This window comes from Colius striatus, chromosome 3, assembly GCF_028858725.1.
Source record: "Colius striatus isolate bColStr4 chromosome 3, bColStr4.1.hap1, whole genome shotgun sequence".
In the NCBI taxonomy this organism is placed as follows: domain Eukaryota; kingdom Metazoa; phylum Chordata; class Aves; order Coliiformes; family Coliidae; genus Colius; species Colius striatus.
Genome location: NC_084761.1, coordinates 68322 through 325072, shown reverse-complemented (window position 1 = coordinate 325072; position 256751 = coordinate 68322). Strand labels below are relative to the sequence as shown.

Genomic DNA, 256751 nt, shown 5'->3' with positions numbered 1-256751 from the left:
AGCCCCGAGTGCGGGCAGATCAGAGCTGACCCAGTCACTCAGGCACTTCACAAGTACCTTGTGCTCTGTCTAGACAGACTTCCCCAGCCCGAAACAGGATTATAGGACTGGAGCTCTTGCTCGGCTCTGGATTTCCATACTGGTTCCCAACCCGAGCAGCAGGTCGTGTAAGTGCCGGCGACGTGACGTGCCAGCGGGGCAGCAGAGCTGCTCCTCGTACGCAAACTGGTTGCGTGGGGCTGTTTCCATGGCCGGCGTGTCGGTGCGGCCCAAAGAGCAGCCACAGCAGGAGCAGAGGCCGCAGAAGGGCACTGGGGCAACCCCAGGGATGTGCTCTCCAGGGCCATAAGCCACGATGGATTAATCAACATTTTATCCGTTTAAAGGAGAGCAAGTCTGTGTTTTGTTTACTGCAGAACTCAAATTCATTACTTCTACATTTACATGCGTTTCATTTACTTGCAAAGTCTGTTTATTTACATGGTGCCTGTCCTTGCTCAGGTCTGGCTGTGTTCACGCTGGAGGTCTCCTGCAGGCCTCCGCTCCTACCGCCGTGTTACTCATCAGCTACGCAGGTGCTGTCCGCTTACGCCTGCCTTGATTTCCTTCAGAAGCAGCAAGTTCCCGTCTGTTTTAGGATGGCTGAGGGCGAGACAGGGTCCAGTCCCCGTGTTTTAGGATGGCTCAGTGTGGGACAGGGTCCGGTGTCTCACAGGGGCTCCCGACATCACAGCAACAGCTCTTGCCCAGTGGTGTTTTAGTGGAACATAAGGCATTTGTCCCAGTTTAGGCTGAGGGAAAACATTTTGCTGTTGGAGGTGGGGAGGTAGAAATTGTGTCAGATTATCTGTCAGGCACAACCCATTACAGCAGCGCCCTTTGCTATCTGCTCCTCAAGTCTGGTCAATGCATTTTGGACTGCAGCTTGGGTAGTTTTTTGTGCTTGTCTGGCCTGTTACATCTCTTGGGGGCTTGGAAATGAAGGATTTGCTGAAGCAGCTGATGCCAGGAGCTACCCCCACCCCATAGCATGTTGCTCCCCTTATAACCCCCTTATCTGCTGCTGCTGTAACTGCAGCCCTGGCATGAAGTTAGGATGGAGATCCACTGCTGGAGACAGAACCCGAGGGGTCCCAGAGCTGCTGCCCAGCTCCAGGAAGACACTCGTGCAATAGGCAACATGCTGGTGTAACACCCGTTGGGAGCCCCCAGCGCCACCCCCACCACCGTGACGGGACCTGGTGTGCCAGTGCGCCTGCCAGGGCAACGCCACGTTCATTCTTCCTTCCGCTCACTCCGTGCAGCTCCGTGCAGCGAAACCTCAGCGTTGGGAATGGGGAGCAGGCGGCAGGACTCGCGGAGGCCGTGGCTCCTCTCCCGTGAGCTGGGAGAGCTCCCTTATAGCAAGTGCCAGACTTGCCACAGAGGTGAAAGCAGAGGGGAGTTGTGAGTCCTGGGAACAGAGCAGGAGGGGAAGATGCTTTGGAGGGAGGGAATCCTCTGCCCTGGGCAGAGGGGGAGGAGAACCCTACTGCTGCTGTGTCCTGCAGCTTCTCTGCAGTGCAATGGCCCCTTAGGATGTGCCCCCTGCCATGGGATTGAGATTGCCATCGGGTTAATGGCAGGAAGGAGAGGAAGATCCTGGTAGTTATCCACTGCCTGTGGAAACGGGACTATGACGAAATACCCAAAGGCTTGATAGTACTGCAGCGCCGAGGGTACCACAGCCCTGCGCTATCGGCATCGCCAGGGTCACACGGCCTCACCCACAGGTAATGCCAAACACAAACCAGGCTAAACGGGGGAGGAGGCTTTTGTAAGAAGAAGGGAAACTCTATGAAAGACACCGTATAGCAGCGAGCAATGGGCCCTACTGCTGCAAATTGCAGCCAGGATTCCCAGTGTGGACCCCAGTACAGGGCTCCCTGCTGCCCCAGCTGACAGGGAAGCCCTCGCACGGGTTCCTGAGGGATCACCGCTGGGCTCAGCTGGCACAGTGGAGCAGGTACTCCATGCATAACTCCTTTATTCAGAGCCTAGCTCCAAGAGCAATTGCATAATGAAACCTGCACTGCTGCAGCCCATTGCCAGACTTCCTCTCTCCAGAACTGCTTAAAGACACAGTTCCCGAGACCCTGCCTTCCCTAGCCAAAACATGGAAGTACTTCTGCAGCCTGTGACCCCAAAACCTTACAGCCAGACATTTGAGTAACTCCTGAGGAGCTCTGCTCTGTGACTTGTACTCACCGCAGCACCATCAGAGAGGTTCTCGCTGGGGAAAGCAGAGTCTGTTGTCCCTGGTAGCCCGATGTGCCGGTCTCTGGCTGCCTTACTCACCATCCCCGAGAGCCCCAGCAAGGACAAGCCCAGTGCCCGTTGCCTCCTCTCCTCCCAGCAGCCGCAGGAGGTGCTTGCTGCCTGTTGTCCCTCCGAGCATGTCTGTCTGGTCACACACACCCTGCACTCATGGGATTGTGGAGCAACTTTATGTGAAATAACTGTTGTTTCTGGCTTCTGATCTCCATTGTATGTGTGAATTCTTCTTGTGTTCAGGAAGTGGTGGTAAGCCCTGGGACCGCAATCATCGTGGTGGTTTGTGTTCAGCCCTGTGTCCGTGTGCTTCTGCAAACCCTCATCTCCTTGGGCTGCCGAGTCTCCCTGACATCCCCAGCAGCCTCCTGGCTTCATTTTCTGCAGAACAAGGCACCTGCAGGTGGCTGGCCACGTTCTGTACCTGCCGTCCTGTCCTTGAATGCTGTCAAGCACTGGTCAGATCTCATTCTGCTTTCCTATTCAGAACGTAATCCTCATTTTAAAGCTACCTGCATTCGACTCCAGTGGGGACTGGAGGCAGACATGGACATTACTGTGAACTGCTCAAAATGCTGCCCATCCTCTCTGATGTAGGGGAATCCGCCGTGTAACAAGTAAGAACATCTCACAGCAGTGAGGGTAACAATTCAGGAAAAACACATCACCTTCTGCCACTGACACCAGCCAACCCACACTCAGAGTCCTTTTTTCCCCTGTGCCCCAGCCTTTTGCCGGAGCTGGCCTGTAATTTTGCTATGTTGGACAAACTACTATGAAAAACAAACCTGTATAAATCTGACCTGGGCTGTTGCTCTGGAAATCACCGTTTGTCTGACACAACTGTGCGTTTGCTTGAGTCAAACTGCCATGAAAAACGTCTCTCTGTGTGCTCTGCTCCGCTACAGTTGCATCCGTCTGACCTCAGCTCTCCCCCACTCTCACAGTTAGTTTGGAAATCATATTTCTATCCCTAAAACAGTAATCTGGGCAATCTGGGCAAGTTTTCTGTCTGCCAGCTCCTTTGTAGCAGCTGCAATTAGCGGTTTGTGGGTGGTTTCAGCCAACATGGGCCAAAATGAAGACATGAAACTGCTTTTCCCTTGCAGATGACAGCGACAGATCCCTTTCCTCAGCACCTGTAAACGCAGGCTGCCTGCAGGTACACGCTGGCCACTCCAGATGGGGAGATTTCAGCATTTCCCCCCTCCCCGCTCTCTGCTGTGTCCCTCTGTCCAAGACTTGGCTTTCCCCATCACACAGTCAGGAGAAGGGTGCATTTGCAAGCTCTTCAAGTGCTGCAGGCACAGCCTGGCATCAGCTTAACCCCAAAGGAAGGGCAGTCCAAGTTAACATGCCAAGTTGTTAGCTCCAGCAGCAAACACCGCTCGTGCTCCCCTCTGCCAAGTGCTCCAAGAACCCACCTCTTGCCTGCACCCATATCTTAGAGACAGACCTTGTCCTTCCCTCCAGAGATGGTGCTGCTCCTTTCTTCCTTCTGTTCACTCCATGCAGCTCAGGGCAGTCATGTCTCAGCACCTTTGACACTCTGCCCCAAGGTGGGGGATTGAGTGACTCCCCATCCCTTGAAAGACATCCTCAGAGTCCTCCTCGCCCACCCCTGCCCTCTGAGCTTCCCACCAGGCCATCACAAAGAAGAGACCAAGAGATCAAACCTGAAGCAAGCACTTATTGACCTGCTCGGATAAACTGCATGTTTCTTCTGTGGCAGTAAATTCATCACCATAAGCCCCACTGTTCAGTTGTTTTTCCCTCTGCATACAGCTTTCCTTCTCACACTGGTAGCAGCACTCACAACAACGCAGTGGCTTCCACTACAGGGTCTAAGATGACGTTGGGAACTGCCCTCCTTGTGCTTTGGCTGATAGTCCTTGTTTCTTGCTGCAGCAGAATCTGATGTTCCCACAAAAGCTCTGTCTGAGCCTGAGGTCTCGCCACCATCCCATCAGCCATGTGCCTGCAAAGCTCTGCTGACCCTTTGCAAAGCCAGGCCACTGCATTTTCCCCGCTGCTGCCGCTGTTCTGGCTGGTGGAGGCAGCCACAGTGGTGCAGCTCTGCTGTGGCTCCTGCTCCACGGAGCCTGGCCTGGCCTTCTGCCTCAGTCCTGTTTGGAGGAACTCTCGGTGTCAATCACAGCTTTAGTGCAAAGCCTTTGGTTATCTCTAGGAGCATTGCTCCTGGAACATTCTCCCTACCTTGTCAAGGGCTGATCCTGGCTTGGCTACTTTTTGCTTTGGGTTCAGCTCCTTGTGCCTGGTAGAAAACTGAATTTCCTGCCAGAGTAGTTGGCTGAAGCTGGGAGCCAGCTCGGGCAGAGGCCAGCACAGCGGCACCGAGCTCAGCTGCTGCCCCACAGCTCAGCTCTTTGGACGGAAAAGGTTGGCTCCTCCAGCACCTCCCTGCCCTGCTGCTGTCTCCAGCATCAGTCACCACTCAGTCTGCAGGCTCTGCTCAGCCTTTCCCCTGAGCACCCAGCTCTGCGTTTCCAGTGATGGGAATGGCTGGTGGCTGCAGCTCTGCGGCTGGACACGAGCGAGCGCCTTTGGCTTATGGCACGTGAGACCTCTGCAGCACTCGAGGCCCAGCAGCTTTGCAGGTGGCCATTGCTCCACCCCACTGGCCTGAGGGTCCCTCCACTATCAATGTCCTTGGGCAGCCCAGCCTGCATCTCCCACAGCTCCCCTTGAGGAGGAACAGGGCTGCTCGTCCTCCTGCAGCCTCTGCACGGGGCTGCGCTCTGCTCCCGCGGTGGGAAGGGCCTCCAGCAGCGACCAGGAAGCCTTTCTAGGCTGAGGCTCTGGAAAACTGTCCTGCTGAACCAGTTCCAATTTGTATAACCATTCTTCCATATTCATCAGGGCAGGGAGCCCACTGAGCTGGGCTGACAAGGCGAATACATTAACTGCCTGTTTGTTCCTCCAGCCTCGATCTTCCTCCACCACGTGGCCTCTTCCCTCACCCCGGACAACAAAGAGCAACTTCCACCAGAGCTCAGTGCTGTCTGGTTCAGAGCAGCCCAGCCCCACAGTTGGTTGAAGAGCCATGCTGTGGGGGTCTGGTCCCCACTAGCACCTTGGCCAAGCAGCCATCGGGAAAGATGTAGCTCCAGCCTCAGCCTTGGAGCAGGTGGATGGATGTGGGGGTGTCTTGAGGGCTCATCCTGCTCAGGAGCTGAGCTTCAGGAGACCTGGGCCCAAAGCAGGCAGGCTGGGGTGCAGGGCTGGACATCAGGAGAACGTTACCATGGCAGATGCCAAGCAAAGGAGACTTCTCCCTCTGCTCTGGCACTAGGGACTGCATTTTGGGGGAGAAATGAGACTGAATGCTGGTCATCCCCTCAGCCTTTCTGGGGAATCGGTAGGGCTGGATGCTGATGGGCTTTCCCCCTTCCTAGCAAACACCACGTTTGTGGGAAATGGCACTTTTCTGCAGGTGTTCAGGTATTCCGTCAGGATGCAGAAAAGCCCTGAGGGTTCAGCTTTTGGAACTTGGAAAGTGCCAAAACCTTCTGATCTGTTAATTGATAAAGAAAACATTTAATTTCCATCGTGCATGAGCAAAGCTTTAAGAACACCTTTTTAGCTCCAAAACTGGGAAAAATAAAAGGAGTGAGAAAGGACAAATCAACCAAAACGTGTTGTTGCACCAGCCTTCCCCTCACGCGGGTTTTCACACCGGTCTGGTTCAAACCAAGCTCCTTATTTTCCCTCGGTGTGGCGACAGCCAGTTCAGAGGCCCCGCTACTTCTCTATCCCTGTGGCCACCTCAGAGAGCTCCGTGGGTAAGGTCTGTCTCTCCTGCATCCCGCTCAGTGCATCTCTTGCACCTGAGTCCCCCCGGCACCTCCTGGGTGCCCAGCGCAGAGCGTGGCAGAGCCAAACTCAAACCCTTCCCATCAGTTCACTCCAGAGCTTCTCCCAAACACAGCACGAAGGCTTCAGCTCTGACACCTTTTGGATGAGAAGCTGCCTGTCGCTGTGGGTTCGCACAGTGCCTCAGGACCAGAAGGAACTGCAGCTCAGGTGTGGGAGCAGCGGTGGGGAGCGGCACAGGGGAAGCGGGTGAGGGGAGCTCCGGCCGGCTGCTCTGCTGCTGCTCTCCCGTGTTCAAGGTCATCAAACAAACCATCACCCTCTCGCTGCAGCGTCCCACTCCATGACATTAATGGCAGGAGGATTTAAAGCAGGAGGGATCTCCCAGCACGGTGTGTAATTTGCCTGGGGAAATCAGTTTAAAAAAGGATCAGGAAGTTAAATGCTATGGCTGGGCTGGAAATGGAGGCGAGTCGTTTTACAGCCAAAATAATGTTTTCCTACGATAAATGATGTAGAAGGTGAGAGTAATGAAATGTCACGCTCCAGAGTACAGAACCAGCCCCACAAAGGTCAGGAAGCACTGCCGGCACACATGCACATCACCGTGCCTCAGCCCACATGCGTGGGGGTGGGTGATCCCCTTCTCACAGGGCTGCCGGGGTGCAGAGCCCTGCACACGCGCTTCCACCAGCCACGGGCACTCCTCCTGCTTTCTTAAGCCAACAGCAGTGAGGCGCTAAGAACACAAACTCCCTTTCTTCCTGCTTTTCTTCCTACCCCACACGAGCCATTGAAGCTCACCCCAGCACTGTGCTGAGCAGCAGAGCCAAGCCAGATCAGCTCCCGATCGCCCAGCCCGGAGAGCCTGTCATCCTCATCCCGGAGCAGTGCCTGACAAACCTACTTCTCCTCACAGCCCCCCACCTCCACCATATCCTCTCTATGGTCACCTCTATTCAGTCAGCCTGCAAAGTGACCGGTGTGGCCCCTTTGCCAGGTCAGCTACGCTCCCTGTGGTCCAAGTCCACGTCTCCCTGCTTATCTGCAGGCTCCTCAGCTGCCTTCCAGGCTCTTTGACACATGAAGGAACTTGGTGCTCATTTAGGGCAATTTACCAGGCTGGTTTGAATTTGAGAGCTCTGAAATACACTTGTGAAGGACAGACCTAACCTTTTCACATCAGCTTCCAGTGATGCTCACAGCATCCTGAAACGCTCAGGTGGAATCTGCTCGTGAGCTTGGCAGAAGCACCCTGTGGGAGAGGGCAAACAGGGGGGACCCCAGCCAGGAAAGCCATTTACATCACTGATGTGCTAAGACAGGACAGAGCTGTTACCGCAGACACGTGTTACAAAGCAGCCAAAGGCTTGGTGAAATGCAGGATTCTGCAGGGGTGGAGAGTTTATACCAGCAAGAGTTTATAGATTAGAACATCACAAAATACAGCAGAGGCAGCCCAAGCCCCGTGAGCCCGGCCCAACACCAGCTGCACGCTATGCTCTCGAGCACTTTTGCACCCCAGGTCCTGCCTCCTCCTGCACTGCCATGGAAGGGGCCAGGGCAGCCTGGTGCAAACCCACCACTGGGCTGCTTAAAATCTTCCAGGAGGCATCCAGTGAAGCGAGGGACCCGGATTTCACTCGCTCACAACACCTCATTTACCCTCTTCTAGACCCAGCAGCAGGTGCAGACTCCTCCACGGTGGAGCCCCCATACCAACTTCTGGGCTTCCTGGAGGGATCTCCCAGGGCTGCTCCCTTGGTGGCTTCATGTCCTGCTGAAGCCAGGAAACGTCCCAGCACAGACCAGCAGCAGGAGGGCAGCCTGGGACTTGGGACACGGAGCTCAAATCCCCCCTGCCAGTCAGCTCGGGATTTTTGGAGAGCTGCTGGAAAGACATTCTCATCCTCATCCTCCTGTGGTCTGTAAGTGGTGGTTGTCACCACATGGCTCTAGTCTCCTCCCAGCCTTTGATCAGAGATGCTTAGAACTACCTCTACCTCCTTCAGAGCAAAGGCAGCCCCATCCCCTGCCTTCTCACCTCTCCTTGAGCAGGCAGTGGCCCTCTGCACTCCCACTCCAGTGTGAGTTCCCACCACGATGCTGGGATACTTTTATAGCATTGGCTGGCTGTGGCCAAACCATCACAAAACTTCCCCCCAAAACACCTGGCTTTGAATAATCCTGGAATCTGAACCCACCTGAAGCCACGAGATCACAGGCCATTGTGTTTTGCATGAACAAGGAACCCTGTAACTCGGGCTGGGTGAAAACCCCACAGCCCCTGGGAGCTGCTGTGGGCTGGGAGGGGTTTAAACGCTGGCAGCACGAGTTTGGGTCTCCAGCCCCAAGGAAGGCGGATGACTCGGGCACCCCAGAGCCCTCTCCTGCCCTGGCTGGCACAGGACACTGAGCTCCTGGACTGGGTGAGGCAACAAACCTGTGTGGCTTCACCCACCCATCTCCCTGCTCCAGGCTGCGCTGCTCCTCCCAGAAGCTGGATTAAAAAGGTGTGGTTGAGAAGGAGCTAATTTTGCTCCAGAGGCTGCAAGCCCCGGTGAGCGCTCCACTCCCCTCGCACGCTGTCGCAGTGTGCAGTCACCGTGAGAGCTGCAGCTTATTTCAAGGTTGAATTTGTCCAGCTCCTCGTCCCTGGGACATTTACATCTCTGGAAATAATCTGAGGCAGTCTGTTACAGGGGAGCTGTCGCTCTCCTTGGTCAAATCTCCCGGCAGCAGCTCAGTTTTTAACAGTTCAGCATCACTAGACACCCCCTCCTTGCATTCTCTGGTTTATTTAACGTGGGGGAAAACACACCTTTTACCCCCAAGCTTCTCTTTGCAAGGACCAGACACGTTCTCCAGACGACGGGGGCTGAGAAACCTGTGCAGGTGCATGGCCACAACTGACAGCTTTAAACACTCCTTTGAGGCAGAGTGTGCCCAGAACGTGTGGCAGCCCTGCAAGGCTGCTGTGTGAGGGCTGCTCACACCCTGCACACCAACCCTCCAGTGCTGCTGTGAGAGGGCTGCTCACACCCTGCACATGAGCCCTCCAGTGCTGCTGTGAGAGGGCTGCTCACACCCTGCACACGAGCCCTCCAGTGCTGGTGTGTGAGGGCTGCTCACACCCTGCACACCAACCCTCCAGTGCTGGTGTGTGAGGGCTGCTCACACCCTGCACACCAACCCTCCAGTGCTGCTGTGTGAGGGCTGCTGTGAGAGGGCTGCTCACACCCCGCACGCAGCACCACGAGCCTTCCAGCGCCTAAAATTATCCCCCGTTAGCTTCTGAAAACGTGTCTCCTCCCTCCATTCAGAATGACAACTTTTGGCAACAACAAGAAAACAGGAATGACAGATGGTAACAAAATCTGGTACACAAACATGACAGTAGGCAAGATAATGAACATTGCACCCACTCGCTCACTTATGCTAATGACGGCTTTGGAGCTGTTACGCCCGGCAGCGGCAGAGCCCGGGCACGGCACAGCTCCCAGGGCCACCAACCCCACACCAGCATCAAACCCTGCTTGTGGTGAACAGGCTGAAAGCACCACTGAGCTACAGTCGCTCTGCTGGCCGCTGCAGAAGCCCCTCGCTCCTGGAGGCTTCACCTCCCCTGCCCCGAGACACCCGGCTGGGCAACACCCGCGGCACAGCGCCGGCGCAGGGCCCTGGTCCCGCTACCCACAGCTTCAGCAGGACACAGGTGTGCAGGCAGAGGTGGGAATGAGCACCCTGGCAGGAAAGGCACGTTGTGACATTTAAGGGTAGTTTTTATGGCCACGAGGGCTGTCTTTTACAAGCCTTCCCCCAGGCTGAGCTCCCCAAGTGAACCCAGTCCCCGGGGAAAACGTTTCTTCCTTCATCTCATGCTGGCATTCCCAGTGGAAGGTGCCCTGTCACCCACAAAGCTCCTTTCATATCCCATAAAAATGGAAATTGGCCTATTTCTCCCCCCCTCCCCAACAACCTCCTGTAATGAGCAGGATCCTCGCTCCATCGTTCCGAAGACGTGCTTTTCGCCTCTGTTTTACACAGAACCCTGGTGAGACTGGCGTCATTCCCCCCCTTCCTTCCCCAGCCTTCCCAGCACTTGCTCCTACAGCTGCTGGGAGACACTCCCAGGGTGGGCAGGACCTAAAGGCCCCTGAGAGGGCAATACCAGCACCATTTTGCTCTCCTAGGGGAACAAAAGCAGCTTTCCCACAAGTAAATCACCAGCGCTCTCAGGTAAGGAGGGACTCCTGACCAACCCCCCACTGTCCAAGGTGTGGGATTGTACCAAACCACAGATTGATGGTAGGTTTCCAGTAAGCACGTCTGCAAGCCCTCTGCTCAGCCCAGGATGTCAGTGCCAGTGTCAGTGATGAGCCTTCCATCATCCCCATGGAAATTCCTCCCGATTTGGCTCACCTGGGGGAAAAAAACTTTGCTTTTCCTGCCATCTGTCTTCCTGTCGTGTCCTGCCCTGGCTGAGGCACCCCAGCCCGTTCACCTGCTCCCGCGGGTGAAAGCCACTCAGTTCCTCTGGTCATCCTTGTCTCCCATCTCCACTTCTTCCAGCCCTTCTGTGTAAAGAAACACATTGATTTGGAGCCCAGAGGGTCTCAGTGGTGTGGAGGGCTTAAGGCAAAAGCCCCCCATGGATGGGGAGGAGATGCAACAGGGTTTTCTCTTTTTCTCTCTGCTTCAGTCTCAGTCATTGCTAAAACTGATGCCCCAACCAGCTCCCAGCCCTGGCAGTGCTGCTCTCACAAAGATGCTGCTCAGCGGGGTCCCCTCGCGGCGGGGCAGCCCCGGGGCTCTGGCAGGGGGTGACAGCAGCTCAGCCCACCCTCCAAACGCCTGCTCCCTTGCAGCAGCCCTGCCCTCAGAAGAGGCCTGTTTCAGGCTCTAACGCTCCTCCACAGCTGGGTTGCTGCCCCTCAGCCCACGAGCCATCCCCATCGATGGCAAGACATTGCCCATCTGACTTGCCCGGATCTGACCTCATCTCAGGTCACTGCCCTTTCAGAAGCACCTGCCCAGGCACACTCCAGACAGCATCTCTGAGCCTTCTCTCCTCCACCCCACACAGGAGCAGCCTCCAGCGCAGGCCAGGATGCCGACAGACCATCTGATGGCTGCAGACAGTGCTGGGGATGGCTGTGGGACAGCCCCAGCAGCAGGACAGCCCCAGCTGGAGATGGGACCTGGGCAGGGAGCAGCATCAGAAGCTCTGGGCAGCAGCAGCACATGGGACAAGGCTCCTGGTGCCTGGTGCAGGGCTGTGGCAGCCGTGAGCCCAACACCTCCTCCAGCCTGTCCCCGCTGCTGCAGGCCCCGTGGGCACGGACAGGCTGACAGTCAGGGCTGTGGCAGCCACTGTGGGGCCCGTCAAGCTATAGGGAGAGATGCCACCTGTTAAAAGAGAAGCAAATACTCTTTTCTGGTTGTGTTTTGGATTTAGGGTTTTCTTCGAGGCTTTGCACACACACAAAGGCTTCCCCTCCCCTGCCACCCCCTGCCTCCCCTGCTCCGCAGCCCCATTTCAGGGTTAGGAACCCAGATGTGACATTGCTCTGCCTCACTCCAGCACGTGGTGAAGCAGCTGGCAGGTCATCTGGAGGGAAGGGATCTGGCCCAGGGCAGTGTGAGGAGGTGGAAGCTTCTCCCTGGGGTTTGTGGTGGAGAAGGGAAGATGCCTGTGTCCTGCACACGCTGCTGTGGAGCCACAGACACCCACTCGGGACGAGGCTGCTCCAGGCTGTGGCTGGGGGAGGCTGAGCCCTGCGGGTGTCCCTCGGACAGCCCGGCCTGTCCAGGGCCGGTCCCGCAGCCCGGGGTGCCTGGGTGCCTCCTGGCCATGGGGCACTCAGCTCTGGAGTAGGGTGCAGGGGACAGGGAGGTGGGGGCAGTGGTCTCGGTTGCTTTGCTGCAGCCCCAGGACCCCGGCAGCCTCCAGCTCTGCCAGGCATCCCCACGTCTGCAGCTCGGGCTCTGCCCGCTCGCTGGACACGCTCAAAGTTCACCCTGCTATAAATACCCAGGGCAGGGCTGCCAAAACCAAACGAGCCTTCCATTGCAATTAACCCTTAGGGCACGCAGCTCCCCTCCGTGCGGGCTGAGGAGCAGGAATCCTCCGATTCACGTCTCTAAAGCCAGAAGAGTGCAGCAAACCCCTTCTGTGGCTGGTTCCCGCTGGGAAGGGCCCAGGCGTCTGAGCCGGGCTGCAGGAGGGCTGGAGGGTGCTGTGAGGGGTTTGTTGTGGGCAGGCATGAGCACAGCCCCTGCATGACCCCCAGCTAGGGCAGAGCCTCACAGCAGGGATAGGGCGGCATGGGGCCAGCGTTGCTCATGGTCCCCACAGAGCAGCCCCTGCCTGGGCACCCCACGGAGCCCAGCCTCACCCCACACAGCCCCACAGCCCTGGGTCCCACACAGCCCCACATCCTGCCCTGAATGGCTCCACAGATCATCACCCCATACAGCCACACAGCCTCACCCCACACAGCCCCACATCCTGCCCTGAATGGCCCCACAGATCACCCCAAAGCCACGCATGGCACAGCCCCACATGCAGGTCTCGCTCCTCGCCACCGCTCAGCACAGCGGCTGACACACATCCAGCACCCCAACGGGCCACAGAAATGCACTAAATCAGGAAAATCTCTGTGTCCTGCTCGGGGACAACCCCAAATCATAGAGTCCCTGTCGCAGCCGGGTGCTGTGGGCAGGGCAGCGTGGGGTGTGAAGGGGCACAGAGGCACGAGGTGCCCTGGGGAGCCAAACACGGGGCAGACCCCGCTGCCCACAGCCAGATAAAGCCCTTTCCCGGCACTAAACATCTTTTCAACCATTTCCCTGCCATACATGTCACTGTGGGGGGCTGGTGGTGGAAGAGAAGAGCCTCTTCCTCCTTCACCCCTGGTCAGACCACAGTGCACAGGCTAATGGCAGCCCCACAGGCCAGGGCTGAGGCTGGATGGAGCTCGGTGCACGCACGGCCCCAGGACATGATGGGCTCAGGACTGAGAGATGTCCTTGTCCCCAAAAGTCCCGCAGTGCCCAGGCTAATCCCCAGCTGCAGCGGGGCCCTGAGCGTGGCACAGCGCCCAAGGCCATGGCCCCGCTGCTCCCTGAGCCGCCGGGCTGCAGCCAACCCTCTGCCCCAGCGATCCTCCTGATGGACCTCAGGCCTGTGCGGGTCACAGCGTCCGACTGGCCGTGGCACTGAACCTCCCTTCAGCCTTGGAACTGTCGCCTTTTGGGTACCCTCATCCCCTCCTCTCCCCATCTCCCGGGTTGCCCAGCACGTCCCGGCTGCTGCTGGGTGCCATGGCCTTGCCTGGCCTTTGCCCCACTGGGACATGGGGTTATGGGGTCACAGCTCTCAATACTGACAGGGCTCTGGCCCCAGCTCGCTGCTGCACCCCAGGCTGTGCCCCATCCCCCACAGCCGCGGCAGCTGCCCAGACCCCCGCTGCCCCACAGCCCCAGCAGCTGCCCCATAGCCCAGCCCCATAGCCCAGCCCCACAGCCCAGCCCCACAGCCCCGGCAGCTGCCCCACAGCCCAGCCCCACAGCCCCAGCAGCTGCCCCACAGTCCAGCCCCACAGCCCTGGCAGCTGCACAGACCCCTGCTGCCCAGCCCCACAGCCCCAGCAGCTGCCCCACAGCCCCGGCAGCTGCCCCACAGCCCCGGCAGCTGCCCCATAGCCCAGCCCCACAGCCCAGCCCCACAGCCCAGCCCCACAGCCCCGGCAGCTGCCCCACAGCCCCGGCAGCTGCCCCACAGCCCAGCCCCACAGCCCCAGCAGCTGCCCCACAGTCCAGCCCCACAGCCCTGGCAGCTGCACAGACCCCTGCTGCCCAGCCCCACAGCCCCAGCAGCTGCCCCACAGCCCCGGCAGCTGCCCCACAGCCCAGCCCCACAGCCCAGCCCCACAGCCCAGCCCCACAGCCCCGGCAGCTGCCCCACAGCCCAGCCCCACAGCCCCAGCAGCTGCCCCACAGTCCAGCCCCACAGCCCTGGCAGCTGCACAGACCCCTGCTGCCCAGCCCCACAGCCCCAGCAGCTGCCCCATAGCCCCGGCAGCTGCCCCACAGCCCCGGCAGCTGCCCCACAGCCCAGCCCCACAGCCCCAGCAGCTGCCCCACAGTCCAGCCCCACAGCCCTGGCAGCTGCACAGACCCCTGCTGCCCAGCCCCACAGCCCCAGCAGCTGCCCCATAGCCCAGCCCCGCCGGGCCCTGTGCACAGGGAGCAGAGGCACTGAGCAGCATGGAGCGGGTGGCACTAGGGGGAGATAAAGGCCGGGACACGGCGGCGCTGGGACACGGTGCCCCGGGACACGGCGGGCGCGCACCCTCGCCAGCCCCCGGCCCCCGGCCCAGCGCGGCCGGAGCTGCCCGCAGGGGCGAAGGGGAGAGCCGAGGCTTCTGCAGCGCAGCTGCTGCTCTTGGTGGGGTTTGTCCAGGTATCCTCAGCCCCTGGAGAGCACCTTTAGCGACGAGGGTCCTCAGGCGGTACAAAAGCAAAGAAGCCGCCTCCTGCCACCTACAGATAGCGCAGGGGAAGCCAAAGACTGCAGCCGGGAGGACGGCACCAGCACGCCCCAGAGCGGGGGGCAGCAGCGAGAGGAGCCCGAGGCCCCGCTCGGGAAGCGGAGAGCAGGCTGCAGGAGCTCCGCGGGGATCCCGGCCGGAGCCGCCCGGGGGCCCGTCCCGCCGCCGTGCTCGGCCTCAGCTCAGCGCTGCCCGTCCCCTCGGGGCTCGCCTCCCCAAACCGGGCTAGGAGCCACTGCAGGGGCAGCTGCGGCTCTGCCCTGCATCGCACCAGCTCCTCCCCTCTGGACGCTCCCTCCCCCCGGGCTCGCCGTGGCCGCTCTCGCCAGACGGGAGGATCTCACGGGGCAGGGTTGGGGGTCTCCCGGGAGATGAAGCGGGGAAGCAGCGGGACGCGCCCCGGCAGAGCCGCGTGTGCACAGCCGCACCTCGGGGCACCCCCGGGCACCGGGCACCGGGCAGCGTGCTGGCTTGTGCACGGGCCACGGCGGCTCTGCGGGGCAGGAGGCACCTGCGGAGGGCACCTCTCACTCGTGTTTCTATGGATTAAAACGGAAAGGCAAACCTTGTCCCCTTTTCCAGGAGCAGGGATTCAGAGCCTTCCTGAACAAAGGTATAATCACAAATGCTATTGATAAGGGCTCATACATCACCCACGAGGCCACCGAAGCACCGTGCCCTTTGAAGTCTGTGCTCACCAGGCACATCCCGAGCTCCCCGGAGCATCTGCAGAGCACCTGTCCCAAACCCACCACCCTGCCCCAAATCCACCACCCTGCCCCAAACCCACCACCCTGCCCCAAACCCACCACCCTGCCCCAAACCCCACCACGCTGTCCCAAATCCACCACCCTGCCCCAAACCCACCACCCTGCCCCAAAACCCACCACCCTGCCCCAAACCCCACCACGCTGTCCCAAACCCACCACCCTGCCCCAAAACCACCACCCTGCCCCAAAACCCACCACCCTGCCCCAAACCCACCACCCTGCCCCCAAACCCACCACCCTGCCCCAAACCCCACCACGCTGTCCCAAACCCACCACCCTGCCCCAAACCCACCACCCTGCCCCCAAACCCACCACCCTGCCCCAAACCCACCACCCTGTCCCAAACCCACCACCCTGTCCCAAACTCACCAACCTGCCTCCAAACCCACCAACCTGCCCCCAAACCCACCACCCTGCCCCAAACCCACCACCCTGCCCCCAAACCCACCACCCTGCCCCCAAACCCACCACCCTGCCCCAAACCCACCACCCTGTCCCAAACCCACCACCCTGCCCCCAAACCCACCACCCTGCCCCAAACCCACCACCCTGTCCCAAACCCACCACCCTGTCCCAAACTCACCAACCTGCCTCCAAACCCACCAACCTGCCCCCAAACCCACCACCCTGCCCCAAACCCACCACCCTGCCCCCAAACCCACCACCCTGCCCCAAACCCACCACCCTGTCCCAAACCCACCACCCTGCCCCAAACTCACCAACCTGCCTCCAAACCCACCAACCTGCCCCCAAACCCACCACCCTGCCCCAAACCCACCACCCTGCCCCTAAAACCACGTTTTTCCCTTCCCACAATCCTGCCTTGCGGAGGACTGGCACTTGCAGCCTCCCAGCCCCCTGCACCAGGGGCTGCTGTTTGTCCCAGGGTCTGTTTGGGGCTGCCCCTGGGCTCCCTGTGCCCACTGTCACTCCACTCCTGCAACTCTGCTCTGCTTTGCTGTATTTACAGTTATCTGGAACTCCAGCTCTTTCTCACCATCCTCACTCAAACCTGGCCGTCGCCTGCGCCTGAGAGCGAGGGGCGCCGGGGTGGCTGGTAACGTGATAGGGACATTGGCCTGGGACCAGGCTGGGTGCACAGAGCGAGGAAGGCAGAGGAGTGCCCAGCCCAGGGCGTTATCTGAGCCCCTGCAGGAACAAGGTGTCTTTGCCATGATGTGAGCTGGCGAGAGGAGGGACAGAGACCCTCTGTCAGCACGTGGCTGTGTGTGCTCCAGGACAGAGCCATCCCCACGGCTGCTGAACACTGCGGCCTCGCTCTCTCCCAGGCCTGGAAAGATCCACCTCCTGCTTCGGCTGCGTGACAAATACACGCTCAAAAAGCAGAGATGCTGTGCAAAGCGACGTCACAGCTCTTCCCGGGCCCAGAGGAGAGGGAGCTGCACGTCACCCCTGTGGGCTGAGCTGCTGGAGGCAGCTCTGGCACGATGCTGCCCTATAAAACAGCCAAAAGTTTGTGCTCAGTCCCCCTTTACAGCCCGTAGAGCTTCTGGGGGCTCTGGCACAAGTCTGGGACTTGCACAGTCTCTTGCCCAGCAGATGCCTGGATTGGGAAAACAACCCAGAGGTAAAGGCTCATCTTTTCAGAGATTTTTGAATAAAATGAGGTGGGTTGAAGCATTCCCTGCAGTTCTGCTCATGGCAGCCAGTGCTGCAGCTGCAGTGCAGCTTCCCCAGCGCAGAAGGCATAGTCTGCCACTGCAGGATGCAAGTTCATGGTCCCGGGCTGCAAACAGGCAGGGCTTGGGGGTTACCTGGATTGTTCCCCATGCAGCAAGGGACCTGGCCAGCGGGGAAGGCTCCAGCGCTCCAGGTGCTCAGAGCCAGACTGGAGCACCGACCGGTGAAACAGACAGCCAGACCCTGAGGCTCAGCTTGGAGAGGATCCCATCAGCTCCTGAGCGCTGCTGTGTCTCTGCCTCCAGCTCTGCTGCATGCCCTGGCAGACACCTGGGGACCCAGCCCCTGGCTCAGGCAGAGCCGGGCTCTCCCCAAAGGCTCCCGAGCGCAGCCGCCTCGTGCCAGGCCCAGCGTGGTGGCTCGTCTGCACAAAGCATATGCAGGACAGATGGATATGAGGTTTATACGATAATTAAGCATGTTAATGAAGTTCATTTGCATCTAGCTCTGAAATTCCCATAAACTCTGCAAAGCTGTGAAATGAGAACCGCTGCCCAACGTCACAAAGCAACAAAAGATGCAGCTACCAACAGCCAAACACTGATCAAGAATCAAGAACCAAAGGCGTGCGGGGACCAGGCGAGAGGAGGTGTGGGAACCCCGGCAGACAGGCAACAGCCTCCACACCCACCTCACTGCCCCCACTGTCCTCCTCCCCGAGGACACCGAGGCTGCCTGGGGACAAATGCAGCCTGGCTGCCTGGGCACCGCTGTGGAACACGTCCTGGAAAGATCTCTGGGCTTTCCTTGTACCCCAGGCCCCACATAACCTCAACAAAGACAGGCAGCATCATTCAGTACATGCAGCACCGGTGGCCAGTGAGTCCTCGGCCAAGAACCAAAGCACAAAGCGAGGAAGCTTTAACATGGGGAGAAGACAGGGCTGAACTGAAAAGGAGAACAGGAAAATCGTCTGCATTTGAAATGCCTCGATAACATTTATTAAAGCACATCCCCCGGCAGCTGGCAGTCGCCGTGTCTGCAGCAGGAGCCCGTCAGGGCAGCACCAGGACAGTCTGTGCCTGCAGCAGAAGGCGAGTGCCCAGGAATGCTGGAGCGTGGCTCACACACACCTCCCGGCAATAAGCAGCCCAGGGAGGGCTCGAAGAACACAGTGCAGAGCCCAGGGCCCCACACCTGCCTCACACAGGTGTTCTCGTACTTACCTTCTCTTTGGGGAAAAACATCCCATTTAAAACGTGAGAGAAAGGACGGAGCATCCTCAGAGGAACCGGACTCCACCGCTCCAAGGCTCCAGAGGGACAGAGCTCTGGGTCAGCTGCGTCCCACAGGGAGCACGGCAGGAGGGAGACGGAGTCGCCCCGACTCAGAGGCCTGGCTGGACCCATCCACAAGCCAAGTCCTCAGCATGTGGCAGGGGCAGAAGCGTTTGCTGGGGCAGGACACAATCCAGCAGGTCTCTGGGCAGCAAGGGGAGGAGCAGAGTGCTGGGGCAGGCACCCAGAAACCTTCACCTCCTCCAGGGCAGAACCCACCTGCCCTGGGGCTCATGGCTTCAATAGGGGTTGTTTCCCCTCGGTGAAACCCAATGAACACAGAGTGGGATGCCTGAAAGAGCCCCCAGGGAGGTGTGTGAGAGACAGCCAGGCCCTGGGGCTTTGCTGCCGAGGTGCCTGCAGCAGACCAGCACCCGCAGCTCCTTTAGCCAGAGGGTCAGGTTTGGAAAGCAGGACGGCTCCTCGTCCCTCACAGCCACCTGCAGTCAGCCACTGCTCCTGCCAGGCCTCTCACCCCCCAGCAACAGCACCTCGCTCCCCCGTCCACGTGGATGAGGATCCGAACATGGCCCTGCTGCTCCAGAATAACCACGGATGCTCACTGCCAGAGACAGCTGTTTAAAACCCCTCCCCAGTTTTGGCCCAAGGGAGCTGCCCGCATGGAAACGCTCCCTTGCCCAGGCCCCAGCAGCCTGGCACCGAGGGCACCGTGGCCAGAGCCACCTTCTCCGGCAGCACTGGCCACACGAGGGGCACCAGGCACAGGAGGGGCACCGGCTGCCCAGCGGCACAGCACATCTGTGTCACAAACTCCCTCCGCAGCGAAAATGCCGCTGCACGTGCCCCTGATCAAAAATTCAGCTGGTGGCTTTCTGCTCTACCACAGAACACTGGGCAAAGCCAGACTCCAAACGAAGGGCTGAGAGAACGGCTGCTCCAAACTACCCTCCCTCGGAACAAGGGGCCCACAGCAGCGGCCCGCGCCTGAGCTGGTGCTGGAGCGAAAACAAGCAAGCAAACCCATTTGGAGTTGACAGAGTGTATTGTGAGTTCCCTTCTCAGTTTTCTACATCTAGGACAGCGTGAGACGAGCGGCCGGACACGGAGCGGAGCGCGCGTGGTTACAGAGCCCGCGCACACAGACAGCGTCAACACTTCACACACACAACTGCCGCGCTGGGCTCTGCCCGTGAAGCACGGGCAGCACGTACAGCACAGCAGGCTCCAGCGGCCCGGCCCAGGCTGTCGGCACAGCGCCACGGGCGCTCTGCAGGGCCAGGGCAGGGGGGCTTCACGCCAGGGGCAAGGGAGCGGAGGCGGCTGGAGAAACCATTTCCATCCAACCCAGCGGCCTTGGGAGGTTTTCATTGGTGAGGTTTTTTTCTTTTTAACTGGAAACTGGTCTCAGTTAGTGTTTCAGTTCCTAATTCAAGGGTGTTTTTGGTCGTGTCCCCAGTTAACGCTTTCTGTGCCATCTCCACGTGTGCTTGTGCCAGGCCAGGCCGTGCCAAAGGCTCGGGGGTGCTGGCGAGTAGCTTTCGGAGGAGCCAAGGGACTGAGGGAGGGCTCCTGGGCCCACACCCTGCTCTCTAACCCCAGGCCCCCCTCCAGCTGAGAAGCTGGAGCTTCTCAGGCTGAAGATCATTTCTCACGGGCTGGTTGCAGCCGGGTGCCACAGCTCGTGAGGCAGCGATGGCTTATCCAGGGTGGTGGTGGGTGCACGACGGTACGTGCCAGGGTCAGGCAGCCCCAGCCGGCCAGGCAGCTGTGCCCCCAACTCTAGGGAAGGGTTTTAACACCCAGCTGGAACTTGCTCCCGTGAAAACGTGGAGCAAAACCTAAGGGCTGAGAGGGAAGACAGATTTACAAAGGCATCCGACAGTCACTGCGCTGGCCGGGGACTGGCTCGGCTGAGCTGCTCAGCCCCAGAGCAAACCCCCCCAACCTCGAGCATCTCACAGCACGGTGGCTCCTCAGCTGGGTCTGGCTCCAGGGGCATGTCCAGCTCCTTCCCAACGTGCTCACCTTCCCCAGCACCATCACTTCTGCCTGCTCCACCGCAGGGCTGCAGGACCGAAAGGCCCCGGGGTGGGAAAGGAGGCATCCAGACCCTCTGTCAGCAAAGACCATGCTTTACGCTTAATTAAAAACCCAGTTTCAGAGAAAGAAGGAGCTTTTCTGAGCAATGTGATGGAGAAAGCTATCACAGCAGCCCCGGGGGAGTGAGGTGCCTTCCCTGAGAGCACGAGGAGGGAGCTGGCTCAGCTGATCCTGGGAAATTGCATGAGGGTGGCCAAGGTCCTCACCACCTCTGGGTACTGCTGCCACCTTCCTCGCTGACAGGAGGCACCTGACACGCAGCAGAAACAATCCCCACGCATTCAGAGCAACCCCCAAACCCTGTTTTGCCTCTCAGCAGACGACTGGAGTTGTTAAGGCTCTTGGCTTTGAAGAGTTTATTACTTTGGAAGTTTAAAGCTGTACTCGCACTGGGGTGTAACAAGTCGGTCTCAGCATTTCTCTCTCTCTCAACACAGTCTGTGAGAACTAGACAAAACTGAAGTGGGGAGAGGGCTGCTCTGGCAGCTGTGGGCTCCCGAACCCCCACACATGAAGAGCAAGGTGTGTCAGTGGTGGTGGCAGCCCTGGGGAGCAGAACACTGCAAGCCCCCTCCCATGGGCAACAGCCAGGGCGACACAGAGGGAGTCCTACCTGACCCTCTTCAGAGCCTGACACTGCTTTTAAACCAACTCTTGTAAGACAGAATCAGCTCCTTCTGTCTGATTTTCAGAGTTCAGAGGGTGGCACTAAAGCAGATTGTAAAAAGCTAAGCCTATTTTAAGGCTCTCTGATCCCACCACAGACAAGGTGCTGCTGGGAAGCCACAGCTCTGCTTCACACCCGAGAAACCTTCCCCTCCTACAGCAGCCAAGCAAAGACATCACGCCTGGAAACTAGAGAGCAGCCTTCCCAGGAGCCTGAGGCCCGGGCTCACATGCACCCCCTCCCTTCCTCAGCCATGGCAGAGCCACAGTGCTGTCACACAGAGCCTGCACCGAGCCCACACCAGTGCCAGGCCGTGTCCCTCACTGCTCCTGCCACACTGCTGCAGACCCTGGCCTTCCACCTTGCCACTTTCCTTTATGGTTTTGGTATGTTTCAGCAGACAATGGTCCACAATTTCACAGCTCTTGGCTGAAAAGCCTTCAGGCCATCAGAGCACTGGAGCCTGGTGGGCTGGAGTGCCTGCCAGAATCAGCGTGGAACAGTTAACCATTCCCATCTTTTCCTGCAGGACCCTGCAGAATCCCCCAGCTACTGGGAGTGGAGGATACTCTCAGAACAACAAACAGGAGCTCAGGTTCTCCCCCTTCAACATTGCTCCCCTAGAGTCAACACAAGGGCTGCTACAGCCTCTATAGAGAACCGAAAGGTAAAAAACCTCTGGAGTAAATGACTTTCCTGCCCAAACTGATGGTCCACACACAGTCACACCAAGACACATTGGCACTGGGGGATCTCTGCACCTCGGCCCTTTCTCTCGTTACCTAAAAATCTTCCTGTATTTAGAGCCAAACCACCCCTGCAACATCTTCAGCATCTGGGAAAGTCACATCGATGAACCACTGCTGCATTTCCAGCCGTTCTGCAAGGTTTAACCACACCAGGGCTGGAAGGAATGCTGCCTCAGCAAAGCCCAGCACTGACAGCAAACAGGACTCTGCTCCTTACCCTGGTCTGCATTTTCCACACTTGCTAATACTCAGGGAAATCAGCTCTTTTCCCACTTCTGACACGATGAAAATGTGTTTTTTTCACCTAACTCTTAACAACTGAGATGTCTCCTGCCAAGCAGCTGAACATCACCACGAGCAGCAAGCTGGAGCTGTCACCCGACAGACAAACCAAGACACCAAAGCAAACCTGCTCTTCCCCTCCAGGTGAGGAAACAGAGAGGCCACCAGCAGCAAAGGCAGCCTCTGGAGCTGCTGCTGGGCAGCGTGACGGTGCAGCTTAGTACAGTTGAGGAGCAGGGAGCTGAGAACCACTCGTGTCCTGTCAGGACACAGCAAATGAACTGCAGCAGGGAAGAAGGGAGAAACCAGACAAGAGTCTTTAAATTTGGCCAAACCAGCCAATGCCCAGCTCCAGCGTTAAACAGCTGACCCGGTTACATCCAACCACAGCCACTCTTGGCCTCCTGCAATGTTGCAAAACAAAGACATGAAGTTAGCAACTGCTCCTTTGCAATGCTTTTGTTGTTGGGTTCAGAGTTGAAGTTTTAGGAACAGGTCAGAGTTAGCAGTTAGTGCTAGATACCCCAAAAGCCTGGCTCTCTGATCATGAGTAAGCTTGTCTTTAGCTAAAAAGAAGACGATGCTGCAGAAAACACTCAGCACGTTCCTCTGTGCTCTAGAGCAGCTTCCACCAGTGAACCGTGGCAGAGGGCAACGTGGGGCTAGCAAATATTGAGCAGCCTTCCCAAGCTGCCTCCCTCTGGAGAGTTTTTAAGTTATCAGCACTAAACCGTCCCAGAACTGGGAAGTGCAGCAACACACTTGACTATTCTTGCAGGATCTGCTTCCAGGTACCCAGCCAACTCCTCAGCTTCTACACCCTGTTCCAACTGTGCTGGCAGTAGCAGCACAAGCACAGAAGAGATTTGAATGGAATGAACTTTGATCCTGGCCTCCCACGAGTACACACGTGTCACAGCTGTGGAGGGCTGCAGCACCGCCAGCACCGGGACGTCCCTGCCAAAGGGGAAGGTGCAAAGGTTCAGCTCCCGCTGTTTTATAACAGAAAACACGTATCTCCTTGCTCCTTGTGCCTGGGAGAGTATCACTGCCCACACTGCAGGGTGAGAGCCTCTCTTCCTGATTTGGTTCCTGTGCTGAAGGTTTGATGCCCACAGCCGAGTGCTCACCACACGCTGTCCTCCTCCTGACCCTCCCCAGACCCACAGCTAAGGCAGAGTAACACCACCAGCCATTCCCAGAGCAGACAGCAGCCCTTGATTTCAGGGTCTGCCAACACTTCTGTCCTCTGTCACTGGATCTGCTCTGTGCCAACAGGGAAGCCCTGGCATGGTTTTGGTGCCAGGAGCCCGCCGGTGCTCTCACAGCTCCACACCACAGCAGCACGGGAGCCACGTTCACTTCACAGGCTGGAGGATGAGGCTTTTGCATTCTGCAGTGCATTGCCTGGACAGGGAGAAGGAAGGTGCCTCTGAGTGGGCACGGGACCATTGCTGGTGCAGGTTTCATTGTTGTGCAGCCTCAGAAGCCAGCGTGGCTTGACTGAGCTGTGCCCTTGCAAACAGCTGATCAGCCAGAGAGAAACACTGGGGAGAGTCGCCCATGACAGTGGGAGAAAGAAGCGAAAGGGAGGAAGGTTTGAATGACTTTGAGGCACTAATATAACACTGGGAGGCATGTAAACAATTCTGGCCCACCTTAACCCCTCCACAGTAAGAAAAGGAATACTGACACACTGGACTGAAAGGAGAACCCTGCAAATGGTTTCAAGAATACATTCTCCAGAGACAAGAGGTATCTGCAGAGTGACACAACCTCGAAGTTGAAGTGTGACCCACCACGGGGTGGGGGCGGAAGGGGGCTGGTTTCAACCCGCAGAGAAGGAAGGCTGCTGTAAAAACGTGCCCTGATAAAACCCCTCAGACCGGTGCTCGTCAGGAACAGACCCCAGCAGGCTCCAGCACCTGTGGCGGAAGGGCACGGGGATGGCTGTCCCCTGGGTTTCTCTGTGTGCTGGCAGACTGAGCAGGGAAGGCTCATTTTAAATAGCTTTCCTATCAAATGCAATCTAGATGTGCATAAACAGCAGCTTCTGTGAGAACAACGTGCAGGGTCTTGTTTAAGTATCCAGAGACTGCACGATTTACTCTCGACACAGGCTCCGGGGACTCTGTGTGACCACGGAGCGGAGCCGGGTCTCCAATGGCTGAGGAGCAACTTCACCACGTCTCTGCTTATCACTCAAACTCCGAAAGAAGTCACACAGGGAATAAAGAGAAGTATCAACATACTCTGGTTAGATGGCAAGGAAGAACGAAGCCCAGAGCAGCAGGCATTCAGCACAGCACTCCACCAGCTCTCCCCTGGCTGACGGGCTCATTTTGGGCACGAAAACGCTTTCATTCAGTGTCACAAACAGTCAGTTGAACTGGAATAGCTCCATAATTAACATTACCCAAAGCAGGGTATCAAATGTAAGTGAAGGAGGTGATGGAAACATGCAGAGGGCAAACTAGTATAGTCCAAGGCTCCCATCCTGCAGGTCCCTCTGGGCACGCAGGCTCCCTGCTCCCGCGAGTCGCTGGTCCCAGGCACCTGCCACAGAGTCATCTGCAGGACTGGGAAATGGTTGTGCTTCTCAGCTCACTAGAAAGGACTCTTTTCCCTACTCCTGCCCTCGGTGACATGCAGGGAGCGTGCTCTTGTATTCCCTGCTGCAAAAGCACAGTGTGGTGTGTGTGGGGAAATCCTGAAAACTATTGTGCAGCACCATAGACTGAGCAGAGAGGGAGCTGGGACACTCAGCTGCTTTGGGTGGCTTTGCAAGTTTCACCAGCTTTGAAACAAATATTGCCTAGGTAACATCCTCACAGTGGCTGGTAGTTCAAAGAGGCTGAAACACCATCTTAGTGCTCTGATTAAACCGATTAACAATTGATCTCTCCTGATCCCTTCTGCACACACACACAAAAAAGCCCCAGACAGAAACAAAACCAGGACCAAAGGGAAATAAATAAATAAATAAAGGCGTTCCCAAAACATTTATTTGGCTTTTCTCTCTCTCTCTCTCTCTCTTTCTCTCTCTCAAATCAGACCAGCGTAGGGATACCAACCTCACCCACCTTGGCAAATTCAGCTAGTGAACGGCTCCAGGCTCGTAAGAGCTGACCTGCAACACTCTCGTGGTCACTCGGCTGCTGTGGGAGACCTGTCCTGAGAGCTGGTGATGCCTGAACCCTTATTCCACTCCCACACATCAGTAACTCACTGGCTATACAGAAAAGAAGTGTATCCAAAGCACACAATGGCACATTAAAGGTTGAAGAAAGCATCGGTAAAGGAGAATAAAACTACAGCAGTTGTTCAGCCTACTCTAACTAAATGTTGAGCCACTGCAGAACTCCTCCTCCAGCCCAACACAAAGTCAAATTGTGTCACCCCCTCGCCAAGACATTCTTTTGTGGTACGTTACTGGCACTTTATGTCAGTCTCAAATGGTAGATACATGCACATTTGTCTGTGTGTTTACATACAAAAGGTCTGGTAACAGTAAAACATTGTTCAGAGAGATATAAAAAACCCAAGGAGTTGCATTAGGCAAAAAAAGTGTTTTGTGAGAAACGACAATAAAAATGATAGAACCACAGCTTTTCTTCTCTTTAAAATTAGATAAATACCCGAAGCTATGATTTCACTTGGGGCCTCTGTACCTTGACAGGGAGTCCAATGGAGTATATCTGAAGGCACTTAATATCCTCTACTCAGCTGTAAGATGGTTGCACAGGGAGTTGGGGAGCTTAGGACGTGATTTGGGGCATGGAGGAGAGAGATGGATGAAAACGAGCCCTGAAGAGCTGTGATCCACACAGCACCAGGCGCTGAAATGAAAACAAACGTACAACCCAGGTGTTGAGAAGGTCTCTCTTGAAAAAGAAAACTGCCAACTGCAAATGTCTTTGTGTTTCTATTGACAGAGCACTTCATGCAACTCTGACAGTGCATCATACACTCTTAGAGATATTTAGCTTTGTCAGTTCATTGACCTCCTCAGGTCCCGCTTCCTCACAGTCAGTCTTCTCCGTGGCTTTGCCAAACCTGCACCTCTCCTCTGCTCTCACCGCCTCTTTCTGGAGCTTCTTGGCGGAGGGAAGGACGTCCTTGGTTTCTGAGTTATCTGTGCCGTGGGCTACCTTATCAGCACTGTGTACAGAAGGCACCAGGTTGGCAATCTCGTCCGTTGGAGATCGCCCAATGCTGCCATCCACTTGAACCCGAATGTCTGGGGATATGGACAACTGGTGATGTGGCACGACCCCGTTGTCCATGCATTTTGGGTACAGGTAGGTCTTCATCTGACCCTTGCCCTTCACATTGACTGTCCCCCTATAGTCAAAGTCATACCCCATCTTGCTGAGGATGCGGTAGCTCTCCTCACTCACCTGTATGCGGCACTCGACGCCGGTGGTGTCCATCCTGCTGGCAATGTTCACAGTGTCACCCCAAATGTCATACAGCAGCTTGGTAGTGCCGATGACCCCAGCAGTCAGGGGCCCGTGGTTAAAGCCAATCCTCAGCTTGAAATTAAACCACAGCATGTTGTTGTTGAAGTCATCCACCACCCGCATCATTTCTTTGGCAAATTCGAACAGGGTCTGCAGGTGTCCGTGGGGATGGTTGCTGTCCTGGCACTGCGAGGGGTTCAGGCCCGAAGCCGCCATGTAGGTTGCCCCGATGGTTTTGATTTTCTCGATGCTGCTGTAGTGTGGTTTGCTCAGCAGCTCGTCGAAGTCCCCAATCAATTCGTTCAGCACTCTGTAGCACTCTTTGCCTCCCTCGTAGTTCTCTTCGTAGAACTCGCTGAAGTTCACGATACTTGCGAAGATCACCCCGCCGCTGTCGTGGTTTTTGGAGTAGCTCTGGGAGACCTTCAGCTGCTCAGCCACGTGGTAGGGAATGATATTCCTCAGCAGCCAGTCAGCTTGATCCCTCATGCTCTGAATTTTGGTGCGGTGAAGATCGGCCTCCACGTCACCGTGGTAGTGGAGACGGTAACTGACCTCAAACTCTCGATTCAGAAACCAGACCAGGAGGAGCAGGAGGAAGGAAACCAAGATGACTTCCTGACCGATCAGGTCTGCTGGCCTCTGCATGGCGTTTGGCACCGAACCGTTGCACGGACTCCTTCTGGAGCTGGAAGCAAGGCAAGAGCAGAAAAGCTGCATTTAAAACCACAGTTAGGGCAATGCCATTTATGCTCTGTTGTTAGAAATCCTTTGCTAGAAAAAGAAGTGTAGGAAGTGTACACTAGATAGTAAATTACAGACCAGACCTTGATAACTTTATCAGCTGCTAAGCACGGCAAAAGAGTTCGTTTTGTTCTTAAACTCACCAAGCACTTCCTCAAAGGGACGGCATCAGGCTCAGCAATGCTGGAATTGCCCAGCCTTTACAGCAGCTCTATTTTAAGGACTTCACCAAGGAAACGGGTATCTCTATATCTAAATGTATGACTACAAGCACTGCATGTAAATACTTACCTGAAAAGGCTCAGTAATGCCTGGGGGTGTGTTCAGGTACGTGTGAGCACACGGCTGGCTGTGTGAGGGCTCTGCGTGTGTGAGTTTTGTAGGATTGATCTTTTTGGTATTATTTGGTAGTTTTATATTCAGAAACATCTGCTTTATACTCCTAGTGCCTTCCCCTTGTCCCTTCCTCCAGGTCCAGTGACATTTGCCCTGTGCCTTTAAGGTTAACACACGAAGGTTTTGGAAGAAGATTAACTCTGAACAACACATTTCACGGGGAGCGGCACGGAAGCGGGGATCAGGGAGCTCTGGGTTGGCATCTTCTGAATGTTATAACCACTGAGGCTTTTTATGATGGAGACAGACAGTTCCCTAGAGTTCTAAGATCTTTTAAAAAAGTAATAGTAATAATAAAAACCCTCTCCATGTCCCATGGATGGAGCTCCCACAGCGTTTCACATCCTCCCGACAGCGCGTCGGCTCCACGTTACCAAGCCCCGGTGCAGAGCGCTCCCGGTGCCAAACCACCCGTAGCAAGGAGACATCTGCAGTCTGCAATCTCAACTTTCTAGGGAGATGCAGACACACAAATCTAATCTGGGAAGACATCACCTATGCAATCCTAGAAACCAAGTCTGAATCCAGACAGGCTGGCACGCAGCTGTTTCTGGAGTCACTTAACTGTAGGGTTTTCTACGACATGATGCCAAAGCCTAAAGATTTGACATGAGCAGACACATGCTGAAGCTTTTGAAGTTGAGACGGTCTGATGAGGGAAAGCATCACACTGGCCTTTCTCCTCCAGGCTCCATACCCCAGTGTCTCTTTGTTTCTCTTCTGAAGGTATCTTAGCGAAAGAGACTAAAACTCAAAGCGCAACTGCAGCAACACCCCAAGCAGAGCAGGCTGAGTTTGTTTCTGTAGCACCTGAAAATATTCCCAAGTTCAATCTGTTCCTTTGTGTCTCCAGGGGACATGCTGCCGCTTCGGAAATCAAAGCAGATACTTGGGCTATTGAGCTTTGTTATGGACCCAGTTTCCTTTTCTGACCGTTCATTCTCAAACCTTTGATTGACGTAAAAGCATGACAAAGCAAAAAAAAAACCCCACAGCACAGGTTGGAAACACCTGAGGGTGCTCAGTTTCTGGAAACACTTGCATGCGCCATGGTCTTTGTTTGTTTCTATTAGCTTTCATCACAGTCAGCCTACAGGAGAAAGCATTTCTCCTAAGTGGAATATTTACAATAGAGAGCTTCCAAGTTGAATTTCAGATTAAAGATAAGACCAGATACTGTATTGGAAATTATTCCTTTTGTTTTCAACCGTAAATACACTTCTCTCAGAAGAAGTGAACACATATTCGTTTCATTGGTTTGATATTAAAACCACAAGGGCAGACTGAAAGCTTACTCCCAATCACAGACGAGGCCCCCAAAAGCAGGTTGCAGTAGTTACTGTATGTTTCAGTAGTAAGATCCCTTCCTTTCCCCCTTACAACTCCTTTTTCCAACAGAACCTCCCTTATGAAGGTATTCCTTTTCTCCCTCAAAGAGACCAACACAAAGTCCAAGTTATTAATGACCAGAATGGCAAAGATTCCTGAAATACAATCCTTGCTACCTAATACGCAGGTGGCAAAATATCCTCCTGTTCTGACAGGCTTATAAAACAAAATGAGCAGAGGATAAGGAAGAGAAAAGATCTTAGGAAATAAATTAGGCCAGAGAAGATGAGGAATGAGCCTCGGTGAAGGAGCAGGATTCAGGTTCTCTTCAGAACTGTGCGGTACTTTCCACATCTGGTGGGAAGAGATCTGCTACAAGATCTGAACAATGGCACGTTGCACCTTTCAGACTGGAGTCTGATCCAGATAATCTGTTCTAACAACAAACATCCCCGCCACGAGGATTTGAGTCATTAAAGTCTTCTTATTTACAGTTTACTGTACAGAATACTCCTCAAAGTACTTTAATTCCTCTTAAATGAATTAGGTGAGAACCACAACTTTTATGTTAGCAAAAGTGGCCTGTGTTGAACACAAGATCTGTCTTTTGGGAAGAAACTGCTGCCTGCCATTCACCACTCCTAAGCACACAAGTTCTCCATCATCTCCTGAAGCGCTGGCCTGCCCTTGTTTCCCACGTCGGTGTACAACCTTAGAGATCCGCATGTGAAACGAGTGACTCACTTGTAAGCTGACCTGATTTCACTAATCAGGTAGTGGGTTGGGATCTCAGAAAAGAAGGGGCAAGCACCTTTTCCAGAGCAGATGTTTTTATCACGATGTGACTTCCTCAAGCATCAGTAAATGCTTTGTAATGCTAGTTGTAAATGCTACCACCCTAGAAAATTACTTTAGCACAGCCTTCGATGCAGTTTCCCACAGCACCTTCCTGGAAAAAATGTCTGCTCACGACTTGGATGGACCCACTCTGTGTTGGGTGGAAAACTCTTGGTGGCTGGGCCCAGAAGGTGGTGGGGAATGGGGTTAAATCCAGTTGGTGCCCAGTCACCAGCGGAGATCCTCAGGGCTCAGTGCTGGGGCCTGGTCTGTTTAACATCTGTATCAATGGTCTGGGTGAGGGGATCGAGGGCACCTTCACTCAGTTTGGGGATGAGACCAAGCTGGGTGGGTGTGGAGATGTGTCTGAGGGCAGGAAGGAGCTGCAGAGGGCTCTGGGCAGGCTGGAGCCATGGGCTGAGGGCAATGGGATGAGGTTGAACAAGGGCAAGGGCTGGAGCCTGCCCTTGGGCCACCCCAAGCCCAGGCAGCTCCAGGCTGGGGCAGAGGGGCTGAAAACTGCCCGGGGAAAGGGCCTGGGGGGGTTGGTGCCAGCGGCTGAACAGTAGCCAGCAGCGTGCCCAGGGGGGCAAGAAGCAAAGGGCAGCCTGGCTGGGATCAGCACTGGGGTGGCAGCAGGAGCAGGGCAGGGATTGTCCCCTGTGCTGGGCACCTGGGGTGTTGAGCCTGCAGAAGAGGAGGCTGAGGGCAGCCAGCAGCACTCTCTGACACTCCCTGCCAGGAGGCTGCAGGGAGCTGGGGGTCGGGCTCTGCTCCCCAGGCAGCAATGACAGGACAAGAGGCAATGGGCTGCAGCTGCCCCAGGGGAGGCTGAGGCTGGAGCTGAGGCACAACTGTTTCCCTGAGAGGGGTGTCAGCCCCTGTGCCAGGCTGCCCAGGGAGCTGGGGAGTGTCCAGCCCTGGAGGGATCCCAAAGGCGTGGGGCTGAGGTGCTGAGGGCTGTGGGTCAGTGCTGGGCTGGGCAGGGTGAGGGCAGAGCTGGGACTGCAGCAGCTTCAGGGGCTTTACCAACCCGAATGATTCTGAGATTGCACAAAAAGCCACAACGTCAGCCTGAAGGAGAAAGCGATTACATCTCACTCATTTGGAAATTCTGGATGTTGCAGGTACAAGGTTACAGACCATAAATCATCTTACACAGTCAGTTAGCAAAGATGTCCTGAAGCCACCCTTCAGAATGAAAAGAAGGGGCACCACCCCATCCCCTCAGTAACAGAGAAGACCACGCTGCTCCAAATCCTTCAGGTCTGCATTTGACAAGGTCCTGCAGCAGAAAACATATTTTTAAAAATCCAAGTGAAATCTTCAGCCAACAGTGTTCCCTTAACTCAAACTGGTGAAGTGCTTCCTGGCACAGACACCAAACTACTAACTTGGCATCTTCACCCAGGCTGAGCGTTGAATATGGAACAAGTGAGAGCTCTGGAGATAGAATCTCCTTTGGCTTGATCACAAAATCATAAAGATAATGGCTTTTCACTTATAAAGAATTCTGGAAAGCCGTTTTGCTTCTGAGCCAGTAACCTATGTTTGGATTTGGATATCTTGCTACATTTAAAGAGGAATCAAGCCTGCTAAATCTCAAAAAGAGAATGAAATGGTTGAAGAGTGAGGAAAAGGGAAATCAATCCAGTGCTTTGAAGAGCACAGAGCAGATGCACAAAAAACCCTCCCTACCATCAAGTGATTTCAGTCTTTCACTTCAAGTGGCCTTTTCACCTGGGGAAAACAAGGCAAATCCCATATTTTGATTTATTGAGCATAGCGTGGACGGTCCAGAGACAAACTTTGTGCTCAGACTGTTATCAGTACTAGCATCTTTCTTCCCGTGCAACATTAGTAATTATCTCAATCCTTGATCGAGGAAAGGGCACAATCTCGTTAAAGGCAAAAACGTGAGTTTGTCCCTCTCAGAACACAGGAAAAGCTTTTGTGTCGATGAGGGGAGCAAGGGATCTTATTTAACTGTTTTAGTGAGAAAGCAATAGCAAATAAGTATTTTAGGATAAGGGAGTTTTAAGTTTTGTAGTTAAAAAACTAGGAAAAGGGGAAATGCTGTTTGCTCAGAACTCTGGAAGTGTGGCAATAATGTCCACTGCAAGAGCCCTGAGGTGAGAACCCGGTTGCTGTTCCAAATTAACGGTAGGAACAGAACAGCATTGACTCTTAGTTCTCTCTTTTAACCTCGAGACATAGAACTGGGTTAATTTACAAGTTTGGGCAGCTGCAGATCAGTGGAAGCCGGGCTGTTAGCAAAGCTCAGGCTGCACTGACAACCACTCCTGCATTAAAGCAGAGGGAGACGGACGGACCCGACCGGCTGCTGCCCACCGGCAGGAAGGGCACATGCAGCGCACAGCCTGGCACGAGGCACGTCTGCCCCAGCTCAAGGGGTGCCAGACGGATCTAGCACATCTCATAACAGTAAGTTAAAAAGGAAGTGTAGAGATGTTTAATGAGTGGGCACTATGGTCACTGCTCCATTTGACAGGTAAGTCCCAAGGCAGGGTTTGGCAGCAGGCAGAGCGCGCTCCGAGCCTGCTTGCAGGAACATCCTCTGAGTGGTTGGCTCTCACCCACTCTGACCTTTGCTTGTCAGCAGTGCTAAGTTATATTTACAGAAGAAAAACATTTGCATGCAAACAATGCTTGACAGCTATTTTTTTGACAGATTTCTAACAAATGATGATGTAGAAACAATCACTGAAGGGAAGATGGGTTGTCTATTATTTAAGGCAGAATGAATTATTTATTAGTGATCAGCAGCTGGTTGGGAGCTGGCGAAGCTGCTGTCAGCGCTGAGCAGGACACTTGTAATTCTGAGCAGCACAAAACGTTCAGTGATTTCACAAAATAATAATAAACCACTAAGGATCCAAGCTCAGGCTGATCCTAAGACATCAGATCATCATGCTTTTGGTTTTCACACACTGTCTTCCCAGCAAATTCCCTTCAGTGTTACAGTTAACAACATAAATAAAGCCACCTCAGTTCTTCTGGTTGTAACTTTCCATTCTGGATTTAGTGAACTGGAATTCTATGAAAATGAAGTTATCTTTCATGACTCAAAGCAGGGCCATGAATGAAACAAAAACGAAGCAACCCCAGCACTGCACCGAGTGCCAACCTGTCGGTAAATAAATATTTAACATGAAAGCACCGTTACCATCTCTTTGTACTTCAGAACCACGTGTCCTCTGACCTACCACAGCACTCACAGAGATGACAGTTATAAAACTAAGTCATTGTGCTTTTATACTTATATCCAACAAAAGCAACATCACAGATCCCCAGAGTGTTGGAGGTGGGCAGGGCCCTGCAGAGCTGCCCCAGCCCCAGCCCCTGCTCCAGCAGCTTCCCCTGGCTCAGGGGCACAGGAACGTGTCCAGCTGGGGTTGGAAACCTCCTGAGCAGGAGCCTCCACACCCTCCCTGGGCAGCCTGGGCCAGGGCTCCCTCACCTCAGCACCAAAGGACTTTCTCCTTGGGTTTAAGTGGAACTTTTTCTGTGCCAGCCTGTGCCCGTTACCCCTTGTCCTGGCACTGGCCACCACACAACAGACTGGCCCCAGCCTCTTATACCCACCCTTTAGGGACTGAGCAGCATTTCTGAGTTTCCCCCTTCAGGCTTCTCTTGTCCAGGCTGAACAGCCCCAGGTGACACAGCCTTTTCTCCTCACACACGTTCCAGCCCTGAACATGTATTTGTTTAGACGAACTACTGAGTCACATATTCACAGGGTCATTAGTTCACTCAAGTATATCATCCCAGTATTGCTCCCAAATTAGTGATCAGCAAACACATACCTTTCTAATACCAAAGAGCAATTAAAACATGTTAAAAATGGTATTGCAAAACTGCAATAACACCACGAGCAGCTCAAGGCTGAAATAATCAGAGCGAATCTTTAACATGTTTATTTATTTGGGGCTATTAATAACCCAGGGAATGATTTTTCTTTGTTTGTTTAAAAGTCTGGGGGCTAAAATGTCCTTTGCTCTCCATGACAGGACTTGCCCGGGCAGCGGACAGCACCCAGGCTGTCACTGCCAGCAGGTCTCCATCTGGGGAAGGGAGTTGGCTTCACAGCCAGCTGCTTGAGCTGCAGCTCCCCTGCCACAGGGAACTCTCACCTGGCCAGCTGCAGACAGCATCCTGCTCACAACACTTCTGCACGGTACGAATCAACCACAGACATCAAATAAATAGCTCATGATATGCAGATAATGCTTTAAGAACTGCTACTACTAGAAAAACAGATGCTATTTTGTATAGCTCCTCCGTAGCTCTACTTCCTAGAAATCAAATTCAAAAAGAAAATGGCACCACATAACCCAGTGACTGCAGCACCAGCTCTCTGATGATTTTTGGTCGTTTCCAAGTCCTCTGTAAAGGAAATTATGCCCATGAGGAGCCTCAACACAACTTGACAAACCAACTTGTTGAATTCCCCAGTGTGTTACTGTGGATGCAAAGTTTTGCTCCATAAAATTAGCTGAAAATGTTTCTATGCCTAAACATAAAGACAGTGATTTTGTACAGAGCTTACCTAAAGTTCTGTGCCAAATCGAGATGAGAAGCTTCCACGGAGCTGAAATTAAAAAGCACTGATATCAGAGGGACAGTGAAGGCAACGAACAAAGCATTCTACTGGAGTTTCAGGCAGCATTTGCAACCTTTCTATTACATAGCCCCCAGCCCCAGTAATTGCATCGTATGCTCAATCAGCTTCAGACAAACTTTGTCTGAACGTGACTTATCTGCACGTTTTGCTTGGAAGAAGCAACCAGCCAGAGATGCAAACACCTCTAAAGGGCAAGTGCTGATAAGGCAGGCGGGATGCTGCCTGGAATGAGTAATCCTTACACAATCCAATCTTACCTTGGGAACACGGAAAAGCAATTTCAGAGCTCTAGGAGCCAGTTATGCCTTCATCTTATCTAAGCATACAATGCAAAGATTGTCTTTAAAGAACAAAAAAGCACGCCCTGCCCCCCAACCTCCCCTCTCACCAAAACAAACCCAAACAAACACAGAGGCTATGTTTGAAAATGCCATTACAGGAAACAAGCAGTTCCAGCAGTTTTTGTCTTGACTGCAGTAAGGAAACTGCAATGTCAGGGAAGTATTACAGCTCCCAGGATTAGTTACTTTTGGGGAAAAAAAAGTAAAGAAGCCTGCAGAATGGATTTGCCTGTGATGCACACAAAGCTGCAATTACCACTGTGACAGAAAACATACTGCCCAGGCTAATGAGAAGAGAGGGATGAGAAAGTTGTTATTAACAAACCAAAGTTATGGGTCTCACTAATTCAACCTGGTTTCCTTTTGTTCCTGATCACTTCTGTAACTCACTGTTTCAGACCTGCAGCTGCACAGCCCTGCTGGTTACTTTCAGTATTTAGTTTTAAAGGATGAAATAACAACATATTCCTTTCCCAGTCCTCTAACATTGATGAAATGCAGGGAAAATCCCAAGTTCTGTGTCTCTCTGCACAAAGGCTATGTGCAAGAGCTTACGTGCAAGCTGATTTAGTAATCACAGACAGAGCTTGTCCTAAAATCTTCTCTTTGAATAAGGAATTAGAAGTTACAATAATGGCACTAGGCCTTCCTAATGAACTCCAGCTTTGGGGTAGTTATGGAAGAATAACCAGGGAGTAAAGAAATGGCATCAAGGGCTTGCTCTTCACTACTTCTGAAAAAACAAACCTGAGGCGAACTTCTCAGTGGTGCTGGGACAGTAAAAGCATCAGTGTTACAAAGGAGAAAGCCAAGAGGTGCAAAGTCAGGTCTCTTACTGGGAGAGGGTCCCTTAGGGTGCTGGAGGAGAGACAAAGTCAGGTAACCTGGACAACTAAAACCAAGGTTGCTTGTTTTTTTTTTCCAAAGACTTTCTTCCTACAGCCCCTACAGCCACTTCCAAATTGCAGAGGTGGGCGGGAGTTATGGGGTGACATTCTCCCTGCCTTTTTGGGTGTGAATTGGGTGAAGATTAAAAAAGACCACTTGAAGAGGGGATTAAAAGCTACACACTCACACAAAACATGTTATCTGCAAACTCTTTCTGGTTTGTTTGGGGTTTTTTTCCTGTTTTTTTTCACCACAGGATCCAGTATCCCTCTGAAGAAGGGATAGCAAGCAGCCTAAGAACCTAAAAAAAAAGCCTAAGAACCCCTTGCAAAGTCCACACTATGGGCTGTGGTGTTTCTAAGCCACTGAGAAGCACCAGATGATTATAAAACTTGGACAATAGGAGTGAAGGGCTGGAAGGACTCCCCTGACTCTCTTGGCAAGAAAGCAGGAGAACACTGCAAACAAGTTCTCTTATGGGGAAAAATGCTTACTAGAGGGAACACTGAAAATCCTTCAGGTTTCTGCACAGAAACCGCATGAACTCGATGCTCTGGTTACTGTCCTGCAGCGTCCTCTGAAGTGGCAGGAAAGTGAGAAAGGAATCGGGGCATTAGAATCCCATCAAATCCAAGCATCTGCCTTCCACAGTAAAAAACTCCTTGGGGAAGGAGGTGGAAGAATGTTACATGGTTCCAAAGGGCAAAAATAAACCCAGAGGGGTGTGGGGGAACAACAGGCTCTCCAGCACCAACAAATGCCTCAGAAACGGTCTTAAAAAACTACATTTTCAAACAAATGGTGAAAGGCAATTCTATGGATCTGGTAAGAATAAGTGTGACCTAGAAACATATCAGTTGAGGACACAGTATCATTTCTAATCAGGTTAAGGGAAAGAGTCTCTTCAGAGATCCTCCTGAAACCTTTGAAAGAAGAAATAAAATGCAGAACTCTTCCCAAATAAAATTATTAAGGTTGAGATGATGGAAAAAGTCAGGTCAGACAGTAAAATCCCACACGAGGCCCTCGCCTCACTGGTGGAGAAACCCAGATTCGTTCACCTGAACCACAGCCTGAGTGTGCTACGGTGTGATGCTCACCTGTCTGGACACAAGGAGACGTAGAGCAGAATGAGAAGCACTGCTCCTACTACGGTTGCCAACACAGATCTCATCCAGGAGCTAAGCTGGCAGAAGTTACAGTACTGCACAATGGTGATCAGAATTGCACAGCACATAAACATGGTGTACTGCAACAGAGAGAGAGAGCGTGCGTTAGCTTCCTCCTGCTGCCCAGAGCCCCTCTGCACATCAACGCCAGCGCCCACGAAAGCACGCGTGACACAACAGGGAAGGGTCCAAGTTCATCTGTATCACATGCACAGCAAGTAACCCCTCACAGAGTCTGTCTCAGGGGACAGCACTTGAAGATAGAGGTCTTCCCTTCAAAGAGCAAGAAATCTTTCAGCACAGGTAGTTTGTCACAAGCTTCTCTCAATGGAGTTTTGTGTTACTGTATTACACAACCATTATTTCAGCAGTTTCCAACACCCTCAGCTCACCTTTGCAAAAAGGCTCAGGGACTCTTCTTAGTGAAAAAAAAAAGGTAAAGCTTCCTTTTCTCCTAAAGGTAACTTGCCATCAGTCACTGAAGTCAGACCCTGCCTGTTTTAAACTGGACGGCAAAACTCCACTGCATCAAGAATGTGGTTACACGTTCCCTCTCAGAAACTTCACCCAACTGCCTACTTGTTAAAAAGCACATCTCAGAGGACACTACCTTACAGGCCAGCAACAAGAAAAATATCACCACTTGTGTGAATTGGAAAGGGCAGTTTTGGACTTTTCTGCTCCAAACAGTCTCTCTCAAAAACCACTTCCCCTTCTACCCCTTGACTGGATGAAAGAAAGGAGGTGCAGGTCAGTTATATTGCCCAGAATGTCTTACAGGGACCCAAATGCTCGAGATCATGCAGAAACTTTGCTTTTATCAAGAATATTCATGACCATCCAAGACAAACCAGAGACTCCACAGCTGCACCATGGAACTCTGTTCTGGCTACATACTGCACGGCACAGTATCGAAGGAGCACTCTCTCTCATTTTTAACCTCCTTTACAGCTAAAGTGCAGAGACTGCAGATCAGCAGTACTGTAGCATAACAAACCAGCATATGATGCACAAGAAGACACAATGCATGGAGAAAAAAAACCCATCCTTACACAATGAACCACTTTTAAACCACAACGCAGGGGCTTCTTTAATGACTCAAAATAAAATGGATAAAGGGAATTTCACAAGTATCCACAAAAAACCTGCAGTTTGAACTTACTTTTTTTCCCCCATTTCAGGTCTCCTAAAGTGGCAGAGCACTGGTTCTCACTCCAAGTGATGCCCCAGCATGAAGCCAGCCTATAGAGGGTCAGTGAGCACTGTGTTTTACTATGTATGCATGGCTTTGGAAAGTTTTTTTTCATTGTTGTATTTGTTTATCTTTATTTTATATCCAGGGAAGGTATAAAATGCTATGAATAAAAAAAAAACTTTGCAAAACCATGTCATAGTAAAATAGGACACTTACCTGACCCTCTATAGATTAACTCCATTTCCTAGAGCTCCATGATTGCTGAAACACTGAGCACAAGACGAGTTGGGACATCTCTTGGAGAGTGAGCCAACAACCCCACGACTCTGGAGGACCTGCAAGAGGAAAGAAAGCAAAGTTCACTCTCAGTCTGGTGATGAACACCACTATCCTACTGCTGCTGCTGTCTGAAGCGTTTACACTAACAACCTGATCTCAACAGGTATGGGCAACACACTAAGACAACCATTCCTTAAACATTTGGAGAGATGATCAAGGATGGCGATGAATGGGATGACATAAAAATCAATGGAGAGATTTGAAGGTCTGCAGCTCCCTTCAGTTTGAGGACAACACTCCTACAATTAGTTTGCTAGTAGTCATGAGGGAGGAAGACCATTATTAAGCTGAAAAAACAATGATTCACAGCTTAACACCTGTGAATCAGAATTGCCTGAAGATCCTGGAAAGGGAGGATCCTGCACTGTGCTACCTAAGAGAAACCTGCAGAGAAACAAACTTTCATCTCCAGGTCCAGTGCATTTCATTCACAAGCAGTTTTTAAGCACTGATTTCATGCTACATTGAGCCTTTAAATGACACTATTCTTCCCCTTCCTCAACATTTAACCCCTTGTTTCTCCCTTTTGAATGTTATTACCAAAGAAGACACCAAATGCCCTGTGGACCTTTCTGTGGCTGGCCTAAGTACACCAATTTTTCTGTTCCTTTAGGAAAGGCAGGTCTTGTATCCCTTTAACCACCTCAAGCCCCTGCAGGGTGGTCACTTCCCTCCTTTGAGTTTCTGCATCTAACTCTGCAAAGAAAACCCATCCACTGCTCACCCTGTTCCCACTGTTTGAGACTCCCTAGTGTGCATGCACAGTTTTTAAGCACACGCAGCATCTCTGACTACAAACTCTACACATCAAGCCCAGAACGAAGGCAAGGAAAAGCCTGCGATACATGACTTGCATTATCCAGAATCAACACCTGCAGAAGTGTTTGCTCCAAGGAAAAACAAACCAGGCATTTCATCACACACAAAAGCCTCTGTATCCAACAGATGTAAAGCACGAGGGAGGCGAGGGAAGTCGGCAGGCAAGTAACAAGCTTTGTTAGATCCAAAGCGTCAGATTATGAAACAGAGTTCGACAACTTACATGTATATTTGTTTCAAAATCAGAGGTGAAGTGTGAAAAAACTGCAAGAGCTGGGAGAGAAACCAGGATTGCACCGAAAAAATGTCGAGGCAGCCAGCCAGATATCACCTCCAGGAGACGCTTGGTGCAAGTCATCACCTCCTCCAGAAAGAACGCCATCCTGGAACAAACGAGATCACAGATCGAGGCGTTCAGTTCAGCACATCAACTTCATCCATCTCACCTACCTGTGATCACACCACTTCAAATCCTTCCCTCAGACCATAGGAGCAGCTGCAGCCCTTCACATGCCACAGCACCTGTTGGTAATTTCAGGAGATGATCTGCCTTTGCTGGGATGGGCTGTTTGCTCTGGCAAGGGGTGTGAGCAAAGGGAGGGAGAGCAAGTGGGATGGCGGGCTTGGAGAAAGCAAACTGAAACCCAAATTTCACATGCTTGGAAGTGTAGGAGGGACTTCTCTCCATTCACAAACATTGAGCCTTAAAGCAGGTGGGGGGAAGCTTTTACAAGTTAAAAAACATTACTTAAAATGACACCAGAAATGTCTGAACAGCAGGGCTGTGCCCCCTGCCAATAGACCAGGCACCAGAGGCTCTGCAAATCCACCTCAACCGAAGCTCCCATCTGCAGCTGGGCTCTGCTCCCTGCCACGAGGGGAGGGGAGGGGAGGGGAGGGGAGGGGAGGGGAGGGGAGGGGAGGGGAGGGGAGGGGAGGGGAGGGGAGGGGAGGGAAGGGAAGGGAAGGGAAGGGAAGGGAAGGGAAGGGAAGGGAAGGGAAGGGAAGGGAAGGGAAGGGAAGGGAAGGGAAGGGAAGGGAAGGGAAGGGAAGCATGGGCTGAGCACTTGGCAGGCGGCAGGGCGCGGGAAGCGGCGGTGCTGAGCCCCTCAGGGCCAGCTGGCAGCCACGGCACCGCTCGCCTCCCGGCAGCTCTCACACCAACCCAGTTGGCTCCACACGTGGCAGGAATGGCTCTTGCCTCAAGCTGCTGATAAAACAACGGCCCAGACCTGTGAAATGCTGAAGGAGCCAAATGGAGGAGCTCTGCAGAGCAGCTTAACAGAGATGCTTCTAAAATGAGAGCATTTCTAATTGTTGAACAGGGAAAGGTAAAAGGACGTTTAGTGCTCGAGGACATTGCATAGAAAACTACCATTTACCTACAGAAACAACTGCTCAGGATGGCTTCCTTCTTCAAGCTCGACAACATTAGTTACTAGAAAAACTGCAACTGCTGCTCAAGTTTCTAATGATTTCCACGAAGACATAAAAAGGTGCCATAGGACAGTTACGTCCAAAGCCATCACATGGCCGTGTGTGTAATTACCAGCATCAGTCCAGGCAGGTAACGCTGCTCTCCCAACAGCACCTACAGCAGAGCCCAAACACTAAACTGTTCCTGCTTGGGGTGTTTTTACTGACAGAAATGCTCACAGCTAAAATCCCAAGAAGTAGCAATACAACATGTGATAAATGTGAAATGCACAATCCCCAGAGCTACAGCAATCACTCCGTATGACCTGCGTGCCTTTCAGAGGAGGAACAAAGCGGCCTGCTGTTGTTTAAAACACGAAGGGTTACGGTGGATAAAAGCCTAACACAAACCAGGATCCATTCAAAGTTCCTGAGGTGAATTTGACCCTCATTCCGCAGTTTTCAAGCTGTATTGCTTGCGAAGGACATTGTAACTCTGCCCCAGGCTTCTGAGGACCTGGACACCCCAAGCATTTTTTGGAAGCATCAAGGGCTCTTCTCTAATATGTTAAAATCTGCAAATTAAACGCAGCGAAAAAGACAAGCGTGGGCCAACAGGACGGCAGAGAGCGCCAGGCGCGGGCCAGCAGGGCGGCAGGTGTGTAATGCAGCAGGAGCCCAGCAGAGGGTGCTGGCAGCTCTCAGCTGCGCTCACGCCGCAGCCATCGCCACGTTCCAGCACAGAAAAGCCTTCCCAACAAAGAACAGCAACGAAAAAAACACCTATAGAAGCAAAATAAATGTTTTTTAAAGGACGACAGAGTGAGAACTGGTTTTCCGAAGCGCTGTATGGTGTCCTCAGCTGCCTCCAAGATCTATCCCTGTCCCCAGCGGCAGCCAAGCCAGCCGGGTATCGAGTATGTGTGGAAATGCCACCCAAGTTCATGCCGCTCAACAGAAAGGTCAGTTCTCCCAAAGCCGACACATTAGGACTGACATTAGCGAGGCTGACCTGTGAGAAAGGTGAGGGGAGGGGGCTGGGAGGCAGGGCCAGCACGCAGCTCAGCCGCAGCTCTGCCGGACCCTCCTGGCGCAGGACCCGGCGCTGAGGCAGAGCGTGGCACGGAGACGGTGCCGCTCACGTCTCTCACCCCAGCCCACACAACAGGGCCTCCATGTCGCACAGAGCTTTGGTTTTTTTGCCAAGCCTTCATGCCAGGACAAATTCTGTTGTGAAATAGAGCAACAAACCCACCAGCAAACCCCATCAGCTAACCCTGCCATGAGGACACCTCTTTATTTAAGCAGCCGTGTGTTTCAAAGAAGCTAGTGCAAATTTTCCAGGACAACACCACATTTCTGCTGATAATGTTTACCTTCTTGCACTGATTTTCTTTTTCCCTTCGCCCTGTCCAGTATTTATCTGCGCTCTGGAGCTGAAATGACTGAAACCTCATCCTTCCCAACACAGCGAACGGCCGCGAACGCTGCACGACCTTCCCATCACGGGAAGAAGTGCATTAAACCCAGACAGCAACGAGAGCTGCAGACAGATTTAATGGCTACAGGGCAGTATCAGTAAATAATGCAGTGTCAGTGGGTAGCTCAGCAAGGCTTAAATGCTAAAGCATCCAAGATGTGTACACAAGCCAGAGTTCAAATTAGTAACTTCGCCATCAATGATTAATGGGTAATGGGGAACGTTACCATCATTTCTGTATTTACTGGCAGTTGAAAATCAATTCCCACAGTTCAAATCAAAAGCTTTGGGCATAGCAGCCATTTGGTGGGATATTAAATACCAAAGTCACAGACGTTAGAGATAAAGGCAAGCAGAATCCAGTGTTTTCCCCAGCATCAGTACTCTGTTATCAGTCATGTTGTTAAGGTTCATTAAGCCCTAGTTGCAGAAAACAATTTCTGTTCCTGGTCATTAAGAATTTAAGAAGATACAAGTGGTTGGCCCCAGGGCCTCGGCTGTGGACACACGGCGGGTGACACTCCAGCGAGCTGAGGAGGTGAGCTGCCACGCAAAGGGCAGCTTGCTTAGTCAGACATCAGCAGTCCTGCATTCCCCTGTTTCCATTGTTTTTGCTTTCTCCACCCAGGGGATCTTTTTTTTTTCCCCCTCTCTTGGAAAGGTCCTTCTGTATCCCCGACTCAGCTCACCGAGTGCTCCCACCTCTCGCTCTTGAGCAGGACTAACTATCCACTGACTGGCCCCATCTCTTCCCCCACAAGTCTTCACTGAAGGACGCTATCAAAAGCAACTTTGGATTTGTTTATTTAAACCAAACATATTTACAATGAGTTTTACTAGAGAACAGGAAAACTAGATGTCAGGACTATCTAGTTAACAAAACTCCGTATTTGCAGCTAAAACAGCAGGCAGATGTCTTTTACCTGCATTCCTGCAGAAGCACTCCTGCGAATCACAAGTGAAACCTCACTCACTGCACTTCCCAAGGTATGCTTGTAAACCATCAGAACTTTAGGGCCTCTTACACTTCAGCCGAGCTCACAAAACTCAGTCACGTTCCAGGTGAGCAGAGGGGCATTCTTTGCCGCTTCTCCATTTACAGAACAGGAGATGACACCTTCCACAGGCGTAGGAATGAAGTGCCAGTTTTCACAGGCAGCTTTGTGCAATTAGAGTGGCACTTGTGGTCACAGTGGGATCCTCATCTGAAGATACTCCAATAATTTATTACCAGACACTTCAGAGGAATCAAAACACCCTTGGTAAGCTTTGCTCCATGACAGCTCCTGCTATTCTAAGGCCAGTGGAGTGCTGACTCCTGTACAGGCAACAGTGCTCCCCTGTCCCGTTCCTGCTGCTGGAGCAGAGGTCTCAGCCACAAGTACTTCCTACGCTGAGTCCTGCATGCAATTAACAGGCTGATTTAAAGGTAGGGTGTTTCACATCACAATAATGAAAATACAATGAGAAATTTAGGCAAGAAATTTATGGCCCTAAAATAATCCCTTTTCCTGAAACTCTGGGATTGTGCCCAGCATTGTAGTCCAGTCTCCTCCCTCAAGATACCGCCGTGGTACTCTGTGATTGTCATCTGGGGTGACATTTCTGCACAGGAAGTTCTGCGCTGCTGCTGTGCAGAACGAGAGGCTGGGGTGAGTAGTCCTCACTGCCTAGAGGATCTGAAGAGCAAAAAAGATTATTTTCTTCTTTCTACTCAAGGGAAGTGTACAGAAGCGTGTGCCTCAGGCTGCAGGGGCTAAAGTGGCCCAAAACAGTATTTTAAGTATTTACTATAAAGGAAATAACACATCATAAATTCAGAACAACAAACCCTCCTCCAAGCCAAAACGTACTTTTCCCTACAAAACTTTGTCCCCAGTAAGCTACTGCCGTTACATTTAAAACTGAACACCTACCAGAAAGCTTCTGAGACTTCAACCTACAAAGACTGCTGATTTTTGGAGTGCAGTATGAGCCTCTTTTCAAGAAGGTGCCTTGGGTAAGATCTATTCAGACGTGCTACGAGCCTGCTTTGAGATTTTTCTTTGAGATTTTCTGGTGTTACCTCAGATGTGATGATCAAAGTTAAGCCAAATACACATTATATCTCACCAGTAGAGGAAAGATCACAAATGTGAGCCCCTGATAGCAAGTTCCTGAGAACCAATTGGTTTTACTTGTGGGGTAACTGCAGAGTGATTTGCAGACACTTCCCTCCCACCAAAAGGAAGGAGAAACATATCTCTCACTTGCATGATGAGGGCTCTAGAAACCAGGGACGCCTGGAGACTTGATTCCTACGCCCCTACTCCCCCTCTGCCAGCTTGACAGTGAAGGCAGGGAAGGGCAACAATCGCTTATCCCATCCAGCCACTCCTGTTCCCCAACTAACCAGGAGAATTTGTGCAGGAGCTACAGTGCTCCCTGCATGCCCAAACCTCTCAGGAGTTCCCCTGAGGATACAGTCCCACAGGTCGTCAGTACCAGGTGACTGAACATCTCTTCTTCCTGCAGCAGCTGGGACTGTGAGTTTTGATGGCTGGTTATGAGTGTTCTCTGCAGTGAGAGATGTTTCTCAATCTGTTTTTCAAAGCAGAATTAAGCAGAAAAGAACTAATAATAGTAAATATATATGCTTCTAAGACTTAAGAGTCATCCTGAAACACTTGGTTTGTAAATCTCATTGACTTTAAATGAGGCATCCAAGCCAGCTTAGAAAGGGAAATTCAGGATTTAAGCCAACATAATCTCATGTCAGTGGCAAAATCAAATGATGTGAAGAAAACATTATAAAGCCACTTAACTTCACCTTGGTAATGGCCCAGGCTCAGTACCAGAGAGCGTGGCTCACCCGTGTAGTGCTGTCACATACACCTGCTGAGAAGTGCTATCCTTAAAAGCATTTCCACTCTTCACTAATGACCTCATTCTACTCCTAAATGCCAGCCTCCATGCAAAAATGCTTGCAGACATTGATATGCACATGGAGTTCCAAACTTGCACCAGTGACTACAGCACTCAGTGCCTTTTACCTTGACCCCAAGAAGTCAGAGTGCAAACTGCTATCTCTTGTTTCTTTTGAAACAAAAGCAGAATTGCTTCTAATTTGGAATTACAAACACATTTAAAGTTACATATACCCGGCAGATTTGCAGAGCTACAAACTAGGACACGTTTCCACACATCACCCTTATAACAGGCTCTTGTGTCAAGGAAGTGCAGTGAAATTGGGGGATGAGCAGGGCACAATAAATCTGCTCTCGCAAGTACAGACAAACAAACAACTTATTATTAGGCCTATCATCTGGGTTAATAACAGGTTACACATGATATCTATGTAAATCAGACCACACACCCACGTCCAGGGTCCTGCACATCCAGACACGCATCCTCCGGGGACTGGGTACGAGTCAGGAATGAAGAGTCACTGCTAGATGTCAGGTATCTGCATCTACAGCCAGGCCTCACCTCCTAAGCCACAGGAGAGGCAGAGGCACTGCAAGGACACGTAAGAATTCAGGGACTAGGGATCCTTGGGTGCTTGGCTGTGAGGAGGCAGTTTGGGGACTGACAACACCGAGCACAGTCCCGCAAAGCCACCGCTTCTGCCAGCAGCAGCTGACTGCCACACAGCCCAGAGCCTGGGGGAAATGCTGAACTCCAATTACGTGCCAAGCAGAGAAAACACACACTATTTGAATATTAGACCCACCAGACTTGAAACAGAGGTCATGCAGAAAACTGATGCTGGACAGATGGAATGTGACTTCTGCAATTACTTGTTTGTTTGAGAAAAGGATTCTCTCTGCGTTTCTGATCGTTCAGTTCTGACACCAGAATGGCATGACTCTGCCTCGGAAGTTGAAGGTGGGGTTTTTTCTGAAGGACGGACAAAAGTTTTCTGGTTGAATTCCCTCACTCTGCGGTGCTGCGAGGGGAGAAGATATCCAGTTGTGTGGGGCATCCCACGCCACAGTAAGCAGGGGAAGGCATGGCGTGCAGATCCTGTGTCCTCATGTGGCTTCCATCAGAGCCACCCTTCTCTCCTCCAGTTTCTGCAGCTAGACCTCTCTTTGCACAAGGTGTGCCACAAGCCTTCTCAGCCTCACTAACACTGTTCTCCAAATACTAACACACCATCCAAGTGAGCTCCTGGGATGCTGTCAAACAAAATGTTCCCCAGCCAGCCAGCATTTCAGTTCTTACTGCTATTCCAAGCCTGCCTCACGCTGTATTTACCTGATGGAGATGACGAGGGACAGCACCTCCAGCAGGATGGCGATGACGAACACCACGACTGCTGCGGGCGGCGGAGGGGATGCCACCATCCCATGCTTCAGGAAACACGTCACAGACAGTATGAGGAAGACTGTGGTGGAGAGGAACACATCCAGGAGCGAGCTGAAGGTAGCGCTGGCAAACGTCTTCACAGGAGCATTCCTTATAACCTGTGTGGAATACAGGGACAATCAGTAAATGCTGTACCACAAACAATGGTCACAGACACAAATAAAGGAATATAGAACTTTTTGTCACCTCATTAATCCAAGGTAAGCACCCTTCCTAAGTGAGAAACAGAAGAGGCAGTTAATGGCTATCACAGTTCCCTGAAAACCAGGCTGCTGAAAGAAGACACTGGCAGCACAGCCCCTGGGGCTGGGAGGGGTTGTACAGAATACTAGGATAAAGAAATAAACCACACCAAAATTGCCTACTCTGTGCAAAGACACATAAAAATCATAGTTACTAGCAGATAAAACTACAAAAAGTTTTCTTCACGGATTTTCATTTAAAATAATGACAGATTTTAAAATAAACTGTTTAGCTCCAATGGCCCTTTAATAAAATGCTCCAAACACCACTCTACAGAAACAGCTACCTGCCTGTGGCAGAGTTCACATCTCCCTTTCAGGCCAGATTCAAAGCAGCAACCAGGATTGCTATGTAATCTGAATTACAGATTTGTTATGTAGCCCAGGACACCAAGTTCTGTTCTTCTGTAACCCCTTACCACACATCCCACTCCATCTTGTTCTGGTACCAGGGCTTGGTGTGGGTGTGTGGGTGTGTGTGGGTGTGTGTGTGTGTCTGTCTTTCTGTGTGTGTGTGTGTGTCTGTGTGTGTCTGTCTGTGTGTGCGCGTGCCCAAGGGACCACATAAAGCAGTTCCCCATATCTCCATGAGGTATACCATGGTTCCATTTGGAAGTGTCTTTTGCTCTTCGGCATGCTGCCTGCCCTCAGCAACACCGGGAAATGAACCTGTTCCTCATTTGTACCTCTCTGCAAACCTCTGCTCGCTCAGCACCAGTTCGGTGCCAAAATCACCTTTTCATCTGAACCACACCAGAATCCTGTCAGTCGACACAGAAAGTCACATATATTGAACAAAAGAAAGAACCACTATATGCTAAAGTGACAGTGTTAAGGATGGCCTAATAGTGCTGGCAGTGCCTTAGCTTCCAAACAAGAACAGGCTGAGTGAGCTCTTGGGAAGTGGAGCTGCTTACAGAGAACAATCACCAGCCGAACATGCAGCTGGCACTTCCAGGTGAAGTCAGTGGTGTTGGAGCTTACTCTCAGCAACAGTTTACTACAACACAATTAAAGAATCAGCAAATCATTCCAGTCTCCCAAGAGATTTTTGTCCTTGTTTGGGACCAGTACCATGCTAATAGCAAGGCTCTAACAGGTTTTGCCTCAGTGCTGCAGAGTTACTATTACAGAGGGAACATTCCCATTTTCAGGGAGGTTTACATCATAATTTTCATATTAATCACTTGCCACTAACAAAATGCACAAGCCACATTACAACTCCTTCCATGAATCTACACACCCACACTAATAGGTAAATCTCTGTATTTTTGACCATCACCATTTGGCTTCTCTTTCCAATCTTACCATTGGAAAAAGCTTGGTTTGCTGTTCTCTGTACAGTTTGTGCAAATTTTACAGGCTGTATCCCACAAGAAGCTTCTCCCTGCTGCTGCTACAGGAGCTTTGTTCAGAGATACAGCACTGCAGGATGAGTATGGAGTTCCTGAACAAATGGAACAAACAGAACTGCAACACAATTATGTTTCCCTTTGTTAAAAAAAACCAACCCAACAGTGAGTTTGATCTCGTTGGCAAACACTGGAAGCAAACAGGGGCTATTGCTAAGGACAATGTGACAACGCTGCCCAGAACAGAAAGCAAAAAGCAGCAGAAGCAGAAATCCTACCTGCCCTCAGATGCAGGACATACCAGGAAAAAATCAACCCCTACATTTATCATGATGCAATTTTGCCAGACGGATGACCCAAACCAACAGCTCAGCACTACTGGAAGGGAAGGGCCCATTCTCTTTCCTGCTGCCAGACACTAATTGTGCACTGGCTCTGGCACCTGCCACCCCTCTCTGTGAGCTGCTGGTCCAATACTGCAGAAAACAGACCCAGACAGAAAAAGCCCCAAACAGAAAAACAAGACATGAATATTTTATGCTATGTTAGTAAAATGAACTGGCTCACAGCTGAGAAGCCTGATAAGCATCAGAGCCATCAAAGGAGCAGCTGAGGAGTAGGAACAAGGAGGAGAGAGCACTTGCCTTCTTTCAGCAGCAACTTTCCAGCTACACACAGAAACACAGCCTCGGTTAGTACCAACACCTAACATTGCTATTGGTAAACTTAAAATATCTTGCTTAAAACGATCAGGCAGGACTATCCACTGACATGGAAGGCCTGCAATACTATTAGCCCCCAAGGAGATTAAGGACCTTTTACACTCGGTGCAGAGTCCCAAAGCACGCACCAGGTTCTTAACAATCCACCCACTGTTCCTTACCATTGTGCAGTGGTTTGACCTGCCTGTTTGAGGGCAGCACAGAACTCAGGACATTTAAGTTCAGAGTGGGTTTGGGTTCCAAAGGGATAACTGTGAGGCTGTGACATGAACAAGTTATCATTCTCAAAGTTAGGATGAGAAGTCAAGGAGCATTTGGTCCTTTCCTTCCATCCTAGCATGGTTCTCTGGCCTGCCTAAAGCCTTAACCTGAAAAAGGAGAAAGGGCAGGTGAGAAGTAGCCAGTGTATCTGTGGACTGTGAAAATATATTCCCAGCCTAAATACTGGACTAGACTCGGGGAATGGCAGAGACAGGTAAACAAGGAGACTGTTGTCAGACACAGCAACACCAAGTAGTAAATCACAGGGGACATTCCATGACCCTGTCATCAACTGCAATGAAGTGCACTAAAAACAATGACAGGCAGTTACTTAGATAGATTACAGAAAGAAACCAACACCAGGAGAAACACACCTCTTCCTGATAGCTCGTCCTGTAGGCCATCTCCAAGTCCTGGTCCAAGAAGTTCAGGCTCAGCTTGTTAATAGGTGGTTTAAAGAAGTAGTCTTTCATGAGGCTAAAGAGAAAAGAGGGTACCAACATCAGTTTATTGAGCCCCCTGTCATGTAGTTTCTGTTTTGAGGAACACTGGTGCCTTGCTTCCAAGTTCCTGCAGCTGTTCCTGGTCCCCAAGGCCACTCCCATCCACATCATTCCTCTGTCAAAGGAAATACCTTACAAAAAAATCGACAGAGCAAACTGCTGTACTCCCAGGAGAGACTAGCAAGTCCTTCCAGAAACTTAACAGCTGCAACTGCAGATGAGTAGAGATAATTCTAACATAAGCCAGCAAACAGTAAAGGTTAACTGCTGCTACAGAGGCACAACCTTAGGAGACACGTGGCTGTGGGATATTTGTGTTTTAGGTGGAATTCTATCACTCAGAGCAAGCCAAGGATGACAAAGGTGACAAATGCCTAGGAAAAAAACCCTGCCACATGGAAAAACCGTTGTCCATTTTAGAAAACAGCATTTCCTTGCTGCTTCCAAGACATTGAAGTAACTCAGTAACTGAACTGGGAACGTTCTCTTAATGACCCGGGCAGCTGAGAAATGGAACCTGAAGAGATGGATAGCTAACATTTACATCTGAAACAGGAGACCTGAAATCACCAGGATCATCACTACAGGCACTGACAATGAAACTAGCTCACTGGGACTGAGGAATCAGGAGGCAGGATCTATCAGAGGGGTTTGTGCACTCCTTCACCTTCTCTTTCACTGTCAGGTGCAGAAAAACCCCAAAGGATAAAAGATGCCTCCATCACTCAAGAGTTGTTTTTTCCTCCATCCTCTGGGGCAAAAAATAGAATTTTTTTGAGTTTTGCGTTAGTTGTAAGAGGTTTATGAAAGAAGTTCTCTAATGACATCTGTGACACTTGACCTGCAAATCTTTTCTTTCTCGAGCAGGTGTCGAAGAGCTGAAAGGACTCAGTTTACAGAGTACCACGTGCCTTGTGCCCAGTGAGTGAGGTCAGGCCTGCTTATGCCATTTACTGCAGAGATAGCCCGTCCCTATCTGCACACACCCCATCTGAGACTTCAAAACACACACTTTTGCTATGAACCTCCTTTAATTTTCAAGCAACCACTTCCACTTGCTATTCACAGTGAACTGTTATTAAAACTGCTGTAGTATTTAAAACAGGGCAAGTTTCTTTTCAAGTGCTATTCCTGCCTTGAGCATTGTAACACCAGAGCAACAATTAGAGTGGGCTATTTTCAAGTGGATAACTCCAAGCGAGAACCAGAGATTCAGAGATGGTAGTAGTACCTGCACACTATACACTGTTTGCCAAACACATATATAATCAAGTTGTAAGAAGATGCAAACAGGTAACTTCTACAGAAAGGATTCTTGTAAGATGCAACAATAGAACATGCTACACTAACACTGGCTTTATACCATCAGGTTTAAAAACAACTTAAACTGAAGTTATCAGCTCCAAGGTGAAACCTCAGCATGAAAAGAAACTGATGGCCACTCACAAAACTCTCAGCCACACACCTGAACTCTGGAAAGAGGCTGGGAGATGAAACATCCCAGCAGTGTCTGGCATTTCCTATAGGCCAGCCCCTGGCAGCTTCCTCGCTATGCAGGCTCCCCACTCCTGCCTGAGTTACGTTTCACTCTCCCCAGCTGCACAGGAAGCCTGTGACGTTACTTGGTGCACCTGATCACCATATGTGGGGCAGGTACTTTCTGGTAATAGCAATTTCTATCACAGATCAGAAGAGCAGCATCCTGCACCAAGGTGGGAATCCCTGCCCAGTGCTCCAGGAAGCTCACACTTTGCTATGTTTGCAGGAATAGAAAACCAAACCTCCAGGATTATTGCTCCAAGTGGGGTTTCATGTAAGATAAGCAAGGTTTGGACTTCATCCCTCCCTGAGAAAACTCAAATGTTCCATTCAAACATCCTCACAGATCCTAGATTTGTGAGACCAACAATAGATCATGTTTTACAATAGGGGATCAAGAATGTTTTAAACACATAACTTCACATTAAGAAGCGTTAGGAAGGATTAATGTAAAACAGTAGGCTTAAACCATTTTGCATAGATCCAATTAATCAGAAGATTATTTTTGGAAAGTTATGTTTACATGAACTGAACTCAGCAGAGAAGTTTCCCTGGCAACAAGAAATGGCCCACTTAATATGGTAATGATGATATTTAATTGAAGCCCCCCCAAAAAAAAAAAGAGTCAGGCTTTGACTGATGTCAAATCATGGTCCTGCTTCTTCCTTTTCCAGATCAGAAAGAATTATCCATCTTGTAATTGGAGGAGGAAAGCATCAGGAACACGTGAGCTTGAGCTAGGTATCTTCAGCTGACCAACAGCATAAATTAAGCTACTTCTACAACACAAAATTTGCAGGGTGCTAGTTACACTGCAAACAAAAATCCAATTTGTTCGCCATGATTTCTGCCAACATTTGGCCTTTCCCAACCCATCTGTGTTCTAATGTGAAAACACCACCTATCCTCAGTCACTACAGACAAATCACACACAGAGTGGGGGGAAGGAAAAGAGGGCCTAAATTTTAACTGAAGTTTGCCTCAGGAGAAAGATAATCTAAAAAAACCCAGAGAAGAGAGTGCAGAGGGACTGGTGTCCCTCCCTCTCACCTCTCCCTGCTTTAGCCATGTTTTTGGTTAAGATGACAAGTGTCCCTGTTCCGAGCACCCTGGAGTCTCTACAAGCATACAATTTCAAGGATATTTAGATAAAATACCCCTAATCTAAGTAGAAGCAGTGAAGCAATAATAAGAATAGCCATAAATAATAACAAACTCAAGTTATCTGCTTAGTTGCTCCAGCCAAGTCATTGCCCTAATAAGGGAGATACGGTTGAGAGTGTACAAAAACCACACACTACTCAATTTTGGAGAACCTGTTTTCCTCTGCCCAAAACAAGTTTCTTTGCTTGAAACAGAGAGAGAGAGGCCAACTTTACAGAATGCTGTAGGTAGGTAGTAGGTCCCTGAGGATTCACTCATTAATTCTGCTTCCAAGCCCAGTGTGCTCTCTAGGTGTGAACACAAAGTTCAGGCGATGTTCTTTTGCTACACAAAAGGTGAGTTTTCTGTTTCAGATCTTATGTTACACTGTTAATTGCAGAGGAAGGTGCATACTATGTGCATCAAGAGGACTTCTGATAGCTCAACCTCATAACAAGTCATTTAAAAAGCATCTTTCTGTTTGAAGACTTGACTGAAGAATGACTGTTCACCACAGAAATGATGAAAACACTGGTGTTACATATTCCTGAGTAAAATGTTTCCTCCTGTAGTTCAAGTAGAATGTAGACTAAGAAAACATAAGGCATGTTCTAGATACAGTAATTACAAACGTTAGACAAAAAGCACACAAGTAAAGATTAAAGAGATGGTACTGCCCTCTGGCCTTTACACGATCTCACACTGTACAGCTCGATTTTCCTTACCTGTCTTCTTTAATCACATCCACAAAGTGAGCATCTGTCTTCTCTCTGATGTTTTTGAACCTCAAAGGAAGGAGAGCTGATTGATCCAGACTCACGCCGCCCCACCTTCCTTTCTCTTGCAACATTTCATAAAGTGAGGTTTGACTATTACTGAGCTTTTCTTCCTGTGGAGGGCTCAAAAGTCCATTTTGAGTCTTTGGACTGTGTCCTCCTGGAGCCTGAGTGACAGAGAGCAAAATACACGAGGGACATCAGTGGCTGAGAAAGCAGACAGAAGAGATTTCATGGAGCAAAAGTTGAAGAAGTTGTTCCCTCGACACATTGAACTTTCCCTTGATGGTGTCAAAGACCCAACTCTGCCTGCCCTGAAGCAGTTCACAGCTTCTGCAGCTGCATCGCTATTTAGGTGTCATCTTTTTGCTTTTTATGTACCCAGTTACCAAGGAGAAGAAAACAAAGTACATTTTCACACACAGTGAAGACCAATCACAATCCCAAATTTCATTCACTTATCTTACGGCCAAGAATCTTCTCCAAAGCTTTATAAATGCCTGCTTAAACTGTGTTACCTTTCCACAGGCAGTGAGCCAGCCCTTGCCAATCCTTCCACTCACCACTACTACCCTGCTGTTTTCCCAGACAGAGCTTCCTCCTCTCTCCTGCCCTGGGGAACAGCCTTTCGCACACCTCATCGTCCTACACGAAAACTGATCCTGCAAATTAAACTGTGTTCTCTTCACTGACTAAGACATAAAACTTCTTTCTGGTATTCCTTTGCCTTTGTATTAATTAATACTGCAGTTTGACATTCTGACACCAGCTTGCAGCACAGCTCAGGCACGCAGCATTATCCATGATGCTTTCATTCATTTCAGAATGCAAATTAATTAATTTTAACAAAAAATTATCCTATTCTCATGGAACCTGAAGCTCCTTCTGAAGCAATTCTCCCCAGCAAAAATTAGACAACTATGTATGGTTAGAATGAAAATGAACTGCAGTTAAGTCAGGACCATTTAAAATGCAAGCATAGATCAAACTTGGCACATTTGAATGTTCATCTCCTTCCATGTCTTATCATTTATCATGTATCATTTCTCTTCATCCTGAAACCCACTCACGACAGAAGCTTCTTCATTTCTGCCTGTACAGCAGTCAGCACAGCAGTGACAAGCTCCTCCAGAAGACTATTCTTGGATGCCACCACAGTGACCGTAAATAAACACCATAAATACCATCACCACCCCAACCATGCACTGAAATATGTTACTTACATTGTAGAAGAATCAACTTAGTTAAAGCAAAGAAATATGCGACTCCCCATGCAAAATTAATTCTACCTCCTCATGAATCTAATCCTGCAAAGCAAATGAGGCACATGAATGCAGGCAGGTATAATGAAAAGTGCAGACAAAACCAGTGAAGATACAGGACTAACGGAGCAGCAGGAAAATGTCACCTTGTGCAGGGAAGAGATGGAAAGCCCTTGGGCGAAGCTCCCTATCACTGCCAAGACCTCAAGAGCTGAAGTCCTAAGAAGGTGTGTTGGAACGGCTCCCTGGAGTGACAGGAAGAGCAGGGGGGAGGTGGGCTATGCTTCCCTTCCAGCATTCCCTTCCAGCTGGGAGGGATGCAGGATGCACAGCCTGTGGGCTGCCCTGATGGAGGCGTGAGCCCCTACAGCCTCGTGCTGGGAGCCAGGAGATGACAGGATTCACAGTCTAGTCCCTTCTACCACTCACAACAGTTGTTTTGGCAGCTTGCAGGTGTTCCCAGCACAGTGACAGCAGCTGACAAAGTAGAATAGGAAATTTAGTAGTTACCTTGGTGTGCTGCCAATGTTTTGCTAAAGCACAGAATCAATAGAGGAGGAAGGTGATTTCAGGCACACAGACCTCAGCAAAAGCAGTCCCAGACCCCTTGGAGCAGACTGGGGCTTGTGTATGACAGAAGAGCTCTCTCCTGGCAAGCCAGAGGCACAGGAACTTCTCACATAAAAGGTCACCCATTTCTTTTCTAAGGGAGAACATTCAGCAACTCCAGAGCATATCCTCATGCATCCGCAGCAGGTTCCTCAGCCTGCCCACAGGGAACAGGGTATGGAGCACAAGGCACCGTGCAGTGCCCGGGAACCTCTGTTTCTCAGAGGAGGAATACCAACACAGGCAAATGAGACAACTGCCCGACACGCAGCTACAAGTGAAGGGTCTTCATTGTTTGGGTTTCTCTTTTTAACTTATGCTAAAGATGCTATTTGCTCAGAGCACTTCCCAGAAAAAGCTAAGGCCTAAACAAGTAAGAAATGAGGTCCTAGTTACCATGTTGTTTTGGGGTTTTTTTCCTGGTGAAGAATCTTTCTCTTTTTCCTCATCCCTGCAGCAGATGCAGTTGCTTGAAAAGCAGGAACTGAGAACACAATTTCTGCTATGAGTAGCTCAAATGAAAGACAGAGTCTGGTGTGCACAGTTTGCTGTCTGTTCTTCAAGATCATCTGAAAAATGCAGCAAAAATTTCTGCTCTTTTACAGAAGGTCAGCATGGACTTCTCTTGGCCTTCTTTAGCTCCTTGGCAAAGGCTCAAATCCCTAAGAAAATTCTTCCTTCAGTCATCTCAAGGTTTTCCTGTGCTGTCTCCACTCTGTTAATCTCACCAGCAGGGGATTACAGTCTGAAACTGCTTGTATGTAAGGAGAAAAATCTCTATTTATTGTATGCCGTTAGCTCCAATGTTACTGTGGTTTCTGATGACAACAGGCTGCAAAGGTTGTTTTTTGAACGCTCAGAGATTTGATGCACCATGTGATCAGTTTCATCAAGAGGCTGTTGGGACCCACGAAGGTCTAAGGACGTGGTTAAGATCATTAACATTCCCTAAAGATGGGGCCACGAGTGCTGTGGGGCTGGGCACAGCAACACGGCATGGAAAGGGAACAGACTCCCAAGATGGAACTTAGGGCTCTTCTTCCCAAGAAAGCTGAGACTGCAAAGAAAATTTGGAAATCCAATGCCACAGCAACTTTGCTCATGTGGCTGCTGTTTAAGCTTTCAGTTAGAAAGGCATCCCTGAGTTACTGGACAGGCACTTAACTGTTCTCACTTCTGACTTAGCAATGACTCAACTCAATCAGAGAAGGACATGTGACTTGCTCTCCACTAACCTGTTTCTTCCAGGGAAATTATAGACATTTTACCCAACCCTGTACAGACTCCTTCTGAGTAAGGTTAGATGACTTGCTGATTAACACCCACGAAGCTAATACAGCTGTAGCAGGAGGAAAATTAAAGGAGAGTTCTGATGAACACAACATATGACACTAGGCAGTTGGTACCCAAGGAAAAGCTCTGCTTGCAGTCAGCTCCTGGAGATCCCTGGCATGTGGGCTGAGGCAGCCTGGGGAAGAAGCATCTCATGTGTTCCTTCTTGGCAGCCTGGGCAGATCTCCCACAGTGTTTTCTGTCTTAAAGATCTCATGCTGTTTTGAGACCAGAACCTGCTGGCTACTCTGCTCTATCTCCCTTGGGGCTGAAGGGATGCTTACTTTATTTTTCTCTTTGGCTGCTTCCTAGGAATTGTGGCACAGAACGAAGTCTACTCTGTTACACACTATTTCAGCTCAGTAAGGCAGTCCTTGCTTCTGAGCTTACAATTTAAGGATCAGAGACAACAGGTCAAATATGGCTGAGGAGGACAAGCACAGATTAATTGGTAGAATAACTGCTGGGAAGCTTTTCAATTAGCTTTGTATGCAAGAAGAGTTGTAAAGACAGATGTGAAGAACAGGACAGATATCTCTGAGCATGTTTATGAAGTGGTTCTCCCCAACAAGGCAAAGCACTCAACTTACTCAAAAATGTAACAATCAGGTGATGAGCACTGACATCCTGTCTGCATTTAGGCAGGAGCTTAATGCTCAGCAAGGATTGAGAGGGGACAGAGCAGAGAGGCTGCAAAAGCCATGAACAACAGGACAAATGGGTAATGTCTGGTATTGCAGAGGAAGTAGGTGGCTTCAAGTGAAAACATCTATGCACCAGGCAAGGAAAGCAATCTTGGCAGCAGTGTGCTGGATATGTAAGACACTCTTATTCGTCAGCCAGAAAAAGAATGCAAACTGACTGAAAGGCTGTGAATTTGGGCTGTGTGTGTGAACAGGAATCACGGTGTCTTAGAGCTACAGTGCAGGAGACACAGGCAAGACACGGGTGTAACCTGTGGCTAGGGGACACACAGCCAACCTGCCTAAGGCACAGAGAGCACAGTAATGCTGTTCTGTGCCTCTTTCTTTGGGTAGCCTCAGCACAATTTAGGTCCTCTCGGTATCAAACTGGGCCTATAAAATCACTAATAATTTTGGAAAGGGGGGTGGAGTGTCTCAACTAAATTTTAGAACACAACTACTCTAAATCAAAACCAGTTCTGCTGCTGGAGAGCTTGAATAAAGGAACAGCAAAGCAAAAATGAGACAGCTAACTGAAGCAGAGAAAGAAGGAAAAAGAAGGGAAGTGATACTTAAATTACCTTTGTACTGTTTTTATGCTCATCCTGACAACCATTTTGGATAGCTCCTTCGTCTATGCTGACATCGCAGTGGGGAGCAAGGGTGGTACTACATGAAGGGCAAGGCTGCAATGAGACAAAAAGATTTTAGTGAGGAACGTTCTGGTGTTGTCCTCACAGTATTATGCAATTTGTAATTCAGTCCACTTGTATACTTGTGGCACAGTTCAAAGATAAACAAAGCTACAGAATGGGAAGCAGGGAGCAAAATTTGACTGGAACAGAATGCACCATTTCACAAATAAATCACAGACCTTCTGTTTACTGAAGCTAAATCTAATCCAGGAAAGCTTTGTTAGTGTAAGATCACAGACCTACTGCAATCACTGCATACCAGCAAAGGGCCTCCCTGGGAAGAATGAATGCTCTTCAGTGAGAGAAGCGCAATTTCCTTGTTTAAAAACTGCCCACAAAAGGATCTGAATGGCTTCATGAGCAAAGACTCAGCACAGAATGCAGCAGAACTCAACAAAAGAACAAAACGCCACGATGCATTATGAACAGTACAAGGAAATGGAACGCAACAAATCTGAAGTTAATAAAAGGAAATATCTTTTCATATCGTGCTCCAGGACAGTAGAGGGGAGCTGAGGCTGTTTTACATTGCTGAAGCCAAACACCCAGCTAATGTCACAGGAAACAAGCAGAGGAAAAACATCAGGACTTGAAATAGCTGCAGGTTATGCATTTTGGAAGCAACCTAAAACATCACACTTCAGCTTTTAAAACAAACTCATCCCTTAAAGAGTGACCTTAAGGCAAATTTCTACACACTTTTCTCCAGCCCTGGCAATGTCCAGGGAGGATCCTGCAGCAGAGGGACTCTGTGTCTGATCTCTGTTGGCAACTAATGGGTACAGAGACACCAGCCATGGGGAATGACCCACTAAACTTGGCACACACGGTGGAAGGTGATCCACTAAACATCTTGACAAATTTTCCAACAAGCAACTCAAACCTTTTGTCCAAAATCAACATCCCACGTCCATTTTACCTGTTTATGTTGGACCTGGGAGGGGCTTGTTTAAGCCTCTGTAGCCTACCACTCTCCCGGTCTAAAAACAAAACAACTTCTGCCCTCAGGTTCACTCCCAACTTCAGAGACCAGTGTCTTGGTCTTTGCGCCCAACGTGTCACACCTGAAGCTCAATAAAGCAGCATGTTTAACTTTCAGGTTGTTACAGGGCACCATTGCTCTCAGCCTGCTCTTCCTGTGACTACTGTTCTACCTCACCCATTCAACATTGTCTCTCAAAGGCCTTTGGGACGATGCTGAGCCTTCTCAGCAGCCAGCAGACCCTCATATCTGCTGCTCCTCAGGGCCACGGTCCAGCTTGGGGAACTGAAAATACTAAGAGTTTCCTAATCTGTCATCAGATAAGCAGATTACTTATAGTTCTGAGCCTGAACAGTCTGAACAAATACCAGCACACTTGTAGAAACGATGAAGTTGGGTCTCAAATGGCTTTGTTTAAAAATAACCTAGGAAGAAATATGAATGCCTTGGCTGCTTTGTGGAAGGTGGTACCAAATGGCTTGGAAAGTGAGTATGACATTGTACTCAGAATCACAGGATGGTAGGGGTTGGAAGGGACCTCTAGAGATGATCCAGTCCAATCCCGCTGACAAAGGAGGTCCCACCTAGATCAGGTCACACAGGAACGTGTCCAGGCAGTTTTGGAAACCTCCTGAGAAGGAGCCTCCACACCCGCCCTGGGCATCTTGGGCCAGACTCGTAAGCCTTTTGTACTCCTAGGGAGTTAGTAGATTTATCCATGACAAAAGTCAGTTCATGGTAAAAAAACCAAACACTTCTAACAAAAAACCAGAGAAAATACTCCCTGTTTGATCTTGCTGATTTATTAATCACCAAGCTGCCTCAAACGCTGAGCTCCTGGGGTTAAACCAGAAGACAAAAAGTCCCAGAAAAGAAAGCTTACCTTTGGAGAGGAGGCAGAAGCCCATCTGACCTACTCATGTGTTCCAGTCAACATCACTAACCTCATCCCCTGGTGCAGACGTTCACACAAGCTCAGTGCATATGTGACCTCATCACAATGCACAAGTCATTAATGCACCTTGAGCAAACACTGAGGCAAGCAAAAGCACCTTCTGTTTTCATACCAGGAGATGATCAGAACATTTTTACACCAGCTTACAATTCCCTGTCAAGTCAGGGACTTTATAAAATATGACAGGGAAAATAATCTGATACTAACACCACTTGAGTATGTCACAGTGTTTTCATTCAAAAAATCAGCTGCTGTTATAGATTCACTTGTAGCTTTTAGCCTCTGTCCTCACCATTTTAATTGAGCTCATGCACTTAATTGATATCCATGCTGCAACAAGGTCTGCAATTACATGAACTAGAGACACACTGGAGGAGAGGAGGAAATATAATTCCCTTGGTGGATCAATTACTGTTGCATTCTCCTTCCTGACTTTCCTTCACAGACCTCATCCGTTCAAGCCCAAAATGTGAAAGTCATCCTTTGCATCTAATATGGCCACGGATTCCTTTTAAAGCAAAAACATCTCAACTTGCCTGCAATTTTGATCCTCCTACTTAAGTCTCTTTTAGCAGAGCTGGAATCATCTCCTCCTACACTGACACTGTTTACAGCTTTGTATTTAAAACAGTTGGCATGTAAGTCATGATTCTTTTGCAAATTATCATCTTCAGGCCCTACCAGCAAGCTGCAGGCCTTTAAAAAACCCAAACCACAAAACCTGTAAAAAAGAAACCCACTCCTTTTCAAAAGCTGGGCATGATCTGCAATTCAACTGCAGTTGTTCCATGGGGGGAATTGTTAATATAATTTTTTGTTTTAACACTGTAAAGACCTCCTCCAGCACGGCTGGTAAACTGAGCATTCCTCAAAAGCTTGATCCAGCCCTCTTGGTCCACCATCAGTACCCCTTAGAGAGAGGGCTGGTACACATCTACACTCAAAAGTGTGCTGTGCAGTTCGGAATAGCTGCACTCAGCCACACTGAGAGAAACAAGAACGCTTTGCATTGCTGTGCTGCAACCACAGCTGCAGAACACATTGTTGCTGCTCAGCACCCACCCGACTGCTTCCTCCCCGTGCTGTGTGCGCTGGGACGCTGTGGTACGCATTATACAGATGCTTATCAGACCGTAGGAAAAGCTGAGTTTGGGGTCATTCAAAATGCACTCTAGCATCAGTGTATTTTGGGCAAGATGCACTCTATTTTCAGAGTTGTGAGGCTGCTGAGGAAATTGCTGGCCAGACCTGCAGTGACCATAGAGAGGAATAAAACCAGGTGCCTGGTTTATAGACAGACTATCCAAGAAGGTTGAAACTGAGCTGGCACTTGCCCTAGATGCTCTTGTGAAGCAGCTTCTTTCAGCTTCTCCTTCACTTATTTGGATAGCCACATTTGTACTTCTGCACTGTGCAGATCATTGTGCAGCATTTAAACTGCAATTAACAATGACTCAAGAGCAGAAAATCAGGGACTAGGCAGAAAACAAACCATTCTGGGCCAGCAACATGCCTGCACATCACATACTAGCTGGTGAAGAAAGTGGTGCATCTCCTGTAAATCACCCCATGTTTTACAGAATACATACCATAGCTGACCCTTAACAATAGCTTTCGCTTTAGACTTGGATCGTTTTAACAAATACCCCAGCCATTGGATAACAAATTTCATCAAATGCTAGTTGTCCAGTCCTGTGCAGGCCAGTCCTGTGGTGCTCTGTAGTTTCAGGGTCCTTGGTAACAGCTTCCTGTGCTGTCTGACATTGTTCTGAGACAAGGCATCCACGTACAGGCAAGCTCAGTAATGCTGTTCCACTTGGTACATTCTTCCTCCCCCTCTTGAAACACAGAGCTTCTACTCCTTTCAGCACAGCCATGCACTGGGCACCAGAGACAGGCTTATTTGCACAGATACCCACCAACTGCTCTGAGATATATTTTCCTGCCTTACTTGCTAGTACTTTCATTAAAATACAAGAGAGAGCTGGAAGGCTGGTGCCTGAGGGACGCCAAATAACTTTTTTCTTACATGAGAGATGGAATAGAAAAGTATGAATGGCAACTTGGGTGCAGTCCGTGCTCACACTATGCATATTTTGGGGAGAGGTAAAGATGGCTGCCTTCTGCTGTTAAACAGTCCTGGCTTGCCCTCTAAGGAGTTCACTTAACTTTGGACCAGTTTTCCAGCTGATCTCACTTATGATCCAGTGTTTCTACTCCAAAACTTAAAAACAGACAGAGAGGCTAGGTAAAGGTGCCCCGCTCGTGCTCTTCTAATCCAGACAGCAAACAAACAAGTGGTAAAATGGGAACAGCATGAAAGTCGCCTCTCCCATCGACTCAGCCAGCTCAACATCAAACCAGCACTGAAGAGATCCTCTCAGCACTGAACACATTGAAGTCTAAGGACAGTGCTCTGCAGGTGACCACTCGTGACTCTGACATTAGTGACCAGCTCGGGCAGCCCAGGAGGGGACTGAGACCCAACTCATAGCATAAATGAAAATAGAGAATAGACGTCTGCTGTTAGGGAAATCTGTTCTGAGCTGGAAGATGGGGAGTAACAGCAAAGTTTTGAAGCAATACACATTGTTCCACAGATTGACTTGTTAAGAGATCTTCTGAGAAGTATGAACATAACAAAATGTCATCATTTCTCTAAGCTGAATCCAGACAAATCGTTGCCCTCAGTTCTAGTTACAGGTTTCTAGACCAAGTAGGTAAAACACAATCTCACAGCCTACCAAAACGCTTTTTCCCATCACATAAACCACTCTGTTATCTTTTTTACAGGGATGTCTGTTATATACTGATATGAAAAGGTTCACAGGTACGTGACCTCACGACAAAGGAACAGCAGAAACAGGCTGCAGCAAAAGCAGAAAACCATACAAGCTACAGTAGCTGCAGAAAGCGTGTTCTTTGCTCCTCCACAAAATCAATATCACTGAAAAAGCAGCAATGACCTCAGCCCTGGAATACAAAAAATGTAACTTATTTGAAACTACCTTTAAAAAGCACGCACCTGACTTTAGGGATTGCTTGGCAAGTGGCAAGGCATTGCACTTGGTACTTTTTTTGGTCCCTCAAACTACATTTTGTCACTATATGTGTATATACACACATACACAAACACACAAACATATAATGCAGTGCACAAATAAATCTGTAAGGTTTCCCCATCCACAGATCTCTCTCCCTGGCTCGCACAGTCTGACATCGATGCTGCCTGGCTTTGAAACGCAAACTCACCTTGGGCTTCTCTGTGTGTTTGAGACTCTTTGTCAAGTCACCGGTGTTCTCAGCTGAGGAGGTTCCCTGTGTCCTGGCTCCATCCCCAGCCTCCAAGCCAGGAAGTAATGTTTGTGCACAGCTGCAGTGGGGCTCCTTCACCTTCTGACCAGAGATCAGGTAGGTCTTCAAACCTACAGAAGAAAAGAAGTCAACAGTCAGAAACAACACTCCTTGGGATTTCTCAGATCTGCAGCACAGTATCTACCACAGCACTGTCAAGGATACAGAATACAGCACACAGTAAGATTTAGTGGCTGGGAACAATCTCCAGGAATACAAAGATGCTCTGTGTAAAGTGGTGGCAATGAAGATTGCCCAACATCTGCTGTCCCAGGCACCAGAGACTACCTCTAATATGCAGCAAGAGCCAGGATTGGTGTGCAATGTCTTTATTCCACTTTCACTCACATGTACTTCTGCTAAGACCGTATGTATTCTCTTGCAAGTTGGAACTTGAGCTCTCACATTAACTCTTTACTTCTGGAAAGGGTTTGCTGTGTGTTTTTTAGTGATAGCTGTGTTAACATTCTAAAGATCAGCATGCATTCCTCCCCTTGCACTCTGCTTGTCAGAGAGATGTCGTGAAGATGGCTTAATGCTGGGAGCACACTCAGAAAGGAAATGGCGCTTAAGTGCTAGAAATTCTGACAGGTTTTCATAGTGCAGACTTCACATTTTTAAAGAACAAAATCAATCTCTGTCTCTTGCATATACGCCCACACATGCTCTCTGCAACTGTTGTATGAATTGAAACGTAATTGGAAAGCAGATCCAATATTAAAGGCCAGGCTGGTAAATACCATGTTGTGTCAAGCTGAGCTGTATCAAAAACCTGTTCAAAAACTAAAAGATCTGAATTTTGTGTAGAATCTAGCTTATTTTACTTCCTTTAAACTTTGTGTTATGATGTTCTGTGTTATTTCTAGGCAACAAGAAAAAAGAAGGAGCTACTAATCACACTGCTTTCTGAATTCAAATGAGTTAACTTTATTGCTTCTGTATGGGATATTTCCCACTCAGCAAGGGAGTGCACTGACGTGCCCCAAAACGCATCGAGGTTGCTCACAGACCTGGAAAGCACTTTTTTTTTCCCTTGTGGTAGCAAAGACTGTTATCCAGAGTGAGCTGCCCCAGGCTCAGAGGATGCCTGCTGGTTTTCTGTTTGGGTGATCACTACCCCCCCTCCCTTTTTCTGATCCTTGTCTCCCAGTTGCAGCCAGACTCGTGACTGTCACAGCCATCGACTGCACTCCATTGCTTCCGACCAGAGGATGAAAGCTGAAATGAATACTTTGAGTTGCAGCTCTTGAAAGAGCGCCAGGTTTCTATTCCTTGAGATAAGGTCATTCTCTTATACCTTATTTACAGACAGAAAATCATACTCTATAAATCCTTCTTTTGGTCTATAATATGTAACACAGCACTTTGTCTGTGGTACTCTTCCAGCAAAAATAAGCTCAACACATCAATAGCAATTTTGCAGTTTCTCTGTTTATTCCACTAGTAACTTAAGTTCCCGAGCACTTCTACAACCAACACAGAAACCCACAACCACATCGACCGTTTCAACCTTGGGCTCCAAAGCTGCTGGGAAAGTCACAGTGCTCTCCTGTAGTGCTGCACACTCCCAGCACTCGCTGGTCTATCTCAGATGCTATGCCGTAGCCAATCTTTCATTTTATATCATTTATAGGAGCTCTTGGATTTTATTTGGCAGCATGGCTCAATAAAACCCCGAGCTGCTGCTGGCTTCCAGATGTAGGGCTGTCTCTCTAAAACTTACATGGATGAGGGCTCTCGTTTAATGAATTCATCACAACCAGCTCATAATTATATGTTTACTGCGGTAAAAGCTGGAGCATTAACCTTACTACTCCTATTTCTAAAAGCTACCTTAAAGCACCAAGATCCTTTTACCACTCCTATTATTCCTCTATTTTTTTCCCTAAACAAACAGTTTTTTTGTTTCTTGTATTTCTGAAAAGGCACCTTTTATGCCTTATCATGCTCAGCAGGATAATCTTTTTGTCAATCTCTTGCACACAGCAAAATTATCTCCAGTTTGAGCTCCATACCAAGAAAAAAGGAGAAAGGCTCTGGTACACCAGTAATTGAAAACATATTCAGGAAAGGAGAATCCACCCTCACCCCAACCTGAAACCATAGTGGGCTGTGGCTCCTTGGCCCTGCTCCCACCCCCCCATCTTCCCACCCATGGCAACCCACCAGCCCACAGCCACATCGCCATGCTTTGCATCAACAACCGCTTGTACCTGCTCTGCACTGCAGGCTTTAGGGTTTAAAGTTGGCTAAAATGGCTGGTGGTTGGCCAAAGCACTATAAATATCTCCTCATTACGTCCTCGTGCTCCCCAGCCCCTGCCCAAGCAGCGTTACTCAGAATGGGCAATGTGAAGTCTGGCAAAGAGAAGCCAATATCCTGCAGAACCACAGCACACCTTCAGAGAGAAGCCAGCAGGGCTGCTCCTGGTGCTGAATGCAAGGCTGGGGTCTCAGGAGAGCAAATAAGGGAAAAAGGTCATTTTTGGAAAGTTTCTGAAAACTAAGTGTAAAAAGCTTCCACCTTTACAGAACCTTCCTAACATTGCCTACCTAAAACTTTGTTATCAAATCCTTCCTACGGTAGGAATATTCTGTTTGCTTCAGTGTTCCTTGCGACTCTGTGACACCTCACAAAGCAACTCCCACACTCAGTCTGAAACATTTCCGTATGAAAAAAGGGGTCATTAATTCAGCAGAGCTGCACCGATGTAACCAAAATGTATTATACAAAAACAGTATTCTTCCTCCTCCTACATCTCCAGCGAATTGGTACAATCAGCCCTCTGTCATACTCCCTGCAAACGGTGTATGGAGTGAAAAACATTCACGCCACCACGCAGCACGTTTAAATCAATTAGGTAACGCATCGGTATTAAGTGACTAAGCCAAGGAGGGAGGAGCTGCTATTTTATGTGGAAACCAGCAAACACGGTGCAATTTTCGGTGCGTGTTGCTGTGCAACGATGTAACTCAAGACACGGCAATGAAGAAAGTGCTACGAGATGCTTACAGTGCTATTTATAAAGGCAAAGCTCACCCTTTCTTCCCCTCCTGCCCGTCTCTAATCTTATTGCTCACTTCCCTTCTCCAAACTTATTCAAAATAAATGCTGAAAAACAACACAACCTCAAACTGCCTGACAGCAAACCCTGTACTCTGGCAGGCTTTATCCTGCACTGCGTTGCTGCTTCTTCCAGGGACAGCTCGTGGAAGCAAGGATGAGCAACTGGCTACGACAACCCACCCCCAGTATACCCATTGAATGTATGTAGTATTTTCTGCCCTGGGGGAAAAAATGAGCTACATCATTTATCTTTGAGAAACACAAGCCATTTCCTCCACTTGTTTTCAAGTTCTGAATATCTGTAAGTATTGTAAAGAGTAACAGCTCCTTCACAACGAGCCAATACACTCACTGCTTGAACTCAACCATCTTGAACACTGACACGGCAGTTTGTAACGTGCATTTTTGACAGAAGAGTTAACAGGGGAGACCTCCATAGAATGACAGTGGGTTTGTTAGTCCTAGTACTGCTGAGTTTTAGAAGCATTGGGAAATGTCTGTACTCGGCTCCTTTCTTCAGTTAGCTCTTCTTTTTATCAGTGTCATTTCTCTGAATTTACAAGAACAGAAAACCACCCCAAAGACTAAAAAACACTCCCAGGAATAACCACCCAAACCAATCCCATGCCTGCACCCCCACACGAATTATTTCCTGTACACACAAAAACAAACAAGTATAAACAAATTTGTCAACAAACATCCTAGTCTCCTCTGAGAACAGCCCATGGCTGCAGGGTGAGTGTTGAGCCCCATCCTGGGGGCACGGGCACAGCTGGTGCTCCCCCCTGCACCCCCCAGCCCTGTGTGAAGCCTAGCCCTGCAGCCTCTGCTGCAGTTGTGCTCACAGGGAAAAACCCTCCCAGGTCAGCAATGGGAAGTCGCTTACTGGGAAGGAATGGGGAATGGGAGAGAAAAGATGTTATGGTGCTTCAATTCCTTAACCTTAATGTTAATTATTTCTTTACTTTCAGCTCATTTATCCTCATGACCTGAGGACAGAAGGTGCTCTTATGCCAATCTAATCCGATTTTTACTTAAGTAGAAAGCATCCCTCCATGCATCTTTTAAAGATGGGCTGTGTTCCCCTATAAGAGATGTGAGACCAATACAAGTACTGATATTCCTCGGTAAGATAAGATTCAGGTTTCAATTTGAAATGCTTCACCTGTATGGATTGAAACTTTTTAGCCCTTTATTGACAACAGATAAGAGAATGACTATGTCAAACTGAATGTGTCATCCTTCACATGTCTCCATCTAACCACCTTCAAATGCTTTTAAAGTGCTTTTCAGTACTGATTCTGAGAGATACCAGAAATGATGTCAATATTTCAGTCATGGTCTTACTGATCCATTTAATAAAAATATCATCCCACTCTTATTATATATCCCTACTCCTTTCCCCATGACTCACTTCACCTTTTGAGTTGCAGCGGTGGGAAACAGCATTTAACTAACAAGTGACCTTCCGTTTGAGAATGACTGCTTCCCAGCAGACAGCCCTCTGCTCTGTAAGACTAGCAATATTCCCCATACTGACATAAGAAAATCCAAACTCTATTATGTCCTCTTTTACTAAATAACTGTAAAGAACAGATAAATAACAGATAAACTGTCCTCTTTTACCAAAGAACTTTATATTAGTGCTTCTCCTTATTTATCTGTCCATCATTTCCCCTTGAGTCTAATTACTTTAATCATTTAACCAAATCTCTTTCCAAGTACTTAAGCATAAATTTACACAACTAGTTGAGCTCCGTTCTCACAATACTCTACTTTTGCGTATCTTACCTCACAAAATCAGGATTTGAACGAAAACTGTTTTGTCATGAGAACCACAGTGACTGTCACTCCCACCTGAGGGCAAGAATTACTTGCCAGATAGAAAGTATTTTAAGCACCTGCCACAACCAGCCATGCTGAACAAGGTTAGCCATGATCTTTGAATAATTTAGTATCTCATTTTATATAACTCTGACACAGGTAAGTAGCAGTAGCATAGCAAGGTCACAACAAAAAGCTCTGCAGTTTAAGACTGGCTTTCGCTCCTTCCTCTCTGCACTGATGGGTGGGAACTCAGTTTCAGGTCATGCTTCTCTGCAATCAACCAGCTCTTGCTTTCTCTTCTTAGAAATACAATCAGAAATCTTCTCCACGTCTTTTAAAGATGCTATCAAAAACCTAGGAGCAAAAACGGCCACTGACACTCCAAGGAAAGGAAACAGAGACCTACAGTTAGGCTTCCTCATACAACACAACATGATGCTCTGTGATTTCATTAGACTGTAACTTGCTCTGCAAAATAAATTAACCACAATTTCTGGAATATAATTTGACAGGCAAATAACAGTACCAAAACAGTGAGAACACAAAACTATGTATTTGTTTTAACTGCAGTTTCTTTTAGGAATTGCTCAAGCTTTTCCATGTTGGCTTTTTTTTCCCCTTGCAAAGCTTCAAAAACATTTCAGGCACTAACCTAGTCTGATGTTTGTGCAAGAAATAATACAGTGTATACCATCACTCCAGGAGCTTTAGTATCTTCTGGATGCAAGATGCTGCTGAAACTAAAGATGATTTTCAGTAGCGAATACTCTCCCTCATTCTTAAGATCCAGCAGTTGTCAGATCTGTATTTATGGGGTTCTCACTTTACTAGACCCACTCTTGCACTAAGAGTTGGAGCAGCCCTCCTCCTCCCTATCAGCCCACGGCTCTCTTCTACTGAACCAGGTGGAGACTCATAGTTGACACCACCACAAGAAACCTCAGAACCAGCAGGAGTGATGCAAGGCCATCGTCCCCCCAGGGTGCTGTGCAGCAGTGTTGACCTGCACCAGCAACACCTGCAACCACCCAAAGGATGGACTGCCCGCAAGATACAACTAGGACACAAAACACTGCTCAAAATACACAAACACTAGAAACTGAAGGACAGAGATCTTCACTTTGTATTTCACTAAAGAGCAAATCTGAAAAGGGATGGATGGGAACTTTGAAAGCCTTTTCCTAGACAGACTCTGTAGCTAACACAATACAGGTCAACTGAAGCATCTTCAGAGGTACCCAGTGATAAAGCTGAACTTAGTGCCAAGATATGTGCATCTTTAAACGCACCTAGGGGTTGTTACTTATAATATGGAAGTGTTTCCCATTCTGCAACCTTTATTTGTAAAAAGACTGTTACACTTAAGAAATAACTTCAGAAAGTTTTCCCACTTGAAGCTCGTTATAATTTCATTATTGATGTATTTGTGTATGCAGAAACAGAGAGAGAGGCAAAAGCTCAGAGGAACGACCTTACCTGGGCAACAGTGGCTGGTACATCCAAACTCAGCAATTAAAGAGGTTGTGACATCCCCGTGAAATGTCTTTCAGTCTGTTGAACTGTCGTGGTTGTGAGAGTGGAAATGCTAGCTATGCTCTAGTAATTACATCACAATGAAGTCAGTCTGCAATGAAGTCAGTCTGACTTTGAAACTCAGCTTCACGCTTTTAGTTTGCAGGAATATCGAGCGACTGCACTGTAATTAGCTTGCCTGGAGAGAAAATTGCAGCCAAGCATGACAGCAATCAGGAAAAATCATAATAATTTTGTAAAGTGATCAATTTCTTCTTGAACCTCTGAAGCTGCCCAGAACCTGTGGGACTGTGCAGCACCCAAGGCCGTGCTAAGAAGCCACTCATGAAACAAGCACTTGCAGCACCTTCCTTCCTGAAGGGGCACAGGCAGACGATCATGTATCTGCTTGCCCATGTTGAAGAGTGAAGCGTTTCCATGGCAGAACCCTACCAGCTCCCTCCACGGCATCATGCCCAGGACACAGAGTTATTAGCCTGATCTTTAACTGCAAGAGAGGCAGCTTTTCCAGCAAGCTTACAAGATGCTCCAAGAGTGGAAACAATTGCCTCAGCTAGCGGTGCCCGACAGGCCGTGCCAAACAGCCTTTATCTGATTTCCTGAAGGAACTACCAGCAGCCACAGTTAAACACCACTAGACACAGTATCAAAAAGAGAGCTGTTCTCCCTCACTCCTCAGGAAAGATCAGAGAAAGGAAGGAGCACTTCACATGACATTTGGTCTTTATGTTTAATCATTACTCCATCTGCAAGGCTGTAATAGCTCTCACCCCACAGATACCCAGTGGGGCATTGCTTACTTCTGACTACAAACTCACAGTTCTCTCATTTTGACTTTTTCAAGACCTTTACCTTCTTCACAGATCTCTCCTGATAAACTAAAGAGAAGAGCTGAAAGGGTCTCCTTAACCATACTGCAAACGAATGTTTACTTTATTCTTTTGGACAACTTCCCCAGTACCACTGATAATCACTTCTCTTTCAGGCACAGCATCTCTCTTGCCACTCCTCCTCCAGGTACCAGGGGTAGCCCAACTGATGAAACACACAACCTGACCTCTCCAACCCATCAGCAGAGGTTTGTATTGCCAGGTCTAGCAGTCACAGACTTGCTCTTTGCAGAAGAGCACAGGCAGAAGCGTCCTGCATTGCACAGTCCCTTCCTCTTATCCTTAGACCTGAAGGCAAACCGATCCCTGCAGAGCCAGTAGATTTCTTCACACACGATTAAGAGAGATTTTTTATGTTAATTTTTACTACTCCTATCCAAAATGCTTGCAAATTTCTACTGCTTCTATGTGATGTGGTTTAAGTGCAACGTTACATGCCACAGCGGTTTACTGAATGCTTCAATATTATTAAATACAATCTAAAGCCTCCCACATTATGATATCCATCCTTGTTGGAAAATCGCGGTGAAGCGCCAGGAAAGTCAGACACAACACGTCCCACTGGTCTGGTAAATGGCTGCGGAGAAGGACAGGGAAAAAAATTCTTGAGGGTTGGTTTGTTTTTTTCTAAGTCCTAAAAATACTCTTAAGACTTGTCCTGCTGTAGTCAATTCCAGCTTTTTATCTCCAGATATTTCTGTAATATAGCTAGAAATCAAAAGCATATCCCTGTCTCTCATATCAACAGGCGTTTTCCATCACTCACACTGGAGGGCTGTGCAAGACGATGCTGGATGACTTTTCTGTAAAGTCATTTTCTCCAACCTGGGAAGCCACATTTCTGATAAAGTCCCACCCTTTAACCCATGGAAACCACTTCCAGCTCAGTGCAAACAGAAGCCTGTAACCCAAACGGCCCGGATTCTAACAAAGCAGCCTACCTGAAAAAGCTCTGTGAATGTATGGAGCAGCATTTCCTGTGGCTAAAATTAGGAAGGGAATTTATGAGCCAACTTGTTATCTTAGGTCTCTGGAAGGCAGAAACAATGATAATAAGAAACAGAACTTTGTAGAATGGAAACACAAGAGACGCTCCAAAAAACAAAATCCCAAACCTATCTCCATAATCTTCAAAGAAGAACTGCAAAGAGCCCATGAAATCAGAGGCACCTTCCACACTATGGAAAACCACTGTTCTGTTCGGCAAAGTGCTTACTTCTACCAGCTAACAGACAACAGTGGGCTTGGAAAACACTGATCAACAACTTTTGTGTAATTTTGGTATTTAAGCAGGGAACCCTGTACCCAAACCCACCATCTACACTTGCAGCTAAACTGCAGAAATGGTCTATCCCACTTCAGGCTCATCATCTTCTTCTCATCTAGGCAGTATAAAAAACAACCAAATAAAAAAACCATGGGGGAGAAAAAGGCCCAGACAAATCCATGCAGCTCAGACACAAGGATCTAGATATCACTGCTTCCTCAGAAATACATTTACGTACATATCTTTAAACTCTTCTGGCAAAATGAAAGCCAGGCTGAGGAGCAAGACTGATCCCCATCCTGGGGTTTACAACCGCCCTTATTTACTTTGTGCTTCACCAGCTTTGTTGGTGCCTGTATGCCACCAACCACGGCTTGAAAGTAAACAGCAGATGAGCCCATTCTCTGGAATGACTCTCTGAGTTTTGAACACATTTTTTTTACTCATTTTTTTTACTCACAGTTTGACACCTGAACAGGAACGAAGGTTTGAGTCAAAAGGTAAGCCTGGGATTTTTCCATCTTGCCAAAGGAAAGTGTGCTCCACAAAAGAAGCTTGAAGTCCAGCAAATTTAATAACTTGCTATAGATAACAGATTATCTCTATCCTAAGAGTTCCTCCTGCAATCTAAGATATATATGATGCTCCTACATTTAAAGCACAAAAAGGAGAGCTAATTCCAGCTCTAGGATATTTGGGACTGACCAGTAAAGATACTGTCTGGCCTCTACTCATGCTAGCCAATCCTTCTGTGAACTTTCCTGCAGTCTTGGTCATGAAAACAAATTCCACAATGCACTTACATGTACGAAAGAGCATCTGCTCTTATCTTATTGACATTATTTTTTATATATATTGACTACCCTTTTGCCCCAGTGTTAACTGTAGCACCTGGGAAGGAATAAGTGTGAGGAGGGAAAGTGAAGATTCAGCTGTCAGTCACGCACAGAGGCGCACAGAATTTTCACGGGGTTCAAACTTCTGCAGAAATGGTAATATCTTTACCACAGATCATCTTTTCTGAAGATATACCTAAAGAATAATGAATTAGAAGTGGAATCTAACTATGAATATTGCCCATTTAGAAATCTGACACTTGCTTCACTGGCTGGGCTGTGAATGAGGGTTTGACAATGAGAAACTGCAGAGGCAGAGGAGCAAAGGGATGCTGTGCAGCACGGATGGAAATTGCTCCATCTCAGTCCCACTAAAGTCACCCTTTGGCACTGCTCTGCTTGCTACCACAGCTTCTGTACCCTGGGTACGTGGTGTGGAGACACACAGGCCGCTTTGCGCTGATACAAAGCAGATGTAGATACATTTCAGATTTACAATAGGCCTGTTTTGGCATGCTAGAGACTCTGTTCTTTGAAAAATAAGGTCACAACACTCTAAAGACTTTTGAAGACCTTAGAGAGACATTTTCTTGTTTAAGGCACAAATGTAGGTTTGGGTTTCCCCCCGCCACCCCTTCAGAGTTGACAAGACACAAACAGACGGCAAAGGTAATGACCCATCTCAACTTCTGCCCAGCCATCCACTTACCAACTGCAGGGCCTTGTATGGAGACCCAGTTGCTCCTCTGTAACATGCCTGCACTATGTGCATCCCTGTACTTACATTAAACTACTGCTAGTGGCCAGGCCATGGTAATGACATGGAAGTCAGCAAGATGATGGAGGAGGCCTTTGGAAGCAGCTTCCTGAACAGACTCTTTAATCCAAGCTTTGGTCCAGCACGTCAACCTTTATCTGGTGCATTTACACACGTGGGAAGTTCTGACACCCCAGACTGCTCAAAGAGCGCAGCAATCCTTCGGGAATATGTAGCATATATAATAAAAGGACATTTTGGAAGTAAGTAAAAAAAGTGCCTCCAACTTAAAACTACATTTTACTGTGATCAGAAAACTGCACAGGGGCTATTTCCAAGGCAAAGGACTTCAAACCATCTAAACAGCAGCACTATAAACCAGAGATGTATGGCTAGATGAAGACTTTTTTTAAAGACAAAATTCCACTCCTCTAAATGGATCAATTACACAAGGCCACAAGTATTTCATCCTATATATCAAGTTTTCCTCTGCCCACACACTGTCTGGCACACCTCAGGAACTGTGGAGGGCCATACCAGCCTCTGCAAAACACTGGCAGAATTTAGTAAGCCGAAGACACACAAGCTCCAAGTGAAAGTTTTGTCAGCTCCAGGCTCTCGGGAATGGGAATTTATTCACTTCAAACAACAAACCAGGCACGGACGGACTGAAAGCAGTTGATTAGAAATCCCACTCATGAAAATTCTGCTCAGGACCAGAAGATGCCACCTGCCTTTTGGCTGATATTTTAGAGTGATGAGCAGCAAGCGTGCAGGATGCATGAAAGGATTCCAATGAAAACCAATAGTCTGATGCAACTGGAGCCTGCTGTGGCCCTTGGTAACAGAGTGAGCTATTGTGGCTCTCGGAACTAACATTTTTTTAATGGAATCCAGACAAGAGCACGCATCAATTTAAACAAGACTTTAGAAGTCTATTTTGTTACACTGGTGCAATCTCTTTGTGTTGACAGGACTACAATCAGGCAAATTCTTTCCCTCTTGCATAATGCAGGTAGTCTGGTAGTCTGACATGCTAAATCAGCATTTTATTTAAACCAGGGCAATCCCACAGGCTAATTCTGCCCTCGCACAGAGCCGTGTGACTGCGCTGCTCTCTACATGCTTGCAGGGAAGTAAATCTAAATCAATGAAGGGTGCAAAGAAACCTACGATGAGCTGGTGGGCTTCGCATGTAGGACTTTTTGTGGTTGGTCACAGTTAGAATTCACAGGCTGACACTTAAAAGGTAAAGTAAAAACCAGACATTATGCTGTCATCAACACTTGTAATGGTTTTTGGTTTTTTCCCCCAAGTAACTGCTTGAATAATATTGAAAATCCACAGCAAGCACCCATGTTTTGACTCAAGTCAAAATGAAAACACAGCACCTCAGGCATCTTTGTGACCACATGTAAGAAAATTCTAACTTGTATGTTTCCAAACGTTCATCACATACTGGCAAGAAGGACTCTTCATTTAACCTTTCCTCAGTACTGGCTATCCACACATGTAAATCGTCACCTCTTCCTCTGACAAAAAGCAGCAACAAAATGACAGCAATTATTTGAGAAGGCATGGCAGGGCTTTGGGAAACACACACCATTGGCTCTGCCATTCCACTCTACTACAAACTCTGGCCAGCTTTTCTCCTCACCCACAGTGAGTTCTCCTCACTGTATTTGCACTTGGGGCAACTTTACAAAGATGACAATGAGAATGCTGTGTGAAATTTTACCAAAGCACTTACACTGATATTACCTCAAATAACACCTCATTAACTTGATTTGCCTCAGTCATACTCAGAGAGCATAAAAGATGTGTCCTCACAGGACCAAACTGAAAGAAATAAATTTGCACACCATGGATATTCCAGCATCAAAAAACCAAGACATTCCCTTCCGTAAATTGCATCTCTGTGACAGTTTTTAAAGCCATCACTTTTTCACCTGCCATCAGAGCCTACCAGTGCAGTTTGAAGAATTAATATCTACATCAAGTGTTTTCTAAATACATCTTATTATTGTTAAATCAGTTAATGATTATTTCCTTCCCTCCCCATCCAAGCTCTGCTGCTCTTCAGTCAGAACGAAAAATCTATCTAGTGAGCAAGCACAGCTTCCAAGTAGCCTGCAAAAATGTTGCTCATCATGTGGCAGATGGAGTGGAGTAGAGCCAGTGTATTTCAACAACATGACAATTCAGCAATCCCCCTACCAGCACTGCTGGCTGAGGAAATCGTGCTAGCATCAAGGTATTTATTCAAATGGGCTACAAGAGAGCAGATAAATAGAAATGATGTTGCACTCCCGCATTCAGCTGTTTCACAACTCCCCCAGCATCGTGCCTTGTGCAATACAAACAGGCAGTTGTAATGCAAGGTAAGTTGTTATTCAGAACTTATGCACCACTTGTTTACATGTGGTTGAGAGTTTTAAATGGTTACTAATTCAGTACTGAAAAATAAAACTAACGCAAATAAAACTCTCAGGAGGCACTTCAGAATAACAATATATAGCTGTGGTATAAACACTGGTAAGGTAGTGAAGAAGAAACTCAGAAGTGCAGCTACCAAGTACATACGCAATACCATACAGCTGTACTTTCAGTTTAATTGGCAAACTTCAGCCACAGAGCACTGGCAGTGTTTCTAGCACAAAAGATTAATTTGAGTGCCACTGCTGAGCACAGCTACTGAGTGTTGTGTCTCCCCCAAGCAGAGTATCATCTTTTCAGCAAGCAATCCCTTCTTAAAACAATCTGAAAGTCACAAAGTTAAAAAGGAGGTATTTCCAGAACTGTGTTTCTTCACACAATCAAAACGTTTCTGAAATTCCTCCCATTTTCGCCCTGTATAACATTCTGACAACCTCTGGTCCTGGCAGGACACGTTAACTGTCCCCCATTCCTCTTCACATGGCAGCTATAGTGTTGGATGCCAGGTCAGATCTACCACGTGGAACCCTTTGATGAAGGGTATGGCATTAAACCCATCGTGAAGACTGACCACGTGCTGCCACACACAGAGCAGACCCTCAAGGACACGATGGCATCTGCTGCCCCATGCAAAGGGTGCTGAGCTCTAGGCTAGTTCCACCAATGAGAAGATCCAGTGAAGAAGTTGGCTGTAAAAACCTTATCCAACAGCTGATTCATTTTCCAGTTGTTTTCAGCATACAAGCCTTACCCCGTTTATTAGGAGTCTGCAAATGAAAACCAAGGAAAACAAGCCTCAGAGATGGCTTTGAGTCTCTAAACGTGACAAAGCACCTATATATTCACCTGGAGGCTACAAATCAGAACAGGAGAAAGCCACCAGCAATGTTACAAGGCATTTTCTAGGACATCTTTTACTGTCCTCTCGCATTATATCGTTGTCCATTCAAGTAAGCTGCATCTCTTACCACTAGAAGGCAAGAAGGATGATGATCCATCTACCTAACTGCAAAGACAGAGAACAACCTTTTTGCCACATGGGCAGCTGCAGAGGGTCTTCAGCCCATCACCCATTGCTCCCAGCCAGACACTTGAATTGTGAGACATTAGAGCAAACACAGGTATCTCATGGCAAGACTTAAATCATGCTACCTCTGGTCCTGTGCATCCACTTCAAATGCTGTATCACTATGCAGTTTAGCCACTTGTACTTCACCAAATAATGTAACACAATAAATTAACCATAACTTACATGAAACGTGCCCATAAAATACAGAACATAGGTAATTAATTCTTTCCAGGATCCAAATGGTAAGAGCATCTGAGGAAATGAATACCGAGACTGGTCACTTGTTACTAAATGGATTTGCTGGACCATCATCATGTTGTATCACTAAATCTACCTAGTGGGAATGGTGTTGAATAACACAGAGTGAAACAAATATTCTCCAAATGCAAAGCCATTGACATATTCCTTTGGCTTGTTACTATGTTTGAAATGAGTTCATTCCCATACTATGAACAGTAAGCCCAGTGCTGATACTCAAATCTAGTTTTAAGAGTGGAGACACCAGATGACAGACAAGAAGTCATCTTTCAATTGACATTAAATGGACATGGGTAAATTCAGCATTCCTGTTTTTCCAAGGCTTAAATATTCCATAAATCATCCATTATTATTCCCCTCATTTGGATCAAACCTGGCAATCTGCTTCGTGCCAAAGCAAGTCCCCAACAATCAGCTCCTCTGTCAGCTCATGTCCCATTTTTTATTTCTTCATCCTTTGCAAAAACATTCTCAGACTTTGTGCTAATAACTAGCTGACTACATATCAAACTTTCCTCAGGCTAGAAGTTATTATTGGGGAGTACAGGAATGTGTCTGGAATGCAAAAAACAACCGGGGTGAAAAATCAGTGGGCTCTGAGCTTCTATAAATAGACAGTTCACTGCAGAAATTCATCCCCTCTCAAAAAAACCACAAAACCAGAAGATTCCTCTTGTTAATCTACTGGGGAACCAATTCAGCCAGTCTCCCGCCTCTTAGGAAGAGGCAATTCATTACCTACACAAAATACAATATAAATCACATTCCTGTTACGCTTGCATGCTAGACAACTAACTACCCTGAGTAATCTGTTGATAAACTGAGGTAAGAGACAGTAGCTTCAGGACATGCCAAATACTTCCCATTTTGGAAAGAAATGGAAGCTTGCTTTATGGTTACTTGATACACAGTGACAGGTTTATTGACAGAAAGTCTGTTATGAAAAATTCCTTTAGTCCATGCAAATGTCTGCATCACTCTCCACCTTTTAGTGCCTAGACATCTTCAAGCAGAGTACTACCCCAAGAGACAGCACACACGTCTGCTCCCTTTTTCCAGCCTCTCTGCAAAGGGTGTTAATGCACAGGGCAAGAAAGAAGCCAGGCAAGGTACCTGCACACACAGGCCCCAGCAGCCATGGAAAACAGGGAATCAGTCCCCCAAGATTAATTCTGGGGGGTTTGGGCTGGTGGTATGCTATACCTCTGTAACTTAAACCCCTTCTCATTTAGACATAAGAGTTATTCTGAATCACTTTGAAGTAACATGCAAAGGACACTGGGGAAAGATCACATTTCAAGTCTCCAGAAGAAGATTCCTATGAAAACTACATATTTAATTGCAGCCACACTTGTAGGAAAGAAGAAAAGAAAACAACCTAAAAACTGAAAATCAAGTGAAAGTACAGTAACAGAAGAGACACTCCCTTCCCCCACCAAACCCCGAAAGAGCCCTTGGCTATACTTAGCAAAACTGAAAGAAATCCAACAAAGGCTAAACATTTCCCTGACCCCTGTATTTGCTTCTGTGTTGCTGTTGCTGTCAGAACTCTGTTAAAATTGGCAGGAGTATCTCCACGGTCCAGTTTCTCTGGACTTCTACTGGATCACTTGCTTAAGGAAGTCTTTCATGATTCAGTTGAAGATCCAAGCATTCAAAAACAAAATTCCTCAATGAAGAGTGAGGTATTTTGTGGGATTACTCTTTCCCTGAGGTTAGGGATCAAGGTTTCTGAGAAACATGATGAATCATAGTGGTTTTAGCTTACTCATCTTAAAAAAGTGTGGTGTTTTTAATCTGATAACAAGTGAGTCTCCTTCAAAAATACCTAAGCAGCGCTATGAGCTTGTCTGGATGAGACATGTCTTTGTTACCCTCATATTTGTATAATACTGTTTTATAACCAGCTGCTGTCACTTTTTAGTATCACCCTGAGACAACCATCTTGCTGGTTTAGAAGCAACAGCTTCTAGAGTAGAGCAAAGCAGCTGCAAAACTGGGAGATGTATAGATACCGTTTGTTTCAAAACAGAGAAATGCACTGTTAAAATGGCCCTTCACTTTGCACCACCTTCCATCAAGGAAACTGAAATTAAACAATCTACACTATGAAATTAATGGAATGGTTTTAAACAGAGTGAAGGACATACAGATGAGTTCACCAAAACTTCAGTCACACAACTCCCTGCTTTGGCTTTCATGTAATTTCTGTGTACAGTGAGATCTCTACTCCTCATGGGCATTTTCTCCTCCCTCTACATGGACTTTTCGCTCTTCCTGTTGCTCTTAGACACTCTCCTTCCCTAACCAGCAATACAAAAATTACAGATCAATTTTATGTCAAAATAAAGAGTAGTCTCCCAAAAGATTAAATCTAAAAAGGTGTTAACAACCCTGTTTCATAAAAGTCTACTTACTAAAACCAGTTAAAACTGAACAAACACCTTTTGACAACAATTTTTAATATAAAGGAAGACACACCAATGCTGTGGATATCATGTAGGAGTGATTTCCCTCCCTTAGAAAGCGTCATCCTAGGGTATCTTGGAAACTGCAGGAAAACCAGAATTACATGATGATGCACACGAGCTTGCAAATACACATTGTTAACTCAGCAGCCCTCCCCTGGGGCTTACAGAAGAAGTCGTTCAATGCAGAGGGAAAAAAAGTCATCTGAAATGGTCAAAAGCTGCACCGAAATGGGCAAGCCAAAATTAATTGCATTAGGTAGCTAATAAATTTCAAAGGGTATTTTGCTGATCTCCCAGCACTCAGCTGCAGCTCTTGGGTTAACCAAAATAGGTCCAACAGGTTACACGCACGGCTTGCGGTTTTGGTTCCACTTGAGAAGCTTCCCCAGGCTGGAAACCTCCATTCATATCTCAGGAAAATGAAACTTCAAAATGAGCAGCCTTATCCTCCTGCAGGGCACAAAATCCAACCTAAACCAAACCTTTTACGCTAAACCTGTAATGCGATGTCTCTTTTTCCAATTAGCTGTGTAGTCCAAGACAGGATGTTTTAATTGCTCATTGATCGAGGCCACTGGAATTTCATGCAAGAGTTCACTTGGGAAACTGGAACGGGAGTGTATAAACTTCAACTGGGAAAGGAAATACTTTTCTAATGGTTACTGGAGGGCTCCACTGAGTCATAGCCATCCACTGAAGGTATTACACAACTGCTGGGTGTCTTGTTTGCAGAACACCAAGGATATATGGAATATGGTAATCATAGAGTATTTCTTAAAAAGAATTTCTCATATGAAGCATATACAATTTATTTTAATTTTTAATTTATGAAGCTGCCACACTCTTAAGGAGCGAGCTCTGGTTTTAAAGGGAGATGTGCTTTTCGTCTTCTATGTCAGAAGCTTGAAAGCTGTTTACTTTAGAGGAAAAGGATTATTTTAAGTCTGCTCTCCCATTAGCACCAAAGTACAAGCAAAGCATTTGTCTTTTCAGCTGGAGCTGCACGGTACACACATCCAGGGTAGCTGCGCTTTCTCTCTGGGGCAAACCAACAAGCTCAGAAGCCTGGAGGCCGTGCTCGGTGAAGCCTGAATCTTCTGGTGTGAAGTCTGTGTTGCTTTTAGATTGCCACTTTATCTACTGGAGGTACAGCAAGTTCACAAAAAGTTTTGCCAACTTAAACAGGGAACTGTTGTAAGGACTATCACAACAGTTATGCTTTGTTCAAGATAACAAGGTGATTTCAGGAGTTCAACTGAGGGGCTCATAACAACATCAGAAACCGAATGTCATGGAAAAAAACCGTATTTCGGAAAGACAAAGAACAGCTACTGCTCTCAAAAGCAAATAAATAGAAACACTGGGTACTGAAGTAAGGTGAAGCTCATTTTTGCACAATGCACTAAAAATGACAGGCAAAGACGAGAGAGCATGCGATACAGAACCCGCCCTGAGAAACCAACCTTGTAAAACACTGCAGTCTATACACTCTTCTTTCGGGAAAAGAGACTTAGAGGACAATGTCTTCTTCTAGTCCAAAACAAAGAATCCACTGACCTCCCCAAAGGCTCTTCACAGCCTTTATTATCTGTGACAGAAGACATAATGAGAGCAGCACTCCAGTGCATCCAGCACAACTCCTCAGGCTCCTGCAGCTCTCGCAGCACTGCTGCTGCAGCTCAGACCCTTTTGATAGCCAGGACCTCCTCAGGCCCTCCACGGATGCATGTAGCTGAGGGACACAGACCCGTGCTGTGCTTGCAGCAGTGCCTCCGAGAGGAATCCCCTTGAGGCACTCTTCTGAAAGTCAAAACAAAAGATGCTCCGGTTCCTCCCACTGTGTTTGTAACCACATGGACCTGCACATCTCTGTATCTGTGTGGTTTTATCCCCTCTGTTTCTCTCATTCTATTGAGAAGGAGTTTATCTTGCAGTTACAGTTGGGAATATTTTTCTTGAAAAAAAAGGGGATAAAACCAAGGACTTGTGTTAAACCCAGTGGAACTTCCAACCTTCTGCTACACTCTAGAGACAAAACAAGGCAGGTCCCATAGGAGAGGAGACAGAGGTCAGGCTCTAAGCACAGCCGTCCAAGGGGAACTTCTGGCCAGCTTCTTTCCTGGAGATGGGCCTGTGCTAGCTCAGAACCACCAACGGGTTAGAAAACACATCAGCACACACTGCACAGCCAAGAGCTTCTGAGGATCACAGAATGGTAGGGGTTGGAAGGGACCTCTAGAGATCATCTAATCCAATCCCCTGCTAAAGGAGGTCCCACCTAGATCAGCTCACACAGGAACACGTCTAGATAGGTTTTGAAAGCCTCTAGAGAAGGAGATTCCGCACCCTTCCTGGGCAGCCTGTTACATCAGATCCCTTATCAAGCTGCATGTTGCCTTCTCTGCAAACTCCTCTGCGTCCTGATGGACTACAAAGAAATTTCCTTGATGGTCAGAAATAAAATGTCAGACTGGCTCCTGCCTATGGGTACGAAAGTTCCCAACTTCAGTGAGGAGGCTCAGCCCACCCTTCCCCAGCTTTCTGAAATGTCTCCTACACAAGGAATCGCTGCTCAGTAACCATCGCCACCGTTCAGAACGGCAGCATTATAAACACACTTGCATCCCAAAAGAAATTCTGGGTGAGGAAATAAACATAACATGGGTTTTGGTTTTTTTAAAATCGTTTTCTGTTGAGATTTTAACGTGTTTCCTTCCATAATTGTATTGCTATTTTTTCAGAAACACCACAGTTTAACATCATATGTGTCAGAAATTCCCACTCTGTTCTCTGAGAACTTTCCACCACAGCCTCACATGGCCTTGGAAGATACCGACCACATACACTGAAATTGCACTTATTCACAGAATACTTCATGAAACATCTTCAGCAAGATGCCTATACGGGGCAAGACCTTCTATATCCCTCTTAGAGATGCCATGATAAACCAAATCAAGTCCTGCTGTTGAAAGAAGAAAAACTCCAGCGATGAATGGGTTCATCTGACTCAAAGCATGAAGGTTACATCTGAAAAGCACTAATTTTACCTGCCAAACTAGTTATTTTTATTGTGCCCTCTCATTTGAATTTAAAGCAGGACACCACTACTGATATTTTTAGGTGCTAATGTTGTTGAAATGCAACAGGAATCAACAGCTTTTTCAGAAGGAGAGCATGTGAAAAAGAGATGAGCAGTTTCAAGTCTCCTTCACCTCTGCCAGCAGTGGCTTCAACCACATCCCGGATACTCAAAACCCAAATTATCTCCAGCACCTTCCTTCTGCCAAATACACTAATTTTTCCCTCATCATCTAACAAGTCCCTAGCTCTCACATTTTCAACAGCTCTTCCAATATGAGTTCACACGATGAATAAAAAATATGCGGCATATTGAATTAAAAAAACCTGGGAACGGTTCTAACAGCTCTGAATCTGCTGTACAGATTTCATTACTCTTGCGCAGCGAGGCAGGGCGTACTTGCAGCAGCCGCCTACTTTCCAGTTCAAAAGAACATGAAGCTCTTATCAAGCGTTACAAGACACATTTCCAGGTTGAAGGAGAGTCCAGACCGCAACTTAATGACATATGACTGCAATTCTCACTCTTCATACGTACCCCCATAAACCTCCCAGTAAGGCCATATATCACAGCAATACGTTTTTGGTAAGCAATTTAGCTCTTGTGTTTAAATTGTTTTCATTTAGAAACCTGCAAGATTCTTGTGCTTCAGGAAAAAAAAGAAAAAGGAAGTTAAAAAAAGAAGGAATGAGAAAACTGCAAACAGTGAAGTCATATAGAGCTTTCATGGCAAAATCATTCTGAATCCAAATTTAATTGGAATATAGCAGCCTAGGAAATTATGTTTCTAAACCACAAACAAGTGAGGGAATGTTTAGTAATCCCAAGCAAAAATCCCCTGGCCTCTCTAGCAGCACAGTTCAAGCTCAAAGCTTTACATCTATTTATAGACCTCGGGCACATATCACTACAATAGTTGATTGTGCTTTGCAGCTGTTTTGTATATCTAGAAGGGCAGGAAAGAACAGACTGCACTTTGATCTTTCCCTTTTTTGGAGTATTAAAACAACAAAAAAATGCCATTAGAAAGGACGCAATGGTTTCAAATCACAAGGATTCACGTTCCAGGAGCCACAGCTTACGCTGCACACGCAGGACTCGGGGCTACCATGTTCAATTGTTTACTGTTATTGTAAATATGGGCTGCCCAAAATATTTACTCTAGAGGCATGCAAGCTATTTCACCTATCACTGAAACATATGCCAAACCTAATTATAGGAGCCTTTACTCCCCAAAGCATCTGTTGTTAACTTACACACACATAAAATTACGATTCAACCTGAATGCTCCGCATCATAAATTAGCACTTAATGTTTCACAGGCAATAAAAGAAATTAAGCATTTGCTCAAGATATCATTGTGGGATAAGAATTATCTACAAAGAACCTGTAAAACCTGTTGGTGTTAAAGCTTTATAAATCACAAAAATGGATGGGAGTGAACACTACGAAAGGCAGAAAAAACACACGTTGCTGTTGAAAGCCAAATCAGCAATTCCTACCTTACAAAGCATGCTGGCCTGTTCTGAGCTCTGAGCTCGGGGAAGGACCTGTTAGACACTTACCATGAGTCTCGCTCCATCATTCAAACAGCTGGATGATGGTCAGTGAGAAAAAGCTAATGTTTTTAGCAATAGAAAATAAATAAGTCTAAAGCAAGTATATCCAGAGTCTTAACCACACTGTATCTGGCCTCCCCAAAGAGAATTTCTTATCCATTACTGATAGGATTTACAAACTGCAATAAAACGTAAAATGGGATGTAAGTGTACAGCTTACAACTACTGTCTAAATGCGTTTGAGTAGCTCTTTTCCAGACATGAAGTACATGACTATGTTTAAAACACAGCAAATGAGCTGTCTGCAGAAGTGATTAAAAAATAAAAAGCACCATTAGAGAAAAATAGACGCCAAAAAGAGCTTGTGGTGAGCCCTGCAGCACCACAGCCAGACCTTACCCATGACCCAGCGTGCCGTGCAGCAGGCTGCAGCGCAACTTCTACACATTCCAAACCTTAACTCAGGTATGTCAGAGAGAGCAAATAAACAAATTACTGAATTAGTGAGATGGAAAAGGAGCAGTAGGCTGCACGAAACACAGCAGATCAACTGCAGGAGAGGAAAAATCTACAGAAAGAAAGTTGGCAAGATCAGACTTTCGTGAAGTAGTGCTAAACAGCCTCGGAGTTATCTGTACGGCATGATCAGCACAGCACACTTGATGATAATGAACAATGCTTTTAAGACTTGTAAATATATAAGATAGGGCATTAGATAGCACTTTTTAAAACCTCCTTTTAAAAGAAAATATTTAGGTAAACTCATATCCTGAATACAGATTTCTTTCTGCTGGGGCCTGTGTATCTCAGTTGCATCTCTTGTTCATTTAAACCAGAGCTCACAGGGACAGACACTTTTTTGTTTGTTTGTTTTCAGAGCACATTCTTGATTTTCATTCACATTACTATATAATTATATACTAGGTTAGAAACTCATCTATAAAATAATAGTTTACTAAATCTGTTATTTATGATGATTATTAAAATGGTGCAGGTACAGGAGTGCAGCACAAGTGCTTATCGTTAAACATAGAACCATGTTTCACTGAGCACATGTGAACAACTACTGAAAAAAAAAAAATCAGTGATCTTTCTTGGCCACAAAAGCTTTTAAAAATCCTTTATTTTTCCATGAATAAAAATTACTGATGTAATTTGGTGAGCAAATAACACAGTCAGGAACATTGCTTGGGGACATTTGCAGCATTCCCTGTTGCCTTTCCCAGTGCTGTGATGACCAGATTAGCTTAATTGGAAGCAGTCACCCTTAATCTTCCATCTCCTCTTGTATCCACCTAGTGAGAGGAGAATCCCCATGACATGATTATCATCCCATCACCAGAACTGTTTGGTAGAAACAGAAGTTGCCTGGCCACCAGTCTTGTGCTGTTGTGCAAAACTAGTTGTGTATGGGGCAAAAATTCCACTTTGCCACGAAGACCATAGGTGGTTCAGAAGGAAAACATGGGGATACAAGTTAGCACCAAAAGAAATTGCTGCTAGAGGAAGCAATGCAACATCGTGCTTTGCTGGTGCAGAACTTGTGGACTTGGGAAGGAGTCTCCAAACCACAGACTCAAAATATGACTCAGTATTAGCAGGCAGTATTAAAGAAAGAATAAACAAGAGTAAATATGAGCTGATGATGACAGCAGCAGCATCGATGGAGACTATGATAATAAACATTTTTAACTGTGTATCACTGACAGATTTACTAATCTGGTCTGAGCAATCTACATTTGAGAAAGGCAAGAAAACACTCTGAAAGGCTCCAGTGTATTCACATCCCACAGTGCAATCGAAGATAAAGTTTTGCATTTTAAACTCAGTATTTAGAGAGCTGGAAAAGCTGAAATTCAGAAAGATGTCCCACACTATTCCCTTTCACAAAACTCTAAAAAACATGTCTTCAGTACAAGATACAAACTTCAAAACAGATTTCTCGCTAATTTCCAATGGATTTCCAAACAAGTGCTGCCTGCTATCATAATCACTCTTTTCAAGAGAGGGATGCCTCTCTAGTGCCTCTCTCATATTATTGCTAAAGTAAAACATGTTAAACATTAAGTTCCATTGTCAGGTCGGCTCAGGCTGAGCTAAACTTTAGCTTTAAGTAGCATACAGCTGTTGTGCAATGTCTCACCACACTAAAAGCTTCCATTTTACTGGTTTTGTGCCCATGTGGAAGCCAGCCAGTCTTGATGACACAGATAGGATACAGTAAAGCTTGTACAATTACTGCTAAACCCGAGAACTGCACTGAAACAACATTTCAATCTTCCTTAACTCTGCAGGAACGGGAAATCCAGAGAGGAGTCCCTCAGTCGAGGCTGTGGGACAAGGCACTTCAAGACACAAGGTACAATCAATACATAAGTGCTAAACACCAGGTTCCAGAGAGGAGGAGAAAAAACAGACTCCACTTGCATGGTGACATGCCCGAGACAAGAAAAGTTAATTAACAGTATCTGTGCAGGACAATGAAGAGAGAAGCTTCCCTATGGAGTGCTGGGCACACCAATAGCCAGGCAGGAGCCCTAGACTTTGAGTTGACCCAACACTGGCATTTGATGAAGCCAGCTCCCACTGCCTAAGCATTTTCCTCATTTTTGGATGAGACAGACAGCTCCAAATCCAGTCTGGATTACGGATGAACCTCTGGGAATGACAAACTTTGCTGCCTGTTAATTTGTGTCTGCTGACAAGCGGATCAGACCTTCTCAGGAGACGAGTGACAAACGCGTAAGGGATCTTGACAGCTGTCAAAGATGTATCTGCGAGCAATTTGAGATATAGTTTTCAAAATATAAGTGTAGCTTTTAAAATACACCACCATTTCAACAAGCAATGGTGCACACTAACAGATGCCTAGAAATATTTTTACAATTGAACCATTGCACGCAGTAACTGCTATTTATACCTTAATACGTCAGCCTTAAATATTTACTTTTCCCCTCAGTTTATATCCTATGCCAACAGAGTACTTTCTTGCATCATTTAAAGAGCTTATAAAAAGTTAAAATTCTCTGAGTGATAATGAAAGGTGCTATAAAATAATTCAAATTATGAGGAAAACGTTTTTATTTGTCATCCCAAACCGAATTCAGTGCAGAGATCATTGCTTTTGCAAATAATGAGCTCCTTTCCTATATTCCTGCTCACAAAAGCCTTTTTTTAAAAGCAGCAAACTGTTTTGAACCTTAAACCACTAATGCTACATGGTGGCCATCCATCAGCTGTCAGCATTATACTACCCCCCTACCCAACAGGTTCTGAAAAGCCAAGGATTCTAGTTAAGAGTAAGTAAGTGTTTATGCTTTTACTCTGCACATCACAAGGCTGTACCAGCAGAGTTACTGGACTTTTTTCCCTGAAAGTGAAGGGACTGGACAGAAAAGCAATGCTGTTTCCTTTTATGGCCCACAGAGTCAGTGGCTGTGGTCTGTGCAGGGGAAAGGCGATGAGCACCCTGTGTTTCTATTCAATGGCACCATTGTCCCTGCGCAAGCTTTTCTTCCCATATCATCCTGATTCTTCTCCACTTATTTTCAAGTGCATCAAGAGATGCTCCAGATAGCATATGGTATTACTTAGCTTCTGTTTTCTCTAGTGAAATCCCATAAATCCAGAGTCAAAATAAACTACTTGGATTGAAAAACGTTCCTTGGCACTTCATGGCCAACCAGACATGAGATTCCCTCCTGCCAAGGAACCAACAAGGGGCTCAGCTACTCTGACACTAGCATCTTTAAATTCTTGTGTTATTAAAACAACTAAAATGGGTTTTGAAGAATTGAATGGCCTGGAGATTCATTCACTGACAATTCATCAACAGACTGCATAATGTTCCAGATCATGATCCATATAAAATTAAAAGGATGACTGTGACAGTTTCCAGTCACATTTTTGGCTGCTTCTTCAGGAAGCCTGTTCTGACGGGCACATTAACTGGACAAACGCAAGAAAGAAAACAAGAGCCCAGAGGAAGTGGGAAGCCCCTGTAGCAGATCTGCTGCAGACTGACAAGGAATGCCTGTTCATCAGCAGATCTGCTGTGTAAGTTTCCAACCAGTCCATTCCAGCTTAGACCCATTACTTCATTTACCCTGTCTTCTTCAGCTTTTCATTCCTTCAGTTGTAGCAAACACTAACAGGCCACTTCTTGTGGCTTCAGACTCAGAGCAGAAAGGTTGAGAAGAAGGACTGGAAGGAAGAGAAGGAGCACAGGGAAAAGTAAGAAGTTGGAGGTGGGGAGAAAAAACACTTCTAAGATTTTATTAAAGAAGGTAAAACAGCTTTTCCAAATGGCAAGTGGAAATGCAACAATTCTAATCTACACAGAGGGAGGAAGGCCAAGAAAGCACACAGCCCTGTGAACACTTTGTGCATCACATTACAAGCAGCAAATCCTCACTACCTCTCCTACTTAAAAACCCTTATCTCACTACTGTCCCTTTCCTAAAACAAAGCAAAAGCTGAAATTTTGTATGGAGGCAAACTCCAAGCAGCACTGAACAACAAACACTGCACCAGCAGAGAATAACCAGCCTCTTAAAGTGTATGGATTTTACCTTCTGCTCCTTAATTTAATTTGAATAGAAGTCACACTAATGAGAGGAGAGGGAAGTGCTGGCAAAGAAGAGAGAGAAGGGGAAGGCAGAGTGCAAGCAGCAGTAACTGAGGAACACAGCCTGAGTAGCATCAACGCCAAGCCTGGAGGCCCATTTGTAGGGATGTGGCTTTGCTGGTAAGTTATGGACATGGGAAAAGTGCAGGATATTGATGGGAAACATCTTAACCTCCTGGAACAGAAAATCCTGCAGAGAAGCAGCCTCTGCCAACGCCACTGAGCACCAGCCTGCCAGGCATTCACTTGTCCTCCAGCAAACATCCGACTCAGCAATCCTGACAGAACTGTCTTGGGAACCAGATGGAGAAATCAAACCAACCTGTCTCCTTCCCACCAAAGGGCAGATTTAGATTACTGGACTAAACCTCAGGTCTATCCCAATTGCATCAGTCCACACGAGACTGCAGAATAGGCCACCAGTACTCCCTGGTGTTTCTTGGGAACGTGCTGTATCATACCAAGTAAGGAGTTTCAACTGCTCGACATAGCTTACTTTCTAGTAAAACAGCCCCAGCAAGATAAGCAAAATGTATTTATACTTTGGGTTCCCCCCCCCCAAATCAGATTTCAAAACCTAATTTCCACCACCTGTAGACTGACAGATCAAAAAGAGTTATGACACAGCTCCCAAATTACAAATTAAGTACAATGTACAGCCTGGACAAGTTCAGGACTTGTGAAAGCTCAGTGCTGTAGAAAACATTTAAGTTCTAAGGAGGTTACAATGGGAAATTTAAATAATTACTTCTGGCACTGCTATAACAGACATGAACAAAACCAAATACAAGACTCAAGTTTCAAACTGAAAGAGAGAACAAATTATTGAGGAAACAAGATACAAACACACACTGGCAGCCTTTCTACACTAAACGTGGCCCTGTGCAATTAAATGAGAACAGTAAAGAGATATAAAAATTAATGTAACATGCAAAGAAATCCTTGGGTAAGAGCCTTGGTACTGATTAATAGAAACAATATAATCCTCTAAAACTTCCTGGGACCCTTAAAAACGTAGACCTTCAAGGCAAAAAATTTCCCCATTATGAAAGTGAACAGAACTTCTGAAATAAAAATCCCCAAATCCTCAAACAACAAGTAAAATCAACCAACACACCATATAAAACCAAGGCTGGGTGGTGGGGGGTACGACATGACATGGCAAATATGACAGTCTCAAGTTTTAGGTACCTAAAAACAGTCCTTGAAGTGATTCTTAGTCACGTGTTTTTTCTAAGGTATTTTTATTTAGTCTCCCTGCAGATAACTCCAAGGAGATAACTGGTAACATGATATTAAATTAATTACTTGATGTCTCCCCTCACAGCTGCAAGAGGCAGTAAGGCTGAAACATTACCAATAAAACCATTATGCTCACTGACCTCAGAAAACGTTCTCTCATACACACATTGTTTCCATCACTTCACAGTGCTGTCTCCATCAAAAAAGCAAGTTTATTTTCTTAATCTTAGATACAGGTACTTCGATACCTACCTGCTTATCAACAAGCAAGCCTACACAATTGTACCAGTAGATAAGAAAAAAATCAGAAGAGAAAATATTTGAGAACATTTCATGATACACACATGCTCTTGTTTACACAATGCCAAGGAGGAAATGGATCTACTGCTGCTCAAGGCACATCCTTTCACCCAAATCACCTGTTTTTTCACTTTTATCTTACTGTTTGCATCATACATTTGGAAAACATAAAGGACAGCTCACACAAAACCTTTCCAAACAGTTACATCTGGTTTGTTTTTGCAAGTTCAGGCAACACAAGTGAAGTTTCCAGTTAAAAAGTCTTGACAGCGTTACAGCAGGGCTCACGGACCAGAGCAGAATCAATCCCAGCAACAAATACAAATCCAGTCACAAAAACTTAACATACAAGAGCACTCACAACAAAACTACCTTCAGAGCCAGGCTCACCAGCACTGCAAAACAAGGCCTGGCTAATTGGAGTGGAATTGGGATTATCTGGCCAAGGCAAACACAGATAAGCACAGAAAGAGAAGACATAACAGCCCGATTTGCTCACACATTGTCAACGCTGACCTGGGCTGTCATAGCTACCTGTGTGGGACACGGGCCGCCTCTGCAGCCGAGGCATCACTTCCCAACAGCTACAATGTGCAGAGACAGTCTATCGTGCCATTTTGTATGGCTGCAGCACCCAAAGGTTTTCACAGTAAAGGCTAAACAAACTCCCAAAACAGCAGTTTGCAATGTTTTTTTTTTCATTTCTGAACTAACAGCATCAATGCACTGATTTATATACCCACACATGCATGCACATAGGGACAAAAAGGAGCATCACTGCATGTTGGATTTCTATCAATAGAAAGCCTTTGACAATGAGAAGCAGAGGCTGTGTTAAAAAAGAAACTTGTCCTTTGAAGAAAAGTTAAAAAAAAGGAGTGCAACCACTGTGGAGCACTTTGCTCAGCAGCTCTCATCAGAAGGCAGGGCAAGCGTACAATTATCTGTTCAACCACATTTTAATTCCAGAAATGGGTACCACGACATCCGCATGCTTCTGGGTCACCATCCTGCAACCTGCGTGAGCAAACCTGCATTCATGTGCACCCTCGTGCTCCTTGGGTACACGCTACTCGGCTGGGCCACCAAGACTGCTGGGTACTAAGCCTTCACAGAAAGGAAAGGCCTAGCAATAGTATTACATTATTACTTCATGTAGCTTTTGATGACAGCAAAGATTATCTCTATCCACTTCAAGTGGAGCAATTCTCTTTTATTCTGTGCCTTGAACAAGTCAGACAGTTCATGACAAAAAAAGCCCCAAACCGATAATAGCCGCCCCCTCAGTAAATCAGCAACAGATCTGTGTCAAATTATTCAAAAAGAGAATTAAAACTCTTTCAATGCCATCTTGCTGAAATACTGCATCTTTCTTTAGAGCAGCACGGCTGAGCTGTTACAGCAGCAATCCACCGCCACTCACAGCTTTCCCATCCCTTCTGCAAGGTGGTAAGTTCTCTTCTCAGAAGTAATAAATGCTGCAGCTCAAAGGATTTCTGCCCAGACCAAGCACTCCCCTGCCCCAAGGCTGGGCGTTCAAAGCAGGCCCTTCAGACAAGGCCCTAACTTCTGCTCAAGTTGGTGTTGTTCTCCACCACATGCTTGGTGGTTTTGCAGCAATCTCAGTACAGAGCTTCTTGCCCTGTCTCCTTTCCTCTCCTCAGGCATCTGAAAACAGTAGTGTTCTTTGCCATCCAGCTTTTTACTCCAGACTAAAACAACTGCAGCTCCTTCTCACTTCTCTAGACATCATTCCCAGTTGCTCTCTTACAAACTCTCTCCATTTGGTTTGCATATTTTTTGTTTATATTCCTCCTATTAATGAAAAAAAAAATTCTGAGATTTAAGGACTAAACCAGAAACATCACATAAAATGTGACCCGGGTTAGTTTTCCATGGATAGTAACTTCTTATAAAGCCTTCCCTCATGCTGTCACTCAACATCTCTTTGGTTTCCACTTCCCTGCGGCCTCCTTCCCAGTTTTTCCAAACCCTATCAAAAATTCCTCTCTAATTTACTTCTCAGAAGATACAATCTAATGGGTAATTAAAAATACAAAAGAAAATTTAGGAATAACTATTTTCCCATAACAGTTTCCATCTCATTAAAATATTTTGCTGCTATAATGCCTATGGGGCTTATCTTTGGTTGCAAGAAAACAAAGAAACAAACACTGAAAATTTATCTACGTAAGCCACAATATTCTGAGTAAAGCTCCCGTGGTGCTACGGGACCTTGGAAACGTGCAGCAAAACATGTGAGATATTGCTCAGAAGTAGGTTTTGCTCTTCATTTTTCTGTCTGGAAACCATAGCACTGCCAGGACCTGTAAATCCTACCTTTCGCTTTTCCCCAACATATTTAACATGAGCAAATTGCAGTGGAAACAGTGTCACAACTTCAATCACAAAGTGCACTACTACCTCCAGTTGTTTATCCTTTTGAACTATCAGCAAACAAACATTAAAGAACATTAATGTAAATAAAAAGAGGGAAATAAACTACAGCATTAACATATGATCAACTATGTTAAATTGTAAATAAAAGTACAAAGCAATGTTTAAGGGAAGGGGAACACACTGCTAAGCTTGTTTACACCTGGTTCTCTTCCAAGTTTCACGTTCCAGCCTGAAAATAACTTCTAAAAACAGCTGTCAGGTTTTTTTGGGAGGGAGAACGATCTACCAGCCAATGCAATCTTTCTTTAGAAACGCACAAGTCACCACGGCTAGCAGCTTGTGCTTCACTGGGGAAAATCAGCTTCACCATGGCCCCTAAAATCTGCAGACAGGGATGTAAAAAACCATCCATAAAGAAAAACTAATCCCCACAGAGAAAGCCCAGCATCTGAGCTCATGAAACAGAGATACATCATCATCCCCCTGCTCAGAAGACCATGGGAACTAATCATGTACTAATCATCCACTAATCACGGGAACTGGACCAAAAATCAGCCATTAATCTTCCTTTCACTTCAGGTTCTTTTAAAACAGGTTTTTCCTCCCAACTAACTTCTTAGTTAAATAGATTAAAAAAATAAAATAAAAGCTGCAGTATATTTAAAAATTAAGTATTTAAAGCTCCAAGTCTCCTACTAGTATATTTTAAAGGCAAATGTGAAGGAAATCACTGCCTCTGCTGTAAACACTCAAGCTAGAGCTTACCTCTCAGACTGTCATGTACTGCATACATTTGGTCTCTCTGCTGTCTTGGCTGATAAAACAGCAACTAAAAATAGGTGATTTTTTTGTATAATGCACACTGATAGCTCAAAAGCTCCAGTTTCTCCATACATGAAGACACGTTCCCAACAAAAGTATTCACATAAAAATTCATGCTAAGTAGTCTCTGTATTCAAAACAGTAAAAAACTAGCTGGATGCCTTCACTGAATCAATTACTTCTACACCTGGGACAAGTCGAGGCTTCTCCATGTTTTAAAGGTCTCAGAATTTACTTTGGGATGAGCTTATTACAAATGATCAACAAAAAACATCTTGGGTATCAAGTTGGTGCTGCAGTGTGCTCTGTCTCCAGAAAGCTGATTTCTGTTGCAGGGGATGGCATGAACTACCCTGAATGTTAGGCAGTGTCAGAAAGCTTTAGACAGACAGAGAATCCCTTCCTTCTATATAAACATCAGTTAAAACTCCTCTCTTTTCTAGAGCTACTGTAACATGGCAGTAAGAAAGAGAAATCATTGTCATCTGTATTAAAGACAAACCTACTGAAAAATGTAATTCACAACAACTTCTCTCTTAAGTCTCAAGGCACAACACTCAAGTCCAACCACAAGTACCTGTCACCTGGGCACGGGAAAGCAAAACAAACACCGGACTGCATGATGCCTGGTACGCAGCCCCTCTATCTCTTCTCATTCCACATACAGATTTGCCTTTTTAAGACCTTCAATTGTTTTCCAAATTATTTGCACTGCCAAACTAAGAAGGTAAAGCACAATACTCCTCCATTCAATACAAGGAGAAAAACGCTTTATGCAGAAAACACAGGACTGTGATGGGATAGGAGAAAATATTCCCAACTCAGCATAAAAAGAACACTTGCAGACAAACAGCAATCACGACACAATTATCAAGTAATACACCCGGTGTCCTGTGAAACAATAGTATTAATTTTACCTACTTAGTCTATTTAACCATGCTAGAGGAGCAAGAACCTGGATTTCTGGAGATGCCATACAGCATTTTGGGAATCACTGTCAACAAAACATTGGCACAGCTGCTTCTCAAGAAACGAGCTCATTACCTCACCTCGGCTAAACATGTCACTCCATGTTGCTCATTGTACCACAAATACATTTTAGAAGTGAACACACCTATGGCTGCTAGGTATTTAAACTTTAGTTTCAGGAGTCACACAGCAGAACCTACTGTAGAAATCTGAGTTACAGCAAGCAAATGCTTCACCATCACATTTTCAGGACATTTCCAGTAAGTTTCACATAAAACCAACTTACACGAGCAATAGGTAGAACTTCATAGAACACAGAACCAAAGTAAACTATTCCAGAAGCTTTCTCAGAGCTAACAGGAACACCACAATACACAAACAAGAAGACTCCTTGACAGCAGCTCTCACCAGAGTGCAATTCAGGATGACTTATCTCCCCTGGTAGAATACTGAACAGGCATGTCAGAAAAAAAAAACACATTCAGACAGTCAAATGTCTAGACAATGGGTTTTCAGGAATGGGCTACACAGCTACTTATGAGGAGTTTATTCGTGAAGAAACTAAAGATAAGGACTCTAGACAGTTTTCAGTCAAGCACCTGGCTTGCTCTTCCCACAGTATCCACATACAAACAGATATTTAACCCACACTAGTTACTTCAATATCTAGCAATCTTTCCAGTTTTTCAATCTTCCTTCATGGCAGATTTTTATCCCCCAATGAGGGAAAGAGTAAACACTAGAGAGTAAAATTTCATTCTCCATTTGTTATGATTCAGCTATATATTAGTATAAAAATATCCAAACATGTATAAATCAAGTAATTTATTTCAGGTTCTTTTGAAAGAAAGGAGTTCTTCTTCAATTTATACTACACATGGTAAAGTCACATGAGGGGAAAAAAGCTAACTAAGCTCAACAAGTGAGAGGCATTTCTTCATCCTACAAGTCTCTAAAAGAGCCGTTAGCAACTCAGGTATATGGGATCGTCCCTGGTTTTGTTTGATTACTGCTGAGCACTTAGTTGGAGCTGCCGTCTCTTCTTCCCTTGTCTCCACATACATCCCCCCTCCGCTGCACAGGCTGGGACAGTACATCTAGCAAAAGTCACAAGCGTTACTGAGTCCCTGTTCTCTGCCTTCACTGAGGCTCAAGCACCACCAGCTCCTCATCCAACAAGGAGCCCAGGTAGCAGCACAGATCTCAATACCTTCTTTGTTCCAAGAAGTGCCTCAACAGTCCCCTTGTATCAGCAGCCCTTCACTGGCTAGTTCTCCATAAGATTGTCTCCTAATAGTCATTGCAGCAGAGTTGTAATTTTACATATGTATTGAAAGGGCAAGAAAAACTTTTCTAAGTGCTCTCAGCCATCCTTCCGATGCCAAAGCCTGTGTTTATAGCTTTTAACTCTTGTACATTGTGTGCATTTTATAGTGAATCACCTAAATACTGCAGGAATAGTGTCGAACACCATTTTGCTTTAGTTATATTTGTGAAAGTAATTAGCTATATTTAAAGTTACCTTATTTAGATAAGCTATGGACACACTCGGTGTCTATTAAATGCAGTTCCTAAATTGAGCATTATGTATCCCCACCCCAGATATCAGATTGTGGCATGATCATAATGACCCAAACATCACATTATTCCCACAAATTGTTAGTTCTGCTATTAAAAACAACTGGCTTTTCTTTGAAATTAAAGTGTGTGAACTTCAACAAAGAGTGCCATTTGGATTAGGAGGATTTAGTGTTAAGAGCTGCACCAAACACTGGTGGGGCACAGTCCAACTCCTGCACTTACTAAACGGTGCAAGGATTGACGAATCCTGTGCTCCAAACACGTCAGATAAATCACACACCGTCAGCAAAATCTGAGGCTGTACAGCCTGCTCCATTACAGCAGCAGCAGAACAGCTCACACAGATTTATGACAGTATTGGCTGCACGCTTGCCTATGGCTGCCACTAGGCTCTTATGAGTCAAACCGTAATCCAGGTCTCAAAATCCACATGCAATGCAGTTTATCTAAGTGTTTATCAAACATACTACTTCAATGAAGCACTGATAAGCTGGCAAATATCCTAACTTGGAAAAAAAATATATCAACTTTAAGAAAATGTCCAACTTTTTAATCCCCTGAAATCTTGGAAAGAATCAAACACTTAACAGATGTACTACATTTTAAACACAGCCACATCATGCATGCATTTCTTATAACACTTAGAAAACACTGTGCCCAACCAAAAATGTCTTCCTTACGCTCTGATTCAGTTTCAGTATCCAATTATGGACACAAAATCATTACCAGCTCCTGAACAGCAAACAGCCATCGCTAAACTGCTATCTCCAAGCCAAGGCAAGCAACAAAGCACAACACTTCAATGGGGCTCAGAAACTGGCCCCTTCCCTTCGGGAGCCTCTGACTGCACGTTCGAAAACACCACAGCATTCTTTATCTCCTTTTTTTCCATTCATAAGTCAAACCAAGAGGTCACAGGCTCAGTTCCTGTGAGCATACAGGTCACATTCAAACACACCTCTGCTAGAGCACCAACCGTGCAGATCCCACATCACACTGAAGCAGTTGGAGCTCAAGACAAGCTCACTCTGAAAACCTCCTTTAGATGTGGCTGTCACCTTCTCTTATCAACAAGTAGGTTTTATGATGCTCACTATCACATATAGATAGCCAAGCAAAACATCTATTAAAAAACACAACCCATTTTATAAACATCTAGTCATTCGTGCTACAAGAATTAAGTACTTTCCAAGCTGATGAAACATGACTCCAGTCTCTAATTATTCATAAATAATGGACTGCAAAGACAGCTCAGAGTACTTTCCACATAAGAAACATCCTCAGGAGGCACGTACTTACTGAAATGCTGCATATACACATACATGTATGTGTATGTACAAAAAGCACATAACAGCTTTATGTAATTACACCTTTTGGACTTATTTGTGGAAAACTGTTGTCAGATACTAAATTAAAGTAACTGACACAGGTAAGAAAATGTGACTTCAGTGAAGACCTCAGTGTTTACCTCTGTAGCCATAGCAAATGCCAGCAGTAGCAACATTTCATAACCAAGGATGTATATGTCATTTTAACATCCTCAGCAGAAAAATCCAGTTACTGATCATTATGGATTCCAGAATCTGGGGTGAGGCGTGGGTGGGGTGAATTTCTCTTAAATGGTTTATTGGGATTATGAAACAACGTATAAGAAATTTTCTCATCCCCACGTGTTATTTTTAGGAATGCTCTCTGCTTCTAGTTCGTGCCACATTGCCCAGCAGCAAGTAAAACATTAAATATTATTCATGTTGTCTCATTAGTAACTTTTATGTATGTAGGAGAGAGAATCTCTTTCGTAACCTGGACCTTAGTAGCAATGTCAGCTCCAAATAGGAAGTCTGACAGAGGAAAACAAGTAAAATTCTTTTGCTTCCCTACATATTGTTATCAAACCTGAACCAAGTTATACAACCTGGAAATAGATGGGAAAGGTTACAAAGCCAGATTATCTGCTGGTGTGATTTCCCTGTGGGCGTGACTGACACTGCAAAGTCTCAATCTTTCTTCTGGAAGCCTATGGCCATCTCTTTCCTTAGTGTTGTCCTAATGCAGACCTCCTAGAAACACAGACAGCTCTTAGCGAGCATCACACCGCCTAAACAAAGGAAATCTGGAGCTAATGTTGTACCTGGCCTCTTTGCAATTAATGCCCTTACGTGAACATTTCCTCATTACATCCTGTCTTTAACACCGGTCCTGTCAGGCCCTCAGAATTTCCAAAAGATTTATCTGTTGTACTTTCAGCCAAGTTGGTCAGAGGTTAAAGACACTTCGTACCTTACAGGACAGACTTCAATGTCCATTAAACAAGAGTGAAAGAATGCATGAACCTGATTCCAAGAACTACTGGGAACAGCTATGCAAAAGCTTCCCAGGCAGGTCTTTTGAAAACATCGTAACTAATCTCATACCCTGTCAAGAAAAACAACATTAACTTCCATTCCATATATTGGGCATATGCATCTAAGTCCAACACCAAAGCCACACATCTAAAACACATCTAAATCTGACACAAATACCCTTGTTTATCTAAAGAAGGTAAAGAACTAAGCAGCTGGTATCAGAGGCAGAAGTCTTCCAGTGTTTCCTGTAAGCTGAATTAATATTTAATAGCATGTCTGATTTAAATTATAGACTTTTTTTGCTTATTGTGCAGCTAAGCACAGTCAACCCAACCACCACCATTTTGGCTCTTAAAACACATGAATAGCTGTTAATATTGTTGATACTGATCACCGACTACCTTTGCTTTCCATCTTCTCCTCCCCTCTCTTTTCAGGAAGAAAAAAAGGACATTTTTTGTTAAGGTCTGTAAATTAACAGGCCTAGAAAGAAACTAAGACTTTACAGACTCAGTTATACACAGCTGAATCTGGACACCTTTCAGCTCTGTTCCCACACGGCCTCTCTCCTTCCCCTGCAATGGGACGACCTCCGCATGAGGAATCCCATGGCCAGCAGGAACCCTCCAGCCCACAGTGACATCCACACAAGTGGATTTAAGTTAATTTCAGCCTACAGCTGAAGGGAAAAAAAGAAAAAAAAAAAAAAAAAGCAAAAGGGAAGCTCTTTGACTAGTAGATATTCAGGATGTTACATACAGAGCAAAAAACATTTCCCTTTGTTGCATGTTTCTCTGTGTGTCGAGCAGCAGGCAGAAGGAAAGGTCCATTGGCAAGCTGTTGGACTTTATTCCACTAGTTCCTCTGCACTGTCCCAGTTTTGGAGATTTTTTTAAGTAACACTATTCTACAACAACAACGTGATTTCTACATTTATCAAGTCAAGTTGAAGACAAGGGCTTTAGAAGTGTAACAACAGTGAAATAGACTTGCAATATCAGTGAAATAGACTTGCAATAAAATCATTGTTATTTATATGGTTTGCTAAGGATTTCCACATTCAGTTACTGCTGCAAATACGAACCCAAAAAGCTGTAATTATAAGGCAACTGTAGGGGACACTTTGAGTCTAAGGGATGTTAGCTAAAGAAGCGTATCCAGAATGTTTTGTTCTTTCACTGAGTAACTTCAGAACCATGAAAAATACCTATCCCCAAAGCCATATATCTAGTAGGCTTTTTGCTCTTTGTTAAAACATTTGGAGAAGAGGAAAAACAATAGAATATTCATTTGATGAAAGCAATGTGGTTTGGAATGGCAGTACAGACCTCTGACCAACGCCTGGCAACATAAGCCCGACCAGCCCGATCTGTCCTGTTGTCAGGGTCAGTACCAGAGCCCCACTGTAATGTTTAGGTGAAGAAAACGCAGTAACACCATGGCACAATCTCCAGTCCAGACCACTATTCCAACTGCCACTTTACATTTTGATAAATTATTACTCAGGAGCAAGCAGCTACACTTTCAAAACCTGCATGTCTTTGTTTTAAATAGAGTTTCAACAATTTCCTACAAACCTATGAACCAGCCGTGACAATAATGCAAACTTACATAACAGAACCTGTTAAATGTGTTAACGAGCCTCTATTGACTAGCTGGCTTCTTTGCAATAGCAACTCCCACTGGAAGTTAAAAATGTAAAGGCTAGGAATATTTTTTCCTCTTTCTTTTCAAAGGACAGAAATGAGATTGAAAATCATCTAAAAATAGCAGAGAATTTTCAAGTGTCAGCTGTAACGGAAAGAGGAATGGCTGTCTCTCCTTACAGAGCCAGGATGGATGGAGCAAGCTTGTGATTCGGGATCGAGAACAGCTTACACACAAATTGGAGATGGCAGAAAAGAATGTCATTTTAGTAATCCTGCAGGACAATCGTCAGCAACACGAAAACCAGTGAAACTGTACTTCATTTTAAAGTGGCAAATGCAAATTCTTATCTACCCCACCTGCCAGGAGGAAAAGTGAAGTACATATTGTGAAATAAATGCAAAAAGAGTTTTAAACAACCCATTCAAATCACACATCCTCCTCGTGACAGAAGATTAATATAAATTATGTGTCTTTCACTTTGTTTTGTCTTTTCCATCAATCTTTCCTCTCTGAAAGCCACAGTGTCAAGGTTTTTATTTAAAGAAGAAGTTCTCTTGCATTTAAATAGTCCCTTCACCTACCTCTAAAGACTTACTGGTGTAAATGAGAAGAAGGAAGAAGAAAGCTCAGATTCATTACTCATAGGGTACCTGTTTACATTGCAGCATCTATATTTTGCATAGCCAAAGAGAGAAACATAAATGAAAGACTGCAGATGATCATCACTGAATGCAGGAGAAGCTGTGGTACCCCTCCAACATCACACAGCCTCAGATTCCATCCCTCACCTTCCACATGTCCTAGAATAAAGCTCCACTCCTGCCATGCTCCTTCAACTCTTGTGGGACATAAATGTCTTAAGGTCTATTGAAACTCTTACTGTGATGCTTATGCAGGGCTCAAACAGAGAGAGTTGTAACATTTTACAGCCAGGCTGTCAGTATCACATAGACTTATTTGTTAATTAGCGTCAGGACACCTGATAAATTGAAACTGGAGTCCATACTATAAACAAAATACATGATTAGAGCCAGTTTCCATTCTGTACTTAGTGCACAAGCTTACACAGACATTAACCATGCTTTTAAATTATCTTTTGCTGTGTGCAGGAAAATTAGCCCTTAAGTATGTTATCAAAACTCAAAGCCTCAAAAGCCAACACCCAAGTTCTCCTTAAACAATAAAAACGGCTTGAGTGGGAATATTTTTTTTTAAACTGAGATGTTTTTCTACTTGGTCTTGAGCAAGACAACAAATCTTCCCCAAGATTCGGAGACATGATGACAGTCCTGCAGAGGTCACAAAGCCTACCTGTCAGTGAAGCTGATCTGCATTAATGCACAAATACATATTTCTGATGATGATTTATCATCAGAAAACTTACATCACTGCATCATCTAAAATACTTGGAAAGCTCAATAATCCCCAGGTTTTCCTACCAAGTTCTTTCATTTGTTTATAGCTATGAAACACATCTTCACCACATGAAGACCTGACAAGAACCAGGTTGAGTGACTATATTCACCCTTTTCTTCTTGTTATCACGTGGTAAAACTACAGATCACGTCAAAATGTTAAACAAGTGTAGAATTTACTTCTTCCTGGCAATGTGCCCTCATGCAGATTACCTCTAATCACAATTCTTTATGTGTCACTGAATACTTTTAATTTTTCAAACACAGGAGTGCAGTCAATTTGTGTATGGTATTTTATTTTCAGTCTTGCTCTTGAAAGTAAGATCATGGCCCTCAATAACAATAGTTAATAGGTCAGATTATGTAAGACTGATAAACTGAATAGCCACTAAAATTTTCCATCTCAGCACTCGGAATTTTGTTTAGGGGGAAAGTGGAAATACACACATAATTCATTAGCACTTAAAAACTGACACTTGATCTAACGAGGGGTTGCTGCCCGACTGCCACATCGGCAGCAGAACACGTGAAATCCAGAATTACACTGTATGTCACAAATGAGTTCAATAAATATAAAAAGCCAGTATCTAAAGATTTACGTTATTAAACGCGATGCAAATAGAGGCTGAACAGCGAGACCCACACAGCAGCTGGCCAGACACAAGCACTCTAACCTCCTGCACCCACCCGAAAAACACCCACTAGTTAGGGACTGAAGCTGCTCTCCACCCAGCCACAGAGCAAAGCCCAATCCGTGCAGAGCTCTCTGCAGAGCTCTCCTGCTGGCACAAGCAGGAGCATTCTAGATTTACACTGTGCTCAGCAGGCTCAAAAAGCAAAGGAAAACCTCCACTTTAGCTTTCATCTGCCTATGAACTTCCAGAAGCACATGGCAGCTATGAGTCCTCTGCATGCACGTCTGGTAAGGGACAGAAAGATGGGGCAGGCGGAGAAGCCTTCACGCATGGCTGCCAGTGTGTAATCGTGGTCTCCCCTAGATCAGCCGCAGAGGGGAGGAAGGGAAGAAAACTGAATGACTTATCTCTTCACTACCTTATCTGAGACTTCTGTCTCAGGAACATCCGCGTTGTGCTCCCTCTAACTCAAACCTGAAGCAGCAGCAGGGTATCAAGTGACCAGGCAGAGCTGCATCCCATGGTTTGCTCAGGGAAAAGCAGCCCACTGGTCGCAGGTTGCCACCATGTAAAGAGCTAAGTTATTTACAGAGAAGTGACAGTCTTAAATTACATCAAAAGGTTTCAATATTGAGCAAAACAGTGACTTTACTGTAAAGTAAAATTTACTTTATTAAAAAATGTCTAGAAGTAAAGCAGATACTAAAAGAAACAGTGAGAACAGTGAAAGACAATACAGTGAGCTGTGGTCCTTCGATAAGCATCGTTGGGAGCGGACACCGGTTGCCACAGGTGTGAACTGGTGAGTTTCCTTAACACCCGGGTTTGGTTTGCCAGGTGACAAGAGTGCACAGGGTCCACTTATGTTTTTTCCCATGATTAAGCAAACAACAAAATCAGAGAGAAGATCACGTCTGTATCTTCAACTGTCTCTAACAGAAACTCAGCCATAAAGCCATCCCTTGAGGCAAACTGAAGGAGGCTTCTTGCTGCAGAGAGTTTGGGGGCTATTTTAAAAGGAAAGATGACTCTTACTAGAGAATCAGCATACACACAAATGCCCCGGATGAAGTCGTGGTCCCACTGCGCCATGCTCTATAAACACAGAGAAGGCATTCTCACCACAGCACTTACGTATTTTGAGCACTCAAAAAAAAAGAAAGATATCGGTGACCCTGGTATTTCTGGAAGAGCTGTTTGCCGACTGGCAAAGAGCAGTACTGTGACCTCCTCAGTTACAAGACGGAGAAATGCAAACAACCAAAAAGAACAGAACAAAACACAAACATTTCCATAAGCAGAAGTTTTTATATCCCAAGAAGAGAGTTCTGACTCCACAGAGTCCAGAAGGGACACATTAACATGTATTACGTGACTCTCAGTATCTCATACTCTCCAATAAATTTACTTGCCAGGAAGCTCAGCAAGAAATCAGGAAAAAGAAAACTGTCTCAAATCCTATGGCAAAATTATTACTGAAGATATAATTGAACTGATGTCTAGGGTTTATCTATGGAGCTCACAAAAATGCCACGACATTGTCCTCCTGCGCTCCCCTCAAATCCAGGGAGATGAGGTGCTGTGAAAACAGACAGCCTAAGCTAGCTGAAAGCAGTCAGAAAGGGGCAAAAAACATTTTAAGGTCCTCAATGAATGGCTTGTGCTCTGTGTCAGTTTTTTTAGACACTATTTAGTTTCTTCAGAGTGCAGATACAGAAGGGAACATACCGGCACCCCACTGCTTCTTGCAATAAGGAGACAAGGAGGCAAAGGTGGAAGAAAAGATACTTCCATCCTAAGACTTCAGTGAACCATAGAAAAGCACACGGAAAGAGAAATTTAGTTTTACCTTGTCTGTTCCAAAAAAGGAGGAGGACAGCACTAGGACAACTCAGAGTACATCGACGCTAGTATTTTGAATGGAACAGAGAGAGTGGTTTGGAAGCAGCTGGCCCAAGTTCCTCCTGCATACCCTGCTTTGGTTGTACCAGGATTCCTTCTGGGTGAACTGAGCCCAAAGACTCACTCCAAGAGCACACTTGATGGGCACCAACCACAGAAGTACCTCTGTTCAGTCCAGAATCAGCCTTAGGAGATGTCCCAAAGTGGGTGTAACGTGGACATCGAGTCCTCAGCACTTCCCATTCCGCTCTGTAGTTTACTTGATGGTGTTGACTTAGCCTCAGAAAGATAGCTACCACTGCTGCAGCAGCCAGGGCAATTAAGAGATAATATACTAGAAAAAAAATAGGATATCATTAAGATACCAGAGGTTGAAAGGAAGCTGAAAAGTGAAGCACTGGTAGGGAAACAAAGCTTATGTCTGTTATCTCCGCAGCACTTTCATACTTGAAAAGAGTACGACTATGACATAATCATACAACCACAGTAAACTTCCTCTTCTGTATCACTACTATCAACAAATTCTCAGGGAAATCAGTAAAGCAAAGCTTCCTAACAGCACCTCCGTTCCCAAAACTGAGAGAGTGCTTGTCTGAAGATAACCAAGAGGTGAAACCTCAGTTTATTAAATCTCAGAGCTGCTCCTTAACAAAACCCTCCCCTGCAGTAAGTTCCAGACAGCAGTCTGTGGCACAGCTGTCAGATTGCTGTTATCATTGCCTTTTTTTTTTTCTTCCCCCGATACCATTTACCTATCAGCCAAGTAATCTGACTGCAGAACAAAGAACTGAGGAAACAGGAAAAAAACCAAGCAACTCTGTAATACGCACCACGTGTCCCTGAGGGTCTGGGCACGAGAGGGAAAGGGACCACACATGCCACAGGCCTGCAGATAAAGGCAGTCATGGCAGAGGTCTGCTTGGGTTAAAAATTCACACAGGTTCTGATTTATATAACTATGCAAGACATTGATACGACATAGAAGCCAGTCACAGTTCCACAACAAAATATAAAAGGGCAAGAGGAAAACACCTCAAGCCAACCCCTGTTCCTCGCTGAGGCAATTCTTACCATGTGCTCCAGTTGCTTTCATAGCTAAGCTTCAGGGTAAGAAGAGATCCTTAAAATGTCAGTCCACAAAGCATACTTCATCTCATCTGGACTGCTTTCCGCTTTGCTCATCTGTAGTGCCCTGGCTAAAGCAAGACCTGTGAAAGGCATTCGAAGCTGCAAAATCCAAACCACTGCACTGTTGGGACACAGCAGCCTACACCCTTTCACAATACACGTAACCAAGGACAGAAGTCTGAGAAAGACCATGAAAAACACACTTTCGGCATGGGGTGGAATTGCTCTACGCAGTGCTCTTGTGATTTCCTAGAAGATATAAACAAATAAATACAGATACTTCAGAGCAGTACCGTGGGTCTCCACAAGTCAGCTCCTGTCGTTCTGTGATTAATGGTATCAAGTACGGTTATAAACTTAGGAAAAATACTTTCATTTGTTGCTACAACAACCTCACGCTGCACCTGGCTGTGAAGGTGGAGGGAAATACCTCAGGGTTGTTTCTCTACAGCCTGTTCAATTCATTTTCACCAGAAAGACCTGGCTCAGAGTAAAGCAGAGATTACATCTGACCCTTTTTTCTTGAGAGCGCATTTCCACTGAAATACATCAGTGGCAACAGTTTTCAAAGGAATTAACTGAATTTGTCTGTTCAGACTGCAAACAGAAACCCGAAGCCCAGGGACAAACATCTGCTTCAGATCTACAGCTTCCAGCCACTAGTGTCCCTGCCGATATTTCTCCTCCCGTGAGCCTCTCCCTCCAGCCCCACTGCCGTGTGCACGCGGACAGCCAGCTCACCAAAAATAAGTGTTTGTGTCACAGCAAAATGAGCACCTGACACAGGCGAGCGGGCTGCCATTACCGTTGTTTTGCAACACTCTCCCCCCTGTCCTTACTGACTGACCTTTCTACAACCAGCCTGGCCTCGTTTCGTAGCCGTTGCAACAAATATCTCCTTCCTCCAACGCTGTCAGAAGGCTGTCCTACGGCTCCTTCAGATTCTTGCACTCTGTTTTCCGTGCTTACTTTATTAAAATGGGTACATTTGTAAACAGAGCAAACTCACACAGCCTAAAAGGCTTTGCAACATTTTCTGCTCCCATTTTGATTTGCCTGCTCCCCACCCTGGGCTACAAGCACTGCAGACAACCGTACCTCCACCAGACAAAGGCACAGCAGTAGAGGCATGGCTTTTACTAATGAGACAATTAAACCCTCAGCATGTACAAATCCTCCTGCACCCGCTTCTAAGTGCTGCTAGAAAGCAGTCAAGGGTTTCATTTCAAAACAAATACTCTGCAGAAAAAGGAAAACCAGACCCTTAGCCAAGTCATAAGGAGAAACGGAGGATCCCTCATTGTCTGTTCCAAAAAGGCCAATTTGCAGTTTCATCCCCAAATCCTTCGAGTTGCAGGAACAAGACCGTCTGCCAGCTCACACAACCACCTGAGTAACTTTTTCCAGCCTAACTTCAAACTGTAACAACTCGCTATATCAAACTGCCAAATCGACAGTACTCATTTCTTTCTGTGAATCCAGCTGTCATTTTTCCCAAATGCCTTCACAGCCGCAACTCACCCAATGCCAAAAAAAACACCCCTTTTCACAGATACACATCACTTTGCAAAACACAGATGCTCTATGTATGGCACATGAAGTCAATTAACAAGTTTACTTACTGAATTAAAGGATGACACACAACAAAAACCTCTTGCAGACAGCAAACACATTAACCTTCTCCTCCCTCTGATGTGATACGCTAAGGAGTTCTGAAGTCTAAGGAAATCTTTAGTACCCCAGAAGATCTTTCATGCCTGTATCTGCGGCATCTTTTAATCTGTCAATTCCCACGGAGATTGTGATCGCTGGCACGGGGAGTTAAATGCAAAACGCATTCAGTTTGGAAGTCAGTAAGCACAAAACATGCACCGGGGAAAATATATTCCCTCACGGAAGAAAAACAAACCTGAACAATTGAGCACAAAATAAAAGCACATACCTTTTAACTGGTCGGCTACCACGCTCTGCCCAACTCGCTCCATCACCTTTCCATCCTCCATTTCGTAACGATCATCCAAGTATTTCGCGGTAGCTTCCGAAATATGGACTTTCCCAGCCACCCCGAGCTGCTCCATCAGATTGGCCAAATTGACATCGTTGGACCACACATCGAACTTGAATCTCCTCATTCCCAAAATGCCACACAGGACCGTGCCGGTGTGAACACCAACTCTCATGTTCACCATCTCTTTTTTCTCTTGGCAAAACTGCTCAATGGCTTTAATCATCCCCAAGCCCATCTCGATGCAGCAGTACGCGTGGTCTGCCCGGGGCTCTGGGCAGCCAGCGACACAGTAGTAACAGTCTCCCAAAGTGCTTATCTTCTCGCATTTAGTGTCCTCACACAGACGGTCAAAACGTCCAAAGAGGTCGTTCAGGAGTCCCACCAGAGCATGGGCAGATTTATTGGCACTCATTTTCGTGAAGCCAACAATATCTGCAAACAAAATGCTCACCTGCTCTATCTGCTGCATTTTGAAAGGACGGAATATGATGGGGGTTTTCTGTATGGAGGGCTTTTTCTTCCTATTTTTGGGGCTCGAGGTGGAATGACGCTTGACAGAGTTTTCACTTTCATCATCCCCCTGCTTCATTAAGTCATCGGCTATTATTCTCGGCATAACAGAATGAATCATCCTCTCTTTCAGGGCTTTTTCCACTTCCAAGTCTTTTCCATGCATGATGGATTGTCCCACTTTCAGGAATGTGCTTCTCGATCTGACTTCAGACATGATAAATAAATGGATGCCAATGGCGTGGATGCAGATGTGCAGGAAGGCCTTACTCATCAGCTCCCAGTAAAACACACCAGCCCCAAGAGGTGTAAAACAGTTCTCATCACGGAAGTGATAACCAAAGGTCTCAAACAGAATCGAGTACAACAGTCCCAGGAACAAGCTTAAATACAAGGGTAAGTGCATCACCGTGTAAAGCAACAATAGCACTTCAATACACATAGAAAAACTGCCCACTTGAGAAAGACAAGTGTCTGTGGGATCTGCCGGGGCAGTCCGATTGGAGATGTCACCGCTTCCTGAGAGAGGCTTCAGAGCCTGGAACTGCGGAGCGAGAGTCAAAGCAAAAACCAGGAGGGTGAGGATCAGCGAAGTCCGTACATAATGGCGGGCATAAGTCTTAGTGAAAGTGAACACAAAAAAAGCTACACACACCAAGAGGAAGCACAGAGCTGGCACCATGAAAACTATCTGTTTCTCTCTCATGTGTATGCCGAAGTAGATGCCCCAGAGAAGACAGGCCACGCCGATGTAGAAGAGGGCATAGCGAAACCTGCGCTGGGTCTGCGGGAAGCACCTCTCCATGCATGCCTCCTCCAGGTTGTTGGAGTCGAACTTGGGGTTCCACCACTTGGAAGAGGCCCTCTCGAAGAGCTGCGGCAGCTTCTTCTGCCGGCGGAGGCCGGGGCCGCTGCTGCCACCTCTGCCGGCTCGGCGGGTGCCCCCCGACTCCCCCGAGCTGCAGCTGGAGGAGATGCTGTACTTGCAGTGCTTGGAAGAGGTACAGCCCTGGTGCTGCTTGGGGTTGATTTTCACCGTCACGCTGTTGCTGTCCCCGCTAGAGTCGCAGCTCACCTCGGTGCTGTGGTGATGCAGCAGCTGCTGGTGCGGTGGGGAAGCCATGTTGTCAATTCCTCTCGAAGAGTCCGCTCAGGAGTTGGCTCTCTCGGGCTGGGAATGCCGCCGGGCTCCTCGGATCGTCGCCTCTAGTCTCCTCCCGTCGCCGCCGCCGCCCGCGGGGAGAGGCGGCCGGGCAGCGCCGCGGCGCTCGGCCGCTCGCCGGGCTCGGCACACTGCGCGCTGGGGCGCGGGCAGCCCCACATATTCCCCTCGCCTCGCACGCCTCCGCCGGCCGGGCAGGGCCGGGGCTGCCGCCCGCCGCTGGCCCCGCTCCCGCAGCCCTGCCGAAGCGGGGGCCGGCCGCCGCTGGCTCAGTCCCGCGGGGCGGCCGCCGGGCCCCCGCCGGGAGGGGACCGCTCCTCCATGTCGAGCTCGCAGCTGGCCGCGGCTTCCTCCCCGCGCCCGCCGGGCAGCGCTCCCCTCACGGCCGCCGCCAAGGGGCCGGCTCCCGCCGCGCCGCCCCCTCCCACCCTCCCTCGCCCGCCCAGCCGGGACGGCAGCGGCGGCCGCCTCTCGCCGGCCTGCGCGGCCCCGCGCCCGCCGCCGGCGGGTCCCCGGGCCCTCAGCCGCCCCAGCGCTTCGCTGGCTGGAGCGCGAGTGTCCCTGCGGTGCCGCTCTGCCGCCGGCGCGGGGTCGGCGCCCGCCCGCCTCCTGCTCCCGGCCTGCGCGGGTCCGAGGCGTCCGCTGCCGCTGCCGGAGGGGTGGCGCCTGGGCGCTCCGTGCCCTGCCCGGGGGGTCGACCCGCCCGCCCGCGCGCCGCCGCGGAGGGAGGGGAGGGAGCGGCGGGGGCGCGCTCAGGCGCGGGCGGGCGGCGCCGCTGCCACCATCTTCCTCGAAGGAGGGGGGGGGCGGGGGGGGCTGCGGGCGCGCGCCCCCGCCGGCCAATGGGGCGCGGCGCCGAGGCGGGAGCGCGCGCCCCCCCTTCCCGCCCGCCCTCGTCCCGGGCGCGGGGCCGCGGGCACACGGCGTCCGGCCGAGCGCCGGGCACTGCGCGACCCCGGCGCCCAGCGACACGGCTGGCTTCCTCCGGGAGGCACCGACGGCCCCCTGCCGCCCTCCGCGGGCTGACGGGGACGGGCCGGCGCGGGGGAAGCGCCGGGCGGGTGCGTGCGGGCGTCCGCCCTCCCGCCCGCGGCCTCGCCGTGCGCTGCCCCCGCCGCCGGGGGTCCCTCCCGCTGGTGCCCCGCCGCCCTTAGGGCCTTGTTTGTTCCCGGGGTGGGGGGTGGCACGGCTGACATTTGCCATGCGCGAACAACACGCTTCCAACAAACAGATCAACCTTTCCGCATCCCCGCTGCCTGCTGGACACTTGCTGCCTTATTTTTCTGCTCTCCTCTTTCTTCGCTTGTTTATAACTGACGCTATCTCGCCTGTGCCGCTCCCTCAGTTTTATTATCTCTTCCTCACAGACGGCCTGTCTCTTTACCTCCTTCACAGGGTTTCTGCACATGCTTCATCTCCTTGCTCTTGCCAGCTCTCCATCCCTCTTCCATGCTCACAGGTGATGTTCCCAAACCCTCAGTCTCACCAGCTCCTAATCCCACGCCCATCCTCCCCGACCCTTGCTCTGGTGCTCGCCTGCTTTCTGCCTGCAGCATCGGGGCCTTACCGTGCCTCCTGCTTCCCAGAGTCCCAGTTCACAGAATCCCGGCATGGTGAGGGCTGGAAGGGCCCTGCAGAGCTGCCCCAGCCCCAGCCCCTGCTCCAGCAGCTGCCCCTGGCTCAGGGGGCACAGGAACGTGTCCAGGGGGGTTGGAAACCTCCTGAGAAGGAGCCTCCACACCCTCCCTGGGCAGCCTGGGCCAGGGCTCCCTCCCCTCAGCACCAAAGGAGCTTCTCCTCCTGTGCCAGGGGCACTGCCTGTGTGCCAGCCTGTGCCAGTTACCCCTTGTCCTGCTACTGGCCACCACACACCAAATACTGGCCCCATCCTGCTGACACCCACCCTTTAGGGACTGAACAGCACTGCTGAGGTGCCCCTGAGCTCAGGCTTCTCTTCTCCAGGCTCAACAGCCCCAGGGCTGCAGCCTTTCCTCCTCACACACATGTTCCATCCCCTCAGCACCTTGGTGTCCCTGCACTGGCCTCTCTGCAGCAGTTCCCTGTCTCTCCTGAGCTGTGGAGCCCAGAACTGGACACACGAGTCCAGATGAGGCCTCAGCAGGGCAGAGCAGAGGGAGAGGAGAATCTCCCTCAAGCTGCTGCTCAGACTTTTCTTAATGCCCCTAGGATGCTATTGGCCTTCTTGGCCACCAAAGCACATTGGTGGCTTGTGTTTAATTTGTTGTCCACCCCTGTCCTCCACAGGGCTGCTCTCCAGCAGGTCACTCCAGCCAGTTACTGTTCTCCAGGTGAGCCTTTCCCAAAACACTTGACTCCAGCCGTCCTTCCTTCAGCACCACTTCTTACCCAACAGGGAGTCCCTTTTCTACTGAAGACAACACCATTCAGTAAAACAGGGTTTTTTAAAATAGTAATAAAAAAAATACATAACCACACAGTTGCTGGAACAGAAACCTGTGTTTTCTCCCATTTCCTTTGTAAAGACCTTACTTACTGTGCAGTAACCATGCTGTAAAGTGTGGTGTTCTTGATATTGCTGTTGCTATTATTATTTTGAAGAAATTTGTATTTCCCAATGTACTCAAGGTACCAAAATCACCCTCAATTAAAAAGCCGAATCAATAGCAGTAATTGTTTTGGCTTTGCTGCGACATGGCTCTTTCTGGCATACCAACTAATGGCTCAGCTGATCAATACTTCATAGCGAGTGCCACTCATGTCAAAATATTGTTGGGAAGAATGAAATCCCTGTGTTGTTAGAGCAGAAGGGAAGGATGGCCTCCTGGGGATGGCTATTAATTGATAAACTTACTAAGACTTCTCTGCAACCATTTAACGATTCCTCTAAGTGTACTGTAAGTTACCTTTTTGCTTCATAACGGACAATGGAATGTGTTTAGTCTGGAGAATTGAGTTCAGCAACTTCCAAGGACTCAAAGATTTTGTACAAATTTGGTGGAAAAAGGAAAAAAATGTTTTTACCTCAGTGACAAAGAATTTAAGGTGAAACACCCTGTGTGATTAAAGTTTGCTCTGTAACGCTGCGGGGTTTGTTACGTTGGAGACATGAGGTGGTTTGGACTTTGAGGTGTGAGAGGTACTGACATTCCAGCATCAATTTCTTCAGCCTTGCATTGTAATAGTGTTGTCTTGTTGTTCTTGCCTGTGGCACGGCTGCCAGTCTGGGTCAGCTGTGCTTCCTTAACGCCCCCCCAAAGAGGCAGAAACTACAAAGAGATAAAATACGGGGGGGAGAGAACAGGGAGTCATGTAAGCCCTTATTGTTTCTAAGTAAATCAGAACCCTAGGGTGCATTTTCCTCTAGTGGAAGATGTAAGTTTTCCCTCTGGTATCAACCAAGTCACGATCTCATTCCGTTCCTTTGGCGCAGGGTGATTGAGAGCGCCTGGGTGGTAAATGTGTGAAACATCACCTTGTCTAGAGTGTAGCAAAATTAGAGACCCTTCAAGTGGGCATTTAGTACTGAAACTTGCTCTGATCCCATCTTGCTCTCACAGGGAGCTGCGGGATCATGCCTCCGCTCCACGTGTGGCGGTGGTTCGTGCGTGTGCAGCGGCAGGCTGGCGTGGTTGGGTGCGTGTGTGTGCTGCAGAGCGTTCACGTGCAGCAGCGTGCTCACAAGCAGAGCAGAGCAGCCACTCACACGCCTTGTCAGGACAGACAGACGCCTGGGGCATGGGGGGACGGGGCACATGCAGGAGCAAAGCTCAGACTGAGGAGTGAGAGCAGCGCGTCTCGTTCCCCCCCCCCCCCCCCCCCCCCATCAATAAAGTGGGACTTTGTATGTTCTTACTTAGAATAAGCAGAGTCACATCAAAGGCACTGGCCACATCACAAGTTTTAACTGAGTGCCCCACATGATCCCCAATTGTGTCTGGCTGAGTCAGAAGCTGCTTTTGATCACTGCTAATGAAGGAGTCTCCTCTTTCCCAGCTTCCATTTACTGGGTTGAAGGACCAAAGAAGACATCTGCCCTATCAAAACTCTCCTTTGCTAAGCTTCAGCTCATGATTGTGCGTTTGCTTAGACTCCGTGCTCCTTTGAGGAAGCTCTCACTGGGTTTGTTACTCGTGGACTCCCACTCTGCTCCTCATCCTGGCATTTGGGGTGAAGCAGTTGCCCAACACTCCCCAGCCCAGCTGTTCCCCAGCTTCCTCTGCCATCCTCCCGTTCCACGGACGCACACTCTGCGTGCAGCAGCAGAATGGTCAGCATGTGTTTGGTAGCTCTGGGAAAGACTCTCCAAAAATTCTACCTCCTAAAAGACATTTTTTTTTAAATGGAGCGCCATGGACACTATTCCTTCAGTTTGCTTTTATCATTGAGGTTTTTCTCCGCTGAATTCAGGAAGCAGGTGTGACACATCAGCAGTAATCAAGAAACACCAGTGATGCTTGTATTTATTTCAATTGACTAGAGTTTGTCTTAGAGGGCAAGAAGTGGTTTCAGGCTGTATCTGTTAAATGCCACGTGCATTCTGATTTGTTTTTATCCAGGAGGAGTCTAAACCCATGGAATACAAGCCCAGTCCTCCCTTAAGGATGATGCTTCCTCTGGGTCACTGGGCAGCCACAGTTGTCACGTCCCGATGGAGCTGGGAGCGACCACCCAGAGTTGATTTTGAGTCCCAGGATCATTTTAGTGTTTGGTACTTCTGGGTTGTACTGTTTTCCTGCAGAGAACCCCGACTGCCCTTCCAAAACTCTCTGTTTTTGGACTGATTTCCTTTCTCAGAGACACGGTTAGAGGACATTTTGTGCAAAGCAATAGATGTGCAGATGCATATCCTACTGGCACATTCCTTCCAACTTCACACTACTAAATGTGCATATTTAGTCTACAGAATTGAGTGTACTTCCCTTCTCAGAGGCACAGCTTTGTCAGCTAGAACGATCAGCTTTTGTTTGGAGTTCATAATATTGTACCTCACCGCTTATCTGCTGGAGCTGTGCAAAACTATCCAGGGGGGTTCTGAAGTGTGACAACCCACATGATGCTTTTTTAGACTTCACAAACCGCCTCCACGAGGCAGGAGAATATGACATGGGAGCTGCTGGCTGGAGCAGCAGCATGGATGAATGCTGGTACTGCTGGGGTAGCTGGGGAAGAGGAATGCTACTGAGACGTTCATGGCTTTTATTTTGTCCTGTCAAAGGAAAACACATCGCCTGAAGGAAAAGGCACCGTGGATGCTGTGGGTGGAGGCTATTGGTCCTGCCTGGCTCTGGAACAAGACAATTATTGGAGGAAAGGATGTTAAAACCTGTTTTGTCCATCCTCTGACAAAGACTCGAGGGAGAGAGCCCAGATGCCACATTCCCCGCGTTCTTACCTTAATAAATGTCAGGATCTGATTTTCTGACAAACTTCTGTGTCTGTGTTGGCAGAGCAGAAGGGAAGGATGGCCTCCTGGGGCTGGCTATTAATTGATTAATTTACTAAGACCTCTCTGCAACCATTTATCGATTCCTGTAAATGTACTATATGTCACTTTTTTACTTCATAAAGGACAATGGAACGTATCTAATCTGGAGGATTGAGTGCAACAACTTCCAAAGTGCAACACTTGCTGCTGTGTGCAGCATCCACTGAGCTGTGCTTTGAAGCTGGGTAAACTCTAGGTGAAAAAAAACCATGTTACAGTTTTAAAAGTACCAGCTTTTCTGACTCTTGTCCACAGAGTCAGAGGTAAGCACTGGGAAACCTTTCTGAGGATTGTTTGGTTTTTTAAGTGGAAAAATGTCAGGATGCTTATTTCACTGTTGAGACAAGAAGAGCACGCAGACGGACAGCTTTTCCATATGAAGCTGCAGCAGCTGAGTGCCTGGTGCACTCTTCCCACTCCCTGGGGGTGGCCAGCTTGGTTTTGTGGCCTGAATCTTCATCCTTCTGAAACTGCAGTTCAAATTATTCACGATACTGACATGATTTCATATCCAAGACGAGATGCACACAGGAAATATGCAAATAAGCAGTAGAAGATCTTTTTATGTGACTTGAACTTCAAGAGGGAAGACAAAACCTGTCTCAGCTGAGTGGGAATCACTGGCTCCCGTGGGACCAGGATTCTGTTTGCAGGGTTTATAGTTGTCTCACTCGAATGGCCCTCCAGGCTGAAAGAGTCATGGATTGTACCACTTCACTTGGCAAAATGTGTCCCACCAGGAGGTGGCTTCACTCAAACGTGTATTTCTGTAAGATGGAGACAGACTTAAATTTATTACTCATGCCATTTATAACCAGAAGTTCTCTGGGTTTGCCAAGATGCTGAATCAGCTTGGGCACTTCACCCTTGAGTCGGCAAAGCCTGAAATAGACACTTGCTGTATTTGTGAGAGGAAGTGCCACCGTTCTGCGAATGCAGCCGCATCTGACGCGCCCTGTAGCTGCAAACACTGGCTGGAGGAACTGGCAGGACACTTAGAAAGAGGAGAGGGGAAAACATTTTCTTACTTGAAATAGGTGTGTTCAGATTGCTATGAATGGAACTGTCTGGGTGTGGAAGCACCAAGGGGAGAGCAGCAGGAGAAGGCGTGTACAAGAGGCAGTCACCCCGGCATCAAGCCCTTGCTCCATCAGTGCTCATCCGGATTCCCAGGGGAGAGCTGCATGGCACTCAGTGCTGTGCTGGAACTCTGCTGTGTAGCATAGCATAAACCAGCCAAAAGCAGTGAGAACTACCAACAGTTGCAAACAGTGGGAAGTGACAATGTAAAGTCATCAGCAGGACTCCCCTGAGGAGGTGGAAGGCAGTGAAAAGGCACATAAAAATAGTGCTGATGTGATATAAATCAGGGAGGACTTTGTGTGGCTCCAAGTCAGGCCACGAAGTGGGACAACAATCATCATGTTGATTCACCCTTCTCCCCTTCTCAAGTTGCTCAGCTTTTTATCTCACAGATGTACCATCGGTGACTTTTACCATCCTACAAAAGACACCTACAAAAAGTTGGAGGAGCTGCCAAGCAGACCCTCGCATGCCACCTTCCTGCCAACGCTCCCGGTGTTGCCACCACGTGTGCTGCAGGCTGGCCTCACCTCCTCCTGCCCCAACAAACACTTCAAACCCTGCCAGGCTGACGGGCAAAAAGCCCCTTTGCCTCAGGGAAAGCCCAGATGTGTTTTACTTTCTCTGGAACGTTTCCCTCCGTCTCCTCTGAAGGGAGGTCTGGATGCCCATGAGCTGTTCTGCTCTGCAATGCCACCTCCATCCCTCCGGCTGTGAAGCTCTTGTGTACGCTTCTTTAGCTGTTGTTTTGCCAAATAAAGTTTGTAACACCAACGTTATAGAGAAACAGACAATAAACCCTTTCTGTTCTCCCAGCTCACTTACTTAGGCAACCTGTCTCCATGGTGGAGCTTCTGTGGGAAGGTCCCACAGAAGGATCTTTAGGAGAGGTTTAGTTCAGAGCTGGGGCAGAACTGTTTCCCTGAGAGGGGTTTCAGCCCCTGTGCCAGGCTGCCCAGGGAGCTGGGGGAGTGCCCATCCCTGGAGGGATCCCAAAGGTGTGGAGCTGAGGTGCTGAGGGCTGTGGGTCAGTGCTGGGCTTGGCAGGGTGAGGGGAGGGCTGAGACTGCAGCAGCTTCAAGGGCTTTGACAACCAAAACAATCCTATGATTCTATTCTGTGATTCTATCCTGATGCACAGGGGTGTTCCCTTTTACAGGAGCAGCAAAAGGACCCTCTGAACTAAATTATTCTAAACTAGACTACTCAGAACTAAGCTGACAGAAGCTAGTCATGCAATCCTGCAGGCCCCCTAGGATGCCACTTGGAATGGGATTTCTCTGCAGTGCTGTGGAGGAAAGAGCAGAGATTGGGGGGATAATGCCATTTCTGCGGAGAGCGTGGACATTGTAACCCACAGCTTCACCATTTTTGGGTTTCTGCAACTGTGCAGTGGCAAATTGCCACACGTTTTGTAGGTAGGGTTTTGGATTGTTCATCTGAAAAGAGGTGGGGATGGGAACTGAGCGGCGCAATCACAGGCTTATGCAACCGGCTGCTGCACATGGGAAGCCCTGGCGCCGGGGTCGCCAGTGCCACGAGCCATTGCACAACGTGGAGCTCAGTGAAACACTGTGGTGGGTGCCCCGGCCCCTTTCACAGCCGGGGTTGTGGGGAGGAGAGCGTTGCTGTGGTGCTTTGGTGACCCAGCGGGTCCCTCATCTCAGTTGGTCTGTGGCAGACGGTGCAGATTGACGTGGGAGCGGGTGTGGCGAGAGCCATCGCCTCGGAGCCAGCAGAGCCTTCCCAGACACATCCCTGAATAGATTCACTTTCTCTCCCCCTGGCTCCGGCTGGCACAGTGTATTTTAGCTACAAATCTGTTATCCTGCTCTCTGGGTGCCAGAACCACTTACCAAAAGAAAGAACCCAACTCAGTAATATTGTTTTTTAGGTGTTTTTTTCACCCAGAAAGGGTAGAAGAGAGCGTCCCTCTCAGCTGTGCAAGGGATTTCACCTGGAGCTGCAGCTGTGTGTGGGATTTCACCAGGAGCTGCAGCCCTTGTGCTGTCCAGGAGTACTGGCGACCCCCAGCCACTCCAACCGGAGCAGATCTATCTGAGCTGCTCAGTGACGATGTGATGAGGGTGAAGCAGAAGGCTCTGGGACAGTACTGTGTCCATTTTTAGTTCATGTTTAAGATGGCTCTGTGAGCTTAGGAAAGGTACGCTCTGTCTGCAAGCACGGGAAGCGGTCATCGTTTCAGTGCCTCGGTGTGGTGGTAGGGTTAAGCGTTTGGTGAAAGGAGGAGGAATTACACGGGGCAGTTGAGCCCCAGCTGTGTTAGTGTGGGACCCAACGCAGCCCCCTGCTTATGCTGCAGGGTAGGTGCATTTAGCATTGGTGTTGATTAAGAACTGATTTCATTCTAAACTGGTCGCTGCCACGCTCCACACTTTATGGCTCAAAGATCTTAAGCCACTGCACAAAGACCAGACTGCAGCGAAAGGTTATTGCTGGGGCTTCAGAACCAAGTGCTGAAAAATGACCAAAGGGCAATGCTGATTTTGACACTCTCAGATGACATCCAGGGAGCCCTCGGTGCTCGCTGAGCATCCGGGACCGTGAGCACAGAAAGCTGAGCGAGCACCGTCCAAGCAGCCGCGTTGGAAGCCGTGCTGAGCACATGCTGCTGCCATGCGCCAGTCCCATTTCCAGGGAACAACAGGGGAAGAAAACGTAGCTGAAAACACACTATTACCTCAGGCTTTGGCAGAGACAGCGGTTGCACCTCCTCATCGTTCTTTACCTGTGATGCTGCCCTGACAACTGCAGTGTGTTGTGGAAATAAACCGTGGCATCACTGGGGTCTGGGTACAGCTCTTCCTGAGTGAGGCAGAGATGTGAAATACCTTTTGATAGAGCTAAGAGAAAACACATGCTGCTGCTGCTCCAGAGAAGCATCAGTTCTGGGGTGCTGAAAACACGGCACGTGTTTGTTCAAAGGGGAGTTGGAGGGCAAAACAAAGTGGCATACAGGATGCACTGAAAAATCAGGGCGGGAGAAATGGACACAGCAGCAATTATTGTCTAGATGCAGCCAGGATTTGGGAGTTCCACACCAGGAATCTCCTTCAGCTGAGTACCAGCAGTGACACCTGATAAGCAGAAATCACACAGTGAACCCTCAACCACAGAGTCAGGAAAGAAACATGATGCACCACGGGCTCTCCAGGCATTTCCCACCAAAGGTTTCCTCCGGGCTGCAGCTCCCAGAGGCTGTGCAGGGTTTGTGCCTGTGGGATCTGCTCAGGGTTCTGCTTCGGGAGCTGCAGACAGGGGCTGGTTTGCTGAAGGACATTTGTGCAGGTTGAGCTGGCTGCTGGGCTGCTGTGTGTGACCCCATCCTGTCACCATGTGCCTCAAACTGTATCACACGTTGGCTGTTAATTTGGTAAGCTATTTTCTAGAATGCTTAGAGAACAAAGCAAGGAGCTGAAATTGCCTCTCAGCGTTTCTTTAGTCCAAACAAACAAACAAGCAGATTGCATGTCTTGTGTCTCTTGTCAAAACATCTCAGTTATTAATATGAAGCTCCTGAGTGCCTGGGGAACCTGCTCCTGAGGAAGCTACAGAGCTGAACCATGGCTGAAGATACTAAATAAAAACGATTCCTCCATCTTCAGGGGATATTTCTGCAAGGCAGCAAGCACAGTCTCTCCTCTCCCCTGCAATGGCAGGGGCTCTGGGGTGTCTGGTGCTAACTGCTGGCCATGAGCTCTGTCTGTCCTGATAGCCTGGTCCTTGTCCTCTTCAAGGACACTCCTGCAGCAGCTTCAGGAGGCTGAGACACAAGGCTGCAGAGAGAGAAAAGGCTTTGGCCATAAGCCTCATTTCAGTTCCTTCCATGGAAGCGCAGGGAAAATATTCTGTTCCCCTTCCACATCCCTAACGCGTGTTTATTAAGTCCTACTCTAACCCAAACCACGATTGCCATGTTTTAGGTTTTATCTGGACCATTTAGGCCCTTAATGAAGGATTTGTCCTTCCTTAGGATCTCTTCCTGCCTTTTCTTGCCGCTCTCACAAACTTCTCACAAGCTTGCTCACCACCTTTGTGTTCCCAGCACGGCTTGGCTCAGCACGGCAGCAATCCTAGGTCAATGTCTCTGTCTTGAGAGAACAGAGCTTAGGCTTGAGCTCACCACTGCCATGCCTCAGCATCCTGGAAGAGGGTGAACACATAGTTTGGGGGCTGAAGTCTTAGCTAAATTGTGTATTAGGCTGAAGAATGAACATCCTGGTTATGGGAGTAAAGGGTGCTCATCAGTGCCTACAGACGCAGCTTTGCTGAGCAAAAAGCAGCCGAATGCACCAGATTGGTACTGGAGCGCTCTTACCTACAGCAAATCCTTCTTGTCTTTAACTAGCTTTAGTTACATCATCAGTGTCAATGTTCAACGCTCTGAATGGAAAGAGTAGAATCTCTTCAGTGAGAGACATGATTTTTGAAACCTCTCAAAACCAGAGGGAAGGGTTTTGCTCAGACTGCCTGGGGAGAAGAAAAATCACCTTTGGCTCAGTGAAACAGGAAGGATTTCAAGCCCACAGCAGAAGTTTTTCAAGAAACTAATGAAAATGGAGGATTATAGTTTAAACTATTTTGCAATCACTGGCCCCAATCCTGCAGACTCTGCTCAGCTTCATCAGCATGGTGAGATTTGCTGACCTGCATGGCCTTATTTACACGTGGGGATGTGAGCACGTGCCTGGGTGTGCACAGAGGGGAGTTGAAACTGCAGCATCAGTTGCTGAAAAAAAAAATGACATGATGTCAAGATCTCCGTAGTTGGCTCGTGGAGATTCTCATTGTTGCTGAGAAGTGGAGGAATTAACATTCCTGAGGCCGCCTGGATCCGCTGCCTGGTGTGAACAGGATCTGTTGTTGTGCTGAATCGGGGCATTGGGCCACACAGCTTATTTAGCAGCTATTAGAAACAAGAAACCAATACCTTTATGTAGCTTGAATGTACTGCTCAGGGGAAGGTGGTGTCTGAGTTTCTTTCCAGCCTCTATATCAAAGCTAAAAAAGGGACGTTTGTCCATGAGCTGAGACTGAAAGGGTTTCCCCCCATTGGTGGGGAGTAGCTGACTGAAAAACAAAAACACCCTACCTTTAAAAATCATTTATCTATTCATTTTCTGTGATGGGAATTTACCTGCTGTGAGGCAGCTTGTTGAGAGCCCCTGACAGGGACGAAGTGGCCTCCGCAGGCTGCAGTTCCACCGCTGGTTGGACCGTGGCTGTGCAGGAGCCAAAGTGCCATTCAGCTGACTCACATTTTGGCATTTTGTGTTTATACACAAGATGACGACGTTTGCAAGCAATGGGGAACAAAAGCCCTTGTCCAGCACAGTCCCTGCGTGGGACAGGGGCCATGGCTCTGCCGTCCGGTGCCGGGTGAAGCCGAGACCTTCCCGCAGCCCCTTGTTTTGTCCCAGCCCGTGGCTCAGCTGCCTCTGCCTGCCCTGGCCTCAGCCAGCCAGCCTCAGGGACTGCCAGAGCCACACACCTCCCTGAATTTAGGCACACCTGGTGTTCCTTCCCTTCCCATCCTGACCCTCTGAGTGACCCTGGAAGGTTCTGCAGGCATCCCTCACAGTTCCGCAAAGCAACCTTCAGCTCTTGGGACACTTCTTACATGATCTTTGTCACATTAGGTCCAAAACACTCCAGATAGTTTCCTGGCAAGTATTCCAATGTCTTACTTGCTGCAGGGTTTACTTCCCTTGCCACCATTCTTTACCTCCCACTTCCTCACTCCAAGTATCCTCTTGGTTGGTTTTGCCTTTTCCCAGGTGATGTCAGGGGTTTAAGGACCTGCTCTGGAAGGGCCGGGGGATGCTGCCCCCGCTGTTCCTAACCTGCCATGGCACAGCATACCTGGCTCCGTGTTGCTGCCGCTCCCGCCTGTTTCTCCTGGCATTCCCTCGACTCAGCGGCTTCGGGCTGTATAACAATCCCCTCGGTCACTGAGAGGCAGAGGAGGGTCTCCTTTGGCCCTTGCCCGGTGCCTCTTGCCCATGTGCTCTGTCTAGGGCTGCCCCACCGCCCCCAGCCCCGCGCCACCCTGCTCGTCCTGCACCCAGGGGCACCGCAGAGGCATCCCGGGGGGCTGGGGTCCAGCAGCACCTCCGGATCAGGCTGCACTCCTCCAGCTGATGGAGATGAGGAGACCAGAGGTACTGCCGGGCTGCACCGTGCCTGCAGGAGCCAGCGCATCTCCCCGGGTCACACACAGCGTGTGACGGGGGACCCAGGGCACCCCGCAGCTTGATGATTGAACTGGGGCACACAGTGCCTCTGTACCCAGCTTTGCCAACACATCCCCTCCCTGGCAGAGCTTTAGCACGCTGCCTGTCCCGGGTACAGCTCACAGCCCGCGCTGGAGCCGCTGCGCCAGGGATCCCCGGCGCTGGGCGAGTGTCCGGCGCCGCAGCTGCGGCTGACGCGGCGTTTGCATCGGCTGCAACGGGTCAGAGGCAGATGAGTCTCCTTCCTCCCCCTCGAGCTCCTGCCGGCGGGAGCCGCGGGCAAGACTGAGGAGAAAAAACAACGGACGGGTCATGGGAAGAGGGAAAACAGAAGCAGCTTGGCCAGGCGGAGAGGAAACGGTGGGACACAGATGTCCATGCAAAGCTGCAGCCGCCTGCAGAGGATGCGCTTACTTGTGCTTCCTTCCACCACGGCTTGATTGCAACACTTTTTAATGACAGGAGCTGGGCTTCTGCCTAAGCACTTCTGCGTCCTGCATGAAAGTGCTGAACGGAATAGTAACAGCGATTAATCATGGCCAGAGGGAAGCAGGCGGCGGCGTCCCCGCCCCGGCAGCGCTGCGTTCCCACACTCAGCCCCGTCAATTCCTGTCTCCGGGGACAAGGCACCGCAGAGCCATCGGCCTTCCCTGTCCTGCTGGACTTAGACCCAGAGCTGGTGTAGCAGTAGCAGCAGCACCCGTTCCCATCCCTCCCTGCGGGCTCGGTGCGTCTGCCCGTGCGCGCTCACCCACCCACCGGCCCCTCACCTCTGCTGCCGGGCTCGGGTTTGCTGGGACGCTGCTGCGCTTTCCCTGCCGCTGCTGCTGTGACTCTCTCTCTCTCATTAGAGGCGCTAATTGCTCACTGCAGAGTTTGCACACGTGTGCTGGTATTTCAGAACAGCTGGGTTTTGCAGCCAACCGGTTTGGTAATTAATTGACCGCTAACGAACACGTTAGAAAAAGAGCAAGGGAAGGAGCTATCCCGTGTGTGAGCGCCGGGTGTCTGGGCTGACACTGCCTGCGCGCTCCCTGAAATGCAGCACCCAGCTGCCTCTGACCACCTCGCTCTCACCCCCTTCGTTTCCTTCATCCAAGTGAGGTTGTGGGCTGAACCACCCCCCTCCAGCGCTCCGTCCCCACGTTTTGCAGGACTTATGTTTGTCAGACGCTCCATGGGGTGAAAATAACGTGCCCAGGGCTCTGGTTTTCCCTGACTCCTCTGCCTCTTGCCCTGACTGTCACCCAGGTGGCCTACAGCCATCAGTGACTTGTCAGGGCCAATATCCAGGTTTTTCCCACCTCTCAGATGCAGCCAATCATTCGGGGCCCTTCCCCAGGCTGTCATCCCCAGGCCTGGGCTCATTCCCCACCCTTCACCTTGTCCCCAATGGGAAGGGCTGATGTGCAAACCCCAATTCTGGGTCTGAGCCCCTCTGCAAGTGGGGAATCTCCTTCCACAGGTATCCACCGAGGCCAGTGTCCCCAAGACACCTGCGCTCTTCAGAGCATGACTTGAGCAGCCCTCCCAATTCAGTATCCTGCACCTGGGTATTTTGGGCACAATGGATTGATTTGTGGGCTTTCTTCAGACACAAACTGGCTGTGGTGCTCTAGCTTGGGGCAGGGGTGTGTGGCTGATGAGACTCTCCCAACTGGGAGCAGATGGGTGGTGGAGAGGTCTGGCTGGGGAGATTTGAGTGGGGAGATCTGAGCCCTGTGACACCCTAGCGAGGGGATGGTGTGAGCCGTGGTGCCCTCTGGGCTGCAGAGAGCTTAAAAGACCCCAAAGGAGGGACTTGCAGGGAAAGGGTGTTTTGTTTGCACTTCACTGCAGGAACGTCTGTCCTGAACCCACCCATTGATTGCTCAGGCCCCTCCTCATCTCCCTGCTGCTGTTGCCTGTAAAACCCCAGGAATCACGTTGGAGTTGTTGCAAACGAGCTGTGAGGATGGGGGATATTGTCATCTCTGAAATGCCTCCGAGGGGCTGAGGTTGTGGAGGGCATCTAAAGCAGAGCACAGACTTGTGTTTGAATCTTGGTGACGTCCCCGCCAGGCTGTGGGAGACCTCTGGGAAACCTGCTGGCAGCTGCCCTTGGCGGGAGCTTCCCGGACACAGGCAGGAGCCGTCGGCTCCTCCCCAGCCATGTCTCTGAGATAAACGTTTGTCTTTTCCATCCAGGAGATGCAGTGGAGCTGCTGCCAGCTCCAGGGCTCGGTGGAACGGGTTGTGGTGCTGCCAGGAGCGTTGCTGGCCCATGACTCACATCTGCACGGCGGCTGTAGCAGGGGAGCCAGGCAGGCTTCCACGCAGCCAGGCAGGCTGCAGCTTCTCCAGACTTTCCAGAGGAAGACACAGCCAAGGGAGACATTCCTTCTCCTCTTCCAGCCTTCTTGGAACAGCCTCCTTTGATTAGCGAGCGAGGCAGATAGTTGGAACAGCAGGCAGAGAGCTGGGCCACGCAGCAGGGGTGTCAGCGGCAGTTTGTGTGAGCCCCAGCCCACAGCGATGGCAGCTGGGAGCTGCCCCCAGCACTCACACCACAGGGCAGGACAGATAGAGCAACATGTCCAGCAGTGTGCTTGGAAAATGCCAGGTTTTATTAGACAGGCAGATGTTCAAGCTGACAATTTTATCCCAATGCACACGACCATGGACATCTATGTGGGCCTGTGTCCCAGCTCCCTCCCTCCTTTGATGCTCTCTGGTGAGAGGCTCAGCCCTCGGTGCCATGGGGCCTTCAGTTTCTTGGCAAAGTGCAAAGGTCTCCCTGCTCCCCATTTCCACTGCCAGGCCCCCAGAGCTCTCCTAAGAAAGCCCAGAGAGAGCTGGGCTGGGGGCTGCAATCCTCTTGGGACTGGCAGCCATTCAGATCCACAGGAGAGAAAGGACCTCAGCATTGGCATCTCCTCCTGCATCACTGGCAGTAGAGGACAACCTAACACTGGGAGCAGAGGACAGCCCATTGCTGGGAGCAGAGGACAGTCCAACACTGGGAACAGAGGACAGACCATTGCTGGGAGCAGAGGACAGTCCAGCACTGGGAGCAGAGGACAGCCCAGCACTGGGAGCAGAGGACAGCCCATTGCTGGGGCTTCAGGCCACTGCTCTGAATGAGTAGCATTCGATATGCAGGGGAAAATGGGATTTGGCTGTCATGGAGGAGCCCTATCCAGGACACAGGCATCAGAGCTTTGCACAAGGGGAGTGGGAGCTGAAGGGAAGAGAAAGGGAGGAGAGGAGGCCATGAGCACTGGAGGACAAGCAAAAGAAAAGAGAGTCAGGGTGGGGAGAACAGCCTGAGAGCAAAGTGATGGTACCTCCAGGCTCAAGGCCACAAGGAGGAAGAGTCAGAACTGCCCCTGGGATGGGGCCTGTCCCTGGGTATCTTGGTGCCCAGGGTCTCAGGGGGACAGGGCAGAGAGGAAAGAGGTGTCACATACAGTGTGTGCAAATAGAAGCATGTCATGGCCTTTGCTTGTTGTGATGGTGACACAAGGCAGGAGCAGTGACAGAATCAGCCCATTCCTGATCGTGTTTCCAATCCATTACATCCTGAGAAATTCATGCAGACCAGCCCAGAGACAGAGAGAGGCAAGGGGGAGTGGGGAGCTGGAGAGGGACACCAACGAGCAATGGGATCACGTGCAAGAAAGACGAAGGAAGAGCAGCTGAGCAGCAGCAGCTCTGGGGCAGGTGTGAGACTGCATAGCACTGAGTCACAGGCACATCACTCTCTCCAGGCTGTTCTGGCTGCTGCTCTCTCTGGCATGCTGCTGGGCTTCTCCCAGACCTCCAGTCCCCTCTGTGCTGTGGGCAAAACCCCTCTGCACAAGCAGTGCCCCTCTCCAAGCTTGGACGTGGGTTTGGGTCTCATCCCCATCAGTTCAAAGGCAGACTCCTGCCTTGAGGCAGAGGCAAGAGTATGGAAGTCCCTGGCCCAAACTCACCTGGGCTCCAGAGCACCTCATCTTCACAGCACCTGGCCTCAGTGCTGGGGACGTGGAGATGCCACAGACCTTCTGCCTCAGCCCACGTCCCTTTGGGCACTGCCCTTCACACCCTTCCCATCACAACAGAGCCTTCTGTTCCAAACTTTCCCTTACCCTCTTTCATTCCTTTTGCCTTTCTTGCCTCACCTGGTACCTCCACATCTCCTCGTTGCTGTCAGACATAAGTCCATCTGCTCCAGAGGTTCCCTGGAGAGCAGTGCTGGCCGTGCTCGTTCAGCAGGAGGAAAGATATGGGATGTTCAGAAGGTTGTTGGTGGGCTCAAAGCTGTCAGCCTCCATCCAGGGCAACATCTGCCTCTTGGTTGGCTTGTGCTCAGCAATTAGCCATGCTGGCCAGGAGGCTCAAGCAACAAGGCCACCCCTAATCCCCTGAGTTTCAAGGTCAGCCATCCACAGGGAGCCTCACGCTGCTCAGGTGCTTCCAAAGCAGTTCTCATCCTCCTCCTAGGGCTGAGTGCCGATGAATAGAGATGAGACAACCAAATCATGGCTAAAATGGGGCAAGTCTGGGGAGCGAGCCAGAGACACCTGGCTGGGCTGTCCTAGGGAGGAGATCAGCAGATGGGCAAAAGCCCGTGGCTAGTGACCCCCCGTTCCTGCCTCCCTCCACAAAGCACAAAAACACAGGGGGAAAAAGCAGCAACATGGACTTGAACAAGGCCAAACTGCCTTAGCCCTTGGAGCCCTGCTGATCCATGGGCTAGACTGGCCACCGTGGGCTTTTGAGGCTGATAGCACACACAGGGACAAAGTGCCCAGTCCCTGTGCTGGCCTGGGGGAAGCAAACCTGCTCACGGCTCCTTGCAGCACCGTCTCATTAGGGGTGCTGGCCCTCCTTCTCCTCCAGTACAGCTCAGCTCCTCTCCAATCTACTGCTTTCTGACATGGGCTTGCAAATCCCATCGTGGCTACCTGTCTGGAAGTACAAATGTCCCTGCAAAAGCCTCTTCTTAGGGCAAACACCCAGGTGAGGGCTGCAGAAGTTCTAGTCAGCAGAAGGGAATCTCACCGGGCGACCTAAAAGTCTTGGGAAGAAAAACGAGATCAATAATTGTAGCGATGTGAAGGATGTTTGTGCCTGATGAGGAGAGCTGTGGCCTCTCTGTCCTGGTGCAGCGCTCTGGCCTAGGGCTGCCGGCAGTGCCCCAGCGCAGTGTCACCGCTCTCCCCGGAGCTCTCGCGCCGTGCCCTCCTTCTCACTCCCTGACGCCTTCAGGGACGTAGAGCTTGAAGTTCCCGCTCTTGGCACCAGTGGAAAAGCAGCTACAGTTCTAGCTCACTGTGCATTGCTCATACATACAGCTTAAACATTGCCTTCTACTCGAAAGAACAGAGATAAAATGTCAGGAATTCACAGTTTTTATTCTCTTTCCTACGCCCACCCATCTTCCCCTGCCATCGATGTCAGTGGCTCCAGGTCCTCATCGTGCAGCAGCTTTTGCTGTCACTCCAAGGGTTAACAGACCATGGCATCTTGGACAGATAAGACATAAGCTCATTCACCGTAGGAACACGTGGAGGGTCGGTCACAGGGCGCCTTAGGGCTTCCTGTAGCGATTCTTTGGGGTCTCGCTGCAGCCCGTGACGTCGCAGGAGAGAACGTTGGGCTTCTTCCCCAGGCCGATGCTGCCCAGGAGGTCGGGAAGCTCGCGGGTGATGGCCTTCTCGATCTTCTCTAGGAAGCACCCTCCCATGTAGGAACACTGCTGAGAGAGGAGCTTGAAGCTGGTGATGGGGTTGATGCCAAAGAAGTCCTTGTAGGCCTCGCGGTTGGGGAGGTCAAATTTGCTGACATTGGTCTTTGCCAGGATGGACTTAAAGATAAAGAACCTGTCAGGATCCTCCACAATGTCCCTGAACACCAGTTCTCCATCACTAAAGAAGGTCATTTTGTCCTTGAATGTCTGCAGGTAGCGATCGACCAGCAGGGCGTGGATGCGCACGCGTATGGCGTGCTGCCGGATGAAAGCGATCTTGTTCTCCATCCTGTTCTCAATCACCTGGTTGAGATCTTCCAGCAGTGAGATCTCTTCTTTGAGGAACAGCTCCTTGTGGGTGTCTGGGTGGTACTCCTGGGGCCAGAAGGAGCTGACATACACCCTGGGCGGCTCCGTGACATTGATGAGAGGAGCCAGGCTCCAGAACAAGGCGCCGTAGACTCTCATGAGCTCCTGGGTGGCCAGGCTGTCGGCTTTGTTCAGGATGATGCGGATCTGGGACTCGCGGCCCTTCAGCTGGCGGAACAGCATCTCCAGCTCCAAGCCCACGTCCAGCTTCGTAGGGTCGAAGACAACGAAGATGAGGTCGGCTCTGTCAATGAACCACTGGCACACGTCGTTGAACGGGTAACCTTGAGGAGAGGACACAGACATTCAGCAGAAGTGGCCCGTGAAGGATGAGGCCCTGCAGGCCATGGGGTGGATGAAGCCCGAGCCTGCTGTGCCTCACGCCCTGTCAGGGTGGGCTGGACTCCCCGTGTAGCCTGGAACCTGTTCCTGGTGTGCTAAAAACACTTCAGCTTCTGGCATGAAAACCCATCCCCATGTGCCTGGGCCTGCAACTGCATGCCTCCCTCAGTCCCCTGCTCCATGCCAGCTGTCTCCCTGCTGCTGGCCCCACTCCTGCAGCTCCTGTGAGTAGCAGCGCTGCGTTCCCCATTGAGCACCAAGCAGGGAGAGAAGCCCCTCGGGTCTGTTGTGGCAGAGCAGGCGGGGTGAGAAGCCCCTCAGGTCTGTCCTGGCAGAGCAGGCGGGGTGAGAAGCCCCTCAGGTCTGTTCTGGCAGAGTGGGCACTGCGTGTGGGGGTGGGCTGGTGCTGCTCTGGGCCCTGCAGAGCCTGACTTGCAGCAGCGGTATTAGGTGTGGGGCTGAGGAGTCCCCGAGGAGCTCTTGCTGAGACCCCTGCCTGTCACTCAACCAGCAGAATTGGCCGCTCCAGCCAAAGCACTCGGGAGTGTTTCCCAGGCCCCGGCTGCTGTTGCCTCAACCGTGGGCAGACAAAGGTCCCTCCAACACGAGACCCCTTTTGTGGGCTGAGGCTCTTCCCCGTGGGGCTTCAGTCACTAACGACCTCTCAGACCCTCACGGCACCTTTGCTGGAGTGGACAGTGAGCCCCTACCTCGCTCCTGCTGCTTGCGGTTTTCAATGATGCCTGGCGTGTCCACAAAGGTGACTCTCTCCAGCAGCTTGTGGGGCACCTCGATCCCAATCAGCTTCTCCAAGAAGTTCTGCCCAAACTTCTCCAGGGGTGAGAAGGAGCGGGCGCTGTCAGCAGCCATCACGATGCCCTCGATGGTTTTCAGCTTGGGGCCGTGCATGATGACAGTGAATTCGGAGGTGGTGGGTTCAGCCCCTGCCCGGCAACGAGAGGAGCAGTGGAGCTGTGAAACCCAGGCTGGGATGCCCCAGGACTAGCTGGGGAGCTCAGGGGCTTCGCTCGCTTGCCGAGAGATTCTGGGGGAAGGCGAGCAGCGGGGCTGGGGAATTCGTGCCAAACCTCTTGAGCGAATGGCAGCGGGGCTGTTTGCTGCGGGGACTGGTTGTGCTGGAGCTGCCCAGACTGCACAAGGCGCCCTGCAGAATCCCCCTCCCGGGAGCCCCCCGTACAGCAGCACAGAGCCGCCGCAGACATCTGCCTGCAGCAGCGGGACCGAGGCGTGGGACCAGGCAGGATAGAAGGGGAACGGCTTTCCTCTCCCTGAGGGTGAATTAATTGGCTCCATGTGAGGAGGGACGAGAGGGTGCTGTCCTTGTGACACGACTGCTGCTCTCGTTGTCAGGCTCAGAGGCGGAGAGCCCTGCACTGTGGGACAGGATGGTATGGGGATAGATGCCCTCCTCCTCCTCCCTGGGGAGGTGGGTAGGCACTGGGCTGTGGTAGGGAACTGCTCCCTGTCCTGGCATGGCTGCAGGGCACGGGGCAGCCCGCAGCTCCCCAGCCGCGTGGCGGGAGGCGGAGGGGCCATGGCCGCGGGCGCCAGCTCGGCCGGGCAGAGCAGGGCAGCGGGGTACCTGTGTACAGCTGGTAGGGAGTGTTGTCCAGGCCGAGGAGGTAGTTTATCATGGAGGATTTGCCGACGCTCCACGGTCCCAGGAATAGCACCATTGGCTTGGAAGTGATCTCCCCATCTGCGGAGAGGGGAAATAACAGGAGGAAGTGAAGGAACAATAGCCGTGGCCGCCGCGGCATTAGCTGCCGGCTGTAACGAGCATCCCATCCGAGCGGGCAGTGATGCTGCCGGGCAAGCAGCCACCCCAGCGGGGCCACCAGCCACCCCAGAGGGGCCACCAGCCATTCGCGAGCCAAGGCATGGCCCATGACGGGCCCCGCTGCCTGCCGGAGCGGCCCCTCACCGTGCTGCGCCGCACACCCACCGCGCCTCGCTGACGTGCTCTGCGCTCAGACGGGCTCTTGAAGGTCTTATAAATGCTGGCTTGGTTTGGTTCTGGTTTAGCCAGCGTCAGTGTGGGGCTGGCTGCGGGGGCAGGGCTGGCTGAAGGCAGCTGCAGGACATGCGCAGGAGGCCCGTGAGGCCATGCCACAGCCAGGCCGGTGCCCACGCAGGGGAGATGACGTGGGTTAGGGAGCTGGCATGGGTTAAGGAGCTGGTGTGGTGCCTGGTAAGCACAGCGTGAGCCTTCTGCCAGCTGCCTGCAAGCCTCTCCCCCGCACCATTGCAGGGATCAGCCCCTGGGTCGCAGCTCCCGGCCCCCTGCTCGAGCAGGAGGTCCCTGCCCAGCTGTGGACTGTGTTCCAGGCTCGAGGTTGCACAGGGAGGGCAGGCTGGGCACATAGCCCCGCTTTGGGCTTGGGGAAAGGCAGGAGGAGCCTGCCTCATCCCAGAGTCTTCGTGTCCTGCAGCTTGCTGATGGGCTGAGGGAGGCTGGTGATGGGCCCGTGGGGACCTGACTCCGGGCCACACGATCACTCTGGAGCGTGGAGGTCGCTGGACACGGGCAGCTGCTGCCCCTCGAGCAGGGCCTGTGCAGCCTGTGCCAATGCTGCTCACTCCCCCAGCTCCCAGGCCACTGGGCAGGCAGCTGGCATGGCCAGAGAAGCCCCTGGCCACACAACCAACCTTGGTGGGAACTTTCCCCATTCTCTGCTCAGACTGGGAGAGAGTCCTTCAGCAGTCCAGCCAGGAGAGTGACTGGATGCCACTGGAAGAGCCAGAGCTGAGCTGGGCACCCACACTGCCCTCCCTGCCTGCTCCAGCCCCCTGCCTGCTGCAGCCCCCTGCCTACTGCAACCCCCTGCCTGCTCCAGCCCCCTGCCTGCTGCAGCTCCCTGCCTGCTCCAGCCCCCTGCCTGCTGCCATCCTGCAAGCTACTAGCACCCAATGCTGCCTTCTCACATGGGACACAAGTGCTGGAACCTCAGGCTTTTGTTATTAATCACTCCAACATGCCACTCCATCGCTGCTGCTCTGCTCACTCGCTGCCTTTACTTGGGCTTTGGATGATGATGATGATAATGACGATGAGGATGATGCTGATCTCCCCTATGATGTTGTGCCAGAGGTTTAAGGTGGCTCCTGCGTGCTCTTTTGTAGGCAGTCCCGTGCCAGGCGTGGCTGTGCTGCAGGCAGCTCATGTGCCCTGGCCCTCCTCCACCTGTCCCCTCTGCCCACTGTGCCCAGGCGGGCAGCAAGGCAGCAGCCCCTCCAGCCCACCTCCAGCCCCTCTGCTGGGAGCAGGGGGCTCTGTGGGCAACACCAAGGATGTAGGGACAAGTCTGGGTCCTCCTCGCTGCTGCCCAGGGTCTGGGAGAGCAGAGCATCTCCCACCCAGGAGGGTGCCAGCCTGGCATCTGTCCCTGCTGCATCCCTACACCACGACTGCCAGCACTGATTTGGGACACTCTGATGGCCCAGACACTGGAAAAGGGTCAGTCCCTGCAGGCACGGGTTGGGCTGGCAGCAGGGCTGATGGCAGCTCCATCTCAGCAGCTCTCTCCAGCCACCCTGTGGCTGCTTGCTCCAGCCCAGCCTGCCTGGCTCCCAGCTCCAGCCCAGCCTGTCTCATTCCCTGCTCCAGCCCAGCCTGCCTCGTTTTCTGCTCCAGATCAGCCTGCCTCATTCCCCGCTGCGGATCAGCCTGCCTCATTCCCCGCTGCGGATCAGCCTGCCTCACTCTCAGTTCCAGCCCAGCCTGCCTAGCTCCCTGCTCCAGCCTAGCCTGCCTCACTCCCTGCTCCAGCCCACCCTAGAGGTAGGAGCAATTTGGATCTCCAAATAGGGTTTTTTTACCTAGAGCAGTGGGTTTCTGGGAGGTTTTTCCCAAGGCCAGGCTGCCTTTGGGTGGGAGCACTGCTGCTCTGGAGCTAGGATTAACTCCAGGCCAAGTCTCTTCCGTACCTGTCCCAAAGCCCAGCAGCAGTGCCTGGTGTTGGCCCAACCCCATCGTGCCTCCTCTGCCCCAGGGATGCCAGGCAAAGCGAAGGACACACCGAAACCTCTTTCCTCTCCTAGTTCATACTGAGCCACACACAAGGTCTTGCTGTGTCCTCACACCACACCATCACCACACACACTGCCAGCTGCCTGGCACCAGAGCTGGGGAAGGGCTGACTGCTGTCTGGCCCATCTCCCATCGTCTGCCCCGGACAGGGGTCCTGGCAGCATGCCCCGGGCAGGGAGAGGAGCCGTCTGGGTCCTGAGGGGCTGAGGCTGCTGCACAGGGAGCAGCCCATGGCCCTGGGACAGCTGCTGAGGGCTCATCGGCTCAGTCTGCAACCAGGGGGATCAGGGGGGACATTTGGGAAGGCTTCCGCATGCAGGAGGGTGATGGGTGGGCAGAGCTCCCTGCCGTAGGGTGCTGGGCTCCTCCAAGCCATGGGCAAGAGATCAACCCGCAGATCCACCACAGGTGCCTTTGAACCATGGCTACAGGAATATGTGAGCTCTTGAGTCTTAACCCAAGAGGGAAAGGTGTCACAGCCTGGATGAGGTGGGGGCTGCGGGAGGGAGGGGGCTGTGGGGGCACACGGAGTCCGGCCTGGCAGCAGGCGTGGTGACACATGTGCTGAGCTGTGGAGGCGCCGGGGACACGGGCTGCAGTGCGTGCCACGGGAGTGCGAGGGCTGCGCCGTGCCTGGCAAGCGTGGCTGTGCCGGGGCGGGCGGGAAAGCTGGGGGCTGGCAAAGAGCCCTGGCAGCGCTGGCAGCATGCAGCAGCAGTCAGCGATACCAACCTGTGGCGGAGGAGCCCAGGGTGCGTCCGGGATAAGCTGTTAGCGGGGCACACGGGGAGAGAGAAAAGTACCGTGAGTCGGAGGAGGGACGCGGCTGCCTGGCCCTGGACCTGGCTGAGGAGGGAGCAGGAGACTGGCCCTGGCCTTCTCGTGGGCAGGAAAGGCCACCGATGGCCACATTCCCAGCAGAAGAGAAGGCGTTACAGTCTGTGAGCAGCGAGACCTGCAGCTACCACGACAAGCCCCAGAGCCCAGTGTGCCCTGCACAGCGGGGATGTGGCTCAGGGCAGCAGCCCCAGGAGAGCTGCCACATCTGACACAGCACCCCGAGCGTCCTGCCCCGCTCAGCAGAGCTATTGCCTTCCCTAGCTATGTTCACCAAGCAAACAGAGCCCAACAAGCTGGGATGAGGCCAGCAACCAACCCCAACACCTGTCCTGAGCACCCCAGAGGGGTGATGGATTACCCTGAGCACCCCAGAGGGATGATGACCCCTACTCAGCCCTGGGGCAGCTGGCAGTGGCAACTGGGGGGTTGTTGTGTGGGCAGGGACACTTGCTCATTGGCACAGCAATCAGGGTCACCAGCATGCACCACAGACGGGGCTGACTTCACAGCAAGCTTCCATCACCACTCCGGGAGAGCCCCTGGGGACAGTCCCTGCGGGGCGGCCGCACTGTGACCGGCGGCACAGGCAGCCCGGCCCGCCGTGGCATGGCAGAGCGGGGAGGCAGGAGGGGCAGCAGGGGAAGGAAGGGGCACCTGCCAGGCTGGAACATGCTGTAAGCAGAGGGTGTGGGGTGAGGCTTCTGGGGTGCAGCTCAGAGCCCCGGGCTGTGACCGGCAGAGCTGCTGCTGCCGCTCGCGGGGAGCGGAGGGGCTCCGGGATCGCAGCGGCTGCCGTGCCCAGAGAGAGCAGACGGGAAGGGACACAAAATGGAGGGCTGCTGCATAATGGAGGGGTGAAGATGCTTGCGCTGGCACCCCTATATATTGGCTTACACCTCCAAAGGTCACACATATTCCATGACAGGCCTGTGCTGCCACTCTCCAGCTGTCCTGCTGCTCTCCGCCAGCAGGGCCGGCAGCTCCACACCCTCCAGCTCCCCTGCCCTGGGGGGGCACGGGGGCAGAGGCTAGGGGCATCTCCCAGCTGCAGGGGCACCACCGATGCCATGAACACGCTGATGACAGCAGCACAACACAGGGGAAGCAACTGAGACAACTCCCTCAACCCCATCCCAGCCTCACTTGCCTGGACCAGCCCTCTAACTAACTTGCAGGTGTTTCTCATTACACTGCTAATGAGGGATTGGGAAAAGCTGTATCTTTGGCTACTGAGGACAAACTGCTGGCTTTAGGCCTCCAGGGTGGGGCTGTGTGCACCAAGGAATGGTTGGGGTGTCAGGGATGCTTCGAGGAGCCATCCCCTGCCTGCTGAGCAGGAAGGACGCCAGCTCCAGCCACCCCCAGGGAGCTCATCCCCAGCCTTGAGAGGTCCTGAGCCTCCTTGCCAAACCCTTTCCCCTGGGCTGTGACCTCTGCTTGGCACAGGTACAGGGTATTGGTGTTGAGCAGGTGGAGGGCCCAAAGCAGGCAGGGCTCCGTGCTCGGCTCACACAGATGGTCCTGCCAGCAGACGGGCTGAGGCAGATGCGGGCATGCCTGCCTCTGGGGTCACTGGGGCAGCTCCCCTAAGCCCAGCACGCTCGTGGCCTTCTTGGGAAGCTGCAAAGGAAGAGAAGCTCCCCGAGCCTTTGCGTGACCTGTGCTGCTCTCTGTGTCCCAGCAGCCTGAGGGAGCCGTGGCGTTACCTGTGATCTCGTGCTGCCGCAGCTCGTTGTATCTGTAGGACTGCTCCAGGGGCTTGATGGAGGAGTGGTAGATCTTCCTCAGCCGCTGCAGGACGCCTGCGGGGACAGAAGCGTGCGCAGGGCTGAGAGGCAAACCCACCACCCCGGCTGAGTCCCTCCTGGGCAAGCTGCTGAGCATTCCCTGCAGATCTTCAGGGTGACTCAGACGGTGATCAAGGAACTTGACTCGGGGTTGAAATCTTGGCCAAACTGATCCAGGCCACCCCTTTTGATGCCACCCCCCTGCTAGTGTTTCCTGCTGGGCACTGTCCCCAGCTGCTGCTCGTCTTGCACGTGCCAGCAGCTGGGAGAAGGCACATCTCTCCTTAACACTGGTTAACACTCAACACCTGTGATCCCAAAAGCCCTGGTGCCAGGGACCCATGGCACAGCCTCTGAGCTGCTGGTGAGAAGGAGGGAGGATTGTTTCCCACAGTAGCTTCCCAACCCAGCCTACTGGTGGGGCCAGCAGAAACAAGCCTCACAATAGTGAAAGTCAGTAAATCACTGGAGTAAAAATACAAGCCTTTTATCACAAGCTGCCCTGCGTTTCTCTGGGAAGCAGTGTGGCTGGCTCGAGTTGATTCACCATCTCCTTCTTCCAGCTGCTCTACCTTCCTAACTTTTGTATGCCCTGGGGCTTGCTTTGGAACACCTCACAAACCTGAACCTGAGAGCAGCAAAGGAGCTGTTACTGATGATACGACGTTGCTGGGTCTACAAGAGGCAGAATTAAAGCCAAGAGGTTCTGGAGAAGGGAAATCCCACCCGTGCTGGTGGTGCAGCAGAAGGGTGGATGAGGACCTGTGGTGCAGGAGCAGGCAGCAGGAGCAGGCTATGCTTGTCTTGCTGCACCCAGGCCCCCTTACCCGAGACGTCGTCGGCAGGTTTGTCCTCGTTCAGCTTGAGGGTGTTCTCCAGGTGGGACCGGTCGCGCTTGGTGGGCTCGCTGGCATCTTCCACCTCTTCTGCAGGACAGAGGCAAGGAGACCTGTTACTGCTGGAGCGGGTTCCACACAGGAGCTCACACAAGCTGCTGCTGGGGAGAGGGCACAGGGAAGCACACACACCCCCTGGGCGCGCGGACACCACTGCAGCCACCATTGCCTCTGCCATGCTGCGCGGCTTCTCCTTCGCCAAACTCCCGCAGGCTCAGTGGTGGCTGCCGGGGCAGGGCTGAGGAGGGGCTGTGGTAGGGGCACGCTGTGCCACAGCGGGGCGAGGGCTGGCGCTGCAGGGCGATGCCAGGACATGCCTGGCAGGGGCTCAGAGCTGCGGCGCAAGCCTGGGGCAGCCGCTGCCCGTGAGGCCCGGCAGCCCCTGCCCTGCCCGGCAGCCTCAGCTGTGGCCACAGTCTGCCCTGCTTCTCTGTCCATCCGCTCCCCCACAAACTGCACCTTGAGCCAGAGACACGAGAATGTGCGAGACTGGGGCTGGCCCCTGGGAGACCGGCCGCCTGACCCGCCGTGGCTGCATCGTCGTTACCAGCCGTGTCATTCCCTCCCGCTTCTCCTCCTCTGTCCCCCGTCAGGCTGGAGCCCTCTGCATTGGGCATTGGCTTGGGGTGGCCCTAGGAGTCCCCTGTCCCCATGCCAGGCCCAGGGAGCATAAGGCAGCAGGGGTAGGCACCCCGACGCTCCTGAGGCAAGCAAACAGAGGTGTCCTGGCCCTGGAGATGCTGGCACGCCAAAGGCCCTCTCCAGCTCGAAGTGCTTTTTGAAATTGAGAGCTGTATCGGGCTTAGTGGGGGCATGGGGACAGGTATGGGGACAGACATGTACTGGCTGGCTGGGCTGGGGATGCGTGGGCTGAGTGGGACACCACCGGGCCCTGAGACTGTGGTGAGCATCTGCCATGGGGCTGAGGAAAACCTTTTGACTTGCCAAGTAAAGCCACAGAGACCAAACTGGGTTTCCCTATTGGCACAAATGGGAACTTTCTGAGCTGGGGCATTGCAGATAAAAGCAAAAAAGCCTCAGCTGGGTTTGAAGGTCACTGCCCAACCCCGGGGCCAAAGTCCACGAGCATTTCTAGGAAATCATGGCAGGAGGTGTCCCTGTTTCCTTAGCTAGCCTTTCACTGACCAAACGTGGCCAGAGCCAGTGCTTCGGCAGCTTCTTGGTCTGAATTAGCTCTTCACACCTTCCCTACAAGGCAAAGGGTGGTGGATGAGACCCACCAGCCCAAGCAGCATCCTGCTCTCACGCCAAGAAAGTCGGGAGGCCAGAGGACGCTAAGGGTGGAGGATAAAGAGCGTTCCAGAGGTCTGAGGGTGCCAAAAGGGGCCTGGGTGTTAAAAATCTTATCCATGTCCACAACTCAGAGGGGAAATCGTGGGCTGAAAGTGCAGGGAGGGAAAAGTCGTCCAGCTTTGGCATGGCTGCGCTGAGCAGCGGCCCCGCAGCCGTCCGTGGGCTCCCGCCTGCGCCTCGCAGCCCGCGCCGGCCCAGCCGTGCAGCGGTTAGGGGCAGGCATGGGCTTAAGCACAAGCGTTAGGAGAGGGCCATGCACTAGGCGCGGTTTAATGTGCCAAGCTCAGCTCCGCCGGTGTTGATAGTCGGTCACTCTGGCTGCTACAGCACACCGACAAGAAAAGACTCCAACCTATCTGGCTGTGCCAGCGCTCGGCAGCGGCCGGGGGGTCTTCAGCAACGGCTGGGGAGTCTTCTGCTGTCGGTGGGTTTTTTGCTGCTGAGGGGTCTTCTGTCCCTGCTGGGGGATCTTCTGCTGCTGGGGGGTCTTCCAGCACTGCTGGGGGGTCTTCTGCTGTTGGTGGGTCTTCTGCTGCCGGTGGATCTCCCACCACTGTCGGCGGGTCTTCTGCTGTTGGTGGGTTTTCTGCTGCAGGGCCATCCCTGGCTCCTCCCTTGCTGGTAGCTGCTGGTTTGCCACGGCCTTTTTTGTCAGCAGACGCCTCCTTCTCACTCCGTTCAGCTCCATGCTCTGGCCCCACTTGTCCAGCACCATCTTCTACGGACTCATGCTCCTCCTTAGATTCTCCCTCCTCTTTAGACTCTCCTTTGCCTCCATCTTCCTCAGACCTGCCGTGTTCATCTTCCTCAGACTCCCCCTGCTCATCATTCTCCTCTGAGCTCTGCTCACCTGCTTCCTCATCCACTCTTGCCTCTATTTTCTCTTTCCCGGGCTGCCCTCGCTCCTCGGAGGCTCCTTTCTCGGTGCTGGGCTCCTCTTCCCCCTGGCCATGGAAGCCATCCTGTGGGTTTTCTTCATTATGTGCAGTCTCAGGGGTGCCCAATATGACGTCCTCTTCAGAGCCCCGGGCCTTGCCAGGCTCCTCCTGGCCCTTCTCTCCGGTGGTCTTCTCCAGCTGGCCATGCCCTGGCCCCAGGCCCCCACTCAGGCCACCCACCGGCTCTTCCTCCCCCTCTCCTTGTCCCTCCTCAGCGGTGCCAGGCAAGGAGGCGTTGGCAGAGCTGCCATCTCGGTCCTCCTCAGGGCTGCCATCGGCTGCCTTCTCCTCCAGCCTGGGCTCTGTGGCTGGCAAGGGGCTTCCGGCAGCACCGCCGGCAAGGTCCGTGCTGGGGGCATGCGGCTCTAAATGATGAGAACAGCTCAGTCAGTCTCACCTGCACTGCACACAGCTGCTGGGGCACCCGCTGGGCCCCGTCAGCCTCGGGGCAGCACGTGTGGCTGTTACCAAGGGGGTTAAACACTTTCCTAAACCCTCTCTAGCTCAATTTTTTCTGACTATCGCAAGAAGCTGTTTGCAAAAAGAGGTGTTTATGTGGGGGAAAGTCTGTGCTAGCGGGGGGCCCTATAGCTATGCCAGCCATGGCTGCCCCAGGCTGCCACCCGCTGCAAAGCGCTGCAGGAAGGCGGCAAAGCAGCCCTGAAAACACAGGGAATAACAAAAAGCATAGCTTGAGGGGCTGCAGGCACTTGGCAGGTTAAAAGGGTTCTTCCCCAGCCCTGCCTCAGGTGAGCATCGCTCTGGCCATGGTGGGCAGCTAGGTGAGGAGCAGGAGTGAGGGGGAGGAAGGGGCACAGGGGTCCCCGGTGCAGGGCCCTGCCTTTTCACAGGCAGGCTCTGACCCCAGCAGCGGGCTTGGGAGCTATTTATTGTGATCATCCCTTCACTAGGAAAGCATTTGCCACGCCGTGCGGCTGGCGGGGACACAATGGACTTGTTCTGGGGCCCGTGAGGAGCCATCCATACTTTCCACAGGCCTCCAACTGCAATTCAACATTAGCCAGCAGGTGCCAAAAATAAAAGATCACCAGCTATACTGTCTCTGTTACAAACAGTTGCTGCTAGTCTAAATAATCCCCAGAAACCTCCAGTGCCTGCATATCAGGGAAGTGTTTCAGAGGGAAACAATCCCTTTGTACTCCAGCTGGCAAGCAGATGCCAAGCAGGAAGCAATGCCACCTCCAAGCCAGGCTGTAGGGAGGTGAGCAGCACGGCCCTGCTGGGGAGTCTGACAGAGCCAGGCACAGCCTCGCCGGCCTCGGCAGAGCTGCGGTGCCGGGGCTCGCTGGGCTCGGCCGTGGGGCACCGCAGTGACTGGGCACAGCAGCAGCGTGCTGCCAGCCCCGGGCCACTGCCGCCAGTTTGCCGTGGTGCCAGGCAGGCAGCTGTGTGTCCGTCTGCACTGGGGCTGGCAGTGCTGTTAGCCTGGGAGCCAGCCGGCCCATGCCGAGGATGGGCCATGCCAGCAGCAGGGAGGGACAGGCTGTGCCTCGGCCTGCCAGGGTGTCCAGGCATGCTCACGTGTACAGCCTGGCACGCCGGAGCTGCCACCATCCTCACAGCCCCTTGCGCTGCCGAAACCGGATGCGTGGGTCACCTTTGCCCTGCCCTCCCCATCCTCTGCTGGCTCACAGCTTACAGGCACCTCCAGGCTCCCAGTTCAGCTCCCAAACAGGGAGATGGGTCCCACACTGCTCCCACCTACCTGTAGCACCCTTCTCCTTTGGGCCAGCCTCCCATGGGACCTGTCAGGGTGCCCAGCCTGCCAGGAGCCGCTCCAAGGGGAACGTGCTACAACTGCCCTGCAAAGCCCCAGGTGGCCCGAGGCCAGCATGCCCCTGCCTGGCCCCGGCAGCCTGGAGACCAGCCTGGGTCTCCTGAGGGTCCCCTCGGCCAGTAGGGATGGGATATTCTCAGCTCAGCCCCAAAATAGCCAGTGACCTGGAGGGCTGTGAGGGATCACAGCTCCTCAGCAGGCTTTTGGGGAGGGTCAGGGTAGGGCACGGGGGAGCACAGACAAGCAGAGGAGATCCTACATGTGCCGAGAGCTTTGTCCGGGGTCTATGTGCCCCCTGAGCCAGAGCAGGAGCACAGAGGGGCTGTCAGCCACCAACGGCAACCCCAGCGCCTGCTGGCAGCCATCCTTTGCTGGGAAAGGGAAACGCTCCCCGGGTGCTGTTCCTGCCAGTGTGCCGCTCACAGGCTTTACTTCCTGTGACCTTCAAGGTCTTATATAAAGTCCCTCTCCACCTCCTTCTCCCTTCTGTTTCCCCTACATGGTCTCCAAATCCATCAGAAGGCGAATTGTGCTGATCTGCAGATGGCCAGCCGATGAGCAGTGAAATGGGCCGAAGGTTAAGGGCTTAACACCCTCTGCACGTCCACTGCCGCTAAAAATACAGCCCAGCAGCTCCACGGGGGAAGCAGAAGGAGCAGCAACCTCGCCGGGGTGCAGGCAGCGCTGCAGCAACCCCACTCAGCCACTGGCCGCAGCCCCTTGCCCTGCTGCCAGCCAAGGGTGACGTCCGCGCCTGGGGCCCGTCCTGCGGGTCCCCGTGGGCCCCAGGGGGAGCGGGGACAGACACGTTGTAAAGTGACACCGGGGCTCCCCTTGTTCACACCCTGCATTGTGCCAAGCAGCTGGGTGGCATCGACAAGGAGCCCTTGCCCTGCTCCTCCTGGGGACCGACCTCCCGTAGGGTCCCCAGTCTGCCCCTGCCTGCCCTGAACCTCACACCCACCGTGGGGGCTGTGAGGGCTGTCACCTGCCTGCGGACACCTGCCCTCGTGGTGATGGCACCTGGGGACACAGCTGGGGGACAGAGGGCTGCAGGGCTGCACGTGCCACAGCGTGCCATGGCTGGTGCGTGCCCTGGAAAAGCTCCTTTGGAACGGAGAGGAAGGGAGGGACAGACGGGCACCAGAGGCTGAATGGAGCCCTGCCAGGGTGTCCTCTCCATCCCTGTGCCAGCCGCATGGAATAGCAATGGGGCCCGTGGGATGGCAATGGGGTCATATGGAACTGCAGTGAAGCCCATGGAAGGACAGCAGGGCTGTGTGGAATGGCAGCAGGGCCATAGGGAACTGCAGTGGGGCCCATGGAAGGGCAGCAGGGCTGTATGGAACGGCAGCAGGGCCCATGTAAGGACAGCAGGGCCTGTGGAGCAGCAGCTGGGCTGTATGAGACGCCCCACGGCTGATGCTGGTGCTGAGGCCGGGGCCGGCTGTGAGGGACGGATGGGCACAGGTGGCCCTGGGAGAGAACACTCTCCCCCTCCCGCAGAAATTGGAGCCCAAGCGTGGGGCCGGCGCTGCACAGTGCCGGGGGAGGCTGTGGCGTGGCCCTTCCCCTGCCCCCTGCCCGGCCCCTGCAGCGTCCGGGGCAGCAGCCGCCGGCTCGGCCAGCCCCGCTCTCCCCTCGTCCTCTCAGCGTGCTTTTGAGAGGACCCCACACCCCAAACGTCTGCCCTGTCCTTTTCAGGGCAGGGTAAGGCTGTGCCTTGTTCTGCCAAAAACACTTTGAAACCTCTCAGGTTGTCTGGGCCCAGAGCACTGCTCTGCTCTGGGCACTGCTCTGGGCCTCCCTCGGACGTTCCATGGCAGACATGAGCCATGCTGCTGGTCCCACGGCAGCCCCCTCTTTCCTGCAAGACCCCTGGGCTTATGGCACTGTCTCTGCTGCTGCTGCCAAGCCCCACGGAGAGAGCGCCAGCGTTTCATCGCCCGCGTGCCTCACACAGCAGCCCCTGGTCAGCCAGACCAGGCAGGAGCTCAGCTCCAGCATCAGTTTGGAGCTGGCCAGGACAACACCTTCACGGATTCAAAGACAAAAGTGTTCCAAAGTGGCTCAAGAGGCCCAGGGGACACAGTCAAGAGGGTGGCTGAGGATGGGGTCATCTCCCCAGACCCAAACCCAGGGATGCCCAGCCACAGCCTCCCATCCTGGAGGCTCTGTGATCCCAAGGCACCAGGAAACACAAATATTCTTGTGGAGCCTGGCCAGGGGTGTAGGAAACAGTCTTGACAGAACAACTGCCAACTTGACCTCATCTGTGGAGATTCTCAAAGTTTAGCTGGACAAAAATTAAAAGAATTTCATTTCTAGGAATACTTGACTAGAACTGCGTGGCATTTTGATTAAGGAAGGGTAAAGAAACCTCACCAGGATGCACCAAAGGGATAAAAATCAGGCTTGGAGCTTTCTAAATATCAGGATGAAAACAGCAAATCACTTCCCTGGGGTGTTTCTTCAACTGTCTCCCCTCCCTAAAGATTTGAACAAAAACCTGAACTGCGGACTTGCAGAAGCCAGGGAGATGGGGCAGTGGGAGACAGAGCAGCCACCGCTCCCTGCTCAGGGCAGATCTGAGGTCTGTGGGTGAGGAGACGGCAAGCAGACAGCACGGACTGGGGCACAGGCAGATGTCACCCTGTACATTGAGGAGCATCTCCCCAGTGTCACCTGGGGGGTTCCATGGCACAGGGGGGCTGGAGGAGCTGAGGGAAGGACTGTCCCTTAAGACGGGCTCCTGGAAGGGCACGCTGGGCTTGTCCCCAGTGAGAAGCTTCGCCAGCCCACCCTGGGCTCCCCCAGGGCCCCGGAGGACACCCACCCTTCCTGGGTGAAGCCTCCCTGTCTTTGTTCTCGGGGATTCCTGGTCACCTGGGAAATCAGGGAGGGCACTGGGACTTGTCAGCTGGGATTCTGATGCCTAATGATTCATTGTCCCACAAGATGCTCAAACCCTTGGGATTTTGGCTGTGCCAAGAAGCAGTACTCAGCCCTGCGGGTCCCAGACGTACCCCCACACAGCTGTGAGCCCTTTTCTGTGGGCGGGGGGGGACGCAGGGTCATGCCACGTGCCCGGCTGGCACCGCGGCTGTGCTGCTGCTGCCAAGGCCTGTCCTGCGCGGGGCCGGGCCACGGCCCCTCCAGCAGCCTCTCTGGCCATCTCTCCAGCAGCAGCCCCCTCAGCAGGGGGGTTGCTTCCAGGGGAAATGCTCCCACAGGCTGGAAATAGCCCGGCAGAGCCCTGCCAGGGCCCTGGGCCCGCTGCTGTTCCCCTGCTGCCTGGGAAAAGGCAATTTCATGAGCGATTTGGTCACTCTGGGACCCGCTGACCAGGCAGTGTTCTGGCAGTATGGCCAGTGCACGCTCCCAGCATGTGGCTGATGGCAGAGGGCGTCAGACCACAGCCAACCCGCCTCACTTTGCTCAGCCAGCAGCCTGGGAGCAACAGGGCACCCACGGGGCCAGGATCAACTCCAGGCGAGGAGTGAGTGCAGGAGGAGCCTGCCCTGGGGCAGGAGCGGAGACGAAGCAGCGGGTGCCCTCAGCCATGGCCCAGCCCCACGATGGGTGCCGGCCCCAGCACAGCTCCCGGCTGTGCTGGGGAGCTTTGCCAGCCCCGGCCACGTGGGCCGTGACCCATTTGTGGCCAGGGCTGCAGGAGCGTAGGCACAGGGCACTTCCCACCCTCGTGCCTGGGAGCAGTGACAGGGTCTCAGCAGCCCCGGGCATCACCAAACCCTGCCCTGACTCCACGGAACACACCTCTCCGTGACGCATCCAGGAAGCCCCCCGTTTCCCACAGCGCTCTCTGTACCTTCCCCTCCCTAGGCAGGGGTTAAATGGGATGACAACATGCAAGAAATGGGAAAACTACCCGCTCCCTGAACCACCTTCTGCACCCCAAAGGAGCCCAAGCCTGAGAGCCCAGCCTGGCACCAAAGGAAAAGCAAAACTCATCATGCAAACCCCACCGGTCTCTGCGGAGCAGAACCACAACAGGACACATGGCATCACACATGTTATGTTCCCAAAGCTACAGGACTGAGGTGAAATATAGGCCCCTGGATAAGCAGGAGATGCTAAGGGTGGGGATTTGGGGGCTCCAGCTGCCCCTCAGAAACAAATCTGGGGCTGCAGACCAACACACCTCCTGACCCTGGAGCCTCCTCAGCAGATGCTCAGCACTGGGCTGAGCAGGGTGCTGGGGATGTCCCAACACTGCCCCCAGCCCCACAGCACCTCCCAGGCTGCTCCCTCGCTGTGGGCCACAGCTGGGGCCATGCCAGACCCTGTGCCAGTCCCTGTGCCTGCCCCCACGCCAGTCCCTGTGCCAGCACCATGCCAGCCTCTGTGCCCGTCCCGATGCCAGCCTCTGTGCCAGTCCCCATTCCAGCCCCTATGCCAGCCCCCATGCTAGCCCCTGTGCCAGCCCTTCTTCCAGCCCCATGCCAGCTGCAGCACAACCAGGTGCTGGGGTGGAGGTCATCTGCTGTGGTGACAAAGCCCCTGATGTCCCACAGGGCCACCAGCCAGGCCTGGGGTGGCACCAGCCCCCAGCCATGCCCAGAGAGAACCTTTCCATGCCCCTCCATCCCCAGACACGACCCGTGGCCCCTCAGAGGTCACCCCACCACCGACAAGGAGCTCTGGTAGCCCCAAAACCTATTTATTCACAAGAATGGTCCGAGATGCCCTTAAAAGGCCACAGCAGCCCGTGGCCGGGGTGCCGGCGCTGGCAGGCGGCAGCTGCGGCAGCGCTGGGCCGCGGCACAGGCCAGGCAGGGCAGGGCCGGCAGGGCAGGGGGGCCGCTGCCCGCGCTGGCAGCCGCAGTGTCCCCTTACACGGCTGTTTCCATTCTTAGCCACCCCCCTCCCGGCCCGCGGCTGCCAGTGCCCGGCCGGGCAGGGAACCGGCCCGAATTAACTCAAGGGCAAGCAAGGGTAACGGCAGCGCCACGGCCGGGGATGCCGGCTGAGCGGGACGGGGCGCCGGGGCACGGGCTCTGTGGGCACACAACGCGCTGATCTGCTTGGCAGGGCCCTGGGTGTGGGGAGGGATGCCCCGGCCAAAACTGCCCACCTCATGCAGCACCAACGACGGGCGCCCCGGCAGCTGCCCGCGAGTCCTCGCAGCCCAGAGCCGAGCCGCCTCAGCAGTGCCGGGTGACTCCAGCCCCAGGCATGCTGGCAGCAGCACGGTCCCTGTGCCCAACCCGGCTCCGGGGAAACCCAGCCCATGGCCCCCTCCAGCCTGCAGCCCCCACCGTGTCCCACCACTGCTTTGGGGTGACTGCAGCCCTGCAGAGCTGCTGGGAGCCCAGACAGCTGTACCGCTGACACCCTGCCCTGCTGCCAGCCCCCACACAGCCCTGCAGCACAGGCTGGGCTCACTGGGCGCCCGCAGCCTCACGGGCACCCACAGTCCCACAGGTACCCGCAGCCCCAGCGGGCACCTGCAGTCCCAAAGGCGCCCAAGACCCCACCGGGCACCCACAGCTCCATAGGCACCCACATGCTCTGTGGGTGCTCACAGCCCTACAGGTGCCTGCAGCCTCCTGGCACCCCACAGCCCCCCACAGCCCCATGGTACTCCGCAGTCCCACAGCACTCCACAGACGGGCGGGCAGCCGTACCTGCAGTGCCGAGGAGCAGCAGCGAGGCCACACAGCAGCAGAGCAGGTTGAGGCCCTTCATGGTGGCTGCCAGGAGCTCCCTGCCGCTCGCTGCCTCTATTTATAGGGTGCGTGTGTCGGGGCAGGGCTGGCAGCTGCCGCGGGGCCAGCGCAGATGCTGCTACCATCGCCGCCTTCCCGCTGCCGGGGGGCCCTGGCAATGGGGCCAGGGCTCAGCGCTGCTGCCGTACCAGGGCAGGCTCGTGTCGGGGGGGGTCTCTCTGGTGGCACTGCCTGTGAGGGGTCACCGTCCCTGTCATGGCACCGGGCTGGTGTGAGGTGGTGGAGCTCCTCCGGCTGCCTCCAAAGCCTGGCAGCGGCCTCAGCCTCCATCACTGCAAGAGACACTTTTGGGGGGGGTCTGTGACCCAGCTTTTCCTGGGGGAAGTTAAACTGGGAAGAAGAGAGCAGCCCCCCAACCCACCCCAAGCCAATCTGTCCCCCCAAGTGTGGGAGCAGGGGGAGCCCAAGGTGGGATGTGGGGAGGGGGCAATGGCAGGGGAGTCAGCAGGAGTGGAGGGGGAATGAGACCCCAGACACAGGGGATGCTGAGCGGTGGGTGCCCTGTGGGAAAAGATGGGTGCCAGCTCCAGCCCCACTCCATCTCAGCAGGAAGCTGAGCCCCGAGGCACTCACAGCCCCTGGGCAGCACTGGCAGGGCTCAGGCTCAGCCTTCACACCCAGCCTGGCTGCTCAGCAGGGGCTGCAGCCTCTGCTTCCCCTGCAGGGGCTGAACCCATCCCTGCCCCCCCTCACAAATGTCAAAGCCAGGACCAAGCTTCTAAAAAACCAAGTACAAACTTTATTTTGTTTCTTTACAAAGGCACAAGCCTCTTTTTTTTTTTTCTCCACTTTCTTAACAAAATAGAATAGCTTCTCGATCAACACAGAGACCTGAAAACCGTAAAAAAAATACAAAAGGAAAAAAAACACCAAAAAAACCATGAAGGGCAAGGAACCGAGAAACAGCTGCGGCCAGGGGGAACCTACCAAATACCACTTAGCTCTAACACGACTGGCCTAAAGCCCTACAGCCGGGCGGGGGCAGGGGGACACGCAGAGGGACCCCTGCCGAGGGGACCCCTGCCCGCTGCGGCGGGCCCAAGCGACACAACCACGAAACAGAACAGCTCTCGGGAGCCGACAGAGCCCACGGGCCGGGTTAAGTGCTTAAAGGAGGATGTGAGGGGGGCGGGGGGCTGGGGCGCAGCCCCCAGCGCTGGCCCTGTGCCCGAGACGAGGGCTCTGGCACAGGATGGGGGCACTGGTACAGCCTGTGGCACACGCTGCCCTCCTGCCCCTGCTCCAGTGGCAGCATCCCAGCAGCCTGGCTCTCTCCAAGGGGGCTTTTCCCTGCCTGAGGCGGGCCATGGGAGCCGCAGCGGGGCTGCTGGACGCCACGCTGGGGGTCCCTGTCCCGCCTCTGGTGCCACGGCCCTTGGCATCTGCCCCCTGCTTCAAAACGGACACTTAAAAGAAAAAAAAAACAAAAAAACCCCTCAAAAAAAACAAGACAAAAGAAGAAGAAAAAGCTAATTAACATCCCAAGCAAAGGCCCTGTCTCCCAAGGGGACGCCGGCGGGACGCCGGGGCTCTGCGGCTCAGCAGATTCCCTGTGAGGCGGTGGGGAGGGGTGTGTGTGTAAAATGGGGTGGGTAGCCGCGACCCTCCGTGTCCCTCCTGCCCCCTGGCACGCCCGCAGCTCCCCTCAGCCACGTCCCCCCACGGGAGCTGAGCTCTGCCTGCTCCCAGCGTTACAGTATCGGAGGAAGGTCATAAAAGAGACCCAAATCGCCTTGTATTTTGTAAAAATTTCAGCATATTGTCTGGCGTTTCCCCCCCCGCCCCAGCTGCCCGCCCCGGCTGTGGGCCGGCGGGGGTCAGGGCAGCTCCCCGTCCCCCGAGGGCTCCTCTTTGCTCTGGTCCATGGAGTCACTGTCGTTGCCCTCGGTGTCGGAGGCGGTGTCGGAGGCCGAGGGCTCAGGGCAGGCACGCGCCGGCGTCACGATGACGGCACGTCTCTGCTCCTCTTCCTGCAGCTGCTTCTCCTGCGTCCCTTCGATATGCTGGATCGCCTGCCGAGGGCAGTCGGCGCCGTCAGCACCCAAGGGGGCGACAGGGACCCCCGGTGCCGCTCCGACCCCGGCCTCCCCACGCCCCTCTTACCTGAACGATGGTGTCCAGGTTTTGCCGGGACGTGGAGACCGTGTTGATGACCGAGGCTGGGCCCATGGTGACCACGGTGACGTGATGGGAGGGAGGCGGAGCTGGAACGATCACGGTGGGGTGGTGGGTGGGCGCTGGGGGAGCGTGTGATGGCAGGAGCTGCGGAGAGAAGCAGAAACACCCCCCTTCCCGCTCAGCAAAAGGCTGGGCATGGCAGCGACGGGGAGAGTGCCGCAGCCGCTGGCAGAGTCCAAACCCCCCCGAGAGCCTCTCACAGCCGAAGCAGCCACTTGGCTGCTCCAGTTCCCCCATCCCAGCGGGCACGAGAGGATGCCCACAGAAGCCCCCAGCACCCCGCTCCGGCAGAGCAGGACGCGAGGGATCCCCCACCTCCCAAAGCAGCCAGATGTGGGCGGTAGAGCCGCAGAGGTGAGTCCCAGCCCTGCCACCCCCCCGCCGCGCCCCTGGGAGGGAGATGCAGCAGCGGATGGGAAGATCCACCCTAAGCAGGAGGCCAAGGGGAGTTCACCTAAAAATAGGCTGAACTTCCCTGGGAGGTGGCCGGCAGGGATCCCGCGGGGGCGCAGCTCCACAGAGCCTGAAGCAGGGAGGAAGCTGGATTGTCTCCCTCCCCTTGGAGCTCCTGGGGCTGAGCTCGAGGGCAGCAGAGAGCAAGGCCCGGGAGCCTGTCACAGCTCTGGGCTGGTATCAGGCTCCCCCCACTGTCAGCAAACCCAACTGCTGGGAAAACGCTGACTGGCGGCTCCCTGCCCGCTTGCCTGCTGCCCTCCCTCAGGCTGGCAGGGCCAGGGAGCAGGCTGGGAGCCCCTAAAACTCCACAGGAGTCACCCCGAGAGAGGCGAACCCCCAGACACAGGGCTGACTTCCACACCACTGCTAAGCACCCGCTCTGGCAAAGGGAGCAGGACCCGCATCGACTGCTGGCAGCACCCATGGGCAGGATGGGGATCCTTCATCACCCAGGGGCACAGACACGTGCCCGGAGGCATCAGCGGGACCATGGCTCTCCTGGCTGAGCCTGGTGGGGAGGGTGAGGTGGGGGCACGAACACCTTCCCAGCTTCCCCGGGGCAGGAGCTTCGCTGTGCCCCACTGTCTGACCCAACTGCTCCGAGTGAGAAGCCAAGCCCCTCACCAAACACCCCTGGGTTTCCGCCCTGGCTGCCTGGCCGCAGTGCTCAGGGGGTGGGAGGCTGCCGGGGGCACCGCACACTCACCTGGGTCCGGATCTGCTGCTCGCGCTCGAGCTTCTCCTGGTGCAGCAACCTCACCTGCTCCTGCTGCTGCTGGAGCTGCACTTGCTGCGCGATCACCTTCAGCTTCTCGGGGTACATGTGGGCCTCCAAGGAACGAACCTGCGCCGGAGAGCCGTCACATCAGCGGGGGCTCAGCCCACCACTGCACAGCGCCGCAATCCCCAGCCAGGGGCTGGGCACGCCAGAGCCCATGGGCACGCGCGGGGCGAGGCGGCCGCAGTGGACAGCCCGTCGCACCGTGGCAGTGTCCTGCCATCCCCAGCACAGCCATGGCACAGCCCAGCCTGTCCCGCGCCACAGCTAGATCAGGCCCCACGCAGCCTCACCTGCTCCTCCAGCATCATGCGGACCGAGCGCTCCTTGTCCAGCTGCTGCCGGAGCTCGATCATCTCCCGCCGCAGGTCCTCGGCCTTCTCATCCTCCCAGATGTCCGGTGAGCCGATGCCCTCGTCCTTGTCCTCCGCCCGTCGCCGTTTTGGGGAGGAGCCGCTGAACTCCTACCGGGGGACACGGGATCAGGGGACATGGCCCCCACTGCACAGACCACACTTGGGCAATGCACCCCCGCAGCTGCCCCCAGCACAGCTCCTTCTCCATAGGGAAGGGACTCCCTGAGGTCGTGGACAGCACTTAGGGATTGATGGGCTCCTGCATCTGCCCATCCTTCCTCCATCCTCACTCCCAGCCTCGTGCAAACCAGCTTCTCCCACTATGACACAACAGCTCAACCAGGCCACCTCAGGAACTGGAGATACCCCATGTAGAAACTGGGAGCCCAGCCCTTCTGCTCCTGCCAGGCAGGGGTCTGAACACACTCCTGGCCCTGCCAGGGGGGGTGAAACATCTCCCTTCCTCGGCTTAGGAGGGCAGAGGAGCTCACCCTAGCCCCAGGAACAACAACGACATCCCCTCACAGCAGCCGTCCCGTCCCCTCACACCCCATCCCCGGCGCTACCTGGATGAACCGCTTGAGCTGGGTGTTCTGCTGCAGTAGCCGAGTCTTCTCCTGCTCCAGGGAGAAAATGTACTCGGCCGTCTGCTGGAGGATGGCTGCCTGCAGGAGAGCCAGGAGGGACATACTGAGACAGGGGGCTCCGGCAGCCCCCAGCTCCACTCCTGCCGAGCCCCCTGCCAGCATGGTGGCAGCAGCACCGCTCCTCACCTGGCTCACGTGTCTCTCGTGTGATTTTCACCACGGTGAACCTCCAGTTCACCCATCTGCATCCCAACCAGCTGCTGAGTCCCACCGCATCATCCCCCTCCCTCTGCAGCGGGGGCCACCTCATCACCCGTGCGTATGCCAAGGCACTGGGACACCAGGTTCATGATGCACACTCACTCCCACCCAGGAGATCTCCCCAGGAGACGCCTCCATCGCTGAATTAACAGCCACAAACACCCCAAACACTCTGACAGCCCTGTCCTGTCTGATGAGCAATGCCAACGAAAACCTGCAGGTGCAGGACAGGCTCCTGCCCTCCTGCTTCATCCCACACCGCGCAGCTCGCGCTCACCTTGCTGAGCTTCTCCCCGTCTGTGTGTGGGATGAGGGTTTTCAGGGACTGGAAGCCAGCATTGATGCTCTGCATCCGCCGCCGCTCATTGCTGTTGGCGATCTCCCTGCGTATCCGCCGCTCCTGGTCCCGCTGGGTCTCCGGAGTCAGTGGGATATTGGCCAAGCTACAAGAGAGGCATGGAGTCAGGGGGGAGGGGACCATGGCCCTGCCGCTGCCTCGCCCCCGCCATGGCCACCCTCACTCTGCTACACCGCCAAAGGGATGGCAAACACCGACAGGATGAGGGCTACCGGGCTGGTAAGTGTCAAAAGCAGGTTTCTCTAGCCCTATACCCAAAGCTCCGGGCGATGCACTGACCAAACAGCAGCCCCCGGCTCGGCCTCGGGCTGCCCAATGCTGGCAGGGCAAGGGGAAGGCAGGACACGGTGCAGACCCCCGGGTGGGTGAGGGAGGCCGTGGGCCGGGCCCCTATGGCGCTGGTCAGCGTGTGTGGCCCCAGGAAGGCAGCTCCTTCCCTCCCGCCCCACTGATGGCTTCCAGATGACAGCTCCCAGCAGAGGAGCCCCCGTCCCACCCCAAGCCGCAGCTCCTGCCTGCTTCCTGCCGCCGCCTCCTCGACCCCCGTGCCCTCGGCCCCCCAGATGGGCCAGGAAACACCTCCAGTGCCAGCGATGCTGCCGGCAGCAAGCAAGGAGGGTTCTGGCCAGCCATGGCCAGCAGCCAGGGGTCCAGGGCACCAGGTCGCTGGTGTGGGAGTCCAGCTTCTTCACCCAGATCCCCTTTCTCCCCTGAGCCAGCCCAGGGCAGACGAAGCTCGGGAAGGATCATGGTGGTCACAGGGCTGGCAAGCCTGCCAGGCAGTGGCCAGCCGCAGCCATTAATAGGCCAAGCACTGGGGCGATAGCTGGCCACGACACCAAACCACCATGGGCAGCAGCCCCCGCCGTGCCACCAGCCCTTCGCCTCCTCTCTGCGGGTACATGAGCACCCAGGACCCACCAGCTGTGACTCAGGCTGCGGGCGCCAGAGAAGCCACGAGGCACCAAAGACTAAACAAGGGCCAGGCCGTCAGCACAAGGCGAGATAAGATGGGCCTCAGCCTCCTCCACAGGTGCCCAGCGGCACCAGGTGGTGAGAGGGACCCTCCCGCCCGGCCAGCATCAGGCTGGGAAGCAAAGCCCCGAGTCCTGCCCTGCTCCCAGCGGGACCACAGAGGAACCACAGGCTTTGGGAGCCCAGGGGTCTATGCAGCAAAGCCACGTGCCCAGGCAGCAACCTGGAGGCTCTCAGGCCACCCCTCACCTGGTGGGACCAGGGAATGCACCGCAACTCCTCTGAGACACAAAGGATGAGGATGGACCCAGAACAGCCCAGGGGGACAGGAAGACGTTTGTCCCCAGCCCCAAGGCAGCATCCCAGTGCAGGCTGGTGCTGGCACCCGCTGCACTGGATCGCTCTGATGCAGCTCCCAAGGACGGGGGATGCAGAGCTGGGATGGGGGCCTGGGGGTCTGCCCCACTCACAGGGAGCAGCCGTCTGCCACACGGACCAAGAGCTGTCTGTGGTGGGATCGTGGCACAGAGCTCCCACCCGGCACTGACCATCACTCACCTCCCTACTCTCCACAAAAGTCAGCTCAAACTCATCCCCAGAAGATGTCAAACCCCAGCAGGTCTCTGGGACCCTTCACACGGGCAGGGTTGCTCCCCATCCCTGCAGCGATGGCCAGGGGGCCAGGCACTGCCCCGGCATGTCAGACCCAGCTGTGACCACGCAAGGGGAACGGGCCGAGGAGCCCGGGGCTGGGCGGCACAGAACTGGCTTTTTAAATAGTGGGGCACGAGGAAGAGCCTGCTTCCTCACCAACAACCTGCCCTGGCTGCACTTCCTGGGGAAACAGCTGGGAAGCAGCAAACGCAGAAAGGGGAAAAAGCCCCATGGATTCGGAAGCCAGGCTGGCACCCAGCATTGCCAGGGATGCGGCCAGACATGGGCCAGGGAGGCAGGTGGCTCCCACCCCAGCCCCAGCGCAAGAGAGAAACCCTCGGGGTGTCCCCAGTCCAGCACTGGCAACACAGGGTTTGGGTCAGGCAAGGAGAATTTGGTGCTTCTCATTCCAGTGGCACAGCAGCCCCCAGCACAGCCCTTTGGGGACGTCACACTTGCCCAGACCTCGAGGCAAACGAACCCACAGAGGGTGTCAGTGCTGCCTGCTGCCACAAGCACCTGGCCCTGGAATCCTGGGGCAGATGCTCCCCTCTACACACTCCTGTCTGCTGCTGCCCAGAACGAGTGCCGCGGTCAGTGCCGGTGGCCAGGGAGGCACGGCCACCCAGGCGGGGTGTCCCCGAGCTCCCGTCCAGGCGTCCCCGAGCTCCGGGCTGCAGAAAGCAGCAGCAGCGCTGCCTCGGAGCTCTGTCCCGCGGCGGGTCGGGGCCACACAGCTCCCCAGCCCCGGGCAAGATGGCTGCAAGTCCCTGCCCCAGCCAGTCGCGTTCCCACCCAGGCCACGGGCCCGCAGCTACCCGCAGGAGCTAACGCGGGGCGGGGGGGGAACCTCGGTGAAGGCGCCCCACGGCGCCGGATCCCTGCCCCACGGCTGCACCCACGGCGGCCCTCAGGCGCGGGCACCTCCGAGCATTCCCGGGACGCTGCCCCCATCACCCCAGGGGAGCGTGTGGGGCAGCGCGGAGGGGACGGACGGACCCGCGCCGCCCCGCACGTGCAGAGGGGCCCGGCTGCCGCACGCGGACTCCCCCGGGCCCGGACCGTGCTACGGCGGGGCAGGACCCGGAGCGGGGAGGGGGGCGGGGGGAGTCTCCGGCAGCCCCACGGCTCCCGCGGCCGCCCCGCGTGGCCCTTCCGTGCCCGCACCGCCCCCCGCGCGTGGCGGGGCCCGCACCGCCTCTCCGCCGGGCCCTGCGCAGCCCAGCGGCTCCGGGCCCGTCCCCGCCCGGCGGAGGGGCGCGGGAGTAGAGCCCCTCGGGCCGCCGCGGCCGCCCCGCCGCCCCCCGCTTTGTGCCGGCCCGCACTACATGTCCCGGCAGCCCCGGCCCGGCCCGCCTCCTCCGGGAGGGCTGCAGAGTCACGGCCAGGCCCGGCAGTAAACACACCCCCCCGCGCGCTCCCCACCGGACCCCCGCTCCCGCAGCCCCCCCCGCGCGCCCCCCTCGCCCCCGCGCCGTGGGGGGGGTGTGGGGGGGAGCGCGCGCGGGCGGCACCTCCCCCGGCGCGGGCACGCGCGGCCGCCCGGCCCCGGCCCATGTGCGCGGCCGGAGCACGTGCGGGCTGCGGCGGCCGCGCTCCCCGCGCTCCGCGCTCCCGCCATCGCCGCCCGCACACGCTCCGCGGCCCCCGGCCCGCAAACCGCCTCCCCGACCGTGCTCCCCGCGCCCGGGGCCGCCCCGCGGGCCCCGCGCCCCACCTGCAGAGCCCGCCGATGACCTCCTTCTCGGATTTCCTGAAGTGCTGCAGCGAGGGCACCTTCTGGGCCGGCACCATAAAGTACTCCATGCCGGGCAGGGACGGCGGGGGCTGGGCCCGGCGGCTCTGGCGGCTGCGGCGGCGGCGGCCTCTGCCCGCGGCCCAAGGCGGGAAACAGCTGGTGCGAGCGCGGCGGCTCCCGCCCGCTCCGCCGCCTCCCCCCGCCCCCGCCCCGCGCGCCGCCCCCGCCCGGCACCGGCCCGTGTAAACAAAGGGCGGCGCGGCAGGAGGAGGGGCGGCGTGCGAGGGGCGGGCACGGCCCAGCGCCCCCCGACCCGGTCGCTGCGGGACCCAGCGCACCCCGTGGCGTTTGGTCCCGTCCCGACCCAGTCCTGTCCCACCCCATCCCATCGTGACCTGTCCCGTCCCCGTCCCACTCCCCTATACAACCCCATCCTACCCCATCCCATCCCATTTGGCCCTATCTCTGTCCAATCCTGTCCTATCCCACCCCATCCAATCCCATTCCATCCTGACCGGTCCTGTCCCCACTTCACCCCATCCCATCCTGCCCCAGCCCCACCCCATCTCATCCTGACCCATCCTGTCCCGGGGCCGTTCCAGTCCCACCCTACCCTCAGCCCATCCAGCCTCATCCCATCCCACCCTGCCTTAGCCCTACCTCATCCCATTCTGACCTCATCCCATTTGGCCCTGTCTCAATCCAATCCTACCCTACCCCGTGATGGTCTGTCTTGTCCCTACTTCACCACATCTCATCCTGCCCTATCCCATACCCATTCCACCATATCCTTATCCCATTCCACCTCATCCCATCCCATCCCGACCTGTCTTGTCCCCATCCCATCCTGGCCTTGTACTTGATCCAGTCCTACCCTATTCCACCCCATCCCATCCTGCCTTATCCCATCCTGACCTGCCTTGTCTCCATCCCACACTATCGCATCCCTTTCTGTCCTCATCCCATCCTGTCACACTCCATCCTAACCTCATCCCACCCCATCCTATCCCACTCCATCATCCCACCCCATCCCTCTCTGGTTCAGGGCCCAGCAGCCACCGCTCTGCCTCCATCCTGGGGTGCTGCGCCCCCTCTTCTGCCCCACCACATGCCACAGAACCTGTCCCTGCTGCATCGGAGTGCTCGAGGGAACAGGGGCTGTCTGGGGCCTCAGGGGGCTGCCAGGGGGGCTCACCAGAGGCCATGGAGGCTGGCAGGGACCATGAGACTCAGAGCAGCCTTGGGAATGGATGCCATAGGGCTCAGGAGTTTGGGGGTGACAGGGCTGGCAGGGGGCTTTGTAGGCTGATACAGAGCTCAGGGACTCCCACAGGCTCAGGGTGGGGGAGCTGGGAACTGCCGAGATGGGGCCTGGGCCACCCAGGGCCACCAGAGCAGACACGGCGACCACTGAGGGCATGGGGAGCCTAGAGCTGGCCTGGCACAGAGACGGCGGGCACATCTCCCCAAACCCATACCCCTATGCTGTCGCAGTGGGCTCCTGTGCAGGTATCCCCAGGGTGGGGGTCCCACGTCCCCCAAGGCAGGGAGACTTTGGGACTGGGGCAGCGGGGCGATATTGGCACACGGTGAAGGGGAGCTGGTGGCCCAAGGGGAAGCCAGGCCAGGACTCCAAGCCACCATGTCATCGCCACGTGTCCCTGTCCCCACCGGGGCCACCTCCATCGTGGGTGGCACCAGAGCCCCCCCGGAGGTAGCTCAGCCCACTCCGGGGGTTTTTTGGGGGGCAGAGCCATCGGGGCTCACCCTCCTGTTTCGGGGGGAAAAAAAAGAGAATGAAGAAGTGCAGGCGCCAGCCAGGGAGAAGCACCAGGGCGGTCCCTGCGGGGGACACGGCCGCTGCCCCCGCGAACGCGGCGCGAGCGGGGAGTGACCGCAGCTCCCGCGTGTCCCGCGCTCTGTGCCGGGGCCACTCGCGCCGCCCCGGCCCGGCCCGCCGAATCCCCACGGGTGGGGTGCGCCCGCGGCCACCCGTGCGGCCCCGCGCCCCACCGCCGCCGGCCCCGAGACCCCCCCGCGGGCTGCAGCATCCGGGCCGGCCCCGCCACATCCTGCCGCCGGAAGAAGCCGCGGCCCCGGGACAGCCCCCGCCGGGACGTCACGCGGAGGCCCCGCCACGCGTGACGCCACCCGCGCTCCGTGACGTCACGCGGGCGGGCGGTGCCGCTCCCGCGAGGAGGGGGATTCCCCCCCTCCCCGGTGTGACCCCCCCCCCCCCATCCGTCCCCGGTGCGGGGCGGGGGGGGCCGCTCCGGTGGGCGCCGTCCCCGCGTCCTGCGCCGCCGCCGGAGTTCCCCCCCCCCCCACCCCCGCCACGTCCCCGGCGGGGGGGGACACACGGACACACCGGGGGGGCTCGGCTCTGCCGCAGCGCCGGGGTGACCTTGCGCGGGGGTGTCCGTCGTGTCACCCCGCCTCACGGGGGGCGGGACTCTCGCTGTCCCTCCGGTGTCCCCCCCCCGCCGTGCCCCCCGGTGCCCCCCGCGGCGGGGAGGGGCCGCCCCGGCCCCCGCCCAGCTCCCGCCCGCAGCCGGGGCCGGGCCGGTCGGTGCGGGGCGCCCATAAATCACGGCGGGCAGAGCCCCCGCCCCGCCGCCGCCCTCCGCCGCCGCCGCCGCCCGGGGGACCGGGGAGGGGGGGGCCGAGCCCCGCCGCCACCCGCCCCCCAGCCCCTGCAGATGTGGCGGAGCGGCCCGGCGGCCCGGCTGCGGGGGGGCCCGCTCCGCCAGGCTGCGCTGCCCGCCCGCCGCCGGCCCTGAGACCCCGCCGCAGGTACGGTCGCGCACCGGGCACCGCCGCTTTGTCGCGCCGGCGGGTGGGGGGAGGATGCTGCTGCCAGCGTCGGGGGGGGGGAGAGGGCGCACAACCGCGCTCCCCCCATTCCCCGCCCCGCGAGGGGCTCCGAGACCCCGTCCCGGGGAGTGTGTGAAGGGGGGTCCCTTGGCTCGGCACCTGCAGCCCCCCCCCGCCCCTTCCCCCTCGGTGGGTTGAGGTTGTGGGGGGGGACGGGACGTGGCCCCGCTGCAGCCCTGGGGCACGGGGAGGGTGGCGGGTGAGGAGGGAGGCGGCGGGAGTGCGGCGTCCCCCGGGGGACACGGTGGGGGGTGTGCAGAGCGGGGCCCCCCACCGCCCCGGGGGTGCGGGAAGTGGTGGCCGTCACCCTATGTGTCCCCGCACTCGGGGCGGCTGTCCTGACCTTGGCCGTGGGGCGGGGGCTGCGGCGGGGCCGCGCTCGGTGCCTCTGCCCGGCCGCCCCCGGGGACCCCCCCAGTGTCCCCAGCGTGTGCGGAGGGCGGCTTTGTCCGGGCAGGGACCGCGAGCAGCCCCCACGCACACCCCCTCACCCCCGGCTCCCATCACGGGGGGCAGCCTCGTGGGGCTGAGGCGTGGGGCGGCAGAGACAAAAGTGGGGTGGAGGCTTTGTGGGCCCGGCCAGCGTGACCCCTCCCTGAGGTGCCAGAAATCGTCCCCAGCGTCCCTGGGCGCTGCTGCAGGGGCTTGTGCCCCGCTCCGTGTGGAGAAACCCCTTTGCGAGCAGCCACCTCCCCTTCCCCGTGCCTTTGTGTCACCCTGCTGTAACCACACGCCCCCCAAACCCGGGCTCCCCGTGTCCCCGCAGCCTGGGGCTGTTCCCGAGGGTCCCATCCGCGGGCCGGGCCGGGCACCAGCCCCGCTCCTGTCCCTGCGTGGGCCGGCCCCAGCCTCAAGCAGAGGTGTCAGGGTGCGTCTGTTGCCAGCGGCACCGCCGTGGGGCTGGGGGCTCAGGGAGTCCCCCACCGGGACCTCCTCAGCCACCATGTGCACAGGAAGGGGGGGACCATGGCACCGGCCTCGGCTCAGGACCAGAGCCGCGGCCACCTCTGTGGATGCCTTGAAGGCTGCCGTCGCTGCGTGGGGCAGGGGCTGCTGGGGTCAAGCTGCGGGCAGCAGCAGGATGTGGCCCCCCAGCCCTGGCAGGCACTCAGGAGCTCGGGTGAGGAGCCGGCCGCGGTGGGACAAGAAGGGCTGGCGGCTTCCGCGGTGGCCGGTGTCCTGTCAGCAGCCCCGGGGACAATGCCCGGGCAGCAGTGCTGGGTCCTGCCAGCCGCCTCCCTCGTCCGGGCCAGGGGGGCTCCCGGGGCCGCCCGGCCTCGGCAGCGGTGCCAGTGCCCGGGGGGCTGTGCCGGGGGGGCCCCGAGCCTCCCCGCCCGCAGCGCTGGCATCGCTCCCGGCTCGCAGGCCCCGGGTCACCGTCCCCTCCCGGGGCATGGCGGGCCTGGCGTTGCCACCCCTGGCCGCCGCCATCCCCGAGCCCTCCGCGCCTCTGCCCCGCCGCTCGCCCAGCGGTATTCCTGGCGGGTTTCGTGCCGCAGCTGGGACCGGGGCGGCGAGGGGGAGGACAAACAGCCTGGCGGGGTGGCCTCGGGACCTGGCACCCGCCGGCGGCGCCGGGGTCACGCCGGGTCCCCAGCCGGGCAGCGCGGGGGGGGCTGCAGGACCCCAGCCCGGGCGGCCCCGGGAGCTGCGGAACGCCCCCGCCCCCCGCGCCCGGGCTTCGTCCCAGTGGCTCCCGCCCCAACTAGGAAGCCCAGCGCCGCGCCGGACTGGTTTGAACTGGCGCGGCGGGTGCGGGGGGGGGGGTCTCCCTGTGCGGCCGGGGGGGAGCTGTGCCGAAGCTGGCAGCGCCTGGCGCGGGCAGGAGAGGACGGGGCGGGGGGAGCGGGGCGGGCAGGGGCCTCTCACGGGGGCCGCAGGTGCTGGGGCGACCGGCCAAGCCGCGGCGGGGCCGATCCCCGTCCCCGTCCCGGCGAGGCCCCCGCGGCCCCCGGTTCCCAGGCGCGGCGGCGGGGCCGCGTGGTTTGGCAGCTGCCCACCGCCCGGCAGCCCTGGCGTCAGCGGACCGAGGCCCCTTTCCCACCCGCCCCACCCGGGCGCGCGGCCGCCCCTCCCCTCCTCCCGGCACCGCCCGGCCCCGGACCCCCTCAAACGCAGCACCCCGGGCATGTGGGGGCACAGCCGCTGCGGTGGGACCAGCCCTGATCCCCCCCGTGGGACGCCTGGCATCTGGAGGGCTGCTGGGGTCCTGTCCCTCTGCAACATCCCGGCCGCGGGGTCCGTCCGTCTGTGCCCCGGGCAGGGGGCGGGGGGAGCTGCAGCCTGAGAACCGTGGGGGGCTGAGGGAGGGGGCAAGTCCTGATGTGAGAGCAGGGCGAGGACCCCCTGGAGAGCAGGGACCCTGCCGTGGGGCTGGCCCCATGACTGCGGGGCTTCGGGGAGGCGGCTCTGCCACAAAGGAGGGAACCCTGCTATGGGGCAGCCCCACAGCTATGGGGGGGAGGTGGAGGCTCGGGCAGGGACCCGTCGTGGGAGAGGAGGGACCCTGCCGTGGGGCAGCCCTATAGCCACGGGAAGCAGGGAGCCTGCTGTGGGGCAGCTCCTCTCACGGGAGCGTGGGAGGGGACCTCCGTGGGGCCGGCCTTCGCGGCCAGGACATGGGGCAGCCCCGGCGGGGGGGTGCGGGCGGGGGGTCCCGCCGCCCCACCGCCGGGCCCCCCGCCCCCCGCGGCTCCTCCGCATTCCTCAGCGTCTGAGCCGGGCTGGACCCCCGCCAGCGCAGGGGGGCAGGGGGCCGCCGGAGGGGCAGGGCGGGGGCCGGGCCCCCTGGGGCGGGGTGGGGTGGGATGGGGGGGCCCCGCTGCCACGTCTGCCGGGTGCGCCTCGCGGGCCCCTCCGCACGGCCCCGCGCCCGCCCCCGCGCCCGCCCGCCCGGGCGATGCGGGTGGCCGGGGGGGGCACCGCGGGGGCCGTGCTCGGCGCTCACCGCTGCGCTGAGCTGCCCGTGCTCAGCCGCCCGACAGGGCGGGGGGCTCAGCTGAGCTGGCGGTTGTGGGGAGGGGGGACACCGGGTAACGCGGCGCTGCGGAACTGGCACCCTGTGGACAGGGGCATGGGCGGAGGGGTGCTGAGATCCCTCGCCGTACCCTGGTAAGGGGAGGGGGCATGTGGGCAGTCGCCCTGCTGCACTACACTGTGCCACGCCGTGTTCTGCTGTGCCACACGGCGCTGTGCCGTGCCACGCCGTGCTGTGCCGCAGCCCCTGCCCAGCCCTGGCGCTGGCTGGCGGGGAAGGGGCCCCGGCGGGGGAGGAAGCTCGGCCTCCTCCGGGGCTGGGGCCAGCAGGCTCAGCCGCCCGGGTCACCGCCGGGCTGATGGCCACCACCGCCCTGCTCTGCGGCTGGGAAAGGCCTCGCTGGGGCAGCCCCGTGGGGACAGACGAACGGGCGGATGAGGGAGGCAGAGTGGGGACACCGCAGCTCCGGGGCGGTGGATGCCTGGGGGATTTGGCAATCCCTGACAAGGTTTGGTAGCCAGCCAAGGGACTGTGCCCATGACATGGAGAGGACACACTGGGGACACTGCGGGGCCAGCAGTGGGGGCCCCGGGGTCGTGCCCTGCCCTCTGCCCACTGCAGAGGGTGGCTGTGAGGGACGGCGTGGCGGCGGGGTCCCCGTGCCAGTACCACAGCCGCTGGCACCCGCTGAGACTCTGGCCCAGAGCAGGCGGCATTGCCACGGGGCCAGGCTGGAGCAATGCCTGAGGTGGCGGTGATGCCCCACGGTGGTCCCCATCCTCACATTGCACCCCATCCTCGCGGTGTCCCCCACTCCACCATGCCGCCCATCCTCGCGGTGCCCCCGACCCCGCCGTGACCCCTGCCTGTCCCCGCAGCACCCGCCCCGGCACCATGCATTCGCTGGAGGAGCCGCTGGACCTCAAGCTGAGCATCTCCAAGCTGCGAGCAGCCCGGGAGAAGCGGGGTGTGCCCGGCCCCCGGCCCCGCGGCCCCCCGCGCCCCGATGCCCCGCCGGCCGGGGATGGCCGAGGGGGCAGCCGGGGGGGGCCGCCGTGCCGTGCCGGCCCCCGGCCTCCTGGCACACTCCAGGCTGGCGGAGCTGCGGGATGGGCGATTCCCCACTGTGCCGGTGGTGGACCTCAGCCTCTCGCCCCGCTCTGGCGCAGAGTCTCCGGCCGGCAGCGTGTCGCTGTCCCCCGAGCGCCAGAGTGGCGGGGACCTGCCCGGCCCCCTCACCCCACACGTAAGTACAGCCGTGTCCCCCCACACCGTGTCCCCTCCCTGCAGCATCCCAGTGCCCGGGACAGGGCTGCTGACCTTGGCAACACGGTTGGTGCAGCCGGGGACACAGTCCATCCGTGTGTACACACATCCTGGGGTCAGTGTCCTGCCTGCCCACACCAGTATCCACGTAGAATCTCCCCGGGGGGGGGGGGGGCATGTATCTTAAGGGTTCTGGGCTCCCTGGGGCTCTCCAGGCAGCTTGGGCCCATCATCCACCGCCCCCACCCCGGCTCTGCTCCAGGATTTCCAGTCCCTGCGCTACATTGACGGCCTCCCCAGCTCCTTCCAGTTCTTCCTGCCGCTGGGAGCAGGGGGGGCCCTGCAGCTTCCCCCCGCTGCCTTCCTGCCCCCCAGCAAGGAGAAACGCCTGCCCCCTGAGCTGCCTCTGCCCAAGCAGCTTGTCTGCCGCTGGTCCAAGGTCAGCAGGGAGGGATGGGGTAGCTGAAGGGTTATGGGGCTGTGGAGCTGTGTGAAAGCTTTGTGGGGCTGGGGATGGTGATGGGGGACTGGGAGACAATGCAGGGGCATTGGTGGGAGCGTGGTGACACACAGGGGCATTTTGTGGCTGGGGAGGGGATGTGGGAGTAGAAGGCCATGGCGGAGCTAGCTCTATGGGGCTTTGGGGTGGAATGTGAGGCTGGGGACGGGGAGTGATGGGGAGCTGGGGCTGTGCAGGGATGCTGGCAGGGCGATACAGAGCTGTGGAGACCATTTCCATCTGCCCAGATGCTGGTGCTGCTGTGCAGGGAGTTTGAGTGGCAGCTGAGTGGGAGGATGAAGGGCGGGGGGTGGGCCTGGAAGGGGATTCCTGCCCTCCCCATGCCCACCCTGCTGGGCTCCCTCACCCCTGGCCTCCTGCCCATAGTGCAACCAGTTCTTCGATCTCCTGCAAGACTTGGTGGACCACGTCAACGACTTCCACGTCAAACCTGAGAAGGATGCAGGGTACTGCTGTCACTGGGAGGGCTGTGCCCGCCACGGCAGGGGCTTCAATGCCAGGTGAGCAGGGGGCTCTGGGCACCACAGGGTGGGGGTGGCTCTGGGGAGCTGCTCTGGGTCACCACGAGAAGCTGAGCCTCTCTGACAGACTTCTAACCCTGCAGGTACAAGATGCTGATCCACATCCGGACACACACCAACGAGAAGCCGCATCGCTGCCCTACCTGCAACAAGAGCTTCTCGCGTCTGGAGAACCTGAAGATCCACAACCGCTCACACACAGGTCAGTGCCGGCGCCAGGCAGTGGGATCTGCAGGGCCCCTGGGGTGGGGAGGGCAGCGGGACCCGCGGGGTCTCCGGGGCAGGGAAGGCAGGGGGGGCTGGGCAGGGCGGGCTGCGTCCCTGTCAGACCCTGCGCTGTGCTGTCCTGCAGGCGAGAAGCCCTACATCTGCCCCTACGAAGGCTGCAACAAGCGCTACTCCAACTCCAGCGACCGCTTCAAGCACACCCGCACGCACTACGTGGAGAAGCCCTACTCCTGCAAGATGCCGGGCTGCCACAAGCGCTACACCGATCCCAGCTCCCTGCGCAAGCACATCAAGGCTCACGGCCACTTCGTCTCGGCTGAGCACCCGGAGATGCTCAAGGTGCACCCACCTGCCAAGACGCCACTGGGCCCAGCAGAGCTGCCCTACGTTAACGGGGCGCAGCTCGTCATCCCCAACCCCACCGCGCTTTTTGCCCCGCCGGGGCTGCCAGCGCTGCCCATCCCTTTGGCGCCAGCCCCGCTTGACCTCAGTGCTTTGGGCTGCGGGGCCACGGGGGCCCTGCCCGGCCCCATCCTGCCCCTCAATGGCAGCCCCTTGAACTTGGCCAAGAGCCCGCTGCTGCCTTCGCCCTTCGCGGCGGGGCTGGGGCTGCCCGTCATGTCGCTGCTGGCCGGCGGGGTCAAGGCCGAGGGGGAGAAAGGCAGCGGCGCCGAGGGGCGGCCGCCCAAAGCAGGTAAGGGGCTGGAGAGCCGCAAGGAAAGAGGCGAAAGGACGGAGCCAGGGTGGTCGCGGGCGCCCTCCGAGAGCCTGGCGCTGCTGCCCGGGGCCGTGCTCGACCTCTCGGCCGGCGTGGGCTCGACGGGCAGCCCCGAGGCACTGCCGCCAGGCTGGGTGCTCATCCCTCCTGGCTCCCTGCTGCTCAAACCCGCTGCCGTGAATTGAGGGCCCCGACGACGCCCAGGGTTGGCCGCTGGCCCCACGGGCAGATCCCCGCTCCCCCCCCCCGCAGACCCCCAGCCCCAGCGGGGCCTCGCTCCTGCTTTGAACCGTCACGAAAGAAGAAGGGACTCTTCTGAGAAAAGCAATAATCCCTCGGCGGCCGGAGCTGGCTGCGCCTCGCGCCAGGGGCAGCCCTGGGGCTGGTGGGGCTACCCCTGCGCCCCCCAGCCCAGGCAGCCCCAGACGCTGCTATTTATTTCTCGACCAGCCCCCTTTGCTGACAGGGTCCCGCTCGGGCTCGGCTGCTGCCACTGACTCGGGCCACCTGTGGCCCCTGGGCTCCCCGCAGGGACAGGAGTGACCCCTCAGGACAGGCTGTGCCGTGCCGGGCTGCACTGTCCGTCCCCACTGGCAGCATGGCTGCAGGTGCTGCCGTGGCCATGGCACCTCTGTGCCAGGCCCAGCTGGCTGGGCACACGCCGGCCTGGCAGCTGCCTGCGTGCCTGCAGCCGCCCTCATCCCCCACTGCCTCCCCGGCCCTCCCTGCGACAAGGCACACGGCTGGTGTGCCGCTCGCCGCGCCAGCTCCGCGCCGGGGCAGAGCCACCCTCTGTAGCTACGTTCATACCCAACCATGGTCCGTGGGCACGCGCCAGCGCAGGCAGGGCTCCAGGTGCTGGCCTGGCTGCTGCCGCCACCGCCCCCAACACAGGGTCTCTGAGCCCCTCGGGGCAGTGCTGGGGCGGGCGCGAGGCTGTGACAGTGCCAGGAGCGGGTGCCGTGCCCAGTCTCAGTGAGGCAGAGCCCAGGGCCTCCCCTGGCACGTGCCAAGGGGGTCTCCTCTCCCTGCCGCCGCTGCGCAGGATCCTTGCCTGCAGCCCCCTCTCCCAGCCAGGGGCCGTGCCATCGGGAGCCCCACGGGGAGCCGGTCTCCCTGCACCCGCCCTCCTGCTGCCACTGCTGCCGCGGGCCACGACCAGGCCCCCGCGGCCGGTGCACGGTGTACGTCTGTCCCCTCGCTCCTTCGCCCCTTTGTTGTTGCACATTCCAGGACATCAGTATTTTAACGGTCTCCAAGTGCCTTTCTCTCGTAGTTTCTGGGTTGTGTTTCCGTTGCCGTGCCAGGCTCCATCGCTGTCAGCCGCGTGTAAGGACTGCCGCCGTATGATAAGCTAACGACCATAACACTACACTCCTCCCGGGGAGACGAACTTTATTAAGGAAACAATAAAGCGAAGCTGAAGTCGAGTTCCTGTCTGGGCCCGTGGCAGGTGCCGGAGAGGACAGTGCCGTGGCTGCGGCTCTGCCCGGTGCCTTGGCAGGTCCTGGTGGGTCTGGCAGCAGTGGTAAGGCTGTGCCAGGGTCTGTGGGACCCCCTGAGGTGGGGATGGCAGCACCCTGCCCGCAGAGGGCATACAGAGAGACCCCCCCAGCTCAGGCCCCCAGTGGCCCAGCCCAGCCCGGAATGGCTCCTGCAGCCTCCCCCCAGGGCCCTGGCAGCCCTCAGAGCCCCCGGGACACCCCTTCTTCGGCAGCCACCTCCCTCCTCCCCAGGGCAGACGGCATCACAGCCAGCCCCTGGCCCCCAGTAGGGCGTGGAGCAGCCAGGCCAGGCAGGGAGCACACGGTGTTTATTGGCTGTGTATAAGTTAAGGGTGAGGGCTGTGGCGCTCGAGGCCGCCCTGCTCACGTCTCGGCCTTCCGCCCCTTCTCCTCGGCCTTGGCCTGGATGCGCAGCTCCTCGTCCAGCCGCTCCTTGGCTCTCACCACCTGTGGGACGTGGTACCAGGGTCAGCCATGGTGCTGGGGCTGCTGCTCCCCTCCCAAGGCCCTGGCAGGGGAAGGGGCAGCACAGTGCCTGCCCCTCTCCTCACCTTGGACTGCAGGTAGAAGGAGCCTCCCACTGACTTGTCGTTCACCTTGAACAAGTGCTCATAGTTCTGCCAAAGAGAAGGTCCCTGTTGGATCTGCCTCCTCTGCCCGCCCCAGCCACAGCCCTGCAGCCTCCAGCTGGGACACTGGTGGCTGTGCCCAACCACTGCCACAGGCAGCACCGCCAGCTGGGGCAGGGGAACTGCACATGGGGATTAACTGGCCCCAGGGCAGCACCCAGCTCCCCAGGGAGCAGCTCTCAGCCCCTGCCCGGTGGCTCTGGGGCAGCCTCTACCTTCTGGATCTCCTCTGGATTCAGGCTGGAGATGTTGAGGATCTGCTGAGCTTCCTGGAGGCTGATGCCAATGATCCTGGAGGCAGCGGCGGACTGAGGCCTCTCTGAGCGCCCTCGTGCATCTGCCGCTGCTCGGCTCGCTGCTCGGAGACACCCCAGCCTGAGACCCCGGCCCCCTCGGGCCTCGGCAGGGTTTGGGCACCAAAGCCCGGGTGGCTCTGAGGAGCTCAGGGCCAATCCCAGCCCTCCCCACGCCGCCCGTGCCCCATAGGGACCATCCCGACAAGCCGCCGGGGCTCTGGTTTGCCGTGGGTGCCTTCAGCGAGGGGGGCTGCGGGTGGGCAGGGCTGGGGCTGCCATGCCCCACGGCTCCAGCCGAACCGCCCCCGGGTCGGTACCAGGCTGTGTGTGCTGCCCGTCACACCGGGACCCGCCGGGCCCGGCGCCGTGGGGGGACGCGCCGGGAGCTGCCGCTCGGCTCCTACCTGCGAACTCCTGGCGCAGCGCACGCATGAAGGCGCGTCCCACCACCTGCGCGCCCACCAGGATGATCTGCGCCAGGTACTTGGCCTGCGGGGACACGCCGCGGCCCGTCGCCGTCACCGCCGCGCCGGGACTGCCCGCCCGGCCACCCGCGGCCTCCCCGCCGCCCGTCCCGCCCCGCGCCCCGGCCCAGCCGCTGTCGCTCCCATTCCGCCCCGCGCCCCGGCCCAGCCGCTGTCGCTCCCATTCCGCCCCGCGCCCCGGCCCAGCCGCTGTCGCTCCCATTCCGCCCCGGCCCAGCCGCTGTCGCTGCCGTCCCTGTCCCGCTCCCGCCGCCCTCCCCGTCCGCCCTCACCATGTTTCCCGGCGCCGCTTCCGCCCCGCGGCGTCAGGGGTCGAAGGTCGCTTCCGGCAACCGAGAGGCGGTGGCGGGGGACAGAGCGGGCCCGCGCGCCGCGCAGCGCCTCCTGGTGGTCCCGCCGGGTGGGAGGTGCTGGCAGGGCGGCGTGTGCGCGTGTGGCGGCCGCAGCCGCCCCGCCGCCGCCTCCCCGCTCCCGCTGCCCGGCCCCTGGCTCTGCGCTCCCGCTGCCCGGCTGCCGCCCCCCGCCCCAGAATCACGGCCAGAGCCGGCGGCTGCTGTAGCGGGTTTAATGCAGAGCCCCGGCCGCGCGCCGCTGTGCTGTCCGCGCCCCGCCCGGCTCCCGCCGCTCCGCCGCGCCCGTGCCGGGGTCCCCGCGCGGCTCCAGGGCGCCGGGCCCGGCCTAGTCCTGCGGAAGGGAGCGCGGGGGTGAGGGGCGGCACGGCGCGGCCGGCCCCGGGGCTGCCCTCCCGGCCCTCCGCACGTACCCACTCGGCCTCGTCCACCCCCTCGAAGGAGTCCTGCGGCAGCGGGTCCTGGCGGCTGCCCAGCCGAGCCACCATGGCGCTGAGCAGCTGCGGGGCGGGGCGGAGCGTGGGCCCGGGGCGTCGGCCCCGGCCCCGGCCCGGCCCCGCCGGCCCCCGCACCCACCTCCTCCTTCTTCTGCTCCTCGCTCTTCTCCTCCAGGTACACGGCCGCAGGGACGAAGCGCCGCGCCGGAGCGTCCTTCGGGGCCTGGCTCGCTGCGGGGCAGATCGCTTTGGGGCTGACACCCCCCCGCCCCGCTCTCCGCCGCCCTCCCGCCCGCCCCGGGGCCGGGGTCGCCCCGCCGCCCACGCACCTGGCAGCATGTCGGGGGGCCGCAGGCAGAGCCGGCGCTGCCGCCCGTCCTGTCCCGCCAGCCAGGCGCTGCCGCCCAGCGCCGGCTCCCAGCACACGCGCGTCGGCGGGAAGATGTCGTCCTGGAAATACTCCTTCTGCGGGGCGAGGGGCGGTGAGGAGGGGTCCCGGCCTCCCGCGCCCCCAGCACACGCGGGACACCCCCAGCTTACCCTGACGCGCGGCACGCGGAAAGCCACGGGCTCGAGGCTGCTCTGCCCCAGGCGCAGCGCCCGCGCAAACTCCACGTCCCGCAGCTCGCACGCCGGCTTGGGCAGGAACGCAAAACCCTGGGGGCACGGAGGCGTGGGCAGGGGCTGGCAGCGGGGCCAAGCAGCACGGTCCCCAGAGCCCACCCCCGTTACCTTGTGGGGCTCGGTGGAGGTGAAGCTGTTGCACTCGAGGAAATAGGGGGGCTCGGGCGTCACCTCGTAGAGGAAGACTCTGGTGTCGCCCTGGGGAGGGAGCGAAGTGGGGCTGGCGGCAGGGAGGGTCCCTCCACAGGCAGCCCCCAAGGCTTGTTTGTGGAGCAAGGCCTCACCTTGCCAGTGAGGAAGACCACGCTGGTGTCCTCATCGTAGAAAGGCAGGAGGGTGGAAGGGGCTACGTCAAGGCTGAGGACAGACACGGGTCCCTCAGGCAGCGCCTGCGCCCGGTACAGGAGGATCTTCCTCTCGCTGCGGCTGCGGGGACGTGACAGGGTGGGCTTTGGGGAGGGGGCACACGGTGTCCCGTGGGGGACTCCAGCCCTGCTGTGTGTGTCCCTCCTATTTGTTACCTATCAAAGCCGGACACCAGGAGGAAGTCGCCGCTGCAAACCCAAACCAGGCGTGCCCCACGGCCCCCCTCGGGCCCTGGCCCCTCCTGCGAGGGGTGAAGGTCGTCCTCACTGTGTGGCAGAGCTGGGAGTGCGGGCAGGGGCCCGCGGGGGTGTACCCCCAGCTCTCCAGCTCACCCCCAGCACCACGATACCTGCAGGGGCTGAAGGCTGCGCCGGGGCTCGTAGAGCCGTAAGCGTCCATCTTTGCTCACTGTCGCCAGCTTCATCCCATCGGGGCTCCAGGCCATGCTGAAAATCTGGGGAGACAGATACTGTGTGCCCCCATCTTTGCCTGGCCAAATGCATCCCCTGGCATGTCTCCAAAGTCATAGAATCACTGAATCCTTTGGGCTGGAAAAGCCCTTTAAGCCCCTTGAGCGTGACCATTGACTTCACCCTGCCCAGCCCAGCACTGACCCACAGCCCTCAGCACCTCAGCCCCACGCCTTTGGGATCCCTCCAGGGCTGGGCACTGCCCCAGATCCCTGGGCAGCCTGGCACAGGGGCTGACACCCCTCTCAGGGACACAGTTCTGCCTCAGCTCCAGCCTCAGCCTCCCCTGGGGCAGCTGCAGCCCATTGCCTCTTGTCCTGTCATTGCTGCCTGGGAAGCTGAGCCTGACCCCCAGCTCCCTGCAGCCTCCTGTCAGGGAGTGTCAGAGAGTGCTGCTGGCTGCCCTCAGCCTCCTCTTCTCCAGGCTCAGCACCCCCATTCCCTCAGCCCCTCCCTAGCACCCTGTGCTCCAGCCCCTGCCCCGGCTCTGTCAGTGTGCCCGTTACCTGGTCGGTGTGTCCCTGCAGGCACAGGGCCTCCTGCCCTGTGCCCAGCTCCCAGATCCGCACCGTCATGTCGTAGGAGGAGGAGACCAGGAGGTCGGAGGCCAGAGGGTGGAAGCGGATGGAGTAGATCTTCTCCGTGTGACCTGGGAGGCCGAGCGGTGCGTGGCCGTTGCCGCCTCACACCAGAGCCCAGGCAGGGGGCTCAGCATGCCCCCTGCCACACTTACCTTGCAGCACGGCCTCAGGCTCCCGCAGCGGCTCCCGCAGCCCTCCCTCGGGGATGCGCCACAGACGGATCTTGGCATCTTCACCCGCTGCGGCACCAGAATGGGGAGGGGGACGGTTAGTGCGGCACGGCCAGTGCAGGGGGCTGTGCCCGCGCATTGCCTGGTGCCGCCACACGTACCCACGGCCAGGCGCCGCGTGTCGAATGGGTCCCAGCAGAGGTCAGCCACAGCCACGCCGTTCTGGATGGTGGGCACGGCCACATCGGGGAGACGGCCAGGCCGGGAGTGCTGCGGGGCAGAGCAGTGGGTCAGCTGTGCTGCACTGCTGTGCCGTGCCGTGCCGCGCCACGTTGTGCTGTGGGTACCTCAAGGATGGCGATCTGCCCACCGGCAGAGAGCAGTGGGAGGGCGACGCGCAGGCGGTTGGCGCAGAAGCCATCGCTCTCACCCGGCGTGGTAAGGCTGAGCCCCCGCAGGTTGGTGAGATGGGTGTCGCGGTGCAGCACCCTGCCCTGCGCATGCCGGAACCGGGAGCTGGGCCCTGGCACGGGCAGGGGGACGGGTGAGTGCCGCGGGACCCTCCCCGGGCACTGCCCTAGCCAAGGCCCTGCGCAGCCCACCCTGCTGCCTGCTCACCCAAAATGCTCTGGAGAGACTTCTGGCTGGGGCTGCTGGCGAAGCCACTGGAGGGGCCGGTGCTGGCTGAAAGGGAGCCGCTGGTGCTGCCTGGTGAGGCCAGCGAGGACGGCGATGAGTAGCCGCTGCCCTCCTGCGGGACAGAGAGCAAGATGGCAGGAGGTGCCAGTGTCCCAGCCCTCCCCTTCCCTGCAGAGAGAGGGCAGCGGGGACCTCTGGCACCACATCCCCCTTGCTGCCCTGGCCCCTCCTCACTGCCCTGGCAACCCCACTGCCCAGCAGCCTGTACTCACGCTCCGGTTGGTGTCAGTGTCGGTGGGGCCGGTGTCACCGTCAGCGGGGCTGGTGTCAGCCGCCTGTGGCTGGGCGCAGGCGATGACCGAGGAGGTGAAGGTCTCTGTGGGTCTCCGTGCGGGGTGTAGGCTCACCCTTCTCACCTGCTGGCGGGCAGGGCGGTGGGCAGGGAACAATGGCAGCCCCCCGGCAATGCCACCATGCAGGACACTGCCCACTGAGCCACGCTGACCTGCTGGCTGTCCCCTGCCCACCAGGCCTGGGCACTGGTGGCTGGCAGCATCCCGGCGCAGTCAGGGAACAGATCCTCATGGAAGTCCTGGACGGACTGAGGGAGAGGAGATGGGGGCAGTTGGGTGTCCCTGAAGACCCCCAGCCCCATCCTTCTGACACTTGGCACCGCCTGGGCTGGGGCACCCCCCAGCACTGCGGCCCCTCCAGCCACAGAGCCCTCTCCTCATGAGCTGCAGCTGCTGCCCGCCGGTGCTGGGCTGCCTCAGCACCCCTGGATGCAGCCAGCCTAGCAAACGGCACCCAGCTGCCAGCACTGCTGCTGACAGCACTCAGCTTCCAGCTTCAAAGCACCCAGCCCCCCCGGGTTTGACACCTGAGATCCTGCCCCAGCACACAGACTCTGCTCCCCAGCGCTCACATTTTAGCCGCTTTGACACGGCTCTAAGCACCAGCATTTGGGATCTGGCACCCAGCACCTGACAGGAAGCACCCAGTGTTCTGGATCCACTCTCTAGCACACTGCATGCAGCACCCAGCTTCCCAAATCTGTCCCCTCAGACACATCCTCCCTGACCCACCTCCAGCTTCCCAGATCTGCCCCCCAGATGCAGCCCTCCTGACCCACTCCCAGCTTCCCAAATCTGACCCACTGCCAGCACCTGGCTCCCCTCTGCTCCTGCTCTGCCCGGCCTGGCAGTGCCTCTGTCACCCTCCGCTGCGTCCCCCACGGGATGGACCCGGGCAGCCCCTCACCTTGCGCGGCACCACGTAGCTGATGGGGACGAGCGCGGTGTCAGTGAGCTGCAGCACACGCAGCACCTCGCAGGCCATCACGTCCAGGGCCAGGCGTGGCACGGCCGCCAGCCCACGCGTCCTGCCCTCCATCCGGCACTGGGTCACTGCGGGGCGGGCAGGGCAGCCATGGGGCCGGTGCCAGGTGGGGACCAGGACCCCGCCAGCGCCAGCAGCCCCACATAGGCTGTGGGCTCCTTACCCGGGGTGAGCGCCGGCTGCACCACTGCTGCCTCAAAGCAGTACAGAAGGTTTTCTCCCTGGAAAAGAGGTGGTGGGGATGGGGTGTGAGTGGCGCTGTGGGGAGCGACTCCTGCACCCACGTGCACCCTCCTGCACCCACACGTGCCCTGATGCACCCCCTGCGCCCCGCTGCCCGCGCACCTCACCTTCCCTGCCAACACCAGCAGTCTGGTGTCGTCGTCGTACAGCGGGATGGCTGCCCTGCAAGGCAAAGAGGCTGCTGGGCTGGGGTCCCTCCGGGTGCAGCATCCCACCAGCCACAGGATTGGACCCTGCACCTTCCTGCTTGGCTGAGGCACAGCCCCCATGCACAGCCCTCACTGCTCACCCCTCACTGCTCACTCCTCACTGCCCACTCCTCACTGCCTGCCCCAGTGATGGCTTTGCAGTGGGATGGCACTGCCGGCTGCCCCCGGGCCTGGCTGCATGGTGCCTGAGTGATCCCTTGAGCAGCCGCGGGGCATCCGCTCCTGGCCCTGCACCCTGTGCCTGGCGACGGCTCCCAGCCCCGCTCGGGGAGGCCGCTGGCACCCACAGGGGAGCCCTGGGGCTGGCCAGGCTGGCTTGGCGAGTTTGGGGCGGGCGCGTGGCACACCCCGGCATGCTGCTGCCTCTCCCGGCACCTGCGGTCCCAATCAGCCCCGGGAGTGCCCCGTGGTGGGGCCATGCTGGCTGCAGCGTGTCCTCGTTCCTGTCCCGTGCCCTGTCCCAGCCTGTGGCCGGGGGTGCTCAGTGGCCATGGGGAACCATGGCTGGGGGTCACTTGGTAGCTGGAGGGGGCAGCGGTCAGACGGGCTCCGTGACTGGAGGGGCCTGTGGCTGGGGGATGCTGGGTGGCTGAGGGGACAGTGGCCAGAGAGAGGCTCAGTGGCTGGCGGCCAGAGGGGCCTGTGACAATGGGTGCTCGGTGCCCACTCTGCTGCCCCTCGGCTGGCACAGAGGAGGGGGCTTGGTGGGCAGAAAACAAAGCAGTGGTCCATTACTTTGGGCTGACACTTGGGCGGCTGTGCACAGGGGAGGGAGCTGCACTGTCCCATGCCATTCTGTGCTGTGCCATACTGTGCCATGCTGCACTGTGCTGTGCCGTGCCATGCCATGCCAGGCTATGAGGGAGACGCCTGTACTTGCCCCTGTAGCTATGCCACTTGTGCCTGTACCTTGGTGCACACACATCAGATGCACTGGGAGCCCAGGGACACTGGTGGTCCCGGGGAGTCCCGGGGAGGTTCAGGGGCTCGCGGGGTCCGGGGGGTCCCGGGCGGGCCCCAGGTGCGCGGGGGCGGGGCCTCGAGGCCACTTTGCCCCGCCCCTCCTCCCGTGCCCAGCAGCCAATGGGGCGGCGGCGGGAGCGCAGGCCCCGCCCCCGCGGCTTTAAAGCCGCCCCCCCGCGCCCAGCGCCGCCAGAGAGGGGAGCGTTCGCCGCCATGGACTGACTGGTCGGCCGCCCGTACGGTGAGTCCCGTGGCCTCGGGCGCCGCTGCCAGACCCGCCTCGACCCTCTTCTCGACGCCGCGCCGGGAGCCCGCAGGGCTGCAGCCCTCGGGAGAAAGGGGGTTGGAGTAGGCGGCTGGAATCTCGGGGGGATGGTGGGGCCCAGTGGGCCTCTGCTGGGCCAGGGGCTCCCAGAGCCGACCGCCCGCCCTCCCTCACTTGGGGCAAGGGGTCACCCAGGCCGTGGCAGCACGCAGGGCGTCCGAGGCTGCAAGACCTCGGTCGGGGGTCGACATGCCCTACTGCCTCTGAGGCTGTGACCAAGCCTCGGGGCATCCAACCGTCCCCTTCAGGGCTGGTGGAGAGGACTAGGCCGAGTGGGGAGGTGGCCGTGCAGACAGGACAGGCAGGCAGGGCCCTGGGCCTCCTGCCCTGTTTTTGCCTGTCCTGCCATAGGTTTTGTTGGGGGTCTGTCCTGGGGACATTGGCCTGGTGCTGCTCCTGTCATGGGGAAGGGGAGACTTGTGTCTGGGTCTCATGTGGAGCGTAGCTCCCTCTGGCTGCAACCCACCCACCAGCAGAAGGGCTCCAGGACCCCCAGGGACCAGCACGGTCCTGGGCTGGTCCCATACATCTCACCTAGTCACAGCAGATGTGGCAACAGAGCTTGCCTTTTGGGGTCAGTCAGAGGTGGGAGCTGCAGGCAGCAGCCTCCATCACCACCCTCCTCAGTGGAGGGCTTGGCCAGGGTGGGGTTTGGCTGCCCTCACCCTGCCTGTCCTTGGGGGACAGTGTCCCGGGTTGCTGACTCGTGGAGCTGAGCAGGGTCCCTGGGCAGTGCCGGCAAGGGAATCCTCATGGCTGGTACATAGGGCTGGGTGCCAGCAGGGCCTCAGCCAGCCTGGCAGCCAGCCGGCAGGGATCCCCTGGCTGCCAGCTCCCAGCACACTCTGTCGCCAGCAGTATGTGCTGCAGGGTCTGGCCCCCTTGTCCTCTCTGGGGGGGGGGGGGGGGGGTGACTGTGCTGCCGTGGGGTGGGTGTCCCTGCCCGAGCCTGGCTCCCTCCCAGGCTGGCAGCTGCCATGAGCCAGCGCACCCCAGCAGAGATGCTCCAGCTCCAAGACCCCTTTCGCTGACCAGAGACCCCCACTGACGTGCCCCCCGCGCACCCTCTTTGCCAACGCACCCCACGCCAGCAAGTCTGACGCTGGCCTGGCCCCGCCGGGGCTGTGCCGCTGCCCACGCAGCTCTGGGCAGTGCCGCCGCCGAGGATGACACTACTGGGTGTTGTGGCCGGGCCGTGGCCGGGCGGCCCTGACGCAAGCGCAGCCGGCCCGGCCGGCCCGGCCGGTGGGACGCGGCAGGAGGAAGCGCTGGGGGACAGCCCGGTCACCCCGTCACCCCGCAGGAATCTGCCCGCACGGCCGGGGCCGCGCGTGCCACCGTCGCGGCCTCCTCCCCGCCTCCGCCAGAGCTCGGGCTGCTCCGCAGGCGCTTTGGCTGCCGGAAAAGCGGCTCTGCTGGTTTTTCTGCTCACCGGCACCTGAGCCGGGGAGCGCGGCCGGGTCAAAGAGGCAGGAGCGGACCGGAGGGGCCGGCGCACGCCCGGGAATGCAATAACCAGGCACATTCCTACGGGGCTGCTGCGGAAACCTTAATGAAACCGGGAGGAGGGGGGAGCTGCGGCGGCGCGGGGTGAGCTGAATAGGAGGAGGATTAAGGGCTTAGTCCTGCATCCCCTCGGCTGGCTCTCGGGAGGGGGCACGTGCTGAGGTGGGCTTGTTTTGTGGCTATGACACCGACCACCACCCTGCAGTGCCCAGAGCTCGGCTCCCTGTGGGACCCCAGTCCCGGTGGCTGCTGGTGGGGAGAGAACCCGCTAGCAACAACGGTGGCTTGCTTTGGCTGCAGGGCCTCGCTCACCGGTGCAGGAGGGACATCCCAGGCATGCCGGGCTCCCTGGGGACAACAGCCATATCCTAGGGGCTGCCCTGGCCCGTCCTGCGCTGGTGTCACCCTGCAGCACAGGGAACCACATCAGCCTCATCCTGAGCATGCATGGTGGGTGCACAGTGCGCTGAGCCCGCACCCTTGGCAGGCAGCAGGATAGGATGGTCTGGCTAGGGGGCTGCAGGCAGGGATGGGGGGGACACAATGCTCCCAGCCCAGCAGGCTGGCAGGGAAAGGCTGAGCTGGGACGGGGGGAATCTGAGCCCAGATCCTTCCCGCAGCCGGAAAATATGAATAATTCGGCAAATATCTGCGGTGCAGGCGCAGGGGAGCCCAGCCAAGACAGCAGCAGGCTGCTGGCAGGCCGGGCCTCACACCTCCAGCACAACCAGAGCCCCTTCTCCACCGTTGGAGACCCCTTGGGACCCCTGCCCCTGTGTTTTGGGGAGGTGGGCACCCCAGTGCCCAGGTTAACCCCTTGCTGCCTCGAAACAGTGGCAGGGTGTGTAGACGGCATGTGGGCAGGATGCTGCGGTGTTTGGCGGTACTGGGGGAGGCGGCGGAGGTGGCGGGTGGAGTGGTACTGCCGACCTGCCCAGCGCGCGTGGCATGGTGAGGTGAGCCGAGGGCGCAATGCATGGCTGTGGCCTGGCTGGCCCAACCTGCCCGGAGCAGGAGCCTGGCAGGCGGGGAGGAAATGCCAGCGTAATTAAAGGGACTGGGAAAGGGAGAGAGCCTGGGAGTCACCAGCTGGCTGCAGCTCCGGACACGTCAGTGAAACCCGACCCTGGCATTGCAAAACCAGCCCCGGCCTTGGCAGCCTCCTGCTGCCCTGGCCCCGCTCTGGCGCTGCCCACCCAACTGGCACCCTCCTCTTGAGGGCTGGTGAGGGGTCCCAGGTGTGCCCTCAGCCCCAAAGAACATTTCATGAGGGCTCCATGGCGCTTTTTCGGCTCTACTCAATCCTTGTGCCGTAGCATGAGTGTGTGGAGAGCCATGATGGCAGCAAGGAGTGGTGGGGAGGGGGCTCAGTGGCCCCCTGGCTGACTGTGGCACAGCCTTTCCCCAGCATCTGAGGGCTGATGGCACAGGTCATGGCAGGGCAGGTGCTGGTCAGGCCAAGTGAGTCAGGCAGCTGTGGTGGCCCTGCCCTGCACACCCCACCCTCAGCTGCACCCACTGGGGCCGCAGCAGGACAAAGCTGCCGCCACGCCGAGCCTGCTGCCGCCTCTGTGGTGTGGAGACTTTGCTGATGAGGCCACAGCGGGTGTGTGGGGGGGCACACGGCCCATGTCCAGCCCCTCCTGCAGCCGCGGCACAGGATGCGGTGTCCTGGAACCAGACAGCCCTTTCCCCAGTGCAGGGGTGGCTGGGGCAGGCAGCACGTGCTGCCATGAGACCCTGTGGCCCCCAGAACGTGGCGGGGCCCCTTGTGAGCTGCAGGGGCAGCAGAGCAGGTCAGAGGCACTTCACGGCCCTGCCAGCCCAGTTCCCACCGGCAGCGCCTGGCCTCTAACCTTGGCTGGATCTCTCTCTCCCACAGAACTGACACCATGAACCAGCTGGTCCTTTACACGCTGCTCTTCTGGGTGCCCAGGCAGCTGGCTGGGGCGTGTCCTGCCGGCTGCCAGTGCCATGACCCTAAGACCATCCTGTGCGCGGCCCGACGTGGCCAGAGTGTGCCCCAGGGGCTGCCCCCCACCACCCTCTCCCTCTACGTCTTTGAGAACGGCATCACGACACTCAGTGAGGACAGCTTTGTGGGCCTGCCTGCCCTCCAGCTCTTGGACCTCTCCCAAAACAAAATCACCAGCATCCAGAAGAACGTCTTCCAGCCCCTGACAGAGCTTGTCAACTTGGACCTGTCCTCCAACCTGCTGCAGGAGATCACCAACGAGACCTTCCATGGGCTGCGGTTGCTGGAGCGGCTCTACCTGCAGAGGAACAGGATCCAGCACATCCATGCTGCTGCCTTCGACACGCTGGAGAACTTGCTGGAGCTGAAGCTGCAGAACAACCAGCTCTGGGCCGTGCCCCCCCTTGACCTGCCTAACCTCCTGCTGCTGGACATCAGCTGGAACAAGATCCCCACCATTGCACCGGCAGCCTTCCGTGCCATCAACATCGAGTCCCTGAAGATTGCTGGTCTGGGCCTCACAAGCTTAAGCGAGGAGCTCTTCCAGGCCCAGAACAACCTCCATGAGCTAGATGTCTCCGACAACCTGCTGGAGCACGTGCCAGGGGTGCTGCAGCGCCTGGGCAGCCTCACCAGGCTGAACCTGGCCGGCAACGCCCGCATCACCCAGCTGCCCGCCGACCACTTCCGCGGCCTCCACAACCTCCAGGAGCTGGACATCAGCAACCTCAACATCAACACCATCCCTCGGGACTTCTCCCGCTTCTTCCCACGGCTGCGGGCCGTGACGGCCGCTGGCAACCCCTTCAACTGCATCTGCCAGATGAGCTGGCTGGTGCAGTGGGTGAATGCCAGCGGCGTGCTGCTGCGCCGGCCCGAGGAGACACGCTGCCACTTCCCCCCTAAGAACTCCGGCAAGCTGCTGCCCCGCCTGCAGTACGCCGACTTCGGCTGCCCCACCACCACCACCACGCTCCCGCCCAGCACGCCGCATGCCACCATGCTGCCGCCCACGCTGCCTCCCACCAGCGCCCTCCTGCTGGCGCCGCCACAGCCCAGCACCGCTGCTCCCACCACGAGGGCGCCGGCCCTGCTGCACAGCTCCACGCCGTCGCCCTTCAGCGGCGCCCTGGCGCTCACCAGCCCCCCGCCACCCCTCTGCCCACCTCGCACCTGTCTGAACGGTGGCACCTGCCTCCTGGGTGCCCGGAGCCACGTGGAGTGCCTGTGCCCAGCAGGTTTTGCTGGCGTGTACTGTGAGGCAGAGGTGAGGACCACGACGCCGTCCCCGGCTACGTGGCCTCCGGTGCAGGGCCGGCGCGTCAGCATCGCGCAAGTGGGCAGCACCTCCCTGCGAGTGGACCTCCAGAACTATGTGCAGTCCAAGGCGCAGCTGAAGGGCATCCGCCTGAGCTACCGCAGCCCATGCGGGCCGGACAAGCGGCCAGTGATGCTGCGCCTTCCCGCCTCACTCTCAGAGTATACAGTGCGGGCGCTGAGGCCCAACTGCACGTACCGTGTCTGTATCGGGGCACTGGGGGAGAAGGGCTCTGCGGAGGAGCACTGCGCTGAGGCACAGACCCTGCCCGCCAGCCAGCAGCAGCACTCGCCCGTCACCCAGAGCAAGGACGGCAGCCTTGCCCTCATCATCGTCCCCGCGCTGGCTGCCGTCCTACTGCTGCTGGTGCTGGTGACAGCCGCCATGTACTACCGGCGGCAGCGCCGTGCCAAGATGGGCACTGGGCGGGACGTGGGCCCGCTGGAGCTGGAGGGGGTGAAGACTTGCCTGGAGAATGGGGACTTGGGCAGCCGCAAGGCGCCCGAGGCGGCCGTGCTGTCCAGCAGCTCCGAGTGCGAGGTGCCGCTCATGCAGTCACACTACCCCAGCAACAACAACACCCCAGGGCTCAAACCCTCCTATTTCTGAGCTGGAGGGTCAGCGGCAGCCCCCAGCAGGGGGGAGGTCACAGAATTAAGAGGGGAGACCCCCAGACCCTTGACGTGCAATTTGCAGGAGGAGACAATGTCACCACTCAGTGCCTTGGTCTCTATGACTCTGTAGAACGTGGGGAGCAAAAGAGGGGACGCGTGAGGTTTTCATCAGAGGGTTGAGGGGAGGCTTGTTTTAGCTACTGCTGAAAACAAAGCTGCCATGTGCCTGGGATAAGGGACGTCCATGTGCTGGTAACAGGGGCCCTTTAGCGCAGCACGACCTGGGACTCTTCCCCTCCCTGGAAGCTGATGTGAACAGTAAGGCCTGGCTGAGGTGCTGGGACCCTCGGGACACCCAGGCCGAAGGAAGCACCGAAGAGGCAATCCGGGAATTGAAGCTTTAAGAACTCAGAATATTTATACAGTTATTTCCCATTTCTTCTGGGAAAACACTTTTTTGTTTCTAGTACAGATTTGTGTACATCTCTTTTGTAAAAGCGGAACAGAAGGTGGCTTTTGTAAAAAAAACAAGAAAAACAAACCCAAAAACACCAGGAGTGCAACCCCTCTGTGCAGGGCCAGGGACTGCCCCGGCAGAACAGCGGCACGCTGTGCCTCGGCCGCCCGGGGTGTTGGCGAGTGCTGGGATGAGTCAGGGGGGAGTTTTCCTGCTGGTGGGGGAGGCGTTGCCCCCACCGAGCTGCGTCCCCACTGCAGGCTCCAAGGGGGTGTTCCCAAAAAAGAGGCCACAAGTTTGCAATGGGCCACTGCCCTGTGCATCATCCAGCCTGACTTCATCCCTCCCTGCCTGCCAGATGGCTCTGGGGCCAGTGGCCGGACAAACAAGCTGTGCTTGACCTCCTGACATCAGCCCCTGTGGCACTGGCACCCCAAAATGCCCGGGACAAGTGTCAGCCTGCTCGGTGCCCCCCAAACTGGGGGGCTGTGCTCAGAGCCCAGGCAGGGCCCCCGCAGCGAGCCCCCTCCCCCGGCCCCGCTCGGTGCGCGGGGCAGGCTGGGAGCCGGCGCTCGGCAGGTTCCTGCTGCCAAGTGGTTTTTGCTCCAACCCTCTGGTTTTAATCGTTTTCCAATCCTTTATCTTTCGGGCTGGAATTTTCCAGGTTGGGGCCCTGCCCGTGGAGGTATGTTTGATTTGGAGAGAATGAGCAAGCGGCGGGCTGGAGCGCCGCAGCTGCCGCCAGTAGAGCCGGGGTCACGGTGGTGCCGTGGGCCACCGGCCACACCGGGACTGGCGGCTCCCCTGGAGCCACAGCTCGGCCGCGGGACACGGCCCTGGTCCGGCAGCGCCGTGGGGAGGAGGCAGCTCTGGATGTGGTTAGGGGTGCGGGGCGGCGGTGGGGCCATCTGGTGCCGGGCCCTGGCTCCCAGGTGGGCTTCCGGCAGGGCTGGCTCCCATTAGGGCCGGCGCAGCAGCAGGAGGGGCCCCTCGCCGGCGCGGTGCGGTGGCCACGCTCGCCCGCTCAAAGGGCCCATTGTGGTCCTTTCCCCACAGATTTTTCAAATTAACATCCCAAATTCCTCTGAAAATTGCTGCTGTGTAAATATTTTCACTGCGAGCTTTGTATATTTTCCAGCCCTGTGAGGAGAGGAGAAAAGGCTCCGGAGGAGCTGCAGCCTTGCGCCGGGTGTGTCCGGCCGGCTGCTGCCGCTGCCCCCCGGGCCCGGCCGGGCATGGGGCAGCCCCTGTGTGCCATCGCTGGGCTGGGAGTGACGGGCAGCCCCTGAGCCCCTTCCCTGCTGGCTCCTCTCTCCCCCTCCTGCTGCTCGGCTTCGCCACGTGTCCTTCCCCTAATGCAGCTCTTTTCCCCGCCTGCAATCAGCTGGAAGCTTGCAGCAGACCCCTCCACGTGCCAGCTGGGTGCCGCAGACCCCCATGACCGCTCGGTAAGTCCCACTGCTCCTGGGGGATCTTTCAGCAGCTCCACAGCAGCTGCATCTGCCTCGGATCTACTGCAGCGGCTGCCCCGGCAGCGCAGGAGCAGCGCAGGGACTCAGCTCCAGCGGTGCAGCACAGCCTGGGAGCACCGAGCCCAGCTCTGTATGGTGGCATGGCAGAGACTGGCACCAGCCGGGGTGGGGAAGGGGCCGTGGCTGTGGCAGGGCTTGGCTCCCCATGGGACTCAGAGCCCACGGACACAGTGTCTGTGCCCAGCCGTGCCCAGAATGAGCCCGGCAGCCCCTCAGCCCCTTCCCAGACCCGTCAGGAAAAGTCCCGCCGGCTGCTGCCAGGGCCAGCACATCATGCAGTGTTGCTCATTCCTGCGGGCTGAATCAGCGCTGGGGAAGGATTGCAAAACCCCCTGAAAGAAACCCAAAAAAAGTCCCTCTCCATCAGGGCTGGTAACCGAGAGCCCCAGCCAGAAGCCACTGGCAGAGCAGTGGGGAGCTCGGTGGGGAGCCAGCTTCACCACGGCCAGTCCCACCACCCCCAGCCCTGCCACATCCCGGGTGCCTGTGGCCTCCAGAGGATCATCCCTGGCCCCATGGAAACTGAAGCCGGGTCCCCCAGGACCCCTGGGGCCCCACGGCCAAGGCAGAACCTGGGGGGCACGTGCTGCCTGTGCCCCCCCCCCTGCAGCCCCACACGCCACCGGCTGCCGGGAAGAGCATGTGGAGAGGCTGAAATCCCGGCGGCTTCCTGGAAAGCCGCAGAGGCCGAGGCCGTGGCCATCTGGGAGCGATTTCGGCACTGCTGCTGCCTTCCCGCCCCAGGGCCCTGCGCCACGGCTATTTCGGGTTTGATAGGGTGTAATTACCGGCCCAGCAGCCACCTCGGCGTTAACCCCTTTGTGTGGCCGCCCAGCAGCATCTTGCCCCACGGGGCTGGGTCCTGCCAGGCGGCAGGTGATGGGGCGGCCAGGCAGGAGCAGCAGGGAAAGCCCCTTCCCCTGCAGCCGCCAGCCCAGGCAGCTGTGTGAGGAGGGGGTGAGGGCAGGGGTCTCGGGGAGAGCAGGGATTGGACTGTCCTGCTCAGGGCTCTGCCACGTCACGGGAGAGCAGCAGCGCTGGGGCCTTGGGATGGGGCAGGGATGGGCATCAGGGTCCTACTGAAGCTGGTGACTGGGGGAGGTGTTGGGGTGATGGTGGGATGCGCTTCAGTGGGGTCGTGTGCCTTGGAGCATGTGAGGTCTGGAGCTGGCAGAGGTCAGGGCTGTGAGCTCGGCCACTACGAGCCGGCTCAGCCACAGCCAGGCTTTGGCAGGAACAGGGGCTGCAGGTGGGTGCTGGTGGCTGAGCACCCCTGGGCACTGTCCTAGGGAACCACAAAGGCCTCGCCACGGCTCGCTCTTGGGGCTGGAGGAACCAGACAGCCCCAAACCCCTCTGCAAACACCCTGCCCTGCTGGCTCCCTGCTGGCAGCTCCCAGCTCCAGCACCTCGCATCTCCGCTGGACTTTATACCGTGACAGGCAGTGGGGATGCAGCTGCCCCCATCTTGGCCCCTGCCCTGTAGGGATCTGCCCAGTGCTGGCTCGCACCGTGGGGAAGCAGCTCCCCAGGGCCCTCGCAGACCTAGTCACCTCAGCCCTAGCAGCCTGGCTGCAGCCCTGAGCCGGCCGTGGTACAGGCAGGAGGCTGTGGGCAGCCCCAGCTGTGGTGTGGGCAGGAGGCTGTGGGCAGCCCCAGCTGTGGTGTGAGCAGGAGGCTGTGGGCAGCCCCAGCCTCCCTGAGGACATTTGTGGGACACCGAGAGATTCGGAGGGCACAGGGGAGCTACTGTTGTTGCCGGCCCCAGTGCAGTGATGGCGCTGACTTGGCCAGTGCTGTGCTGGGCGTGCGGCAACGGGGTCTGGTTGCTGACCCCAAGTTGGAGCCGGTGCTGGTTACAATTTAGGGCAACAATAACCTATTGAGGCCCCTTCCTGGCTCCTGCCCTGCTGCTCCTTGATCTAATTAAAAGGGGGTGGGGGAGACAAAACCCGAGGCGAGCGGAGCGACGGGTACCTGACAGCAGCATGTTGAGGACCATACCACAGAGGCAGGCTGTGGCCCCCCACGCCTCCTGCCACCAGCTCCTTGAGGAGTCTGAGCACTTGGGGGAGGGCCAACTCCTACACACAGCCCCGGCACAGCCAGGGCACTTCAAAAACGGGGTTTACATGGTCACAGAGATCTCACCTGGGCATGGGATGGGGGACCCCAAAACATACTTGTTGATGTGAGGGTCAATGAGACAGTTGCCACTGCTCTCTGCCCTCTTCCCCCATGGGTGCTGGCAGGGGCACAGCCACTCCACAGGCATGGGCACTGCCGTGGGTGTGCTGCAGGGGTATCTCCCACCTTAGAGCACCCCATGGTCCCGCTTTGGGATGCTGTAGGTGGCCTGGAACACATGGTGCCGGGTGGGTGGGCAGGTCACCCACAGAAGGGTGTGGTGAGACACGGTGGGACATGGTGGGGATGCGGTGGAATGTGGTGCAACGTGGGCTCCCGGCCCCTGCTGCCCAGCCAGTAATGAATGGTATGAGTTTCCTGCCCGCCCACCGATTGCTTCCTCAAAGAGCCTGGATGAGCTGCTGCGGTGGCGGCGGCTCCCTGCTCCCTGCTCACGGCACGGCTGGCACTGCCATGCCGCTGGGCCATCCTCCAGGCCCCACTCCGGCCCCCACGGCCATGCTGGAGACTCACAACAGGCACCACAGCCCCATGGCTGCTCTGCCATGCCCTCACTGCCGAGCCTGACCCCAGCCTGCAGCTCCCCTGCTTGATGTCTGGGCACAGCCCCCCAAGCCCTGCATGCCCTGCCCTGGCTATGGCTCTGGGGCTCCCCAGCATCACCCCCTGCGGCCCCCCTCGGGACGGCTCTGCCAGAGGGGAAGCGCAGCCCCCGCTCGGCCCCGCAGCCAGGAGCCAGCCCAAACCCCCCTCTGCCATTTGTCATCTCCACAAGATTTACAGGCGGGGGAGTGGCTGGGGCTAGAATCACAGCCTAAAAAAAGCACCTCCTGCTCCTTGGCAGCTCCCCGGCACAGAGGGGTCCCCGTGTGCCCCAGCCCCTGGCCCCTCCCCGCAGCACAGCCTGGCGTGCCGTGCCGGCAGCCCCCGCCAGCCGCGTTCCTGGCGGCCCACAGCCTCGGCAGCCCAACCAGCCGCGTCCTGCGCAGAGGGGCTGACGCAGCCCGGCGCCTGCAGACAATTTATCTCTGCTGGCTTACCCGGCCCCGCGCCGGCGGGAGGCCCCAAGCCGGGCTGCCAGCAGCAGCGGCACCTGGGGTGATCCCTGCTGGATCCTCTGCTGGCAGCAGTACCAGATCTTGGGGCATCCCCAGCAGCCAGCCTTGTGCCACGGTGTGTCTTGGAGTGTTCACTCTGGACACTAACGGTGGCTGGTTGCCTTGCCCATTGTGCCTGGAAGCCACAACCCACTCACCCCAGAGCTCGCAAGAGGCACAGGGCTCCCCGGCAGCCCCTTGCCAGCTCCCAACCGCTGCTGCTGCCATGGCACTGGCGCCTCCATGGTGCAACCCCCACCAGCTCTATCCACTGCTGTCAGTCCTGGCTGCTGCCAGCACCGGCCTGGAGCTGAGACCACGGCACAGGGGATTCACTCACCTGCAGCACCTGGTCGTGCTGCCCCAGTTCACGTGCCCACCCAGCTGGCAGCCACTGCAGGCACTGCTGGTGCTGTCCCCAGCAGTGCCACCACCCACAGCAGCACCAACACCCAAACGGTGCCGGGGACATGGCCACGCCATCCCCAGCCTCGTCTCCAGCTCCGTGTCCAAGCGCTGCTGCTGTCTGGAGCTCTCTGCTGCCTCCTGCTCCATCTCTGTCCACGTCCTCATGTCCCGAAGGCCCCACTGCCCGCCCACCCAGTGCCAAGTGCTGTCCCTACCCGGGTGAGGTGTCCAGTGTCACGGTGAGCATCGCTGCGCTGAACTGCCGCGCATCCCACAGCTTCACCTCCCGCTCCCGCATCTGCAGGGGCACACATGTGGCGTCGGTGGGCACCGGGGCTGCCCAGCAGCACCACGACACCACTCCTTCCCCAGCCAGCCTCCCTCCATCCCCAGAAAGTGCCAGGTCGTCTGGCAAGGGCACCTCTTACTTTAACAGGGAACAGGCCACCCAAAGGGCACGAGGCCGGGACATCCCCACGAGGACTGTACCTGGCTGAACCCCACGGAGATGAGGCAATCGCTGGAGCCCATCCAGAGCAGCCGGCAGTCCTTGTTGTTCTCGTGTCCCAGGACGCTCTGCAAGGCACAGGACACACGACCATCAGTACTGCCGCCGGCAGCACCGTGAGGGACACACGGCGCCAGCAGCAGCTGTGAGCCGCCCAGGGCTGAGCACTTGAGCCAAGCGCCGGCTCCTGACCTGGCTGAGAGATGCCCATGGTGACGGGGCAGCAGGGGCAGCCTGCAAGCAGTGACAGCCCCGAGCCCCCGCCCTGTGCCGCTGCCGGCGGGGCTGCTTTGTGGAGCAGTAGCAAGGAACGTGAGCGTGAGGGGCAGGAGGCGGCTCCCTGACCCCCTGGGACTCTCCCCACAGCTGGTGAGGGAGCCTGGGGGGCAGTGTGCTCTGAGGAAGCTGCTCCATGACGGCAGGCATGGCTGTGACTGTGGCCATGGTGCAAGAGGAACTTACTTTCCCAGCCGCATCCCCTGGCTCTTGATGCGCGGCGAGTCCCAGCTGCAGGAGCCAGGTGCCCCATGTGTGTCCAGGTGCTACCGAAACACACAGCGAACTGAGCCCGGCCACAAGCCCCACACTACCCTAACCCCCCACAGCCCCAGCCAACACCTCATCCTGCCACCACCCCCGGCCCCAGCGCCGCTTTGCCAGGAGCGAGGGGGGAAGAGCCAGCGTGGGGCTGTGGGGAGCTACTTGCTGACTCCCATGTGGGCCCCAGATGGGCCCTGCGGTTCCTGGCGTCTTGGTGGGAGCCGGCAGCTGGTGCTGGCCCCACGGTGCAGCCCCTCGCTGTCGTTTGCGACGCCTCAGTCAGAGACTGCTAACGATTTCGGAGCTGGCGTGGAAAAGCAGAGGGCTCTGCCAGAGCCAAACCCAGCACGGCACTTCCGGCCCCTCCACACAGGGCAAGGGGGGAACCCGGCGTGGGGGCAGCAAGGATGGGGTGGGCACAGGAAGCTGCCCACGCATCCACAGCCCCAGGCTGGCAAGCACCACGAGCCGCAATCTGCATACCCGTCAGTGTGAGCTCCGTGCACCACCGGCCATGGCCACAGCGTGCTGGCCAGTCTGCCATGGCGGGGCTGCAGCCCCGATTGTCCCCGGTGGTAGCAGCCCCGCAGCGATCCCCACTCTCCAGAGAGACTCGCCTCTGGGGCAGCAGAAGGTGCATGGTGCGAAGCTCATCCCCTCGGCTGTTGCACACAAGCCTCCTTGCCAGCACAAGCCAGACACCTACCAGCCAGCGCGGCTCACGGCACAGCCAGTGCCGGCCAAGCCCAGCCCAGTGGTCCCAGCACAGGGGCAGGATGTGGGGCAGGAGATGCCTGTCCCCCACCCCCAATGCGCTGGCACCGGTGCTGGCTGCCGGGGAGAAGGCCCTGGAAAAAGGAACGGATCCCAGGATTGGTGCCAAGAGAGATGGGAACCCTGGGAGCTGGGCCCAGCTCTCTCATCAGCCAGGAGAGCACTTCTGCACCTGAGCCGTGCGGCTGTGGCAGCCAAACCCCAACAGCTCCAGGTTCGATCACTGACCATGCTGGCTCCACTGGGCCCTGGCACTGCTGCTGCCAGGACCCTCCGACCATGCAGCAGCAGTGGAGGCAGCCGCGGGGGCTGGGCTGGCAGGGAGCAGGGGATGTGGCTGCGGCCCCCAGCCCGTGCCGTGCCGTGCCGTGCCGTCTGCAGCCTGGGACACGTTTTATGCATTAGTTCCATCCCAGCTGCGCAGCACGTACGGCAGCAACACGGGGGGGGCGGGGCTGGGCTGCTCCATGCTCCGTGTTGGCTCAGATACCAGCTGTGCAGGTGTTGCAGAGGTGGGCACATGGACTGTGTGGCAGCCAGTCCTAGAGGGTCCCTGGGGACCCCCTGCCCTGTGACTTTTCCCCTGGTGCTGAGGGTTTTGGCAGGAATGGGGCAGTGTGACCTGGCACTGATGGTGGTCCCTAGTCAGTGGAGAGCTCTGGGGTGGCCGTTGGGGCTGCTGTGGGTCCCTAGGATGGCAGATCTGGGCAGAGACCCTGGAACCGAGCCTGGGGTGATGCCAGGATCCTGCTGTGACAGACCAGCTGCAGCCCAAGGGATGGGCATCCCTCCCGAGCTGCTCGTCTCCTTGGCAGGCCGAGGAGCCCACCAGCTCTAGGCTGGCACAAGGGGAGCGGAGGAGGACTCCCAGCTCCCTGGCCACGCTAGTGCTGTGGCAGCCCAGCCTCCTCCAACCCATTGTGTGGGTCCAGCCCAGCTGGTTTTAGGCAGCCCAGGCTGGGGGAAGCTTGTGCTCCCTCCTCAGAGTCAGATCAGCTGCACGGGGAGGGTTTCCCATCATCATCCCTCTCCCCATCCCTCCCAGAAGAGGCTGGGGGTCTCCAGCCATGCCCCTGTGCAGCCCAGAGCTGCACCCGCTGTGGGGGCTGCATGGGGCCAGCGCTGGGGAGTGCAGCCGGCTGTGGGATGCAGCTGCTGGCAGCAGTGCCGCGCCGGGGCCCGGTGAGATGGTAACAGCTGCCCTGGGAGCGAGCGGCTCCTTGGCTGCCTGGGACAGCCCGACATGGAGTAAATGCTGCTGCAGCCCCGGGGCTAGAGGCAGGGCAGGGCAGGCCAGAGGTGGGAGCCCAGGGCAGAGCCGTGTGGCTGGATGGGTGGGAGGTAGCTGGGGCATGGGAGTCACAGCTCTGCCCCTGGCAGAGGTGCAGGACAGCTCAGCCCTGCCTGTGGCTAGCAGACCCTGTGGGAAGCTACCCCAGCAGAGGGACCTGAGCCAGGCAGAGCCACCCCTTTGCCAGGGGGTGCCAGGCCTCCAGGTGACCAGGAGCTGCCAGGGGACTGCTGGGATACCAGGCATGTGCACGGCACTGGTGATGCTCCCGTAGCCATCATGCCACCAGCACTGGCCCCTGTCCACTGCCAGGCACAGGGTGTCTCTATCATGGTGAGGAGGAAGGACCGAGGTGGGTCTCTCAGATCCCACTGGCCAGAGCAGCACCACCATGGTGCCCATTGCCCCAGGGAGCTGGGCACCATCAGTACTGGTGCAGGCTCTGCCTCTTCCACAGCCCTCGGGGTAGGAGCTGGGCAGGGGAGGGGGACCCGCTGGCCACGGGGGCTGGGCAGACTGCAGCACCCGTCCCTCCTCATCCCCTCATGCAGCCCCTGGTCCTGCAAGCCCAGCTATGAGGCTGTTCTCAAACCCCCAGAACACCTTTGCCTTTTTGAGAAGGAAATGCCAGGAGCCCCAGTCAGGTCAAGCAGTGAGCTGGGGGCTCCCACAGTGCTGTGCCAGCGCCTGAGCCCCTGCCCCAGGTTGGCAAACTCTGACCTGCACCCTCGTCCCCACACTCTGCTGAGCCGGGGACAGCCTTGGCCAAGCAGGGCGGGCCGGAGCCCACATCCCGCACCATGCTGCTGCCTCATCCTGGATCCTCCTCAGCTTCCCCACGCCTGCCATTGCAAGCAGCATTCCTGGGAAGGACAGCCGAGAGGGAAGCAGAGCAGAGGAAATATAAACAGTCCCGTGCAGCTACGCTGGGGAACAGAAGCATGAGAGCGGCGAGCACGCCGTGCTATAAATAGGCTGCCCAGAGCCAGGCCAACTTTTTCAAAGCTTCCCACGGTCTCCTTGGGAATGTGGGATGCTGTGGACCTTCCCCCAGCCCGGAGGAAGCCGTTGCTGAGGCTGGGAGTCAGGTACCCCCGGGGTGACCTCAGCGTGGGATACCGCAGAGATGCAGCAGCGCGGGGGAAGGCTGAAGTTCTCCCTATGGCCTGACGTGCTTTGCCCCAGCCAGTAGTGGCCAACCAGCCCCAGGCCAACAGATGGATCGTGGGCAGTGGTGACATATCAGGGTCTGTGGGGTCCTGGCTGTGAGCTCGGCTGGGTCTCCCGCTCACCACAGCATTGCCTGGCCACCGTGGCACTGCTGCTCACGCAGACTCTCTCCCTGCTGCATCCTCCTGGCCTGGCCAGGGCTGATGCGGCCCATGGGATGGTAGCCACAGTCTGGGAGAGGGGCTGGAGTCCCTGTCCCACCCCTGGAGCCAAGGGCAGGGGTGAGGCACCCCCAGCCTTGGGGAGACAGCACAGTCCTTCCCCACACCGGCTGTGCTTGGAGGGCTGTGAGCCCTGGCTGCTACCAGACACCAAGCTCTGTCCCAGCTCGGTGGGGAGACACAAACCCTCAGGGACACCCTCCCAGCTGTCCCCAGGCACCCTCAGCCCTGTCCCACTCATTAGAGCAGAGCTCATTGACCCGTGAGCAGAGCGTGCGCTCGCCTGGCGCGCGCAGCCATTCCCTCGCCCCCGGCCCTGCTGAAGCACAGGAGGGGGGAAGTTTCTCATGAGAACGCAGCCGGCTCCTCTCCATCCCACACCAATGGTGCTCAGCAGCCCCACAGCCCAGCTTTGGCAGCACTTGGCCCCACACAATGCTGCCCATCATGCTGCTGCCTCCATCCTGCCCCTGCCAGCCCAGCAGCCCAGGGCGTGCCAGTACCCAGAGGACAGGGTGAGCAAGCAGAGATGCCACCTTAGTAACCCTCCCCATACCCAAATTATCATCCTGCACTGGTCCCAGTGACCCTCCCAGTGCTTCAACTCCCAGCTCAGCACTGCATCCCTTGTCCCCTCACGCTGTGATGTGACCCATGCTAGGGGCAGGTCCCAGGGGGCTGCCTGGGCATTGCAGGGTGTGCAGGGACGGGCGCAGCGGAGAACAGCTCCAAGGCAGAGATGGAGCCACAAGACAGAGGATGTGACTTGCTTCTAGGGTCAAGGTGAGGAGGACAAGCATCAGTGCCTGTGGGAGGGGAGGGTGGGGGGGGGGCTGCGGCAGCGTGGCTCTGGGATGGGAGGAGCAGAAGATGGGACCCCCGGGACCTCTCCAGAAGAACGGCAATGCTCAGCCCAGCATGGCTGCATGGGGAGGCACGGCAGGACCTACGGCAGCAAAAGGGCGGCTCTGGCGTCAACACTGAGGAGGGAAGCTGAGCAGTAGTGGGCTGCAAACACTGCTCTAATGCTTGCAAAGGGGCTGCTGCAGTTGCAGCTCCTTGTTCCAGCCCAGATGCAGCGCTGAGGGGCCAGGGGTCCAGCAGGAGGAGGGCACTTGCTCTCCCAGGGGGAACTGTGGCCTCGGGTATGTGCTGGGCACTGTGCGGGGTCAGCCAGAGCCTGGCCAGACTGCGTCACATGCTGCTGCCCGCTGCTGGGACATGCTTACAGGAGATGCCAGGGGCGAGGCCAGGGCACAGCCTCATCACCCACCTTCAGTCCTCAGCCCAGAGACCCGAGAGCACAACGGCAGGCCCCCACTGTCCTCCCTGCCATGACTGACTGGCTTCTGCACCGCAGTGAGCTGGCAGCCATGCTGAGCCTGCGGTGCAGAGGGAGCCCAGCCCGCAGTGCTGCCGGGGCCAGTGCAGCTGGAAAATCCATCAAGCTGCTCTGCTCACTTGCTCACTGCTGCAAAAGAACAGGTGACTTCAAAGGCAGGAGCTCATGAGGTGCTGGCGCTGCACAGCGGCCCCGGCATCACCCAGCGCTGTAACCGTGGTGGCCCGGGGGATACGGAGCCCTGCCAAAGAACCCGGCCCTCCAGCAACATCGGGAAAGGGAAAATACAGTGCAGGAGTGTTATTCTTCTTGGCTAAGCAAGCCCTGTGCAAACGTCCAGAGGATTTATGGCATTTTAAAGTTTTCCCCTTCAGCACAGTCCTCCAAGACTAAACACCTTCATCAATCCTCAGCTGGCCGGGGCTGGGGCTGAGGCTGAAGCTGAGGTGGAGGCTGGGGCTGGGGCTGGGGCTGGGGCTGAGGCTGAGGCTGGGGCTGGGGCTGAGGCTGAGGTGGAGGCTGGGGCTGGGGCTGAGGCTGAATCTGAGGCTGGGGCTGGGGTTAAGGCTGGGGCTGGGGTTTGGGCTATGCTGCTGCAGTGAAGGTGCATATTTCTCTTGGCAAACCCTGAGCACCAGCCCTGGGCTGGATCAGACAGCAGCAGAGGGAAGTGAGCTGCCTGCTCTGAACAGCCATCATCATTCACACATTATTTTTAACAGCTCAGCGAGACAGAGTCCACCTTCCCCAGGAGACTTGGCTCGAGCCCATCTCTCTCACAGCTTTGCTAAACACCATCGTACAAACCGGCAGGTCTGGTGCGGGGAGCGAGGGCAGACGGAGAGGGCAGCAATGCCTGGCCACCACTGGGGAGGCACAGGATCAATTTGGGAGCAGAAACTGTCACCTTCCAGCCATGCCAGTGGCACCCAGAGCAGGGATGCATCACGGGGGCCACTCGAGGTCTGGAAGCACTGTGCTCTGGCTCACGTGCACGTGTAAGTCCCAGGCTCACACATCTGTGTGGTGATGGTGTATTGACACGGCTGCCTGCAGGCTCAGGGCACTGCTCGTACCCTCAGAAGGCATCTGAGGGCCTCATGGGACCTCAGCACCTGGGCTGCATGCAGCACAATCCCAGCACAGCGCGGTGCTGGAGCAGCCACTGCCTGCAGCTGGTGCCGGGGCTCACCGCCATGCCGGGGGTCACCGCTGTGCCAGGGGTAACGGCTGTGCCAGGGGTCACCACCATGCTGCGGGTCACTGCTGTGCCAGGGCACAGGCAGCAGAGCCTATCAGCTCCCCGAGCCCATGGGCAGCCCCCACGCTGGAGCCAGGGGAGGCGCGAGAAGCAGCAGAACCCGCTGTGGCCATCTTGCCCACTTCTCTGCTGCATCCCTCCCCTCCCAAAGGCTCCCAGCCCCTTCCGCGGCGAGGGACAGCAGCCACCAGCAGTCAGAGTCCTCCGGCCACGGGAAACCTCTAATAAGATGCTGTTCAACCTCGAAGTTGAGGCTTAAGATCTCTAATTCCCTAACTGCTGTTACTTGCTGAGCTGTGTGGATCCAGCTGCCCAGCCCTCACCCCAGCAGGTCTTCACCCTCCCAGAGCCCTCTGCTCAGCTCCTGTGTGGCACTTCAGAGCCCAGGAGCCTGTGGCCGCACCACGGCCCTCAGTCTCACAGGGCTCTGGATCACTGCCTACAGAGCTCACTGGCCATGGCAGGAGGTCAGGAGTCCTCCATGCCCAACCCCACAGGGGCTGAGGGGCAGGATGCCCATTCCCCCTGCCCTCAGCCCTCGCTGTCACGGTGCCTCTCCCATGCCACGCCAGGGCTGGGACGGCGTGGAGCACTAAGCCCACCCCACAGCAGGCCCGGTTCAGGCAGGGGCTGCCTGCACTGTGCTGTGCCCTGCACCCGGGAGGGGTGGTACCTGGGAGGCGGCTGGGCTGGCTCGGGGGTCAAAGATTCGCAGTTTCTTGTCCTGTTGAGATAAAAAGAAAACAGTAGAGGGTTAAGGACCCTGGGGCCAGTGGGATTTGAGGCCGTATCAGGCAGAAGGCTGGAGCAAGCAGCTCCATTGTTTCTGCCCACCACCCTGCTGCCTGTTGTCCCTATGGATGGCTTGCATACTGTTCTCCAAGTCCTGCCGCACAGCGTGGGTAGGGGTACATCCCCAGGACCCCCCCAGCCTCACCAGGACTCCTGACACCCTCAAAGCTGCTCCCAGAGATGAGGGGAGATTCCAAAGCAGAGCCAGGGCTGGAGCCTAACTCTCGGGTGCCATCCTGCCAGCACCCGCAAGCATCCCGTGGGCAGGGGAGCAGGTTCTGCCCTGCCTGGTGCGCTGCAGCCAGACGGGGTGTGGGGAAGGGCTGGCTGGGGCGCAGGGGCAGCAGGACATGCCCTGGTGCCAGCCTTGCTGCCAGGGTACAACGTGAGGAGTGCAGCTCATGCTGGCTGGACCCATGTGGCACAGCACAGTGCTGCTGCAGGCCTTGGTGGTGCCTGAACAGTGGGTTCATTACCCAGTGTGCAGCTTGCCGACAACCACGCACTCAGGAGAGACACTGCTGATTTATTGCAGGTCAGACCCCTGATCAGGTGAAGACCCTTCCCCTGGGCACATGTAGCAGTAAGATGATTATGTCAGTCATAATTGTATGCAAATCACTAACACATTGTACAGGGGGTGTGAATTGTGTAACTGGTGTGTACAAACAGCACAGAAATGTTCTGACAGGGGTGCTGGGTGTGCGGCATCACCACCCAGCACCTGGGGCTGTGCAACCCTCAAAAATGCCAGCGCTGTCTCTCCTGAGCATGCGATTATGGGCAAGTTGCACCCTGGGTAACGACCTCGCTGTTTGGACTATGCTGGGGGTGCAGCGGGTTAGGGGCTCACCTGCAGCCCAGGGGGCATGGCTGGGGGGGGTTCAGCCCCGGTGCTCAGCCCACACGTGCGGCACGGGGCTGTGACTGCTCACTGAGCCTGCACACAACGCTGGGGCCCCGTTAGCTGTGCCTGTCTGCTGGGCATGGCTCTGCCCGCCCGGCACTGCTCTGCCCACCCATCACCCGTTTGGCACAGCTCTGCCAGGCCATCGCCCACCTGGCACGGCTCTGCCTGCCCATCACTTGCTGGCACGGCTCTGCCCGCCCATTGCCCCTCACCCATCGCCCATTCGCCAATTGTCCATAATTCACTGCCCATCACCCATCGCCCCTCACCCACTGCCCATCGCCCACCGCCCCTCGCCCACCGCCCATTACCCACCGCCCATCGCCCACCGCCCATCGCCCACCGCCCATCGCCCACTGCCTGTTGCCCACCGCCCGTTGCCCACTGCCCATCGCCCACCGCCCATCGCCCACTGCCCATTGCCCACCGCCCGTTGCCCACCGCCCGTTGCCCACTGCCCATCGCCCACTGCCCATCGCCCACTGTCCACCGCCCACTGCCCACCGCCCACCGCCCGTCGCCCACCGCCCACTCTCCCGCGCTCCCTCCGGCGTGTGTCGCTCCCCAGGGCGTGCGCGTGCCGCGAGCAGCAGGCGCCCCCTAGCGGCGCGACCCGACCCCCCCAGCCTCGCGCCGCATCCCGTTCCTGCGCTTTTTTCCCCAAACCGGGGCCTGGGAGCCGCCAGCCCGGCCCTGCGGCACAGACGTTCCCCAGGACGAGCGGCTCACCTTGCAGGAGGTGCCCAGGAGGCGGCCGTCTCGCTTCCAGGTCAGGCTCCGAAGCTGGTCCCCGTGTGCTTCCAGGGCTGCGGGAAGGATGCCAGGCTGAGCCTGGGCAGGGCTGCTCCTGCGGGTAGGATGGGCTGCCAGCAGCCACCCTGCTCCCACCCGTGCACAACACAGCACTTCCCAGGGGGAAATGGCCTGGCCTTTCTGAAGGGCTCAGCGGCAGCCAGAGCGGGGGCCAGGATTGATCAGGGCAACGTGCCCATGCACTGCTGGCAGCTCAACCCGAAAGACAGGAGCCCTGGGAAAGCATCAGGGCACTTGCATCCCGATGCTGCAGCTCAACCTCCTTTCCTCGTGTTAGCTGAGGTCTGGGCAAGGCTGGTCAGTAACAGCCTGTCGCACTCACTGGGAGAAAAGCTGCTACAAACACCCTCGGCAACGCAGGAGCCTTTTGCACCATGACATCAGAGTGCAGGGGAGTCTGTGCACACAGACGATGGGTGCTGTGGTGTCCTGTGCTGAAACGCCACCTGTGCTGCTTGTTCTGTGACACCGAGGCTGGGGCTTGAGCCCAGGCACCAGCACGGTGGAGATACACCCTGATCGCAGGAGCTGGTGGGCATGGCCATTCCTACCTGTCAGCGGCTCCTGCTGCCCCACGTCCCAGACAGTGACTCGCTTCCCTGCACCGCTGGCCAGGACGCCGTCTGCCGTGGGGTGGAACTGGAGCACATCCACAGGGCCCCCGCCAGGCGCCAGGGTCAGCCCCGCGGCACTGGGCATGTCCTGGCCGCTCTTGGGAAGGTGCCACACCTTCACCTGCAACCCCAGGGAGAGACAGGTCAGTCCCGAGGCAGGTGAGCTGTACCCATCTGTGTGCCAGCAGTGCTCGACCCGGGCTTGTTGCTTGTCCAGGCTTTGGTCCCTGAGGACAGAAGGTGACCCCTCATTGCAGCTCAGCGGGATCAGCGCCACAGGCAGCCCAGGAGAGAAGGCTGATCCCTGGCTGACACCATCTGCCCTGTCCCCTACAACCTGGGGATGTCCCACACTGTTCCCCAAGGCTGGCACCCTTCTCCACAGCCTCTTCTTATTCGCATCACTCTAGGCTTGTCTCCACTGGGCTCTACAGTGAATCCCAGGGACGTGCCTCCTTGGGACCCCTGGCACTAAGCACTCACCGTCTCATCAGCAGAGCCTGTAGCCAGCAGGAGCTGATCAAAGGGTGAGAAGTCAAAGTCTGTCACCACATCTGGAAGCAGAAGGGCAGAGGTTTGTCCTTACCTTATCCCTGCAGACACTGTGTCTGCCCAGCTTTGCTCTTCCCCAGCCTCAGACTCTTTTCATACACACACAGGTGCAGGCAGGCATGGGCAGCCAGCGCAGATCCAGCCCCACCGAGGTGTTTTGTAGCAGCTCAACTTCGCCATGAGCACCCAAGCCCCCCCAGGCTGCCTGTCAGGGTTTTGCACCCCATCAGCGGGGAACAGAAGCCCTGAGGGAAGCACCACACAACTGCATTTCCTGCTCTAAGCCATCACCATGCAGGCTTGGCTCAGATTTTTGGACAGACGTCCCCAGGAGGCCCAGGGAGGATTACAAGCAGAACAAGGGCGTTTGTGCTGGCCCATGGGCCAGCGAGTGAGGCTGCAGCCAGCTGTGTCCACGCTGGTAACAAGACTCCTTTTGTCACAGCGTGCTCGGTGTGCTGGTGGCAAGGCCACTCCTTGTGGCTCTGGTGGCAGGGCCTGGGGACAGGGGCTGGCACTGTCAGCAGTAGCCCCTTGGATGCGTTTGGCACGCTTGGGAAAGTAGGTCACTGTGTACTTTTCTGCTTCCAGGAGGCTGCAGAAAGACAGGCCCAGGAGGCACAGGCAGTGAGCAGCTCCCTCTGCCCCAGGAGCGGAGAAGAATCCATTCCCTGCTCTGGAGGCGTTGCTCTGGCACAGGTTGCTTCAAAGGGCTTGTGCTAAATCTCATTCAGAAGGCATTTCTGTTGCCTATCTTCCTGTGCACCCCTCCAGCACCCCCTGGGAGCAGCAGAGCTTGCTGTCCTGCCTCCCAGCATGGGGCAGCTCCCTGTGATGAGTCCTACACTGCAGGGGCTTGGACCCAGCCGGGCAGAGGCTGCACAGGCTGGACACGCTGCGTCCTCCCACAGCCTTGGAGCCTGGCACACAGGAAGGCAGCGCTGGGACCATCTCCCATCTTGCTGCTTGGGTGCAATCTTTTTGGGAAGTGGGCAGTCGGTGCCCCTCAGGCTGGCACTGCTGCTCTGACACCAGCACAGCAGTACCCTGAGCTCCCCACTGCTCCAGCCCTGTGCCCTCTGAACCCTCGGTGCATGCTCCTCTGACATGGGCAAAGCTGTCAACTGCTTCTTCCCCACACCAGAGCTGCTCAGGGTCTGTTGCTCCCACAGCTGGAGCTCGGTACATGCGCGGTGATGCTGTCCCCAGTTCCTCTGCCAGCTTGGCGCTGGGTGTACTGGGAATTTCAGGGCATGCAATTAGTAGCAAGGGAAGGGTGTGCCGGAGTAAGAGCATGAGCAACAGCTACGTGTCCAGACCTTGCTGAAGCTCATGGCACATGGATCAATTCTGCGCCTTAGCAAAAGCCCAGCCGGGCAGAGCCTCATATGGTCAGCATGGCTGAAGTTGGCTTGTGCCTTGCACACAAGAGACTCATCAGGGTCACCCTGTCCACATGGATGGTCCCTGGGAACACCAGCAGCTCCTCTAGTCCCTCACCTGGGAGACAGCTCAACGTGGCATCTGCACAGCCCTGGCAAGGCCAAATGCTCCTGCCAAGGTGGGAGGTACCCCACTCCTTGGTGCCCTGGTGAGGAGTGTGGCGGGGAGTGGGACAAGCTGGACAGGGCTGGCAGACACTCGGCTCACCTGAGTGGCAGCAGAGCTGAGACACGGTCCTCGTGCCTCCATCCTCGCACTCCAGCGCCACGATGCCCAGCACACCTGCGGGAGAGGACACGGGAGCAGGTCACCAGCTGCCTGCCAGCCTGCCCACCGCCCACAGGATGCTGCCAGCATCCCCCCAGCCTGAGGCACGGCGGGGAGGCACCCGGCTTTGTAATACAAGCCAAGCTGCCAGCACCTTTGGGGGAACTCAGGGGAAGCTCCCTCTGCTCACCCTCGTGTCTCCTGGGGCCTGTGGGGATGACCCAGTGATAAGACCCTGCCACGCTCAGCGTCCCTCTCCTCGTGCCTCACCTGCTGCCTCGGTGCTGAAGGCGACCCAGCGGCAGCCGGCCTTCACCTGGCTCCCGCTGCCCGCGGCGCAGCCCGCTCGGATGCCCACAATGCAGGCCTGGCATGGAAAGGGAAAATCTATGTCAATGCCTCTTTTGGAGGGGCACGATGCTGTGGCTGGAGCACAGCTGAAGCTGACACAACGAAGCATCAGCACAGCATCACCAGAGACCCTCAGCCCCAGCAGCTCCCACATCGATGGGTCTGGCACTACTTGGAGGGTGCTGACACCAACAGGACTGTACCAGAGGCACATTTGTAGGGCTCTCTCCTCTAGGAGGGCTGGGACAATGCGGCTGCTGATGCTCCCTGAATGAAAGGACAGCCCTTTGCCAGGGTTGGAGGCTTCAGAGTCAGTGTTGCCAGGAACAGGAGACATCCCAGCACCCAGCACTGCCTCTCCCCAAAACTGTCCCTGTCCTGGGCTCTCCCAGTGAGAAGAGCTCAGATGAGTTTGTGATTGACTGAGGAAATTTGGGATGCGACAAAGGCTCCTGGGCTGTGAAGCACTGCAGGGTCAGGCTGTGGCTGAGGCGGATAAACCCCTCCGTCACGTGCTTCCCATACAGACATGCAGCCAAGCGACTTCGTTAAAGCTACAAAACAAAACTGCTTTGCAGTGCTTCCCATTGCTACTCCAGAGCCAGGCACTGGGACACCCTGCATCAGCTAGACCTGCTCCAGGTGACACAGACACCCAGCCTTAAGTGGCCAGCAGGACCAGGAGTTCCCTGGCACACCCAGGGCCAAGTCCAACGCTCGAGCCAAGGTGTTTTACAGCTGCCACCGTGCCTGTTTGTCTGCTGGCATCACCAAGAGCTGTGGCGGGCATCTGGAGCCATGGATATCCCACAGGCAGGGCAGAGCCCTTTAGGGAAGGGAGCTGTATATGCAGCCCCAAAAGGACAGAGCCTCATGTTTTGCCTCCTTGCACAGTTTCCTTTTGAGGCCTGACAGAGAGCAGCAGTTCCTGCAGCACTTCCTCTGGTCCTTGTCACAGCCGACTGCTCAGTGGCAGATCTGTTAACCCTTCTCCTGCCAAAGAGGCTCCTCTCTCTGCACCCAGCAGGTGGGCCAGGGGCTGCAGCAGGGATGGGGAACACGTCTGAAGCATGACAGAGATCCAGGAGAAAGAGGTCCTGCAACCTGCGTCTGTCACCCTGCACTGGTCCCTCAATGAGAGGGGACACCAGCCACAGCCAGCTCCCAGCATCCAGGGCTACCACACAGGACCTTTGCAGCGAGGTTTTGCAGAGGAAGCACTGAAACGGTCCATCCCAGCCCTGCAACATTCCTGCAGACGGGTGGGAGCCCTGGGGGAAGCGATCCTTCCCGCAGCATGCCGGGCTGGCTGGTGAAGCACGCGGTACCACCCTGGCGGTACCACCCTGGCTACATCCCTAAAACAAACCACAAGCTTTCAGGGTGCCTCTGCCAGCAGAGCCCTGCAGATGCTGCCTAGAGGGGAGAAGCAGCTCAGATGTGATCCTCCATGTTTACGCCGCGCTTCCTGATCCGGCCAGGTCAAGTGTCTGCCTTCGCCTCCACAAACAAGCTGCTGGGACAGATACGGACAGTGTTTCCTGCTGTGACACCCGAGAAGGTTTTGAGATGAGACATCCAGCTCCTACTTCCTTGCCCTGTAGAGCTGGGTGATGTGGCCATGCTTCCTGGGGACACGTTTCATGCCTGGATGGGAAATGCCTTTTGCAAAGGCCACCTCCTGTGTGCCGAGCCCAGCACAGGCTGTCGGATGCCTCCCTACACATGGGGCTGAGACCACAGTGTCCCAGGCTCACATAGAGCCCCCTGCCATGAGAACTCACACCAGGGCAGTGGTGACGAGGATGTCCCTACCTGGAGGATGCCATAATCCCTGCCATGGCCAGCGCCCACATCACACCGCCATGCACACTCCCTGGGGCAGCCATTGTCAGCAGCTCATCTGCACCCTGAGTTTCGCAGCCAAACAGTCATCTGGCTGAGATTTCAGCAAACTAACGCCTGTTCTGCAGATACACCAAGGCTGGCACGCCTCAGGGATGGTGGGATGCTCGAAGTTGGCAATGATGGCAGGGGCCAGCACATCCCCTCCTACAGCTGGAGCACAGGAGGATATTTCGGGTGCACACTGGGACAGCAGAGGTGGGCAAGTGCAGGCAAGGCAGGGCAACCTGGCTCAAGGATGGCTGGCAATGGATGGGAAGTTACAGGGAAGGATTGCAGTGATGTCTGAGGGCTGGGAGACAAACATTTTGGTGGCCCTGGGGGTCCCCAAATTACGTTTGAAGGCAGCAAGACGCAATGATTTCTAGCAGCATTCAACAGCCTCGCCCATGCCCATGGTGCTGCAGAGACGCTGGGTGAAGGGTGTCCAGCTTGAGGATTCCATGGAAAGGCTACATATCCTGATGTGGCTGAGCCAGCCCAACCCATCCCTGTCCCAGTATCTCTTCACAAGCCAAGGCAGATCATGATACCTGGCATGGTTGGGGCTGGTTATTTGCTGGGCACTGCCTGACTCCATGCTGCCTGGTGAGACTCATCAGACTTGCCTGGCCTTACCAGTGCCAAGCTCCACAGCTTGTGGGCAGGGTGATGTAGCCCAGCAACGTTTCGTGGGGCCCCAGAGCTTCCTCTTTGCTTAAGGAAACCGGGTGGCAGGAGGGGGGGGAGCAGCATTTCATGCTCAGGGTGCGTGCTTCCCCAGCCTGCATGGGCGAGCACTCGCTGCCAGGGGAGGGCCGGGCACAGGCGAGGTACCAGCCTGAGCCGGGACAGCAGCAGCACGGACCGAGGCCAGCCGTGCCTAGCCAGGGCCAAGCCAGTGGCATCGGCTGCACCGCAGCAGCTCCCGGGCGGACGGGGCCGCAGCGCCCGCGGGGAGGGTTGCGGTTCCCAGCCGGTCTCTGGCAGCAGAGCTTCCCGTGGCAGGGAGCCTCCGCGGGCATCGGCTACCGCAGCGCGATCGGGCACCGAGGGGGACCCGGGCACAGCCCCGGTGACTCCGCAGCGGGAACCGGAGCCGCGCCCTGCTGCGGCCGCCCCGCTGCTGCCGCCGCTGCGGGAGCCCCCCTCGGCCCCGATCTCCGCCGGTACCGGACGGGGCAGCGCGTCCCGCGGCTCTCACCTCCCTGCGGGGCAGCCGGGCCTCGGTGTGCCGGAACTTGGACGCCTTGAAGCGGTTCATGGTGCTCCGATCGCCCCGAGCCGAGCCCGGCCGCGGCGCCCCGCCCGCCCCAGGCCCCGCCCCCTGCTAGCACCGCCCCGCGCGTCCCTCGGCCCCCGCGGGTCCCGTGTCCCCAGCGCAGGGACGCGTCCCGCCTCGCCGAGGCCACTGTGAGCGCGGCAGACACCTCGGGCAGCGGCCCCCGGGGCCCTTCTCAGGGCCTCCCGACCCGGGGGCTGAGCCTGAGCTTCGGAGCCAACCCGGGGGCTGCAGCCCCCTTCCCTGCCTCCCGCACAGATTTGGGGTCACCAGGCCGGCGCGCACCTGAGGCTGTAACGCCCCCGCCGTCACACAACCGTCCCGCCAGACAGAGACAAGGGCAGCCGTTCTGTCATGCTTCGGGCAGACGGGATTGGGACAGCGGGGGATTGCCAGCCTCGCTGCCGGTGGTGAACAGAAACCTTTGTGTACCCGCAGCTGCCGAAGGAGGGCAGGGAGGGCCGGGTCGGAGCCCACGGGGCCCGGCCATGGCATCACCCACACCGGCAGCGCTCAGGTCTTCATCCCGCCGCCCGGGCTGTGACTCTTGTGTGCACAGCGAGTGCAGACAAGATGTGACGCATCGCTCTGGCTGCTCAGCACGGCTGCCGCGTCCTCCCACGCATCCCTGAGCTCAGCCCTTCTGAGGAGCGCTCGCTTAAAGGCGCCTGGCAACGGCGGCAGAAACGCGCTTGGCACACATCACTCCTCTCCCCAGAGAAACGCTCCAGCTCGTGGTGCAGCGGGGCGTCAGCTCGCCCTCTGGGGGTCCAGAAGAGCTTATTTCGGCTCGACAGTGTTTTGTCCACTCGAGGGGAGCAGAGTCCCCGGGCGGGAGCTGAGGGCGCCGCTGCGGGGCTGGCGCCTCGGCCCCTCCCGCGCCGGCCCGCGGCTCTGTGGGGGTGCCCCGGCCCCGCGCGTGCGCGGCGCGCTCCCGGCGCAGCGCGTGCCGTCGCGTGGTGCCGGTGGCGCAGGCGGAGCGCTGCGCGCGGGCCAAGATGGCGGCCGGGAGCGCCTCGCGCTGGCTTGGGGCGGCCGCCGCCGCCGTCAGGAGCCGCGGGCCGGCGGACGGGCGGCCGCCGCTCGTCTGGCTGCTCCGGGGGCTCAGCGTCCCGCCGCCGCCTGCCGCCGCCTCGGCCCGCGCCGCCCGCCGCCTCCTGCCGCCGTGCGCCGGGCTCTGCGCCGCGGGTGAGCGGGGCCGGGGGGGGGGGCGGCGGTGGGGCCTCAGCCGGCCGGGCGGCTGGCCGCTGCGTCAGGGACTGGACTCCTTCCCCCAGGCCTTGTCCCGCCGCGGCGCCGGCCCGGCCCTCACCCCGGCCCCTCTCTCCTCCTCTCCTGCAGGGACGAGTCGCGCTGCCGCTGCCTCCTTCCACACCAGCGCCGCGGCCCGCGCCAAGGAGGACTACTACCAGGTGCTGGGGGTGCCCCGCACCGCCACCCAGAAGGAGATCAAGAAGGCCTATTACCAGGCACGTCCCGCCGTGGGCCCGTAGCCGGGGGACAGCAGCGGTGGCTGCCGCAAAGAATGAAACCTCTGCAGAGTTTGCTGCGTTTGGACCTCGGGGGATGAAGGGAGGGAGCAGTGGGAAAGCTCAGTGTGTGGGTTTGGGCATCTGCTAAAAAGAGTAGTCACCTACAGTACTGTTGTGGGTTTCATCCTAGAAGGTCTTGGGATGGTGGAGAGACTCAGGAGCAGCTTCTGGAGCCCCTTGTATTGGGATGGTAATGGGAAACAAAAGCTTTTAGTTCCCGTGCTGAAGTGAATGGCTTCTATCTGTCTCTAGTGACTTGTTTTTTGTTGTTTAGCTGGCAAAGAAATACCACCCTGATACAAATAAGGATGACCCTAAAGCAAAAGAGAAGTTCTCTCAGCTGGCAGAAGCCTATGAGGTAACGTGCAGGATTTTATCATGGTGAAATGGAGGAAAGATGGGAGGATAGAGGGGAGGAAAGAATCTTATGTGCATTTCTCATAAAAGCATGGCTTTCTTTCTGGTGTCTTGTACTTCAGGCGTGAGGGCCTCTGTCCCAACGGTGTCTCCAGGAAATTACCTGGCCCAAGTATCTGATTTAGCAGAGTATTGTGGGAGGTTTGAATTTGTGCTCGCTCTTAGCAGCAGCTGACTGGCACAGATGCTGTGCTCACTGTGATGCAGTTATTGGTCATCTTAAACAAGCAGAAAACCCTGTCAGCAGTTAGCAACTCCTTGTGACAGGTACCTCTGCTGTGCTACACCTTGTCCCTGCTTCTTCTTGCTCTCCTTCAGAAATCTGCTGGTTTTTGCTCCCTGTTACTCTTATCACCGGCTTCCACACAGTGTGTTAATGATGAGCTCTGTAAGGTATTTTTGCTTGCTGTAAATTAGCAAGACCTTGTTTTCCTGACAACGAGCTGAGGGGTGCCAGGGAAGAGGCAGCTTTTCAGCAATTCATGTGCTGCTGAGAGCTGGGGCTGCCCCCCCCACCCCATGCTGGGGTGGTTTAGGAGGTGGGCTGGTAACTGTAATGCCAGTGCTCTGGGCTTTTCCCAAGAAGGGCCGCTCTGCCAGTGGGCGGTGTGGCTGTCTGGCACCTGCACAGCATCCTGAGGGCATTGCTCTTTCTCCCCCAAGGTGCTGAGCGATGAGGTGAAGCGGAAGCAGTACGACGCATACGGCACGGCCAGCTTTGATGCAGGCGCAGGTGGTGCGGGCTCGGGGCGGCAGTACTGGAGCAGCGGCCCCTCCATCGACCCCGAGGAGCTCTTCAGGAAAATCTTTGGAGAGTTTTCGGGATCCCCTTTTGGTGACTTTCAGAATGTCTTTGACCAGCCCCAGGAGGTATGAAGTGTGATGTTTTCTGAGTGGTGAAATGAGAACAAGAAACGTGGAACACAAAAGCTGGGGAGGGGCCCCCTTGTCTCAGATTGCTCTAGGACAGGGCTGGAGTGTCAGCACGTGAATGTCCCTCTCTATGGTGGGGGGATTGCCTGGTTTTAGGAAACTATGTAGATACATCCTCCACAGAGAATGCATTTTCCTGAACTTCAGCCGCTTCATCTGGTATCTGCTGACACTGGTTGTTGCTGCCAAACAGTTCCATGGGTGTCAAGGCAGCTTTTCTGCAGTATGTTGATTTACATAGCTTCACTTTGATCTGTGGTGCTAAAACCCACAAAATACCTTTAAGTATAAAACAAGCCTTCCAGCATTAGGTTTGACTGCTTAATTTGCTTTATTTTGCAACTTATTTGGCTTCACTTTGCAGTGGAGCCCGTAAAAAAACCCCTTTGTTCTGCAGCTAAGTGCTCTTTTAAGTATTGACAGTGTTGATTCATGTCTTCAGAAATGCTTAGTATTTGGTTCTTCTGGCTTTACTAAATAGCCTTTCTGTTATAAACAGAATTTCCTATTTTGTGCAGCCATCTTTGCTGATGTAAAGAGTTTATTGAGGAAGAGCTGAGGATTCTTTTGGATTGAAAGCCTCTCCCTTACCTGCTGCTGTGTTCTCATTAAACAAAGCCTTCTAAGTATTAAGAGTTGTCCTGAGGGCAGAAACAAAAATGCTTGACTTCCATTTTTTACTTCCTTTTGTGTTTTTTTTAAATCTCATCCCTGGTATGTAACTTCTCATCAGAGTGGTGTAGTCATCATTCCTGCAATGTTTGCTATCCTACTGTACCCCTGTTTCATTTATATGAGATAGGTTGTCTCTTCCTCAAGACAGGCACAACCCTCCTCAATCTGTTTCTTCCCACCTTCCAGTACCTGTATGATGTGTTTTAATCATTGTTTGGTGTTTGGCCTAAACGAGTTTGAATCTGCTTAAAACCTCTTGCATGTCAGTTGTAGACTGGTGTTGGTGTTTCCTGTACAGTACATCATGGAGCTGACCTTCACCCAAGCTGCCAAAGGTGTCAACAAGGAGATTGTGGTGAACATCAACGACTCCTGCGAGCGATGTGATGGTAAAGGACACGAGCCTGGTACCAAAGTGCAGCGCTGCCACTACTGCAGCGGCACTGGCATGGTAAGGGCTGGTGGAGACACGGGCTCTGCTGGGCTTCTCCTTCCATGGTGAAAAATTCACACCACGGTCATTAACTTGCCTTCAGCAAAGCCCAGTTAATGTGGACTTGATGTTCATAGGCACTAGATGGGTTTTTGCATTAAAGTGCTCTGTCCAGCTTAAAAGCACTGGCCTTCGGGGCTGGATCATCAGCAGGGCTGGATCATCATTGTGCCCCAAGCAAATCGTGTTTTCATGCTGTAACATTCTGAAGTTACTTGGGCGTTCAGTGGGATGCTTTGAATTGAGGGGTGGAGGGAGGAGGGAGGTGATAAGGTGATGATAGCCTAAGGGTAATCATGAACCAAGATGGTGCGTGTTACTTATGGTAAGCAGTGATCAAGCCTCAGGTTTTCAGCTTCCATACCTCAGGATGGGAACTGGCACTGGCAGTGACCAGTGCAGCTGTAGCTGGCCAGAGGAGGCTCTTGCCTCCTGTGCTGTGGTCTGGTGGATGGCTGGCACAGGTCGGCCCATAGCTTAGTCTGCATAATGCTTTCCTGAACACTGGCAACAGTTAATGTAAGTGGTTTGTCCTTGGATTCCTCAAAATGCTAATATTTGTAGCTCCTCATGAAATCACACTGTAAGGAGCTTTGTTCCTGCTTGAGCGTTAAAGCCTAGAGACCAAGCATTGTGTTTGCCTTCCCCTCCCCATGAGACCCTTGCTTATGGCAGTGGTGCTTTGCAGGGGAAACCAGAATGTGGTGGCAAGTGACTGACCCAACTTCTCAGGAGCAGCATCCCCTTTAGATTGCTGAGATGGTTTTCTGCTCCACGCCTTGTCAAAGGGGGTTAGTCACTGCCCTGCCAGGTTCCGTGTGTGATTAGAGGGGCTCAAATGTGCGAGGCTGGTCGCTGGGAACATTCTGTGGAGTTGAAAAGTTCCATCTCAGTACCAAATAGTTGTATGGTCTGTGTTTTGCTCACTAGGAGACAATAAACACGGGCCCATTCGTCATGCGCTCCACGTGCCGGCGCTGCGGTGGCCGCGGCTCTGTCATAACGACACCGTGCGTGGTATGCCGAGGCACTGGGCAGACCAAGCAAAAGAAGAGAGTGATGGTTCCCGTGCCAGCTGGTGAGTGGTGTGCTCGTGTGCTGCTCACTGAGAAATAATTGTAGTCCCTTGCTTTGACTCTGCTGATGGCAAGGCACGTGCCTCCCTGCCAGGTTCCAACCTGAAAGCAACATGAGAAGTTTTACTGCAGAGGGGTTATCTTAAGAAGAAAGCAGGTTGATAGCTTGGTGTTGGAAAGGGCTGGGAATAGAGGGGAGCTTACTGGCCATAGTATAAATGTTTGCTTTGCCCTTGCTGAGCAGAAGTTTTGGTTCTGGCATGGATCCTTCTAGGCAGATTTTGAAGAGTGAAACTCAAAAGGTTTTGTATCCTTAAGTCTTTGGTTTGACCTTGATGAAGCCTGGGGAGAGGCTGTGAATCTTGAAAGGCTTAGCTTGGCTCAGAACAGTGAGCTGATGACCTTCCTCAACAGAGAGGACAGAGTGAGGGGAAGGACTGAAGGCTTCCTTCTCCGAGACCACCCTGGTGAGCAACCTGTCATTTTCCTGCAGCTTGTGGAGACTTAGTCTGGTGCGTTTCCCTAAAGAATTCCATAAGGATTGAAGTAATGAGCCTGATTGGGGTGTAGCTATCACCTCAGAGCTATAACCATGTGCTGACACCTCTTTCCCTTGGCCACAGCTCCTGGGCTCCTGTGGAGAGAGTCACTGTGCTGCCTGTGAGTGGGTGGGGGCAGCTGTGATGGCCAGGGACAGTGGTAGGTATACACCTGGACTGTAAACACAGGTTAACAGTCCCTCTTTGCTTTGTTTTCCCCCCGGTTGCAGGTGTTGAGGATGGGCAGACAGTTCGGATGCCCGTGGGGAAGAAAGAAATTTTCATCACGTTCAGGGTATGTACCATAAGCTGTTCTCATTATTTAAGCTGTTTGATTGTGTGGTTCTTAACTGTCTGGGAGGTGACTGGCTGAATGGGAGATGGAGGAGGAAGAGCGAATGATCCTTGGAAACAGCTGAGGTAACACGATCCACGTGAACTTTGCTAGAGAGCAGGAGGTTTATGTGGTAACAAGTGGTGTGTCGCACTGAGTCTGCTCAGGAAGTTGTGCTGCTGCTTCCAGGACGGGGCCCTTCTGCAGGGCAGATTCTTGATACCTGGAGTGATTCAGACATGTGAAGGAGCTGTGTGCAAGGGTGGGAGTAGCCAGGGGCTGTGGGAATGCCCGCCAGAGGCTGACTGGGCATGTGTCCTGCCGCGGGTGCACACTGAGTGCTGCCTTGCACAGGGTTTGTAGCTGGGGCCCTCTTCTCCTGTAGGTCTCCTGTCATGCATGTCTCTGTCAAGGAGAAAATTTCAGTTCTTTTTTTTGTGGTGCAGGAGGGTTTAATCGTCTTCCACCCTGTGAGGCCACTGCAGAGGTGCTTGCCTCCCCCTTCTCTTCTGGCTTCCCTCTGTTCGTGGAAGTGGGCAAGGCAGCGTCTTAGTCTCCACAGAACAGACTGACCCTGATAAATTAACAGGATTAGGGAGGGAGTTGCTGAGGTAGGAAGCAGGCATCCTCCTGAGCCTCTGGCTAATTACAGCTGCTTTCAAGATTTGTGTTCGTCTGAAAGACTGATCATTAATGACATTCCTGACCGGTGCTGTTTGAGGACGATAAAGGGTCTGGCTGCAGCATTCTGTTAGGCTTTCTTATGAGAACCTTCAGTTTACTGTGATAACTTTATGGTGTCTACTCACTTCTCTTTGGAACTGCCTGCCTTTTAGGTTCAAAAAAGTCCTGTGTTCAGAAGAAATGGAGCAGACATCCATTCAGACCTCCTCATTTCAGTAGCACAGGCTGTTCTGGGAGGCACAGCCAGATGTCAAGGCTTGTATGAGACAATCAATATCACGGTAAGTACCACGATATGTAAAAGCTTGAGCATAAGTCAGTGTGGGACAGCAGAGGCTTCTCCTTTGCTGCAGAGGTCTGCAAGTATCCAGTTTCAGAGTTCTTCAGGACTGAGTGTTAGGGGATTTGGGACCTGCTTGGTCACACCTCCTTCTCTGTTGATGTTTGGGGGTAGGGAAAGGAAGGGCTGGGGGGATTCTTGGACAAGTCCTCTCCAAGGTCTGCAGACTGCGAGGTTCCTTGTTGCTTAAGAAGTTTATAGATTTGGAATTGCTATTTAAATTACTGTAATAATTACTGTAGAAATGGTGAAACTATAGTAATAAAGGTGACACTTTTGTGTTACAGATACCCCCTGGTATTCAGCCAGACCAGAGGATTTGCATGAATGGGAAAGGCATCCCCAAAGTTAACAGTTATGGCTACGGAGACCACTACATTCACATAAAGATAAAAGTTCCTCAGTAAGTGGAGCTGATACCAGTTTCTGTGACATTTTGAACTTTTTGCAAAGGATTTTGTGGAGGTGCCTTATTGCTTTATGAAGCTCATTGATTTCTCACTCTGCTTTTAATTCAAATGTGAGGTAGACTGGTTTTGGTTTTGTAATAATACTGTTTGGCAACCCAGCTCTAAAAAATCCTAAACCTGGAGGTATGTTAGAAGTTCTTCAGCTGTATACTTTCCTGACTGGCTGTGGTCCTGCCTGGGTCCCAGTGACAGAGATTCAGTCTCCTGGCTTGTCACGTGTCTGTGCTTTCACACCCGCAGCTCAGAGGAACCCATCTCCTTGGCAGTTACTTTTCAGACTTGCACTGAAGGAAACTTTTTCAGCTAGTATTTCTGCACTTGGCAGGGGCTTCATTTCCTGAGATCTCCCTACCAGATATGCCTTCTGTTGTAGCTCCGTGTGTTTCTTCTCAGCACGTCAAAGTGTTCTGTGTTTTCACCGTGGTTTTGTGAAATGCAGCGGGTCTTACCTTTTCCCTTCCACTTGGGCTTACTCTTTATGGGGTTCTCAGTGTATGCCAAGTGTATTAATCTTGTAGATACCTCTGTTCTAAAACCAGCTGTAACCAGCATCTCTGTCTTGCACTTGCAGGAGGCTGACGGATCGCCAGAGAGCCTTAATGATGAGTTATGCTGAGGATGAGGCTGATGTGGACGGCACGGTGAATGGGGTCACCAGCACAGCGTCAGGTGAGTCGTGGGAGCTAGTGCTCCTTCCTCGGGGGGCTGGTGTGGGAGGCCAGAGTGCTTCCTGAGGGTGGGCACCATGAGAAAGTGTGTCAGCACACCCTGCCAAACCTTGACAGCTGGAAATAGTGTAATGTTAGCAGGCTGTAGTACAAAGCAAGGGGGGAACTTCTTCCAAGAAAGCTAAACTGAGCAAAGCTGTGCATGAATAGAGTGTGAGTATTGAGATACACCAGCTCACTGTGGTGGTGAATGCCTTCCACTCCAGCTTCTGCCTTTGGGCCAGAAGTAACTTATATTAGTAGCAGAGAATGTGCTTGAGACCAGTTTTCTGTGTGGGTAATGAATGTGTTCTGCTTCTGACTGCAGCAGGGATGCTTCTCCTTGGCAGCAGAAGGGGGGTGCTGCTGGCAGGGCTGCTCTGAGCCACCCTCTCTTCACACAGGGCAACGTACAGAAATGTGCAATGGTGCTGAGTGTTGGCTCCAGACAGCAGCCAGCGGGGTGGAGGGAACCAGGTCAGCTGGCAGCTGTGTACAGCTGCTCTTGCAGCTCCAGGCTACAAATCTGGAGGCAGCAGTTCTGTGTGTTAAGTTTCAGTGAGATACCCAGCATCAGTAGCAGCTAAAGGCACAGTATAACAGTAAGGCAAGAGCTTTGTCACTGGAAAACAGGTTTAGGATTTTTTTTTCTAATATTGGAACCATGAACTTCTTAAAGTGGGTTTGATTTTATGCTGGAAATCAAAAAGGGCACTTGTGACTCTGGACAGCTGGGTGAAGGTGAGGGTCATGCAAAGCTGCTGAATGATCCCAGGCACTCGGATTCTTTCTGTGACACATGCCAAAGCCTGAGGAATACAGGGCTCAGGATACTGGGAGGCAGTGTCTGCCCAGTACTTAGCAGTGTTAGGTTTTAGAGTGCTCTCATAACACAGCAGATCGGTCTTTTCCACTGAGGGTAAGCACTAAAGGTCAGCCTGGGGGTTAAGGAGAGAGATCTCGAAGCACAAAACTTTCATTCCAGCTTTTTAAAGGCATTTACATGCCAAAGCAAAAAGTACTCTCCAAACTTGGATTTTAAGAATCAAACCTGCCAGTTTTCACCACAATTAAGCAGCAAAGTGGATGAAAACCAGCGCCGGTGGCTTGTGTAGAGCAGAGCTGAAGGTGTGTCCTTGCTCTGGGAAACGGAAGCACCTCGAGGGCTGGAGGCGGGTTCTGCTGCTCCTGTTTCATACCATTGCATCAGGCTGGGCTTGGCAGTCAGCCAAGGAGGGCTGGCCATGTGTTCTCTGTGCATAAAGGAAGCCTGAGGAGGGCCTGGGGGGTCTCATTATTGAGAGTTTTACTGTAGAAAAAGCAGATTGTCAGAGAGGCCTCGCTCATTCTTGCTGTAATTGCTTCTGGAGGGACATAAAACTTCTAAGGACCTGTTTGTACAGAAAAATAATGTTGCTGCTAGTCAGATTCCTTATCTAGACACTTGCTCTGAGATACTTGTAGCCTTTTTTATTTTATCCTGAGTTTCTGTTCTCCTTGATACTGTTTGAACAGTGCTTGAATTTACACGAGGCAGGTTCCTGGTATAGTTTTGCACCACTTTGCTCTACAGGGTCATGGCACAACTGTGAAACAGGGAGAGGCTGTTCCAGGACCACCAATACAGCTTTTTCTTCTGTAGAGCTGTGGCTGGCTGTGGCCAGTTGACAACTCATTTTTAGTGGCAGGGTCTCAGTTCAAGGGCTTATTTTGAAAGCCCATGGGGTTTCTGACTTGGTTGTTCAACAGGAGAATTCCCTTGCTGATAGGAGGGCTGAGAAGGGGAGAAGGGATTGGTGTTATGTGGACTCACAGATGTCCATTCCCCCTCCGGGCTGTTGAGTGCTTCCACTGCAAGTGGCCCAGTACTGTGGCCTTGTATACAAGGATGCAGGCAAACTCATCTGCCTTCATTTGGCCTTTCCCTGTCTAAAACAACTCACTTTGTCAGAGGTGGTGGCTGCTGGTGGGAGATGTGTCTGACTGCAGCCCTTTGCTGTTTGTGTCCAGGTGGCAGGGCCACGGCTAGCGCCGGCGCAGGCGGGGATAGGCCTGAGGCTGAGGAGAACAAGGAGGGATTCCTTTCCAAACTTAAGAAAATGTTTAGCTCCTGATTCCCCATCCGAGGTAGGAGGCCTCTTGTGTTTTGTTGTCGCCTTTCCCCCAAACTCAGCAGCATTTGTGCTTCTTGGGAGGCAGAAGCAGCAAAAGCACAGCACCACTTCTCACTTAGCCTCAGGCCTTCCAGCCACTGGTGTGAAAAGCCCTTCCTGTCCCCTGTGACCCAGAGCAAAAGGCTAGGGCCTAAACTGCATTGCTGCTGCAGCAAAAGGCAGCAAGAATGCTGAGTACGTCTGCAGGGAGGCTCTGCTCCTGTGTCTGCTCTGCAGCTGTACCAGAGTCCAAGCAGCCAAGGTGTTCCTGGGGGAGCTGGGCCTGGACAGCTCTGCTGCCCCTGCACAGCCTGGGCTCACCACAGAGCTGCCAGTGCCGTACATCTGGACCACTCCTGCCCCACCACCAGTTGCAGGGGCTTGGTATCCCATCACCGCGGCCTTCACACCTCTGTTCTGCTTCAACCACAGGGAAACGTTCCACTGGAAACTAAGAGCCAGCAGCAGCAGCTCCTCTTTGCAGCAGGGAATGAATCTGGCAGCGGGCTCAGGAGAGTGAAGGATGTCAGTCAGCAGCAGCAGAGTGAGAATACCAGCTGGAAAGGCCACGAGCCAACAATCATCATGATAGATCCACCCCACCACCCTCGGGAATGATAATGAAGGAGAAGCCAGCTAGGCAGAGACATGGCATGCTCTTGAGGTGGCTCCACGGCCCCTACTGCTGCTGGAGGCTTCTTGGGTAAAGATGGAAGTTGAAATATCGTTTAGAATCCTAACAGGAAATGTGAGACAAAAATTGTCCTTCCAGCACAGACTGGAGCAGTTTGCTGTATGGAGCCAAAGATGGTGCTCCCTCAGGTGCCCTCCTGAGTGCCGGATGTGCTTGGTGGACTTGTCACTGCTTCTCTTCTCCAGGAGACCGAGTGGGTCAGTGAATGCTAACTCTGCATCCCCCCCACCTCCTGGAGAGGTAAGCCTCCCTGGGGCTGGGACTTCTCTGAGCCTACCCTCAGAGACCAGGGTTTCTTAGTCCTGCTGACTTCCTGCACAAAGAGCAGCAATGGAGTCTGTACTTTGCTTCAGGTTCCCCTGACCTCCCCAATTAACTGGAGATACCCCACAGACGCTGCTGAAGGAGCACACATTTATCACCAGGCCATTGTGCCAGCTGGGGCAAAAGCTTTTATTAATTAGCGCAACACTCATAGCATAAATGATTTGTCCAAGAACACGTGTGAGAGTCAAGTGCAGGGGATCCCTCCTCCCAGGCAGGTGTGAGCTGGTGCAGTAGTTCCGTGGTTGCTGAAGCTGTTGTTAGTTACACTGTGCAGGCACCGCCAGCCTCTATGCTGATCCACTCATGAAATGAGGATGTGTCCTAGTCTCATCCTTCTTAATTTGCTGACATAAAGTACACCTTCCCTCCTGATTAGACTGTACAGTGATTCTCTATCCATGTAAATAAGATTGATTTCATAAAGATGTTTAACACCCACTGTGTTTTGCTGCCTTGTCTGCTCCTCCAGCCCCCCGCTGTCACCCCTGCCCCCAGTACCAGGAGAGAAGGTTTCCTATTGGCCCAGGAGAGGACAGGGCAGGATGGCTGGAGAGTTGCTCTAGGGCCTGCAGCTGACTCAAAGCTCAAAGGCTGCCGTGCCCTCAGCACAGGGTAGTATGAGGGCAGGAACCTTTTAAGTGAGTCTCACATCCTGCAGCCGGGCAGGCTTGCAGAGGTCTCGCCCAATGGCCCTTCCCGCTCTACAGGACGTCTGTCTGCATGTCATCCCCTTGGCCAGGGTGATGCCAGTGCAGCGCTGCCTCTCCAGCTCTGCCCCAGCCTGGTCCATGGAGAAACCCTCATCTTTCCTCCTTGCTTAGGAGCCTGCAGCAGTGCAGGTCCTGCCGTAGGGGCCCAGAGGCAACTACACCTTCAGCCCACCAAAGGGTACTGCGTGCTCGGAGCTGCCTGCAAAAGAGAATGATCCTGCCACAAGCCACTGCCACCACCCCAGAGTCATGAGAACACCCGGAATCACTTGGGAATCTGCTCCCTGCAGAAAGCTTACACAGGTACTGCTGCTTCCACCTGCTGCTGCAGGTCTGCAGCCTTTCCTCCTGCTCCTGCTGGGCCCAGTCTCAGCTGCAGCACAGCCCCAGAGCACAGCTCTGCACTGTGCCACAGGGTCAGCCTGTTGCCAGCATGAGGAGAAAGGCAGTGTGCTTAGCCCAGCTCCCTTCCTCAGGCAGCTCAGTCACTCTGGGCTGCAGCAGCTGGGGTGAAGAGGAGGAGGGGGGAGGTCAGAAGGCGGCTTTGTTGTCTGCCACCCACTCTTGGAAAGTGCGGGCCTTGGGGTTCAATTTCATGGTCAGGTCGACGTTGCGGTCTGGCTTCAGGGTATAGAAACTGAACATAGCAGCAAGTTCCTTGGCCCCAGGGAAGTCCTGTTTCCCAAACTTCTCTCGTGATACCTGCAAATTGAATTTGGAGAAAACCCGGGTGTTTCCCTCAGACCATGCAGGGGAGCTGCTGCAGGCAAAGGTTCTGCTGCTCTGCACGTGTGGCAGCTGGGGCTGTGTGGGGAGCAGCAGCAGCCCTGCAGCAGGAGGGGAGGCTGAGGAAAGCCTTCAGCAGAGCAGCGGGGGAGAGGGGGATGAAGCTGAGCAGGGCCTGCAGCCAGTGCTGACCCAAGGGTGCCCTTGTCACTCTTTCTCCAGGCACAGTGCAAGAAGGGATTGAGGTGGTGGGGAAATCATGGTGCACAGGTGCTGAGGAGCTTGTTCTGGATCTGTCCCAAGCCAGCTTCCCCCTAAAGCCACAGCTACGGCCATGCCCTGAGTGCCCTGCAGCCCTGCCTGGCAGAGAACAGCCCAACCTGTCTGGGGCTAGTGCCTGGCTCTGGCACAGCTAGCCTGGACTTAGGCAGAGGCACACAACCCTGTGTTCCTACTGAAATATGTTTTGTTCTGAAGGCAGATTGCTTCCAGAGTCCAAGTACTTGTATCAGCTGCCCAAGGGAAGGAGCACAGACAAAGGAGAAACAACACAATGAGTCATGGGACACGGAGGCCACGAGCACTGTAAGGGTGATACAGCACAGAAAGGTCAGGTAAGGTTAACACAACATACAGAATTCAGGAACATTGTAAGGGTGACGCAGCACACAGGGCAGGAGCGCTGTAAGGGTGACGCAGCACACAGGGCAGGAGTGCTGTAAGGGTGACGCAGCACACAGAGGGCAGGAGCGCTGTAAGGGTGACACAGCACACAGGGCAGGAGCGCTGTAAGGGTGACACAGCACACAGAGGGCAGGAGCGCTGTAAGAGTGACACAGCACACAGAGGGCAGGAGCGCTGTAAGAGTGACACAGCACACAGAGGGCAGGAGCGCTGTAAGAGTGACACAGCACACAGAGGGCAGGAGCACTAAGTGTGACACAGCACACAGAGGGCAGGAGCGCTGTAAGGGTGACGCAGCACACAGAGGGCAGGAGCGCTGTAAGGGTGACACAGCACACAGGGCAGGAGCGCTGTAAGGGTGACACAGCACACAGGGCAGGAGCGCTGTAAGGGTGACACAGCACACAGAGGGCAGGAGCGCTGTAAGAGTGACACAGCACACAGAGGGCAGGAGCGCTGTAAGGGTGACACAGCACACAGAGGGCAGGAGCGCTGTAAGAGTGACACAGCACACAGGGCAGGAGCGCTGTAAGGGTGACACAGCACACAGAGGGCAGGAGCGCTGTAAGAGTGACACAGCACACAGAGGGCAGGAGCGCTGTAAGGGTGACACAGCACACAGAGGGCAGGAGCGCTGTAAGAGTGACACAGCACACAGAGGGCAGGAGCGCTGTAAGGGTGACGCAGCACACAGGGCAGGAGCGCTGTAAGGGTGACACAGCACACAGGGCAGGAGCGCTGTAAGGGTGACACAGCACACAGAGGGCAGGAGCGCTGTAAGGGTGACACAGCACACAGAGGGCAGGAGCGCTGTAAGGGTGACGCAGCACACAGAGGGCAGGAGCGCTGTAAGGGTGACGCAGCACACAGAGGGCAGGAGCGCTGTAAGGGTGACACAGCACACAGAGGAGCCCTGAGCCCTGTAACAGTGATAGAGCAGGGCACTCAGGGAAGGGCACACAGCAGAGATGTGTTCTGTGGCTGCCTGGCCCCAGCTCTTCTGGAGACCTCTTGCTTCAGTTATCCCTCAGATCTAAGCCCAGACCTGCCTGGCTGCACCCACACGCTCCATCAGTGTGAGCTCTCCGTGACAAGGAGTTTCTGTGCAGTGTGTTCCACTTGCACGCATAGGCAGTGGGACCAATCCCAGATGCCAGCACTGAGTCACACCAAACCCACACCGCTCCAGCCCTCATCGCTGGCCCTCCAGCCCGGCACATCCTCACCCTGCTTGTTTTGCAACTGCTGCCGATGCTCAGCCCCTGTGCAGGACCCTTCTCTACTCCAAATGAACAGGAGAGGCTCAGCTTGCTGCTGCTCTGCTGCCACCAGGCCCAGGTGCTGCCCACCACCAGCAGTGGCCCAGCACCAACCTGCAGAGCACCGAGCTGTCTCCCCACCACCTCATCCAGGCTGTGGGACTCCAGCCAGCTTCCCCCACCTCAAGAACGTCACAAACATCAAGGGACACATCCTACCTTGCTGGCTTCCACAGTCTTGCCCATCTGCTGGGAGAGGACAGCAGCATACTCTGCCTCAGTGAGCTTGCCAGTGCTAAGCCCAATCACTTGGCCTATGTACTCCTTCGGGGACTTCAGCAGGCTAAGGACAACAGGCCCAAGGTCCTCCACGGCCATCCCATCCATAGGGCAGTCCTCCATGGGCAGTGCTGCACAGGAGAGATTGATCCTGCTCAGAGTGCAGCCCAGCTCCAACAAGGTACAGCTAGAGATTCTGTCACCCAGACTGAACACCAGGTGAGGAAGAGCCGAGAGCACCCATCAAGGCTGAGCCAGCAGACTGTGAACAGCCAGAGCAGCACCATGACTCTCCTGGATCTGCAACCCCACTGTTAGCCTTCAACATCCCAACTGCAGGTGTCCAGAGTTGGGGTGTCCAGAGATGCTCTGGAGTCTGCAGAGCAGCCCTCAGCACCAGAAATAGGACTGGTTTCTTGCAGGAGACCCAACACATCTGAAGGGCCTTAATGCAGCTGCAACAAGCTGGCACAGGCCTCCCTTCCCCATCAGTCTAAAGCTCTAATGGTTCCTCCATCCCTCAGTGAGGCTCTGCATAGGGGGAACAGTTGAGAATGACAGGAGAGTGACCTGAGGAGTAAGAGACCTCATCTTACACAGCACAAAGGTGTCTCCCTGCGAGGCCTTCTGTGGCTTGAAGAAGGTGAGGAAGTTCTCAAAGTAGAACGGCAGTCGGATGATTGTGGTGGGAACACCAGTTTTCTGGAAATACTCCTCCACCACACCTTTGCCATCAAAGTGGGGCACTTCCAGCTGGCCTCCTGTCAGCTGCTTCACATTCTCCAGGCCGCTGTACACTACGTGTTGCAGACTGAGGCGCTTCGACAGGTCAGCTAGACGCTTTCCCTGGGTGAAGGGTGAAGCATGAAACCGGCCATGAAGAGGGGAATGGGACACATGGGAGACCTCATCATCCTCATCCCCTTGCTTCCCCTTTGTGGCACCCTGAGCCCTCAGCTGGAACCAGAGCTGAGCAGACCCAAAGAGCTCTGTGAGGTGCCCAGCACAGCCCCCAGCTTTGGTGCTAGGTGCTCCACCAAACACAGAAACACCAGCCCTAAAGTCAGCCAGGGCCAGCACACCTGCCCTAACGTATCTTATCATTTATTTGTTGCCAATTCAGGTGTGGCAATCATGCTGCCTCACAAAATCAGTCCTGCAGTGAACATTGCCCTTGGGTAAGGCTCTGGGATTTCTGAGACTGCAACCCATTGTGGCCTTAAAGCTGCGAGTGCTGAGAGCTACAGGACCGCAACCAGCGACAGTCTTGGCTAGGCAAAGCTGAGTCTTCCCACTCCTGCTCCCACTCCCAGGCAGTGTTCCCCATTGCACCAAGCCTTGTGCCATCTAACAATACCCCGAAGGCACCAGATCCTGGAGCCACATGACTGCAAGGAAACAGGGAACAAGTTCTGGCTTTTCAAGACCTGGGAGCTGGTTCGTTGGTGAAGCCTTGGGACCTTCGGGCACTGGCCATTTGAACCATTGGGCCTGGCAGGGCTGCACTAAGAGCTGTCCCATGACCCCTGCCCCGACCAGGCCATTCTGCACGTGGGCTCAGTTAAAGCAAGCACTGGTACCTGTGTGATTTCTCTCTCTTTGCTGCCATGGTCCCAGAAGTTGGTCACAACAAAGGCTCCATAAGCACCTGCCAAGGCCTGCTCCAGCGATGGCTCATCATCCTGATCTGCCTTCACCACCTCAGCTCCCCTCTGCTTCAGCTCCTCGACCGCTTTCTTGGTGAGGTCCCGTGTCACCGCACGGACCCTGAAGATCCCATCTTCCAGCAGAGCCCGGGCGACGGAGCCCCCCTGGGCCCCTGCAGGGACAGCGCGGTCAGAGGCCCAGCTCCCCTTGGCTGCCCACAGGGCTCTGCTCAGAGGATGCTGGCACTGGGAGACGGCGTCGTCTGACTCTGCGCTCTCCTGAGGTCCCTCCAGCCCACCCTCTGCTCCCTGCGCTGCTGCCCGGGCCGGGCCGGCGCTCCCCAGACCCCCCGAGCCTCCTGGGGGCCCCGGAGCCTGCCGCCTCTGGGAACCTGCCGCTGTCTCCACCTTTAGCTGCGGGGATCGCGGCACCTCTCCCGCATAGCAGCGACGCGGCCACGGCGGCACGGGCCAGCACTCGCCCTCCCACCGCCTGTGCCAGCAGCTTCCCGGGCAGGGGCCGGGCCCTTCCCCGAGTACTCACCGGTTGCCCCGAACACCACGATCAGTTTCTTCACAGACATGCTGCTGCGCGGGCGGTCGCGGAGCCCTGTCAAGACGAGGAGCGGAACGGTCGCACGGCCGTGCGGGCGCGGCTCGGCGACCCCGCCCCGGCCCCGCTCGGGCGGCCTTGTCCGGGCACGGGACGGGGACACTGAGGGCCCAGCGCCGATCACGTAGGGAGCCGCGACCTCGCCATGGGGAGAGCGGGTTCGCTCACCTCGGTTCAGCTTTACTCGATCCCGTTGGGTCCCGCTCGGCTCGGCTCGGCTATATCTGCCGGCGGCCGCACCTCCCCGTCCCGCGTGACTCCACCCCCGCGGGGTGGTTCGAGGCTGGGCTGGGGCTGGCCGCTTGAATTCGAAGAGCCGCGGCGTCGCCTCCCGGGAGGTTGCCAGAGGTTTTTCCCTTTACCGTCCCGCGGCCTCGAGATCCCCGCGGTGTAACAGCCGAGAGTCGCGGCTCCTCCAGTGCCTCACGTTTCTGTCCGTCCTTCCAGCCCTCCGGTGCCGCGCCTTCCCTGTGTCCTCGGTGTGGAAACGCGGCTGTTCCAAGGAGCATCATCCCCCGTCCTCTCCGGAAAGTGCATGGCGTGTTATCCCCGGGAGAGTGGGTGCTGCGTGGGGCAGAGCTCTGGGGACGGACACAGGTGCCCCCGGCCAAGCGACCAATGCCGAGCGAAATGAGGAGAGTCGTTCTGGGGGTTTTGTAGCCACGCTGGTGAGCTCTGCGGCACCGCCCGAGTCCCGGGCGGCCTCCCGAGCTCCGCCGGGCCCCATCAGAGGTGGGGAGCAGGGACTGAGGCCACAGTCATCCTGCTGGGAGCTTGGTAGGTGAACTTAGTACACAGGGAAATTTGGGGTTGAATCAAGTTAATAGTCCCGAAAATACGTGAGGGAGGTGTTAAGGTGCACTTGCAACACAATAATTGGAATGCGTTAATTAACACAAAGGAGTAGCTGTGGGACAGGAGGCGCAGCCCTGCCTGCGGACTCTGCACCAGCACTCGCGACCTGAGGGCACTTCAGCTTATCGGGAAGGCAACAGCTGACAGTACTTGCCAGATGCCACCTCCTCCTGAAATCAGCCTCCTGACAGGGTGGGAAGTTGCCATCAGAACCTAACACCGGGGAATGGAAAGTTTTAACTCCTTCCCAGGCACAGCCTTGTAACAACGCTGGCAGAAAGCCATACGGTGATGGCCGGTCAGAGTAAACTCCCTCAGGCTCCACGTGGAGTTTCAGAGAGCAGCATTCTTGTCTAAAGCTGCAGCAATGGAGACACCCGGGGATATTTCCTCGGCAGTGGGTCTGTCTTATCCTATTGACTGCCATCTTTATCGTTGAGTTACATATTCATTATATTTCTCATTAAATACATGCATATTCGTTTTAATTCCCACTAATTATTTACATAGCCCCCACCCCCTTGCACATGCTCCGTGATTTGAATCAGGGGTCTTTTGGTGGGCTCTGGTGGTCGTTTTGGAGTGCCTGCGGTTTGACCCTGAGCTAGTTAGTCCATATGGCTGGCCTTGAAAGGAGCTGTTTTTCTCAAAGACCTTGATGGTTGCAGGTGTGTTCATGAAGATCTTGTTAGCTGCTGATGTATCTTTTTCTAAGTTAGTTATTACCCCGTCCTCTTGCTTCCTCTGTCTCGCGGGTTAGCTCCTTGGTACCTTTCAATCCACCTTGTTTGGGAGAAAAAAGGAAACATTCAGTGCTGGTAGAGAAACAGCTTTGGGGAGGGTGTGTACTTCTGCCCCTTTATTCTGCTCTTTCAAGATACAGCTTGAATTTACTTGTAGAAATGTTGCCCTGCCCAGCAAAGGGCAGAGCTGCTGCAGCACCAGCCTCTGCCGTGGCACCTCGCCAGTGCTCCTGCCTCCTCCCTCAGCTCTTGCAGGCTGCTATGAGCTCGTGGTTCTGCTTTGAGGGAATCCAGTGTAATTTGGAGGATGGCCAGCCTGGTTTTGTGGCTCTCCTGGGAGAAAGCAGCTGTGGAGTTGGCCATGCACTGAGCATCCTGTTGGGACAGATGCCACTGCCAGGGGGTCCTGGGGGGTTGTCCAGGCTACGGGCACTTGTGCTGCTGCTTTTCAGCAGATGACTCACTTCGATTTACATAGGCGGCAGCCCTGTGCTGACAGGAAGGAAGACTGAGCGAGACCTGTGCTGCAGGAAGGGGTGAGGAGCAAACTGAAAGGGAGAAAAAGCCACGGGGCTTGAAATGGGGGGGGCAGGTGGCTGGAGAAACTGGACTCCCCTTCCCCAGGCGCTGCCCTGAACATCACCCAGGCTGCTGGGTCCCATTGCCTCTGCGAGTCCCCCAGAGGCAGAGCCACCAACCAGAGGGGCTTCCACTTTCTACCTTGAACTTCAGCATCCAGAAGAGGAGGAAGCAAAGCTCTTGGGGATAGGGACTGAGAGGGGGGCACGAAGGGGCTGCATCCTTCTGCCACAGCAAGGATGCCCGCTCTGCACTCCTGCTCCCACATAGACCACGTGTAGGTGGTATGAGGACAAGGTAAGGTTTTTGTGGGGCTAGTTTTGCTTTGGAGGAGTATGGGAAGAAGGGGAGGCATCGCTCAGCCCTCCTACATGGGAGATGAGCTACTGCAGACCTCTCACTATAATGGCCATGTGAAATGGAATGGCTGGGTCAACATGTGGCAGGGCCAGGAGCTACTGGTTAGAGGTCCCTGGGACAGCCAAGATGTGACCAACTGCCAGCAGCTGGTGCTGGCAGGAGTGGGTGCAGTGGGGCATAGCCTTGAGCGATGGAGATGAGCATGGGACCTCATGGGGGACCTGGCACTTGTAAGAAATTCTGTCCCTTTGCCTGCTACCTTCTGCCCAGACACGAAGGCAGCTGCAGCCAGGTTGCCCAGCCCATGCCAAGCCTTTCTGCTTTGTGCAGCATCAGCTTTTCTCCCACATTGTCATTTACTCGACTCATTCCACTACAAAACCATCCCCCCAAATGCCTAATATGTACTGCAAATAAAAAAGGATGAGATCAGCATCATATCCATTCGTGGCATGGTGCTAAATGGCACCAAAGAGTGGGGTAGGGTCCTGCATCTGTCAGTGACAGACAGTGGTCATCTGAGACCCACAGACTTTGGAGCCCAGAGCTGCAGCCCTATGTCTCTCCTTGGGAAACAGGGTCAGCCTTCCTGGAACTCAGCTGGGGGACCAGCAGCACCTGGGCCTCCAAAGCTGCAGCTGGTGCCTCCTTTGGCCCTATTCACTACAGCACATCCCCAGCGCTGTGTGGGACCGAGGTGCGGGGAGTAGGTTGAGGGGCTGCAGCTGAGTGGGGGACGTGTAGCTGTGAACCCTGGTGCTGCATGGGTAGGGAGCCTGAGACATGGCAGGTTGAATCCTGCTGCCATTAGGGCACTGGATATCCCCTAGAGATGGGACTGCTGGGGAGAGGACCAGATGGAGCACTGCCTGGGTGCTGTCACCCACTGTGGCCCCAGAGCCCAGGGTTTGGCTCCTGTGCAGAAGGGTTATCTGAGGCCAGACGTGTGTTTCTCAGGACATCCTGGGCAGAGCTTATACAAAACATGTCTGTATTGCATAAAAATTTCTTTCTGGAAAACTGGGAGGCAGTAGCTCCAAAAAGTTGGGGCCGACTCCAGCATCAAACCCCAGCAGGGTGCTGGTGTGGGTGTTGCATCTGTAGGCATCCCTGCAGTTCCCAAGGTGGTGGATGGGGCTGGTGCTGGGGACAGGATGGCACCAGCTCCTTCCAACCTTCCCACTGATTTCCTGAGATCTCATAGGTGAGAAGGGATCTGCTTTTCAATCAGCTGTGTGTGTCTGTGGTAAAGTGTCCTGTGGGCACAGTAAACACATCAGATTTCATTCTACAGCTTGTGAGGTGTAGCAGTGCCCTGTGAGAGACCTTCTCTGGGAAGTTAGCTTTGTTTTAATCTGTTTGGAATTACCTGCAGGTTGTTTTTCTGCTTTTCCCTAATGAGATGTGGTGTTCGGGCTGCTGGCATTCAGCCTGAAGGTCCTTCACAGCTTCTCACCTCCATGGCTTGCTGTTTCAACTCCTGCTATGTCTGGGCCCTATTATTCTTGTTGGAGTTTGGAGATGGAAAAAAGGCTGGTAGAGGTTAGATTTTACATGGGACTTCACTCTGACATTGCAATAGAATTTACTAGCATTAAATCCAGATAAGAAAAATACCAAAGACTGCATCTGAAAGTCAAATGTAATCTCAGATAACTGAGTTACCTGCAAGTTTCATAACTGGCTGTCATGCAAAAGATACTTCATTGTTTTGCTTAATTAGCATAAATTAATAACGTTGAATCCTTTTTGGTTGTGCGAAAAAGTGGCAGCCCACATCCTGGCTTGAGGATTTGCTCACCTGAGAGGGAATGGCTGGAGATGCTAGCTTGGCAAATGTTTGTGTGCAGCTCGCTGACCTTTGAAACAGAATCAATTCAGGGTGGATCCAAGGCAGGAGAAAGAAATAAAAGCTCCTACAGTCTGTTGTCAAAGGAGCTTGAAAATTGCGGGAGGAAACCCAGTATGGCAGGAAGTGGTAGGAAGGTCTCATGGGGCTGGTTTTCTCTCCCCCATGTCTGGGGGAAGCAGAGCAGAAATGAGATGGCTGCAGTGCTGCTTGGGTTTGAGCTGCACTGAGACATGTCACCCCAAACTGGAGACATGAGGAACTGACTGCATCAGCAACACCCCCAGTGATGGGGTAGGGAGAAGGCAAGGGCCAGGCTGAGGGGATATCTGCCTGTTTGTGGGGACAGAGCCAGGCTGGAACAGGCATTTCTCTATTCCTTCAGCTGCCTGGTTAATGATGCAATCACTGCTTCATATAGAAAGCTTTATGAGATGCTCAAATACTGCAGATCAGCCCATTTTCTGGTGCTTTCGATATGTGGATCTCTGCAGCCATTCAGGAGCTCTTGCCCAGCACTCTGGTGCCTATTTAGACTAAGCACCCTTCAGCCCTGTCCACAGCCCACCCAGCAGTCATCCCCAGAGCTCTGACAGAACCCACTCGAGGTGTCAACTACTGTCCCTTGGCTCTGCCCATGGATCTGCCCACGAGCCCCCACACCACAGGTTTCTGAGCATCACAACCTGAGGAACCCTGGTGCTGCTGGCAGCTGCTGTGGCGGATCCTGGTGTGGGACAGTCCCGAGTCCTTGGGAGTTTCCCAAAGCACAGGGTGATGGATGTGACTCAGGGGGATGGCTGCTGTATGAAGACCAAAGCCACCTCCTGTCAGGAGGACGATTTGAGAAGTCAGGGAGAGCAGAGATGCAGCAAATATTCGTTATCTCCAGCCACCTTTGTGCTGTGGACATCCTGGGACTGTCCCCTCATCTTGGATCCTCTGAAAGCTGCTTTTGATCCTTGTTGGGCTTCCAGGAGCACAAGTGCATGCATGTATGTAATCAGAGCTAAAGATGGGCAGAGGCAGCTACGTCTGGGTCTATGTTTTCTGGTGTTGATGCCAAGCAGTTTGAACCCTGGAACAGGATGCACATGGTGAAAAACACAGTGGTTGTTTGGTAGAGGGTTGTCTGCCCATGTGATCAGGGACTTTCCAGCACAGTGGTTGTGGCTCCCTGGCACTGCTGTGTTTTGGATAGGGTCCGTCTGCTAACAGATGTGGTTTGATGTGGGGACGGCAGGATATGGGACTGAAGCTGCTGAAAGAACACATCAGTGTTGAGTGGACATCATCAGATGGGAAGATTTTCCCCTGGGCTGGGCTCTTGGACCACACCAGGAAAAAAATAAGTGTTAATGCCACACTCTTACCAACAAAACTCCCTGTTTCCCTCCCTGAGGCTTGCAGATGCCGTTCTTCAGTGGGGATGAGCAGTCTCCCACTCTCCAGCTTCTTATCCTGGTGCCCAGTGGATGCAGGCAGTGAGGCAAAGCAGACACAGACTGTCACTGGGTTGCTGCTTGTCTAGCTGTCAGTGGGGCAGGGATGACCACTTGCCCTACTTGAACCCAGGCACGTGGTAGCTGCCACTCTGGCATTAGCACTGTGCATGCAGGGGGACTGTGGGCACCACTTTCCAGGTGCTGGAAGTGTGGCACTTGCAGAAGGTGACTCATTCCAGCAGCCTTGGGCTGGGCTGGGTCACATCCTGGAAGCACCTTTTGGTGTCTATAGAGGTTGGCTTTGGCTGGCCTCTACCCTTCAGACAGCTCATGTAAGAGCAGAGAACACCCTTCACCCTCCTTGGGTGAGGCTGGAGCTGCAGCTGAGCTGGCATGTACCAGAAACAAAGAAACTGCAGCCGCTGCATTATTTCTTCTGCTGCTGTGATCTCCCGGTGCTGACCCCAGTCACGAGCTGACCCCTCGCTGCTGGTTTCCAGCAGCAGGATCATGTTTTGAAGTGGCACCAGAAGACACCATAAAATGATCTCTGGCATTAGACCAGGCTCCCTCATCAAAGGTCTTTTTCTTAGCAGCTGTGTTGTAGAGGATGGGCTGTGTGGAACACGGCTGCAAGCAGCAAAACCCCCTTTCACTTTGTCTGTGTTCCTGGTTGCACAGCAAACAGGAGAGATTTGGGGACTGCTCTGTGCAAAGACTTCACTGACTTCCAGGTCAGTTAGAGACAAGAAGGCATCAAAGGGTAAAAATCTGTGAGTTGCTCACTGAACTTCTTTAACTGATGGTATCTTAACTGACCAAGCCACTGGATGGGAGGTGAAGAGCAAGAGCTACTCCCTGTATAGAGAGGATGGTTTTGCTGTGGAGCCACCATCACTACCGGGGGGGAGCATGGGCCTTGGCCACCTCTGAAACCAGGGGCTCAGAGCTGGGCTGCCAGGGAAGAGCAGAAGAGCTCGGGTTTCCAGGAGAGAAAGGTTGTGGGTTCAGACCTAAAAGGACAAACAGAAGAGTCTGCAAAGGGGGTGTCCCAAGCACCTGAATCTTGCAACATGGGCCAGAAACTCTTAACAATGCACTCTCAGGCATGAAGCCATTTCCCTCTTCCCCTCTGCTCCCAGAACAATTGGACTCAATGAGTAGATGCACTTCTTAAAAGCAAACCACCAAACCCACAGTGTGCTTTGGCAGTGGCCGGGGGGAGGGAGCAGGGAGATGCTCCTTCTATGGGTGATGAATCACCAGTACTGCTAAAAGTGGAGCATCTACAGAGCTCTGCAACAGGATGTGGTGTTGGCCAAGCTCAGCGAGCCCTGATGGAGGCTCTGGGTGGTGGCAAGGTGGATTTGAAACTGAAACAGGTCCTTCATTGCACTGCTCTTCAACTTCCTGCACAAGGCAGAAGAGGAAAGCACAAGGCGTCTGATGGCCGTGCTGTCCTCTGGTGATGCAGCCGCTTGCTGAGTGGCCCGAGGGTGGCATGGGGCATCGTCAGGGCAAGTAATGCAATTACTCTGCCCATGAAAGACTCTGGCATAAGTGATGGTTGGGGGAAGGCACCAAGTTTGTGGCACATGAGGTCTGGGCAAAGATGCTGCAGTGTGATGATCCTGGCTCTACCCTTGCCAGGTCCACAGCACCTGGGACTCTGGTCTTGGCTAAAAGCTGATGAGTGGACCCTTGGTTTGACCACAGTCACCACCACACTAGCTCAAGGTATGCTTCTGCCTGCGCTGCTCCTGATGCTTTTCTTCTCCTTCCACCAGGAACATGGATAAAGGCTGAGGAGCCTCATCTGCTGCTGTGAGCCAGCCAGGGGAGCGGGGCAGCCCATGGGACGGCCACACTGCTGCCAACGCTGTGTTCCTCATCCAGGGATCATCCGTGTCACAGGAGGTCTCTGATGGAGGGTGAGTAGTGGCTAGGCAGCCAGAAAGACATCATCTCAGTGGAGTTTCAGATTCAAAGATGGGACAAGGTGGGACACCAAGGTGTGAGGGTTGACAGTGGTTCCCAGTCCAAGGGCTTGGGGATCGCTCTGGTGGCACAGCGGGGAGCTGCTGTCTGTGGAGGAAAATTATGTTGCTCAGACTTTTATCTCCATATGGACTTGATTTATAGGAGGAGATGTCATTTCATGATTATTTTCTTTGGCTTCTTTGACTCCCATTTCAATACCTTCTGCCTTGACCAAGCCATTCCTAACAAAACAGCCCGGCACAGCTTTAGGATGGCATAGTCTCAGGAAGGACTTTGGCAGGTCACTCTGGAGGGCTGCGGTGTACCTCTGCTACCTTTAAGAGTCAGACAATGTGCTCTGCTGCTGCCTTTCCCCATCACTCCTGAGCCAACTCTCCCACTCTCTTCTTCCGCAGAGGCTTGGATCAATCGCTACCGCAAGCAGCTGGTGAGGTCCATCTCACCACAGTTCCTGGAGGAGATCATCTGCCACCTGCAGAGGCTGGACCTCCTGACGGCAGAGGAGGCTGGCCGGGTGCAGGAGGCAAGCTCCCTGCCCGAGCAGGTGAGGACAGTGGTTGATGTCCTGGCTGGCAAGGGCAGCTACGCCTCCCAGTCCCTGCAGACCTTCATCGAGACCACCAACTCCCAGCTCTACCTTCACATCACTGTCTATGGTAGGCAGTCAACTTTGGACCCAATGAGGGGTGTCTATACACATGTCCTGGATGTGGGCACTTGCTGGAGCACCCTAAGATGTGCACAGAGATGGCAGCTCTAAAGGGAATGTCCATGCAGTTGGGCTGGAAACGGGGGGACAGCAGGAGGAGGACATCTGAAGCATCCCTGACAGCGTGGCTCTAGGCTCTCCTTGCAACCTTCTTGCTGGGTTTCCCTGGTTTACCTCTTGGTTGGAAGGCTCCAACCTTGGCTGGTGTCTGCTCTGAATCTCTTGTAGTGTGTCCAGCCTTTGCTGGAGGTTTTAAATATGCTCTACCAGATTCTGTGGTTCCAGAGCTAGGTGAGGACAGGTCCAGAGATGGTCATCAGGTTCAGCCAAGAGTCCAAGTCATCAGAGAAGTCCATGGAAGGACTGAGGTCAAGCCAGGAAGTCAAATCAGAGGTCAGGATCAGGTCCAGCAAGAGCAACCAGGTTCAGACACCAGGTTCAGTCCAGTGGTCACCAGGCAAGCGCAGAGTTATGAGGTCCAAGCAGGCGCAGGTGTGATGGTGCTGTAGACAAATGCTCCTGTGACATAACTTAGGCAGGGACTGAAGGCTCAGGGCTGAGCTTCAAATGGTTCCTGGACTGATGGGTGAGGCTCGTCAGGGCCATTTAAGCCTATTAGTGCCCTCCAGGCCCTGGCACATACCTTCCTGCCTGGTCATAAGGGCTCTGTGCAGTTTCCCTTCAGCATGGGCATGTCAGAAAAGTGAAGCAGTGTCTCTCATTTGCATTTGTGGTTAACATCCTCCTCCTCACAGCAGGGGGTTCATTTCTCTCTCTGTGCAGAACCCATGGTGCAGAAGCACGTGGAGACCCTCCGAAGCTACTATGGGAATGGCCTGGAGATGGGTCCCCTCCAGCGACTCACGAACCTGCTGCTGATAGAAGGCTTGACCGACATCCAGCAGAAGGAGCATGATGTCCTGCAGACTGAAGCCACCAAAGGCTTACGAAATCTATCCAAGACCATCCCTCTGGAGAAGCTCTTCCTGCCTCTCTCCAAAGTCAGCATCCCACCTCGGATCTCTGTCACCATTGGAGTGGCTGGGATTGGCAAAAGCACACTAGTGAAGCTGTTTGTCTACACCTGGGCAAAGGGGGAAATCAACAGGGACATTGTCTTTGTGCTGCCTCTCACCTTCCGGGAGCTCAACACCTATGAGAAGCTCTCTGCTGAGCGACTCATCTGCCTGGCCTTCCCTCACATCACCGAGCCGAGTTGTGTCTGGGCGGGAAGCGCCAGGACCCTGCTGATCCTCGATGGCTTGGACGAGTTCAAGACCCCCTTGGATTTTTCCGACACAGTTGTATGCACCGACCCCAAAAAGGAGATCCAAGTGGACAGCCTGATCACCAACATCATACGTGGCAACTTGCTGCAGGAGGCCTGTGTCTGGGTGACGTCGCGGCCAGCAGCAGCCATCCAAATCCCCGGTGGGCTCGTCGACCGCATGACAGAGATACGAGGTTTGGGAGCTGCAGAGATCAAGGACTTCTTGGACCAGATGTTCCTTGAAAACAGAGACCTGTCCAGCCAGGTTCTGCATCACATCAGAGCTAACAGGCCGCTGCATGTCATGTGCACAGTCCCTGGCTTGTGCTGGATTTCTGGGTCCTCAATTGGCTATTACCTGAGAAGCAGCACCGAGCAGCCACAGGAAGCAGCCATCGTCCCCAGGACCCTGTCAGAAATCTACTCCTATTATTTTAAAATGGCTCTGAGCAGTGACTGGCCAGAAAAGCCAAGAGAAACACTCAGGATCGAGCAGGCTGTGAACAACAGCAAGAAAATAGTGGGCAGCCTGGGCAAGCTGGCCTTCTATGGGCTGCTCAGAAAGAAGCACGTGTTTTACGAGCAGGACATGAAGGCATATGGCATTGACCTTTCCTTGCTACAGAGCAGCCTGTGCAGCCGGCTCCTGCTCAAAGAAGAGATGCAGTCCTTCACAGCCTATTACTTCTTCCACTTAACCATCCAGGAGTTTCTAGCTGCTGTTTACTATTACACGGCTGCAAAGCGAACGATATTCGACCTGTTCACGGAGAGCGGGATGTCCTGGCCCAAGCTGGGCTTCCTCAACCACTTCAAGAGCGCTGTTCAGAGGTCGTTGCAAGCAGAGGACAGGCAGCTGGACATCTTTGTGCGTTTTCTCTCTGGGCTCCTCTCACCGCGGGTGAACAAATTGCTCTCTGGGTGGCTGCTGGTGAAGGATGAGCACAACAACTTCAGGAGCCAAGTGATCAACTTCCTTCAGGGCTGCCTCAACACCGACTATGTCATCTCCTCACGGGCAGTGAACACCATGCACTGCCTGTACGAAATTCAGCACACGGAGATCGCCAAGACTGTGGAAGAAGCAATGAAGAATGAGAGCTTGGCCGGGATGCTTACACCCACAAACTGCTCTGCCTTGGCTTATCTCCTGCAGGTCTCTGACATCTGCATGGAGGAGACAAACCTCTCCAACTGCCTCACCTACAACATCTGTAAGAGCCTGCTCTCCCAGCTCCTCTTCTGCCACAACCTCAGGTGAGTCCTGGTCAGCTTGCACCCAGGGAAGCAAGCTGGGATGTCAGGCTGTCACTCAAGACCCCGGGTGTCAATGGGAGACATGAGCCTGTCAGCACTGGTCATCAGCAGAGAGCTGCCCTGGGGGTGGTTGGTACTGGGTCAGCTCTGCTTCTGTGCTTGAGTTTTTCCACCTGCGATGGGCAGACGTCACAGGCGGGTAGTAATTTCTGTTCTCCAAATGCTTGGGTTTGCTCTTTCCTTGTATCTTCTCCAGGCTGGACAATAACCAGTTTAAGGATAATGTGATGGAGCTGCTGGGCAGCATGCTGAGTGTGAAGGACTGTCAGATTAAGAAGCTCAGGTAGGATGTGGCCTAAGGCACATGGACTGTTCTGGAAGATGCAGGGCAGAGCTGGGGCCACCTTAAAACTGAGGTGAGGGTCCTCCAGGGACATCTCTTACACTGGCTCCCCAGGGTGCCTAGGCACAAAGACAGTCCCACGTGATCTCTTGCACCCAGGTGTGGGGACCTCACACCCATGTCCTGGCAGTGGCCTGGCAGGCTGTCTTGCCCAGCCTTCCTGGGACCTCTGCCTCCTCCCTGTATGGGTTATCCCAACAAACAGCTTACCAAGGTCCTACTGTTTGCCAGACACCTGAGGCTTCACAGTCTGCCTCTGGTGTGTGGAGGGATTGGGCTCCTGAACCCTGCGCAGAGACGTGTCTCATCCCAGGCAGATGGGTCTCCACTTTCCCCACTTCCTTGACTTTCTTTGTGGCAGTGCATAGAGTCCCCTGTGCCACAATCTGAGCTCCCTTTTCATTACACAAGTTAAATTTAAATCTAGAAACTCCTTTTCCACCCTGTCTTTGCAATCCCCTGCCTGGTGTCCTGCAAGAGAACAGACCTCGGAGCACCTGCTCCTGTGTGTGATTGTGCCACAAACCAGGCGCTGCCCATGGCCTTGCTCTGATCACCCATCCCAGCTGCAGCCTGGGACATGCCAGGGGCTGGGAAAGCCTCTTTCTCCCCCTGAAAAACACCCTTTTAAAATTTTTCTATGCAGCTTGGCAGAAAATCAGATCAGCAACAAGGGAGCCAAAGCACTGGCTAGGTCACTGATGGTGAACAGGAGCCTGACTATGCTGGAGTAAGTGTCCCCCCTTTACCAGCTCCTGCCATGAGCATGTTCCTCAGCAGGAACCCTTCCCATGGCCACAGCAGGGCTGGATCCCACCCAGCCTGGCTGAGATGGAGGGGGTCTCCATCTCCCAAAGCCCACACTGCTCAAGGTGTGAACTTTGGCGAGCTAGTGGCCTGACGTCCCACCTCAGCAGTGCCTGAGACTATGACACATGAAGGTATTTGGCTTAGGCTGGGCATGTGCCACTCTGACTTTGCTGACCTTGGCTTTTCTGCCCATCTCGCCCCAGCCTGCGGAGCAACTCTATCGGCCCCACTGGAGCAAAAGCACTGGCTGATGCACTGAAAAAAAACCAAGTCCTGCTCATCCTGAAGTAAGTCTCAACTTATGCAGCACCTCTGAGGAGCAGATCCCCAGAACAAGTCCCTCTGTCCCTCTCCCACTGAGATTTGCCCACTTGCTGACCCCTTGGGTGGGGAGGTGCTGGGCACAGCCTGGTTTGGTTGTGGTGGGCAGTGAGCACAAGTACAGCTGGCAGTGACCCAGGCAGCTGTGGAACAGAGATGTTAGGATCCTCCTGCCTCTCAACTTCAGTGGGTTGAGGCTGAGGTCCGGGTCCATCCCTTGTGTGGGAACTCACAGGGTACTGGTGCATGGAAGGAGGCACCTTCTGTGGGAGAGGAAGGACAGAGACCCCAGGAAGCGATGCTCAGGGGCCACGTGCCCTTCTCAGGGATGAGGGCAAGCAAATGCCAGGGCAAGCGACCAGCACCCTGCGCCCACACACAGCCCCTTGCCTTGCTGCAGAGGCAGCCAGGCACAGCTCCACTCCTCTCTCCTTGCAGCCTGCAGCACAACACCATCAGGGAGGATGGTGCCACCTTTCTGGCTGAGGCCCTTGTGACCAACCGCAGGCTGATGACCCTGCAGTGAGTGACTGGGATCTGCTCTCCCCACTTCCAGCAACCCAGCAGACCAAACTGCTACTGCTGAGGATGTGACACCTGTTATTCATGGATGCTTTTCCTCACCTTTACAGCCTGCAGAAAAATGCCATCGGAGCCCACGGTGCCAAGAAAATAGCAGAGGCTCTGAAGCAGAACTGCAGCCTGAAGGAGCTGATGTAAGGGCAGCACGAGGCCAAGGGATGGTGACTCCAGCACTGTGTGTCAGTGGGATCCATGGGCAGGGGCTGGGCCATGTGGCACAGGCAGGATGAACGCTGTTGCTGCGGGTTGTGGGGTCAGTGCTTTCAGAGGAACCCTGTGGAGATGCTCTCCATATCTCCAGGGGTGCAGAGAACCATGTGAAGAACCAAGAAGCCAAGTCTTCTCTCCAGCAAGGGTAAATGACAGGTCTCCAGGCCCCGTGGGCACATTAAAAGTGATTTTAGCTCAAAACCAACACCTAAGAGCAGAGGTGTATGTAGGCTGGAAATGAGACAGCAGGAAATTTATGCTTCTTGCTGCAGTGGAAAGAGCCTCAGAGAGATGACTCCTTTGCCAACAGGTCCCAGCTGGTTGCAGTGTGGTGGTGGGTAACGCCTGCTCTTCCTCTTGTGTCTTAGACTCTCGAGCAACTCGGTAGGAGACAATGGCTCGGTTGCCTTGGCTGAAGCTCTGAAGGTGAATCACAGTCTTCAAAGCCTTGAGTAAGTCTTCCTTCCACGGTTGGACTCCTGCTTATCCAATGGAGCACAACTCAGCCTTTTCACTCCAGTATGACCTCCCACCCCTTAGAGGCCTTCGTGCCAACCCAGACCCTCCCCATATCTCTCCCACCCCACATCGCCTGGAGAGACATGGGGCTGTGGGTGCTCTGTGCAGGCTGGAGCACCATGCAGTAGTTCCAGCAACAGCCAGGCTGATCCTGCTTTCACAAATGGAATGCTGAAGGAGTTTATCTTCAACCCAGATTATTACCTTTTTTTCCTGCTTTTGGAGGATACTAGTATTTGGCTCTTCTCTCTCTCTCAAAAGTAATGGGGATTGTCTAACGAGGAAGGTAACGAGCTGGGACCTGGCAGAGTCAGGGTGGGATGGTGTGACCTTCATTCCGCTTGGGAACAGCAGCAGGGAGGTCTGCTCCTCGCACCCAGCCAGAGCAGAGGGCTGGTGGCTCCTGGGGACAAGCTGCTCTGCCTTGGGTCTATTGCCAGCATCCCGTGGCGTGACAAGGAGATAAAAGACCAAGGGAACTTCATGCCCAGCTGAACTGGCAGCATTGGTGATGGCCAGGCAGGCACAGGGCTGTCCCCCAGCACTGGCAAACCCTGGCACCTCTGCTTGCTGGGGCTGTGGTGAGCAGGAGATGCTGGTCCTGGCCTGGCTGCTCCAGAGGCTGGTCCTTTAGCCTTGGCTGCCCCCTGTCTCTTGTGGCTGGGAGATGGAACAGTGGAACAGGCAAAAGGGCACTTTTCACCCCAAATGTGACCCTGCAGCCTGCCTGTAGTGCCAGGACTGGCCCATCCTCATGCCTTCCCTCATCTGTCTCAGTCTCCAGAGCAACTCCATCAGCAGCACTGGGGTCACTGCGCTGACAGCGGCTCTCTGCTCCAACAAGGGACTCGTCAGCCTCAAGTAAGTGACTGTCCTTCTGGCCACCCTGGCCAAAGGCTGCTACTGGGACGTGGAAACTGCTTGGCATTCTGGGCTTGTGCCTGGTTGTTTCTGCAAGTGCTCTGGCAGGCCGAACGCAGCCTCTGTCCCTCTGGCTGTGAACATCTTCTCTCCATTGTTAGCTTTCTCCCCTTGGGACAGCATCTGCTTAGCCATGTCTCCCAATGAAATGATGGCAGCAAGGCTGGAAAAACCCCTGATGGTCATCCTTTGGTGTCCACAGTTGTGGGATACATAGGGAATGGAGACATAGCTGCTGTTGGAGATGTAGATGCTGCTGGAGATGCAAGTCAGGCTGCTTTTGCACACAAGGTGTCCTAAAGAGGGAGGGATACTGACTCTTGAGGATATTTGTGACCATCAGGAAATATTTGGGAGGGAAAACCAGAGACCTGTTTGTGGGAAGTCTGGGAGTATGTGCTTTGTGTGTGTCAGGGCAGCTGAGGGCAGCAGCAGAGTGGAGAGAGGAGCATGCTTCCGTGCAGAATGCACAGGCAGGAATCAGGAGCGAGTGGGCAGCGTCAGTCCCACTGACCCAGGTCCTGCCAGCTCCCTGCCTGCAGAGCCCTACAGGACTGTGGCATAACCCAGACATTTTAGTAGTAGTGGTGTTTTGAAACTGGACAGGGTAGGATGAGTATCAAACAAGGATGAGCTAAGTGCCTCAGGACTTGGCAAGTCTGCCGTATCACCTGCCAGCCTAAGAGACAACTATGGGTCATATCGAAGGATAAAGCAAGTTAGAAAACGCCAAAGTACCTGACACCTAGAAAGTACAGAAAGAACCAAGTAACAAGTGACAGGACAAGAGGCAATGGACTCCAGTTGCCCCAGAGGAGGTTGAGATGGGAGCTGAGGCAGAACTGTTTCCCTGAGAGGGTTGTCGGCCCCTGTGCCAGGCTGCCCAGGGAAGTAAGGGAGTGCCCATCCCTGGGGGGATCCCAAAGCCGTGGAGCTGAGGTGCTGAGAGCCGTGGGTTAGTGGTGGGCTTGGCAGAGTGAAGTCAATGGTCAGGCTCAAGGAGGGAGTGCCCATCCCCGGAGGGATCCCAAAGCCATGGAGCTGAAGTGCTGAGAGCTGTGGGTTAGTGGTGGGCTTGGCAGGGTGAAGTCAATGGTCAGGCTCAAGAGGCTTAAAGGGCTTTTCCAGCCAAAACAATCTGTGATTATAGATGGCCTCAGCCCCAGAGTAGGGGCTGTGGGGGAGCAGCTGATGTCCTACCTTGGCTGCTCCTCCCCAGCCCCTTGTCCTTCCCCAGCCTGCGGGAGAACTCCATCAGTGAGGAGGGGGGCCCGGCCATTGCCCGTGCCCTGCGGGCCAACAGCACCCTCAGGAAGCTGGAGTAAGTGCCACGGGCCCTGGGCAGCACAGCGGTGCTGGGTCTGTCCCAGGCTCTGCCTGTGTGACATGTGCTCTGTCCTCTGCTCCAGCTTAGCTGCCAACCTGCTGTACGACGAAGGCGTCAGGGCCATCGCCGCAGCGGTGAAAGAGAACCAGGCCCTCACATCCCTTCAGTGAGTTTCTCCTTGGACCTGGCTTGGTTTGAAGCCCCTTGCGTGGACGTGGGGCACTGATGCTGGTCCTCAGCCCCTGCAGGCTGTGAGTGCGAGTGTCCCTGCTGTGGGAGGTGGGCTGTGCCATCCTGGATGGGCCCCAGGGTCTTGGCATGGGTCACATCACAGCCTGCGCCACGCTGGGTGAGAGCAGCTGGCGGCTGAGCCTGGAGGGGCAGGGACATCCTTGGAGTCCTGCACTCCACCTCCCCTTTTCTCCTGTCTGCAGCTTGCAGTGGAACTTTATCCAGGCAAAAGCTGCCACGGCCCTGGCACAAGCACTACAGTCCAACAGGAGCCTGGCTAGCCTTGAGTAAGTGGGGACACGGGTGGATGGGTCTTGGGCAGCATCTTCCTACTGAGACCTGCACCAGGACTCTGCTCTTATGCTGCTCCAGGGGAGATGGCTTTGCCTGCCGCCTCCCCTATGGGCTCCAGTCCATCCTGTGTCCCCATTGCATGTCCCTCCCTGGGGATGCTATGAGGGCATGGTGGCCCAGGAGCTCTTCAGGCTGTTTGGGGAAGCCTGGGACGCAGTGGCCTCTGCTCACTGCCCCTCTCCCTGCTCCTGGGCGCCTGGGCTGTGGGTAGGAGCAGCACTTGTGTGTCTTAGCTTGCAGGAAAATGCCATTGGAGACGAGGGAATGGCTGCCCTCTCTGCTGCACTGAAGGTCAACACAACCTTGGCAGATCTCCAGTAAGTATCCAGGCTGCGATGAGGCCTCAGCATTGCAGCCTAATTAGCGTGTCTGCTTAGCACACCATGGCCACCTCCCCACATGCCTGAAGGGTTCTTGTTCTTTTGCAGTCTGCAGGTGGCTTCAGTTGGTGCAGCTGGAGCCCAAGCCCTGGCAGAAGCCTTGGTAGTCAACAAGAGCCTGCAGATCCTGGAGTATGTGCTTGGTGGGGCCAGCGAGCCTCCATGGCTGCAGCATCGCTCCCTGAGGGTGTCTGAGACCCTGGCCCTTAGCTCAGCACTTGCATTGTGTCCTACCAGACCTGACTGGCCTGTCCCTTGATTCAGTGGTGTGGGGTCACCTCTCCCACCTCCTGTCACCATCAGAGAGTGCAGGAGTGTCCCGGGTCATCCATCCTTACCTCCTGCCTTTCTTCACAGCTTGCGGGGAAACTCCATCGGCGTGGCAGGGGCCAAGGCCATGGCCAATGCACTGAAGGTGAACCTCAGCCTGCGCCGGCTCAAGTGAGTATCCCACTCCCGAGAGTGAACCAGAACGAGCCCCTGCTCCCGAGGGTGAGCCAGAACGAGCCTTTCCAGACCTTCCTGGAGGGAGCAGCGAGGGGATAGCCAGGCCAGCAGCTCTCAGTGGGGCACACCCCTGAGCTGGTGGCTTTTGCAATGCCTGTGCCCGTGTCTGGTGTTCCCTCCCGGTGGCCACATCTCCCTGACCGGTGCTTTCTGATCCTCCCACCTGCCGCAGCCTGCAGGAAAATTCCCTGGGCATGGATGGAGCCATCTGCATTGCCACTGCTCTGAAGGGCAACCACGGCCTCACCTATGTGAAGTAAGTGACCCCTGCCCTTGTGGACCTTTAGGCAGGGATGGAAAGATGATGGGAACCATCAAGGGGCCTTCCTCACTGGCAGCACTGCCCTGTGGGGACCTCCCCTTTGGGGCAAGGCTGCCCTGTGCTCCTCCTGTGTGACAGTCACTGTTCCCACACAGCTCCTCTCTGGGAATGTCTCTGGGGCAAAGCACCACCCCAAAAGCCAATGACTATCCAAACTATTGCAGGGATGGGCTGGCTCAGCCCCTCCTGCTCTACAGTGGCTCACTACAGCTTCTCACCTGGCCACCTCTGGGATCTCAAACCCAGAGTCCACTGTGACTGGGGTCCCAGCAAGAGCTCCTAGATGTCATGGGGAGGGCAAGATGATATCGGTGCAGAGCTGGGGAGCATCTCTCATGCCCACCGAGGGTCCTGCTCTGCTCTGTGTCCAAGCCTGACCTCTGCTTTTTGCTGCCAGCCTGCAGGGGAACCGCATCGGCCACTCAGGAGCCAAGGTGATCTCTGACACCATCCGGACACACGCACCCAACTGCATCGTGGATGTGTGAGGCTCCCTGGCCACCCTGAGGAGGTGGCCCCGTGGGCCTCTTTGGCCAGTGTAATTCTGCAGGGAGCTGCTCAACCCTATGCCTGCTGTCTCAGGGAGGAGAGCTGAGGCAAAGAGAGCTGCTGAGCTTCTCGGCAGGGCCCAGGAGGACTGAAGGCTTCCAAATCAGCAGTGCAGGAGGGTGAAGACACAGTAGTGTTGAAAGCTGAGAGATATATGACCATGTTACTGTTCATCCAGGCCCTGGGGGAGCTTCAAGGAATGGGTGAAATGCAAAAAGGACAGAGGAGGGGGCAGATCTCACATGCCAGCCCTTCCTGTTTCTGAGTGCCTTTACCTGCTGCAGCAGCAGCCCCTCCTGTGACCTCCATGGGGTCACAGTGCTGTGCTCAGACCCTGCCTCAGCACAGGTGCAACCCGACCACCCTGGAGCTCTGCTCTTGTCCCAGCCCAAGTCACCATAGCCACACATTGCAACATGCCAGATGGGGGTCCAGTCTCTGCTCCCAGCACCAGCTCTTTGCTTTTGGCAGGATCCCAGGAGAACCAGGTGAAACACGGCAGGATTCACAGCAGCCCCTTCTCACCTGGCTAAATACAGCCCGGTCCCACAGTCTCTCCTTGGAATCCCAGAGACAAGGGGTTTGCAACCCCCCCCAGAGTCCCCTCCAGCCACTGTCTCCTCTCTCTGCTTCACCCCAGCTAAAGTGCATATGAGACATAGTGCTGAGGCCATCAGGGCAGTAAGGGGCTGCTTCAAGGACCTCTGTGGCTGATCCCAGAGAAACACTGGGCTGAGATGGGCAACATGGATGTACTTGACAATGAATTAGTTCTGGCTGAGACAATGCCTTATGCCACCTCTCTCCCTTGGTGTTGGGGATAGGCAGTGCTGTTCTGCTGGGTTGCAGCCCCCAGCGTTGCTTGGGTGTGATGCGGAACTAAAGGCTCTTCCATCAGGCGCTGGTGTCTCCAACAGGACTCAGTGATGCCGACTGATTTCATTACTGCATCTTTCACCATTATTTCAGAGCAAACTGAGGCTCGGGTCCAGCTCTGACAAAAGCCTGTGCCTAACCCCTAGCTCAAATGTTAACTGAAGCAATTGAGATGTTAGCATGCACTGTTCTGCCCTGTTCTGTCTGTGAAGTTTGTCCATGATTGTCATTAATGGGACTATAGTTCCTAAGGTACCTGTTCCCTTCCATCCTGGATGGGGGTAATGCTTCTGTGAGATGTATTTGCACACAGCCAGTGGGATCTGCATCTGTGAAGTCCTGGGTCTTGATTTCTGTGTGTTACACGTGTTTTAATGTCAATGGTAAGGTGACAAGAGCTATCGCAGTGTGATATTGCCAAGCTGGACTCGTGGCTGCCATTGCAAACAGAAGCAGACTAAAGGAAGTGAATCCTGGCATTTATCTTTAAACGTGAAGGCTGCTTGTTTGAATGTCTGTCCTGGGTTTGTGAGGAGCTGCTTTGGCTTGGTAAGAGGGGGAGAGGGCTGCAGTGGGGACACGGTAAAGAGTTCTCAGACCGTCCTCTGGCTCTGGGGTTTGGTTTGCACCCTCCTCCAGCCCCGCTGGGGCGATCTGGCTCCTGTGCAGCACGAGTTAAGGACAGGAATTTGCAGTGCAGAGGAGGAGGTGGAAGGGAAGGGCACGGTGAAGATGCTGACCCTGCAGCCAGGAAAGGAGGACAGAAGGAGCGATGCTGGACCAGACAGACCCTTGCAGCCCACGGCAAGAAGCAGAGAGCCTGTGAGAGAGGGGGTGAGGGTTGGAGACTCTGGGTGAGAGGGGGCGAGCAGCTCAGAGCCCAGCCTGCAGGAGACGAGCCAGACCTGCCTCGCCCTGCCAGAGCGGCCTGTGCAGGGCTGCCTGGGATGTGGGGGACCCTGAGCTGGAGCAAGGGAGGGCTGTGAGGAGCACATCTCAGCAGTGAGGGAAGCAGCCAGAGAGCTGAGGAGAGGGCTGACTGCAGCCCCATTCCCTGCCCCTGGCTCTGGTTGTGCTGAGAGGAGGGAATGGCAGCAGGCTGAGGGCTCTGGAGCATGGAGAGGAAGAGAGGAGGGGAGGGGGAAGGGGATCGTAAAAGGGATGGTTGCCTTCCAACCTTTGCCCCACTCTGGGGTGTTTTTCCAGTAGATTTTTCTCTTTGTTATGTTTTGGTTGGAGGCAGATTCAATAAAGTTGTCTTTTGTTGCCCAGTCTGAGTAGCCTGCTCTGCTTTGTCCCAGACCATAAGCAGGAATTAAGCTCTCCTTGCCCTCCGGGAGTTTCCAGGTCTGTGGTACTTAAAGTCTAATCGTGGTCTTTTGTCCTTGGATGGGCCTAAAGCACAACAATCTCCATGAGGCTGGGGACTTATTAATTTTGGGGGGATGGATCCATGGCCCTTCTCTCCTGACTTTAATGGCTGTAGATGTAGTCAGGAGAATTCAGAATGCTCCTTTCCACGTCTCTATAGGTTTTGTGTTTTACATCTTCAGGTGAACCGAGTCTCAGGCTGGTAGGGTTGTGTAGGTGTATCCTATTCCATAGGATATAGATCCTATACTTCTTGCTATGTATTTTGTAGCTTTTCCAGTCTCTTTCTGTTTTGTCCCTGGGGATATGGGAATTGGAGGGCTTTTCATGTAATAACTCCTAGGGACTTCAGGTTATGGGGCTTTTTTACCATGAGGTTGTGTTCTCATTGTCAGTCATGTCCAAGGTAGTGCTTGTGCTCCAGTCACAGCTATTTCCTGACAGATTGTTCTGATTTGTTATTTAATTGTATAGTTCATGTTTTCTTTTTCCTGCTTGCTTGTGGCTTGTCAGGAGTGTGGTGTTCTCGTCTTGTAACTAAACCTCTGCTTACTTGTGTAAGTTCTGCAACAGTGTGTTCTTCTTTCAGTACATTTCCAAAGGAACACCTAACTTTGGGCTAATTTCCTTTAACGGGAGTTTAGTTGCTTCCTGAGCTTTGTTGGTGCAGCAGGTGAAGGCCTCCGGCCACCCAGAAAAGCTGTCTACAATGATGAAAAGATCCTTGTTCCCATTTTGCCCTATTCTTTTTGAAAAGTCTATTGGCCAATAATTTCCTGGGTTATTCCTTGATGCAAAGGACTAATCTGCTGTCCCTCCTGGCTCTTCTGAGCTTTCAGGAGCTCAGCCAATGTATCACGTTCTGGATTGTACTCTGGTGAGGCTCCCCACTTGATTTGGCAGACAGACCTTGTGTAAGAGGTCCTGAATCAGGAGTTGATCCTTACGAGGTGAGCGCTGTGAGTTCAGACATTCTCCTTGATCCATGGTGATCAATGCCTAATGTGTGCATGTAGAGAGGATTTAGCCAGGCTTTGTTGGCCTGGCCAACAAATTGGCAGGACAAGGTGCCGGGTCTGAAGGCGGCCATGCCGGCTAGAGGCAGGGAGGGGGCGGCGCCTGAGCTGCTGGAGCCCCGCAGTGGGACCCCGGCAGGGAGCAGCGGGAGGGACCTTGGCTGAAGCCCAGGACTGGACATTACACTGGGCTGGAGCTCTGTGGAGGTTTGCTTTTATTGAAGAAAGGGACAGTAAGTCATATTCAGCCCCCTGTGGGGACTCAGCTTGGCACAGGGTGCAGCCTCCTTTTCTCTCGACTTCCTTACCACTTGTGACCCTCCTCCTTTGCCCTTTGGCTGAGATACTCAGAGGGTACAGACTTCCCCATCCCCTGCTCCCTGTTCTCTCTAACATGTCCCTGCTTTATATCATACACGGAATGTCTCGTGAACTCCAGCTGTGTGCTGCCCAGGGCAGAGAAGTTGATATTCATGACCGTGTGAAGCGTCTGTGTGCTGAGCTAAAAACAAGCAAGGCTGTGAAAGTGTCCATCGCTGTTAAGGCTGTGCAGTTTGAGCAGCTGTTGTTGGTGCTGGAAGGTCTGATTGGTGCTGTTCAGCCTCTTTGCTGCCTCTTTATTGGTGAAGCCACCACCGCTGTGGTCCCATCCTTCTCATCAAAGGTGCCCTTGCTGCGGCTCTGAGGCAGAGGTTCAGTCCCAGTGGTCTCATGCTCTTGCTGAGGGGCCAGGAGGAGGCTGGTTGTGGGTGGGAGTTGTAGCCAGCCTGGTGTTCAATCTCCATCGCCTGCTTGGGCCTGTGGGGCTGTTTCCTGCCCCTGGCATTGTGTGTGGGAAAGAGGAACTTTGACACGAAGCAAGCAGAATCTGCCACCTCTTTAAGGACTGCTAAAGCAGTCCTGGGGCAAAGCTCTTTGCACAGCTGCTCTGGGATGGGGGTCTGTAGCAAGGACCTGCAATCAGGGACAGCATGTTCCCTCAGCCAGTTCCCTGCTGGCACCGAGCTGGGAGCAGGGGCTGACGCACAGAGACCGAGCTGGCATTCAGTGAGAGGTGGACAGGCCGAGAGTTGGGCAGAGAGGGAGCTGCTGAGGTTCAGCGAGGGCAAGTGCAGAGTCATGCCCCTGGGGAGGAAGGATCCCCTGCCCCAGCACAGGCTGGGGGTGAGCTGCTGGAGAGCAGCTCTGAGGAGAGGGACAGGGGATTTCTGGTGGGCAGCAAAGTAAGCATGGCACAGCAGCGTGGCCTGGTGGGCAAGGAGGGCAGTGACATCCTGGGGGCACGAAGAGAATGCGGGCAGCAGGCTGTGGGACATTGTCCGTCAGGCGTGGTGGGAGTTGGGGCGGGTCTGGGGGCACTGGGGGTGGGTCTGGGGCGGGGCCAGACCTATTTGAAGCCCACTGCAGCTGCAGCACTGGGCTGCGAGGGGCGGGTTGGAGCTGATCAAACGGCAGTGGGGTTCGGGCAGCCACCAGCTTTGGGCTGGATCCTGGCAGCGGGTCAGGGATGGGGGCACTGGAAAGGTTCCCAGAGGTGCCTGAAACCTCCCAGTTCCTGAAATTATGTTTCCGTGTTTGATTTTTCAGTATTTCTGAGCCCATCAGGTCCCAGTGGATTTGTTGCACGGGGCTGCACAGAAACAGACATTGTTATTGATACAATAGTAAACATATCTTTAAATAACCATCTGTTTCATAGTCACAGGGTGAGCTTAGGCTGTAATGTCCTGGATCCTCAGGACCTTCTGTGTTTTGTAATCTGGTGCAAGACTTTGTTTTGAGATTCCTTTTGATTTAAATGTTGCTGTTTTGGTCTATGTCCTTTGAGCAGCTTGAGTGTGCAAACATCTCCCTGTGAAGTCAGCAGTGAGTTAAGTTATTCAGCTTTGCAACACTGCCTTGGATAAACTAGGGATTGTGGTTTGCAGTTTCTCTATAGCAGCAATGGTTTTGTTTGCAATGTTTGCAATTGTACTTGAACTTACTAGGTAGTAACTGTGCTGTCTTGAAGGAGGCTTTTGCCACCCCTCATGTGGCAAAAGTTCCTAGAAAGTGCACCACCGTGTTATGCAAATGCATTGACATTCGTGTGTGGGAAAGACGGAGAGGGGCAAACTGTGCATGAAGTCATTGGTCAACTGACAGTATGGAGGAAGTCTCTCTTCCTCCCTGTGTATGGTTCTGTGTCTCAGCTGGGGAGAAACTGGCCCAGGAACTCCATCAATTAAAAAAACCACATATCCTACTCCCCACCTGTATGGGCCCATGTCTCAGCTATTGTCTCCTCTGATCAAGGGAGGAGTTGCAGAGGGTACACACACCAGGGTATCCTGTGGGGTCTGTCTGTGCAGAGAGGACACGAGGAAGTGGAATGGAAAACCTACCCTGTCCCTATAGGAACAGGTAGGTGAGTTACAAGGGAAAACAGAAACAAAAGGGGATTCATCATGGAGAAATGCTGCTCGGGAGCCATCCACATGCAACAGCACCTGTAATAACTGCTTAGGATCCAGAGGGTTGGGTTTCGTCTGGATTTGGTTCAGTATCAGGGTTACAGCTCTATTAGGAATGGCATTGGGTTGAATTGTGTAATGTAAAGAAACTGCTTAAATACAGCTTCTCCATCTTTTTCTGTCTCTACCCTAGAACAGCTCTGTTTAAATCTTAATCTGTTCACATTGCCAATCCTAGAGATGTGTTTGCACTGCAAGAGCAACATCCTCCTTTCCAGGCAGGATGGCTTTTTCCATCCCACCCTTTCCACACAGTAAGCCTGAGGCAGAGGAGAAGCCTGATTGCTGCTCCCCTGGAAGCCTTTGTGGCTCCCTGTAGCTGCCTCTGTCCTTTCCCAGGTGTTTGTGATAAGAGCAGTGATTATGAGCTGGGGTATATGAGCCACAGCCTCTAGTAAGGGAGCTTATTTTGGTCCTGGGCTGTTTTGGAGTCGGGGCTCTGCCTGTCCCTCTGTTGATTGCTGAGGTGAGGTTAAGCAGTTTGGGCAGGTGCATTTTGATGTTTAGGAAAGCAGTGGTGGCTGGCTGAGGTCAGAGCTTCAGGACTGCTCAAGGTTAAGCACAGTATCTAGTATAAAGCAGATTTGAATGCACATTTTTTTTAAGTTCAGCTGTTTTGTGTAGAGGAGTGACAAGAGAGTTTAATGGTAAATCTTTCTCTTTTGTTCCAGACGCATTTCATTTTCCTGGAGTTGCTGTCTGCACTGTCGCCCTTTGAGGTGGAGCGGTTCAGCAGCAGTAAAGCAGATGGAACGTCAAAGGTCAGAGGACTTCCATGTAAGGCCTAATGTTAGGAGTTTTTCTTTAATGTTAGGTGGGAGTTGGGATCTAAATCACACTCCTAAAGGGGAAATAGAGCTCTGGAATTTTTTGTCTGTGGCTTTGCATTGCCACAGACAATTGCCATTTTAGTTCACTGTCTTAATTAGTTCTTGCTTCCCTTATTACTGCCTCTTTGAAAATTCCTTTTTCTACACCTTTTATTTTGCTGGCATTATTTCCTATTTTTTCCTCTCTCTTCCTTAATTAGTTCCTCAATCAGCTCATCAGGTTCTAAATGTTCTTTCTATGCCTAATTGTATTCTCTGTTTTGTTTTCCTTAATAATGTTGGCAAAAAGGTAAAACATAAAGTCTTGCAGCACGCTGCTGTGTTTTGTTCTGGCTTAGACCAGCGTTGCTACAAGCTGCTCCTAGGAGCATACGGGCCTTTGTCTTGTGTAGGAAGTCTGTTCAAAGTTAACACTGTCATTACTACTGTATTGCCTGAAAGGATACTGGTGCTCTTATTGTTTCCGCCCTCGAGGAAGTGCCTTAGCAATTGTCCTCCTGTTGTACAGAAGTACCAGAGCAACCGCGTTCTCCGTTCCAAACAGCGGAACTTTGTAGTATTGATGTGCTCGTGCTATATGGAGTATAGCATCTCACAAATAAATGGAAGTGAGGTAACTTTTTATTGAGATGTTTTTTTAAAGGTGGAAGGCTGCCCCGGTCTGGTTAGTTCTGCTTCTGCTCTGTAGTCCCTTCTTGTCTCTTGGTCAGTAGCTCCTCCGTCACAGCTCATGAGGAGCGAGCGTGTGCTGTGCAGTGCCTGAGTGGCCTGTCAGAAGCCCCGTTCCCCATGAGCATCCCGGTTCTAGTCCTCGCTGCTCTCTGTCGGGGGTCCCCCTGATCCTAGACTTTGGAGATTTCTTATGTACAGACCCCAAACCCCCAGCCTCTTGCTGTTTTGTTACAAGCATGATCTGGACCTGGAGTTGAACGATGAGAGAATTGCAAGCACAGGGTTAAAAGTATTTAAAAGCACCAATGCCCCCTTATCTGCTCTGCAGACACCCGTGAGCTGAGGCCTTCAAAATCAGCCTGGGGGGCGGCTGGGGGAGAGAGCCTTACACAGGGCAGAAATTCAAAACAGTTTCAGTGAGGCTGCAGTACCCAAAATAAGAGAATCACTTCATTTCTCTGATGTCTATAAGGAGTGTTCTTTCATTTTGCAGGGTGCACGTGGAGTGGAGCGATCCCCTGTGCACTCAGCGCTGCGAGAAAAAAACGTCTGCTTCCCTGAGAGGGCTGTCAGCCCCTGTGCCAGGCTGCCCAGGGAGCTGGGGGAGTGCCCAGGCCTGGAGAGATGCCAAGGTCTTGGAGCTGAGGTGCTGAGGGCCGTGGGTTAGTGGTGGCCGTGGCAGGGGGAGGGGAGGGCTTGGACTCCAGGAGCTCATAGGGCTTTTCCAACCCAAATGACTCAGTGGTTCTAATGGTACGTTGGCGTTGAGGAGTCTGTTCCCAATATCAGTGACACCTTTGTGCCAGGCAGGAGGCAGCCGTGATGCCCAGGGAGCCCTTGGGGCTTCTCCCCCTTCCTGGGCCCCAGGGAGCCCCACTGTGATGTCAGAGTCCTCTGCCCACAGCCCTGTGGTTAGGGTGACGAGGGAAGGAACACTCAGATGCCATTTGGCAGTTACCCGGGGCAGTCGCTCCTGGAGAGCTGCTTTGGCCTGACCAGGCAACGACTGGGAGTGAGGAGGGAAGCGTGAGCAGGCAGCCTACCTCTGCCCAGAGATGCCAAGAAGAAGGGCAACCACGGCAAGACGCCAACGGGTTGTCTGCAATCTGGAGGAGGAAGCAGTGGAGCCAACCCCCTGCCAGCAGAGCAGGTAGGAGGGGGAGCAGGGAGGGATGAGGGGAGGATGGAGCTGGGCTGCTTGGCTGGGCTGCTGCCACCTTGGTTCCTCTTCTTCTACTGCAGGCCTGTAAAGCTTAAGGATGGGGAAAGGAGAGGGGAGAGTCCTGGAAGCAGCCCGGCCTTGCTGCCCTCTCTCTCTGCAGCTGGGACATGCCCTGGGAGGCTTCCAGAGCCCAGCTCCTGGCGAGGGCCTTGGCTCACACAGCCTGGGGACAGCGGGTAACTGGCACCTGTTTTTTTTTTTCCTGCCATAGTACGGTCTGTGTAGAGCCAGATGTCAGCTTGCCACCAGCTGCCGGCTCAGACACTGCTCGAGCGCAGCCCGAGGCAGGGCACCACAAAGGCCGAGACGTTGGAGGTAAGCTCAGCACTGGTGCTTGCTCGGGGGTGAACTGGGTGAGCTGCGCTGTGCCAGCGGCAGGAGCGGCAGGAGAAGCGCAGAGTCCCCACAGGGAGACAACAGACGCCTCGGCTGGGCATCCATGAGAAGAGGCCTCAAGAGACAGGCCTGACTTTTCTCCGATTTCTTTGCCCAGGGATGATCTTCAGCCTGGCCTGCACACTGGCAGTCTGCCTGTGGAACCGGCTGCAGCACTCGCACACCTTTGCTAGGTACGTGCTATGTGGTTCTGCTGGGCACGGGGGGAGGAAGGAGAGGCCTGAGGGCCAGCACGAGCCAAGGGGAGAGCAGAGAGGCCTCCCCAGGCAGCTGCCCCGTGCTCCGCTCTGGGCACTGAGGCTTGGACACTGCTGGGGCTGCGGCCATTCACAGGGAGAACCAAGAGCAAATCCCCTTGGCACTCTCACTCCCACATCTGCCAGAGGCCCAAACTTGGGCCACGGTGGGGCAGTCACTAGCCAGACACTTGCACAGGGAAAGGGTTTTCCACAGCTCTGGCAAGAGACCGTGCAGGTCTGGGAGGGCCCCGAGAGCAGAGCCAGACAAGGCTCTTGCGCCTCCCAGCTGTGCAGAAACCCCCCTTAGAGAGGACTGTGTGATGGCAAGCGAGAGCACGCCTGCATTCTCAGCCAGAGAGAGGGAGCAAGGTTCACAGCCAAAAGACTGCTGAAATGCAGTCTCCATGGTCTGCTCGACCTCTTTGCTTCCCAGCACGATTGTCAGTGGCTTTTGGAAGGTGCTCCTGGAGCCCTTCCTTTGGGGGAGAGCTGCTGGCACTGCCGAAGGGTGAGGATAGCGTGTATTAGTCCCGGGCGCTGCTCTGCCAGCTCTGTCAGTGACAGGCTTCCAAAGCACAGGCTTTTCAGCCTGAAAAGGGGAATCTGCCTGTGAAGGGGTTTGCTCCAGCCTTGGCTCGCTGACGGCCACGAGGCTCCCTCTGTTTCAGGCTGAAGACATCCCTGGAGAACAAGAGGTTCAGGGCAGCCCTGGAAAACAAGTTCTTGTTGGTGCTCGTACTGCTTCTGGGTGAGTTGGCGTGAGCAAAGGCCTGTCTGTGCTGCACGGCAGCTTTCAGATGGCCAACTTTCCTGTTTACGTGTGGTAATTCTGGGGCCCAAGTGCTTCCTGAGCGTGTCCTTGACTGGGACTGGCTTTTGGACTGCCACTAAGGCTGGTAGTCTCCCCGGCATGCTGCTGCTCTGGCCAGCAAGCCAGAGGGCTCAGCCTGTGTCGCCTGTGTCTGGGAGAGAAGGGCCTATGTATGTCCAAGCCTGAACTGGAGACGGCAAGAGGGGCCGTGCACGGGACTGATGGAGAGGTACCTCTCCTGGTCCCTGCAGCCTGGTCACAGTGCTCAGGGGAGCAGGGAGGGGAAATGGGGCCCCGAGCACCACGGAGCCCGGGGCTGCGCAGCCCCTGAAGCCTGGGCTGATGGCTCCCGGGCAGAGGCGCATGGCCTTTCTCTGCACCCCTCACCGTTCCCCACCTCCCCAGCCAACCTGCTGCCCCAGCCCAGGGCAACAGGGAGGAGACAAGGGGCGTGTAGGTCTGCTTGCAGCCCCAGGCAAGTAACTGTCTCTTGCTGATGTGAATTGCAGTTGTCGTTTACTGCGGGACCTTGCTGTCAGCGTGGAGGATGCAGGCAAAGGCAGGCACAGAGGTTGGTGACACTCATGGGACGGGCACCTCCTGCAAGGGAGCAACCAGGGCCAGGCCCAGGTCAACGGGCTGCTGCGGGCAGCGCAGGACTCCTGACGTCCTTTCCCTTGTAGTGCCGGTGCTCTGGCTGTGCCCTTGAGGCAGGGGCGAGAGCCAGGCAGGCTCAGAGGGCCAGCCGCCGCCGCCAGGGCCTGGGCATATCTCCTAGCTGACCTGGAGAGCATGGAGGGTGGCCGTGAGGGTGTGGGGCCCCTTGTCAACCCACCTCACAGCCACAGCCTCAGACGGTGTTTCTCAGCCTTTGTGGCTCACGTCAGCAGCAGCGAGTCTGGCGGCTCCGTGGACTCGCATTGCTGACACCGAGCTTTTGCATCTCTGGGTGCCAGTAGGCACGCTGAGCAGCCTGCTGATGGGATTCTTTTCTGTGTTCCTTCATGGCTTTCCCAGGAAGACGACCAGGGAGCATTGAAGATGGCTTTGGAAGGCAACATGAGGAAGTCTGAGTGGGCCCTGAAAAGCTTGGGTACGGACACAAGCAGCCCCGTCTCCTTGCCCTGTGCCTGTCTGCAGCAAGCCCCAAGGAGGCTGTGCTCCAGGCACCGCTCTCCAAAGTAGGGGAGCTGATGTGCTCAGTGCAGCCCAAGAGGAAGGCTGTGGCAGCGTGGCTCTCCTGCTGCCACACACGTCCCTCCTGCTGCTACCCTCAGCCTGTGTGCCCCCGCCGCTGCCCCCACACGCGTTCCTGTGCTGATGGAGGGACTCTGCTCCGAGGGGACTCGGTGGGCCTCCTGGTCTGTGGCTGTTGTAGTCATCTACCCTCCCTTCCTCACAGATGCCACTGTTGACATGACGAGAACTTCCCAGACCTACAAGTGCGGGTGGAACTGGGTCTTCAATGCTTTGCTGAACAGAAGGTGCACTGAGGATGGGCCCAATACCATCTTGCAGGTACTGTAGCAGAAGCCACCAGCGCTGCTTGCCTGTCTGCCTGCCTGCCAGTGGCACTGTGGAAGCCCACAGTGTTGATCAGGTTCCTGAAACCAGAGCTCCAACACAGGGCAGAGCTTGCCAAAACCCAGTGGTTCCCCTCAGGAGGGGAGCAGAGCAGGACTGAGGGGCCCTGCTGCGACCCTGCTGCCCCCCTCGCTCCTACCAGTGCTGGTTTGGGGGCGTGAGGCGGGGGCCCTGGCCAGGACGGTTTCACAGCCCCTTTTCTCCTCTTTTCCCTAAGAGGCAGAGCCCCTTTGGCAGGCAGGGAAGATGCCTCCCGCTTCTGTCTGTTTCCTGGCAGGCACCTCCTCCCGGAGCGGGAGCAGTGCCCCAGGCACACAGGCGCCTGTGCTCCAGGCCAGAGGAGCCAGCTGCACTGGCCCCGGCACGCACTCCTGTCTCATTGCTCTCCTGTGCTGCTTTGCAGATGGACGTCTCCCTGGGCAAGCGCTGGTGCTTCCATGGGCGTTCTGGCCAGGTGGTCATCAGGCTGCCAGCCCGAGTCCACCTGACTGCCATCGCTGTGCAGCACGTCGCTGAGGAAGGCTTGCTGTTTGTGGCTGCCAGCAGTGCTCCCAGATCCATGGCTGTCTATGTAAGTCTGTGCTGGGCGCTTCTGGCTCCATCGGGCCCTGGGGGAACGAGACAGGGACTCGCTTGCTTTTGTGCTCCCTCTGAGGCTGCTGCCCCGCTCTCTCCTGAGCATTGCAGTACCCTAGAGACAGGTGCTTCAAGGACTTGAGAGCTTTCATCGCTGTCATGACGTACTGTGGCCAAAGCCCCTCAGGGTTCTTGACCAAAGCTTAAGGCGGAGACTGAGCCCATCCCCGGCCAGCACTGGGCTGTGGCTGTTGCCCAGGAGAGGCCGGGTGGGTAGCAGGGCTGGTGCAGCACGTTCGAACATTCCCTCTTTGTCAACATGAGTCCGAGCTCTCTCCTTGTGTTTTGCCTCTGAGGGACTGGATGCTGATGGAGATGAGGGAACTTGTCTCGGTTTTTTCACGTACGATGTGGAAAAAGAAGCCATTCAGCCCTTGCCTCTGAAGGTACAGTCTGTGCAGGGGGGAGAGATGCCACGGGGCAAAAGAGGTTTGCCTGCAAGTCAACAGCAGGGAGGGTGGGAATGCTGTCTCCCTGAGCACTGGGTCGCTTTGAGAGACTTGGTGGGGTTGTGAGGGCTGAGCAGCGTGTGGTAGTGGCAGCAAAAGGACAACACGGGCAGGATCAGGCAGGTGGGTGCACAAGCTCCGAGAGATCCCTGGCTGCAGCCGCTGCCTTCAGCGGAGCCAGCTGCACACGCAGACGCTGCACCAGAGCAAGGCCTTTGTGACCTGCGGAAAGAGGGGTGCCCGGTGCCAAAAGCCCTCGAGCAGCCCCAGCGCTCCGTCCTGTGGCCGTCCTGTGGGACAGTGTCCTCTCCTCCCCACGCAGCCCCTTCTCTCCCCTGCCCTCAGGCTTCCAGGGGAAGGCGAGCCGAGGGGACAGCGGGAGCTTGGTGGGGTTGCCCAGCAGCCGCCCTACGCATCGCAGTCCCTCCTGGGCCGCTCTGTCAGCGCAGAACAAGCAGCAGAGGCAGAGGGTGGAGGGAAGGAGACGCAGCCCCAGCAGGGCCGGCGTGCACAGCATGCCCAGCCGCTTTGGGGAGCCTGTCCCTGAGCAGGAGCAGGGCTGGCAGGGGGAGATGCGGTTGCGCTGTTTCTCTGAACATCTCCATTTCCTTTTCTCTCTTCACAGAACACGCTGCACCCCAGAGCCTTTTCTTACATCAAAGTGCTTGTACTGGACAACTGGGGAAACTCAGAGTACACCTGCTTTTGTCGAGTGTGGGTCCACGGGAAGATGGCAAAACCGGAGAGCCCGTTGTGAAAGCAGAGAGTCCAAATGTTGTTGGGTTTGGGGGAGACATTTTTTCTTTTTTGATGGTCTGCAGTAGTCCCTAGTGGTTGTTGAAAAGGTGTCTTGCAGGTGTCTTGAGCCCTTTCCGTGAACTCTCAGTTCCTTCTTCCAAGTACGGTCTTTGTCTTAGGTCCCCTGTTTGTAGAGCTCTCGGGTTTCTTATCTTGGTCTTGTTGGGTCACCTGCACACCCTTCCCCTGGCTCTGAGTTGGGCCCCCCTCCGTCTCAGGCCGGGCCAACCTGGCACCTCTGCGACTACTGTTTGAGAAGGGAAGTCTGCAACCCCTGCAAAGCATGGAGTGTGCCAGTGGCTCTGAAACGCCCTCACAGCCCCGGGAGGACCCCACAGTGGAGGCCCCGCGCCGTGTGTGGAGGCTGCTGGAGCCGGCCGTGCTGGGCCGGGGGCCGGCCGCGGAGCAGACCCACGCGGGAGCCGGCTCTGAGGCGCTGCAGCCCTCGGGACGGACATATGTCTGGCTGACGTGTGAGGAACCCAGTGCTGGGGCAGGGGAACTGTGAGGAGCCCCCTGCGCGGAGGTGAGACAAGAGGCAGGAGCCATCAGGGAAGGACTGACTGCAAGTCCCTTTCCCTGCCTCCCTGTGCTGCTGAGGGCAGCAGGGAAGCAGAGCTACGGGGACCAAGTGTCTGAGACCAGGAAGAGAGGATGGATGGGGGAAAGACTGTCTGAAGGGACTGATCCTGCTCTTCCTCATCATCCTCCTTTGTTTTGCGTCTGTTAATTACTTTTTTGGTTGGTGGCCGATTAAACAAAACTGCGTTTTCTTCCCCAAGTCAAGCGGTCTTGTCTGTTTCACCTGGACTGTCATGGGTGAGCGAGCTCTCCCTGTCCTGGAGGACTTCCATGAGGCCGTTAACACCTTTTCTCTTCCCTGTGCTACCACGGAGAGTGAAGGACAGCGAGCGAGCGGCTGTGTGGCTCTTGTGCCTGGCTGGGCCTAAAACCGCAATGAAAAAGGACAGAAAAGGAAAACCAAAAAGGGTGGGAGGGGATAAATGATGTGTCAGTTCAGATTGGTGTAGATTTGTCTCTGCAATGTAGCTTAGGAGAAGTGATGTGAACAAGGAAGCTGTGTGAAACCTCTCCCCGAGGCACGTGCTGCAGGGCCTCGCACCCTAAGGCAGACTGTGACTTCACAGAGCAAGGCCTTTGTGCCCTGCAGAAAGAGGGGTGCCCGGTGCCAAAAGCCCTCGAGCAGCCCCAGCGCTCTGTCCTGTGGCCGGTGGCGGGTGGGACAATGTTCTCTCCTCCCAGCATAGCCCCTTCTCTCCCCTGCCCTCGTGCTGCCAGGGGAGGGCGAGCCGAGGGGACAAGGGGATCGTCGTGGAGTTGCCCAGCAGCTGCCCTACGTGTCACAGCCCCTCCTGGGCCTCTCTGTCAGCACAGAACAAGCAGCAGAGGCAGAGGGCCGAGGGAAGGAGATGCAGTCCCAAGGATGGCATGCAGAGGATGCCCAGCTGCTTTGGGGAGCCTGTTCCTGAGCAGGAGCAGGGCTGGCAGGGGGTGATATGGCTGCACTGTTGCTCTGAACGTGTCTGTTTCCTTCACAGAACACACAGATCTCCAGAGCTTTTTCCTCCATCAAAGTTCTTGTGATGAGCAACTGGGGAAGCCCAAAGTACACGTGCATTTCTCGAGTCTGGGTTCATGGGAGGATGGCATAACAAGAGAGACCCAGATAGAAGGCAGAAAGTGGAAAGGTTGTCCTCAGAGAGATGTTCCTGGCTTCTTTTAGAACACTTGCTCTGTACGAAGAGTTTGGCTGTAGACACACAATTGCAGAACCTGGAACCAGGGGAAGAGCTTGCAGACACCCTGCAACTTTGATATATGACTCTGGATGACCAATTACTTGTCAGGCTTCTTGACTCAACTGCGTCTGCTTTGTCCTCCTCCATTGCCTGGCTGCCTCTTCTCTGAGCCTCTGGCTTCTCCAACAGCTCATTGTCTGTCTCTTTAGAAAATAAGAGGGTCAGTTTAGTTAGATGTAAGATGTAGGTTTTAGTTAGATGTTAGATGTAGGTTTGATTAGAAAGAAAGAGGGTTTATCAGTAGACAGCAAAACTTGATCTGCTGAGACACCAGGAGATTGCAGGGGATCTTCTTGTGTGCAATTCACTTAGGGCATGTTTTGGCAAACTGAATGACGTCCTGCAGAGATGACAGGTAGATGCTGCAGCCCAATCAGCGGCAGAAACAGCTGATGCAAAGTACCAAATCAGCTGATGGGAAGCATTACCCATCTTGCCAACTCCAGCTGGGACCCAGGTGTGGGTGGAGATTTCCAGAGCTCTAGAGAGGGGCCTGAGTGACCTGTTGGCCAGCATCTGGAAGCTCTCTACATTCTGTTTCCAGGCCATTTGCAACCCCACTCAAGGAGCAGACGGGCAAATGTTCCTTACTGGGAGATGTCTCTGTACCTGACAGGAGGGACAAAATGATCGTTGGCAGCTTCCTGGAGAAGAGCTGGTTGGGCAGCGAGAGGCTGCACCAGTGCTGCCCTGACAGTTTCCCAGGCTGCAGGCTGGGGCTTGTGTTGGGGACCCGCATTTGCCCAAGGAGAATACTGCAGGGCTGGAGCTCCCAACCTCCTCAGGGGACATGTCCCAAGGGTGGACATGCCCAAAGCTGAAAGCCGGGACCCAGCTGGGGAGCAGCTGAGCCTGGCCTTGCTGTGCAGCTCTGGCCCCAAAAGGCAGACTGAGGTCTGGCTGCCCTGGGACAGGCAGTTCAGAGCTTGCTCTTGGGAAAGTCTCACACCCCATGGCACTGCTCCAGCCCCACTGCCCACCTGGTGGGCTCCTGCAGTGGCCACGGCCTCCTGTGCCTCCCTGCAGGGCACCTGCCTCCTGCCTGTTCATGGGGTGGCCCCACTGCTCTCCTGGCTCTGCCTCACCCCAGCCCCACTGAGACCCCCAAGGTCTTGGTGCTGCTTTTGCCTGCCCACCTACCCTATTGCCGCATTCTCCATGGAGCAGCCTGGGCGTTCTGGGCTAGCAGGGACACTAGCAGAAAGAGGACAGGGAGGGGAGTGTGGGCTGTGGCCCACACCATGGTGAGTCTCAGCTCCTCACCAGCACATTATGTTGCAGACCACACTGATGATGGACTACACTGTCTAGAGCCACAGCATGAGCTCAGCACCTCCATGGAACTCAGCCAATGAACCCTTCAGGATTTCTAGCTGTGCCTTTGCCGTATCCCCCAGACTTTCTGTGCTGAAGCTTAACGTGCAAGACACTCAAATGGCTCTGGGCAGCAAGAAGCAGCTACAAATGTCTGTCCATGGCACTGCCAAGGAAATGCCAGTCCTGAGCCCAGAGCAGTGGTCAGTGCCAGGCACACATTTCACACCCCACAGCCCTCACTGAAACACCCAGTGCAGGCTTAATTAGTTCTTGCTTCCCTTATTACTGCCTATTTGAAAATTCCTTTTTCTACACCTTTTATTTTGCTGGCATTATTTCCTATTTTTTCCTCTCTCTTCCTTAATTAGTTCCTCAATCAGCTCATCAGGTTCTAAATGTTCTTTCTATGCCTAATTGTATTCTCTGTTTTGTTAAAATGAATTTTTTTTCCTTTTGTTTGTGCCACTCTATTTAAATTTTTGCCTGTTTTTTACTCTGCTGCCTGGTTTCAGAATCTTGCCCTTTCATTTCTCTAAAAGCCTCTTGCTTTTGAAATGTTCTTTTGATGTCTCCCCCCCATGTCTGTGGCTTTATTTGTGTTGATTTCTTCTTATTCCTTAGTGCTTCCATGTTTTCACACATTCTACTAGGTCTCCTTTTTAGGGAGCTGCAAGTGTTAAGAAATTATTTCCTTATTCCATGTGGCTGGTCTGCAGTCCCCTTTACTGTTTGAGTGTCTGGCCTTTACATACTCTCCTCAATTTGACACGCCCGTTATTGTATCCATTTCAGTGTGATGCCTCCACTTTTTGCTTTATTTCATTTATCACGGTTGCTTTTAAAGTCCCTGTATTTATCTTATTTGTCATATTTAATGAGCACAGTCACTTTTTACATGTTCTTTCATCTCAGTTGTAATTTTTGCTGTCTCTATTTTTAATTTTTGCCCTTCACATCCTTCAGCCCACAGTGCAAACTGGAACATACTAATTCATTCTTTCAGTAATCGATTTTATTTGTTCCCGTTTAGTTGGCGCTGCTGCCCCCGCCCCCGCCCGCAGGACGCGGCTCGGTGCTGCCGCCCCGTGGCCACAGTCGGGTACAGCAGCCTGGCGGCTCAATTGCGCCATCAAGTGGTGAAAAGTCGGCATTGCAGCGCTGGTTTAATGACGTTGCTGCCACTCTGTGGTCAAAACCAAGCACTGCACCTTCGGATGCTCGATGCTGTCACCAAGTGGTCAAAATGCGGTATTGTAGCGCAACTGCGCACGCGCGGAGGCGTACGTCTGTTTAGCTCCTCCCCGGTGCTGTTGCCGGGTGACCAAAACCCGACACGACGCTCGGAAGCGGTGCATGTGCAGAGTCCCGTGTAATGATGGCGGCTGACTCTCCTAAGGGCCGCTGCTTCCCTGCCCTTGGGGGCCGTGGGAGAGCCGTGGAGAGTCAGGCTTCTGCTCCTCGGGAGAAGGTGAGCGAGGAAACGGGGCGAGCCCAGAGTTGCAGAGCTGCAGCTGCCCCGAGAGTGAACGCGAACTGGGAAAAAGTGTAATGCCCGCCGCTGGATTCACATTGACTCTGCCTTGCTGCTGTGGGGCTCCTGGGAAGTCGGATGCCCCTGGCTGGGGGTAGCCGTCCAGCAGGCCAGCTCTCGTTCTCATGTGCCAAAGGAGAAATGGCCGAAGTTATTACCTTGGGGAAAAGCCCTAAGAAAACCTCAGAAGCGAAGGGAGAATCACACTCCGTGCCCACCCTCCCCAGCGCAAGTGGTTCCGCCCCTCATTGCACGTGGTCACGCCCCTTTCGCATGCACAGCGGCGGTTGCGGTCCCGCTGATTCCGCCCAATGGCTTTCATTGCTCTGCCCACTAGTAACAGCCAGTTTGCTTTTATCCATACCTCTTCTTTTTTTGAACATCTCTGGTCTTCCCAGAGACCCAAAGGTATTAATTTTTCACTCTTATGGTCGTTGGAGTTTGCCTCTGCATTTTACTGGCTTGCCTTCTTTCCTTCACCTAACGTGCTTTCCTCACTCTGACATGCTCCTTTGCTGCTGCCTTTATCCTGTGCTCCTTTGCTGCTGCCTTTATCCTGTGCTCCTTTTCTGCTGCCTTTCTGCCCGGCTCCTTTTCTGCTGCCTTTCTCCTTTGCTCACGGTAGGGGGGGACACACAAACGAGTACATCTGCACAAGTGTGGCTCCCTGGCTGCAATACCGCCTGTCACCATCGGGAGGCAGCGCTGAGCACGCCGTGGCCTGTGTCCGCCAGGTGGCAGCACCGAGTCGCACTTCTGGCGGGCGCTGCATCGACGCGTGGGGGAACCTCAGTGGGTCAGGGGCATGGTCCAAGGGAAACACTTGAGAAGCAGCAGCGTGCAACCAGTTGCTCCTTTTCTGCTGCCTTTCTGCCTTGCTCCTCTTTCTGCTGCCTTTCTGCTTGATTTGGTCCTTTGCTGCTGCTTTTCTGCAAGTGTTCTCTTTTGCTCCTTTCCTGCTACTTTTCTCCTTTTTTTGCTGCCATTCTGCTTTTCTCCTGCTATTTACGCACTGTACGCACTTCACACCTCTCTGCTGTTGGAAGTACTTTAACTCTGTTGTTATGGTCCCACCCCTGAGTTGTCATAGGCTGGAAGCTGTGTTTCATAACAAGGATTTAAAAAGTCCTCCCTGTCCCTGAAGGCCTTGATCTTGAAGCGAGGAAAGCATGTTCAGAAGCTGCAGCTTTCCTTTCCCCTGTGTCCAGGCCGGTGTGGTGCAGCCACCTGCAAATGGAGACTTTTTCCCAGTTGGTAAGTGGTATGCAGCTCCTGAGAAAGCCAGGGGCACCAGGCTGGAAGCAGCTGTCTGGCAAAGGAGCCCTCGTTTTCGTACGGAGCAGCAGCAGTGCCCGCTGTAAGGCTGGTTTTGTGGCAAGGGCCTGAAGCAATGCTGGACAAGGCTGGGCAGGTTTCTCCCCCCCCCCCCCCCCCCCCCCCCCCCCCCCCCCGCCCCAACTTCTCCGTGGCAGGCGGGGTTCCGCTCGCGCTGCCCCCCGCCCCTTGGCGGGTCCGCCCCGCCCCTGCAGTTGTTGGTGCCACCCCCAGATGCAGCATCTGCATGTGCACGAAGGTGCCTTTAGTGCCGCCAGTCCCCACCCCCTGCCGTGTGCAGTTTCCCCCAGACGGCGCTGCAGAGTGATGTCTGCGCCCCCTCAGCACCCCGGTTGTACTGTAGCCCTGCTCAGTCCCCACCTCCCGGTGTGACACGCCCCTCGGGGCTTCATCTGCGCATGCGCAGAGGTGCCCGCAGCTCCGCACAATCTGCGACCCCCACAAAGTCCCCCGGACACGGCCCTTTGGGGCTCCGGCTGTGCATGCGCAATGGCCGCTGCCCTGACGGGCGCTCGTAGCTGCTGTCCTGTGGTCTCCAGTCGCCTCAGTTGTGGCACGTGCAGCCCCCGGTGCCTTAAGGTCTGGCGCCGGCGGGTCACGAGTGGCTGTGCAAGGGCAGCACTTTACACATTTTACTCCTTCTCTGCTGCTTTTCTGCCTTGCTCCATTTCTGCTACCTTGCCCCTTGATTTACTTCGTTTCTGCTGCTTTTCTGATTGCTTTATTGCTTTTCTGCTGCCTTTTTGCTTGCTTTTCTCCTCCTCTTCCCCTTTGCCCATTTTCTTTATTCATTCATCACTACTCTTTTCACTCCTATCATTTCTACTCTTGTAACACAAGTGTTTTTGTTATTCTGGCCTTGTCTTCCATTGTTTCGTCCTTTCATCACTGCTGTTTTCACTTCGTGCTTTATGACGGTGGCGCTTGATGGTGGCGCTTTGACAGCCATGCCCCTGGTTGCTGCAGCCCCACGTAGCCATTATCCTTGCTCAGTCTCTGCCCGTTGCATTGGATCTGTCCTTTCAGGGCTGCCGTGTGTGTGAGAGACTCCGCAGAGGTACAGGGAGGACTGGTGTGGAGCCTGCCTGCCCTGAGGAGAGATGAACTGGAGAAGCCATCAGGAACTGACCAACTGAAACCCCCATTCCCGCCCCCCTGAGCCATTCATGGCAGGGGAGGAGATAAAGACACTGGGATCAGTGCTCTGAGCCCAAGAAAAGGGGAGGGGTGGGGAGAAGGTGGTCTCAAAGGGCTGGTTGTACTCTTCATCGTTGTACCACTCTGTATTGTTTTGTGTTGGTTATGTTTTGGGGTTTTGTGGTTATGTTTTAGTTGGTGTTGGATTAAATTATTTTCTGATTTCTTCCCCAAGATGAGTAGCCTGGTCTGTTTTGTCCTGGACCATAAGCATTAATTAAGCCCTCCCTGCCCTTTGGCAATTCTCAGGTCTTTGGTACTTGGGTGTAATGGTGGTTCTTTGTCCCCTGATGGGCCTAAACCCTGACAGTTTGTCTGGAATGGAGTAAATGTCACCCCATGTCCCACACATTGCTCAGGGTACAGGAGGAAGCTGAGTGTGAAGTTTCCCCAGTCTGTGTCTTCTCTCCTGGGGATGGAAGATGATAACATTTTTCTTATCCCATCCCCCTAGTCTTTACATTTTTCTCAGGATTCCCCTCCCCATCCCTGCTGGGTGGGAGTACATGGCCAGTAGCTGAGCGGCTCTTTGTCTGAAAACACAACAGCTGTAAGATAAAGGGGTTTTGCCATAAATGGAAAGTAGGGTGGTTTTATTCTTAATATAGGGTAGATTTTTTTTTTTTACCATAAGATGAAATTATTTGTCTTAAAAAGAGCTTTTTGCCCCCATAAAATATGGCTGTGTTTGTGTGCCAATCTGAATTAGTCCTGATTTTGCACAACTCCCATCTGATGTTTTATAGAATTATTTTAATGCCTGAAATAAACAGAAACAATGAAAGAAAGCAATGACAGGGTAAAACGTTTGCAGAGAAAGTCA

The 256751-nt window shown here is 54.6% G+C and overlaps 12 protein-coding genes across 24 annotated transcripts; 6 read left to right on the top strand and 6 right to left on the bottom strand.

Annotated features, from left to right (window-relative positions):
• Positions 1-26074: 26074 nt before the first annotated feature.
• ADCY9 (adenylate cyclase 9) lies at positions 26075-109197 on the bottom strand. 2 transcript variants are annotated; one of them, XM_061991810.1, is made up of 10 exons: positions 107034-109197; positions 62926-63098; positions 57623-57727; positions 53105-53322; positions 49569-49671; positions 46507-46715; positions 39595-39754; positions 36950-37098; positions 34546-34587; positions 26075-27357 (listed from the first exon to the last, which is right to left on the bottom strand). In XM_061991810.1, exons 1-10 carry the CDS (start codon positions 108730-108732, stop codon positions 26169-26171), a joined length of 4047 nt encoding a protein of 1348 aa, XP_061847794.1. In that variant the 5' UTR covers positions 108733-109197; the 3' UTR covers positions 26075-26168. The 2 variants fall into 2 exon arrangements, with proteins under 2 accessions (XP_061847794.1, XP_061847795.1); XM_061991811.1 differs by lacking the exon at positions 57623-57727.
• A 17935-nt stretch (positions 109198-127132) lies between these two features.
• Positions 127133-145335, bottom strand: SRL (sarcalumenin). Of its 2 annotated transcripts, XM_061994003.1 has the most exons (7): positions 145275-145335; positions 135508-135606; positions 134600-134695; positions 132786-132821; positions 129606-129722; positions 128713-128946; positions 127133-127944 (listed from the first exon to the last, which is right to left on the bottom strand). In XM_061994003.1, exons 1-7 carry the CDS (start codon positions 145333-145335, stop codon positions 127133-127135), a joined length of 1455 nt encoding a protein of 484 aa, XP_061849987.1. The 2 variants fall into 2 exon arrangements, with proteins under 2 accessions (XP_061849987.1, XP_061849989.1); XM_061994005.1 differs by lacking the exon at positions 132786-132821.
• Positions 145336-146109: 774 nt separating this feature from the next.
• TFAP4 (transcription factor AP-4) lies at positions 146110-153894 on the bottom strand. 2 transcript variants are annotated; one of them, XM_061992984.1, is made up of 7 exons: positions 153697-153894; positions 150270-150435; positions 149711-149809; positions 149082-149252; positions 148717-148854; positions 147480-147638; positions 146110-147388 (listed from the first exon to the last, which is right to left on the bottom strand). In XM_061992984.1, the coding sequence occupies exons 1-7, from the start codon at positions 153783-153785 to the stop codon at positions 147194-147196; spliced, it is 1017 nt and encodes a 338-aa protein (XP_061848968.1). In that variant the 5' UTR covers positions 153786-153894; the 3' UTR covers positions 146110-147193. The 2 variants fall into 2 exon arrangements, with proteins under 2 accessions (XP_061848968.1, XP_061848970.1); XM_061992986.1 differs by lacking the exon at positions 149711-149809.
• A 1619-nt stretch (positions 153895-155513) lies between these two features.
• On the top strand, positions 155514-156497 carry LOC133625081 (basic proline-rich protein-like). Its single transcript, XM_061991895.1, has one exon. The coding sequence runs from the start codon at positions 155514-155516 to the stop codon at positions 156495-156497; it is 984 nt and encodes a 327-aa protein (XP_061847879.1).
• Positions 156266-164251, top strand: GLIS2 (GLIS family zinc finger 2). Its single transcript, XM_061992138.1, is given in 7 exon segments — positions 156266-156510; positions 160447-160578; positions 160580-160814; positions 161097-161273; positions 161721-161854; positions 161959-162077; positions 162228-164251. Coding segments are annotated over 6 exon segments (1560 nt in total). The 5' UTR covers positions 156266-156510; positions 160447-160462; the 3' UTR covers positions 163007-164251.
• A 366-nt stretch (positions 164252-164617) lies between these two features.
• On the bottom strand, positions 164618-166103 carry PAM16 (presequence translocase associated motor 16). Its single transcript, XM_061992139.1, has 5 exons — positions 166009-166103; positions 165656-165740; positions 165171-165310; positions 164878-164943; positions 164618-164773 (listed from the first exon to the last, which is right to left on the bottom strand). The coding sequence occupies exons 1-5, from the start codon at positions 166009-166011 to the stop codon at positions 164690-164692; spliced, it is 378 nt and encodes a 125-aa protein (XP_061848123.1). The 5' UTR covers positions 166012-166103; the 3' UTR covers positions 164618-164689.
• Positions 166104-166269: 166 nt separating this feature from the next.
• Positions 166270-199540, bottom strand: CORO7 (coronin 7). 3 transcript variants are annotated; one of them, XM_061992135.1, is made up of 28 exons: positions 199443-199540; positions 196274-196370; positions 195944-196018; positions 194225-194295; positions 193679-193862; positions 193044-193120; positions 191286-191336; positions 183995-184081; positions 183721-183803; positions 171062-171116; positions 170875-170932; positions 170634-170779; positions 169879-169974; positions 169646-169792; positions 169353-169485; positions 169082-169257; positions 168896-169004; positions 168717-168803; positions 168490-168632; positions 167863-167967; positions 167669-167754; positions 167432-167573; positions 167256-167345; positions 167064-167180; positions 166853-166988; positions 166663-166754; positions 166500-166586; positions 166270-166420 (listed from the first exon to the last, which is right to left on the bottom strand). In XM_061992135.1, exons 1-28 carry the CDS (start codon positions 199500-199502, stop codon positions 166415-166417), a joined length of 2796 nt encoding a protein of 931 aa, XP_061848119.1. In that variant the 5' UTR covers positions 199503-199540; the 3' UTR covers positions 166270-166414. The 3 variants fall into 3 exon arrangements, with proteins under 3 accessions (XP_061848119.1, XP_061848120.1, XP_061848121.1); XM_061992136.1 differs by having other exon boundaries at positions 166273-166420; positions 169646-169789; XM_061992137.1 differs by lacking the exons at positions 196274-196370; positions 199443-199540 and adding an exon at positions 196194-196255 and having other exon boundaries at positions 166277-166420.
• On the top strand, positions 172329-178441 carry VASN (vasorin). Its single transcript, XM_061993820.1, has 2 exons — positions 172329-172367; positions 175840-178441. The coding sequence occupies exon 2, from the start codon at positions 175850-175852 to the stop codon at positions 177857-177859; it is 2010 nt and encodes a 669-aa protein (XP_061849804.1). The 5' UTR covers positions 172329-172367; positions 175840-175849; the 3' UTR covers positions 177860-178441.
• Positions 199541-200497: 957 nt separating the features above from the next.
• DNAJA3 (DnaJ heat shock protein family (Hsp40) member A3) lies at positions 200498-211332 on the top strand. The gene is made up of 11 exons (XM_061994046.1): positions 200498-200708; positions 200862-200989; positions 201327-201410; positions 202133-202339; positions 203376-203528; positions 204501-204648; positions 205416-205480; positions 206356-206484; positions 206831-206946; positions 207585-207682; positions 210306-211332. Exons 1-11 carry the CDS (start codon positions 200519-200521, stop codon positions 210326-210328), a joined length of 1341 nt encoding a protein of 446 aa, XP_061850030.1. The 5' UTR covers positions 200498-200518; the 3' UTR covers positions 210329-211332.
• Positions 210995-217059, bottom strand: NMRAL1 (NmrA like redox sensor 1). Of its 2 annotated transcripts, XM_061994048.1 has the most exons (6): positions 216980-217059; positions 216743-216808; positions 216133-216371; positions 215149-215398; positions 214493-214683; positions 210995-212306 (listed from the first exon to the last, which is right to left on the bottom strand). In XM_061994048.1, the coding sequence occupies exons 2-6, from the start codon at positions 216780-216782 to the stop codon at positions 212136-212138; spliced, it is 891 nt and encodes a 296-aa protein (XP_061850032.1). In that variant the 5' UTR covers positions 216783-216808; positions 216980-217059; the 3' UTR covers positions 210995-212135. The 2 variants fall into 2 exon arrangements, with proteins under 2 accessions (XP_061850032.1, XP_061850031.1); XM_061994047.1 differs by having other exon boundaries at positions 216743-217054.
• Positions 211464-237308, top strand: NLRC3 (NLR family CARD domain containing 3). Of its 7 annotated transcripts, XM_061994038.1 has the most exons (21): positions 211464-211907; positions 212808-212944; positions 217259-217588; positions 224430-224573; positions 225039-225299; positions 226136-227879; positions 228136-228222; positions 228929-229012; positions 229296-229379; positions 229852-229935; positions 230046-230129; positions 230574-230657; positions 231502-231585; positions 232883-232966; positions 233055-233138; positions 233407-233490; positions 233791-233874; positions 233986-234069; positions 234295-234378; positions 234617-234700; positions 235164-237308. In XM_061994038.1, the coding sequence occupies exons 4-21, from the start codon at positions 224567-224569 to the stop codon at positions 235252-235254; spliced, it is 3282 nt and encodes a 1093-aa protein (XP_061850022.1). In that variant the 5' UTR covers positions 211464-211907; positions 212808-212944; positions 217259-217588; positions 224430-224566; the 3' UTR covers positions 235255-237308. The 7 variants fall into 7 exon arrangements, with proteins under 7 accessions (XP_061850022.1, XP_061850021.1, XP_061850023.1 ...); XM_061994037.1 differs by having other exon boundaries at positions 212812-217588; XM_061994039.1 differs by lacking the exon at positions 217259-217588.
• A 4502-nt stretch (positions 237309-241810) lies between these two features.
• LOC133625195 (sperm-associated antigen 4 protein-like) lies at positions 241811-249479 on the top strand. Its single transcript, XM_061993723.1, has 11 exons — positions 241811-241852; positions 243087-243743; positions 244027-244130; positions 244309-244384; positions 245119-245198; positions 245771-245832; positions 246279-246354; positions 246664-246779; positions 247249-247416; positions 247778-247867; positions 248556-249479. Exons 2-11 carry the CDS (start codon positions 243649-243651, stop codon positions 248685-248687), a joined length of 999 nt encoding a protein of 332 aa, XP_061849707.1. The 5' UTR covers positions 241811-241852; positions 243087-243648; the 3' UTR covers positions 248688-249479.
• The last annotated feature ends 7272 nt before the right edge of the window (positions 249480-256751 follow it).

What these genes read in the sequence shown, in the direction of transcription:
- PAM16 (XM_061992139.1), bottom strand. An exon ending in GCTGCGCCAGGAGTTCGCAG is followed by an intron (nt 165,311 to 165,655) that starts GTAGGAGCCGAG and finishes GTCTCCGAGCAG; the next exon opens with CGAGCCGAGCAGCGGCAGAT. An exon ending in CCTTCTACCTGCAGTCCAAG is followed by an intron (nt 164,774 to 164,877) that starts GTGAGGAGAGGG and finishes CACGTCCCACAG; the next exon opens with GTGGTGAGAGCCAAGGAGCG.
- NLRC3 (XM_061994037.1), top strand. An exon ending in CTCTTCTGCCACAACCTCAG is followed by an intron (nt 227,880 to 228,135) that starts GTGAGTCCTGGT and finishes TATCTTCTCCAG; the next exon opens with GCTGGACAATAACCAGTTTA. An exon ending in AGGAGCCTGACTATGCTGGA is followed by an intron (nt 229,013 to 229,295) that starts GTAAGTGTCCCC and finishes ATCTCGCCCCAG; the next exon opens with CCTGCGGAGCAACTCTATCG.
- LOC133625195 (XM_061993723.1), top strand. Translation starts at nt 243,649, where the DNA reads ATGCCAAGAAGAAGGGCAACCACGGCAAGACGCCAACGGGTTGTCTGC. An exon ending in GGTGCTCGTACTGCTTCTGG is followed by an intron (nt 245,199 to 245,770) that starts GTGAGTTGGCGT and finishes TGTGAATTGCAG; the next exon opens with TTGTCGTTTACTGCGGGACC. An exon ending in CCAGATCCATGGCTGTCTAT is followed by an intron (nt 247,417 to 247,777) that starts GTAAGTCTGTGC and finishes TTTGCCTCTGAG; the next exon opens with GGACTGGATGCTGATGGAGA.
- NMRAL1 (XM_061994048.1), bottom strand. Translation starts at nt 216,782, where the DNA reads ATGTCTGTGAAGAAACTGATCGTGGTGTTCGGGGCAACCG. An exon ending in GGGAGACACCTTTGTGCTGT is followed by an intron (nt 214,684 to 215,148) that starts GTAAGATGAGGT and finishes TCTCCTGTGCAG; the next exon opens with CACTGCCCATGGAGGACTGC. An exon ending in AGACTGTGGAAGCCAGCAAG is followed by an intron (nt 212,307 to 214,492) that starts GTAGGATGTGTC and finishes TTCAATTTGCAG; the next exon opens with GTATCACGAGAGAAGTTTGG.
- CORO7 (XM_061992135.1), bottom strand. Translation starts at nt 199,502, where the DNA reads ATGAACCGCTTCAAGGCGTCCAAGTTCCGGCACACCGAGGCCCGGCTG. An exon ending in TGCTGGTGTTGGCAGGGAAG is followed by an intron (nt 170,933 to 171,061) that starts GTGAGGTGCGCG and finishes CCTCTTTTCCAG; the next exon opens with GGAGAAAACCTTCTGTACTG. An exon ending in CCTCCACCGAGCCCCACAAG is followed by an intron (nt 167,181 to 167,255) that starts GTAACGGGGGTG and finishes CCGTGCCCCCAG; the next exon opens with GGTTTTGCGTTCCTGCCCAA.
- DNAJA3 (XM_061994046.1), top strand. Translation starts at nt 200,519, where the DNA reads ATGGCGGCCGGGAGCGCCTCGCGCTGGCTTGGGGCGGCCGCCGCCGCC. An exon ending in CGCCGGGCTCTGCGCCGCGG is followed by an intron (nt 200,709 to 200,861) that starts GTGAGCGGGGCC and finishes CCTCTCCTGCAG; the next exon opens with GGACGAGTCGCGCTGCCGCT. An exon ending in GGTCACCAGCACAGCGTCAG is followed by an intron (nt 207,683 to 210,305) that starts GTGAGTCGTGGG and finishes CTTCAACCACAG; the next exon opens with GGAAACGTTCCACTGGAAAC.
- SRL (XM_061994003.1), bottom strand. Translation starts at nt 145,335, where the DNA reads ATGAAGGGCCTCAACCTGCTCTGCTGCTGTGTGGCCTCGCTGCTGCTC. An exon ending in GCTGCTCCTCGGCACTGCAG is followed by an intron (nt 135,607 to 145,274) that starts GTACGGCTGCCC and finishes TCTGTCCTGCAG; the next exon opens with AAGAGGTGGAAGATGCCAGC. An exon ending in GCGGCAGCACGAGATCACAG is followed by an intron (nt 132,822 to 134,599) that starts GTAACGCCACGG and finishes CCCCGCTAACAG; the next exon opens with CTTATCCCGGACGCACCCTG.
- TFAP4 (XM_061992984.1), bottom strand. Translation starts at nt 153,785, where the DNA reads ATGGAGTACTTTATGGTGCCGGCCCAGAAGGTGCCCTCGCTGCAGCAC. An exon ending in GTCATCGGCGGGCTCTGCAG is followed by an intron (nt 150,436 to 153,696) that starts GTGGGGCGCGGG and finishes CCTCTCTTGTAG; the next exon opens with CTTGGCCAATATCCCACTGA. An exon ending in AGCAGCAGATCCGGACCCAG is followed by an intron (nt 147,639 to 148,716) that starts GTGAGTGTGCGG and finishes TTCTCTCCGCAG; the next exon opens with CTCCTGCCATCACACGCTCC.
- ADCY9 (XM_061991810.1), bottom strand. Translation starts at nt 108,732, where the DNA reads ATGGCTTCCCCACCGCACCAGCAGCTGCTGCATCACCACAGCACCGAG. An exon ending in AACACACAGAGAAGCCCAAG is followed by an intron (nt 57,728 to 62,925) that starts GTGAGTTTGCGT and finishes GTCTCATTGCAG; the next exon opens with CCTTGCCCTTCATGTAGTAC. An exon ending in GATTTGGCACAGAACTTTAG is followed by an intron (nt 27,358 to 34,545) that starts GTAAGCTCTGTA and finishes CCTTGCTTCCAG; the next exon opens with CTCCAGAAGGAGTCCGTGCA.
- VASN (XM_061993820.1), top strand. Translation starts at nt 175,850, where the DNA reads ATGAACCAGCTGGTCCTTTACACGCTGCTCTTCTGGGTGCCCAGGCAG.
- LOC133625081 (XM_061991895.1), top strand. Translation starts at nt 155,514, where the DNA reads ATGAAGAAGTGCAGGCGCCAGCCAGGGAGAAGCACCAGGGCGGTCCCT.